Below are 288358 nucleotides of genomic sequence, written 5' to 3'. Positions count from 1 at the left end.
AGGTCACAGACAGCACCTGGTATAGCACAAGGAGACAGCTCCCAGCCTTAAGCCAGGGGATGCTTGAGGGAGAGAGGAACAAGGAAAGGATCATGACGAAGATCCCTCCATCAGCAAACACCAAGGAAGGCAGCCATACACACAGCCCAGAGCAGGCACAGTGGAGCAGTCAGCCTGACTCCCATATGGTGAGCTGGGGCATTAGCTACCATGAATGCAAACAGCCACATGGGGCTGTTTGCGCAGCTGAAATGCAAAGACTGTACCTTGGGGGTTCAACTTCAGGCCATCAGGAGCCACAAGACCAATGCTCTCTGAGAGGGGCACATTGGTTTGACTGCAGTGAGGGACCATTCTCACCGTGACAGCAGGAATGCTGCAGGGGAGGAGGAGAAGCAGGGCAGATGTCAAGGAACAAGCTTTCCCAGAACCAGATAGAGACTGCTCCAACAGCTCCTGCCTGGGAGGGGGATCTGGAACGGGCAAGGATCGGCCACCTAGCCTAGCTCCTTCATGGAGATTTGACCTGTCCCTGGCAGCCTATGCTGGAAGGCTGTGAAATTCAGCCTGCTCTGGCTTCACCTGTCCTCCCATCCTCCTTTCTCTCATTTTCTACAGCTTTGACTCCCTGCTGACTTGTGATTCTCCCACAGAACCCTTCCCCATGGTAATATTTACATGAACCACATGAAAGGTGTCTGCTGGCATCCATTGGCCAACAGAAGACATGGGCACATTCTTGTCCCACTTCCCTTGTTGGTGGAAATGAGAACCAATAACCAGTGTCGTGGTAAAGATTTATTAAGAAATATAAACCGTCATATGGTCCAATCCCCCACCTTCTCCTGCTACTTCTTGGATGAGGGTCCTCCAACGCCCATGTCATGGGCGGGTGGGGATACAAAACAGCCCTGTGGCATGCTGGAGTGTCCGTGCCATCTTTTTTAAAGAAACTTGCAGGTTTACAAACTGGATATTTTAACAGAGTTGCTACAGCTGAAACCAGTGTAAAAAACATTTGTATTCATTGAATGAAGAAAATAATCAGTAAAATGTCACTGATGATAAACAAACTACATGGCTCTTTATTTCAATTAAGTTCTGAGTTAAGAACTCTACTGTGTACTATTTAGAAGAAAAAGAAAGGGAAAGTCTATCATTACAACCCTGATGCCCCTTGTGGGTGATCATGAAAATGTTTGTGACACTGGCCATGGTACAGGGCTTTGGAACCATGACACTGCAGTCACAGACCTGGGGTCAATGTCCAGCTCCTGGAATCACAAACCATTTAAGCTCTCCAAGTCTCAGTTTCCCAACCTGTAAAATAGGGTGATAATGGGTAACCTTGTAATAAAGATCTGGCAAGATTTAAATGAAGCTGATTCATGGTAAGCATTGAAATAATTTAATTTATATTCATGTATTACCATTATTTAATCATCATTATTACTTATTCCACACATCATCAACTAAGGAAACATATGTAGCTGAACTATAGCAACTAGATAATGTCCTCTACCCAACAAACAGTGAAGGAGATGATATCGCCCATGGTGGCCATCCTGTCCCCAAGCTAATCATTTATTTATTTAACTCATGACTGTGAGTTTAATTATGCATGCACTGTTAATGTTAAAGTTAGCTTAAATAAGTGATGAGTACTTCATTCATGTGTTTATTCTTTGGCTCCCCAGGACAATATTTTTTAATGTAGCACAATTCTGTTTTGCACAAAAAAGATACCACTTAACATGGTATTTGGTTGGTAAAATACATTTCAACTAATGCACAATTTATAAATTAATTATTTTCTTTTACTTTCTTTTTTTATTTGTTCTTTCCAGATATACATGACAGAGTGTATTTTGATATATTATACACACATAGAGTAAGTATAACTTGTTCCATTTAGGATCATGTTTTATGGTTGTATATGATATATAATTACATTGGTCATTTATTCATATATAAGGATAACAAAGATATGTCCAACTTATTCTAATGCCTTTTCAATTCCTATTCCCCCTCCCTTCCCCTCATTCCCTTTGTCTAGTCCAGTGAACTTCTAATCTTCCCCTCCTCTGTTGTGAGTTAGTATCCACGTATCAGAGAGAACATTCTGCATTTGGTTTTGGGAGATTGGCTTATTTCTCTTAGCAAGATACTCTCTAGTTCTATCCATTTACTGGCAAATGCCATAATTTTATTCTTTTTTATGGCTGAGTGATATTCCATTGTGTGTATATACCACATTTTCTTCATCCGTTCATCTGTTGCAGGGCACCTAGTGTGATTCCATAGCTTGGATATTGTGAATTGAGCTGCTATAAACATTGAAGTGGCCTTGCCACTGTAGTATGCTGATTTTAAATCCTTTGGGTATAAACAGATGAGTGGGATAACTGGGTCAAATAGTTCTATTCCAAGTTTTCTATAAATTATTTTTTAATAATTAGATATGAATACATTTCTAATAATTACATCTGATTTGATACAATGTATTAAGTACTCAAAAAGAGCAGGAAGCATGTTCTATGCTGGGTAAATACAACAGTAAGATGAAGCAGATACACTGTTGTCACACACTACACAAATTATACATCTGTGTGTGTGCATATGTATATAAATAAAATTTAACTACGTTAATTATACACACATGCATGTGGACACACATGTACATGTAATGTCAACTGTGGTGACTACAAAGGAAAAGTAACTGCTCTGAGATATATTTCAGTGGAAACCTGAAGGACAGGCAGGCTTTAGCCAAGCAAGATCATTCCAGGGACAGGGAGCAGCAATTTGAATGTCCCCAGGTAGAGGAGTGTTTGGTGACTTCAGGAACTCAAAAAGCCCAGGATGGGGGACATTCATGAGAGGCCACCACGGTGGGCAATGACTCTGAGGGAGCCATCAGAGCCTGAGATTGCAGGGACATGAAGACCATATTAAAGATCTTGGACGTTCTTACGAGGGCATATGGACAGATGTTAAGCAGGGGTGTAACATGAGCTGATTTACATTCTAAAAATTCCTCTTGCTACAGGGAAGATAGGTGAAAAGGGGTCATGAGAAGGGACCCAGGAGACCAGAATGGGACAGCATGTGGGCTGGGATGGAAGGACAGTAGAAGAGATGGAGAGAAGGTTTGCGAGGTAGAATCTCAGGACTGGGAGGTGGGTTAGGTGAGGGGATCCAGGGAAGCTGGGGTTTCTGGGTGATGAACGTTCTTTTTACTCAGATGGAGAACACAGGAGGAAGATCATATTAAATGGAGCAAGATGAAGGAAATCAATGGACTTGACTATTTGCACTGGACAGTCCTTTATTCCTGTGTGTTTGAGCCCAGATATTTGCAGACAATGTGTGGGAGAGAAGTTTAGGTTAGGCAAATCTCAGTTTTTGTTTCCTTTTGGTTCTAGAGTCTGTAACTATTGGATGGGTTTTAACCTGGTTATACCAAGAAGACCAAAATGTATTTGGCCATCCCTTGAACAGAGTACCATGTGCCATTTTTATTACCTTTGATTTCAAACTGATTCATATTCACTCCTCTGCATCATCATTCTATCACCTAAAATTTTGAGATTTACAGATTTAAAGTACTATGATAACATTATTAATAATATCTCATTTTGGCACAAAATTCAAAATCATGTTAATTCCCTGAGTTTAAAAAAAAAATTGAGAATTTTTATTTGGACGCTGATAAATCTGTGAATTCTGGAGCATGTTTACATCGCTTTCCCATGGCTATGTCATTTTAGCCAGTAAACAAGTACTCATCATTCTTTTCCAGAATTAGTGATGAACAAGACTATTTTGAATTATGTGTGATAGGCAAACATCTTCGCTTACAATGACACTGCCTTATACAGCATAATGATAGAATTTTAGCTTAAGAATTATCTTACCCAATGTTTTGAACAACCAATAAAAAAAATTAAAAAAAAAAAATTATCTTACCCAGATCACATCAATGTAGCTTTATACAATGTTATGTGCCCAGTAGAATTAGCAAATCATCTCTTCTTCCAAATACTTCACGTATATCCTCAAATGTATTCTTTGAAGAGACTTTTTCTTCTCTTCCCCTTGGCCTTCTGTTTTCCCAAAGTATAGTTTTGAAAGTGGGTTGTTAGCTAGTTTGGTAGATAGTCTTTAAACTGCAGTGGTACGTGAGTAGAACAGGAAATATCAAATCAGAAATTATTCCTTACATTTCTATTCCCCCAAGGAGGAAGAACTGCAAGTTGGAAGAAAGCCTGTCACCATCAAAACACACAGAGAGAAAATAATTTCCCAGTGAGAAGGTAAAATTCTGTGGCTGTCTCTGCCATTTACACTAGGAGTGCACAGTGGGTTCAAAGACCTTTTATTAGCAAGATATAAACCACAATCAGACTATTTGACCCAGATGTGAAAAAAAAATAAGCACACAGACATGAACTTTTTCTTTGGTTCAAATATCCTGTGCAGAAATGAAACAAAATAACAACAAAAAGAAACAATGGATCACATCCTGTCATTGATACCAGAAAGGAAGTCCCCCCGCCCTTCCCTGGCTCAGTGAATTGTGTACAAACAGATCACAGGTCAGGGGACAGTTTCCAGGCCCCTCACTGATAGCACCTATGGTACCAAACCTCCTCTTTGTGCATAACTTCATGGTTCTCATGCCTGTGGAGAGAATTGGGAGGAAGCCAAAATAAAAGATGACATTTAGTGAGGTTGTATTTGTTTTTGCATAAATTGGAATGACATTAGTAGTAATTCAGATAAGTAGAAGAGCCAAGAGAAGCACCCACGTTGCAGTGAGATCTCAGCAGTGTGTAGGTAGGAGAAGGCTCAGGACCCACTCCTAAATTATATCTATCAAATTTCTCATTCTAAAGTGTACTTATTCAATTGACAGATTGATGGGAAATTTTCCTGCTCCAAGTTCCCAGAGGAAATCGAAGGTGAGCGTTGGTTTGGCTACCCATTGCTCTAGTTCTAGCCATGGAAGCTGGAAAACTTAATGATGTTTCTTCAAATTGAAACAAATTAAAAATGGAGAAAGGAAAAGAGGGCAGGGAGATGGATGGACACCTGTCCAGTGAACTGAGACTTGTGTAACACCAATATGGATCTGTGCTTGATGGCTGATTTAAACTGCTGCCAATTAGGAGAGTAGGGAGGAGAAGGCAGACAGGGTATAAGAGTCCACTTAGAACACTTGTTCCTCCTATCTCAGATTTCCCAGATTAGAGAATGCCTCTCTTCCCATCAACCAATAATTTCAAGGGTTTTTACAAACACAGGTGTGAGATCTGGATTTAATAATATCTCATTTAGCAGTATTTGGAAAAACTACACCCTATGAGAGTTTTTCAGATAACTGAACGCAGCACTTTACCATAACATAAAGAAAAAAAGTTACCATTTTTAAATCAAAACCATTTACAATGGATATTCCTATTTTCTATCTTCTTCCTGTAGGTTTTGCCAGTATATTTTTCCAAGTCTGATTTCCAATCTAGAACTCTTCTCTGCACTTGAGATTCTTCATCCAAGTACCCACACAGCAGACCCATTTGAAAGCCTATTGATCATTTCAAAAAAGGCATGTTGAAAAGCCAACTCCTGACCTTCTCTCCTAAAGTCTTCCTCTCAATAAATGAAAACTTTAGCCCTCAGATGATTCATGAGGAGCCCACTGAAGTTACTCCGGTTCTCTCTCCACCTTCATGTCTAGTCCTTCAACAATTCTGCTGGTCCTATTTTCAAAAATATCTCCCTCCCTGGACCTCCACTTCTACCACTTCCACACTGGTGCAAGTGACCATCATCGGTCACCAGAAGTATGGCAATAAATAGACTGCACTAGTCTCTCTGCTGTCACTCTTGCCCCTACTGCCTTTGCTCAACTCAGCTGTACAAGTAACTCCTGTAAATTTAAGGCAGAGTGTAGTTTTCTTCTCTGTTTCAAACCTCTGATAGTTTCCCACTTCACTCAGAGCAAAGTCCTTCCAAAGGCCTAGAGAGCCATTCCCAATATCAAAGTGACCTTGCAACTCTCCTCTGCATTCACTGCCTTCAGCCACACTGGCTTCACTGTTGTTCTATGGACATGTTAGGCTCACTGTTCCCTTTCCACTTGATCTCTCTTCTGTATGAGTTATTTTACCCTGAAATATCTACATGGCTATCCTCCTTGCTGCCTACAGGTCTCAGGAACTTTCCTGATCATCCTACAGCACCTACCTCTCCCAGTCCTATTCTTTCTTTTTATTTACATCTGAAGACCCCTGGTAGATACCTGAAATGGCAGATGGTAGCAAATCCTATTCACCCTTCTCTTTTTTTTTTAATAAAAACATACCTTTGATGAAGTTTAATCTATAAATTAGGTACACTAAGAGATTAACAACAACTTACAATAGAATGGAACTACTATAAAAACATACTAAAATAAAAGTTATGTGAATGTGGTCTTTATCAGATTCAGAACAGTGTATCTGATAACCAGAATGGCTACTAAATGACTAATGGGTGGGTAGCATATACAGTGTGGATACGCTGGATAAGGGGGTAATTTATACCCCTCTAGCAGGTTGGCATGAGGTTTCATCACACTATTCAGGATGACATACAATTTAAAAATATATGAGTTATTTATTCCAGGAAAGATCACCTGAGTCTTGATGTCCAGGGTTTTTATCCACACGTGGAGGCATGGCATGGATCAGTCATGGAGCCCCTACATGGCTACTTTAGTTCTTCAGTTTTTAGCCTCTCTAGAGATCAGACCCATACCATGTTGCCCAAGGGTCTACCATAAATGCCACCATGAAGATATACTCTGTGTGGTGGCTCAAAACCCCAGGAAAACAAAGACACTATTATCAGGCAGGATATTCCAAGGACTTAGAAGTAAATGCCCAAGAGTTTACCAAGTTCTAGGCCTTTTTATGGAATATGCAGGTTCTCAACACCCACTGAGCAGATCTGCTTCCTCAGCTCTTTACTGCACATGTTCTATGAGGTTTTGTCAAATTCATTCTCAGCCTTTATGTAATAGGCAACAACTGGGAAGGAACCAATCCCATGTGGCATAAAAGAAATGAACCCGCTCATTCTGATCAATCCGTAATGAAGTTACTTTCCTTTTTCAACTTAGCAGAAAGCCAGCTAAGATGGTATTTGTTGTGGCAGATTCATTGACAAGAGCCTGGCAAGTTCATTTACAAATCAATTTAACCAACATATCACACTTCACGGTCAAGTGAACAATTAAAATTTTCTGTAGGAAACATGTTGCATCCATTTCTGGGGGATGAAACAAATTTCTTGATTATGTATGATAGAATTTTAATCATGATAATAAGATAGTGTAAAGAATTAAAATATAAGGAATATTTTATCATGCTTCTGGGATGGATTCTTTGTTCTATTTCTGTAATTTCCAAAATAAAAATCCTTAACCTTCTCTTATACATTGGCTGAGTCCAGTGCTAGTAGGAAATGGACTTTAAATTTTCAAAGTACTTATGGCAACAAGATTATTCAAGAATGCTTGTCAAACTCAACTGTAATGTGCCCTCAGATAACTGAGGTTAGTTAGAAAATAAACTAAAATCTTTAATTTTTTATTTGTATAATGTAGATAACATTAATTTGTAGCTTTACAAATGAAGGTGGAGAGACAAATGATATTATTAAAAAAAAATAACCGAAGGAAAAGTTATTTTTCAGCTCCATAAGTATCTATTTTCAGAAGCTACTCTTGAAAATGTATGTGCATGTAGACGGGGAAGCACTTTGTAGGTGGTGTGAATTTCCCAGTAACATTTCTCAACTTTGAAATACACTATGCTGTTTTTTTTTTTTAAGAGCAAAGATTTCAACTCTAAGTTCCCACAACATATTATTTAACCAAATAAAACAAGATGCTTTTGGGGTTTTTTTTTATTTTCAAAGGAAAACAGATTATTAGGAATTTTATCTCCTTTAAAAAATTTTTTTACTAGTTACACATGACAGTACAATGATCTTGACATTTCCTACATTTGAATCAAATGGGGTATAATTTCTCATTTTTTGATTGTACAGGTTGCAGAATCATATTGGTCATACAGTCACCTATATACATACAGCAATCATAATGTCTATTCTATTCTGCTGCCCTTCCTATCTCCCCTTGCCCTCCCCTCCCCTCCCATCACATCTAGTAAATGGACACAATATTTTTATTTCATTTATTTGTTAAATAAAATGAACCCAGTGCCTCTCACATACCAGGCAAGTGCTCTACCACTGAGCCACAACCCCAGCTCCAGAATTTCATCTGTTTTAGAAACATAAACCAGAGAATTTTTAAATCAATCAAACAACAAAGTCAAATAGACTTTTTCCCCCTCTGAGACTCCAACCCAATAAGAAAATTAGAGATAGAATCCAGACAATTTGTAAGTCTGCAGACTCCTTGATTCACCTTCAATACAAGCCTACCTCATTTAATATTTTTGAATGTCAACCAAAATTAAAATTGTATTTTTTCTGGTGCTGTAAGGAGACATTAAAGCACTCCTGCAGATCACAACCCATCACCACAATGTTTTTTGCTTCACTTGAATAATCACAATAATTATAAGCTCAGGTATCTATTTACTGAGGCATTAAATAAGAAGAAGACAAAGTTAAAAAAAAAATACAGTCATAGAATTTCGGAGCCGAAAAGAGTTTAAAGTTAAGTTCATTTTAAGGTGAATACAAGGACCTCACTTTGTAGAAAACGGAGGCCCAGAGAGGTGGAATGCTCAGTGCCTGGGGTTCACTTTCTCATTCACTCCTTCCCTCCCTTTTTCTTGAATATCTGCTCTATACTAGATGCCAAAATAATGGTCATCTAGGAGCTCAGGTCTCCAGGGGCAGAGATGCACAGGAATCTCAGCAGCACCCAGAGGCAGCAGAATCTAGGACCAGAGCTTTGCAGTCTCCAGTGGCCCACACTCGGCTAGGCCAGGCTTTCTCTGTCCTCCCTTGTGACCGGAAACACCTGGAGGGCTTGTTCCAACTGCACATGCCAGGAGGTACCCTTGACCCACTGAATCTGAGAGCATATCAAGGGAGTTGGGCCTCTAAATTTTTCACAGCTGCCCAGATGAATCTAATCACAGGGCCCCCATGGGGCTCCAATCTGCTGACCAGTTTCAGGGTCCTCCCACCTTTCCTTGCCCTCTTTCAATAGCCAGGCTCATGGCCCCGTTGGCTGATCAGACCCACAGCTGACTGCTTCAGTAAGGGCCTACCTCAGCAATTCTCCACCCAGAGAGAACAGCACAATTACTACCTACAAAGCTTTATTAAAGTGAGACGTTTGGGTCTCACCCAGATGGACTATTTCAGAATCTTTCCAACTGAGGGCCAGGGCTGCTTTCTTTGAAATTCCACAGGATTCTGATGGGCAGAGGTGAGGACCACTGCCAACCTGTGTCCTTTCAGAACTCTAGTGACAGGCCCCAGCCTGCATTGGAGCAGAGGAAAGGCTCAGGACTCATGGTGTCACCAGAGATCATAATATGCCCCCTCTCCCACCAAGTGCCTGCTCAACATCTTAGATTCTGATAGAAAACAGGCACATGCCACAGAGGTGTTATAAAATGGACTTCTCTGGGACAATGGGATTGATGGATTTTCCATCAAGATAAAGCAAAACAAAGGAAGTGTTGGGTCCGAACTGTCACGTGGCATTGTGTGCACCTCCACCAATCAGTCACTCCATACTTCTGCCATCCTATAGTCTCACCCAAATGCCTTTCTACTTGTTTACCCATCTCTTCAGTCCTGTTTAGTGAGCATGTCTTCTCTGCTCATGGACTCTGGGGCATCTCGGACAGTAGCTTATTGCATCCTCATGTCCTCAGAGCCTACGTGGTCTCAGGACACACAGATGCTCAGTAAGTGCTGAGCGATTGACATGCTTGTCTCATTCCAGAGCTTTTCCCACCATCCACTTGTGTGCCTACATAGGATGGTGGGCATGGCAATCAGGAGACCGAGAGAGAACAGAGACTTCCCTAAGGGAGAATGTCTGGCACACTGATTTCTGAAGAGCTCAAATTACTGAAGACCAAAGAATGTGAGTGATTATGTGATATCTGGTCATCAGCTCTAACTCTCAACATCAAAGCCAAAGCTCTGGGCTGGGGCTGCAGCTCAGCGGTAGAGTGCTTGCCTGGCATGCACGATGCTCTGGGTTTAGTCCCTAGCAAAAAAAAAAAGAAAAAAAAAAGCTGATGATCTTGCACTGTTCATCATGAATGTTTCTCTCACATATATCAGGCAATAATTTGATAACTGCTTCAATGTGCCTTTTATTTTCTGTCCTGTGCTGAAATAAGGAGTGAGTTTGGAAGTAGTAGGAAATAAGCTCTCTCTTTGCAAATAGACTCCTATGACACTACTAAAAAAAAATCTGCATACCAAGCTTCATGCTAATAGCTTTCCGTTATGCTGGTCTAATGATGCCCAAGCTCTTGCGGATTCATTATGTGCCCACTTTGCATCCCCTTTTTATTACTATGCTTTTTTTAAAAAATTAGTGCTGCTTTGGATTCAATGTATAACTTGGTGGGTAACTTGAAAAGAACACTGTAGGAAGTTCTTTTACACTGTTCTCTGTAAGGTCAAGATTGTTCCTGTTAGTGCATATGACAGCTTTCATATTCCTCTGAATTTTATTTTTCCTTAAACGACATGAAAGACTTTTATTTTGGTGTCCCAAGTTAATAGTAATTTAGAAATCGCATGGATAGTCCTTGGACTTAGTTGCATATTAAATCTATACTAGGGTCTTGTAATGCTCAAGAATATTTTACAGAGTCCTGGAAATAATTCATGGAATGAGAAGGTGGAGAGCCCTGGACACTCACATGGTAGAGATGGCATCATTTAGTATCTTCATATTGGCTCAAACACAGCAGCCTGAATTTCTGCTTTTTTATTTCTAGTTTAGATCATTTCCTGAACCGATGTTGTAATTTTTTTACTATCTGTATGAGGATTTCAATGAATCCATTCAAAGAGGGGACTCTCTAGAATCTATGCATATGACTAAAGTTAGCGCCCGGTCTGCCTGCAGGCCTCACTTGCCTGGTAATCTCAGAAAACTGCTGATACTTGAATGACTGAGCCCAGGGTCCTTCGACCTTTCTTTGTTTTCAATGCTTGCTACCAAAATGTATAGCAGAAGGTGTTCTGGGGCATATGAGATGAACTTTCAAAATGCAATAATTCATGGCCAAAAGAAAAGGGGGTCTTGGAATGTACCCATACAAATAGCAACAGCATTTCCTCCTTTATCTCTTTTCCAGCACAAGCATGACTTCATCGTGAAATCCAGGTGCACGGTCCTGATGTCACTCTGTCTTTGGTTACCACAGAAAGGCAGTCTATCCCCCAAAGCCAGAGAATGGAGTACATTGCTTCTATAAGCCATTTACTAAGTCAATACGCCAAGCAATGACTACATCTTTCTTTCTAATATGCAGCAGTATTATGCATTTAGCAGTATTATTCCTTCAACAGATGTGTCTTTTCATAGTCTTCTTCCCTTCTTAGAAACCTCGAGTTTTTCTTAATTGTGTGCTTATAAGCTGCAAAGGCTTTGAAAGGTATTTCTGAACACACCCTGGCATCGTTCCATGCTGAGAGCTGAGTGACATGAAAACCCCAACATCATCGGGAACGGGAGCAGCGAGCTCCTCACATCAAGCACTCAATTAGCTTGTATTCTTTGAATAAATATGCTGTGCAGCCGATGCAGTCCTCCTCAGTGCTTTGATAGCCGACGCTTTGGAAACACCTGGAAGTTACTCGAATGTGTCTTTATTAGAAGTACAATAGGTAAGCAAGGAGCCCTTCACAGGTGGTCAACAGACTGTACAATGTGACAGCGAAGACACTGAAGGTCATGTCCGATTCCCTCCACATTAATGTTCTGAATAACTAGGCATGTTAACCAGTGTTTTGCTCAGCACTTCCATTTATCAATAATAGGAAGCATTCACAAAGAATCAATATCTGAAGCACAACAGGCAACTACTAAACTCTAATGATTTCCTCAATGCTGAGTGTTAACAAAGGAAAACCTTGCTATTATATTTTTTTGAAAGGCACCAATGGTAGCTGGCAACCAAATTGATACTATTTTTTTTTCTTACTAAAAGTATAATAAGCTCTTGGGTCACCTTCAAAATATGGTCACATTCTTTCCCTGGAGTAGAGTTACCATGGGATCAAGTGACTGAGAAGGCTCAGAGAGGAAATAAAATGACTGCTCAGCAGGAACAGTGTGGCACTGCCATCCTCGCCTGCGTCTCTGCCCATAGCAAGGTCATGGAGATTCAGCGTGAGCCCAAGTGGTTCCACAGCAGCACACACTAACGGGCATGACCTTGGCACATGCCAGAGTCTGTCTGACAGCTGCATGTGCTTCAGCGAGAGCTCAGTAAGTGACCTGTCCAGTTCTGCAGGAGAAGCCTCACCCTCTAATTTCCCACTGAGTCAGGAGGTCAAGTAAGAATTTCACTGATGTTTTTAAATAGTCTTGGCTCCAACCGGCGAACGTGGGTGAGGATTTTGGAGTGTGCCTGTGTGTGCCTGGCAGGGATCTGCAGGTCTCCAGCTGCTGCTGGAGGGGGGAATTTTAGCAGAGACTTCTTTAGCTGCCTGCAAGTGATGTCGGTGAAGTCTCTTTGCAACGGTTCAACAGAGGAGCTCGTGCACAAATGTGCAAATGGAACTATGGTATCTGATGATAACAGCAGGAATTGGCTTCTTTCTTTTATGGATAGGATAATTGACTTTGGGGTCTGTTGGGAAAAAGCACTTGCTCCTATGAATAAGTTATTTGGACCCCCTTTGAACAGCTCTTAGAAAAAGTGAGAAGGCAGCTGAACACTACAATTGCCTAAGCTCAGAACTTGAGAAAGAACTACTCATTATCCCTGCCCTTGGCTATTTTTTCCAAATGGGGCAAGAGGAGGAAGGGGAGGAACTAGGGTTAGTTGGCTGCTGTGAATGAAGGGTTTGACTGATTCATCCCAATGGTGTTCTTTACTTAGTGAGATTTTGGCACTTGGGCTAAGCTGCACCACACAGTGCATCATTGTAGCCTCACCCCGTTGGTCCTCTCTTTAGCAGGGATCAAACTTTGCCACACATGAAAGAAACCCATGTGGACCTGTCTCCTTCACTGACCGCGAGCTCCTTGGGAGAAGGAACAGGACGTTATTCCTCTCGGGTTCCCAGGCCAGGGTCCAGATGGGGGAAAGTGCTGATAAATGTAAGTTTAATTGGATTAAACTAAAAGTATTAAGATGAAGTTATCCAAGTTTTGGCTGCAACCCCAAATCCTAAGTCTTCCTATTTTTTGTTGTTCGGTATATTCTGCAGACTAATGTGGAAAAGAAAAAAAAAAAAAAAAGAACAGAGCAATTGGCTCTTTGGGAGCTGAAGATTCTGTATCTTCTTCAATGCTACCTTTTCATTCTAAATTTTTTAACCCTAAATGAATACTAATGTTTTAGGGGCCTTGGCTGCTGTGCTGGCAGTAAGATCCAATGACTCTGGGTGCAGGAACCCCGCCATTGCTTGCCTGATATCTGCGTTGAACTACTTACTTAAGCTGTGTCCTTTGAAAATAAAAAACAAAGTAAGTTTAATGTTTTTACAGAGACTTTTGTCCAAAAGATCTTTTAAATGTCAATAAACTCATTTTGTAAATGTCCACATGTAAAATCCAAGTAGCAAATATTCTCCTTTTTTGCATTTTAAAAGGGTACTTATTTCCCTGCCTCTTTTGGCCAGTGCCCCCACCTCTATACACACACACACACACACACACACACACACACACACACTAATTAGCTTATCTCTGAGAAGGCAAATCCAGGAAGGGAGAAAAGTGGAATTATAATGGGGTGATTTGATTACGGGCTAGTATCTTTAGCAAAGCCATGCAGAGAGAGGATTGATGGTGGGAAAGGGATGGGAAAGAAGGTTGAAACTACACACTGAAATCAGTTCCGTTTTATTATCTGAAAGTCATCATGCCACCCCTGTTACTCACCTCCAGACACAAACACGAGCAGTTTTAATTACTACCTTTTAGGCATGTTTTAAAGGAAAAATTCCTATGACTGTTTCCCTAGCACTTGAAGGGAAGGCTCTGCCTGTTTTGGTCCTTGACAACGTGGAGCCCAGCTCCCCCTTGCCCTTTGGTCCCAAGTCATGCTCAGAGACTGACATAGAATTTGTCTTGCTTCTTGCCACCTGGTCGCAGGTGGCCAATACAAGGGTAGAAACCATCTGAAACTGAATGATTACCGTTGCTTCATACTGGACACACAGTGCATACTTAGTAAATATTCTGACTTTTGAATTACATCAAATCCCGATCTGTTATTCACTCTACCTAGGGCTGAATCTCATTGCTCCTTAGAAGAACTAGATCAATTGGTTCTCCTTAGTGAAAACCAAAAGCCTGCTTCAATTTTTTGTTTAGAAGGAGATGGACATAACATCCTGGAGGTTACTGTGAACCCCTCCCATGGATGGATGCTCGACGGCAATACAGCAAACAGTAACAAAAGCATTGATAAATACCAACAGTTGGAGAAGGCAGCTTAAACTAGAGGAGTACCCCAGTTGACAGAATCCAGATGAGCTGGCTCCGAGTCTCGCCTTTGGTGCTCAGTCAGCTGTGTTTTTTGTCCTTCAGGTAGCTGAAGAGCATCTCCAGGCCTCCCTCCACCAGCTCCGGCAGGGGCTTGGATAAAGGGTTGTGGGAAATGTGGAGCCCTTTGTCCATGGGATTCCAGGCAATCCTTGCCAACCTGTTCAGCAGGTAGAGCTCCTCCGGGAGGGTCTGGATGTCATTGTTGTTTAGGTTCAGCAGCTCTAGGCTCGCGATTAGGCAAAGTGACCTCGGGAAGGAGTGGATGTTATTGCTCTCGGCAATGAAGATCTGCAGGCTGGCCAGGCACTGGATGCTCTCGGCGATGTTTTCCAAGCGATTTGAGCCCACATGCAAGAAGTCCAGCTCCTTCAGCGAGAACACACAGATGGGGATATGCGCAAAGTAGTTGTTGCTGAGGTTCAGCTTCTTCAATCTGGAGAGGTCGGAGAAGCTGGCGGGAAGCTGGGACAGGCAGTTGTGCGACAAACTCAGCACTTCCAGGCTTCTGCACAGGCTCAGCTCAGCCGGCACCTCGGTCAGGCAGTTCATGTTGACAAACAGGACTTTGAGGCTCTGGAGGAGGCTGATTTCTCTGGGCAGACTCTTCAGGCGATTGCCACACAAATTGAGGACCACGATGTGGGTCAGTTTCCCCACCTCGGGAGGGAGAACCCGGAGCTGGTTATGAGACAGATTGAGTTTCTGGACCTCGGACAAGCCCCACAGAAAATCTGGGATGTCCGTCATCCCTTTGGTGACCAAGCTGAAGCTGACGTGGCGCATACCCCGCTTCAACAGGGACCGCGGGTCCTTTCCCAAGAGTAGGGTATCATCCCATGAAGAAAACCTCTGTCTCCTCCCCAGGAGCATCTTCTTGGGGTCCTTGTCCTTGGGGTTGGCCCTTGACTGCCTGGCCCCCATAGTGTCTTCCGTGCCCCTCTCTCTTCTCTGCCTCCTTCAGGGTTGAGAGTTTGTCCTGCCCCAGTTGCAAAAAGCCAGACTGCTGCAGGCAGGGGCCGTATGGTGACAGCAGACTTGTGACCAGGAGGTCGCAATGTGGAGAGAACTGACAGGAGAGTCCCGGTGAGACTTTGCTTGTGTCCAAGACTGGTTCCTGGATGGCTCCCGGAGAGCTGTGCCTGTCCCCAAGGGTGGGTTTTACACAGTTTCTGTCTGAGCAGGCAGGCTGTAATGATATACTTGTCCCTGAGGCTTCCAAACAGAACTACTCAGTTCCCTCTGAATGCCACAAGGCAGCTGTCACTGTCACTCTGCCTGAGTTTTATTGACCTGGTATGTGCAAACAGGTCACAGGGTGGCTGCATATAACTTTACCCTCTCAGCTTTTCTTGAGTATCACAGTTGAGCAAGGCGAATAACAAGCCCATTTCTAAAAAAGAAGTGAAACTGAAAAAAACAAAGCCACCCATGCCAATAGCAGTCTGCAGGGTTGTGGGAACTCACCCTGGACAACTCAAAAGTGTGACCAAGTTAGGTCTAGTGACACAGCTGAGTGTCCAAAGCTAAAGATCATCAGATGGTGTCATCATCCCCACTGCAAATGCTGAAGAACCGTGTATTTGTGGGAAAGTAACAAAAGCAGCCCAGACACTTGGAACCTCAGGAGCAAGAGGATTTTACACTACAACTTGTCAGAGGTGATTTAATGAGGAGGGTGTAAAGAAGGGTCTAGACCTCCAACTCCTGTTTCAGCCTGGTTCTTCTGTTTCCCAGGGGCCTCTGTGAGTTTTGCAGGATAATTCTAAATGCTTAACGGGCATTTAAAGCCTTAGTAATCATAGGCGCCCATTGTCCCAGAAGGATATGTGAATTCTACCTGGCTACATCTTTCTCTCTCCTAGAAAAAGTTAACTTATACCTCAACTGCGCAGAGTTTATTGTTGGTGTTATGGGCTGGGATACATCACCCCACCGCAAATGTGTCATGTTGAAATCCTAAATCAATGGATGTGTAATTGATGTGATTCTGCAATCTGTATATGGGCTAAAAATGGGAGTTCATAACTCACTTGAAGCAAAGTGTGAAAGATGATATATCAAGAACTATGTAATGTTTTGAACAACCAACAATAAAAAAAAAAAAAAAAGAAATCCTAACTCCCAGTGCCTCAGAATGCGACAGTATTTGGAGGTGGGCATGGAAGACACAAGGTGAAGACCACCATCTGCAAACCAAGGAGAGAGGCCTCTAAAGAAACCAATGCCAGATCTCAGGCTTCTAGTCTTCAGAACTGAGAGAAGTTAATTTTTGTTGTTTGAGTCTGGTGCTTTGTTCTAGCAGCCTTGGCAAATTAACCCAGCCGGGAAGGGGACAGACACTTGTGTAGGTGAAAAAATTCTAAAAATAGGCAGTGATTAAAGAGAGAAGAAAAAGCAAGGTGATGACATGGGTTCTGAGAAAAGGGCCGGTGGTCCATGTCCGGGGCTGATTTGGCCCGGAAGCATGTGGGTTTTGCTGGCAGCTGCACTGGAGAGTAACGCTGCTCTGTGCCCCTGACCTTGAAGAACTCTCTACCAGCCCAGGAGCTCCAGCTGGTCCTTGGCTGGGTGCAGCCCAGGAACCTGTAAGTCCAGCTCCACTGAGGGGGTGTCTCTGGGTAGGAGGAGTGGCAGAGGGTGCACTCTCTCTCTCCACTTGGCATTGAAACATCTGACCCCTTTGGACTGAGTCAGTCCCAGAATTCTTGGATAAATGTGAAAATATCAGAAGTTCCCCCCTGCCAGGGGCATTTAAGTGTTTTAGCTATTAACCAGACCTAAAATAATAATAATAATAATAATAATAATAATAATAATAATAATAATAATGCTAAAATTTGTACCCTAAGTTTTTAGAGCAAAGCACACCTTGTCTACATAAATTTTCTAAGACAATACAGGTCTACTGTTAAAGAAAAAAAGTTTCACTTCCTCTTTCCTTACTGAACGTGAGAAGTTGTACTGGAGTACCTGAAACATGAGGAGTGGCAGGAGCTGAGATGTTCTGAGGAAGAGGCAAAAGCTTTTTTTTTCAATTTTTTTTGTAGTGATTATTTTTCTCTTTTCTTAATACATTTTCCCAGTAAATATTTTTGAGCACTTATTAACAGTCAATAACTATTAAATGTTTACTTTGCGAAAGTAATCATAGAATTGCTTTATTTTCAGGATGGGTATTAAAATTCTCTCTATTTTATAGATGAAAAAACAAAGAGAGAGGTCAAGTTACTTATGCAGAATCAACTCAGTTGTTCAAGGTCAAGTGAAGAGTCAATGACAGAATCAAACCCTGTTAGTCCAAGCTGGGAACCACAAGAAGACTCTTGGCTTACACCTGTAGACTTAAAATAACTGACAAGGGCATAGTTCCTTATTTTCAAGTGCTTTGGGGTAGGGCTACTTCGTGCGTGGAAATTAAAGCATAATTAGTCATTAACCGCACTCACTCTATCACCAACACAACCAAGAAGAGTAAAATTAAGAGTAGTAGATTTTGATTCCTTCCAAAAATATTTCTGGTATTCTGCAGTGTGGTTCTCAAGTATCAAATGGATAAGCTGTGTAAGTAGCTGATTTGGTTTCTTCTAGCTTTTTGAAATGCAAATACTGTCCACTTAGTCAATCATGGTTATGCAGTCAGAACATAACTCACCTAGGGGACGTTCGTTGTTTGGGGCCTCCGTTTCCTCATCTATGAAATGGGACTGTCTGGAACCCCTGAATTGCCTAAAGCTCCTGTCTACTCTGTGAATCTGATTCTCACTATAAACGGGACTTCTGTGGAGAATGAAAGCTCACATTTCATCCTTTTGAGGCAAAAAGTACATAAAATTGGAGACAACTTTCATTTTGGTAACTTTGATGTTGATTTCTGGGGAATAAATAGCAATAAGGAATGGTATATTTTGCTAGCATAAACTCCTCAAAGCTCTCTCAATGGGAGGGACAAGCCTCAAAATAAAGCACCGTTGAACCATTTTCTGAAATTCCAAGGCCTGGTTAGGAATGTGATTGTCTTTAAAACCTAAGGCAGCTATAGAGTAATTGAAACACACTGAGATAGGCCCAATGTGGTGGCTGCATTTTTCCAATTGATTATTATTCCAAAATATAAAAGTTAACATAGATTGTTTCTTTAATGCTAAGTAAAATAAGACTGAAATGATAAATATAAAAGAAGGGCTTACGAAGACATCTGAAGCTACTCCTGAATTCACGATAAGAGAGTGTCTATTAAAAACAATTCTCTCTATTCTCACAATGACTTTTCAGCATGCATCCACACACCTGTTAATTTTAGGAGAAAGAATATGTATGTTCAAGTACTTCATTGAAAGAATCCTTTCACTAACTAGAATTTTTTAATAGAAAAATATATAAAAAGATAGAATCAATCCAGTACATATTTTCATATATAAATTTACATCTTTTTCCTATGCATATCTATCTCAATCTTTTATAATTAAAAAAAATCCATTGTAGCCCAGTGCTATGGTTTGCATATGGTGTGACCACAGGCCTCCATGTGCTGGAAGCTTTGTCCCCAGAGTAGAACTATTGGGAGTTGGTTTGGAATCTTGAGGTGATGGGCCTGGTAGAGGTCAGTTGAGGGTACTTCCCTGGGAAAAGGATTGAAGAAGTTCTCCAAGGGCCTTTGGTAGTTCTGTGGGAGTTGTAATAAAAGCCAAGTCTGCTCCACCCCCCAGCTCCCTTACTTCCTACCTTACCATGTGATTACTTGCTGTTGCATGCTTTCTCTGTTGTCATCCACTATGATGAGATGCATTCAAAAGGTCCCTCATCAGAACTGGGCACCATGCCCTTAAACCTCCAAAAGTGTGAGCTAAATAAACCTCTTTCCATCATTACTCTCCTGTCTCAGGTATTTCCTTATAGCAAGGAAAACCTGACTCATACAACCAGAGCTTATGGCAAAAGCTTCTGAGACTAATGTTTTCTTAAGGAGCACAACCCCAGGTAAGCAACAGAAAGGGGGAGTTTGGAAGTAGGACAAGGAAGGAAAGCAATAAGTAATGCAATCTGAGCTGGTCACATCTCTTTCACCAAGCACAACAACCTGTTGCTAGCTTTTGCCAACATCTACAGAGATGCCATATTAAACCACTGTGACTCAGAACAATCCATGTCTAAGCATCCTAAAAGTCATACAATAATAAACCGCAAAGTATATTATTAAATTTCTCCAACTCATGATTATTAGTGATGGTGGATAGTAGGATCTCAATAAATGATATTTGTTCCAAAAATGGTAATTATCATACACATGGAGTCCCCTACCCATGCCCATATGCATGCCTCTAGAGTTATTTAAGGAACAATCTCTGTGTGTTTGATTTTCTTTTATCCTGATCATGAACTTCACATTTTATTGAAGGTCAATCAAACCTAGAGCTATGATGCTTCCTGCATTTATCTTGCATTCACTTTGTATTTACCGTGTCTTTAGTTAATGTCCACAGTTGTTTGGGATCCTTTCATATGTTTTATCTGATACTCATAAGACTTAGAAGGTTGCTATTATTAACTTCATGTAAATACAAGGAGGCCAGGCTTCCGTGGGGTTAAATGACTCTCCAAGTTACAAAACTAGTTAGTGTCAGTGCAGGGTCAACAATCAGGTCTTCTGATTCTGACTCCTGTTCTCTCTTTACCATGTGAATACCATGTTCTCCTGCAGTTATTATTTTTTTTGTCTTAGTGAAGTGGCCTATTATTATTCTGATTAAAGTAAGCTTCTAGCACATAGCCTATAGGTTAGCAGCACAAGCTCTGGTTGCCTTACAACTTGGGTTTTAATCCTGGATTTGATACTTAAATGCTGTGTGACCTAGGGCAAGCTACTTAGTTCATCTGTGCTCTGATTCTTCAGATATAAAACTGAGATGATAATAGTACCTATGGTATAAGGTAGCTGTGGGAATTGAATGACTCAATACATAGAAAACACATAGAGCAGGGCTCCCTGCACAGCCAGGATACCTGATGAAGCATGAAGAAGATGGTCAATTCCATGGCTGTCCCTGGGCGCTCTGGGCTGAGCACCTTCACTAGCACAGGGCGAGCTTGGTTGTTTTCTTCCCTATGGTCTTTCTCATAACCACCCCACACCCAGCTCTGCCTGGGGTCATGCCTGCTTTTTTTGAGTGTGTGAAATTTTAACGCCAGGTTCTCAGGGAGACCAAATCAAACTGCTATTCACTGGAAAACACGCTCCTCTTGCTCCGTTTATTTAGCTGATCATTCTGCTCACATTACCTGTTGACTCAATTAGATGGCAAACTTCTTGTCTCCTCTCTCCTGAGTCCTGGAACAATTCTGAGGATACAGTAGGTGCTCAATAAATGCTCACTGAAGTCAACATCCATTTGCACCCTGAAGGGAGTTTGTGGTGAGAAAAGAGCGATGCAGAAGGCTCCTGAACACCTGGTGTGCATTGAATTGCTTCTCTGTGACCATGTGTTGATGTTTGCTTAAGAGAGCAGCCTTTTCTGTATCATCTGTGTATGGGGATCACAGAATCCCTGATTTAACCTCCCTTGCCAGGGCTCTGTGAACAAAAGCGTTGTCCGACCAGCTAATCTATTTCATCTTTAAGGAGATGCCTCAGCACCCTGTCAGGGAAGAATGACCCTGCTTCTGATCAGACAGTGCGGCTTGGCCCCGCCATGTCCTCTGTAATTGGGGATAATTATGCTTCCTCTTCCTGCATCTGTTGTGAATATAAAATGGAAGGACTTAAATAAATCCAGTAGCACAGCATCTAATGCACAAGGGCCCCCTACAGCCATTGTGCGTCCCACTGTCATTCATCATGGCCAGAAGGTTCTAGAAATCTGTTCCCTACTGCTGAAAGGCCCTCCAATGCACACTTGTGCCTACAGACTGTTCTTGCAGGCCTTGGCCACGTGCTCACCTGCGTCACAGTCTCATTCGCCTCTTGGTGCACACACACTCTGTGTTCCAGACACTGAGGTGGCAAGTGGCCCCTCTGCTCGCCCCTTGGGGTTTCAGGATACTGCTCCTTTGTTTGTGCTGGTCCCTTATTCCACATGGCTCTCACCTCTTGTGCACCCATAAAAGGCACAGGGTCACCTCCTGAGGGAAGATTTCCAGGCCCAACTGGGTGTCACTCATCCCTCCCAGAGCTTCCTGGACTCACCACCCCATATGGCAACCAACATAAACAGGGCCAATTTTACCACTTGGGCAATGTTTAGCAATGTTTGCAGATAGATTTGGCCATCAATTTTAGGGGACAATTACTGTCATCTGCTGGGCAGAGTCCAGGGCTGCTGCTGACCTCCTACAATGCTCAGGTCAGCCCCCATGACAAAGAACTATCCAGCCCAGATTTCCATAATATAGACATTGAGAAATGCCACCACACTGGAATCTGCAGCTGGTCTCCTCCATTTTGCGCTGTCTTCTGCATCCGACTATAAATGCGTTTTCTCAGGAGGGACCTAAATCTCCTTCATCGTTTTTGGTTCTCCAGAGTATAGGAATTGCCTACCCCAGGATGTCCTCTTGTTTCTGAATCAAGCCCACTGGGATTTGAGAGGTCCCTTCTCTATCCTCCCAGGGAATCCTCCTGACCACAAACATTCATAAAACCTGCTTTGTTTATCAACTTTCCAAGGTCTGTGTGCTCAGAGTGACATCACTGGTACTACGCATTCAGGAAGTATAAAACCTGAACAAGGAAATCCTCTACAAACTTAAGTTAGTGGAATCTTCATTACGCAAACCAACTGATTAACTAACTTTAAATGGCTCTCAAAATATAATTAAAAGGGAATAATTGTAAAGAAGACATGAAGAAGTACTGATTATGCTTTACAATGTTTGCAGCTATATCCCATGTCTTATTAAGTAAACTTACTCTCCACATGCACACATTTTTTATAGTTGTGATCCTCCTCTCTTGTTCTCATCTCCTTGTCAGTCAGACAGGCTCACTGGCCTCTTTCTCCAGCATGCAGGACTGGACCCCCCATCAGAGCTGTGTTCTACTGTCTTGAAGTATCTCCCAGAGAAAGGCTCCTGGGCCCTACCTACTACCCAGCTAAGTTCCTAAGGGAGGGGTTTGCATGGGGTACTGAGAATTGATGGAGTCCCCACCTCCCAGTTCAGAAGCTGGATATAGAAGGATGGTTTTTCCAACTTCCTGTCTGGTTGCCTTATGAGGTCATAAGTCCAACCAAAAAGCCCAGAGCCAATCAAGGTGAGGTGAGAAATTCCTGAATTTGATTGAACAGAAACCAAACATTACTGCAAAATCACCAAATTTATCTACAGTTTTACGGATGCTCTTGTGCATATTTTTAGTTATTGGGCAGCAATGATATTTAAGTTTTGTCATAAGAAAACAAGACACTTATTTTTGCATAGCTCACAGTGACTGAAAATCGTGCATGCTGTATCTAAGAGCCTTTCAAATATCAAAAACAAAACTAATGAAAACATTATGGGGAAAAAAGCAAAACATACTTTTTTGAAAGGAAAAGAAAATCAACTTTTGCCATGAGTTGTGGCTTCATAAAATTTGTATATTTGGATTCAATTTTTCCTGTAGTTCAGTAAATTGAAACATGTCATGATGACTTTGGTGCAGTTCATATCCCTGTAAATATATTTGCCCTTCAAGAAACAAACATGTCCCACAGGAAGAAGTCTAGAAAGGTAACTTCTACCCCAAAAATCTCTTCTATCACTTTGTAAGCATATGAAATACCCAGGCATAGGATTGAATTTTCTTTCAGAGGTATATTAGTTTACTTTACATCACTGTGACAAAATGCCTAGAAAGAAAAAAAAAGAGAAATGAGGTAAAATGTTATCATTTGGAAATTATTATTCAATGGACAATAAAATAAGTTGAAATTATTTCATCAATGAGAAAGCAAATTATATGTATCACACAGTGGGAGATGGGAGCACATAGGAAACTGAAGTTTTCAATTGTATTGGACATACCTAAAAGGAGTTAGCTTTGTGTATTTGAGAAGTGGGATGGAGAATGAGAAAGTGTGGTGGAGGCAGAAGTTGGTGAAAGTAAAACTTTTTCATTTTTGCAAACCTATTGCTCAGTACACGAGTCTCACTCCTATGAAGGCATCTGATATCTTGGGAAAAATCTCAGGAGCACGTGACAACTCTCTCCACGTGGCGTGGAAATTCACTTTCTCTCCATTCTCTCCTTCAATGACGTTTGTCAGTGTTTTTAATTGTTTTCAAAACTCTCTTGAATTTCCAACCACCTCCTTTAGAAAAATAGAAAGAAAAGAGAAAATGCTCAATGAGCCTCAGGGAGGTTTGATTTTGATTCCTCCTTATTTTTATTGCACTTGGTGCATCAAATCTGAGCATGCAAACACTTGGTTTTCCTTTACCTTTCAGGTTTGACCTCAGGAGAGAATTTTAGAGCTGGCAGAACTCTGAGGCCCATGTCACCAGATGTTCCAGCTGTAGTGGAAGGGTCTGGAGAGGCAGAAAATGAAGTGCGTCACTCAAGGTCAAGTGCATCACTCAATTCAAACAGGTGATTAGAGGTGAGGCTGAGTCAAGGACATGGTCTCTGGACACCTCATCTGGTGCATTTTGCGCTTGAGCAGAGTGGATCCTCAAGATCTTATAGCTCCACTTTCCCTGTGGGACTGGGGAGCTTAGAAGACAGTGTGTTGGGGACCAGGAAAAGATGGCGGGGCAGAGCCTGTCACCAAAGCATGATAGAGCTCCCCCCACCCGCCTGGCCGCCCAGACACACCCCATGCACTGGGTACCTCTCCAAGTCAAGATCTTACCTACATTTTGTTTCTTCTGTTCTTATTTTATCATTCTCTTTAAATAACACAGCATTTTTCCTTTAAAATATAAAATTGTTGTTTTTTAAAAAAGGAAAGATAAGAAAACCTAGAGAAAGGATTTGAAAAAGATTCAACAGAGCCCAGAAAAAGAGAAAGACAGGGGTAATGGGCGGGGGAAGGGAAGGAGGGAGGGAAGGAGGAAAGAAAGAAGGGAGGGAGGGAGTCTGTTTCATGTTAACTTCAAAATCTTGGACGTGCCCTGGAAAGAATAATTTTCTTGGTGGTGGACAAGAACTGGGAAGTAGAAAAGTTTACTGGCCACCAGACTCAGGAAGTCTGGGCACTTCAGTGGCAGACCCGGAGTGGGAGGGCTGCCCCTTAGACACATAGACAGGTACATCTGATCCTTACTCACATCCCAGATTCCCACGTGTCCTCACAGGACACAGCATAGAAGCAGATGCCTCTTGCTAGCTGTGGCTCTCAGGCAGTATGCATGTCTCCTTCCTGATTTCCCATCTTCCCTCTGACAATATCTGTCCCCAGAAGAGTTGTCTTGACTTTTAGAGAAAAGGAGACTTGGAAGGGGAGGGTGATGGCTGGTGGCTGGGAGGACTGTCTCACAGGTAAATGGGGCAAGTGTCATAGGAAGAGCATCTTGGAGATCACATTTCTGTTTCCTTTACACCTGATTTTAAAGATCCTGGTTCTTTTGACATGAGTACACATGCATGTTTTCTACCCTCACCTTAGAGAATGATCTCTCTATAAGTTGATTCCTCATTCAGAATGATCACTTCTTTTCAGTCACAAAGGGAGAGAAGCCGAAGTTGGTTTGTTTTGTCAAGGGGCTGGCCTACATTCCTGGAGCCCCATTTCTCCCTTGTGGGTTGAACTGTAAGGGTCAAGTGCCCCTTTAGCATAGCATCTGGCACACAGGACATGCTCAATAAATGATAACTGCTATTATTTTCATTGTCTTATTTCTCCCTTATAAAATTACAGAGGTGACTTATCAACTCTTAGGCCTCTCATTAAATGAAATCAGGGCAGGCATAATGGACCAGGAAGTACAGTAGGAAAATGTGGCCCTGGGCATCAAAGGAATTGAATCTGCTTTGTCTTCTCTTGTTCTCTTTCCAATCAGTGTAGTTTATTATGCTTGACACCCGGTGTTTCCACCTCTCGATGTCTTCTTCGGTCCCACACTATGGGAGCCACTGTGGCATGTGCTAAGGGGGGCACCAGAATGTTGTCAAGCCCTAAAGCAGCAGCAGGAGGAAGGGGGGCTGGGGAGGGGAGGCTGAAGATTGAAGATGCTGTTTGAAATTAGGAGGGTTGAACAGACCTTTTGCAGTATAGTGATTTTTATTAATTAATTGCAAAGCTTAGCATAATCCCAGGCATGACGTTTTGCAAGTTGAATAGAATCAGCAGTTCTACCAACTAGTTAGATTAGCCCCAATGACACAATAAAATCCTTATGTTTACAGAAAGTCTATAGATATTGAACCCTGGGCATTTGTCCAAAGAATAGAATAAATGGTGAAAGTGAATGGAATGCAAATGGTGTTAGGTTTGGGTCTTAAGCGTCCCCCAAAGCCTCATGGTTGAAGGCTTGGTGCCCGACTGATAGTGCTGTTGGGAGGTGGTGGGACCTTTAGTAGGTGGGGTCCAGGGGGAGGAAGTTAGGTCATTGGGGGTGTGCCCTTAAGGTGGTTATTGGCACCCCTGGCCCTCCTACCTCCTTCCTGGCCACCATGAGATGAGCAGTCTCCTCCACCACATGCTCCCCACCATGATGTTCTGCCTCGCCACAGGCTCAAAGTGATGGAATCAACAGATGATTATTTGAAACCAAAAGTCAAAATAAACCTTTCTTCCTTTTGTATTGTTTATCTCAGGTATTGTGTTACAGTGACAGAAAGCTGACTAACACAGATAGAGGAAGAGAGGCAAAGAGAGAGAGAAGGAGAACAAAGAAAAACAGGAGGGAAGATGGGAAAGAGGAAGGGACAGAGAGGAAGAGAGAGAGAGAGAGAGAGAGAGAGAGAGAGAGAGAGAGAGAGAGAGAGAGAGAAGAGGAACATTGAGAAGAGAGGAGAGAAAAGAAAGTAAGTTCACTTAAGGTTTGCGAACTCCCTGAGGGTAAGAGCTCTACAGAACTAGGGAAGGCTGTTGTCACCCAAAGCCATTATAGGAAAGTGCCATCATTCAGAATCAAGTTAACACAGCATCATCTTTTTTTAGAAGACAATTCAAAAAAGATTTTCTTTTCCAGCCACTCAACAAGTCTCCTTTGAAATGGGGTAACCACACTCCAGTCCTTACATAAAGTCCTGCCAAAGTGTTTCACAACTATCTTTTTGGAGCCAAGCAAATTATTTTTAACCAGTAGACACTGAGGACTGTCTGAAGCAGATCATCAAACAGAAGTCTGTGTTCTTCCACTGTTGATTCTAACGTCATAATTCAAAACAATTGAAAGGTCTAAACATCAACAAAGAACACAGGGAGCTTTACAAAAGCCCAGTGTGGTCAGCTGGAATAACTCTCAGGTCCCTGGCTTATTGCCTCTGAGTTTATATATCATTGAATGGAGACCCAGTGCTGTTGAGCAATGCCCCCCAGAGACGCACAGCCAGTGGCAAGGTTGGGGTTGAACTGAACCCCTGCATCTGACTCCTGAGTCAGAAATCCTCCCCTCTACATCATGGTCTTTTCCTGAAAACTCTCCAAAGACCAACTTCCTCAGGACTATTTTGTTTTGGGTAGAACCAAATCTTCAAAACAAAAGAGAAGTGGCTCTAATTGGTTGACTTATGAGCTTTAAAAAATAGATAGAAATCGCCAATGTATCCTCCCTTGTGCTTGAGATCAGCCCAAGAGGAGGGATGGTCGCCGTCTGTCCTGCAAAGACCAGCTGGGAGGGAGGAAAGAGAACTGGAGTGGAACGCTAGGCATCCATGTGGCACCTCTTCACCCCTTTTCTCCACATAGAAATAGAAAAGAAGCCCTGGGGAATGTGTCATCATGACATTGCACCCTGGAGATAGGACTGGCTCTGCCATGGGAGATGTGACTTTGAAGCCACCTCCTTCCATGATTGTCTGAGTAGTTTGCCTCTTGCTCAGACTTTCTGAGTTTCAGGCTCCTCATTATACAATACAGAAACCATGTAAATCAGGAGGTATGAAAATGTTTCAGCAGAATCATAGATGTGGTCACTTATTGTAAATAATAATTCACTCCATGAATTTAAGTTATTATTATTAATAATAATAATAATGTAGTTAAAATAGTGCAGTTTTTAAAAAATTGAACACTCCTCTGACTCTTGCCACTTAGCCAGTTAGCAAAAACCTTGATAGAAATATTCAATGTGACCAAGTCAATACAAAGTAATAGTTAAGAGAGGGAATTTTGACATTTGACAAATCTGAGTTTTAATACTTGTTCTAGCCTGGCTGCCATAGTCCATTGGACAAGTTATGTACTCCTGCGAAGCCTAGTTTCATCGCGTGTGAAATGCAGATGATAAAACCACCCCTCTCTCTGGTTAGTGTGAGGATTGAGTGATCTCATGCATGCACAGCACTTAGTTCAAAGGCTGGCATGTACTTAACTCTGCCTTAAAAATGCTAACTAGTTTTATTAGTAAAAGAAGTTAAGGCTCTTCTTTTCTAAAGAACTAAGAGACGGAATTTAGTCCGGAGGGCTGGAACAAGGGCAGGATGAAATGGCTTTGAAAGAGATGTTTGAAAGCCAAGCAGAGATGGGACTGGAGACACGTAGGTGCCCTGGCCTGGGCTTGCCCTTCCATTTGACAGAGGATGCTGTTCCTGTAGGTGTTGTGAAAGTCAGAACTGGAACACAAACCTCCCTGAATGCAATGCTTCTTCTAGAATCCCTCGCTGAACCTCAACACAGGGAAGGGGTTAGGGGTCCCTATTACAATATAATGGGGGAACTTCGTAAATGCAATTAGGAATATAAATTAGGCTGTATTCATATAATTTAATTGGATATATTCTTTAGCTGGAAGATTTGTTATCGGGTAATTTCAATTTAAGTGGAAAGATATCCTTATTTTCTTAAATTGGTTATTGTTGCAGTATTCTAAGATGAAGCATTTTTCAATGATATACTATAAATGAGCGCAACCCTAAGAGGGTGGGATGGGAATGCAGATGTGAAGCGTATAATCTGAATACTTTGTGCCAGGATATGAAAATAATTTTTGAGAAATGATAACAGATTGGCACCCTGTCATTTTCTGGTGTGCACACTGTGTGTGTGTGTGTTTGTGTGTATGTGTGTGTGTGTGTGAGAGAGAGAGAGAGAGAGAGAGAGGTGTACACGCACAACTTTTACTGCATAGAGAAAAGATGCTGACATTTTGCTGCAGGAGTCTCAGAGCAATGGCAAGGGTGTTGTGTGACCCCTGAAATGAAATCTGACCACCAGAGAGTCACCTGAGCCTTCAGAATAAAGACAGACGTCCTCCCCCAGGCCCTGCACCTGAAGGTCCTTGCACCCTGCCCCCATTTCCTCCAGCTCTCCCAGTGGGCTTGCTCCCTCCAACCCAGCCCCCAGAGGACCTTCCTCTCCACCTTCCCCTCTCTTGGGTGCTTCTCCCTTTAGACATAGATGTGCACATCCAGTTGGGGTTCCCTGGGTTTGGCATCTAGTTAGAGCCCAAACAGCCAAGGAAAGTCTACTTCTTTTAGAAATTACCTGCATAATCCATCTTGCTTGGATGAAAGGTTATAATGCTTCCTACAGTTTACCTGATCACTTTTGGTATTTGTCATTTTAAATAGTCTTCATTGGCTTTTAAAGATCTGTTAAGGGTTTCGGGGGTGAGAAACAGAGGTCAGAAGTTAAAAGCCAGTATTCTGCTCATCCCATCTCATGGTGATCTCTCTTGGTGCTTTAAACTCTGTTGTAAAGTGATGGAAAAATTTATCCCACCAGAATTCCCTTTGGGAAAGTCACTGTATGTGTTTGAAAAAAAAAATATTTGAGGATTATGATTGAAAGGGAGACTCCAGGGAGATAAACAAGTAACAAAAAAATGACTGGTTTTCTAAACTGCTTTCAAAGGAAGTTGGGACCTGTTACTGTAGAATTCGTAGCTTTGATGAGCAATAATGAGAAATTTGGAAGTTCCAATGGGGGGCTGTTCCTGGTATGACACTAAATTTTTTCCCAGAATAGAAGGGAAAGAGTCTCACTCGGTTTTTAAGAAGTCTCAGAATGACAGGGAAAAGCCTGAGAAGCTATCAGCGGAAAGATGAGCAGCAAGCCTCCAGCCAGCTCTGTGACCAAGAAGTGACACCAGTGTCCAGACAGGACTTTCAAGTTGTTTGCTGAGGCACATGTTTTTTACCCCATTCTATGTCTCTGCTACCTGATGTGCATGCTGGTGCATTAGCCTGGAGTCCTCTGAGTTAGCTCAGGGGACAGAGACAGCATGTGAGACAGATGTCTGGGATATGGGGGAGTGTCACCTGGGTTACCCTTGTGCAATGCAGTGTAGGTATTCCGTACGTGTGTGTAGGTATATGTGTGTGTCTGTGCATATGCATGTGTGTATGTATGTGTGCTTGTGTAGGTGTGTAAGTGTGTTCGTGTTTGTGTGTGCACATGGTGGGGAGGCTCCTCTGGCCTCTAACTGGTCATATAAAACTGTATCCACTAAGTCTAAGTCCAGGTCTCGGTCTCGCGAGGGGGACAGATGGGGTCCAGAAACACAAGGAATCAAGGTAAAGCTCTCATTCTTGTCCTGACTACAGCCCAGGTGAGCAGGCAGAGAAGGACCAAGATTTCCTCTTTGCACTTGTGGCTTCTCCCTGACTGCAGACTGGCAAGTAGTCGCCTTTGCTCTTTCCTTACAATGTCCCAGGTTCCCACTCACACAGGTTGCATGATTGGGCATCTGAGCTCACCCCTGCGGACTCCTATTGTCCCTTCTGTTGCCAGGCTGCCATTCAGGGGGAGCTTCTGTTTGATTTAATTGTCAGTTCAAAAAAATAAGCAGAAGTCGAAGACGGAACTCTGATCAGATTTGGAGCCTGCGGAGATTGCCAGGGTCCCAGTGAAAGCTGGTGACACCTTGTAATAAAACATTTATTAGGATTGTGATTTTGCAAATGACAAATCAATTTGGAGCCGTGTTCCTTCGGCTGGATGGAGAAGCACAGCTGGGCTTCCCACCCATCACCGGCTGACATTTCCTTGAACCTCCCAGCTTCAGCCTTTCGATGTGCAGCAAATGTGTGACACAAATGTAGCAGAACCGACTGCTCCTGCAAGGCACAGACCGCCTCTGACAGGACCGGCACGGCAGCCTGTGCGCCCTCCATAAATAAAGCATCAGCAGATTCGGGGAAACAGGAGGCGTAATTGAACTGAGAGGACAAGAGTCAGGTTTTGTAAGATCATCCCAAAGAGGATGCAGCTAATGGCTTTATCATTTCTTCCCAAATTGGGTAGAATGGCAGAGTAGGCAGCCCTAGGAAGCCTGGGGCCATGAGGGAAGACCAGCAGGCACGACTGCCAAGAAGCCCAGGCTTTGTTGGGGAAATTCTTTTTAGAAGGCCTGGGGAGTGGATGGAGAGAGAAACAAAACACACACACAAAAAAAAAAAAAAGAAAGAAAAAGAAAAGAAAAGAAAATGGAGTAGCATTATCTTCTGCTTCACAAAGAAATCCTAATGAAAAGCAGTTTTCCATAAGGCCTTAGACTCCAAGTCCCTGTGGGGAACCATGGCTTATGCAAATGTGAAACACCTGCTGGGTACCCTACCTAGATGCCCTACCCAGAGAAGGGACTCAGTGAAGGTGTGTTGGCCTGATTTTACCTTTAACTTTATTAATTCTGTGTTCCTTCTTTCCTCCAAATCCTTGATTCCAAGTTTTAATATGGCATTGCCTTCACGAAATCCTAACACTTACTTAGAAGTGAACAGGCAAGCAAAAAAGAATCATGAGAATGTAAATCAAAATAGTATAAATTGTAAATTTATGACTTTTGCTTCTAGTCAAGATGGGATGTCTACAAAACAGGACAAAAGACATGCAATAATACTTTCAGTCACTTCTGATTTTGGACAGTGTGGGACAATGACTTCTGAGATACAGGATACAAAAAAGGTGAGCCGTGGTATTGCCCAGCGTGGAAATGAGTGGGACCAGAATTAGCTGGGCAGTCTTCCCGAGTTTAGGGTAGGGTGCAGGGAAGATGGGAAAGACTGAGGCTGGAGTTTGCAGGTTGCTCTGAGAGGGGACAGCTGTATACACAGAGCTCCAGAGAGCTCCAAAGGGGCCTGCAGTCCGCACCAGACACTGTCACACATGCATGTGATGAGGGTACCCAATGGCAGGAAAAACCAGCCCAAAGATTGCTGTAAGCAATCATTTAATCTCATGGGCCCAGCAAAGGTCTGAGAACCAGAGGGGAAAATGTCATAATGCACACTGTACCTAGAAAGGTTTTCTCATGGTACTGCCTCAACAGTGAGAAAACTTCTAAATGAGGTCTCCTTGACCCAGCCAGCAAAGCTTCAAAACAAGCTACACATAGAGCACACAATTGGCAAGTAATTAAATGGCATTTCACACAAAACTCAACACAGAATATCCAGCACCTCATAGCATAATTACTTGTAATAGCCAAAAAGAGGAAACAAGAGAAATGTCCATCCACAGGTAAGTGAAGTGATATGTAAGTTGTAGAATATCCACACAGTGGATTACTACCCAGCAATAAAAAAGAACCAACTATGGGCATGTGCAACAACATGGATACATCTCAAAATAATCATGCTGAGTGAAAGAAGCCAGGTCACAAACAAGCAAAAGCACATACTTCATTATCCAATTTACAAAAAAAAAATATATATTGAATATGCAAATGAATCCTTATTGAAAGAAATCAGATCATTGGTTGCTTGGGGATGCTATTGTCAGGAGGGCCAGGAGGAAACCAAGGCCTTGAGGAAACACTTTGGGAGATTTTGGTTATGTTCATTATATTGATTGTGCTGGTAATTTTATATACACACATATATCAAATCCCATCAAAATATACAGTTTGAACACCCACAGTTTATTGTATGCCAAATAGATCTCAATAATGTTTGTTTGTTTTTTTTTTCTGGTGCCAGGGATTGAACCCAGGGGTGCTCAACCACTGAGCCACATCTGCAGCCCATTTTATTTTGTATTTTGAGACAGAGTCTTTCTAAGTTGCTTAGGGCCTCACTACGTTGCTGAGGCTGGCTTTGAACTTGCGATCCGCCTGCCTCACCCTCCCAAGCTGACACTACATCCAGCCAATAATTTTATAAAGTAAATTTATCTCCTAAACTGTTTACCTGGAAAAAAACAACTTACATCTTTATGATGAAGCCTCTAAGTTTTCAAACACCACTTTCATTTTACTGTGAACTCAGGAGGTTAAAGGGTTCTCATTTTCCTGTCTAGAGAAGGATACCCATTTCAAGAGGTGAGCGAGCTGGTTCAAGGTCACGTGGCCAAGCAATGGCAGAATCAAAGTTTCAGTCCAGGTCTTCTGACCCCGGAGCCATCGCAGCAGCTCTGCTTAGCCACCAGTCTCATGGGGACACAGGAGTTGGCCTGTTGGAGATTCTGTTTTCATCAGCTGGAATCTAACCAATAAATCTCCAAGATCATTGTGCTTTAACGGGCTACTAGATTCGGAATAAAACCAAAGCTACAAGTGACAGTTTGAGGGAACTTTCAAGCACAAAATGCAAAGTACATGGCACAAAGTACATGACCCGGGTGAGTGAGTGGCCAGGCTATTGATCATGCTGGGTAATCACTTAAATCCCCAGAGCAGAAGGCCTGAGAGCCGGGTAATGGGGCTCCTGTAATTCCTGCTAAAAGGGGAGTCCATAAAAAGGGAGTCTTCTCTGTGAACAACGCACTCTCCTTGGAAACTCTCCAAGTCCTGGCCATGATCTTCTTGTTACTAGAGATGTGTTTCTTTCCCTATCTTTGAATTTTTTTCTTATCTGAAATGTGTTTGAAGGCCTGTTAAGGTCTGGATTGCTCCTAAGATGTACAGAGTAAGGTTTGGATTCTCTCTCTCTCTCTCTCTCTCTCTCTCTCTCTCTCTCTCTCTCTCACACACACACACACACACACACACACACACACACAATCACTCTATTTCCTTCTTTGAACCTCACCAGCTAGGTGTCTTAGACAACACTGTCACCCATGCACCAATTTTCACATTATACAGAGGGCATATTATTTGTTGCATGGGGGTTTTTAAATATAGACTCGTATTTGGGCCGGGTATGATGGTGCACACCTGTAATCTCAGTGGCTCAGGAGGCTGAGGCAGGAGGGTCTCTAGTTTAAAACCACCCTCAGCAACTTAGTGAGGCCTTACAAAACTCAGTGAGACCCTGTCTCTAAATAAAATACAAAAACTTTGAGAATATGGTAGAAGATATAAAATTGAAAATTAAAGTAATGATTTTGGCAACAATTTACATACACTTCTTCATTTCTTAGAAAAGCTTAGGTCAGAGGTTGAGGCAGGAGGATTGCAAGTTCAAAGCCAATTTCAGCAACTTGGCGAGGTCCTTTTTACTGTGAGACAGTTTCTTGCTTAGGGCTGAGGATGTGGCTCTGTGGTTAATCTCCCCTGGATTCAATCCTCATACAAAAGATGGAAGAGGAGGAGGAGGAGGAGGAGGAGGAGGAGGAGGAGGAGGAGCTTAGATTGGAAGACCAGTACCAATTTTTTTGTACTGGAGATTAAACTCGGGGGCACTGAACCACAGAGCCACATCCCCAGCCATTTTTTGAATTTCTAAGAAATGAAGTAGTAAGTGTAAATTGTCATCAAAATCATTGCTTTTATTTTCAATTTTCTATCTTTTACTGTTATTCTCAAAAATTTTCGCTTCTTCTATGTATCATCCCTCAAATTCTGCTTGCAATTACGTTTTTCTCCTCTCCAGGCAAACTGGACCACTCACCCATCTCTGTTTGCCCCTCCTGACTTCTGACCTCAGCCCTGCATCACCCAAGTGTTCTCTCTGCCAGGGTTCACCCAGCACTACCAGATCCCACTTCATGCACACCTCCCTCAAGCTCCATTTCAAATCTTCTCTGATGACTTCACAAGCCCTATTTAGTTCTTCCTCTACTTTCTCACGCTATTTGATGGGTGTCTTAGTCAGCTTTACGTTGCTATAACAGAATACATAGACTAGGTAACTTATAAAGAAAAAAAACTTTATTTCTCAGGGTTCTGGAGACTGAGAAGTCCAACCTCAAGCTGCTGGCATCTGGAGACCTTTGGGCTACATTTTCCCATGTGGAATGGGGACATAAGAGAGCCCAGGTAAGAGACTGAAAGCGCAGGAGGGAGCTGCTTGCATCACAAACCCACTCTCGTGATAACTGATCTCTCCAATGATAAAGACAGGTCCATGCCCACAGGCAGGCCTCATGACTGATCAATCACCTCTCATTAGGCCCCGCCTCCTAACGCTGCTGCACTGGGGGTGATGTTGTCAACTCAAGAACTTTGGGGACACCTTCCCACGTAGCAACGTGCAGGATTCTCGCCTGTTGGCTGCCACGTGGTCCTGTTGTCACGTCAAAATATGTCTCCTTCCTTCACTGAGCTCAACTGGTTAGTTCAAATGGTGTCATGGAGAATTACACACATCATTGCATGTGGCAGGACACTCAGGTCAGGGGACAAGCAAGGGTCACATTGAGTTCATAAGTCACAGTGGCCCCTGGGACACTGGACAAGCAGGCAAGTATGGGGTGCTGACGGGATAGCCACCATCAGTGGAGCCAGACAGTAAGCAGTGGCTCGGGGTGGTCCACAGGGCCACCTGGTTGTCCTCTGCTGCCCTCCAGGCTGTGGGTGGATAACTGGTGCAACTCCAAACAGAGAAGGGGTGACTGCAGTTGGGGTCACAGCCCCAGGCAGGCCACCAGGCAAACTGCATGGGTAACTGAGAATGGGAAGCCTGTAGCATAGAGGGGAGGAGTCTGCAATGGCTTGGTTGTGGCTTGACCCCCACGGGTTCATGTGTTGGAAATGTGACCCTTAAATGGTGATGATGGGAGGTGACAGGAAGCTGGAAGGGGCAGGGCCCAGTGGGAAAGTCCTTAGGTCACTGGGAGAGCTGCCTTCAGAAGGACATAAGCAGCTTTCGTGAGACCCCCGAGCTCGCATGAGAGTGAACTGTTACAACAGCAAGCCTGGACCCTGGCTGCTCTCTGGCAATGTGAACTCTCACTGTCTCACATCAGGTCCTCACCAGAAGCAGAACCAACAGGACTGTCCAGCCTTCAAATTTCAGCCTCCAAACCCCTTTGAGCTAAATAAACATTTTCTCTTTATAAAGTTAGCCTGCCTCAGGTATTTCATTATAGTAACAAAAAAAATGGAGTAATACAGAAAAGAACACCAAATGTGGCCTGTTGCAAGCCATCCACAGGTTGTGTGGGGGCCACCACCTATAATAGCCTAGTGAATAGGAACATCTGGGAACCTCCAGTGGACATTTCCTCTGTTTAAGACTGCCCAGGGACATTGTGAATTCCTTTTCTACTCTGCCATGTCCCACACAGCATCTGAGATGGGTGTGACCTGGCCAGGATGCCGATCAACCTGCTGACTGCAAGACATCACGAAGCAAGACTCTGCCCTTGAACCCTTGTCTCTGCCTTTGATTGGACCCACTTAAATAAACCACTGGGCCATCTTCTTTTGTCTAATTCCAGCTCCTGTGTGGACTAAACCTATCAGGGGCTCCGTTGACGAAAACATATTTCTGACTCTTTGTCTTTTGTTTTTCACTAATTATTTAATTTCTCAGATGACTTACACCCTCCTCTGCAGGAAGAAGAACCCCCACAACGGGACGCTGGCCGTCACTCCTTAGCAGCCCTGAGATGAACTGCAGTGCTGCAGCTACCCTTGGCCCATCAGCCGCCCTCTTCATGGTTTTCACTGAGGTGCAGGGGCCACAGGGGGCTGCCTCTGAACCTGTGTGGACAAGTGCCTCTGCGTAACGAGTGGGCCCAGGAGACCGTGGAAGACGGTCCTGGGAGCTGTGATCCTTCAGGGTCTCACAGCTGCCCTCTCAGCTTCACTCCAGTGATCCCTCCAGACCTACTTCCCAAGGACTGGATCTAACCAGTGACCAACCTGGCAAGGGCACTAAGGCAGGCACACCCCTGGGAAGAGGGAGCCACCGCAAATGGGTGGCTCTGGCTTGGGGACGCCTCATGGCCTTCTGGAACTTTCACCAGACCTTCCCCACAGTTTTAACCCAAATCCCTTCCCTCCATCCCTCTGTCCTTCAGGTGGGGTCTGACCCTTGCCATGGTCTGCCAGCTCCCAGCCTCCTCTATCCATCCTCTCCCAGCCTCCTCCATCCATCCTCCCCCAGCCTCCTCCATCCATCCTCCCCCAGCCTCCTCCATCCATCCTCCTCCAGCCTCCTCCATCCATTCTCCCTCAGCCTCCCCCAGCCTCCACTAGCCTCCCCCAGCCTCCTCCATCCAGCCTCCCCCAGCCTCCCCAGCATCCCCCAGCCTCCCCCAGCCTCCTCCCCGTTTCTCTCACAAGTGTTTCCCCTAATACCGCACATGTAATCCCACTTTGGAATATGATTCTGGAGGTTTCAGACAAATAGAAGTCTGTTTACATTTCTGGTGGCATTTTTCTATATTTTCTTCTCCTGTTTTCATCAAATGTATTAGTCTTTCCAGACGACCTTTGGCTTTGCTAAATCTTCTCAGTGATCCATTTGTTTCTGTTTTGTGACTCCTACTCTTTTACTTTTTAGTTCTTTTTGGATCCTCTGGGGGTTTCCTTCTCTGTTCTTTTTCTATCTTCTCGAAATGGATGATGCCTAATTCATTGCATTTTATGCTTCCTTCACAATATATCTGTTTCAGACAATAGATGTCCTTTTAAGTATCACTTCAACTATACATCATGAATATTAATGATTTTTCTCCCTCGTTTAACTCAAATTATTTTCTAATTTTTGTTACAATTTCTTATTTGCCCTGGGTTATTTAAAAACAAAAGGAGATTGTTTTTGGAATTCTTTTATAATTGATTGTTAACATAATTAAATTATATTCATAGAATATGCTTGTCTTGTTTCAGTCCATTGCAAATTTGAGGATTGGCTTTGTGGCCCAGTACATGGTCAGGTTTTGTGAATGTCCTTGCATACTTGAAAATAATTTATTTTACCTTTATTTTATCTTTTACTTGTTGTATTTAGTGCTTTACACACACACACACCTATATGTATATGTATGTGTGTGTGTAAAGCACTAAATCCAACAAGTGTCTATGTGTTGGGAAACTTTGAGCTCCTATAGTTATTTTGAAACATTCAATTGTTGTGGAGTATTGTTGCTCTATTGTTACTCTGTTGGGCTGTTGAACACTAGAGGTAATTCCTCTGGGGTTTTGGTACCTGTTACCTATCCTCACTCCCACCTCCCCTTCCTGGTCTCTGGTGAACACTGTTCTGTTCCCTTATTTAATGAGATCAACTCTTTTAGCTTCCACAAGTGAGAACACAGTGGTGTTTTTCTTTCTGTGCCTGTCTTTCACTTAGCATGACGTCCTCCAGTTCCATCAATGTCACCACAAATAAAGGGATTTCATTCTTTTCTGTAGCTAAAAAAATTATGAATTTAATTAGAATTATAAATGATAAAGATGTATATGTAAAGCAATTGATTCATTGTGTCGTGTTCAGGTCTTCTATCTCATTATCAGGTTTTCTCCTGCTCATCATCTCCTGTGGTAAGATGTAGGCTTGGTTATGTCGACCTATTAAAACATGATTACAGTTGTGTTGTAAAAATTGTAAAAGATGCATAAAAGTTTTCAGTTGTTGGATCTTCCTAGTTAACTGACACTTTCATTAGTTACAAGTCCTTTCCAAGATGGTCCATGTTGTCATCCATAACAGAATTGCCTTCTTTTTAAAGTCAGAATAGGCTTCCATTACATATGCATACCACATTCTTTTGTTCAATCACTTGTTAACCAACACTTACTTAGGTTGATTCCATAACTTGGCCATCGTAAATAACAATAAACATGCATGTGCAAACATCTTACCATAATAATTTCAAATCTTTTGAATAAATACCTAGAAGCAGGACTGCTGGATTATATGATAATTCTATTTTTTTAGTGTTTGAGGAATTTCCAATAAGTCAGGGACAGAAAGAAAAATACTGCATGTTGTCTTGTATGTGGAATCTAAATCAATCAAACTCATAAAAGTGGAGAGCATAATGGGGGACACTGGGCAGGGAGGGATGGGGTTCTGGTCACAGGTCACAGTACCTCAGTTGCACAGGAAGAGTACGTTTGCTGTTGCTGTTTGAGACCTGCTGAACAGCAAGGCAGTAGAGTTAATAATTATGTATTGTACATTTCAAAGTTGCTAAGTAACTTCTGAGTGAGAATCTTCATAATAATAACTGTTTGAGATGATGGGCATATCAATTAGTTTGATTTAATCACTCTATATCACATTTATAAATCATAACATACTTTCTATTTCATAAATATGTGCAATTACAATTTGTTAATTTATAATAAAAATTTTTAAAAATTCAAGGATAAAAGAGAAGCCCCCATCTGTATCATTTTTTTTTTTTAGGCTTTTTGGCCATAAGCCCTCTTCTGCCTATAATTAAGATTTAATCTGGCTAGTATTTTAATGTTTTTTTTCCACATTATTATTTTCCATCTTTCTGTATCCTTCTGTATCCTGTAAGCTCTAGGTGATTGTTAAAAATAAGTAGCTTATAAATGTTGTCTGTTAGTAATTTTTCTCTAAAATTCATTGTTCTTTCATTGGAACGTTTACCTCATTAAAATCAATTACAATCTATGTTTAATTGGATTTGTTTCTACCATCGTGTTTCTTCTTTATTTATTTGTCTATCCTGGAAGTTAAGAATGACATTTCTTTTCTAAAAAATGAACCAGTTGATTCACTTATTGTTTTTTTAAAACGACAACCAACTCTACACAGGCACTGTCATTGATCCTTAGGAAAAGATTGAAAAAGACCCCTGTTCTTGGGAATCTCGTGTGTGTGTGTGTGTGTGTGTGTGTGTATAAGAGAAATAAGAAATAATAGACACTATAAGTATGTAATTAAGCAAATACTAGAAGACAGTAAGTGTCAGGGAAAAGAAAACTGGACCAGATGAATGAGGCTGGGGGTGCAGAATGGAGGGGTTGGGAGGCACCTGCATCTACAAGGGGAGGGTCTCAGAGAAGGTGGATAATGGAAAGCCAATATTGAGGGCTGTGGGGAGTATGGCCCAGCAGATATCAAAAGAAGAGCATTAAGTCCCCTGAAACTTCCAGGGCAATGCTCTGATGCAGCAGGATTACCAAGGTGGCCCTTGGAGAGTATGGGAGATAGAGCCAGAGCAGGGACAGGAGTCGGGAGGCCAGGGCAAGAGATCCGGTAGAGGTTCCTGTCAGGACCATGGTATGTCCACTCTGTGTGAAGCGGGAGGCCACTTTGAAAAGGAAGCTGATATGATCTGACTTCACATTTTAAAACAAAGTGAGATATATATATATATATATATATATATATATATATATATATATATATATATATATAATTCTTTTTTTTAGCTATAGAAAAGAATTAAATCCTGTTATTTGTGGTGACATAGGTGGAATTGGAGGACATCATGCTAAGTGAAATAAGACAGACACAGAAAGACAAACACCACTGTGTTCTCACTTGTGGAAGCTAAAAGAGTTGATCTCATTAAAGAAGGGAACAGAATGATGGTCACCAGAGACCAGATGGTCACCAAACCCCGGAGGAATTAACTCTAGTGATCCTAGTCCAATAGAGTAACAAGACTCCACAACAGTTTACTGTTCCAAAATAACTACAAGAGTCCCAAGTTTCCCAACACACAGTTAAATGTTTAAGGAGATGTAAATATTAGTTATCCTGATTTGATCTTTACACATTATGTACCTGTGTCAAATTATCAGACCATACCCCAGAAATATGTGCACATATTATGGGTCAATTAAAAAGAAAATTGAAAAATATTTTCCAAAAGGATCACCCTGGATGCTTAAGGAAACAAGAGTCTCAGGGCCAATGGAGAAATGGGGAGAGAGTCAGAAGCCAGCGGCAGTAATCCAGGTGAGACGTGATGGAGGCTCAGAGGAGGCGAGAGCAGGGCACAGTGAGAAGTAGTCCAGAAAGGAGCTGTAAATTAGATCTGAAGTGTCCCCCAAAGGCCTGTTTTAAAAAGCGTGTGTCAATAGCCTTTGACACCATTGGGAGTGAGGGGAAACCTTTAGGGAGGGGCCTACTTGAAGGAAGTTAAGTCATTGGGGGTGTGCTCTTGAAGGGGATATTGGGGACATAGAGGTGAGTCGCCCCCATGAGGTGAGGAACTGCCTCCCCCACTCAGCACTGCCATGATGTGCTCTGCTGCCACAGACTCAAAGGCAACAAGCCCAAGAGACCATGGTCTGAGACCTCTGAGGCTGAGCCAAAATAAAACTTCCCTCTTTTTAAGTTGTTTATGACATGTATTTTTGTCACAGTGATGGAAAGCTGACAAACACAAAAGAGTATTAGGATGCTTCCTGATGGATGGAGAAAGGTGTTTGGATTGAGCAACTGGAAGGAAGGAGTCACAATCAGATGAGATGGGAAACCCCACTAGAATGGGGCTAGGTATTGATTTGTTTGTTGGTGCTGGTTTTCTGATGGGAGAGAGCAAATGAGAAACAAAGATAATTGCTTTTTGTTTGTTCAGTTGTTTTATGGTGCTGGGGATTGAACTCAGGGCCTTTCACATGCTAGACAAGTGCTCTACCAGGGAGCCCCTTCCCCTAGCCAAGGACATGGTAATTTCAAATTGCCTAATAGAAATCCAAGAGGAGATGTAAAGTTAGTCATTCAATATATGAAGTTTAGAACAGAGGTCTGAAGTTTGAAATTGTGAAGTCTCTGGCATATCAGTACCATACAGTGGCTACCCCAGAAATTTGAACCTGGATATTTAACTTAACCAAGTGTAAAGCTAACCAACACTTGCTATGGTTTTATGGGTAGTGCGCCCGGTCCATGTGTTAAAGGTTGGTTCCAGGGTGGCACTACCGGGAGGTGGTGAAACTTTTAAGAGGTAGACCTTAAGGTCCTTTGGTCATTGGGAGGGGATTATAGAACTCCCTTCTCCCCTTTTCTTCTGTGTGCCCTGTCTTGTGTGAGTGGTTTTACTCTGCCATCACTCCCTGCATTAGGCTTTGCTAGAAGTTCAAAGCCAGGGGGTCCTCTGATCTTCAACTGGCAACTTCAAAAACAACCATAAGCCAAAATAAACCTTTTCTCTTTACGAGTAAATTATCTCAAGCATTTGGTTTTAGTGATGGGAAACTGTCTAATAAAATATCTTTACAATTTTTCTAAATATACAAAAAAAATCTGGAATGCTATAACTTTGATTATTCTCCTTTTGTAGTGCATTCTCTTCCTCCTTGTTTTTTGTTTAATCCTCCAGGATTTATTGATATGGTTTTGTATAGACAGAACTTGCATGGATTTATCATGCATCAGCATTTATTCTTGCATTTCAGTTTCACATTTGGAGGGGCGGGGGGTCATGTTCCTTTTCATGAAATGCATCCTTCAGAATCTCTTTAAAGTGTGGTGGCAGAAATTGACTTGAAAATGGTTTTTATTTTACATTCATTTCTGGGAGATATTGTTTTGCTAAGAAATACACTTCTAGGTTGACATCTGTTTTCTCTAAGGACTTTGAAAATAAATCCTATTTCTCTGTCCTGGGTCTCCTGATATTGCAGTGAGAAATCAGATCTCCACCTAAATGTCATTCAGTTGTTGTTTGTCTGGGTTTTTCTGACTAGCTTTTGAAAGATTTCTTTGTCTCACTGTGATATAACTAAATGTGGATATTTTTTTTCTTTTAATTGTGCTTAGAAATCGTTAGGTTTAGTTAATCTATAAATTGAAGGCTTTGGGACACAGCTATTGTCTCTTCAAATGTCACCCTTGGTCCCTTGGTGTATTAGACCTTTCCTCTCCAGCCTGTGCCCCTCCTAACCACTGGTCTCAGGTGCTGAACTCTAGATAACTTTTTCACAATTAACTTTTATTTTGCTAATTCTCTCTTCAGTTATGTGTAAACTGCTGCTAAACCTATCAGCTGTTTCAATGTATCAATCATTACACACACCTCCTTTATACATTTTATTTCACTTTAAAACCTGGTGGGCTTTTACTATTTTAAGCCCTATTGTTATTTCTTTAAATTCTATTAAGCATTCTTATTTTATATTCTATATCTGATCATTCCAGTACCTGCTATCTTTGTGGGTCTGATGCTACTGTGTTTGTTGGATTTTATTTTCTCTTCAGTACTGGGAATTGAATCCAGGGGTGTTCTACTACTGAGCTACATCTTCAGACCTTTTCATTTCTTATTTTGAGGGAGGGTCTTGTCAAGTTGCCCAGGCTGACCTTGACTTTACAATCCTCCTGCGTCAGCCTCTCAAGCAGTTGGGATCATAGGGATGTGCCTTTGGACCTGGTCTTTTTGATCATAGCTCCTTGATTCTTGTGTGTTTTGTGACTTTTAACACTGAGTTAATATTTCTTGGAGTTTTATGGGAGGGAATTTGTTGAAGCTTCAAATGAAAAGTCCATGTCTCAGAGATAACTTTGACCTGCTTTCGCCAGTTAGCTCAGGGCATCACCAACTCTGGATGACCATAAATCACACTATGGTTTGAAAAAGTTTGGGGCCCCCAAGTTGGAGTGAACAAATCTGCCTGAGACTACCTGGCAGTGATAAATTTCCCAGGAAGCTTTATTGCCTGCTCTAGTCTAACCATTTAAACCAGGCAATTAGCAATCCACTGGGGAAAGGGATCAGTATCCTGAGTCCACCTTGACACCAAGTGAGTAGCCATTTGAGGTTTCAGCTTAACACTGGGGATGGGGGGGTCTCCTCCTTGAACCAGTCATGAAAACCAAAGACCAAGGCTCAGTTTTGCAAATGCACTCTGCTGAACCTGCTTTCTATTTATTTTCTTTTCCAGGTTCTACTTTCACTTCGTGCTGGTTTACCAACACATTATCTTTTTGTAGCCCAGCGTATTTCATTTATATAAATGGAAGACTTGATCAAAGCATCTAGTACTCAGACTGTTGGAATCTCACATCCTCCACTGCCTTTTCATCTTGATCATAACAATGATCATGTTATGTAATATAGACTCATTTACAGGGATTGCAAAGATGCCACTTTTTTGAAAATCTGCTGCCTCTTCTTGTCCCCATAGTTAAGCTTTTTAAAGCATATGTAGGGAGGAAAGAAAATAACCCAAAATCAAAGAACCTAGGTTATCCACGAAATCCAGAAGGTGAAATGGAAAAAAAAGGAGATAGTTGGGATTCATCCTTGAGTCAGAAATAGGGAGCTTTTCACAGAAAAGCTTCCACAGATTTTTCTGGCCAGGATGAGTATGTTCTAAAAGAATTGGTTAGGATAGATATTCCCAAATAACAACCGCTAGATTCAGGATTCCAAATTTGGATCTCATTTTAAAAATTATACACATTAAGATGTATTTTTTCTTGGATCCATCAGATTCAGTTAATGAAAACTAATTGCTTTGAAATTCATTTTTCTAGGTGTTCACATAAGAAATTCTGTATCTAACTAACTCTGGCTCATTAGATTTGTATTTCTGCTTGCAAATTCAAATCACTTTGAATGATTCACTTTCTGGTTCAAAGCTCAGTCTTTTCTTTGATCTTTTTATTGAGTGCAAAAATAAAGGTGGGTTAATACTAAATGTTAGCCAAGTCTCTGTGGGGTACATTTTTAAATTTTACTTTGGTGGCAGGTCATCTAAGCATCATTCATGTTATGTGAATGCAATTAGATTATGATGAATACCATTAATATATATTCAACTACTATTAGGGTCTGAAGACGTATTTCTTCTCTGTCAAGCCTTTTTCAGAACATTATCAAATCTTTATTGATTTGCCTTTCCTAAGCAATTTGTGACTTCAGATAGTTTTGGGTTTTGGGTAATCTTTCGGTTTGATTTTTATACTTCTGGAATGTTTTTTCTCTTGTCTTATGTTAACTCAGAATTATGCAGAATAATTTCCCAGTTAGATGAGTGAAGCAATTAGAACAGATAAATAAACAGTAAACAGTTCAGAGTGGGAGAAAGTTTTGAAAGAAAGATATGTGTTTCTGTCTTAGCATTTTATCATTTCTCCTAAATGTATCAGTGGCAGTTACTTCATCACATTTATTAATTTCTCATGAAACCAGTCAAAATATTTGGTCTTACCAGTACTATACCAATATCTGGTAGTTTAAAAATGAAATCTTGTGGATATGTTTTCATAAATTAAGTGAATGTACTGAGGTAATTAAACTCACTTTTATCTATGGGTATTTTTAAAAAATTAAGACTAAATGTTATGATATGATAAGATCAGTCACAAAGATATAGTGATGTATTGTTTCAGTTTTTTCTAACTGATAGTTATAATGGTACTTGTAAAATCTGCCATAAGTTGAGGTCCAACAGGGTTCCTCTGTTAGCTAGGATAAGCACCTAGTACCTGTGTTATGCCACCAGGGGGCGATGTTGGTCCTTCATTGCTGGAGAAGCCAGCAATGGCCTCCACCGACTTTATAAAACTGCTTTCTGATTAGGAGTGGCTCATTATCACTTCATGCTTGACACAGCTATGAAAGAACTCTCTAATCACTCTGAGAGGCCGTAAAGAAGCTAGTAAAAAGAAGTTGATAAACTTGATCAGATACCTTGAAAACTTCTGAAGAGCGTTCAGCTGCCTCGAGGCTCATCATCAAATCCTAACAACTACTCTAATACAGAAAGTAGAATTATAAAAATTCCATACGAGACACACATTTCATTAAAGATAAAAGGGAGCGTAGGTTAAGAAGTACATGATGAATGGCCCCCAAACTGCTTATTAAAGAACAAACGACCATGAAAATGTCAATCAACTAGGCCTTTTTATTTTTTTTAAACTTTTTTCCCCCCTTTTTTAATCCAATTCAAAGTACCTGGTTATACCTATCCCTCTTCAGCCTCAGGGTACAAAAAAGTTTGTATTAACACTGAGATATGAAGGTTTGTTAGCTGGGTAAACCCATTGTGGAACTGTACAATCTTGGCTCCATTGGAAGTCTTCCCTCTAGAAGAATCTCTGAGAGTCCAGGCCAACTCTCCAATTTGGGGTAAAGCTTTCTTCTATTATGAAGCTACCTTTTCCTAGGGTCCATGAGCCAGCAGAGTGCAGGGAGAAAACACCCATTGAAGTGCACAGCCTTCCTTCCCAGCATTAGGAAAGGAAGTGATCCCCACGGGGTCCCTCCAGCTCTGGTAAACCTGTCATGGACACTATTTTTGAGGTGTATCCAATCTCAAGGGCCCTGCTGTTTCTTCTGATAGTTCAACTTTTACCAACCTCCTCTCACCTCAGATTGCTTATGGATTGGTTTGGCATTCTGTGCAATTAGTCACATAGTTGGAAGTGGGAGGACCAATATTCTCTCACTCCGTCTCCCCTGAGCTCCTGTGAAACCCAAAATCCCTAACACCCATGAGGGCCAGTAGGGAGGAGGTAGAAGGAGGCTCACATGCCAGAGGACAACCCAAGGAGGACAGTGGCTGCTGTAGGGGAACAATCTGGATTCTAGGCCAAGTCTGCAGAGTAGACTCCCCCAGCTGGGAGAACCGCAGGGTGGGGGGACTGTCACACTTACAACTGTGTCCCTTAAAGAGTGAGGGAGGCTTAGCTAGTGGGAAACAGCATCAGGTCAGCTGAACCCAAAGAGAGGTTCAGCAGCAGCAAATGGCAGCAGAGTGGACAATAACCAGGTGGACAGTCGCCACTGCTGAGACACCATTGTGGGCCCCTAGAGCAATCAGAGACATCCTGGGTGCAGAGCCCAGCTGAGTGATGGCTCCTTGATTCCACTTCCACGAGGGCACAGTAAGCTCCCCTAATCCAGATGCCACCCTGGGGTGAGGAAGGAACTGTGCTGTGGAATGCTGAAGAAGAGAGGGCTGTCCTATAAGGAGCCTGAAAGAGCACTCCTTAGAGGTGTAACTGTCCCTTCCACTGGGGGATGGGAAGCTAGGTTTGCAACCTCCTACACAAGTGGCACAGGGCAGCAATGGAACCCTGGAAGGACATGGAGCTGACCACCATCTACATGTGCAAAAACATCGTGTACACCACGCCCTGGAATGTCACTCCTGGGACATGACGTGATCATCAGTCCCTAAAGATATTTCCCCCGATTGTCCGTTTCATTTCTTTTTTTTCACCTCGATTTCTCTTTTCCTTCTGTATTATCAAACACTGCCCCACCCCTGACGTCACCACCTAAACCACCTGTTGATAAGCAGACAAAGCCTGTGTTTGCTCTTACTTTAAGCGGGAGGAATCAGGGTGGGAGCCAAAGCCAAGATACTTACTGAGATTGTGAAATCTGGATTAAGGTGGATCTTCCAATTGAAAGGGTGTCTGAGAAGACTGAGCAAGGACAATGATGTCATCGTTTAGGATTGCTGCACATAGCAAGGCAGCCCTATCGAAGTAGGGTTATAATCTTGATGTTTTCTATTGAACAACCATTGGGTCTTTCAGGAATATTCTGGGAAGACAAAGTTATAGGTGTTCCTCAGTTTTTGATGGGGTCACATTCTGAAAAACCAATCACAAATTGAAAATATTATTAAGTAAAAAAATACATAACACACCCAACCTGCCACTCATCCTAGCTTAGCCATACAGCGCATCTTGATTGCAGGGCTGACAGGGAGCTGTGGTTACTGCTGCCGCCCAGCATCCAGGGAGGATCAGATCATATATCACTGCCTGGGAAAAGATCAAATGCAAACAAGCCAAACTCAGAAGGCCAAGGGTTGAATGTTTTCTCTCATATGTGGAAGCTAAAGAGGAAAAAGGGAAAGATAGGGGAATGTCGGGGAATTTTAGGATCAGTAGAGTGTGGAAAAGGACCAGAGGGAGGGAGAAAGAAAAGGAGGGAATGATATTGGCCAAAGGATATTGCTATGTTATGTGCATGGACAAATATGTAACAACAAATCCCCTCATTATGTATTACTCTAATGCACTAATTAAAAAAGTATGGGGGCTGGGGTTGCAGCTCAGTGGTAGAGCACTTGCCTAGCATGTGTGAGGCACTGGGTTCGATTCTCAGTCCCATAATTAAATAGATAGATAGACAGCCCTCCCCAGCCCTGCCCTATTTTGTCTAAAATAAAATAAATGTCCATTGACAACTAAAAAAAAGTTTGGAAAAACAAAGATCCAAATTCAAAACTTCAAGCATGTTTCTCTACTAAATGTATATTGATTTTGCACATTCGTATGGTCAAAAAATAAAAAAAAATGTTCTCAGTCAAACCACTGTCATGTGGGGACCACCTATATTTGCAACTTCCGGACAAGATGTCCCTAGAATAGTAAATATATATTGCAGAGACAGTGAGCTACTGAGGGCAAGTTAATGTAGGTAGACAGCAAGCCATGCAGGGTAGACAGTTCCAGTTCCATCTGGTATGAGGAAAGCTCCTGTTCAGACAGACATGAGGCAGTGTTGCCAATTGGTTAGAAGCCTACACACTGCAGCCCGCCTGACCACACCAGGGTTCTGTCACTTACCACGTGTAGGGCCTAGAGCTTGTCACCTATTCTCAATTTCTGAAAGATAGCAAGTTCTGTCTATTCCTTTTATCGGAATCTATTCTCAGGCCTCATAGAACATCAACATTTGTGGAGAAATCAGATATGCACTTCAATGACCATCACAGAAAGTCAAACAGAAGCCAGGGCGGGCAGCCAGGTGTGATGCTTACCTGGTTTCTCAAAGAAGCTATACAAAGAGACAGGCCATCAGCAGAGCTTCAGAGATATACTGAGAGTGGCAGCTGGGGCAGGGCTGGGGAGGGCTGTCTTGCCTTCTGGGTGATTCTTTGATAACTACCTTGCCTTTGCTTGCTTCCTCCAAGGCCCACTACTTGGGACCTCTGTCTGAGCCTCAGTGGACACAGATTTCCAGCCCTTGGCTCCTTCCCAAATGTGGTCACCATAATAAAAGAGAAAGCTCACAGATGGGGAACTGAGACCCGTGCTTATCTCCTGGCAGGTCTGGTCATCACAGCTGACCACCCTGTGACCCTGAGAAAACAAATCACTGGGTCCTCTAGCCTCCCAGCACTCACCTGTGAGATCCGCTCTGTCTTCATATGTACTGTATAGGGTTGTCATGGACGTCAGGAGAAAAAGCCTATACTCAGTTTTGAATACTTCACTGATTAAGGCATCTCAAGGGGCTTCCTCTTCCATTTTTCCCCAGTGATCCTCTTATATCCTCTCTTTCCCATCTCCATTGGCCTGTGCCTCTGGTTACCCCTGCTGTGTATCCTTGGTGTCAGGACAAAACCCCTACTACAGGCTATCTGGGTCTAGGTTCAGAGGCTATACCAGGTTGACCATCACGTATTAGAAAAACACTTCGCAGCCTTGGGAAGAACTTGGTTTTTAAGGTAGAGTTCAAGGTCAACCTTGGCTCAATGCTGGGTCATCTGTTTCCACATCATAAAAGGGAGTGATTGCCTACTATGTGGACATGAATATGCGCCTTCATACCGGTAAACACAAGTAAATGAACAAATGCTTTACTCACCTCTCAGGGTCTACTGGGACAAATGGGAACTTCCCTGTTGGTGACTTGGGGATCTATTTGACCCAGTGGGCCAGGTAGTCTGTATTCAAATCCTGGCTCCACCATCCAGGGTGGGAACTCTAAGGTAAGGGAATAAAGTGCTCCACTTCCTACAAGATCTACAAATTTTACCAAGAAACTCCACAATCAAAATAGATGATATTTTAATGCAGTGTTTTAGAAAAATCACATCAGTGAACTATAGCTCACACACTGGCTGTATGTTTTGCAAATAATTTGTTTTTTTTCAAGAGCTGAGAGTAGGGCCAGTGGAGTGAGGCAAGGTTGTACAGACGACAGGTCAAATCCTGTCTTTATATAAAATGATAGCGTTTTATTCTTTATGAATTTGGGGGTTGATTTAGACTTTTCAAAATATCATTTTTCTTAGCTGGGCACAATGGCACACCCCCGTAATCCAGCAACTCAGGAGGCTGAGGCAGGAGAATCACAAGATGAGCCCAGCCTCAGCAACTTAGTGAAGCCCTGAATAACTTAGAAAGACCCTGTCTCAAAATAAAAAAAAAAATAAAAAGGGATGGGGATGTGGCTCAGTGATTAAGTGCCCCTGGATTCAATCCCTGGTACCAAGCTGCAAAACAATTATCTTTCAGTGACTAGGTGTTTGGCCTTTCCCTTACATTTGCACCCGGCCCTGCTACCACTTACTTGATTGTGTGAACTTTGCTAAGTTACTCTGGGTCTGAGCTTCATCATGCATGAAATGCGGATGACAATAATAGAACCGCTCTTGCTGGGCTTTTGCAAAGATCAAATAAGCTGATGAATGTAAAGTATTTGTGTCAGTGACTACATGCACATTTTTTATTTCACCATCTAAGCAAACTGCAGATTCTGCTGCCATGGAAGGAAGGAAAATCAAATCTCCTAGAGAAGAAGTATGTTTCTGAGGCAGTTTCCAGACTCTTCTAAAGGTGAACTAGGAGTGGCATGTTAAGAAAGAATTGCTTGAAACTAAGAGAAGCTCTGTTAAGTCAGTGTTTTTAGCTTAACAAGCACGATGAAAAGGCAGGGTTCAGAAGCTCTTTGTTTTTGCTGTGAAAGTCCCTCCCTCGACTGGCTGTCCCTCTTTGAACCATGAAGGCAGTACCACTGAGCACTGTTATGGTCAGAAGAAGGAGCCATGACTTCCAGCCAGTCGAAGGGATAGTGATCGAAGTGACCGTGGGAGAGGTGGTATTTGCCCTTGTAGAGAGGGAGGGGACTCTCAGGACAGAGATAAGTGTGAGCTAATGATCAGACACAGGGGCAAGGAACCTGTCCAGAAAGTGGCCAGCCAGACTGGGCCTAAGTGGGCAGGGACAGGGAGAGGAGGCTGAAGGTGTCCCAGAAGGCAGGTGGAAGGGCGGGAGCATGGTTTTATAGCTGTTTAAGGATGTTCAATTAAGCTATCGAAGGTAAGAAAAACAAACAAGTGGAAACCTTCTAGAGTTTACTGGCTTCACTCAGTTTTAACTGAGTTAAAGAAATCACATACTTTAGTGTGCATGTACAAAAATATCTAACAACAAATCCCACTATCATGTATAATTATAACGCACCAATAAAAAAATATGGACGTCAAAGAAAAAAAATCACCAATATCTGAGGTCACTTAGCTAAGCAATATATTAGACTCCCACGAGCCCCGCTATGAACAACACTGCTAACAAGTGGGTCATAGTGCTCACGGTTGCCAAAGTTCTTTTTCAGAAACTTGAAGGCCACTTTTGTTTTGCTCAAGCCAATTGAAGTCGGTGACTTCAGCTGAATCATTTGTCCTTAAAGAAGTGACCAGAGGACCAAAAACTCCACCCTCAGATCATGCTAAGGCCGCCATTTTCTGAGCACACCTCTATGGAGACCCATGGAGTTTGATTACTCGTGTACGGACCACCAATAACTTCTCTTTTCCTCACCTTCAATTACCTTTCCCCACGTCTTAGACCAATCTCCTTCTTTATCCTGTGAATATCCTAAAATAGTCCTAAACCCCATCATTGGGGAGGCAAATGTTAGGTTTACTTTCTCCTCTCCCTGGTTGGTTGTCTCATGAATAAACTCTTTTGTAAAAACCCATTGTGTGAGTGACTGGCATACTGTGTGGTGGTCCACACAGGCCTGGGGCAGTAATAAAACTGAATATAGAAGCAGGTGACTTAGGAGCATCAGGTGCAGCTACAGTGGAGCCTATGTACATCATTAAGCCCATTATGAGGGAGATGGAGGGAGGAAGGAATAGAGGGTTCTCAAATTCAGGAGGCACATATATTTGGGAGTCACTCAGGCTCCCAAAGCTGAAATTGGCATCTACTGGGGACACCCCTTCTGCCCAAGGATTAGCCAGGCCCTTGGTAGAGAAAGTGCATGCTGTCTTCCACAACTACACCAACACCAAGAAAGGCTGATGGGGAGGGAGAGCCAGGGGAAGGAGTAGAATTCAAGAGTGGGCCACCCACCCCAGTGGCTCCTTATTCTCAACTCAGATTCTTTCACCTCGTTTTTGGCTGTGGGGTGGATCCTAGAGGGCAGCTCTAGTTACCTTTAGCACATCTGTAGGCTTGAAAGTAGGCCTATTGTCTTAAGAGAGAAGTTCTGAACCCTCTCCCCAGGTGAGCACAGCTACCAGCAAGGGACTCTGCACAGCTTGGAGTAAAGCACTTGGTGGCAAGCTTTCTGGTAGCAGTTAGTGACTCTAGTCACTTGAGTTCCCCTGCTTGGGCGGTCTTCATCCCTACAAGGAGGTTGCTATGAGATCATCTAAAATATGTGTGAAGGTTAAATGAGTTAATACATATGGAGTGCTTGGAATTATACCTGTCCCACCTGGGTACTGAATAAGCACTTCAAAATGTCACCCATCATGACGTGACACAGGAAGAAGTCCTGACTTATTCAGTAGGAAAGACATCTAAAAGGAAGCAAACAAAAGATTCTTCATTTTCTCTTTTAGGGATGGTCAGGAGGCAAAGGGAATGATCATGCTCCACCCACCAGCCACCTTGGGCCCCTAAGGAACTGTTCCAGAAAAGCATACCCAAGAAAGCATTAGCAGTAGCAACTTCCTGATTGATGTGACTGTACTGGCTACTGCAGACAAGAATCCAGGGCAGTGAGGCCCAGGAGGCCCAGTGTGGGGGTGTTGAATGGCCTGCATGGGCCTGGTGGCACCGCAAGGCGACGCCACACACGCACACACAAGGGTCTGGAGGAAAAGGTACCTGAGAGCCTTGCAGATAGAAAGAGGCTCAGGCCATGGTGAGTGGGGTGTAGGTTGGTTGAAGAGTCCAGGAGACCCCCAGCCCCATTCCCAGCTTGACAAACCTCAGATGGCCTCTGGGCATGCAATCCCAGCAACCAGGAGATTCACCTTAGGGACAACACACCTGAGAGAAGCACCCACCAAAAACCAGCCTGAGATGGGGCTCCCCACCAACACCTCAGCACTACATCTCCTGAACCCAGGTCAGCTCAACTTGCCTCAGCCAAGCCCCACAAAAGCCCACGGCCACCAAATCTCAAGAAAGTTCTGAAAAGGGCAAGTTAAATAGAAGGATAGGAGATTCTTGAGCCACTGCAGTTAAATTATCTTAATTTTGCCAATTTGATAAAACTAGATGAGCATGTGAAGGTATTGCTGGGATCCCCCTGAGACCTAATAAGAAACCCACGTAAGTGAGGAACCTGAAGATTCATTAGTTTCCAGGTAAATCCTCCTTCCACTGAAAGGGACTAAAATCTAAAAGGAGCCTGGGGAAGTGATGCGTTTTTCTCCCAACTGCATCTCCGCTCAATTCTATTTATTAAACCCAAGATGTGGTCTCTGTTTGGAGGAAAGATTAACTACTGTCTTTGAGAGATAAAGTAGATAGTAAAAAGCCCTAGATTAGTGAATTAGAGCTTGCTTATAAAAACCTCATCATCAAAAAATTAGATTTGAGGCAGATTAAAAAAGTACAATTTATCCTCACACATTTCCCTGGAAATGATGTGTGCAGAATGTGAACATTAATCTCCAAGACCCAGGACTTTAAATTCTGAACCTAGCTGTTGCCTATTTTCTTAGGCACCCTGACCTTTCATAATCAAGCAGTTTATTCCTATACGGCTTTTTTTTTTTTTATGATGTAGTTTCGTAATTTTTTTATATATTTTTTTATTTTAAGTACTCTGGTGTGGCAGAGAATATCTCACAACGGTTTCGGAGCACAACCTTTGGCAAAATAAAGTCACTGCAGGTTAATTAAGAAATTTAGAAAATTCTTTTTCAGGCAACTCTGTGCCCTGAGAGGAAAGGTTATAATTAAGATAGATTCAGTGTCATTAGGATCATTTAAAATGCCAACTCTTCAAAAAATGGAGATAATAAAGTCAGCAGGGAAAAAAAAAACAAAACGTGCTGTTTAACGGGTTTGGATGAACTGACCTTGTTAGGGAAAAGGAACTTTCTTTTCCTCCTATAGCCATGACTGCACAGTCCCCTGTCCATTCCCAAGGCCCCAAAGATGCCCCTGAGCTTTCCCTGTGACTTCCAAGGTTGACAACAGTCTCATTTTCAGACCTAGAAAGCCCAGACCCCAATAACTCAAAATGAAAAGCTCTCGGTTTGTTGAAAGCTTCCAGAGAGGTACCAGGTCAGCTGTGTGTGTGTCCCTGTGGAACCCACAAGCCTCCCCTGGGTTTGGTGGCACACCAGGACTGTGTCCAGCCTCTCTAGGGCAGGGCCAGGGTGGGGGCGGCGTGTGCAGGGGGGCTTCCTGCACAGAGTTGAGGCATCTGGTGTTGATGTCCCTCGCTATGTGGCAGGGGTCCCATGGTGGTGGTCTTGTGCGTTCCCCAGGGACACACACAGCTGACCTGGTACCTCCCTGGAGGGAACAAGGCCCCTGGGTGACTTCTTACTACTCTCCTCAGGTCCTGCTCTCACAGAGCCCTTTTCTGATGATCCCTTTTACTCTGGAAAGTGACCTCCTTATGCAAATGTGTCTGAAGTGGGTCCCCTCTCTGCAGCTGGGACAGCTCCCAACTGTCTCTTGCTTTCAAACTTTTCCAGAACCAAGCACACTTGGTCTGCAGGGGGGCCCTCTGTCTAGGGGCACACCTGTGGCTCCCCAGGAAGCCCTTCATCTTGCTTTGTTCTCTCCTGGTGGCTTGGTGGCTCAGGGCCTGGTGACTTCTCCTTCCCAGTAAACATCCCAGCTGCAGAACCTGCCCTTTGGCCATGGAAGTGGGGACTGTGGTCATTGTTTTTTTTTTTTTTTGACCAACCACTGTTTTCAAAGAATCCTCTTTTTTTTCCCCCACAAATTTCCTCCTATCATTCTCATCTCTTTTAGACTGCAAGTGGATAAGAAGTGGATGAAGAGTGAGTATTCCAAAACCAGGACTGAACCACCCCTGAGCAAGTTCTGCCCAGAGGGCCTAACAACACATCTTGAGTATGGGGGCTATGAGTATGGGGGGGCCTCACTTGAAAGTCCCAAACAACAGAGGAAGACTAGTATTCATGAAATTCATGCTTTATTACTATCTGTGGGGAAATTCTTTGCAGTGCAAAGTCGCAGTAGGCAATTCCTTTTTATTCTGAAATCACTGATTAGAGCAAATACAGGGAAGTAAAATTATCATGACTTTTAATTATCACTACTGTATATTGGGCCCTTTATGTGAGAAAGATACCTGCTCTTCATTGACATCTTATCTTCTGTGGAAGTTCAAATTTCTCAATCCAGAGTAAGAGACATTATTTTTCTAGAGAGGAGAGAGACTCCAAAACACCGTGTGACTTGACCAAGTCTACCCAGCTCTTAAGTGGTAGGGTTGGGGTTACAGTTCAGAGCTGTTAGGTCCCAAATCTTATTCAGTCATATACTCTCTGACATAATTAATCATTATAAAAATATCATTTATCAAAGAGCTTGAGACTGCTTTTCCCTCTATTGCCTAATTTTTCTAGGTCCCTGTGTATCTTTTTTTCTGCTGCTGTAACAAACTACTTCGGGCAGGGCTCTTTATAAAGGAAAAAGTGGTTTATTTAGCTCATAGTTTTGTAGGTTGAAAGCCCAATCCTCATTTTCTCAGCCTTTAGTGAGGGCTTCCTAGGCTGGGTCACAATATGCTAGAGCAACAGAAAAGGAAATGACCACATGCAGAAAGGCCAAGTGCACAGGGTGTTATCAGTGTACAGGATATGGTCTCTTGAGAACGCACTCACTCAGAGAGACCAGCATTCATCCCGTCTAAGAGCGATGTTCCCCAATAACCTAACAACCTCCTACCTCCTAAAGTTTCCACCACCTCTCAACGTCAACACACTGGGGACACAAATGTCCAGCACTTGAACCTTCAGGGATACACTCAAACCATATCCAAACCATAGCATCATGAAATAACTGAATCAATCAACTTGATACAGAAGTTAACAATGCTCTGGGGAGGCCCCTTCCAGCTTCCCGTGGCTGCTGCCGTCTGGGGCTTTCCTTGGCTGGAAACTGCGTCACTCCAAATCTCTGCCTCTGTCATCATTTGCCCTCCTCCCCTTGTTGGTCTCTGAGCCTGTCTTTTCTCCTCTTAGAGGGTCACCAGCCATTGGATTAGAGGCCCATCTATTCCTCTCTGACCTCTTCTTACCTTAAGGAGTGACATCTGCAATGATCCTATTTCCAAATAAGGTTGCAATCTGAGGCACTGGGGTTAGGACTTCCATATCTTTTGGGGAAGGGCATACCCTAACAGACCTAGAAAGCATATGCCACTCCTCATAACTTAGTGTTCCAACTCTGAGTACCAGGGGACCAGTCAGGACCCTCACAGCCAGTACTCAGCTTCCTGTTCTCATCTCACAGTCAACCTACAAGCTTTCCACTCAAGCTTAGAGCACTTTTTTGGAGTCTGGAGCACAGCATGGTCCTCATGGGCTTTGCTTTCTCTTCCCCATGCCTCCCCAGTCCCTCCACCGAGCAAACGCTGCCTATTTCAAGTTCAGTGTCACTTCCCCAGCTGGGTTCCTTGTACCCTGAGGGATGATTACCCCTCACCCAGCCCCCGTGGCATTGTCTTTAGGGCCTCCCTCCTGGTTCAGTGTGCAGGGCTATAAACTAGATGTGATCCACTTTTTTTTTTTCAATCGTCAATGGACCTTTATTTTCTTTATTGATCTGTGGTGCTGAGAATCGAACCCAGTGCCTCACACATAATGGGCAAGCACTCTGCCACTGAGCCACAACCCCAGCCCTTGTGACCCACTTTTACCTCTGACAATCTCCTTCTTTAGGTTCTGGGATCCTTGAGGGATGGGGTGTCGGGATGAGGGGCAGTGTTCCCAGCCAGCTCTCCTGTTGGATCCCTAGTCTAGTTGAAGCCAAGGCTGCATTTGTCCACACAATGCTTATCCAAAAGTGGGCAGGTATTACTCCCACTTGAGATTCGAGGGACACATCCCTTCCCACGAAGGAGAGGGTGGGAGCATAGGCCAGGTGTTAGCAGGGAGGGTCTGGCTGGCAAAACTCAGGTGCAGGACCTCCAAATACCTACGTAGGTCAAGGGCTTCAGCTTTTAGATAGCAATAGGGTTGTGTGGAAAAGGAAGGAGAAGAAAATACCAGGTAGCTCTTTTGGGTCCTACTCTCTGGTAGCATCTTTAGGAGGACCCAAGGTCAGGGTTCTGTTTTTGTAATTGAGCATCTTCTAAATTGTCACATTTCATACAGATGATGTTAACTGAGACTTTTTTTTTTGGGGGGGGAGTTCTTTCTTTCTTTCTTTGTGAGTGATAGTCATACTATTTCCAAAGACAGACGAAATGTTAGAATCACTCTCTGATTCCATACAGAGGTTCATACTTGCCACACTCAAATGCACAGCCACCTTCCAAAACCGGCTCTGAGCGGTCTTCTGCCGCTGTGAAGATCATCAGCACCATCTAGTGGCGCTCAGAGCAAAGTGTCATGGTCCGAAATACCAAAAAACGGACTACATTAGTATGTGTTGTACATAACTTATTACAGATTAGAATAAAACTTTAATGAGAAAATACGTTATGCGGTTCTATAATCCTTTCATTTAAAACTGCTTAAAGGGGACAAAGGGAGTATACAAAGGGCTTTCACCCTAGCAATGCTTCGTCATTCAGCAAATACCACTGAGTGACACAAGGCACCAGTTGTAGGACACAGTGTGCCCAGCAAGGCACAGCCCTGTCTTTCATGGGGACGTTGTAGGGGAGTTCATAAGAATTTGTACACACTTCATGCTTTAGGGAATCTGCTTCCCACAATATGTTTTTTGAGAAATTATGGAGAGAGAGGGCTGGGTTGTGGCTCAGTGGTAGAGTGCTTGCTGAGCAGGTGTGAGTCCCTGGGTTTGATTCTCAGCACCACAAATAAACAAATGAATAAAATAAAGATTCATCAACAACTTTTAAAAAATTTAAAAAAAAAGGAAATTATAAGGAGAGACCCTTGAGTTTATACATTGTCTACTTCAAAGTATATGTTGGTGTTTTTGTTTTGAGACAATAGTATTATCTCACCAATCCAATGACAGGCTTATTTTTGGTCCTTCCACTTCTTGTTAACTGGAGGTGCTCCCCTGGACTGTCCTCAGTCCTTGTCACCATGAATTTAATTGCTGCATATGTAGACAAGTTTTGCACCTATATCTGCTCCCCTGATTGCTGACCTTCCAAATGCCTATCTGTCATCTCTACTTAGATGACCTGCAGGCACCGGAAACTCAACATGTCCCAAACTGAACTCAGTATCATTCCCTCAAATCGGTTCCCCTTATTTTCTCTTCCTTGGCTAATGGAGCACCACCCTCCAGGCCTCCCTAGCCAGAAGTCCTGGTGTCATTTATCTTTGACTTGTTTCTCTCTTGCATCCACACCTGCTCCATCCCCGGCATAAGGGTATGGCCATGGAGAGCTCACGAGCTTACACAGGTAATTCAGGATTCAGCCAGGGTATTTTCTGAAAATAAACAAAAAAAAAAAAAAAGAAAAGCTATTTCAAAATGGACATTAAAAGCATTTATAAGATTTCCAAGCCAAGGTCATCTTAACTTCAGCAATTATTATCTTTAGTACTCACAAATATCTAATTATATTGAAATTGAGGGTTAGTTCTTCTTAGCATTTTCTTTAGAAGAATGCCTAAGTATGCAGGATCATGATGATCTGCTAGGAACTGTAGACAATCACAAATTAAATGAATGAGAATGGCTGCCAAATTTCAAAAATAAAACAGAAAGATAGGCTTTGTAAGATTTTTTTTTTTTTTTTTTGGTACTGGGGATTGAACCAGGGGTGCTTCACTCCTGAGCCACATTCTTAGTTCTTTTTATTTTTCATTTTGAGACAGGATCTTGCTAAGTTACCTAGTGCCTAGCTACATTACTGAGGCTGGCTTTGAACTTGTGATCCTCCTTCCTTGGCCTCCTGAACAGCTAGGATTACTGGCATGCACCACTTTTCTAAGATTTTACAGCAGAAAAATATACTTAATGTGGGAGACCACATAGATAAAAAGAGAGGTTGACGCTAGATTGTCGAATTCAATAGATTGGCAGATCCTGTGCAGGACTCTGGGTTGATAAGGATTCTGAGGCTCACCTCTGAGCTCAGTGAGTTGTGTTGTCATTTTGGGATTGGGAGGCATAAGGAGTACATGTCCAGAGATCAGCTGAAGCCAACTCACACTGGAATTTTGTACGCCAATTGTTAAACAGTCATTATTCAAAATTAATTTATATAAATGTATAATAAATTATATTAAAAATAAATATAATAAGTACTTAAATTTCATAACATTCTAATTATTTTTCTGTATCATAATATTATCTCTGTGCTTGGAGTTATTTATGTCCACAGCACCTATGTGGAGGAATGTATTACTGCACATTGCTTCCTGATTCTGCCTTTAGTGAGATCACACTGGTATCTTAAAATCAGCCACAGTGGGCATATTTCCACCACGACTATTTGCGAATGCTACAAATCAGGGCTTTCCCCTTAGAAAGCCAGTTGAACATTTACCAGCACACCACTGCCTGGGTCATATGTACATCATCCTTATGCAAAGAAATAATTTCCAAAAGAAAGAGGCAGACATAATGAAATAAGAGCTAACACATAGTGTGATTTATGTGCTAGGTACTGTTCTAATGGTTCTTTAACTACTATTTCAATGTATTGGTTTATTTAATTCAGTCGAATACTTCAACTCTGAGCTAAGTACTGTTATTGTTCCTGTTTTATAGATGAAGAAACTAAGGCACAAGCATGTTAAGAAACTTGATTAAAAGTGGGTTGGATGATTACATAAAAATACACAATTTCTCCCTCCCAGGAGCTTATTATTCTATGCTGCAGTCTGGCTGGGCACAAAATCACGAGCCACTCAAGCAGGAACAAAGTTTATTTTTTGAAACTGCCGCCAATGTCCGGTACCGCCCGGGAAGATTTTTCCACCCACGCGGCCTCCTCCCGGACCCGCAGAGAGAGCTCCTCCCCCGGAACTCCCTCCTACTGTACTTCCCCAACCAATGGGAACTCTCCAGGAGTCCTGTAGCCGGCCTAGGTGAACAGCAGGAGTCCAATATCCATATGAATGCAAATCTTAACATAATCATATCATCTCAATGGCTAGCTGGCGTCACCTTTCGACCAAAAATGCCATGCATCATATACTTGGCTCTTAGCATCTCCCCCCTTCTGTTTAAGTAACAAGCAATCTGGCTAGGGACCTTGCCTGTTAGGTTTGTCCAATTCAACATATGGTTCTTACCCGTCATCGGAAAACTGACTTTTAGGCGTCAGCCTCCTGTCTTAGGTTGATACCACTGCAATTGGATCATACCCGTCACTGACTACCGGTCCAGCATATAGCCATACTTGTGGATAGGCCTATGTACCAGTGTGGGGGGGTGAGGTTCTTTGCCTCACCTCTGTTGGCCCCCAAATTTGGCCTTGGTGCCGGTGGGGGGGTGAGGTTCTTTACCTCACCTCTGTTGGCCCCCAAAATTAGACCATCACTAGTAGAAGGGAGGAGGATACAGAAATGTCATGACACCAAGTCAATTAACGGCTCCTAGGAAAAATTGCATCACTAGTGACACATCAGCAAAGATACGCTAGCACTACCATAATTCGCTGCATCAACAAATAGATCACAAAGCATACAAGTGATACATAGTCCAGGCAAGTTCTGTAGGCAGTTCAAAGCGGAGGAATCTATCAATATGTCCATATCCTCCCAAAATAAAGCATACAAGTGATACATAGTCCAGGCAAGTTTTGTAAGCAGTTCAAAGCAGAGGAATCTATCAATATGTCCATATCCTTCCAAAATAAATCGACTCATTGATTGAGCATTACTTGTTGAGTTATAAATCATTGATGTATCAGTTTACATGGTTTGTTGTGATAACTCTCGAAGAAGTTGTAGTCTGGTTTTATCTTTGTCTTCACCGGCACTGGGATGAAAATAGGAATTTTGACAATGATGCTAAAAAAAAAATATGTAACATTTCAACAGGTACTAAGAAAACAATATTTAGAACAATTTACATTATCCTGAACAGAATTATTAAATATAATGAAAAGGAAAGGTGAAAGTAAACAAACAGATCTGTTAACCTTCTATTTGTTCATATATTAAAACAATCCTCAACAGCTGTTTACCCAAATTAAATTAAACTATTAAAATCACGTGAATAATAAAAAAAAAAATTGGGGATCCATGTGCATGAGCGCTCCTCATATGATATATATGGACATACGCACATACAGACATACAACACAAAACAGAAGTGTGCACACGTAACATAACACATAAGACAATAGTAAAGGCCTTGTAGCTTTTCCTAGGTGAAATCTCCATTGCAATGTTCAAAAACTCCACAGTCAAAAAATAAAACTGATCAGAAAAAACATTAACCTAGGTCTGTATGAGCTCAAAAATAAAATAGAACTTTATGATGTGGGAAAAAGCAATAATAAAATAGATATTGAAAAAAGCATCCTGGTTAATCACTGTCGCAGATGTAAGAATAGCCAAGCTGGAGATCTGGATATCAGCTGTTATGGATTTGAGTCGAATCATCTTCCTTTTGGTCTGTAGAAATTGTTTTAGTTAGTCTCTCTGGAATCCAAATCGGCTGCTGTTCTTCCTGTGGAAAAATACAAACAGAGCCCCGACTCCAGACTATCACTGGGTCAGGACCTTTCCATTGTCCTGTTAGAATATCTTTCCAAAGTACCTTAGGCTTATGTACATTTTTTGGATACAAATGTCTTTCCGCAGCACTAAGCCCTGATGAATCCAAATTTTAAAAGTTTAGAGTAAAAAGGGTTATTTTAAGTTTATCTTTGGGGGATATATACCCCTTTCCAATTCCCTCCTTTTGTTTTAATAAGTACATTTTAATAGTTTGATGAGCTCTTTCAACTATGCCTTGTCCTTGTGGATTGCATGGAATTCCTGTTATGTGAGTAATGCCAAATGATGAGCAAAATTGTTTAAAAGAGGTGGACACATAACCAGGACCATTATCGGTTTTTAACTGTTTTGGAACGCCCACAGTGGCAAAATTTTGTAAGCAATGAGCTATAACATCTTTAGTTTTTTCTCCGGCATGAAGGGAGCCCATCAGAAATCCGGAAGAAGTATCAACTGTAACATGTAAATATTTTAATTTTCCAAATTCTGGCAAGTGTGTGACGTCCATCTGCCAAATATGGTTAGGTATCAGTCCTCTAGGATTGACTCCAAGATTAACTTGTGGTAAAAAGGTCACACAATTTTGACATTGTTTTATTATATGTCGGGCTTGTTCTTTAGTTATTTTAAAACGCTTCTGTAAAGTATTAGCATTGACATGGAACCTTTTATGAAAATTTATAGCTTCTTCTATTGTGGAGAAAATATGTATGTCATGTGTAGATTTATCTGCTAACTCATTGCCCAAACTAAGGGCTCCAGGCAATCCTGTATGTGCCCTGATATGTCCTATAAAGAATGGATCTTTTCTGTCCCAGATTAGACTTTGTATAGTGGAAAACAAAGAGAAAACAGTAGAAGAAGGGGAAATCCTACCAGCATCTTCAAGGGATACTATAGCATTAACTACATACTGACTATCAGAAAATAAATTAAATACAGAATCTTTAAACATCATAAAAGCTTGTAATACTGCATTAAGCTCTACCTTTTGAGCTGATTGTTTGGGTACTAAAAATGTAGAAGTTTGATCAGGGGTAACTACTGCTGCTGTACCATTATTTGACCCATCAGTGAATATATTTGGAGCATTCATGATAGGGGTTTTTTTTGTCATCTTTGGAAAAACTACAGGATGTTTAGACCAAAAAGACAACAAAGGATTAGACGGTAAGTGATTATCAAATGAAACATTAGATTTACACATGATTATTGCCCAAGTATTTAACTCATTAGCTAACTCATCAATTTGATCTATAGTATATGGAGTAATAATTTTATTGGGAGAAATCCCAAACACTCCCTTGGCTGCTTTTATTCCTTTGAGTATTAATTGTCCTACAGCCTCAGGATACCTAGTAAGAATAGTGTTAGGAGAATAAGATAAATGTATCCACAATAATGGACCTTCTTGCCAGAATACTCCTGTAGGAATATTTTTTGTTGGCAGTACAATAAATAATAAAGGCAAACTTATATCAATTCTATCCAAATGCATATTTTCCATATATGTTTCAATGATTTTTAATGCCTTTCTTGCTTCAGGCGTCAACATGCGGGGTGAATTTGGATCTGATGGACCTTTTAGAATATCAAATAAAGGTCCCAACTCTCCTGTTGGTATGCCTAGATAAGGCCTTATCCAATTTATGTCTCCCAATAACTTTTGAAAGTCGTTAAGTGATTTGAGTTGATCTACTCGTATTTGAATTTTGGGTGGACGGACCATGGTTGAGGATAATAAAACCCCTAAATAATTAATTGGAAGATTTAATTGTACTTTATCTATTGCTATCTCTAGATTATAATTTTTTAATAAATTTGTAAGTGTGGCATAACATTCTAGCAATGTGTTTTTATCTTTATGTGCCAATAACACATCATCCATATAGTGAAATATTTGTAGTTCAGGATTTTGATTTCTAAGTGGCTGGATTGCTTTGTTAACATAAATTTGACACATAGTTGGACTATTAGCCATCCCTTGAGGGAGTACTTTCCATTCATATCTCTGATCAGGACCTTCATGATTTAGTGCAGGGATAGTAAATGCAAAATGTGGACTATCCTCGGGATGAATTGGAATTGAAAAAAAACAATCTTTAATATCTATAGCTAAAACATACCAGGTTTTTGGTAAAGCAGACAATTGGGGAATCCCTGATTGAGCAGGTCCCATAATAACCATCTCATTATTAATGGCTCTTAAATCTTGCAATAATCTCCATTTACCAGATTTCTTTTTAATGACAAAAATGGGAGTATTATGGGGAGATACGGAAGGTTGTATATGTCCCTCCGCTAATTGTTGTTTGACCAGGTCATGGGCTATTTGTATCTTTTCTTTAGTCAGGGGCCACTGAGGAACCCACACTGGTCTTTCTGATTTCCAAGTAATTTTGATTGTCTCAGTGGCCCTTTCTGAAAACCCAATCCATGTCTATTTGTTTCTTGATCTATTTGAATTGGTGCTGTCATACCTTGTTCTTGTTCTCTTAATCTTTCTTCTTTCCTAAAGCCTTGTCTAGCCCTAGTAGTGGGCGCATTAGGATTGATGTTATTTGTTAATGTCAAACCTAATTGATCTAGGGCATCTCATCCCCATAAATTTATAGGAAGATGATCCAATACATAGGGCTGTATAGTTCCTTCACATCCTTCAGGATCCTTCCAATCTAATACCATTGCACTTCTATGGGGATTAGTTGCCACTCCTAGGCCTCGAAGCGTTTGAGTGGCTTGTTGTAATGGCCAGTGTTTCGGCCATTCTTGACGAGATATGATGCTAAGGTCTGCACCTGTATCAAGTAGCCCATTAAAGTCATGTCCTTGAATATTTAGTTTTAGCATTGGGCGAGAATCTAGATTTAAAGACAGCATAGCCCAATCTACACCTGTGGAGCCTAATCCCCTGGAACCTCTTTCTACAGTACGACTGGAAAATTTATCATGTAGGCTGAGTATTATTAATAACTGTGCTATTCTATCTCCTGGTGAAATTACTGATATACCTCTTGGAGAATTAGCTATAATTTTTATTTCACCTTCATAATCGGGATCAATTACCCCAGGACTTATCATAAGTCCTTTTAGTGTTGAAGAACTGCGTCCCAATAATAAGCCTACTGTTCCTTGGGGAAGAGGTCCTTTTACTCCTGTGGGAATGATTTGAACTCCCATCTCTGGAATTAGTACTGCTCTGGCAGAGGCGCAGATGTCCAACCCTGCACTCCCTCTAGTTTGTCTGATGAGGGATTTAATGGATAATGCGTCCTGGGCACTACCTTGATGGTGTTGCTGGGTTCCTCCACTGCCCCGTATATTTGTGGTTTTGGGCCCCGGAGCATTGGGCCCTCCAGTCCGTTTTTTGGCAATGGAGCCTGATGTCTTTCTCCACAATATCGTGGGTAAACACTTGGTCCTTGTCTGTTTTTTGATAACGGAATACCCTCTATGGTGGTTTGAGAATGGCATTCATTAGCCCAATGTTTCCCTCTACGGCATCGTGGGCAAATACCCGGTATTCTATTCCTTTGATACCTAGCCTTGTTAAACCCTCCTCCTATGGGGCAACTCCTTTTAAAATGTCCTGTTTGATCACAATTATAGCATGTTTTTGGCCTGGCATCTAAAGCCTCTTGTACTGCTGCTAAGACTTGCCCTTGTTCATTAATGTCTCTACATAATTTAATATATGTGTTTAAATCTTCATGTTTCCATGGTCTGATGACCTCTCTGCAGCAACGATTTGCTTGGTCATAAGCCAGTTGTTTTATAAATGGCATTGCCTGTTCTGTATCTCCAAATACTCTAGATGCTGTCTGAATAAGCCTATCTACAAATTCAGCGTAAGGTTCATTAGCTCCTTGTATTACCTTAGATAATTGTCCTTGTAAATCTCCATGCCCCTGTAAAGTTTTCCATGCCTTAATTGCATCTACAGCAATTTGTGCATATACGCCAGGATCATATTCAATTTGTTGCCGTTGACCCTCATAAGGTCCTTTTCCTAATAACATCTCTAGATTTCTTTGAGGGTAACCGGCTGCTGCATTTCGCCTAGCTGTCTCCATGCAAAATTCCTCATTGGCAACCTTCCATAACAAATATTGTCCTCCATTTAGCACAGATCGACACATGTTAGCCCAATCTGCTGGCATCATGTCTAAGTTGGTAATGGATTCGACCATGCTCACAATGAAGGGTGCTTGCGGCCAGTAGGTTGTTACAGCTTCCTTTAATTGCTTCACTGTTTTGAAATCTAAAGCACGGTGAATTCGTTGCCCTCCTGCCTGCTCAAGTACAGGGCATGCTAATCTTTGGGGTCCTGCCTCAGGATTCCGTCCATCAACTACGGGATTTGAGGGCCGCTCAGCGGTAGATGGAGCTGTTGGTTGAATTACGCCCTCTGGTGATAGAACGGGGTTAGTAGCAGCCTCCTGTTGTAATTCCCCGCCTGATGGTTGTTTTTCCTCTAAGCTTTCTTTCTTCAAATCTTCCTCTGTCTGACTAGCTTGAGAGACCTTCTCTTTCGCTTGACCTAACATGTTTTCTACCATAGTCTGGACCTCTAACAATTTACTTAACAGTCTTTCGGTTTGTTTTTTACTAGTTTCTAATCTACTATAAAGGTAACGCAACCCAATAAGATAGCATAAAACAAAACCGAAACAGAATGAAACAAAAACCGAACAAAGAATAGTTGTATCAATTTTCTCTTTCTCAGGGCCGAACAACTTCAAACCTGGAGCCAACCATTTTTCCCAGTTTGCCTGAGAAAATTCTAGGGATAGGCAGCTTGAAACAAAAACAAGATAAATCAAAAGGAGAACACATTGTTTTTTGAAATGGTCACCCATTTTGTTGCCTTCCCTCAGGGGCGAGCAATTTTACTCACCTCCAAGCTTCAGGCGTTCCCCGTGCGGGCTGCCAGTTGCCGCAGTCTGGCTGGGCACAAAATCACGAGCCACTCAAGCAGGAACAAAGTTTATTTTTTGAAACTGCCGCCAATGTCCGGTACCGCCCGGGAAGATTTTTCCACCCACGCGGCCTCCTCCCGGACCGCAGAGAGAGCTCCTCCCCCGGAACTCCCTCCTACTGTACTTCCCCAACCAATGGGAACTCTCCAGGAGTCCTGTAGCCGGCCTAGGTGAACAGCAGGAGTCCAATATCCATATGAATGCAAATCTTAACATAATCATATCATCTCAATGGCTAGCTGGCGTCACCTTTCTACCAAAAATGCCATGCATCATATACTTGGCTCTTAGCAGTTCTAGAGCCAAGTGTGACATGCAAAGATCAGCAAACCAGGTACAAGTGCAGTAATGGCAGGGTGTGGAAGATTCCATGAGAACAGGACTATGCCTTGCATAGATCTGAGATGATGGCGACTGTCACTTTGTTGAGATGTGGAGGATGCATATAAGCTTGAGTCTCCAGCTTATCCAATCCTGGGTATGTGTTGCTGACACGTTTACTTCAGGCCATGTGAGGGGGTGTGTTTTTTAGGATGGCTTGTTATGTTGCAGTGACAAATGATCCCCAGGTCTCAATGGGCTCACACAACAAGGTTGGCTTTTATTCCTAGTGCACATTAATACAGGTCAACTGTAGTTCCTGCTGTCTCTTGGGGTCCTCAATGACAAATACACACATATCACTGCAGCAGTAATAAGAGAGTGACTCACACATAAATTTTTAAAACTTCCACCCAACAGTGACACAGATAACTTCTGCCATGTTTCGTTGGCCAAGACAACCATGTGCCCACATCTAACATCAAAAGAGGTGAGGTAGTAGGATCCTACTGTAGTCCTTCAAGAAGGAGAAATGCAATATTTGTGAACTGTCCTTAATCACTGACATGGGGTTGGAGACTGAGAGTCTGTTTCCTGAAGATGGGGGATATGGGACTGGTGCCTGACTCCATCCTGGAACATAAGCAACCATGGCAACAGGGTGGAGGGGGTTGTAGTGAGGGCCAGTGATCTCACATGGCAGAAAAAGGAGCAAGGATGTTGAGCATGGAGGTAGTAATAACTAGACTTTCCTAGCTCTCAGGTGCCCTTAGATGCTCTCAGTACTCCAAATACATCAAATCATCTGACCCTCAAACCTATGGCCCTAAGAAGTGAAGACCTATAGGCTCTTCAGAAGAACCCCACTTGGATGACTTCTAGTATCTAACTTGTCTCTTCTTTCCCCTCTAACACCTTACTACATCCTGAACTCACAAGAAAAATGGACAGACTGAGAAACCTCGTTCTTTTGCTACAAAGCAAAGAGATATCTCTTCCTCCAATTTTCATTTATAGTATTTCTCCTCCTCCTCCTCCTCCTCCTCCTCCTCCTCCTCCTCCTCCTCCTCCTCTTTATAGTATTGCTTCTTGAGAGTGAAGTTGACCAGCACACTGTCTCTGGGACAAACATATGCATCCTTGGATTTGCACCATAGCTTAAGAGCCACAGGGAAAAAGAAAATGTGGACTGTATCTATCATTGGGGTTCCAACATAAATAAATTTGTTTGTGGTTGATTTTGGAGGCCTTTAACAGAAGCCAAATTGTGGAAGGATGGTGGGGTCCCAAGAGAGAACTCACAGGGAATGAGCAGAATGAACGATAAAGAGGAGAGTTATTTTTTATTTCATTTTATTTATTTAATTCTTACATACATGACAATAGTGGAATGCCTTACATTCATAATTATCCATTCACAGCAAAAAAAAAAAAAGAGGAGAGTTATTGAAGGTCTGCTATAACTTAGATCTCAAATGTCCCCAAAGGCCTGTGTTTTAAAGACGTAGTCCCCAGAGTGGTGCTATTGGGAGATGGTGAAATCTCTAAGAGGTGGGGCCCAGGTGAAGGTCTTCAGGTCACTGTGGTGTGCCCTCCAAGGGGATTATAGGATCCTGGTCATTTATTCTCTTTCACTTCCCAGCCCTGAAGGAATCTGCTTTTCTCTGACACATGCTCTTACTAGGATGTGCTTCCCCTCCACAGAGGCCTAAAAGCAAGAGGGCCAACTGATCATGGTCTGGAACATCCAAACCTGTGAGCCAAAATAAACACTTTCTCTCGATAAGTTGATTATCTCAGGTATAATGGAAAAATGACCAGCACAGGGTCCTGGCCCCAAGAACCCAAGCCACTCTGTGGGTATGTGTCTACCCTGCTGAATAGGGTTTTTGTGAGGAAACAGAAAAGGAAAACTCGGAGGAAACAGTGAGTTTCAGAGGTTCATAGAACGTCCTTAGCATGGCTTCTCAGAAGTGATGAGGGCTACAGCATCATCATTGTCATAAAGACTGATCCTTGGAGCTTTGCACAGCCCTAGATGCTTCCGGCAGGCTTTCCCATGTGCACATCAAATAGGAATCACTATTTATTCATTTTATGGATGAAGACCCTAAGGCATGGAAAGAGTAAATGCCTGGCAAAGGTCACATAACCGAACAGTGGAAGAGGGATGAGGTCTGGGTGTGAGCTAAAGACTAAATTGGCTTAGGCAGAGAGCTTTGTTGAAGGAAAGAAATAGAATCATATTTAGGACTTCAGATAAGCAAAGATTTCCTAAATTCCGGGACCCTCAAACATTACCCATACAATTGATTTGTACCTTTTGCATATATAATCTAAGGACTCATACTCCGAAGAAATAAAGAACTTCCATCTATGGATAAGTAAAAGACCAAATAAAGGAGGATATTAAAAACTCAATGCATGAGTGAATAGATGCCAACTGTGACCATTCACCAGGAAATAAAATTAAAATCGCAAGATGATATTTTGATAGACCCTCAAGAAAGGCTAAAGTTAAAATATCTTAGAGTACCAAAAGTTAGTGAAGGTGTAGAGCAGCCAGAACTCCCCTCCATCACAGGTATAGTACAGGCTGGGAAACCCTTTGACAGTGGATCCTCCAGTTAAGTACCACATCTACTATGCCTATGGCCACAAATATATATATATATATATATATATATATTTCTTATATATGTGTATATATATGACCTATCATATATAGTAGTTCTATTCATACTAGCCCTAAGCTAGAAACGACCAAATACGTTCATCAACAAGAGGGTGGATAAATGAATTACGCATATTCTGTGGAAAACCACCCAGCAATAAAAAAGACTGAACTACTTACACACTCACACTCAACATGAGTGAGAGAAACCAGAAACCAAAGAGCACTTAACATAGGGTGTTATTTACATACATTTAAGATGAACCAACAGTGATGGATGTCAGAATAGTTATCACATTTGTTGAGGGAGGTCTTGTCTGGGAAAGGGTCCTGAGGTTTGTGATATTGATAATGCCTATTTCAATCCAGCCAGGGATACATGGGTATATGAGTGTGTAAGAATGCATGAAACTCTATAATTAACAACAGACACTAGTATGGCAATATGTAAATCAGTGGATGTGTAACCGATGTGATTCTGCAATCTGTATACGGGGTAAAAATGGGAGTTCATAACCCACTTGAATCAAAGTGTGAAATATGATGTCAAGAACTATGTAATGTTTTGAACAACCAACAATTAAAAAAAATAAATAAATCACAATTTTAAAAAAACTAACACCTTTTACTTGTTGTAGTGCTTTATGCTTCAATTAAAAAATATGTGTATGCTTAACAAAGATGGCAGCTACCCTCCACACACACCCTCCTTATCCCCCCAAAACACGCAGCCTCTCCTCATGTTTACATAGGGCAGTTTCACCCCTCTTCAAAGAACAGTATCTTCCATGTTACATAAACAATTTCAAGAAGAGAAAAGGACAGCCTCCAGGTATGGACTGATAGCCCAATAAAAGAAAATTAAGACCCATCTCATATTAAGAGCAAAAGGAGCCAAATAGAATATTATGGAAAATAATTCAGAATGCCATGGCCAATTAGAGGTTATGCTATCAATGCAAAAGTCATTGTTTATTAGGAAAAAAACATTAATACAATTCACTATTTAATATATAAAATGAGGAAAAGCATATATTTCTCCAGATTAGTGATTCCCACAAATGCAAAACACATATAATTTAAATTCCTAGTAGCCACATTTTTAAAAGGCAAAAGAAACAGATAAAAATGTTAATTATATGTTTTATTGAACTAATGTATTTTTAAAATATTATTATTTTATTATGTAACCAATATAAAAATTATTAATGAGACAGTGAACAACTTTATAATAAGTTTCTGGCACACATTATACTGTATGGCATATCTCAATTCAAACACAAAATTTAAAACGTTTAATCTCTGTTTAGATTTCATGAGATTTAAAATTGAAAAAGTGGATTTATATATCTAAGTTCCAAACATACTTTAGTTTTCCAATAACTGAATTATCAGTTTTTAAGTTTATTTTAATAAAAACAATAAAAAAATTCAGTTCCCCAAATCACATTGCCACATTGTAAGTGGTTGCTAGCTAGCCACACAAGCTAGTGGTTACTTTTTTGGACAGCACAGTTCTAGCTGAGAAGCAGGATTTAGATAAATGCATTATACATCTTTGATTTAAAAATATACCACTGAGGCCAGGTGTGGTGGCACACGCCTATAATCCCAGCAGCTCGGGAGGCTGCAACAGGAGGATCAAGAGTTCAATGCCAGCCTCAGCAATGGTGAGGGGCTAAGCAATTCAGTGAAACCCTGTCTCTAAATAAAATACAAAATAGGGATGGGGATGTGGCTCAATGGTCAAGTTCCCCTGAGTTCAATTCCCAGTACCAAAAAAATAAATAAATAAATCTACCACTGAGAGCAGTTCTTTGAACAGGCAACCTATGTTAAGTGAGGGAAACCTAGTCACTGAATACTGCTTGTTTCCTTCTGAATTTTTCATTAAATTCATTGTACCAACTGAAAATAAAATTAATTAATCACTTTTAAATTCTTTTCATACAAAATTCTAAAACAATCTAAAAATTCCTGAATTTGAGAGTCTTGCTCAAGGATAAAGACATTTTCATTTTTCACAATTATTTAAGTTGATACCATCATTTTTAAAATTTAAGGATTTTTAAATTGAGCTGCAAAAAAATCTAAATTTACTTCTGTAGGTTATTAAAGTTGACTGTCAAATCAATTTTGTTTGAACTCTTTTTATAAATGAACCTCACTTGCCATTTTGAGTATAAACCATACAAAGAACTACCTTTCTTAAAGTTATTAAAAGGAAATAGCTTTATATTAAATTCAGACCACATGTCAATTTTCAGCTTAAAGAGTCTTAGTTTCTGTTTTAGTAGATACAGAAAGAATCACATCACTCTTTAATCCTTTCTCCAACCAACTTTTCCTGCCAACAAATGTTCCTATGAGAGGGGCATTGTTCCAAGTGCCACAACCCAGTTTTAATTTCCTGTCTTAATTTTACAGAAAAGTGCTCTTTGAGAATGTATGTATTTTGGCAAAATTTGAAAAGGTAAAGCAAAAATAAAATTTAATATTGACTGGGTAAGACCTAACCTCCATTATTTTATATCTTTACTTGAAGGAGTTTGGGGGTGGGTTGCAGGAATTTCTACTGCTATGATCTGGATCTGGAATATTCCTGTGTGTTAAAGGCTTAGTCTCCAGTCTGTCATGCCACAGGGAGGGGTGGAACTTCAAGAGTGGGGCCCAGTGGGTTTTAGGTCATTGGGGGCATGACCTTGAGGGAGATTGTGGGACTCTAGTCTTTTTTTTTTTTTGGCTTATTTATTTATTTCTATGTGGTGCTGAGGATCGAACCCAGTGCCTCACACATGCTAGGCAAGCGCTCTACCGCTGAGCCACAACCCCAGCCCGGGGACTTTAGTGTCTGCCTCTTCTGATCATTTGTTCCCCAGCTGCCATCAGGTAACCAGTCTTGCCCCGCCATGGACTCCTCATTGTGATGTGCTGCTTTGCCACAGGACAAGAAGAAATGAGGCCAACTGGGCCATGGACTGAAACTTCCCAAACTATGAACCATTTTACCTTTGTAAGTTGATTGTCTCAGGTATTTGTTAACAGTACTGGAAAACTGACCTATAATAAATTAAGTTCAACTCTACGTAAAGTAAATTTACTTGTAATGGAATGAAAATGACCATGAAGTTTCTCTTTGAAGTGACAGAAATGTTCTAACATGAGATTATGGTGATGGTTGCATCACTACTAATTTTACTTAAAATCATTGAATTGTACACTTACAATAAATTGTACACTTACACTTACAATAAATACATTTAATGCGTGTGAATTATAACCCAATGAACCTATTGAACAAATAAATTCATTCCATATATAAATTCATGTAGCTATAGCTATAGATGCCAGTTGTAGCTATAACCATAGTCAAACAGACACAGATACAGATATAAATATCATAGCACAGAGATAATAACAAAAATAAACATTTCATCATACATATATATAGTATATATTAGATATATATACATATATATATTTATAAATACTTATATGTATATATATTATATATAGTATTCTATATTATATATATGCTGTAATTTAGTATATATGTACATATATATAAGTACCTAATATATACTATATATATGTACATATATGTATGTATGTATATATATGTGTACATATATATAGTATATATTAGGTACTTATCTACATTACATGTAATGATAATATAGGCACTATTGGTCCTATTTTATAAATAAGAAAACTGCAGTTTGGCAAGTTGGAGCAGATAGTACATGGCAGGGCTAAGTTCTGAGCTTAAGTAATCCAAGACCTATACTTCCCTGGGTCCACTTTACTGCCTCTATTATGAAAGTACCTCGAATAATCCAGCTGGCAAGTCAGAGAACCCGTTTCCTAATGTACTATCCTACCATGAAATTACAGCTGATACCTGAAAGAAGGAGAAAGAAGGAGAAAGAAGGAGAACATACTCAGCGATCAGTGCCTTGGTATGGGCCAGCAGCCTCGCAGCCACTTCAGAAGAGGTCCTGAGCCGTGAGGGTGCCAGCTCTCCCACCTCCATGCTCAGCTTGCCCACTTGCTCCCTCCATTGCCTGCATCTCTTCCTGGTCTGGATCTTTGTCTTGCTCATGTGTCCCGTTGCACATGTCCTTTGTAAACCAAGCTTTCAGATGACGCTCTCCACCCACCATTGTTTCCCTATAGTCACTTACCCCAGAGTTTAGGCAAGGTCAGAACGCGACCAGAGCTACTTCTCCAGAAGAGTCACCCTTCCCAAGAGTCGAGGTAGTAAGCATGAGTGATGATTGATTTTTAAATGATGAAAAGGACTTGGAGGAAGCAGTGTGAAGGAGAGAGCTGCAGGATTTTCCAGAATGTGGTCCCCACAGTCAGCAGCACCATGAAGCCCTGCTTGAGTCTCCCTTACCCCACAGGCCCCTCCTGAAGATAGACTCAAGCCAAGCCCATGGCTGTAGTCCTGGTAAAGCCTGTCTTCTTATCTTAAAGGAGCCTTGGTTTTCTAGGGCTTTTATCAAAAGATAAGGCAAGCCACCCTCTGTGAAGTTTTAAGGAATCGCCATTGCTAATGCTGATTGCTTCGGGCCAGGCAGACTGCCTCTCCCAGCCTCTTCCTTTAGCTAGATCTCAGAGGAGGATGCCTATGACTGAGGACTTTCCTCTTCTCTTTTTCTCCAGAAAAAGAGAACTAAGCTGTCTCTACCATGATACTGCCAAAAGACAGAGTGAACTTCCTGGGTCTGGGCCCAGAACTGGCTCTGTCCAGCCAACTAAGGATCCCCAGGGTACATTCCATTGCCCCCTTGAATGAGACAGCTCTTAAGGCCCTTCAGGATTCCAGCTCCTCCCACTCACCTCTCCTTGTCCTGCCTGGTGTCTTTGACTTGCTGCCTTACAAGGTGCCAATTTAGTATACAGATGAGCTAATTTAATTAGATCCTAGGAAGTGATGGAGATGGAGTCCTTGATTGGCTTCTTTTCTGGAACAAGATTAAATACCCCCCACACCAGGAAAGAACAGCAGTTAAAGCAGGGTGACATATTGTTTACACCTTAACCATCAGTTTTTCTTTCTTTCTTTTTTTTCTCACCTAACACAAAAAGAGGACTTAGATTAAAGGACACTCTTGGATATTAATAAATAAAATTGCTTACATTTCCCAAGTACCTTTATACTTCATTTCAGATCACCAAATAACCAGGCCAGTATTTCATGTGACACCCTCTAACTCTCTAGCCAAGTCTCTTGACATTTTGGAGGTGTAAACAGTGTATTCATCCCTGTATTGATTCTTCTGCTGGACACACAAACACTGAAAAGTTAGTAATACCTACCTCAACTTTCTACCTGTCAGTCCTGAAAATCATAAAACCTATGCTCTAGGTCTGGGGCTGGGGCTCAGCAGTAGAGCACTTGCCTGGCACGTGTGAAGTACTGGGTTCGATTCTCAGCACCACATATAAATAAGTAAAGGTCCATCAACAACTAATAAAATATTAAAAAAACTATGCTCCACTGGATTACTCAGATTGCATTCTAAGATGGTATAGGGCAAAAAGTAGCAAACAATACTTAAATATTTAAATTAATCTATCATTACTATCTGTGGGGTAGACTATTCTCCATTACTCCTGAACTCCATTTCCTGCCCTCCCCTTCCTGATTCATACCCCAGGAGGTTGATCCTTGGGAATGTATCCCCTTAGCTCCCTGTCCTCTAATGGATTCCATTCCCAGAGGTATCAGCAAGAGACTGAAGGGTGAAAAGAGAAAGGAGTCAGGAGACTTCTTCCTGGCTCCCTCCCCATTTTAACTGGAAGAAAAGGCATTTTAAAATTTGATAGTATGCACAACTTCCATACAGTTTCTCCACCTTCACCTGTAAGGAGAATCTCCAACACCTTTCCCTCGTCTTCCAACCTGCGCCATTTTGCTTGGACCCCTCTCTCCCTGCCAAGACTCTCCCCTCCTGTCTCTCAACTCTTCTGTCCAATCCTAGGTATCTCAAAACATTGCCTTCCCAGGCTTCTGACTAGGGGAAGATTTAAATTGTGCATCATTACTTTAACGAGTGTTCTCATAAGCAGGGAGATTGAGTTATCTTTGTTGCAATCCTCATCCATTGGGATGACCTCAGGGAGAACTCATCACAGTCAAAGGGCTCATAGGGTATTTTACAAAACAACAGGGACATGAATCTCAGATCTCCATCTTAGTAATATAGAGAAGTAGCTAAAGCTTTGAAGTTAAGGTTTTCTTTGATTTTGAGTCACATCACACAGTTGAGAAAATGTACTCTCTCTTTATATGGAAGGAATCAATGGAACATTGTTGTTTTCATATGGTCAGAGCAGAGTTCCCAGATTCGTGATTCCTATTTCTCTTTCTGATATAAAAATAAAAGCATTAACATCTCTTATATAATAAACCCTGGCACATTGGTAAATAATGACTATTTTGATAGAAAAATAGGTAAAGAAGTAATTCAAAGAAGAAATACATGTGGGAAATAATTTTATTTAACATCTTTCAACATTATGTAATCGAAATGTAAATATATAACTATGGTACTTTTAATATTAGGTTGACCAAGACTAAAAAGATATAATATTCAGTGCTGATGAGATGGATGAGAAAGTGAATGTTCTCTTGTACAGTTGATGGTGCACTTTCTCTTTTGCTTTTCTCCATCAGCCTCCCAGGCCGTTATGTTCAATGAAAAACTCCACAAACCACAAGGGTGGCCTTATTTCTTAGCCATGCAAGTCATCTTGGCCTGCCTCATGGTGAAGACCAGCTGGACTCAGCAAGGTCCTCCTGTTACTCTGGACTTAGTTGATACATTTTGAATATGGATCTAGCTCTCCTAGTAGCTTCTCTCTACCTGCAAGGACAAGGATATTGGCACACCATTGAGGGCATGCTTTGGTAAATCACTTAAACAGCTGGTAATTTGTCTCCTTCATTCCTTCCAACAAACTCTTCCAAGACACAGTGGTTTCAAATGACCTGTTCGGGGACATCCTTATTGAAAAGCAACTGAGTTTTTGAATGGAGTTTGACCAACTGCACAATAAATCTCCTTAATTTGCTTTCCTTCCTTTATGTATATTTTATCTCTTTCTTGCTCCTCTGAGAGAGGACTCCCACCACTAATGGAGTATTCGCATCCAAGACTTGCTCAGATTTAGTTTTCCTAGAAAACTAGAAAGATGGTAAAGTAGTATAACTTTTTCCATGTGTATGCTGGGATCAAACCTAGGGCCTCATACATGCTAAGCATGTACTCTTCCACTGAGCGACATCTTCATCCCCTCGTGTAATTACTGTAGGGGACAGTTTGCCAATATACATCATGCTGTAAAAAAAATGTATATACTTTTTATTGAGGCAAAATATACATACTTTAATGCAAATTTTAAATAACTAACATTTAAAATTAATAATAAGTTTACATTCATCTTATGTAAACATAAGATTTAACATTTGATTTTAAGTGTGCAGTTCAGTGTCATTACATATATTCTCATAGCTTCATGACCATCACCCTTTTCTTTATTCTTTCTTCCATTTATTTATTCATAGTGGAGATTAAACCAGGGGTGCTTTGCCACTGACATACATCACCAGTCCTTCTTTTAAATTTTGAGGCAAGTTCTAGCCAAGCTCCTGAGGATCTCCATAAGTTGCTGGCCTTAAACTTACAATACTCCTGTCTCAGCCTCCTGAGTTGCTGGGATTACAGGTGTGCACCTCCACACCCAGGTACCATCACCAATTTCCATGTCTAGAGATTTCATCATTTCAAACTGAAACTCTGTACCCATTAAACAGTAATTCCAAGTTCCTCCCTCTACCCAATTCCTGGTAGAATTATTCTATTTTCTATGAATTTAACTACTCTAGGTACCTTATATGAGTGGAATCATACAATATTTTTCCTTATGTGCCTTCAAAGTTCAGTTGGCATATTATCTTCAGAGTTTACCCATGTTATCACATGTATCAGAATTTCCTTCCTACTTAAGGATGAATAGTGTTCCATTGTATGCATATATCACAATTTACTTATTTATATTCATCCATTAGTGGACATTAGAGTTGTTTCCATCTTTGACGATTTTGAATAGTGCTACTATGAATGTTGAAGTTAAAATATCTGCTTTTGTCTCTTCTTTCAAATCTTTGGGATTTATATCTTGAATTGGAATTGCTAGATCATTTATAATTCTGCATTTAATTTTTTGAGTAACTGCCACTCCACAGTGATTGTATCATAAAAAATGTATGTACTTTCAACACAAGAATCTCACTTCTAGAAAGTTATTCTAAGGAAATAAAAAACAGAGCTGCAGTGCCTCTGCTAGTTAACATTTTAATATTCAATCTTCAATGACATTTGCACTTCTCTATTGATATATATGTAGATATATACATACACATAACATGCATTATATATGTTTGTATATATACATCCAGAAATCTCAATACATTTTAAACAAAAGTTCTACAGGAAAAGCCTTGGATGACATTCCAAGTGTAATTGATCTCAAAGTAGAAAAGAGTAAAATAGTGATTGCTAGAGGCTAGGAACAGAAGGAGGATGAAGAATAAAGGGAGATTACATCCAAGGTACTGAAGTACAGATAGGAGAAATAAATTCTCGTCTTCTTCAGCAAGTAGAGTGACTGCTGTTCACAATGACTTGTTATACTTTCTATGAAGTACTAGAAGAAAGTAATACAAAGTTTCCAAACATAAAGACACAAGGAGATGGAAATGCTAATGACTCTAATTTGATCAGTACTCATTAGATACATGTGTTGAAATACCAAATGTACCCCACAAAGATGTATAATATGCTAATTTAAAACAAAATGTAATCCTCTAGAACCCTCACTCTTGTGTGTGGACACAGAATATGAGGAGGTATCATTCCTGTGATTGCATTATTCCTGTGTTACATGACCAAAGAAAGATTGTCTGAGTGGGTCTAATTTAATCACATGAACCTTTTTAAACATAGGAAGGTTTCTCAGGCTAGTTGCAGAAGGGGGAGTCAGAGGAGTTGAAGTATGGGAAGGGTGTATTGCTACTCTCTTGGTCTTCTTGGAGAAGGACCAGAGAGTGGCTTCCAAGGGCTGAGAGTGACTCTTAGTCAACAGCCAGAGTAGAAATGTGGGCCTCTAAATACAATTAATCAACAAATATATGAAAAAAATGTTCAATATATCTAGCAACTAAAGAAATGCAAATCAAAACTACACTGAGATTTTATCTCACTCAAGTGAGAATGGAAATTGTCAAGAATACAAGTAACAATAAATATTCATGAAGATGGAGGGGAAAAGGAACACTCATACATTGCTGGTGGTACTGCAAATTGGTGCAACCACTCTGGAAAGCAATATGGAGATTCCTCAGAAAAGTTGGAATGGGACCATCATTTCATCCAGTTATCCCACTGCTCAGTTCATACCTACAGGACTTAAAATGAGCACACTACAGTGATGCAGCCACATCAAGGTTTACAGCAGCTCAATTCACAATAGTTAAACTATGGAACCAACTTAGGTGCCCTTCAACAGATGAATGGATAAAAAATATGGTATTTATACACAATGGAATATTATTCAACCTTAAAGAAGAATGAAATTATGACATTTCCAGGTAAATGGATGGAGCTGGAGAATATCATGTGAAGCCAAATAAGCCAATCCCAAAGAAATAAAGACCAAATGTTTTCTCTGATAAGTGGACGCTAATTCACAATAAGGAGTGGGGCTAGAGAAGAACAGAGTTACTTTTGATCAGACAGAGGGAAGTGAATGGAAAGAAGGAGGCATTGATTGGGGTAGGAATGATAGCAAAATGAATTGGACATTATTTCCCTATGTGCATATATGAATACACAACTGGTGTACCATCATGTACAACCAGAAGAATTCCACTTATGTATGCTGTGTCAAATGCATTCTACTGTCATGTATACCTAATTAGAACAAATAAAAACAAATATCTTTCTTTTTTAAAAAAAAGAACGAACTCACTGGGGGCCTCTGTTCTACAGCCATGTACAACTGAATCCTGTCCATGAGCTGAATGAGTCTGAAAGCTGCTCCTCCACCTTCCAAGCCTATTTCCAGATAAGGGCCCAGCCTGGCTGACACCCCAATGTGAGACCCTAAGTAGAGAATCCCAGTGAACTGATCCAGACTTCAGACCCCCAGAACTATGAGTTAATAAATGAATATTGGTTTTTGCTTCTAGACGTGGGATTATTTGTGACACAGCAATGCAATGTGAGAGCAATTGACTTTACCATCTAAAGGACACAAACTGCTGGGATTCCATGGAGCTTCACTTTTCTCATTTGTAAAAGAGAGATACTAAGGGTTTGTGGTGTGTCTTAAATGAGATAAGAAATGTGAAAAAAAAAAACTGTGCAGATGACAGTGGTAAAGAAAACTGTGAAGTATCCCTGTGGGCATTACTGAGCATGCACTTGAACTGCATCCAACTGGCCTGATATCACCTTTTTTTCCAAAGAAGAATGGGCAAGGTGGGAGGTTGTAGTTGAGGTGGGCACAAAAGGAGGACATTGACCAGGTCAGAGTCTTTGTAATTCATAGCCAAGACCACATAGGCAAGACCAACTCTCTCATGTTGGTCCTTCTTTCCTGTTTACAAAGGTAAACAGTTCCCCTAAGTTTTTAAGAATGTAATTCACATATAAGGATTACAGCATCTTTGGGATGTATGCTATTCCCAAAATATGTAGTCTTTCCCCCCCACAAAAAAAAGTGTAGTTGGGGAATGTCCTGCCCCTTGCATTTCAAGGATCTGTGTTGGAAATGATCTTTCACGACCACACTTGGTTCTCTTGTCAAAATACCCACTTTCTTGTACCCCCATCTAAGCCTTCCTGGATTTCACAGCTAGGTTCATAATTCCTCCTTGTCCTCAGGTATTGGGAAATAATTCCATTTAACTCATGACCCTGGTGATTTTTCTGTTGTCAGTTTCCACAGTATCTAAAGCCCATCCGTGGACATGTTTCAACCAGTTACCCCCAGAACGGGAGAAGCAGCCCCACTGCGAGGACTGGAATCTTGGGGCAGGCAGAGGCCAACTCTCGTGGTTTCTTCAAGCAGATTTCTTTTCCAAAGAAGGATCAAAATTTTCTGAAAATGAATAATGCTGTTGTCCATAACCTCATTTGGAAAACAATAGGATGACTGTGATGACTTTTGAGATGCAATTTTTTTTTATGCTTACTTCCAAAAAGTGAAGGATCTCTCAAGGATTTTTCCATTAATTGAAACAAAAATAGCTGGTAGCAGCCGAAGGAAACACACCTGAGCCTGACTATACGTATATATTTACATAACTACATATCAATCTATATCTGCCTTTATAGATGTTTTATTTGATGATTATACCAAAGTTTGAAGTGAAAATGTTAACTTTTTTACTAAATTTATTACTTGGGAAGGTTATATGATTTTGTTTCATTTCATTCCTTTCATTTAGTTTAAATATGCACATCTTGAAATAGGATGTCCCAGATATTATGGTAAGGGACATATTAGGTGTCAACTTGATGTAGGACAGATGAGGCTGGACCCCCGAGGAATTTTCAGGAAGCAAGGGTTTTTTTGTTTTCTTTTGTTTTGGCGAGGGTGGGAGGTACTGGGGATTGAACTCAGGGGCACTCAGCCACTAAGCCACATCCTCAGTCCTATTTTGTATTTTAGAGAGAGGGTCTCACTGAGTTGCTTAGCGCCTCACTTTTGCTGAGGCTGTCTTTGAACTCATGATCCTCTTGCCTCAGCCTCCTGAGCCACTGGGATTACAGGCCTGTATCACAGCACCCAGCAGGAAGCAGGTTTATTTTAGCTGTAAGGGTCTGGAGAGCTAATGCCTAAAAAAAAAATCTCTGGACCCCAAGGCTGGAGCTTCTTTGAACTCTATACCCAGTGGGAGGGGGTTTACATATTAGTAGGGGTTTGCACAGAAGTATCTTTTGTTCCACATTTTTAGACTAGACAGAGGTTTTCACAAGTTTTTCCTTTACCTCAGAAACAGAAATAATGATCTTTGTACAGCATCAAACTTGCTGCCAAGAAAGAGACACATCCTTATGGGAAACAGGAGGCTTCACACCACACTGAGCTCGCTGCAGAAATCTTTGCTGATATCTTGTTGGAAAATTGGGAAATCCTGATGATAGGAATGATTACGTGGAGGGTTTTTGCAGAAACTTATTATGATTCTTTGTTGAGGGTGGGTCCTACAAAGTCATTTAACACCACCTAATACCTTGATCCCTGCAGATGTTCCTGAAGATTCACCTGGGTTCGTTCAATTATTTATTAACCACCTTCTTTATTTTTCATCTTTTATGAAATTTTTCTTATTATTCCTTTAGTGTATTTCTTAGTTTGTAACCTTGTTTTTTCCTATACAAATGCCTTAACGGGAGGGGCCATGTAATATCTTGCATCTCATCACAATGTCCCACTCATAAAGTTTAAAAAATTTTTTTTAAATCTTTATTTGTTCTTTTTAATTATACATGATAGTAGAGTGTATTTTGAGATATTATACACACATGGAGTATAACTTACCATTCTTGTCATTGTGCATGATGTGGAGTTTCATTGGTCATGTATTCATATATGAACACAGGAAAGTTATATCTGATTTATTCTACTGTCTTTCCTACTCCCATCTCCCCTTTCCTTCCTTCCTTTTTGTCTAATTCAATGAATTTCTACTCGTCCTCCCCCACTATTGTGTGTTAGCATCCACATATCAGAGAGAACATTCGGCCTTTGGTTCTTTGGGACTGGCTTATTTCACTTAGCATGATAATCTCCAGTTCCATCCATTTACGGGCAAATGCCATAATTTCATTCTTCTGTAAGGCTGAGTAATATTCCATTGCATATATATATATATATATATATATATATATATATATACATCACATTTTCTTTATCCATTCATATGTTGGTTCCATAGCTTGGCTATTGTGAATTGAGCTGCTGTAAACAATTATGAGGCTGAGTCACTGTAGTATGCTGAATTTAAGTCCTTTGGCTATATACCAAAGGAGTGGGATAACTGGGTCAAATGGTGATTCCATTCCAGGTTTTCTGAGGAATCTCCATACTGCTTTCCAGAGTGGCTGCACCAATTTGCAGTCCCACCAGCAACGTTTGAATGTACCTTTTTTACCCATATCCTAACATTTATCGTTACTCATATTCTTGATAATTGCCAATTGACTGGAGTGAGGTGAAATCTCAGTGTAATTCTAATTTGCATATCTGTAATTGTTAGAGATGTTGAACATTTTTTCATATATTTGTTGGCCAATTGTATTTCTTCTGGGAAGTACCTCTTTTGTTCCTCTCATAATTTTTTTTAATCCAACTCAAAAAATAAAAAATAAAAATGAACAAACAAAGCAGAACTAAACACTGGCCTAAATCTGGTGATAGGCATATTAGGAAGAATGTGTCAGTGAGCATAGTTGTGATCGCAAACAACAGAAAGTCCAACTAAAACTTGTTTGGTTTTTTAAAATATATCTTATGTAACATAAAGTCTGGAAGTATTTGGCCCCAGGATGGTTCTCTCAGTATCAAGGACACAGAGTCTTGGCTGTTTGTATCTTCATCCTCAGGGTGTCAGCTACTATCCTGTGATCACAGGATAGTTCCACAGCTCTAGACATCACATTCTCACACAATATCTAAAAGCTGTAATAGAGAGCACCTCTTTTTTCGTTGCCATTTTTTTTATGACTAAGGAAATTGAAATCAGGAACTCTTATCAATGGGAATAAATTAGCCCTAGACTAAAGTTTCCTCTGGAACTGCCATTAAAAAATTTAAAAGCAAATTTTGTTAGGGTCACACTGATCCTAAGTAACCTAACTACATGCCAAAACACTGGTTGAAGAAATACCACAAAACTTAACCACAAGAGAAAATAAAATGTACAATAAGTCCATAAAAAAACTACCATACCAAAGAAAAAGGGAAATATGAACTATTTCCAAAGGAAAATCTGTCAATAAAGAAAGATCCAGAAAGGACAAATCAGCAAGAATACAGGGAAAGTCTTCATGCTCAAAGAAGTAGAGTTGGGACATGAATGCAATGAAAAGAGAAATGGAGACATCAAAAGACCCCAGTGGAGGGGCTGGCGTTGTGGCTCAGCAGTAAAACGCTCGCCTAGCACATGTGAGGCCCTGGGTTCAATCCTCAGCACCACATAAAAATAAATAAAGAAAGATATTGTGTCCAACCAAAAAAATAAATATTAAAAAAAGACCCCAGTGGAATCTCTAGATATGAAAAAATACATTCTGTGAAATAAAGAATACACTGAGTAGGATTACCAACAGTAGAAAGTACAGAAGAAAAACTCAGTGAACTTATGGACAAAGCAAGAGAAACTACCCAAAAGTAAGGGAGAGAGAAAAAAGTCATGAACAGAACATCAGTGACCTATCAGACAACATCAAGCTGTTGCAACATCAGGTAGTTTGAGACCTAGAAGAGAATAAACATGGGGAATATAAAAATATTTGAATAAACAATGGCCTCAATTTTCCCAATTTGATGAAAATTATACACAAACAAATCTAAGAATCTTAACCCCAAACAGAATAAATATGTAAAAAGGAAAGAGATCAAGCTGCATCATAATTAAATTGCTGAAGCCAGCAATAAAGACTAAATGGTAAGAGCTAGTGGAAAGTAAAATATATTACATACAGAGGAACAAAGATAAAAATTATAGCAGACTCCTCATCTGAAATCATTCACACAAGAAGGCTAGAGCAATGTTCTTCAAGTACTGAAATAAAACAGCTGTCCACCTACAATTCTAAACCCAAAGAAATTCCTTCAACAGTGAAAATGAAAAAAAAAAAAAAATCTCCAGCCAGACAACACCAGAAAGTTCATCACCAGCAGATCTGTAATTCAAGACAGGTTTTTAAAAAATTCTGTAAGCAAAAGATAAATGAAACAAGATGGAAATCTAGAAGTACACAATAGAAAATAAAATATCAGATATAACCAATTTGCAAATGAAATTAAAGATTTAAAATTAATTTAAAAGGTATGGGTCTATTTAAAGAAAAAATAATAACTATGCACTTGAGGCATATAATATCTAGAGAAATAAAATGTGGAACAACAATAGCACAAAACATTGAAGTTCTATATTGTAAAACATAGAGCAACAACTTAAAAGCAAAAACAAACAAGTAAAAGAGAAGTAATACCAATAAACTGACATTAGAGATAAAATGGAATGATAAAAAAATTGAATCCAAGAGATGTCAGAAAAAGGAGAGAAACAAAGGACAGATTGGGCAAGTAGAAAACAAAGAGGAAGGTGGTAGATTTAAACCATGTGTATTGATAATTACGCTATTTGTAAATTATATAAAAGCTCCAATTAAAGTGAGAAGTTGGCAGATTGAATAATAAAGTTAGAACCAACTGCACACTGTCAATATGAAACATTTTAAATATGCAGATATAGCCAGATTAAAAGGATAGAATGAGCTATAGCATGCAAACTTGAATCAAATGGAAAGCAGTAGTATTTATATTAATATTAGACAATGTTGATTTCAGAGAAAGAAATTTGGGGGGGCGGGTAAAGTGGGACATTTCATAATAAAACAATCAGTTCATTAAGAGGACATACAACCATATATGCCCATACTCCTAGTAACAGAGTTTCAACATACATTAAGGAAAAACTAATCAAACTGAAAGGAAAAAAATGGCAAATTTGTTTGGTATTTCAACATTCCCTTTTCAATAATTAATTCAACAAATTGGTAGGGAGTCAAGATGAGAAGGCATGACCAATACCATCAATCAGTCTAACCTAAGTGACAATTATTAAATACTCTGCCCGGTATCAGAATATACATTCCCTTTAGGAGCACACATAACATTCACCCAGACCACATTCTGTCTAAGAATTCTCAGTAACTTTAAAGGAATTGAAGTCAATGGGGTACTGTGGCACAGGTCTGTAATCCCAGCAATTTGGGAGGCTGAGACAGGAGGATCGCTTGTACAAGGCCAGCCTCAGCAACCTACAGAGACCCTGTCTCAAAATAAAAATTAAAAATGGCTGGGGATGTAGCTCAGTGGTAGAGCCTCCCTGGCTAGTTTCAATCCCCAGTACTGAAAAAAAATAAATTTAATTGATTTACTTAAATAAAATAATTTAAGTCATACAAAATATGTTCTCCGAAGAGAATTGAATTAAACCAGAAATCAACAGCAGAAATCTATCTAGAAAAGACCTACCTATTTGAAAATTAAACAGTGTACTTTGAAATAGCTCAAGGACAAAGAAGCAAAATCAAAACACAGTGAAATATGTAGGGTGCATCTAAATTAGTTCTTAGAAATTTATAGCTAAAAGCTATGTTAGAAAAGAACATTCTTCAATTAATAACTTAACTCTCCACCTAAGTAAACTAGAAAAAGAAGAGCAAATGAAACCAAGGTAAGCACAGTGTGAAAATAATAAAAAGCAGAAATCAGAAGAAAAAAAAATAGTGAAACAATCAATGAAACCCAAAGCTGGATCTTTGTGAAAATATCAGTGACTTGAAAAAACACTGAGTAAACGGATCAGGATGAAAGTGAAAGAATATAAATTCTTCATGTCAGGAACCAGAGAGTCTGCAACATTAGAAGGAAAATGAGAGAACTAATGTGAATAATGTCATGACAAAAATTCACAATTTAAATGAATAAGTTTATTAAAAGGCATAAACTACTCGTGAAAAAACAGGTAACTTCAATCCCTCTATTAATAATGAAATTTAAAGTTTAAAACCTTCTCACAAAATCATCAAATGACATCACTGGTGAATGATATCAAATATATAAATGAAAAATAATACCATCTTTTTTATACAAAATCTTCCAGATAATAGAAGAAACGATTCATTTTATGACACCACAGCCATAAAAAAAAAACCCATATTACAATAAAAGAATGCTACCAACTGAATTCCTTTTAAAAATAGATACAAATTTCCTTAACAAAGATGTTAGCAAATTTAATTCAGGAATACACAAAACATATAATACATTACAACTAATTAGAATTTCTCCAAGGAATACAAGGTCAGTTTAATTCATTTGGAAGACTTAAAAAATATAATCCATGTGATTACCTGCATAGATAACAGCAAAAACACAGTCATCCCTCTGTATCTGGAGGGGACTGGTTGTCTCATGGATACCAAAATCCACACATGCTCAAATGCCTATATAAAACCCCGTGGTTTTTGAATATAACCTACACATATCACCATGTATACTTGAAATACAATATAAGTGCTATCTAAATAGTTGTTATTATTGCACTGTTTAGGGACTAATGATAAGAAAAAAATGTTTGCACATGTTTAGGATAGACATAGACATAAATTTTTTTCTGAATATTATTGGTCCTTGGATGATTGAATCCATGGATGCACTGTTAGAGAAGGCCAACTATATGTGAGAATAATTGACATTAGGGACATAAAGCAAGGGTGTAGATTCCAAAGAGTGTGGGGGAGGAGCTGATTATATATAACCAACAGGATAGGGCTAGGGTTGTGTCTCAGGGGTTGAGCACTTGCCTAGCATGTGTGAGGCCCTGGGTTCGATCCTCAGCACCACACAAAAATAAATAAAATAAAGGTATTGCATCCAACTACAACTAAAAAAATAAATATTAAAATAAACACAAGAGCAGCTCTATTTGTGTACAATGACTCAAAGAGCATTCTGCTGTCATGTATAACTGACTAGAACAAATAAATAAATTAATTTTTTTAAAAAACTTTTTTTTTAGTACTGGGGATTGAACCCAGGAGCACTTAAACACTGAGCCGCATCCCCAGCCCTTTGTTATATTTTAGGTAGAGACAGAGTCTTGCTAAGTGGTTTAGGGCCTTGCTAAATTGCTGAGGCTGGCTTTGAACTCGGGATCCTCCTGCCTCAGTCTCCAGAGTTGCTGGGATTACAGGCATGTGCCACCGAGCCCAGAGGATTTCCTCATATATATGTAAGATATAACACAATAATGCTGATTAGAAAATAAGAGTTGTGTCAGGAGTCTGTATTTAAGCCAATCCCAGACCAACAAGATGGAATTACCTTGCCCAACTTTGATTTATCCAGAATCACTTCCTGGGGTGGAAAGAGCCCCACCTCCCTCAAGCCCAAACCTGGTTAAACCTGTATTAAATGGGGGGAGGGGGGTTGTTAGCAGGAAGGACTGTGGGGTTACAACCAGTAGTGTCATCTTCCCCCTGTCATCCACATGCAGGCTTCAGAAAACACAAATGTCCTTATTAAGATTAATCATATAGAATCATCCTATAATTAAAATCCAGGGTTTTATGAATAATAATTACCCATGGAACTAATCTTGAGAACCAAAAGTGTACGGAATATTAATGAAAAAGGGCTCTTCAATAGAAAGTCACATATCAAGCAAATTCTCCTGCATAGCGAGTGCCAACCCAGGGAAGAGTAGATTAAGTTGTGACACTGTGACCAGCACATGTGGTGCATGACCTTCTCTAAACTTCCCTTTCCCTCCCCGCCATATGGATTATTTTATTTTCAATCCTTGGCTTGCCCTTCTGGCTTTGAAGGGAGGACGTTTTGGGCCTAATTCTCAGAGAGGAAAGACATATGCTGCTTTGCTCTTGAGATGTTTATTTTTCCCCCGTTCCATATGTTTTGCTTCCTTCTCTAATGTCAGTACTGAAATTGAAGAAGTCTGTCTTACACCAGTGGTTCTCATTAAAATGGGACTAGGTCGCTCCCTACTTCTATCTAGACTTCTGGACTATCGGTTTTTACAGTCCAGTTACAGAGCTACGCATAACTTCTCTTCTGCTACTCATGATGCATCGTGGGCAGTTGTCAAGGAATTCAGGCGTAAGTGAGCTGAGCTCTGGAATAGCCTCACTTGAAATATCCACCATTTAAGAAAGATCATTTAATAGAACAATAATCAGTGCATTCGCCAAGATTCTTTAGACCCTAAAAACCCCTGGAATGTAGATAATCAAAAAACAAACAACCGTGGCCTCATTATCTCAATCTCTTTCTTTCATAAAAGCCCTCCCCGAGTTAATAAATATGTGAAGCTTTGCCCTAGACTCGAAAGAAGGGTGAATATGAGTCTGATTGAATAATTCTGGCTCTTGGAAACTTGTAACTACAAATATTGTCCATTATGTTGATAATTCACAGATAATAAATTTATTCTTGAATTGATTCACACTGTTTGTCTCTTCAGATTCATGCTGTCTTTTATTTGGAAATGAAAAGTATGTAGCCCTTAGCACTTTTCATTTTAGCTGTAGTTGTTAGGCAACATAAAAGCTAAACCTACCACAAAATTCTAATATTGAGTGTAGCTTACATAACCTGTTAACAGCTAGAATATTTGCTTTTCAATGTGGCCTCCATCTGAGCCCCTAGCAAATCCCCAGAGACAACATGACTCTAGTCACTTCTTTCTTAAGGCCTTTCTTGCCCCTTGAGAAGTTCTCATTCCTCAACTTGAGTTGGTAACACTTTGTCTCAGGACAGGCTTGGAGAATACCTGGAGCAGAAGGAAAAGTACCACCCCATCCTAACAGAGACTTGAATTTCCTAGGTTGGGGGCCTCAGGGACCCCCCAAACTGTTCTCATAATCAGCTTCCCTATTTGCAGCTATATGTAGCTATTCGGTGCTCAGTATGTTTTGGAGAGCCATCCTGATTGGGCTTTGGATCTTAGCATGCTCGACCTTGCCCATTCCTGTTCTCTCCTGCTCTTCCTTTCTCCCTCTACATCTCAGCTGGGATCCTTAGACCTCAGTTCTTCTTCTGATGTCTCCCAACCATATCCTAGCACAGTCCACAAGAATTTTCCCATGGTCCTTTCCAGAGCCATTTCCTCAACATTTCTGGTCCTCTGTGTGCAGGCATGGGCTAGCATTTTACTCTTATGCTCCTTTAGTGTTAGGTATGACCAATACAAATGGAAACTTTAGGGGCCAGTATGTGACTGACTTTTTCCCCTGCCTCAGTTACTATGAAAGCATATGTTTAAAGAGTGGCCCCCAAGAGCTGGGATCCCCAAGTGGCAATGGTGAGCAAAGCCCACTGTTTACCTAAAATGATTCAGAAAGATATCTTAGTTGTTTTAAGCCTCTGAGTTTTGAGAGTTGTTTTCTTCTGCAATATAACCTAGCGTATCTGAATGTGTACCCTCTCCTGGGTTTGTCTTTCATTCTTCTGTTTCACAATGTTGTATAATCTTTTTTTAAAAAGATATTTTTATTAGTTGTTGATGGATCTTTGTGTGTGTTTTTGTTGTTGTTATTTATTTATATGCAGTGCTGAGGATCAAACCCAGTGCCTCACACATGTTAGGCAAGTGCTCTACACTGAGCCACAACCCAGCCTTTATATAATCTTTTCCACATTCTTTATTTCACTAGGTCCTTCGAGACTTGGTTTATATTCTTTTTGACCTTGTATATTATGATTCATCATTATTTTTATAGACTTTAATCAGGCTTATGACCTTTGGCACCTCAGACTTGCAGTTGCTGCCCTCTTTGCTTTTAGAATTTTTTTCTTTGTGTTAATGAAATCACAAAATAGCACCATCAGGCCAAATTCCAAATTACACACCCCTCTACCTGTTTTTACCTTGATTAATCTACTTAAGGATTTCATGCCTGTTTCCTTGTTGACAAATAATGCTAATAGGCATACTTATTTCATTGGGTTTCTGTGGGGACTCAAGGAGATAATGCACAAAAGCCCCCAAGGCAGGGTCTGGCATATTGCAGGTGTGTGGTAGCTGCTGGCTCTAACAATGATCATCATTATTATGTACTGTCAGCAACTGCTTCCTATCATACTCAATGTATACACTCTCCATTCTTAATATTTTGGATATTTTGTCCTAATTCTAGTGTTCGAATTTCTTCTCAGTCTCAAAGCTCCCCATCTCAGGTATTCAGATTGAATACAACAGAAAATGGAGTTAGACACTGATACAGTCTTGAGCTGTGCAATCTAGGGCAAGATAGTTAACCTCTCCAATCCTCTAAAATGGGAATAATGTTTACTTTGCACATGAGGATGAAGCAGCCTGCATAGTTAACACTCAGTAAAACCTCCTTTGCTCATTTTCTCTGTAACTTTCGGGTGCCCTCACCATGACCCTTCTTTCCTCCTCTGTCCTTTCTCCTTCCTTTCTCCTTCTTTGAATTTCCTCGGCCAGCTTTCATCTTTCATGGCTCAGTGCTGAACGCTCTGCTTGTCTCCTTTTCACTGCAGTTCCTCTAGGTCTCACTTGGTGAGCAGCAGCTTCGTGATCCTGCAGGAAGAGGGAACTTTCCAGCTCTGGCCTCAATCACCATCTGCCTTGAATTTCCAGCTGTTGTTCTTACAGCGCCATTGGGCTCTGGTAACATCTAAACCACAACAATCAAGCTGTGCTTATTATTTCCTCTCCCATTGGCTTACCTTCCTATCTAGCTTTTAAAATTTTTTTTTTATTCTTAGGAAGAAAATTTTAAATCTCCAATTTCCTCTCTCATCTGTGTTCGATTAGTGACTATGGTGCAGTGCATTTCATCTTTTCAAATCTCCTTATTCTCCCTTTTCCATTCCTGACCCTGCTGATCACTCAAGTCATTCTCCTCCAGATCCATATTTTGGTGACAATCACCCACTTTCCGTTTCGCTTGATTGCACTCTGGTTACTGTTAACAGATTTTTTTTAAATTATCTTGTTTTTCTGCTTAAAATTTCATAATAATTCCATATTGCCTCTGCTGCAAACTCAAATTCCTCATGCTGGGTTCTTCCTACATGATGGTGGTACCATTGTAGTATCTGAGTCTCTTTCCCATCTCTCATTCAGGAGGGTCTTTCTTCAGTACAATATATCTATAAACAGATCCTGAGGCAAAGATTCAATTACTGATGCCTAACATGAGGATTGCAAATCTAAGGCAAAAAGTAAGAAGAAAATGAGGAATGAAGGAAGGAGAGAGAGGAGGCCACCGAGATGTCCTGGTACTGCCTACTGCCTAATGATGAGTACTGAAGAAACCCCAGGGACCTAGCAGACATGTTCTCACGCTGTACTTCCCAGGCAGGCTGCCAGGAGAAACCAGGTTTTGCAGTACTGCCTGGTAGGAACAAACAGGAGGACTGATTTCTAAGTCTAGATCCCATGTCTTCTTCTTTCTCAAAAGTCCAAGTTCATCCCACAGGAAGTAAACTGTCCCCTGCTTCTGGGTTTTATCATCTTCCCTCTTCAGTTGCTATTTGGGGTGGCCAATCTCTTGATGTGCATGAAGCCCAGAAGTGTAGGGAGAGGGAGACTCCGCAGCTGTCAGGAAGAGGCCTCATGGATGCTAGTTGGCCCAGCCCCGTCAGATTTGTGCTTCAAATGACCCCATTCAAACACTTCCAATATTATCTCTATTTCCGTGCTTTAGCCATTCCCCACAACCTTTGGCATTTCGTTCTGTGTACAGTTATTCTTTGGTATCCACAGGGAATTGGTTCCAGGACCCCCATCGCACCAGTGGATTCCAAACTCTAAGATGCTGAAGCTCCCATATAAAATGGCATAGTATTTGCATAAATACACACACCCTCCTGGATACCTTCAGTCATCTCTCAATTACAATATCTAATGCAATATAAATGTCATATGCTGTTAACGTACTGTGTTTAGAGAATTATGACAAGAAAAAAAATGTGCAGGTGCATCATTGGCGAACAACAGAACACACAGCAATAACAATGTGACATTTTCCATTTGTGGTTTTTTGGATCTGCTGATCTGAGACTCACAAATAGAGCCAACTGCATACTTCTCCAGTGATGTTAAGAGTTTCACTTCTTCATAAAGAGCTTCCTGACCACCTATAGAAGACATTTGCTCTTTTGGTTTTGTCCAGCATCGCCTCCGTCCCCCTATTAGTGTTCTACTTTCTCTTCGGAGAGAAACGTATCCTGTAAAACTTTGATTCCCTCTTTCTTACTCCTAGTTCCTCCTATGAATAAGAAAGGGTGGATGCTTTTCCTACACCCCACCCCATTCAGCTCACAATAGAAGCTCAGCTAATCTGTTACTAGTTCTCCAAGCTTTGAATCTTGAGCAAGTGAAACAAAGATGCAAGGAACATTTGAAGGTCAGGCAGCTCCCAGTGCTGTTTGTTTGAGCCCGTTCTGTTTCAGGTGGGTGACCTTGGCCATGGCTTCTGTTGCCTAGCGTCTGTGACTACTGTTTCCTGTGTGTTTTCCAAGCCCTGTCCTCCAGGTGCCTGGGGACTTGATGAAACTTATTCTCGATGCCCCACTAATATCTTTCCAAATGACTTGCGTTGTTTAAAGCGGAGTTATCTTTGGTCGCTTGTAACCTTGTAGTTTACATTATTTTCTACAGCTTGGGATTTTTATAGCACCTGGAGATAGTTTTCGTAACACATTTAGCATAGCCCAGAGCACAGCTACACTGAAACATTATTACCATATTCAATAAATATTTGTCAAAGTTTCAGACACTGTGGTGTTAAGACAATAAAAGAAGGAGCATGAATTCCTCGCTTAATGGGAAAAGATGTTAATAAATTCAACAGGATAATCACAAAGGAGAGTGCATTACAAAGTAGGCTGATGGCACAAAGGAAGGAGAGGTCCAGAGTCCTGGAACTCAATCACCTAGGAGAGAAGATGTCTGATATAGGTCTTGAAAGGATGACCTGTAATTCAAAGGTGTCTTTGAGGGGTAGACCTCATAGACAGAGGAAAATGCAGTTGAACTATGAAAGGATGGGCTTGCTCAGTGGGAAAGGGACTGGTTTGAAACAGGTAGCATGATTGCCAGGCCCACATAATAACTGCGGGCGGGAGGTGAAAGTGAGATGAATCAGCATGGCTCTCCAGTCATATGCAGCCACCACAATGTGGTCCTGGAACAGGTGAGATTAGAGATTTAAGAAGGAAAAGTACAACAATTGATGTCAAGTGCTATTTTAAGGTTCAATACATAGTAGTGATCCCAGGCATGATGGCCCACGGCTGTATTCCAGTGACTCTAGAGACTGACACAGGAAGATCACAAGTTTGAGGCCAGTCTTAACAACTTAGCAAGACCCTTAATAATCCTGTCTCAAAAGGAAAAAAAAAAAAAAAAATATATATATATATATATAATGAAATACATATATATTTATATCAAATAAAATACAAAACAACAACAAAAATAAACTATAGTAGGGAGACAGAGATCCCTGTGAAAAACAGATCCCCTTAGGACTAAGGAATAAATGCCTCTCAGGAGAAATAAGGCAGCCAAACTAGCTCTTGGTTTTATGGGGTTAAGATCTATACCAAAAATTAGGAGTTAAAAAGTGAACCAGTGTTCAAGCTATGAAAATAAGATAACACGCCAGGAGACGGGAGACTCAGAGCTTAGCTTGGCTTCTGAGATTACTGGTCAGCAGGAATGCCAAGAAGCTAGAGCCAAACAAAGCAAAATAACCAAGACAAGGCCATGAAGACAGGACAATAGTCTGCCCCATCCAAGAAATATCAGAGACCCACCCAGATGATAAGAAGCAAATTCCAGGTGGTGAGGAGCAAAGGCATGGATAGACAGTCACTGAAGTAACCCACAGTTGCCTTTACCTTATCAGCACAGTGAAATACACAGCCCTTGGTGGGGACTTAAGATGGTAATGAGCCACCGGACACAGGATATAGCATGATGGAGAAAACCTCACCCACAACTAAAATCCCCTCCACAGGCGATGACATCAAGAGAGTACATCCCTGCCTACCCTGGAGATACCATAGAAGCTGTATAGCTTTTTCCCTGATTTGAGCCAGCCTGACCCTCCCAATCAGTGCTGTTTCCCTTATGACTTGAACAGAAGCCACTAAAGAAACCTTGACCGTATATGTATTTGCACTCCCTTGGTGCAGTTTCATTTCTAATGCAACTGGCTGAGAAGTTCCCATCTCCTGAATCAGTAACAGTAACTATTTTACTGTCAGTGGAGATAGTAGCTACTCCTTCCAGAAAGAGATATTGTTACTCAAATTGTACAGAAGGGGAAAACTGAGGCTCAGAGAAGGCAACTGACTTCTCAAAGTCAAACAGCTAAAAAAATTTTAGAGGCACAATTTTATCCAGTCTTCTGACCTTCCCCATGTTGTTTCTCAAGACTCAATGCTTTTTGTATACTGTAAATCATCTTGAGAAAAGAATGCATCTTTCAGAAAACAACTCTTATTTCTTAGTAAAGTCTTCAGCATTTGAATATTCTTCTTTGCCACTAGAATAATGACAGCTTTATAAGTCTTTTGACTTTAAATTGGCTTTAAAAATAGGTTTTTACTTGTTGATAGACCTTTATTTTATTTATTTATATGCGATGCTGAGAATAGAACTCAGTGCCTCACACAGGCCAGGCAAATGTGCTACTGCTGAGCCCCAGCCCCTTAAGTTGTTGGGTTTTTTTAATATTTATTTTTTAGTTTTAGGTGGACACAATATCTTTATTTTATATGTATGTGATGCTGAGGATCAAACACAGTGCCTCATGCATGCTAGGCGAGCACTCTACCACTGAGCCACAAACCCAGCCCTTTAAAATGGTTTTTTGATGCATGATCTGGAGCAAATATGGAGAAAAGGAGCTCTCAGGGGACTGAAAGTGTAGAAAGTTCTAAAATATCTGCTCCACAGAAATAAATGAAGAATTTAGTAAAAAGTAGAAGGAAGCTTTCTACAAGAACAGCAAGCAGCATGATGGATTGTAAGCCCCCAAATCACAGCAAATAAATATGACTCAATAACAATCAATGATGAGTATCTTCATTAATGTATACTGTGGATAATTGGTGTCCAGCTATAAATTGCCTATATGCTGTTAGGATCACAAGCTTTAATTTCCCAGTCTAACTTTCCTGTTGAAGGGTTTTATTGTTCCAGATACCCAGCAGGCAAGGATGTCCTGCAGAGTCTAGGGGACAAATGCTGTTTACATGTCCCTATGAACAGCTGTCTTCTAGCCCCCTCCAATTTGGCTTCCTCTTCCTCTATAAAAGAAAAACACACTCCCCAAGTTCCCTGATGACCAATTCCCTGCCCCAGAGTGTTTTTGTTTTGTTTTGTCTTTTTAGTTTTTGATATAGCTGGTTGCTACTTGATTGAAATGTCTGTCTACTACTTAGCTTTCGGGAAGATATTCTTTCCCTGCTCCCCTCTCTCTCTTCTGGCTATCCTGGTTTCTTCAGAGAAATAAGGAGATGGCATCTGTCTCTTAGCACATATTCAACTGTCTTTGAGAATCATGTGCTGCCAAATCTGCCTACCTGTGTTAGAGTCCTGCATTAGTCTCACAGCAGCTGTACAGCTGTGTCTCCTATAGTGAAGATAAGGACATAAAAGAAGAAACTCATCATTGCATGCTTACTTGATGCCAACCATGGTGCTAAGAATTTCACGTTTATCACATCATTCACTTTTTAACTTTTTGATGTAGGTTTTTATTCATATCCCCATGTTATAGATGAGGAAACTGAAATATAAAAAACTTTAAGTAATTTTCCAAAGATCAGACAGTCGAGGAAATGCAGGAGTTGGTATTTATCACAGGCAGTGTGATTCCTTTTTTTTTTTTAACCATGCTTTTCCTTAAATGAATTATATTGTATTTTTGACATTATGCTATGAAAATTCAGATATGTAAATGTAAAATATGCTAAACCCTTTGAGAAACAATTAAGGGTTCTGGGGCTATGGCTCAGTGGTGGAGTGCTTGCCTAGCATGTGTGAGGCACTGGGTTCGATTCTCAGCACTAAATATAAATAAATGAATAAAATAAAGATCCATCAATATCTAAAAAAATATTAAAAAGTGCTTATATTTTTAAAAAATAAATAATTAAGGATCAGATTGTCGATCATTCTCGTGACGGTTCATGAAGGTAAGTATATTAATATAAAAAATGCATTAGGAACCAATTTCAAGTGAGACAAACCAACTCAAAATAGTTAAAGAAAGAAGAAAGTTTAATAACAGGTAAATATAAAAAAAAAGTATTGAAATACCAAGATGGTGCTAAAGTTCAGTATAACCCCTTCCTCAAGTACAGGAAGGATAATGACCATAATTGGCCAGTCACAGAGGGCAGGGGCCTGACTACATGGGAGAAGGTGGGGTAGGTCATATTGTGCAAATTAGGTGTTATTCTGGTAGTCACAGAACAGTGGAAATTGCCATAAAATATGTGTGAGTGTGGTTTCACTACCCCATAGTTGACCTATATAATGGAGGAAGTGAGATATTCCTTCAGGAAAAATTTTCTGAAAATCTTGTCAAAGGCAAAGATGTAAGACTAGTGAGATACATCCTCCTTAAGTAAGGCAGATACAGATCAGGCCAGGAAACTGACATTTATTCACGTGGTCTGTCCTCTTACAAATAAATAGTAACAATGGGATTCTGAAGAGTAAAAATTGCCCTGGACATCGAAGCAGAAATAAGACAGGACATGTGGGGCAAAGAAAAAAATCTTGAACACCCAGCTAAAGAGAACTCTTGTGAGAAATACTGAAATGAGGCCATGATGTGTAAATCAAATGAATTCAAAGTGAAGAAATTTAGAGTAAATCAGAAAGAATGCTCAGGCTTGGGATACATTCAGAGTGAAATTTAGCTTTGAGAAGGTATTTTCTTTTGAAATTGAATCTCGTGGGTAGCTACTTCACTGTTTAATTTTAATTTTAAAGTAGATGATCTGCTAGAAAGCTGTGATGATTAATTTTTGTTAACTGCACAGACAGCCTGGTTATTCAGATTGTAGGATACTGTAGAGTAAGGCTAGGTGAACTTTATAAAGAACTAAGATACAGTGGCTGATATTTGATAATATCATACTTGACATTTCAGCTACAACGCAGTCCAGGGGGCAAGGTGGCTCTTTTTCACAAAGTTACTCTCCTTCAATCTTGTTGCTTTAAAATCTTCCAGGACTGTCCCTGCTGGGGGCAGTGGGTGGGGAGTTGGTGGGGGGGATGCAGTGGGGGCTAAAAGCTGTATGACATAATCACTTCTGAGGTTAGGTCAGTGGGAGACAGAGCTGGTGTTTAGGTTAAGCAGGACATCTTCAGCTTAGTTGAGCTGAATTTCTACTTTCTTAGGAAATTTAAACTTTCTTATTAGACTTTCACCTTGAATTGGCCACCCCACTGCCATGGTGTTCTAAGTAGTTTTGATATTTTCCAAGCTTGCTAAAGAATGGGAACATTTGTACTGGAAGGTTTTATAAGGTATAAAGAATTGTGACATTCTTACTGCTCCATTTTATCCAAGTTTACTAATTATATTGGCTTCTGAAATTCCTTTAATATGTATATGAGAGTGCATGCACAATTACTTCAGTGCAGAGATATTTTTAATTCATTTCAATATCTACATGCTTAATATTTTATACTTATTAAATACTTGATTTACCTAATGACTTATTTTATAATTGAATATACAGTACGTTAATATTTTAGTAATAAGAATGTCTGCATTTTAGCAGGACTTGGTGGTACACATCTGTAATCCCAGGTACCAGGGAGGCTGCAGCAGGAGGATGGGAAGTTCAAGGGCAGACTGGGCAATTTAGAGAGACCTGGTCTTAAAATAGAAATATAAAGGGCTGAGGATGTATAGCTCAGTTGTAGAGTACCTCTGGGTTCAATCCCTACTACCACAAAAAAAGCAAAGGATGTCTGCTTTTCTGATCTATATTGCATCCTTTTAAAGGGTCAAATTCTATCATTTGGTTCTGTACTCCCACGATGTTAAAGCAATAATCAAGTATTATAATTGCATTTTACTCATTAAGTGTTTAAGGGTGTGTGCTTAGAAAAACTGAGATTGGTAAGAAACTTCTTATCTTGCATGCTTCCGGTGTGAAAATGCGAGATCTGCAAAAGCGTTATGAATAGTTTAGGTAGGAAAATATCAAAAGAAACTTAAAATCCATAAAGGCGAGAAGGAGATGTAGTTTAGAGAGACAGAAGAAGCTTTCTCTAGCAGTAAGGATAACTAATAATAATAAAACCCGAGAGACCTTTTCTTGCCATCCCTAGGCAAAATGGGAAACAAGTTACAACTCATTTTCATAAAAAAAAAAAAAAAAAAAAAAAAAAAAAAAAAAAAACCCGCCTCAACATCCTCTGCCCAAAGCGGAGCGGGCTGTGGTCAGGTGAGCCCTGGTCACGACCCAGGGAGCAGACGCCCCACAAGGTTTAGGCAACTCTGCGTCTCCTGGCCCCAGGTTCCACCAGAACTACAGTCACCCGGGGCGGCAGGGTCAACAGGGCAAATACCTTTTGGGAATCCACCCGCCCCGGTCAAGCTCAGCACAGTTTCTCTTCTTCTCAGCCCACTTTCTCCGCCCACCCTCAAGTGAGATCCCCCGCAGCTGCAGCAGGTCAGCCCTGCCGCTCCGGGTTGGGGATAGCAGTGCCCCTTCCCAGCCCAAAGCACGAGCGCCTCCGGGCGGCTGCGGGTCCCCGCGGACTCAGCAGGGAGCCCTCCCGGGGGGAGGGGTCTCGGGCGGTGGAGCTGTGGGACGGCCGGTGGGGAGGGGCCGGGCACCGCAGAGGTATACGCGGGTGAGTGGCCAGCGTGAGGGAGGCGACTTCCTGGAGGGAGAAGCGACCAGCAGTCCTGCACCGTGCGGATCGGGCCAAACTAGGCCGAGCTTTCTTCCGGGAGCGCACGGAGCTGCGGCGGAGAGATGCGAGGCGGCTGCGCGCGAGTCGCGCTCCTGGCCTCGCTGCTTTGGGTCGCAGTGCAGTGCCAGCAGAGAGGTGAGTCCCGCTCCCTGGGCTCCCATTCCTAGCGGGCGGGGACAAAGCCCGTTGCTTTGAGGCTGCCAGAGTCGGTGCGCTCTTCCCTGTTCACTTCGGACTCGGGGCATCGGACACGTGGGTCTCTCGTGTGATCTCTGCTTGGGGTCTCTAGCAGGGCGGAAAAGAGCTGGTGCCGCCACCCTTGGCGGACGTTGGTAGTTTTTTTGAGCCTTTGGCTTTTAACTTTTTTCTATAACCACCTTATGAGGTTCTCTTTGCAGCCCATAGAGGTAATGAATGGAGAGGCAGTGTGACCCAGAAAGAAAGACCTTTATTGGAAACAAGTCGGCATGTTGAAAGATGGTTGTCTGTCTCTTTCAAAGACCATCTCCGTCTTTGCCTTAAGGAAGAGTATTTTATGTGATTTTTTTTTTCAAGTGAAGGTATGTTTCTCCCAGACCGGTGAACGTCTGGATTGCCCAAGGTTGAGAAAAGTGAAGGTGCACATCTTATCCCCCTCACATGGGTCAGAGTTGCAGTCCAGCCGACCTAAACAAGACATAAGTGATCAAAGTTTCTGTGTTGATTAGAGTGACTTGTGAATGGCTTTTGTTGTGATCAGCGTTTCTGTCAAGCACCCTTTCAGGTGTGACCTTCTGCAGTACCTTGGGACTAGGAAGTGTTTGGAATGGAGGGTTTCGCGTAGTTCTAGCTAACGTTGGTGTACAGTTAATGTATAAGAGAGGCTAGGCAGTAGCAAAGAGTAACTGAGACTTGGGTTTCAAGATTGGCAAGGAGAGATTCTGTGCGCTTTTACAGGGAGTCACCTCCTCCCTGGCTTTTGGAGGACCTACTGGTCCTAGAGCGTGGTGAAGCCAGCAGTGTTGGGGGGTGGCGAGAGTGTGGCTCCCGGGAGCGCGAGGAGGCGGGTGGATTTGGCCGGGCTGCTGACCTGGCTGGATGTGGGGCTGCTGCTGACCTGGCTGCTGGTAGGGCGCGGGGAATGAATGGGAAAGGAATTCTGAGTCGCCCTCATTGTTCTGTGGGAAAGTCCGATCATCGCGACCGGGAAAGAGCGGGTTTCTCTGGCCCCTCACCAGCTGTCCTGGACAGCGAGGGTCCGCAAATGGCATCCAGGGCACAGACGTGCCTTCCAAAACCGTGCTCTTTGTGCTGCCCCAGTAGTGACCAAACTAGCACACCCCCAACACTTTTTAAACCGTGGGCACTCGGGAATGAGGGAACCCGCACTTTGCAAGCTCTCCGTCTGCACGGGGACAGCATTGCAAGGTTTGAGAAGAGCATTTTCAGTTTCGACCCAGGCAAAGAGAGAAAGGGAGAGAGAGAGAGAGACCCTCTTCCCTTTTCTGCAGACGACCCTAATCTCCGCGCCACACACAGAGTTAAATCTTCCCAGTTCCTTCTTCGCTAGGCGGCCACAAATACTTGTTGAAAACATCTTAAAAGTATGCAACACATGACAACGGTCTAGTCTCACAAGTACAAATCTCATTTTAAGAAAAATAGAGTTCAAAAGTAGTAGGCGGAATTCGAAATACCCTCATGGGAAAAACGTGTGTTTGGCCATTGTGCTTAGCTGTGAACTATGCAGAAACGAGACCATCCCATTCATTCAAGCATTCATGATGAAAGCACTGGACCGAGCTGGAGAACGCTGCTTTGAATAGCTCCGCGTCTGCTTAGCGCAGAGCTGGGGCTGGGAGAGGGGGAATTTACATAGTTATCAGAGAAAGAAAGGAGCCAGCCTTTCCGGGGGGAGAGAAGCCTTTGACTCTGAGAGCCCTACTCTGGTCTGTGAGGTTGCTGAAAGTGAACAAGTCCGGGTTTCCCACAGGGTGGAGAAAGAGCAGCTTTGCCTCAGTTTATTGTTTCAAGAAATTGAAAGTCTTAAGTCCGAGGAGATGTTCTGAATGTTTTCCGTTCCCCTGCGGGCTGCACATTTGGCTTGGGCAGTTGTGAATGGTGTTTGGAGAAAGTAGAGCCACACGGGGCTTTCCTGCTTTGAGAGACTGCGGAAAACCACCCAGGGCAGGAGCCTTTGAATCTTTCATGTAGTATTCCATATTTGCCAGTCCACACCCGATCAGCCACCACTGTTCCTAATGAGCATCCTTAAAGGAGTTTCCATTTTTTACGAAAAAAAAAAAAATTGGGGGTCCCTGGTATTATATGGCATGCATGATTAGCAATGTGGCATACTGCAGTCAGTAAAATAATCCTGACCTGCAAATCATGCACTGAGTTAGCTGTATGGTCACGCTATAATGTATATAGCTAGCTAGGGTCTGGCTATGTTGCCCAGGCTGACCCCAGACTCCTGGGCTCAAGCAAATGAGGCCCTGCTTCATTTTGAGGAGTAGCAGAAATTAGGGATGGGCTGTGCACCTAGCATGGTGCTCATAGTTTTGAAACTGATCATTATCTAATAAATTCAGATTATTAGAAATTCTGTCATTTTCTCACCCTCACTGGGTTACTTTACAACTTACTGTGTATCTGTTAATGTGTTAAGTTCATAACTGACAATTACATAGAATTGCAGACTCTTCACAGATTGATTCACCATCAATTCTTGGTTTCAAACCATCCTTTGATTTTTTTCTAAATAAAAAATAGACAATTCCAAGTATAGAAAAATACCTATGAGAAGGAAAATATAATTCTCATAAATGGCATGGTATTCAAATTTAGCATGTAGGTGCTTGACAGTAAGTTGTATGTGCCAGAACAGATTTCAAAGGTGTCTTTTTTTCTTTTCTGTAACTGTGTTCTCCAAGTAAGGATCAATTAAAATGTTGATAAGATGATTAAATGAAATAATTCAAGAAAAAAATTTTAGAATAGTGCGTCTTACAGGGTTAACCTTCAATAAACATTATCTATAAGCATCATTATTACTATTTTACAAAGAACTCTGTGGGTTGGCCTTTGCCAAACAATATTCTATGGGATGCATAATCATTTAGGGATTTGGAATCAAATAGTTGTGGGCAAAACACCCAGACCTGTCACTTTGACTAGCTGTGACAATGGATAAGTTTTTGGACCTCTGTCTTTTATCTCTTCTCCCACTTCAGCTCTTCTCCTGCTTCAGCATCACCATTATTGTGAATTTTCTAGAAAGACCCTCTTGATAACCATTCCTGACCTTATTTAAAATTCTTCCCATTTCATTATCAAATGACTTGGTATTCCCCAGTATAACTTACCTCACTTCCTTTGTGTAACAAGCATGATATGTCCTTTACATGTCACATCCTCTTTCCTGGGCTCTCCATATGGGTTTAGACTCTGCCTCAGAGCCCTCACTTTATAAGATGCACACATAAAATGACAGTGTCATGCTTGGGGGTAAACCAAAGTGGCTGGGACCCTATATGGTGTGCTGTCCTAGAACTGAGAGTCTTTATCTTGGGCACACTTAGATCTGTTCCTGGTTAACCAGTACTCACAGGCACACAGTCTGTGAAGTGCTGATCAGTCTCTTGTTTGGTTTCTAAAACCCTGGAAAACCTTCTGGTCTGGTCCTCTAGATGCTGGAGAATGGTTTAGGTCCCCTCCCTGGACTCCCAGTGCTCCTTGTGCATATGGTATTGTTGTGCTTATCATGGTGTCAAGAATTGGCTCTCTTGTCTATCTCAGCCCCTGACTAGGGATTCTCAAAGGGCAGGGATGGTTTTACTTATATCTGCACATCCTTTGTTTTGCAGTGCTTCTGGCCACTTATCACCGTTGATTTATTTTAACATATTTATAAATGCACATAACATACTTTTCTTTAGTACTACCTGCTTACCTCCCCTACTCCCTCCCCCTGGTCCCCTTCTACTTTTGATCTTCCTTGTCTTTATTAATTTTTTAATTTATGCATTATACTTATATGTAAGGGTGGAATGCATTGTGATATATTCATACATGCACATAGCATAATTTGGTCACCTTTATTCCCCAGTCTTGAGCCAGAGCTTTTAGTTTCTTGGGTATCCTTCCATAAATGTTACTTCATGGAACTTTTAAAAGCAAGCTGGTTATGAAAATCACTTCTTCCTTAATAAGTGTAGGAGAGGTATCAGCTGTTTCCTGACAAAACATGGGTACAAGGAGGCATGGAACAGTACCTCTCTCTTCCCTGCCTCCTCTCCATACCAATTTTCTCTATGGACCTCATGCAGGTAAATGTATATAATTGTAACAACTTTCCACCTTCCACCTTCTTCTTTCTAAGTAGATCTTGCCCAGAAATGAGTTATCAGAGCAGTTTCCTAGATCTTTCAGATTTAAAAACTAGATCACTGATTGACTTTGTGACATTACATTACTTTTAAAAGTATTATTCACCATGATGTTAATAAGCTATTTTTGAGCCTAGAAAGAACATTTACTATATATTTTAGGAGATTTTTGACATGGAGAAATCACATTTGAGAATAATTCTTGGAAGCTGAAGCATATTAATGAGTTTGCCATAAGTATGACTTATTATTGAAACATTGTGTTTCAATAATACAGATGCTGAAAAACTTAATTTTTAAGAATTCCCTGTGTATAAAGTTAAGCCTGTACCTTAAATACAAACATTGATGAAGGTAACTAGAGAGCACTCTGGAACTTTGGCCATTGCTGAAGTTTACAGTCACATTCCTCAGAAATGTTTGGATGAACAAGATAAACTATAATCTCCTAAGAAAGATGAATGTGATTTGTTTATATGATTGCAAAAAAAATCTTTTTCTTGTTTATTTCTAAAATACTAATAGACATCCACAGACAATTGAACAAGTCGACGCATTGCAAAATTAATGAGAAGGGGGAGAAAACCTTCATAGAAGCAATTTAGTGAAGGTCATGAACTTTGGTTCTGTTGGAACATGTCTGTCAGGGAGCTATTTCAGCCTCAAACCCCACGTGCTAGCTGGGTTCATTGCATGTCCTTTATACTGAGCATGATAATCAGTGCCCAGGGTAAGCATTTAATAATAAATAGCATAGAATATTTCCACTTATGTCTTTGTTTTCTCAAGAGACTGGGTCAGGAGAGCCTTCTTTGGGTTAACTTGTTCCCAGTCTTGCTGGGGAGAGAAGGCAAACAATGGAGGCTGTGTAGAGCTTGGTGGATAGCATTCTTGTCTAGGTAAGCATTTATCTCAAAGTGTGAACTCAGAAATGGTGGTGGAGAAATACCACTGTGACGTCATGAGCATGATTTAAATGTGTGTGTGTGTGCACATTTTTAAAAGAATCAGCTATTTGAAGTTTTAATCTCTTCATTCCAGAAGGTATCTTTGAAGTCCTATCTGTTGACCCAGCAGGCGGTGTGACTTAAATTCTTGTGCCAGACCAACTTCCTACATGGCTTGTGGGAATGTAAAGGGTAGATGGGTATTTATGGAAAGTGCCAGTTTTCTCATTGCGGAAAGTATTTCCTGCATTTTGTTCCTTTGCTCCTTAATTCCTTGAGAATATCAGGAAATTCTCTGTAAGAGTGACGTTAAAGAAGATGCTTAAATTTAGTGGATTATTTTTAGTTACATTTACAAGCCAGCACCACAATGCTGATTGTTATACAGCACACACTGAAATCTCTTCTAGCCTTTTGATAAGGACAGAACTTTACTCATAAAAAGTGGTTCCCTTGTTATCTCAGGCCCAGGACAAGGAATTCTTTCCTCCTCAGGGTGGCTCTCCTTCCTGATTTCTATCCATTCATGACGTTTTGTTTTCCATTTTTAGTTACATTGGCTTCATCCTTTTGGATCTCTTATCCAGCTTGTCTCTGTGAGTTTTTATTTCTTTTTAAAAATTTCCCAAGTCTTTGGCTTTTGTTTCTGTTTTAGCTTTTGTTTCTGTTCCTACTGCAAACGGCTACCAGCTGTCTAAATTAGGACAACCAGCCAGTGACTCTTAACAGGTCCTGGTGCTAGATAGTGGCCTTTTATTTATTCTAGTCCCTCACTGCAATTAGACCAATACTGCTAACATACCACATTTCATCAGGTGCCCCTCTGCCTCATGGGGTTCAGCTCCTCCCATTTTCTACATGATCCTCCATGAGCACTCTATTCAGTCTCAGCTACTGGCCTTTCTCCACATCTTTCTCTGTCTTGAGACTTCTGCTTCATTGCAGAGATCGCCTTCTTGTCTAACTGTACAGGGTTTATTAACTTGCAGCTCTGTGGTTTTGTGGCATGACTCCCTTGCCTAAAAATTAAGCTGACCACTCATGCATAGCCCAAGTCCTGCCCAAGGACAGCCTTGTTCAAGATGGCCTGTGTCAACTCTGTCATTCTGAATTTGTGTTGTATTTTGCGATAAGTTGGGGTTCCCACTCAGTCATAGTAGCCCTCCAATCCTCTTTTGGATGGCTTTCACAGAATGCCATCAGTTAGGGTGAGAAAGAAGGGACATTTCTCCTTCAAAGGTCAAAACCACAGCTTCCAGTATTTTTTTTAATGCACAGATAACTCAAAGGCATGGGGTCCTAGTACTGGGACCAGAGTCACTGGTGGTGAGAACGCCCACTCTTGCATATGGCGGAGATAAAGAACTAGATGATCAGAGTATGCTTTCATGAATTATCTGGTTTATTAAACGTTCCTCTGATTCATAGTGCTTACAAAGGGGGAGAATAGTAAGACCAAACCTCACAGGGAACACATTCCATAGATAAGGTGCCTCAGCCACATGAGGAGTGAGTTCCAAAGTCGCTAAATTCCAGTTGCTCCATTAGGAAAAAAGTAGCAGGCCTCTGGGGGAAGTCAAGTCTAGTTGAAGTTTGAGGTGGACCTCGTGTGAGGGTTGTTGGGAGAAGCTGGCTTCTGAGACACTATGAAGGACTTGGATGCCAGAGGGAGGTAACACTGGTGCTCCATGGTGAGGGGGACAGAGCCTGCCCTGTTGCAGCCTGAGCTCTCAGAGTGTTGTGTTTGAAGTCCTGTAGATGAGGCCAGTAACTCACATAAAGGGGACCAATAAAGTCCATTCCCAAGGGAAGGAAGCTCACTTGAAGTTCTCACACATGGGGTCTTATAAGATGTCCATTCTTAAACAAAATAGAAAGGAAAAACAACAACACACATACACAAGCTCCAAAATAAAACCCCAAAACATAGCAAACTATATGTTTGTAATTGCTTAAATCTCCAGAGGTAGCAGGCCCATAAAACCTGTACCAACTTGCTGGATTGCAACCCAGTCCTGCACCCTGGCCCTTCTCTCAGGGTCCTTTATCCTCCTCTATTTCCCATAACCTGAGGAGATTGCAGTTTTGTTGGTCAGAGTAGGATTCAGAATTTATATTTCAAAAAAAAACTATTCCCTTTCGGTGTACAAGACATTGAGACCTTTCCAATTGGTCTTCAAGCTGATCCTATTGGTTTAATTATTTGTTTCCAGAGCTATCTTAGCCACCTGGCTGACTTTCCATCCTGGTTGCTATATCCTGGGGGGTGGGGTTGAGGCTATCATGCTTTCCCCATTCCTCAAAATGCTTGGTTTAGGAACTGGAGATATAGCTCAGTTGGTAGAGTTCCTGCCTCACATGTACAAGGCCCTGGGTTCAATCCCCAGCACCATGAAAAAAAAAAATTCTTGTTTTACACTTTCAGCTCTTTTAGTCTGATCTCTAACTCTAGAATTTCTTAGTTTTGCATAATATTTCCTCAACTCTTTACAGTTCAAACCCTGGCATCATGGCAAACTTCTGTTCATTCTAGAAGTCTGGAGTGGGGAGAATTGGCGATGTTCATGCACACGTGACATGCCTTTGGAAGAAAAGCAGCCACTTTTCTTTATGGGAGGGGGCATTTTTTGTTGTTTATTTGTTTTTTTTAATACAGGGTCTTGCTGTATTGCCCAGGCTAGTCTTAAATTCCTGGGGTGAAGCCATCATCCTACCTCAGCACCCCAATGACTGTGAGTACAGTTGTGCTCCCCCATCTGGGAATGAGCATTTTACGAAGTTAAGACTTACTTGGGGAAAAAAATAATATATTCTTGTGGGATTGCTATCATTTCTATTCAGTTCTAATTCTTCTCCTGTGTCTGTCATTCATTTATTCACTTGGGTATCCCAGCACCCAGCACATGCTGGGACTTGCCTAATGCCCTGTCCCCTCCAGTTGTGTTTGGGGTGGAACCTCCAGAGCCCAGTTCTCAGGTGTCTTTGCTATGAATCCAGAAACACAAAGCTCTTTCTTGACCTTCTTGATGAATTTGTTTTGAAGTCCAAGTAAATAAAAAGTGTATACATCAAAAGGAATTTTCTTCATAAGAAATCATGCTCAAAGAAGGAACTGAGAGATTCAAGTCCCAGTGGTAGAAGTTAACATCTACGTTTTACTTACTTATATTCGTGTTTTGGTTTCACAGAGAAATGAATAGGTCGAGTCATGGGGCTCATTGAGAGTCAGAGAGGTGCTCAGCACTACAGAGGTTGTCACATTGAACTTACAGGATCAACTTCTACACCAGACACCACTGTTGGTTGATGGCTATGACCCTTGACCCTTAGCTCTTCTTTTCTTTGGAGACCTCAGAGCTCACCTGCTTGTCTGGCTCCTTGTGCACCAGGAGAGCACATTCAGTGACACAAAAGTTTCCTCTGTGGGCTGGCCCATAATAAAGTCAATGTCCATGGATTATAATTTATTTGGCCTACAGTGGGGCCCAGCATTTAAAAGATGCTCCCCAGGTGATTTCACTGTGCAGCCAGGGTTAAGAACCACCCGGTGAATTTGCTGTGTTGGTGAATGAAGCCACACTGCAATTCATGACAAGGAACAAGCAGGCAGGCCTGAGGTGGCCCTTCGCTTGTCCTTGGGGTGCCTTTTCACATAACAGATAAAGAATCCTCAGACCCTGGCCCACTTGCCTAGCCCACATCATGTCTGCTTCATGCTCTTTCCTCTGCTCCATGAAGTGGGGATACTAACACACACCTCAGGGATAGGTGCCATCGCTGCACTTAGAACCCAGGTCAGAGAAATCACTCAGAAAGTCAGTGCCTTGTTCTTATCTCCATAGCTGCTAGTGCAGTGTTTTTCATTTGGCAAGTGATCAGTTGATGCTTAATTGTGCTTGTGTTTGAATGAGCACAGTCGCAAACTTGGTCACTTGCCAAGGGCCTTCTTTCTTTAAAAATCCTCCTGCTGGGCATGGTGGCACACTTCTGTAATCCCAGCCACTTGGGAGGCTCAGGCAGGAGGATTGCAAGTTCAAGTCTAGTTTAGGCAATTTAGGGAGACCCTGACTCAAAATAAAAACTAAAAAAGGTCTGAGGATGTAGCTCAGTGGAAGAGTGCCACTAGGTTCAATTCCCAGTAAAACTTCCCCACCCGCAAACCCTCTTCCTGATCAAATATGACCCTGAGAGTCTGGGTATGTTGCTAGATTAGGTAGTTTACTGAAGTGTTCATAAATACCTTCCACATTCAGTCATCATTCTGTGCCCTGTCAACTCTTTTCCTGATGCATTTAAGTGAACTACAAAAGCCAATGGAGACTTTTCTCTGGTTTTACCAGAGACACTCCTTCTCTTCTGAACCAGCTTGCTAATTAGTATTCATTTGCATCATCTCAAGTCCTTCACAGCAAGGTCTAGTGGTCTGTTCACCTAGTGCTCCTGGCCTTCTTGGGTCTTGCTTTCAGGCACTTGTTTTTCTGGTCTCCTTCCGAAATTTTATTAATCTTTCCTTTCTAGCTTCACTCAACAAAATAAGAGCCATTCTTTGCCCATCCCTGATGCACTGTGCTAGTGTGTGCTTACCTGCACACACCACCTATACTGACCTTGAAGCCCAGCTCTCCACCTGGCTTCCCTGCTGGAGATGCTTGGTGAGGTGTTGCACTGACCAACCCAGCCAGACTCTGGAGCTGGACTCCTCTGCTGAGGTAAGGTGGGTTCTTCTGGAAGGGCCCACCCAGCTGCAAATGCAAACGGTTTACCAAGACCCCAGGACACTGATGGCATGTGAAGTTCCCCATGAGTAAGTGGACTGTGAAATTGGTCTTGTCATCTATCCCTGCTCGTGGGTTCTCACTCTTTACCGAGCAGGGCTTACAGGGACCTCTAATCTGCCCTGTTCAGACCTCCCATAGCCTCTTCTCCCATACTTTGGGCATTCAGTAATGGCTGTGATTCCCACAACTGTGAGCCCTGAACACTGTTCTTACACTTTAAAAGCTCTTTTTATTTCACCCATGGTACTTTGATTTATTCCAGCCCACTCCACATTCCTCTTGCTGCTTCCCTAGCAATTTGTCTGTACATCTGACCAGCAGGTTATATTTTATAACTGTTTGTTAACTTGCTTGTCCTTGAGAGTAGAGATGTTTTGGCTATGTTTCTAATACAGAATGAAGTGCCCAGCATTCAGTGCCAATTCTGTAAAGGTTTGTTGCAGGAATGAATGTTGCAATACCGATAAGCAACAGGGGCTAGTGAGGAGGGAGTCCAGTGGGCATTTAACTTTAGATACCCAGAAATCTGGGCATTGGATTAGGGAAGTCACTGAGGAAGCAGAGGAATAATCTCCTGGGAAGGGGCTGGGGCCAGCTCAGGAAGACTGTGAGACTTCCATGGGGCACCCAGACAGAATCTGGAGACAGAGAACAAGGAAGAATCCAGGTAACCCGACCAGGGCAGAGAGCGGGTATGTGTTTTGGAGACCAAGGCCTTCACTCACATTCCAAATCAGAACATGCCATCAGAGGCTCCCTAGCAGCAGAAATATGTTCTGAAGTTGTCTGTTCTCGTGGGTGGGGTCCATATGTGAACAGGAAAGAACCCTAAAATCTGATAACAAGGACAGCCTTGATGACGTAAACAGATCATTAATCTGGGTCTCCCCTCTACCACCACCTACCAATTCAATACAAAGAAAAAAAGTGAATTTATTTTTTTCTTGTAATTGAATTAATATTTATGGATGTTGAGTGTTTCATTTATCCTTCAAACTCTGATTCTATTCAACAAAACTTATTTCTAGACTTGGAGCCAGTTCATTAACTCATATAGTCCATAATGTGTCTTGAGTTTCTAGCATGTGCCACATACTGGTGACTAGTGGCCTGTACACCCCCAATACTTGCTGTTAAACAAGCATGAGAAATGCCTAGGAATCTACCACATCAGTTCAGATTTGGGAGGGACTTCTGTTTCTGGATGTCTTGAATCCCAATGTAAGTGTGCTTACCTGCTGAGAATAGTATCATTGTCTACAGAAGACAACTCTTTTTTCCCTCATGTCATTTTGTTTTAATGGGTCCCCTAATTCTTTTACAGATTTTTGGTTCAGTTGTGTCCATTAAAAAGTACACGGTATAAAAACTCATAACTTAGAAATGCCTCTGCCCCCCCACCCCCAAACAACAACAACAACAAAAACAGCATTCTCCTTACCTGCTGAAGGTGTTAGGTATCATCATTATTATCATTAGCCAGCCTTTTCCTATGGATGTTAACCTTCAATGGCCAGTTGAGCCAAATGATTCTGAGATGGTTCTTTCACCTCTGATTCATGCTGGGATGGCAGATTAGCCTTCATTCATGTTCATTCAGCCTTCTGAGCTTTGGGGGAAGACCCAAAGACCTTGCCTGCTCCAGCAGCTTTGTCTCTGCTTTGATGACATCCACAGCATATTGTCTGATATCACCAATAGCAAACATGGAGGTCGAGAGGTGCTCACAGCACACTTGGGCTCTTTAGGAACCATGTCATTATAGCAGCATCACCAGACTGCAAGTATTGGGACCATTTCCAATTTCTCTAGAGAATAGTGATCAGTCCACAACTATGGAATGCTTCATGAGTTTGTGTGCCACTCCTGTGCAAAGTCTGCACATGTTTTCCCTAATAGAAAGAGGGAGCCCAGAGAAAGAGAATTAAACACTCCATTTCTACTGCATAGAGTCTCCTTTTAGTTTAAAGAATGTGTCATCAGGGTACTTTGTCATGTGTAACTTCAGACTTGAATTCGTTGACCAGCTTGCTGGCATTTGCTGAATTGTCATATTTTCACATAAAATAGAGACGTTTTCAGGGAACTCTACCTGCCTGGCTTTAAAGGATTTTGTTTAAGTGGGAGAACAGCTGTTCTCCTCCAGGCATTCTGACCTAAGACATCCTCCTCTTCACAGGAACAGAACAAAGGCATACAGAATTTATGTTCCAAATGGATTTGTGTTTGATACACATCACTTATGAATGAATGAAAGGCTGGCCTATTCTCTTTAGAAATATGAGCATAATATCTCCTGTGTCTTTTCTGGGTTCTAACTTTGTTGCTCTAGTTTTAATTATTATAACTGACTGCATTAAAATGGGCCTTATTTTGTATGGTCAAACTTTCCCTGAAAATTTGTGCATCAGATGGTTTTTGTAAATAAGATCATTTCAAATTCAATGTTAAAATAATATTTGAAGAAAACAGCTAGGAAAGAAAATAAACAACACTTTGATTACTGTTGTTGACTAACGTAGACCAGATTAATTATGCTATACAAAATGTTTAGAATTTGGAGGTACATTAAGATTGGCTACTCCCCTACAGTCTGACCACTAATGATCATGAAAGTGTTGCTTGGATTAAACATGGAATTACTTGGTACACATTATTAACATACTTCTATTAGTGGACAGGTCTAAAATAAGTCATAGGCTATATCCTTTAAATTTGATTTTTGAAATTGGTAGTATACATCATTCAACTTTGTTTGCTTTTCTAAATTATTTTGATTATTCTAGCAGTTTCCACTAGTAGCAGCCTGCCAATTTCTATAAAAACACTAGCTGGGATTTTTGTAGCTCCTGGATATAGATCCATTTGTAGAGAATTGCTAACAATACTGTCTTCCTAGCTATGCATAAGAAATATCTCTTCATTCATTTCGATCTTCTTTAATTTCTCTCAAACATTCTTGTAGGTTTGGTCTTGAATTTCTTTTGTTTAACCATTTTCTTAAATATTTTGTTCTTTTTTGGAAACAAAACAGGATGAATGGAGATCTGATCTAACCCAACTTGTGTGGCTGTCATGTTTCCAGGACCGTGTTGTTACACATTTGGCTGGTCCAGCCGTATGTCACTTGCCCCTGCTATGATCAAAACTTCAGGCTAGCTTAGCCGTGAGCTTTTCTTTTTCATGTTCTGCCTAGTTTATGACTTTTGCTGACAGCATCATTGGGCACATGCTTTTCCCGTCTGCTCCAAATCAAACCAGTGATCTTCAGCAGTGAAGCTGCTGTCTTTCATAGCCATCCCTGGCCTGGTAATTTACTAGCCCCAGATGGAAGGCCCCAGCTGGAAGGCCCTTCTCACCCACTCGTCTTCCCTGAAATTCTAGAAGCCTTTCATGAACAGAAGATTCCCAATTTAATATTTGTTTTCATTTGTCAGAGTTCTGAAATGGTTGTATTTTGAAAAATGTATCCATTTGGGAAGGGAGAATTTGTTAACCCCTTTACTCTACAGTAGACAGAGGTCCCTCTGAAATATTTAGTTGATAGAGCTACTCTGACTATCATGGATTTCTCCAGTTAGAAACCATTTTTTATATTCATCCTGCCATTAACAATCCACCAATTTGATAAATGATCCATTGCTGATATTTTTCATGCTAATTAGCAAAGTTTACGTGATGGTGGAGATAGATAACAGGTGGCTTTGGAATATGGCAAGTATTCTCAAGTGGAATATCAGCTGATTTTTATGTGCATTTAGTGCTAGCAGTAGCTTAACCTAAGTCTGTTTGTCTCACACACACACACGATCACAGGCTTTCTACTGATGTATCTTGAAGTTAATTTCATAGATGGCACCAGTTACCATTTATGCTCAACTGGATTTTCCTCTTGAATCAAATCTCAGTCTATGTCCTCAGTTTGAATCATGGTCAGCACAGTCGAACTCAGTGGAAATTTTGGTCCCTGAGAGAAAATGGATACCAACTCCAAAGAAGTGCTGTATTGGCAGCTTGGGACCATAGCAGAAGCTTAAAGGAAGGGCTGACATTCTCCAGTAAACAGATCACCTTTCAGGGCTACACCCTGGGGGTCTAGAGGAACTGCCTTGGGAGGTCCAGGTGCTCATCAGGAGAGGGTAGAGCACAGGGAGAAGAAGTTTGAAAAGCACACTTTAGAACCCAAAGCCAGGAATACCCCATTCTCTACGTGTACCACAGGGAGGATTGTGGTCAAGACAATTCATTTGGTTTTTACTGGTTTGTGTTAAAAGGAAACACATTAAAAAGATGTATATAGGTGATTTATGAAAGTAGTCTATTAATGGGGTCCAGCTTGAATTTTCATTCCTTTATTACTAAGTTAAATACTTCATTTAGTAAAGAAAGTATTTTAGTGTATTGGTCTTGAATTGAGAGTTTTTCCGGTATTATAATAAAAATATACTATAGAGAAGTACTTAGAAAATCAAAGGAAAATAATTTTAATATCTGATTTCAACAAGGGCCAGAGAGGGAGAGAGGGAGAAAGGTGGGGAGTGGGGATGGTAAGAACGAGAGCTCATGCCCCAGGAACATTGTTCTGACCTTCAACTTCCAGGCTTCTCTGGAGCCCACCCCATGTGACTGGCCCTGGCTTTGCCCCCATTAGAGGTGCTCTTGAAAACACTTACTGCTTCTGTCACCCAGACCTGCACCCTCTCCTGGAAACTCAAAACTCAAGGCCCTCAGGAAACAGCTTACTGGTTTTTACAATTTCTTCAAAAAAACTGGCCAGAGATTTCGACAGCAGTTAGAGTGAATTTATAGATGAGTGTGAAAATTACTAACAATATTGTCCATCTCTGAATAAGAAATGTCTTTTCTTTCAGATCTTTAATTTCAGAGAATTTTTGTCCTATTTAACATGTTGGTGCTGAATTTATTTCATTGCATTTTTTTTTTTTTACATATTTTATTCTTTAGGATTAAAAGGCCTGGGAGATCCATGAATCCTGGTGTGAGCTCTGGCTTGGTGGGGATGAGGCCTGGACCATGCCGGTTTCCTTAGTAGATTTGCCTGGTTGATGCTCAGGGGACCTTGTTCATAGGAGCCCTTGAAGTTTTTCCCTCTAAACAGTATGCCAGAAGCCTTGCTTTTCACAGAAGTACCCTGTCCCTCTAAAAATAGTTACCAAAAGTCTCCCAGACTTGAATGCAGAATGGGGAATCTGCAGTTATGGTTAATTAGCGACAGAAAACTTTTGGAGAAGATGTGGCCACACTTGGCTGAACTCAGAGTGTTGAGCTGGAAACAAACCCAGGAAATCATAAACTGTCTTCAACTCAAAGTATCATCCCTTGGTGAGCATCCCAGTCCCAGCCCAGACTGACTGCAACAGAATCTGCATTTCTCCAAGACCCGCTAGTGGTCTGTGAATATGAAAGTTTGAGAAGCCTGCTTGAATTCTCAGTTCTCTCTGCCGTGGGCATGGTTCACTCATTGTTTTCATATCCGTGGATGCCAAGGGTCATCTTCCTTTGTCTTTAATATGGTTATTATCACTTCAACCCTAGATCATTTTAACATTTTCATAACACTGTCTTCATTTTGTGAACAAAAATTCCTCCTTATTTGGCTTCTTTTCAAGACCCCAGTGGATGGCTGAAACCTCAGATAGTACCAAGCCCTATACAGACTATGTTTTTTCCTGTACATACATACCTATAATAAGTTTAATTTATAAATTAGGCATGGTTAGAGATTAAAAACAATAATTAGTAACAATTATAACAAAAACTGTAACTCGAGATTTTGTCACACAATTTAAAATGACACACAATTTAAAACTTAAGAATTTTTTACTTCTGGAATTTTCCCTTTAATGTTTTTGAACCATGGTTGGCCACAGTTAACTGAAATCATGGAGAGTAAAGCCTCAGATAAGGGAGTGAGTACTATATACCCATCACAAGGAACCGTGACATCTTTTGCTACAGCTATGCCGTAGCTATGCTGTGCTTACAGGTGGGTTTGGGGAGAAAAGTAGAAGGTGCTGCATTTGTCCCTTTAAAACTTAATCTGGGTTTGTTTTGGCCACTATTACAGTTTCACTAATTCTATGACCCCCCTGTATTCACTTCTCATACATCTGATGAATCATTTCCTGCAAGACTTAAGATAGCAGCAGAAATGGACAAGTTGCTGTGATATGGGAGAAAAAAAAATAGGAATCAGGAGTATAACATGTGACATACATATGTAGCATGATATATGTAATGTGTAGAATGGAGTCAGGTATATGACATGTGATGTACATATGTAGTATGATACATGTAGTGTGTGGAACGGGCATCAAAAGAAATAGAATTTAAGAAAGAGAGAAAGGTCATTTTGGGCAAGAGCTGCTGTAGGTCAAGCAAACTAAAAATGAACTGCTTGTTGGCTTTAGTAATTGATCATGATTTTAAAAAGGGGATTTTTGTTTATTAAGAAGAGGGGAATCCCAACTGGAATTGAATGAAGAGAGAATGTGAGGCAAAGAATTAGGGATGGTGTATACAAATCTTATATATATTCCCGATCTGCTAACAGCTTGATGGAGAAGAGAGAACTATGCTTCTATTAAACGTACATGTCTATATAAAGAGGAGGCTAAATCTTAGGCAGGAAAATGGCTCTAGACTAGAACAAAGAAAGCACACTATTACCAATCCCGGTGAGAATGACAGCAAGTCATTTATTTCTGTGTACCTTTGATTGGAACGTTTACTCTGGTTATTAAATGAGTTTAATAAGGTGAATATATTTAATAGGTGCACAGAGTGAAAGATATCCCCACAGATTTCTTTGTTTGTAAGGTGTCTCTCTAAGATAGATGCTGGAATAAAAGTAGCTCTGATCTGGTGGGTCCAGCCTCCTCGGGGTGATCTTAGAGGTACATCTAGAAGTGGGGATGTGTTTGGCATCTTGAAGGGCAAAGGATTTTTTCAGATGTGCTGGTCTATGGACATTTATAGGACAATTCCCTATTGGAGTTATCACTAGGCAGGTGCATCATTACATAATTTAAGTGGCAAAATAAAAACGGAGGCCCTTGTTTAAATTCTTAAAAGTTTCAAGACTATTTCAGCAGAGCTGTACACAAAGGGAAAATGCCCAGAATCTCTTGGCAAGCAGGCTTCAGCATTTGCCTGGGATAAGGAAACATGGATGATAACTTACTTACTTACTTACTTTATTTATTTATTTTTGAGACAGATTCTTGCTAAATTACCTAGGGCCTCAATAAGTTGCTGAGGCTGCCTTTGAACTTGAGACAGGAGAATTCCTGCTTCAGCTTCCAAACTTGCTGGATTATAGCCATGCACCACCACACCTGGTGGCTGCTAACATTTTAAAGCATAAAACATGCAAAATCTAGACAGCAGAGTGTGGAAGAAAGGGGAAGGAATAATTAGGACCTTGGAAGGTTTGTAGAAAAGTTCATGGTTTTTAAAAGTGTTTGAGCTAGTCATTAAATGTTGAATTAATTGATGTTTTTATTATGTTGCAAACGTAATAGATGACATAAGCAATTTATAATACAACCACATTTTAATCCAAGAGAGTTGGTCAATATTCATCTCAAAGACTGCATTTGCTTTTGACCTTCACTTAAGCCAAGTTCATTCTTGAAAGGATTCCTTTGGGCCAGTGAACTCTCCAGAACCATCAGAAGGATGTGGAGTTTTAGAGTTAGGTATATGCAGAAGTGCTTTGTGTGTTGCTTCTGTGCAAAGATGATTTTGATCAGGTAATATGTTAAAATTGTTGTTCTTGACAACAAAAGAGAAAACTACTCCATCAAGAATGGATTATAGGTGTTTTTTTTTTCTCTGCAAGTGAACATCTAGCCAAATCCAAACCCACAATGTCATTGAATATAAGCATTGAAGAAACCATCGCCCGATGAGCAGGCAGGTACTGTTTTTCTGCAGATTGTATTTGTGCCTAACTTTGTTCATGCCACTTGTTTATCTCACAAAATAAACTCCTGTCTTCTTCAAGGACAGGAGCACATTGCTTGAGCACATTGCTGTGGAAATAGGACTCTAGCAAACTCTTGCTAAGGCCTTTTGATCACTGCCCCCTCTTGTATAGGAGATTAAACTTCTCCTCATCCTTGCAGGTGAGAAAATGAAACAAAGCAACAATAACAACAAAAACCCAACTCTGTTAAAGGCCAGACTCCCCTGGAGTTTGGATCTGATTTTTCCCTCATTGTGTGTTTGGGAGGACCTCTCTCCCTTTTCCCTCTTTACCTTACTTCCTTTCTTTAGTATCTTCTTTCTCCTTCCCACCTGTTTTTTGTATTACCCTGCTGAGGGCCTGGGAAGCTCCAGGCTACCTCAAAGCTTTTCTTTCACTAAGGGCCATCAATGATTAAATTGGTTTAGTCCAAAAACCAAGTGTTTGCTTTTGGAGGAGGAGGGGGAGAAATGGACATTTCCTCCCTGGTGCTTCTGTCTCAGGCTGAAAGGGCTCCACACCTCGAGGTGACTCAGGCCACCTTCACTTAAAAACACACAAACCAACCAGCCATCCCCAAGTGTTAGATGCTTCTTTGAGTAATTTAATAACGAATTGGTAATTGTTGGATGATCCTCCTTGGAAACAAAAGCCCTGTTTTCTGTTAAGCAAGCAAGACTTTTATGTATTTCACCTTAACTTGGATGTTTTAGGATTTAGATGTTTTATAATGCTGACTTTTGATATGCAAAACAAGTTCATTTGATAGTAACTAAAATAATTTTTAATGTTTAACAAATGCAATCACATACCACTTAATGACACTTAATGACGGATAGGCTTTAGAGGTATGTCAGTAGGTCGTGGTGTGACATCATAGAGTCCTAGATGGTGCAGGCTAGTCACTCCATGTGGCCTCTGGACACCATCAAGAGATGTGGTGAACACCAGGGGTGTGAAGTCTGAGGCTGGTATAACACAGCACTGTTTTACAGTAAGTTGTGGGTTTTTTTTTTTAATATATAGTAGTACATTCTAAAACGATGATTCAGAGTGTAGTATAATGGCTATAAACCAGTAACACAGTCATTGTGATTGTCAAATATCATTTACTGCATGTAACTGTGTGTGTGTATGTTCCAGGCTGGCAGGGCAATAGGTTTGTGTACACTGTGTCAACTCTGACATTTGAGTAACATCTTGCAGTGTGATGCCAGCATGACTTCAGGGTCACTAAGCAGTAAGTAACAGCTCTGTTAAAGTCCTATGGGACCACTGTAGTAGATTTGGTCCAATGTTGACCCAAGCATCATCATGCAGCACAACTGTAACTTGAAAGGGAATCTCTTTTAAGTGGTGGTTTGACAGCAGGTTTGGTCCCAGGTTTTTCATGGGAAAGATGAACTTATGGGAGAAGACACTGTGATTTGTTGATCAATCAGTAGAGATAAGCCTCTCTAAAATGTGTGGTATCAAGAATGCCCCTAGTTGGGGATGGGGGTTTGATTTTTTTTATGTTATCATGGCAAAACAATTAGTTTACGATTCATTCTTGGCCAAATTGGCCAAATTCATTCTTGTCACTTTGATGCTAAAAGCAGTCAAGAAAAATTTTATTTGGGTAGTTGTATATTTATTTATTAAAATTTAAGTCTGCTTTATCATTGTGTCTGACCACATATAGGAGAGATAGTATAATGTGTGCACTAAAACTCAGTCTAGTTTTAGTATGCCTATAAAAAATTAAAGAATAATGTTACTTATGTTATTTAATACTTAATGGTACCTTAGAGTCAGTCAGTTAAAAAAAAAAAAAACAAAAGGAAAAAAGAGGAGTAAACCAGGGAGATACACCAGGTAACACTGACTGGTGCTCTCTCTCTCACACAGTGTAGTAAAATGAATTGGAGTTTTATTCAGACAGTAAATTTGTCAGAGACTGTCATCAACTCTTAGTTTTATTCTGTTGTGTTCATTTTATGTGGCATAATACATTTTTACATAAAATTTTGTCAAGCTTGCTTTACTAGTTTGAATTTGATACTGTAACTTACACCCGTTTTTGGAACATACACTTTATTTTTAAACATGCCTACTTCATTAGATGCCTATATGTCTGTATTGCTTTGTCCAGGTGGTGGAGTTTGAGTTAAGATGAATTTTGCCACAGCTTATAAGTAGCCTCCTGAACATGCTGGTGATGCAGGGGTATGAAAAATATTATCAAACCTTCCTCCATCTCTCCTCCTTACTCTTTTTTCCTATATGCCCATAGTCTTTAGCATTCAGAGAGAATGTGCCCCTCATAATAAAAAAATGCTGGAACATTGAATACAAGAAATCAAATAATAGCTTACGTTTTTCAAGGATGATTTTATTATCCCAAGGGAAGGATTAAAAATCTTATAAACATTTTAATTGGTCTTCTCAGAATATCTCTTCTCCTGGGCCTATAAGTCCTATATGCACCGAGGACCTAGGTCAGGCACTCAAAAGGAATTTCCTTTCTGTGGTTTGGATCTTGAATATCTCCAAAGGTCCACGTGTTGAAGGCTTGGTCTTTAGCCCATGGCACTATTTGGGTGTGGGGAAGCCTTTAGGAGGTGTAGCCTAATGGGAGGAAGTTAGGTCACTGGGGGTGTGCCCTTGGAGGAGATATTGGGATCCCAGCTCTTTCCTCTCTTTGCTGCCTGAATGCCATGAGGTGAACAGCTTTGTTCCAGTAGCACACTTGGCCATTATGTTCTGCCTTTCCACAGGACCAAAGCAATGAAAACAAGTAACCATGAATGAAACACCTAAAATCATGAGCCATAATAAGCCTGTCCTCCTTTTTTATTGATAATCTCAGGTATTTTGTTAACTGATAGAAAGTTGAGCACACAGAGACTGACATCAACTCTTAGCTTGGCCCGAGTACCCAGTTGCCCTCCCCAAGCCCCCTGCCACACATTCACAATTTACCCAGAGCAACAAACAGGTCATGGGCGCCTCCGGGTTGTCTCTGTCCAGGGAGGCATAGATTGCTAGAACTTAGGAGTGAAGGGTGGGGGTGTGATTCAAACAGAGTCACCTCCATTCACCTCCTTGACTTCTTCCTCTGCCATTAAGTCCTTGTTCACCACTCTTCAGCAGAAGCACCTTCCCTACCAGGCTTTTTGATGTTTTTACTGCCCAGGGAATCCTTTAACAAAGCTTGTGCACCTGTTCTCAGCATCTTCTGAGAAGCTTTTATTATCTCATTTTCCAAACACTGACTTGTAAGAGAGAGGTGGAGGAGAGGGAGAGAGGGGAGAGGGAGACGGGGTGGGGGGGGAGAGAAAGAGAGAGAGAGGCAAATTTACTTGATAGTCTATCAAAGTAAAATTATAGAATCACAGTATCTTAGAAAAAAGGACTCACAGAGATACTCATGTAGTAGTTGAGGAAATAGAGGCCCTGAGAGGTGGAGTTGGTGGAGGTCAGATTTTGGCACTGGGTTCTATACACTAGTTTTCCATCTCTGGGGATGTTCCTTCCTCCATCTATTTATTCTTTCATTCAGCCATTACTGGGCATTCACATCAGCCATATGTGGTCCTGGGGCAAGTAAGACAGGGTTCCTGTCCCAGAGGAATTCACAAATAATAGAAAAAAAAAATTGTTGCTTTTGAGGATAGTGAGTGCCATGGTTTGGATGTGGTTAGTCCCCTAAAGGTTCCACCACCCTGGAAGCTTGGTTCCCAGGGTGGTGGTGTTTGAGATGATGGAACCTTTATGACATTGGACTTAGTGGGAGGTGATCAGATTATTGGGGTTCTGCCCTCCAAAGCGATTAATGTAGTTCTAGAGGGATCCTCAATTATTTCTGTAAGAACAAATTATAATAAAATAACAAGTCTGACTTCTGAATCTCTCTGGGTACCTGTCTTACCATATGATTTTCCTCTCCCACATGCTCCTACCATAATGCGATCTGGGATGTGGTATATACAGAAGGCTCTCATCAGAGCCTGGTAGAGGCCAGCACCATGCCCTTGAACCTCCTGAACTGTGAACTAAATAAACCCTTTTTCTTTGGAAAATATACCTGGCCTTGGGTATTTTATTATAGGAAGAGAAAACAGACTAACCTAGAGAGTGAAAGGGGAGCCTGGTTAGTAGATAAACAATCTCTGTATAAAGGGTAAGTGTAGCAGTCGGGCAAGCCGACCAAAGGTAGGGTAAAAGAAGATATTTACATTAGCCTGGGGTTCAGAAAAGATTTGGGCCTAGCTGGAAAAATGAGTAGTGAAAGGATATACATATGAAAGGTGTGAAGGGAAGGAAATTGTAATTGATCTGTAAACCAATGAGAGGAGCCACTAAAGGAATCCTAGACCTGCCTTGTTTGGGAGCATGATCTTATAGTTCAGCCTGGATCAGGCTTGACTGGGTTTTTTGCCCTAGAATTTTTCTACTAATTTATTTGCAATATCGTTGCATTTTAAATATTATACTTTGACAGCTGGGAATACAGTCCAGTGACAGAGTACCTGTGTACTATGTGTGAGGCCCTGAATTTGATCACTAGCACTGCAAAAAAATAAAATAAAATACACACACACACACACACACATAAATCTGTGAGTAGATATCTCTGTTTCCCTCACAAATTCTTACTTTTCCTGATTTCTCCATGGATTGAATTAATAGCTTGGATGATTTTACAAAATAAAAACTCCTGACACTAGAGGTCCCTTCAGTTATAATATTCATAATACATTATTTCATTCTGGGAAAAAATGATCTGAAAATATTGAGCCAGATCGTTTAGGTCAGAATTGCACATCATTTTCTTTGCTGATTATCATATTGATTTGAGTATAGGTTAGGTAAATATAGCATTTTATGGAACTCAAGGACTTTTTTTTTTCAAAAATGGGGAAAAATAAAACCCTTGCACTTTTCTTATTCACAAGTGAATTAAGGCTCTAAACCTTTGGCTCGGAATTATTGGGAAAATATTGATGAAGAGATTGTTGTAGTGTGAGACTTTGACCTAATCAACATTTTAGATATTTTATTTTCAAAATGGGAAAATATCTGTGCTGGACAAAAACCCAGAAACTTCTAGAAGTGAATTCTCAAACTATGTAGACATGTCTTCTTTCTTTACAAAGAAAAGATTATGTTCTGTTGTGATCCTGTAGTGGCATTGTTCACCTGCTTGGTGGAAAGTTTTCCCTTAATGTTAATAGGGAACTTTCCAGTAGATGAACATGGCCCTGTGTACTCAGGTCATAAAGAAAGGGGACTGAACACAAAAGCAACTGGTGAATGAGAAGGAATTTATTTCATGCTCAGTGGAGTTTGGTGTAATAAAGTCTTTCGCTGCTGGTTAAATCCATGACTGGAGGAAAGATTCTGTCCTGTGACTTGGAGGTAAAGGTACCAATGAGTATTGCAGCAGCATTAACTCTAGTAACAGTGTCTCTCCACAAAGAACGTATAATTTAAATTATTAAATGGGAGACCAAGTACTGGGAGAAACAGTGTCAGATGTGTGCCAAGCTCCAGCCCTCCTGCCTTTGATAATTCTTTGGTGTATCTAAAACCAAACTCTTTTTCTTTGTAGGGTCATGACCCTAATGCCCTGCCTCACTCCAGGATTTCCTCTCCTTCCTCCTGCTTGATGCCCCTGGAGTAACCTTCTATTGAAATTTTTTAGTTTTCTTTGAAATGATTCAGCAGCCTGAGGGACTTTTCAAAAAAATTATTTTGACAACATGCTTTTTCCAGTACCTATTTCCCACTTTCTTTCTTCTTCCAGCAGATGTTGGTCACATGCCGTAGCATGGAAATAATAATTACTCTGTGAAGTGAGAATAATATAAAATAAGAATAAGGCAGGATTTTTAGTGCCTTTTTTTCCCCCAATTACAAGCTTCTTTGAGAAGGAAAATTTACTTTTAGGGAAAGACAACCTACACATTTTAATGAAATTGACCAATGAATAACTTAAAAGTTTTTTTTTTTTTTTTCACAACCATGCTAACAAAGCAATTTGTCTTTTCATTGAAAGTATGTGTAGAAGACAGTAAGGTAAGGAAAAATGGGAAGTTCTGTTTTTCTTTTTCCTTGTGGTACTGGGGATTGGATTCACGTCCTTAGCATGTTATAGGCAAGTGCTCTGCCACTGAACTATACCTCCAGCCTACATTGGGAAATCTTAAAAACCCTCTCAGAACAAAGAACTACCTGATGCTGGTGACCACTAGTGATGTTACTCACCAAAACAATGCTCAATGTATGTACATGAGATGTGAGCTACTTGTCCAGGTATAATCCTCCTGCCCTAGACTCCTGAGTTGCTGGGATTACAAGCATGCACCACCCTCAACTCTAATAAGTGCTTTTTAATAGGTACACAGTAGGTTTTAATGTAGCAGCTCTTACAAAAATAACCATTTTTGTTTTGCAGTTTAAGTGATTAAAATATTTATATTAGAAAATGTCATCGAGCACATTAGGTACTACCTGCAAAATAAAAATTTAAAAAAAATGCACCTTTTCTATATAACTAAAATTACACTGTGATATTTCAAATGTCATGGGAAAATAAACATCAGAAATAGTATTAACTATATGTCCTTTATAAAGAAAAGATTGTGTTCTGTGCTCTTTGAAGGTCAAGTACCTTAGAGGAACCTCACCAAGCTAAGACCCTCCTGTGCTCTGTTTGCAGTGCCCATTCATGTGGAATGCCTCCTCCACATCACGTGCCATTTGGCCGCAGTTTCTCCATCTTTCCAGAATTTTCACTGCTATTATCCTCTTTTAACAAGATAAAGTTAAATCTCTAAAGAATCTACTTTTTTTCACAATCATGTTTTCTGAATAGTTTGGACCTGGTACTGATCCCAGCTGCTCAAAGATAAAAATCAGTTGAGACAAAGGGACTCTATAGAGGCAAGGATTCATTATGAGTTGAAGAAATATCTGAAAATTGGATCTTTGTGTTCTAAAGTTTTGTTCACCAAAGAAAACAGGCAATAAGGAAAGTGAAGAAAGAGAGAAAAAAAATCCAACACAATTACAGGAAAACCTGTGAGTCCTACCAGAGGATTGCAACTGGAACAAAGTGAATAGATGCCCTTCTTCTCAGGGCGAGGTCTGTAGATTTCACTGGTCAGCATGTACATTTGAAACTTGTCTTGAAACCTATTTCCTCAACATTTTTTATTATGGAAATTTTCTATCAGAAAACTAGCAAGTTCCAGGTGTAGTAGTGCAAGCCTGTTATATCAGTGACTTGGGAGGATGAGGCAGGAGGATTCCAAGTTCAAGGCCAGCCTCAACAACTTAGGGAGACGCTGTCTCAGAATTAAAAAAAAAAATAAAAAGAGGACTGGGGATGTATGTCAATGGTTAAGTGCCTTTGGGGTTCAATTCCCAGTAAACCCCCCCATAAAAAAAGAATAGAAAACAGTATGTAGTGAAAGTTTATTCTCCCACAGAGATTCAACCATTAACATTTCACTCTATTTTCTTTATCAACAGTCTGTCCACACATCAGTCTGTCTGTCTGTCTATCCATCAATCCAGCCTATTTTTTGATGCATTTCAAAATGACTTGAAGGTATTAAGGACACTTCATGCTTAAACATTTCAGCATTACCTCAATATTTGTTTATGATTATTTTATTATTTGAGGTAAAAGTTGCATATAGTAACATACTCAAATCTACCCAAACCTTAAGTGTACTCATTCTATGATTTTTTTTTCACAACTGCATATGCAAGGGAAACCCAGACTTTCATCAAGATACATTCTACTTCAGAAAAGTTCCCTTGTGTCCCTTCATGGTCAGTCTCCACCCAGGTAGCCAGCATTCTTGTTCTGAATTTTTCTAATACATGAGTTTTGCTTGTCCTAGCATTTCACATCAGGGAAACCAGACCGTGTATCCTGCTTTTGTGGAAGGCTGCCTTCATCTCGTGCTTGGTTTTGCCATCTCTTTTTGATTGACCTATGAAGTGGGTTGGGAGGCTAAGCTGATTTGGTGAATCTTTGACTTTCAGGTTTGTTCCCTGCCATTCTTAATCTGGCCAGCCATGCTGACATCAGTGCCAACGCCACCTGTGGAGAGAAGGGGCCCGAGATGTTTTGCAAACTCGTGGAGCACGTGCCCGGCCGCCCTGTACGCAATGCCCAGTGCCGGGTCTGTGACAGCACCAGCTCGAACCCCAAAGGCAAGTGCAGTTCCTATGCATTTTATTTTATTATTTAATTTAACATAATGTTTGGTGCTGGTGTGGGGCCCAGGGCCTTCCTACACTCTCCCTCCAAGCTGCACCTCATTCCCACCCGTGGGATAGTTCAACCTGGTCCTGATCCCAGTGGCTGAAAGATAAATATCAACTGAGACAAAGGGATTCTGCAGAGGCGAAGATGAACCGTGAGTTGAACAGATCTTGAAAAATGGATCTTTGTGTTTTAAAGTTGTTGTTTTTTTTTTTTCCTAAAGTGATAACTGAAGACTTCTCTCAGGAAGCCATGCTCTTCATTTTCATTGAGGGTTTAAAAGCTCTATAATTTTTAGAAATTCAGGAGCTGAGCGGAATGCCTGTTTTTATTTTCTCTTAACAGAACGCCACCCAATATCACATGCGATAGATGGCACCAACAACTGGTGGCAAAGTCCCAGCATTCAAAATGGGAGAGAGTATCACTGGGTCACAATCACTCTGGACCTAAGACAGGTAGGTCTGGCCAGACTCTTTGGGGAATGTCTGGCTTGTTTTCTAACACATTCTGATCTCACTGTTTTCCACCAGGTGAAGTCAAATGATGTACAGGAGCAGACCCTGGCACCATTTCTTGTCACACTTATCCTTCTCAGGTGTCTCTGAGGAGATGAGTGACATTGCCTACAGGTGATTGATGTTCTTTGTAGCTGTGTGGCAAGGAATCCTCATCATTCAGGACAGAATGCCAGGCAGTGGGCTGGATGTCCCAGGGAGAGTCACAGACACCTGGGGCAAGAAGGACAAATGCACAGAATCCTTAACTTTCAACTTTCTGTCTTGTAGTTATCATTATACAAATGTATTGTATAAGGATTGCTTAAAGCTGGGCATAGTTGAACCTCTTGACCATATCTCACCTCTGCTAGATGCTGTCTGTCCCAGGCTATGTGTAAGCTGGGCTGCTCGGTACTAAGGTGAGCAAAGTCTTCAGCATGAGAGGGAAAGGCCAGATAGATTAGCTCTGTCACATCTTCTCCTACCTGGCTTCAAGGCCAAGATGAGAATTCAGGGTAATATGATATTGGTTGCCCCAGTATTTCTGGAAATGGGAAAGACTCCATGAAGAAGAGAGGGGGAGGTATGTTGGAGCTATTGTTACAATTTCTGATTTGAGTTCTCTGGAAAAGCCATTGCATGACATTCACGTGTATTTCCATCCAAATTCTCTTGTGTCATAGATTTTTGTGTGAAATATTTACAGCAGTTGAAAGAAGCAAGTTGTTGAGGTGTTCACTGCAGGATTGGAATTTGTAAATTTAGTGACAATTAGGATTTTTTGAAAAAGTGATAGTTTAAAAATTTTTTTAAATATGCTGGATTTTAAGTAGAAGGCAATATTGTATAACTTTACATAGCAGGAGCTTTTGATCTCTAAGAATTATAGTGGATGCGTTTGCAAAATGTGACATTTGTGAGACTTTTTCCAAGTTGTTTTCATAATTTTGTGGAATTAATGCTTTCTATAGCTTTTGGCTGTTACAACTTAAATTAATATGATGTCTTTTAATATTTTTGAATTCCCCCAAATAAAAACAGAAAGAGCCCCTTTTGTTGGCCTGAAACTCAGTGCTAAGAATGGTTCTGTGGTCATTTTTTGGTTTTCCCATCACATTTCTGATTTATTTTCCTTTTTCTAAAGGAAAAAGTACAACCATGTTGATTATTAAGAAAGCAGTATTCTATGAGTGCTATCATTTGGATAAGCGTCCTGCAAAGGCCCTTGTGTTCAAAGCTTGGTGCCATGTGGCACTTTTGGAAAGCGGTGGAAACTTTATTAGGTATAGCCTAGTGGAAGGAAATTAGGTCACTGGGGACATGCCTTAAAGGGAATGTGGGGCTCCTGGGCCCCTTCTTCCTTTTCTTTTTGTTTTCATCTGTCAGGAGGTGAGCAGCTTCCTCTCTCATGTTCTTTTTGCATAATATTCTGCCTTGTCATAAGCCCAAAAGCAATGACACAGATCAACTATGGACTGAAACCTCTGCCTTTCTTCCTTATAACTTGATTATCTCAGGTATTTTGTCACCATCACAGAATGCTGACTAATACCATAAGGTGAGCCAAACTAAGAACTGGATATTTTGCCAATAGACTTCAAACTCTTTTTGAACTGTCCTCTATCTTGACATTGATTATGCTTGACTTCATCCTGAAGGGAACCCTTTTGTTTGGGATTGGCCGGAGCTAATGTGAGGAATTCCAAAAAGGAGTATCAGTTTTAGATCCTTAAGACATATTTAAAAAACAAGCATGGATGTGTAGTTACAGATCTCTTTAGGTAATTTCTAGTGTTTTGGAGTGAGCTTCTTTCTAAAAGAAGATAATTAAAACAATACTCAGAAATTCCTCTATCTTTTACAAGCACAAAAATTCTGCAGTGCTTTCAGTTTAAAAAGGTATATTGTGTATATGTGTACATATATACATATGCACTAATTAAAATAACAATAATAGAAGGTAGAACAGTAGAGTAGAGCAAGTAGATGGGAGAGGACAGGGAGGGTAAGGGAAGGTGCTGGGGAATGAGATTGAGCAAATTATGTTATATGCATGTATGATATGGCATAACAAACCCCCTATTATGTATAATCATAATGCATCAATTTAAAAAGTACACTACACTTATATCTGGGCAAACGTTTCTGAAGTTTATTGTTTAGGTTTATTTTTTTATTATAAGCATTTTAAAATGTATATATTACAGTGAACACACATATCTCCATCCTTGAGATTTTTAAGCATTGTGGCACATTTGCTTCAAGGGGACTGCAATCATCATCGCATTTCACCAACGAATGTTTCCATTTATATATTTAAAAAATAAAGATATTTGTTCTGGATAGACATCATACCATTAGCCTGCTTAACAAAAGTAGCAATAGTTTTCTAGTAACTGTTTTGTCACCCAGTTTTCTCATTTTTTTTACCAGTGTCTTCTATGTATATATTTTTTTCCTTTCAAACTAGGATTCAATAAGGACCACCAAGCATTGCATTTGATTGCTGTGATCCCTGGCTCTTCTGATCTGAGTTGTCCTCTGCTTTTTTATTTAATGGTATTAAATTTTTTAGTAGACCAGGTCATTCATCTTGAATGTCCCACATTCTACACTGGCTGCAATGTTTCATCGTGGTTCTGAAATGTTCCTTTATCCCCTCTATTTCCTGTCAAATGAACTCAGCTCTAGATACTTAATTAAATTCCATTAGACAAGAACATGTCAGGGAAGAGCCTGGCTGCTTCACCTCACAGGCAGCCCTGAGCTAGTTGTCCCTCCAATAGTGATTCCTGGAGCGTTAGCTCCCTCCTCCTCCCACATCTCCTCCAAGCTTCTCTGGTCTTGCTGATGCTCAAATTTAGGGCTTAGCTACACCTTCCTCTTACTCTTTTCTTTTGCCAGAATCTGCATGTTTCCCTTTCTGCCCAGCCATCAGCCACTGCTGGTTAATTCCTAGATCATGTACTCCCTGAGGTCAACTCTCCTCTCCTTATTTTCCCTCTGGTGTTTTTTTGAGGGATGTCTGGCTCATTCTTGCACACCAGCCATTGACGTGGCTCAGGCACGGTGTGAATACTCACATCAATGTTATTTTTTACTTCGTCTCTTTTTTTGTTTCCAGCTTGATTAAAAGATGATAGTGAACTAACAAGCCTTTTGACTGTTTTAGTCCTATAGAAATGTAACACCTAAAGTGCAGATTTCTAAAGTAGAGTTACAGATAGATCTTAATATTATCAGGAGCAGTGAAGCTTAACATTATAAATATGTTCATGTAACTCAATAAATATATCAGCTCCTGAGGTTTTATGACAATTGATTTCTGTCTGTGTTGGCAAATGCTGAAGACATTGATCTCATTCTTGATTCTTTAGTTGATGACAGCTGTTGACATCACAACGTTTTTAGCCTCTATGTATAATGCTTTACCTGGAAGATAAATTAAAGATAAAAAGTACAGCTATCAGAAAGTCCATAGATGTTGTACAGTTTGCAGTAAGGTTAACTACAGTGTTCATTTTGATCACATATTACAAGAGAAGTAATTACATTTATTTTTTTACTTCTTATAAATGATGCCCAGTATCCTTTTTTTAATTGATTCATATTTTAGAAGCTCCTCTTAGATGTTTAGTAAGATCTTACTTTAAAAATTCATGGGAATGGAATGTGTGTGGTATTTTTGTTTTAAGAAAAATAAAGCTGAGTGAACTTTAACAAATGTCAAAGTGACATTTATGTGGTGGTCTGCATTAATACAATGCTGTTCACTGTCGAGTGATTTAGAATTTCATCCAGCAACCCCCAAATGAGCCAGTGATCACTTTTGATGAATTAAAATTGAAAAAATATAATTTGGGGGGAGGATGCACACAGTCTGTGGATCTTGAATTTTATGACTGTCAAAATTCTTTTAGGCCCCTCTAGTTATATTATGATATAATATTATGTTAGTGCTTCTTAGCAGAACAGAAGCATTTCCAGTTTGAGAAATGATAATATTAAAAGTTAATAGAGGGGTTGTGGCCGGGGTTATGGCTCAGTGGTAAAGCACTTGCCTAGCATGTGTGAGGCCCTATGTTCGATTCTCAGCACCACATATAAATAAATGAATAAAAGAAAAGTCCATCAATGTCTAAAAAAAAGTTTTTTAAAAAAATTAATACACTGGCTGGGTGCAGTGACACACACCTATAATCCCAGTAGGGAGCTGAGGCAGGAGAATCTCAAGTTCAAAGCCAGCCTCAGCAAAATCAAGGTTAAACAACTCAGTGAGACCCTATCTTTAAATAGAGCTGAGGATGTGGCTCAGTGGTTGAGTTGCCCCTGAGTTCTATCCCTAGTACCCCATTCCCCCCAAAAGTTAATACACTGGGCAGATGAAAAGAAGTTCAACATCATTAATCATGAGGGAAATGACAATCAAAACTACTAGATGGTGGGCTGGGGATGTGGCTCAAGCAGTAACGCGCTCGCCTGGCATGTGGATCCTCAGCCCCACATAAAAATAAAATAAAAGATGTTGTGTCCACAAAAAACTAAAAAATAAATATTAAAAAAATTCTCTCTCTCTCTCTCTCTCTCTCTTTAAAAAAAAAAAAACTACAAGATGGGCTGGGGATGTGGCTCAAGCGGTAGCACACTCGCCTGGCATTCGCGGGGCCCTGGGTTTGATCCTCAGCACCACATAAAAAAGTAAAATAAAGATGTTGTGTCCACCTAAAACTAAAAACTAAAATATTAAAAAATTCTCTCTCTCTCTAAAAAAAAAAAAAACATAAGATGCCACTTCACACTGATGAGGATAGCTATTATAAAAGAAATAGGAAATTATGTGTCAGCTAGGATGTGGAGAAATTGAACCGCCTCTTCATTGCTGGTGGGAGAGCAAATGGTACAGCCACTGTGGAAAACAGTGTGTTGGTTCCTTAACAATGAATCACAGCATTGTAATATGACCTAGAAGTTCAAGTATATACCCAAAAGGACCAAAAATAAGGACTCAAATACTCATACTTAACTTTCAATAGCAAAAAGGTAGAAACAACCCAAATGTCCATCAAACAGATGAATGGATATGCTAAATGTGATACACACACATACATATATGTATGTATACATATATGCATATATGTATATACACACAAAATTTATGTGTGTATAGAGAGTATTTTTCAACCTTAAAAAGGAATGAAATTTCTGACACTACAGCATGAATGTATCTTCAAAATGTTATGCTAAGTGAAATAAGCCAGACACAAAAGAAGAAATACTACGTTTCCCCTTATATGAAGTACCTAGAGTAGTCCAATTCAGAAAGACAAAAAGTGGCATGGTGGTTCTCCAGGGCCTGGGAGACAGGAGGGTGTGTGTGTGAATGTTTAATGAGTGCAGGATTTCAAGCTGGGATAATGCAAAGTTTTAGAGGTACATGGTGGTGATGGTTGTGAATTTACTTAATATCACTGAACTGTGCACTTTAAAATGTCCAAAATGGTCATTTTTATGTTGTGTACACTTTTCCACATTTAAAAAACATAATTCACCATATCTTGTGATCCAATCAGGAAAACAGAGACTATACCAGGCATGTAAAGGGATTTATTTAGTATGGGGAATTGGTAATACAGTACTGGAAAACTGGGGGAAAAAAGGGATCAGAAAGGTAGCTCTGGGAGAGTAATGGCTGAGGAGGCAGGAGTGTGGGGCTAATAGCACCTTTGGACTTGGAGGAGTGTTCACTGTTTCTGTGGGGCATGGCGAGGTTCCTGTGGAAGCACCAGAAAGCAGGAGACTGGAGTCAACTGGCCCTTCCAGGCCAAGGATGATGTCTTGAATGAGACTGGCAGGAATAGCAAGTCAGCAGGGGCAGTCCCACCTCCTTCTTCAGAATCCCAATCTCTCTCCTCCAGACTCTCAGCCTCCTTCCTCCTTCTTTCTGGTACCTCCACTGGGGAGCAGTGGTTTTCAGAGTTCCAGGAAGCAGAATCCAGAAAGGTAGGCTGGATGTGACTTAGCAACTGGCACAAACACTCTCTTTGCAGGAGGTGGTGTCAAGGCAATGACATAAACACTGAGTGGCAGCCTTTGACATCCTGGGACATTAGTTTGTTATTTATGGTAGTCAGCCAGATTCTGAATATGCTCATGTGTCTTTTAGATTAATTTTGGAATGGAAATGCAAATTTTAGAATTCTCCTGGAAAAATCATGGACTGCCTTCTAATTCATCCGCAGATTAGGTGTCCTTGGATGTCAGCTGAGAGACTGCCTTAGGGCAGAACCTTGGTACTGTGAATCTAAGGACAGTGGTAGAGGAAATGGAGAAGAATTTTTTAATGGGTGGATGTGTTTACTATTAATTTTTGGTTGTGAGGTATGGTAGAGATGCATAGAGAATGGTAACGATATACATTAGTGCAACTTGCAAAGTAGAATGTAATAGCATTAAGAATGATATATAGCACCTGACAAAATTCCTCACACTCAATAAACCTGTGTTTTCTTTCCCTCAGTCCTCTTTCTAACTCACAAATTACTTTGGATTCCCAAAGAACTTCAGATATCACCAGGGGGAATGCTAAACAAGACCTTAATATAATCTAATTAGAGATAGTTAATAGTATTAACTAAGAAGTACAATTGTGGGGGGAGCTGGGGTTGTGTCTCAGTGGTAGAGCACTTGCCTAGCATGTGGGAGGCCCTGGGTTCAATCCTCAGCACCACATATAAATAAATAAAATAAAGGTACTGTGTCCAACTACAGCTAAAAAAAAGGAATATAAAAAAGAAGTACCATTGTATAGATTTTTTAGAAAATTAATTCATAAGTCAATGATTATTTTTCTGATTTGGAAAATAATATGGGGTCATCGTAGAATAATCAGAAGGTAGAGATGGGTGGAAAGAGACAGAAAAATTTACAGTTCCTTCATTATGAAATATTATTCCACTAATAATATTTTGTTGTATCTGCTTTCAGTCTTTTGCATGTGATTCCATGCATTTTATAATGATGCACGTATTACAAATTTACTGAGCCAGACCCTATGCTACTGTACACTTGATCTGGATTGTCATTAAATCCTCATAATCGCCTTACAAGCCCCCCATTATTATCCCCTTTGACAGACAATGAAACGAGGGCTTAGATAGTTTAAGTAACTTGTTCAAGGATAGGACTCCTGACATTCCAAGAACCTGGGCTCTGCCTCTTTGGACCACATCATTTCTCCAGCTGAGATTAGATGATATATGCATTGTGTTCTGATGGTTTATTTAACATTTTAGCACACACATTTCCCAATAAAACTACAACCCATTAATAATTTTTAAAGCTGCATTTGTCTTTTATATGGTTTACCCATCATTTGCACAATAATTCCTAGACCTGGTGCTTTGGTTATTTTTTAGTTATGGATAGTAACTTGAGTTTTTAGTTAAAGAAAAGAAAGTCAACTTCATCTGTATGCCAATGAAGTAATGCAGTGAATAGAAATCATTTTTGTGGTTCATATTACAAATTTATGGTTAGCTTTATTTTGAGTATATCTTTAAGAAGGAATGTTGATTGCCTTGGATACATGTAAGAATGTATAGGTGCAGGTTACAGACTATTTGGCATTTTCTTCCTCCTCCGTGTTATTTCATCTGCTCTCCCTACAATCCTGGAATGCAGTTGTTCTCTTCTTTCTAAGAAGGGAAAGGGCAACACAGAGCCAGTGGATCTCTGGCTTGCCCTAGGTCATGCAGTTCATCTGCTAAAGCTTGGATTGCAAACCAGAATTTCTAGTTCTCTGAGCACTATGCATCACTGTTTCACCTCCTGTATCCCTGGATTCTAATCCTCGTTTTCCTTCTCTTTATGATTTTAGGGGGACACTCTTACACTTTCCTCTTGATTTGGAGAATATTCAGATGCTAGCACCCTCCATCCCCACCCAGTTCCTTTGCCTGCATTGCAACTCGAAGGAACCTCTCCCTGAGAATCAGCAGAATATTAGCTCTTCCTTCATGTACTTTTGCAGTGGCTGGTAGTGCTGCTACCTAACATGTGCTTTTTGGCCAGAAATCAGGAAAATGAATCAAGGGTTTACATTTTCCTTTAAACAATTTTTAAACTTGGGCAAAAAAAAATCACTAGGAGGGTCCAATTTGTGAGTAAAAATCCTTGAAGAGATAAAATCTGTTTCATAAAAGAGAATGTGTTTCCTTGGCTTTGACAATAAAGCTGCCTTTTAGAGCAGGACCTTGTTTTCTGTGTAGGTTTAATTAGGAAGTAGCACTTTGTTGTGGGAAAATAGTCACAGAAAGGCCTTTGTTGTATGCAAACCTTTAGACAAGAGCCGCTTATGTGCTGGGTTTTATAAAACATCATTAAACTGAGTGTCTGTTGTGTTTCCCCCACCCCCCTCCAAATTCTGAAAAATTGACCAAAACTAGGTGAGGTTGGTGACTGTATTCAAATATAAAGCATTTGCTAAGCACATTGACAAGGTCCATAAGAAAGGAGGCAGAGTTGCACATTCCATCTTTAAAAGTTTTTAGGACAAAATCGCATATAGATTGGTACCCCTTATTACAAATGAGTCTTGACTTCATTAAAAGAGGTTTAGCAGAGACCCTTCCCGGAAACTCACTGATAGAAATCACTGGTACTGTGTACTTAACTTACATTGATTCAAAACCATTCTATTTCCATTTTCTATTGCTTCATGCTGGTCTCAACCAACTTTTAAATATTTAAGTTTTTCTGGAATTTTTCAGTGAATAGATCCAAAGAAATCTCAAGTTCTTCATTATGATTTGGAAATAAGCCACACTACATTCCTGCCCTTCAGACATTTGTGTGTGTGTGTGTGTGTTTTGTCATGTTCTCTGTGAAACTTTTATTTTCAGATTTATGTCTCCTGTTTTAACATTTTTACACTTCATTTAATCTTTTCACACATAGCTTGTCTTCTGGTTATTGATTGCTGTGTAAGATGACACTGGAAAACTTTGTGGCTTAAAACAGAAACATTTATTTTGTACCTTTCTTGATTTGAGGGGGGTCAAGATTTCAGAAAAGGCTTTGCTGAATGTGTCTAAGGCTGGAGACCCTGGGGGAGGAGGAAGAGCAGTTGGGGGAGAGGCCCTTGGGCAGCTGGGGCAGACCCTGGGGCAGGTAGAGACAGGCTGGAAGTCTGTCTCTGTGTGGCCTCAGGGCCTCTCTGTGGTCTCTCCATGTGGGCTGGTGTGTCCCATCTCAAAGCATGGCTGCCTCCAATAGGTTGCTCACTGTGGGTTCAGAGTTCTGGTGCAGCTATTCCAGAGAAAGAGGCAGAAATTACATTCCCTCATAGACCTGGCCTCCAAGTCACACAACACCAACTTCCCCGTGCCATATAGACCACTGTCACTAAGGTGGGCAGATATTCAAGTGTGGGAAATGTGGACCAACCCCACCCGTCAGTGGGAGGAGAAGGGAAGAATTTGAGACCTGTTTGGACTATGAGTGCCTCACGCTTAGAAGGCATTCCTCTAGGAGGTCCAGGCTTTGCAGCCTGACAGATCTTTTCTTCCAGGGTCCCACAGGCTCATACTTAGAAGAAGTGGAGAGCTGTATCATTCAAACAGGGACACCAGTACTGCACTTTAAACTTCTAGAGGTTAACAGCAGATGAGCTGAGTAGGTGAAAATAATCAACATCAGGCTTCAGAAATTATATGCGGTTTCATTTTTTTGACAAAATTTAGTTTTTAACTTTCTCAACAAGCGTGGTGGTTTGCAAAATCGTTCAGGATAACCATCTTGCCATTGGATAGAACTCACCAGGCCTTCCCTCATTTCCTTATTTGGTTTTGAGTGGCAGAAGATTGGCCTGTCTCAGTGTCTCCTATTCCAGCTCATAACTGGGAAGGATTTGGGGGAATGAGCAAGGACAGTTTTGCAGGATTCTGTCAGAATACGCTTTTCACATCCTGAACTGTTTTGGCATCAAAATAAAGCTTCTTGTATATTTATGGGAAGAAAGGGAAGTCCGTTCTGAAATCATTATTTCTTCCTGTTGTATTGAGGCTTCAAAAAAAAAAAAAAAGGAGATTGAGTTTTAATTTGTGAAGAAAAAATACCTGTTTGAGACATACAGTGCAGTTTGGAAACCATTCTAGCTTTTTAAAAAAATCTTTTTATATTTAGACTTAGCTTCTACTTAGGCTATAACATTTCCATCTCTGAAAAGAAAGCTGTGACAAATTAAAACAGACAGAGTGGTTTAGGAGTACCTCAGCTAAACACCACAAAATATCTCATGAGTTTTTATTGTCTTCAATGGACCTTTTCTCTCCTTTATTCTAATATTAAAAAACATGATAATAGCAGAAAAATTGTAAAATATAGAAAAGTTTAAGAAAAAAATTTTCTTTAAAAATGTCACCTGTGACTCAAAGAACCGGAAATTAGCTTTTGCTCCAGTCTATCCTATCTCTGAGTCCTGCATATATTTAATAAGTCATGGAATCTCTGGTTTTGGGTGCCCAGGATTTATTCGTGAATGTGACAGTGACTCTATCCACACAAAGCCCTTATCACAGAGAAGGTAAGTTCTTTAACTATGTTAACCAGCATAGTGGTGTTGCCTCCATGGTTGGCTTATGGCACAGCTGGGTCCTCAAGGGGCTTCTGGTCTACTAGGGGAAACAGGCAATCAAGAGATGGCTTCTGCTCTGTGGTACAAGATGTGCAGGGGCTGAGGATGTGTGGAGAACACACAGGAAGAACAGCTGAGAGGTTCAAGGAAGCCATCCAAAGAACGACCTGCTGAAGGAAGGGAGAAGGATGTGGCAGGAGGCCAGAGCTTGGGAAAGACCTTCAGAAAGGAAAGCCTAGCTGTGTGCAGAGCTGAAACCATGCACTCAGCCCAAAAGTCTTTCCTTTTTTCTGTTTATTGGGATATACAGTCATTCCTTGATATCCACGGGACACTGATCCCAGGACACACCCCCCACACACACACACACACTGAAACGCACATTGCAATCGGGATAGAGATACAAAAGTCCACGGATGCCCAAGTCCCTTATATAATATATCATTATATGATGTAGTATTTGCATATAAACCACACATCCTCCCACACACTTTCAAGCATCTCTAGTTGACTTCGATACCTAATAGAATGTAATTGCCACATAAATAATTGTTGTTCTGTATTGTTAAGGGAATAATGGCAAGAAAAATCTATTCGTGTTCAGTGCAGATGCAACCATTGTGGGACTAATTACATGGTACATGAGCAAGATGCAAAGTGAACTGTATCAAAAACCAGTGCTGGTGAGCAACTGAGGATCTGAGATGGAGGGGAGAAGGACGTGCCTGCCTATCACTGATATGGTTTCAGCAGAGTGCTAGGCTCCAATGTGAGGGCCAACTATGATTTGCAGACAGTGAGAGGTACATAGCTTGAGTGTATATTTGCATGAATTTTGACAAATCCAAAGACAAGTGTAAGCTATTTCCTTATCAAGCCATAGAACATTTCTATCAACCGTCCATCAGTATACCCCTATACCTTTCCCCCTGAATCCCCTACTGATGCCTTTTCTGATTTCTAGCCAGAGGAAACATTGATTTTTTTCACTTTGAATGTTTTGTTTTATATATATATATATATATATATATATATATATATATATATATATATGACAAAACTTATTCAAAGTTTAAAACTTTGAATAACATCGATGTTCATAGCAGCACAATTCACAATAGCAAGACTGTGGAACCAACCTAGATGCCCTTCAATAGACGAATGGATAAAAAAAATGTGGCATTTATACACAATGGAGTATTACTCTGCATTAAAAAATGACAAAATCGTAGAATGCAGGGAAATGGATGGCATTAGAGCAGATTATGCTAAGTGAAGCTAGCCAATCCCTAAAAAACAAATGCCAAATGTCTTTGATATAAGGAGAGTAACTAAGAACAGAGTAGGGACGAAGAGCATGAGAAGAAGATTAACATTAAACAGGGATGAGAGGTGGGAGGGAAAGGGAGAGAGAAGGGAAATTGCATGGAAATGGAAGGAGACCCTCAGGGTTATACAAAATTACATACAAGAGGAAGTGAGGGGAAAGGGAAAAATAATACAAGGGGGAGAAATGAATGACAGTAGAGGGGGTAGAGAGACAAGAGGGGAGGGGAGGGGAGGGGAGGGGAAGGGGGATAGTAGAGGATAGGAAAGGCAGCAGAATACAACAGACACTAGTATGGCAACATGTAAATCAATGGATGTGTAACTGATATGATTCTGCAATCTGTATACGGGGTAAAAATGGGAGTTCATAACCCACTTGAATCAAAGTGTGAAATATCAAGAACTATGTAATGTTTTGAACAACCAACAATAAAAAATTTAAAAAAAACTTTGAATAAGCTAAAGAACTTACCTTCTCTGTGATATATATATATATATATATATATATATATATATATATATATATATATATATGTGTGTGTGTTTTGTTCATCCTAGAAATGTAATCATATCCTGCACCATGTTTTTGTGTCTGGCTTCCATCTCTGAACCTTAGGTCCATGAGATTCAATGTGCTGTTGTCCATGTTCCTTTTATTTGTGAATAGTATTTTATTTCATGAATATGCTGAAATTTGTTAATCTATTCTCTTGTTGGGTTGTTTCCAGCTTTTGTCAATTGTGAAAAAGCTACTGTGAACGGTTTTATGAAAAACTTTTTCTGAGTGTATGTTTTTGTTACTCCAAGAGTGGAATTTGCCAGAGGATAAGGCATTAACAAACCAGAGTCCAGAAAGTGCTTTCAGGCAGAAAGCAGGGCAGCCCTGTGTCTTCTCCCAGGAATTTCTGTGCTTTGATGCCCCCATCCAGTATTTTAAAACCATTCTTTGCACATTTTGTCTATTTTCTAGTTGTCTGTAGGAGGACAAGGAAGTACTGGTTTCTTCTTCGAGGCCAGCAGCTAAATTCCTGTAATAATTTTAATGGCCACATAATAATCTCATTATCTGGTTACACAATAATTCATTTAACCTGGTCCCATTATTGGACATTAAAAATCCTGTTTCCAGGTTTTGGCCACTGTAAATCATGCCGCAACAAATACTTAAATATTTTTGTGGGTGTGTTCCTGATTTTTTTTATAGATTCTAAGAAATTGAATTACTGAGTAAAGAAAAAATCTTAGACCCTTTTCAAGCACAATCTTTATTGCCTTGTTTTTGTTAAAAAAATATTGTTTAATTTATATGCTCATTAGCAGTGACTAAAACCATGTCTCATAGTTCCTTGACAGAAATGGAGATTAGAATTTTCTTCCTTTTCTTTTTTTCTGTTTTCTGCTAATTGAACAGCAGATAATTAATTAAGAATGAGCTTTTACATTTTGTCACTATACTGGACATACATTTTGGAACACTGGGCTGAATTTAGATGCTTTAACAGTGTTTGGTCTTATTTTCACATGGATAGCATATCATGATTGATATTTCTATTGAGGCAATCAGATTGCTTTGTAATATGGTGGTGACATTTTTAGTTATTTATTATCAGTGCCAGAGGCCAGGTAGAATTTAAGTCACATTCTAACAAAAGAGAAAAAAAATGAATTAACTACCAAGTGTCATAATTTTTGAGAAGCACTAGTTACCAGAAAAATAACTATAGAACTTGGGGAAAGTGAATAAAAATCTGATACCTTCTCATCTGCATTTGGTAAAGTTCTTTCCTGTTTGTTATTTCATATCATACTTACAACATGAAAAATATATCCATGTTATTCATTGTGAATAATACAGTGGGATGAAAAAAATCCTCTGGATCTATCATTTTAAATCTGAATTGTGGAAAACATTAAATTTAGTTTTATAATTCCTTAGATTATAAGAAATTTTAAAATGTATTAAGAAATTAGAAATTGATTAATCAATCATCTATCATTACTTTTCAGTATGTGGGTGGAGAGAGCAAGAGTGACTGTTGAAGTCTAACTCTACAAGTATTAGTGTTGATGAGATGATGATAAAGTACAAACTCGTTAGTGACTGTGACAGCTGCCTGATTATGCCAATGCATATATTCAGACCTGAGGTCCCTTTGAAATTCATACACAGATACAGGTTATGTGCCACATGATGAGGTTTTAGACAGGGGCAGGTGGCTTATATGATGATAGTTATAATGGAACTGAAAATTCCTATTGCCCAGTATTTTTACTGTACTTTTTTCTATGCTTAGATATGTTTAAACACACAAATACTTACTGTCATGTTACAGTTGCCTACAGTGCTCCCCATGTGGCCTCAGTACACTAACATGGCGTGCAGGTTTGTGGCCTAGGAGTAGTAGCTATGCCATATGGCTTAGCTATATAGCAGCCTATACCACCTTGGTGTGCAAGTACACTCTGATGTTCACACGGTGACAAGAAAGCCTAATGGCACTTCTCAGAATGTGTTCCCCAAATTAAATGACGCTTGACTGTAGAAAACACTGCCTCACTCTGGCCTGCCCTTTATCCTCGATAAGGTATGGAGATGAAGCCTGGGAAAGCTGTGAGATCAAATTAAAACCTGCAAATAATTAGATGGGGGGGGGGCACAGCTGTACAAACCAAGAGATCCTGAGAAATTGAGTGAAGACTTAAAGCCACTTCTTAGCTTTCTGAGCCAACTGGGGTGGCTACGCCTTCTTATAAGTTGATAATTACTACATATATGGGTAACATTTTTGTTTTTTAAAAAAGTATCAATAGACTTTGGATGTTCAAGAAGTTTTAGGCTAATAGAAAAAAATGAATGGAAAGTAAAGAGAATTCCCATATAGCCACTCTGTAATAGATTTGGGGTCAGGTTTGGGCTATTGTTAATCATCCTTTTAAAAATAATTCATAAAATAACTGATTTAGTGCATTTAATTATTTCTAAGGCTGTTTTCCCCATAGTGTTTAGTGATGATCATGAGACTATATAGTTAGAAAATTAATTTAAAAATTAAGTTTAAAACACAAAATATGAAATTTTGTTTTCCCTGCTATTTATCTAGTGACATGAAATCAGGGGACATTTACCTTTTAGTGGGCCTCTTGAGATGGCTAACATTTGGGATCATTTACTACTTTATACTACACTTACATTAGGGTTACCCTGCCCAGCATGTTGGTCAGGTAATTGCACCAAGCAGGAGAGCACTCTCTCAGGAGGATAGATCTCCAGTCAGGTCATCTCCAGACTCTCTGTAAAAGTGGCTTTGGGCTTTGATTTTGTATTTTGTGAGGCATCCTCATTCTTTGCTTGAGCTTCTTAAGAACATGAAAGAAATAGGATCATGAGAAAGATAAGATGTTTGCATCAGGGCATGTGAGTTTCTTCATAGTTGACTCCTATCTGGAAATACCACATTCCTGCCCATTTTCCATGTAGATATCGCCACAGAAGGTTGAATCTTCATTCCATTTTCTCTCCTTATTTTTACTTTTTTTTCCTGGTTCTTGTAAAATATGCACAATGCAAAATTTACCATTTAACCATCCTACATGTATATTATAGAGTTCAGAGGCATTAAGAACATTCACTTTGTTGGACAACTACCCCACCATCCATCCCCAGAACTTCATTGTGCAAAAGTGAAATTCTGTCCCATTAAACACTAGCTCCACATTCTTCTCTCACCCCAATTCCTGGTAAACTGTATTCTACTTTCCATCTATGAATTTGACTACTCTGGGTAGCATACATGAGGGAAATGATATTTGTCCTTTTGTTTCAAGTTTATTCATGTTTTAGTATGCATCAAATTTTATTCTTCTTTAAGGTGAATAATGAAAATTGTATGTTATATCCCAAATTTTGCTTAGCCTTTCATCTTTTGACAGATGTTTGCCTTGTTTTCACCTTTTGGCTATTGTAAAAAATGCTGCTATACACATTTATGTGTAAACAACTGAGTTCCTGCTTTCACGTTTTTGGGATGTATACCTAGAAGTACAGTTGCTGGATCACATTCTTTATTTAATTTTTTTGAGTACCACCAAGCTGTTTTCCATACTAGTGGCACCATTTTACGTTCCTACCACATCTTTTTTAATAATCAAAAGCCTTTCTACATGTTATGTATCCTACATATTTGGATTTTTAAAATAAGCTTTAAAAGTGACGATTTATTAGTTCAATACATGGAAAATGATAGATGCTCAATGAAGTTAGATGTTTAAAAGAAAAAGGGAAATCTTCAAATAGGATGTAGACCAAGGACCTACATCCAGAGTGAAACTTTAGGTGCACACACAAAATGATACTTTCTAACCTTTCTAGTATAAAAACTAAATGCTTCAGTTAGTGAGCAAAGGAAAGAGAGTGTATCATTATTGTTTCTGGGAGTTGTAAATGTATAACTAAATAGGTTAATGTATAATGGAATTAGTTCAGTACAGATTTTCCCAGCTTTTCTAGACAGTCTCTGCAGTTGGGTTTGTGAAGCTTAATCATTAAGGCCCTTGTACTTTCTTTGGCTGTGATGATGGTGTTTCTAATGATGAAGGATGAGAAAGGATGTAAAGCTATAAGCTCTTCATTGTTGCTACACCTACTGTGGCAAAAAGGAGTCGATGGGCAAACTAGGAGACGGAGTAAAAATAACTTGAGTTTGCTACCAGAAATTCTCTGGGTCTGAGAATAGAAGAGGAAAGTGTGGGAAAGTGAGTGGGGGTACACCCCCTCCAGCTTCCTCATAATGAACAGAGGGATCTGGACTGAGCTGAAAAGCCCTGTTTAGCCTCTTCATATGTTCTTCCTCACTCACAGTCTGACCTTGTAGAAGACTCTTTGAGACCTACTTGCTGTTATCTCTTACTCTGGTCTTTTGGTCTTTATAAAGTCAACACCACCATCTCTCATGATTTCCGAGTACTGACATCCAACTCCATGATCTTTCATCCCTCATGACCCTGTCACTCCATGGTTTAAGGTCTTCAGTGGTATAAGAGTATTACCATGAGGGACAAAGACCTCTGGGATGCCTACCCTGCCTGTCCAGTCTCCCTCTGGCTCTCCTTACTCATGCCAACAAGGCCACTTGTAGTCTCTCTCCATCCATGCTCGGGCTCTCAGGGTATCCTTCCTGTCCCTCTGTCCATTGCTTCCATTACCTAGACATCTCCCTAGTCTTCCCCTAAATTTACAGAAGCTTTTGGAGAAAGCTTCACTGACTAGCCCACCTTCTCCAGACCCAACTGGCCTCCACCACACCCAACCCCTGACTTTCTCCCTGGTGAATTAGGCAACCTCTATCTTTCCCATTAAGGTATCCAGGCCACAAAGACCCCAGACTAAGCCTCCAAATCATGCTGTATTCGTAGCATCTGCCATAGTCCCTGTTACAAAACACGTGTTCAATTAATATCTATGGGATAAGGCTTGAATTAAAAATTGTTACTGGTATCCCTTGTTCCTGGTCTGTGATAGTTTAGATCTTAAATGTCCCTGGAAGTCCCATGTGTTAAGGGCTTGGTCCTAGCCCATGGTGCTATTGGGAGGTGGAGCCTATTGGGAAAAAGTTAGGTCATTGGGAATGTGCCCTGGAAAGGGTTAATTGGGACCCTGGCCCAATTTCTGGCCACCATGAGGTGAGAAGGCCTTCCCCAACACGTGTCTCCACCATGATGTGCTGAGCTCAAGTGATGGTGCCAAGTGACGATGGACTGAAATCTCCAAAAGTATGAGCTGAAATAAACCTTTCCTCTTTTTAAGGTGATCATCTCAGGTATTTGTTACAATAATGGAAAACTGACTCACACGGTCTCCTGTGTCCAAGGGGGCTGCTTCTGTGCCCAGTCTTCCTTCATACCTCCTCAGGGAGGAACAGCCATTTTCCTAGCTAAGGAATTACTGACTCTCCTGCCCTAGGCTTGTGTGTGCTGTCATTTGACTGGGCAGGCTGTTCCCAGAGTACACAGGTCAGCTGACCCACAGAGCAAAGCTGCCAAGGCAGATGCACATGTGTCCTTTCAACCTATGAGGCAGGAGGAGGTGTGTCACAGACCTCCACAGCACCCAGCTAGGCCACAACCTCCAGTTTTTCTGGAATATTACTGACTTCTTTTTTGCCAGTCTCCATGACAGATTTTAGAGCCTACTGCCACAGTCAGGAGGGACGGAAAGAGAAACTATTTATTTGCCACATCCCTCCTAAGATGAACAAGTGAGGAGCTTTCTTTTGGAGAAAACCCTTGTGTAATTTCAAAGGCTAAGATGTTCCTAGGTGAAAGCTAGACAGGTCTGGGCAAGGTCAGAGTTAGGGGTTGGGAAAGAGGAACAATGAAAAATTGTTAGGGGACATTCCCTGTTCTCAGTTTGCTATAATTCGGATCACAGATGTCTCCCAGTGTCCTGTGTGTTAAACACTTGGTCTGAGAATGGCCTGTCACTGTATTTCACAAGTAGGTTCATCTCATTCCAAGGGGAGCTGGATTGTCACATGGAGTTTACAAGGAATGGAGGAAAAATGTAGATCCCCACAAAGGACATTTGGTGACATGCCTGGTTGGGTTTCTGAGGTTATTCCAACCAATTTCCCACAAATTAGGAAAATCATTCCTGAATATTTGGTGAAATTAGGCAATATAATGGAGAAATACATTGGGACTGGAAGTGGAGACTGACCTCTTTTCAGTTTTGACTTCTTAGGTAAAGTGGTTCCAACTTTACTTTTGAAATAACACTAATAGTCACTCTCAAATGGAAAGAGTAGCACTTGGACCAGGGACAGCTTCCCAGTGGACTCTTTTTGAAATAGTCTTTCCAGTTGATGGAAAACAGAATTACTTCTGACAGATGTTTTAAAAATTCCTTTCCCATCTCCAGATTGCTGATTACAGGCTACTGTTTACTTGTTAAATGGACTGCTACTTCTGTGCCTTCTTGTCGGTAATCATCTTTAGCTTTTCCTCAGCGTCTGCTTAAGTATTTCATCATGGATCAAAAGTGAGTGTTCCTTGATGTTCTGAGACATGCATCTTAGGAATTTTAAGGAAAGAAACCTGCTTGATCTGAACTGATCAACACTGGCATCCAGTCCCTCCTCCTCCCAGTAGAAAGATAAAGCAAAAATAAAGAAGTGGGTGCACTGGGGGTAGGGGAGAAGTTACAGGTCTTTCATACGCTTATTTTTCATGTCTAATGTCAGCACCAAATTCACAGAAAGACAAATCTCTACTTATTCTTTCTTTCTTTCTTTCTTTCTTTCTTTCTTTCTTTTACTTTAGTTGTATATACTGGCCTTGACCCATTATGTTCCATAGTTCATAGTTCTATATATCTAGGTCATCTATAATATTGCTCAGTTCTTTAATAGGTGTTCTAGATACAGAATAGTGAGACCTCCTGGGTTAAACGAGGGAAAACAGTAAAACACACAACCAAAATACAATAGAAAATACATTTTCAGGTAATAGCTCCTAAAAGATCTAAAATGTATATTGCACACATTCTTCCTCAGCAGACATCTAAGCTGTCCACGTTACTTGTCCTTCATAGATTTTGCTGCTTCTTCACTCAGTCATGAATGGACCAGGTGCTTTCGTGATGGATATGCTGTAAGACTGAAAGTGATTCACATCAGCATTAGGAATGAGCCTTCTCTGAAATAATTGCTTCTTTATTCTCCAGCAATAAAGAGTAATTCAAGCAGTCATTTTAAATTTCATTCTCTAATAATTTTATAAGCAAGAAAGCTAATAAAACACAAATTCCCTTTATTTTTAGGGTTGTCAAGCAATATTATTTATCAAATACACTTAACTATTAACCTAAATCTCTTTCACCTGTGAGAAGTTCATTTCCTTTCACCTAAGAGAGAAAACACTCCCTCATTCCCTGTTTGGTTACAGCCATGGGGACAGTTAAGTTTTTTTTTTTTTATGGGCAATTTACAGAAGGGATTCACGTATGGTCTCGGGCCCCAAAGATTTCCTGAGACCACAGTTGTGCAGAACACAACTGTCCTTTCTGTGGAGAGGAGAGACTTCTCACTGCACATGGGAAATGGGCCTCTGACCTTGGAAGGTTAGGCTCTCTGTGATTTTTAGACTTGTGGGCCTGAGATGGATTTACTATATTTAAGTTAAGATTGAGGTCCACATGGACATTCCTGTGTGGATTCCTCTGTAGACAGTGGTGTTTGATGTGTGCCTACTTTATTTATGTGACAATGTTTATGTGCATTCCAGTGATCATTAACGAAGGCCACTGGACGGAGAACTGGGATGAAAGTGGATTTAAGAAGGGCTGTATCAGCTGTAGGTTTGGCAAGACTGGGATGAGTCTGAGTCCAGTGAAAACCCCTGTGTCAACAGTTTGTGTTCAGCCAACCTTATATTGGGAGAAAAGGCAGTTTAGTCAACCATGCCAGAAAGGGACAACAGAGATATAGTGGATTTTATTTGAACAAAATTTAAAATTCTCTATACACAGAATCCCTTGCTTTTTTCTACCTTAGCTATAAGACCTGTTTATCAACACCGGATTCTTAAATTAGGGCTTATCTTAGGCAACTCAAACCACCATAACAAATATCACAGACTATGTGCCTTCAGCAAGCGAAATTTATTTCTCACAGATTTAGAGCCTGAAAATCGGAGATCCAGGTGTTGGTGGGTTTGGTTTTCTCTGAGCCCTTTCTTGTTGGCTTGTAGGTGCCCATCTTTTCCCTGTCTCTTCACATGATCTTCCCTCTGTGTGTGTCTGTGTCCAAATCGCTTTTTTATAAGGACACAGTCATTTTAGATCAGCCTCATTTTACTTAAGTCACCCCTTTCAAGGCCCTGTCTCCAAATACAGTCACATTCTGAGGTACTAGAGGGTGGGACTTACCCTATAGAATTTGGGAGGGGGCATAATCAGCCCATAACAGGGTTTAAGTGAAGACAATTTGTATTTATACCCTTCATAATATCCTTTTCCTCTGTTCGACTTAGAGCTCAGGGTCTGATTTTCATTTGTCTCCTGGTCTGCCCTTTGGGGACAACCTTGATGACTATTGAGAGATTGTGAGAATAATGACTGACTTCTAATAAAAGTCTTCCTGGAAGATGTGTCCTGAAGTTTCTTCTCTATAGCTTCTCTTCCGTTTGGCCCCAATTTTTTATGCATGGCTGAATTGTCAGTACAAAAGCTGACAAGGGTTTGGTAAGCTACCAGAACATGGTGTTAAAATAAATGCTGCTGCTGGAAGTAAGAGTTTGGGGAAATGGGGTTGGTTCTCATCAGTTGCCTCAGCCCAGGATTCCTTCCTCCCTTACCCTGGCAATCTCTGGAGGTCATGTTGCGCAGTGGTTATGAGGGCACACCCTTTGTTATACAGGTTTTACTTGTGACATCCCAGGAAGATGACTTCATCTTTCTGTGCCTCAGTTTCCTCATTTGTAAAGTACAGGAAATAATAGTATTTACTTCATGAGAAGAAGGCAGTTCCAAGGAGTCACAGAGTCAGTCATTCTCAAAAAGCATTTATCACTGGCCACAGTAAGTGCTCTGTAATTTGATTAGAGTAATAAATTAATGTTCATGTTCATTGCTCATATTATTATTAATGGTATTTATTAACACCAATGAAGATTATCATTAATCAATATGTCATTATAAATATTTACTCATTTTTGTTTCTTGCATATTCTCCATTCCCTCCCCACACTGATCCTTAGCTCCCATGACAGAAACTCCAGAATTTAATGGAACATGTGCCCTTGTGTCTCTTTAGAACCTGGTTTCCCAGTGAGTGTGAAAGTCTTTGTTGTTGTTACTGTTGTTGTCACAAAAAGAAAGTGCAGGGCGAGGTCAGAGGTGGAGAGCTTGTACTCTGGCAGGCCTTATGCATGGTGGCCGAGGACTGAGGGGGGAGAACTCCTGGTTTCCTATTAGGACCTGTACCTCACTAACTTGTTCTTTGACTTTTCTTTACATGAGTTTCCATATATGTAAAAACACTAGCAGTGTCATTTGGGGTTAAATGAAATAATATGAGTAAGCTCTTACATACATGTGGTAAGAAGTCTGTTAGTCCTTTGCATTTTCAGAGATGAAACTGGAAAACAGAAGGTAAATACATCCCATTTCCATTATCTTTGTAAATGATGTCTGTAAACAGTTTCTCTCCAGTTGCTCCAGGCCTCCATTGTGTAAGTCCTAATTTCACACGTGCACAGTGGAATGTGATAATGGTCCATGTGCTCATAAAGTTTTACTTTTTTTTTTTTTTTGCTACCCAGGATTGAACCCAGGGTCCCTAAATCACTGAGCCACATCCTCAGCCCTTTTTATTTTGAGACAGTCTCCCTAAGTTCCTTAGGGTCTTCCTAAGTTGCTGAGGCTGACCTCGAACTTGTCATCCTCCTGCCTCAGCGTCCGGAGCTACTGGCATTACAGGGATAGAGCTCTGCTTTTATGCTGAAAATATTTGCAAAGCACTAGGACAGTGACAAGTACAGAGGAGGGTGTTCTGCCCTGTCCTCATTTATCAAAACCCTGAGGACATGGTTTTGCTTCTAATGTGCTTTAGAAACAGTGGTTGCTTTCTATAGCAAGACAACGAACGTGGAGAGCCCAGATATCAGGCACCTCATATCACCCACGTACCAAACTCGGCCAGGGAACGTTTCTTGTGAGTGAACAGAGTTATTAGAACAAGATAGGGTTGTCCTTGCCTGTGGATTCCCTAGAATTAGTAGGTGAATATAAAATTATTTGGTTTGTGATGGGTTAGGTTTAAAGAGCTCTTGTGTTCCTGGAATTGATGAGGAGAGGCTAAAAAAACAAAACCCCCAAATCCCAGAGACAATAAGACTCAGAGTAAGTGAACAACTTACTTGTGTGTGTGTGTGTATGTGTGTTATGCATAACACACATATACACACACACACACAAACATACATGCTCAGATGTACACACAAATGTATGTGCACACACAAACATATGCACAAACAAAAACATACATATACACAAGCATATACATATGCACATATATAAATTAATATTGTCATACAAACATATATATACAAACTTGCATGTTTATGTACACTTTTACATGCATGTATTATGTATACAGTTGGTCTTTACTGTCCATGGGGAGTGGTTCCAGGACAACTTGAGAATACCAGAATCCATAACCCTCAAGTCCCCCATATAAAATGGCACTGTCTTTGCATGAACCTATGCATGCCCTCTCATATATTTTAAATCGTCTCTAGATTACTTACAACACTTAACACCATGGAAATGCTAGTAAACACTTGTTATAATGTATCATTTAATAGGGAACCTGTTCAGTTCGGATGCAGTTTTTGAAATATACTTTCAAGCTGTGGTTGTCTGAACTCAGACACACATCTCACAATACAGAGAGATGACTGTATATTTAAAAAACAGAAAATAGTGGACTTTTTTTTTAAATTGCACATAGCTATCTGAGTTAGAGGGAATCTGGACTAAATAGCAGCTCACATGGAAAGGGACTGTCCTTTTTGTTGAGTTAACAATCCAAATTTGCTCCCAAAGACTGAAGGACTGAAATGAGGGACATGGTGTTTTCACTCTTTCTTCCCAATTTAGAAGCATTTGGAATTTTGTGCTGAGTTCCTGGAAACCGTGTTTTAAAATAAGCTTGTGTCCAGAACATCATGAGAAGGTGATGGTACCTTGATAAATAATGAATGTTTTTAAGAAACCAGAATGTTGAAGCAAAAAATGAAAAGACTTCTTTTCTGAGTTCTGGAGAGATATATGATAGTTATGTTCAAATGTTTGAACGACAGTTACATCAATGTGGAATCCTACATCTTTTCTTTCTCTCCAGTACATAGAAATTTATGGCAGACCTTGAATAAGTGTAAAAAGAAAGAACCTGCAATGTAGACTTGTCATAAAACAAAAGTGCTGTCTTAGGAACCAATGAATTTTCTGTCTCTGGAAGTGCTCCCAGGAGGGCTGGGTTGTTGGAGAGATGATTCCTTCCTGGTGCAGGATTTGGGGCTAGTTATACACAAAGTTCCTTTCCAAATCCAAGGTTTGTCTGGCCAGTTTCCTCATTCTGTTAATAGTCAGCTGTATCCTCTTTTGCTTTGCTTCCTCCTTATTTTGAATTCTATTATTATTATTATTTTTTAAGAATGCTATTTCAAGCTCGGCACAGTGGCACATGCCTGTAATCCCAGCAGCTCGGGAGGCTGAGGCAGGAGGATCATGAGTTGAAAGCCAGCCTCAGCAACAGTGGGTGCTAAGCAAGCTAGTGAAACCCTGTCTCTTAATAAAATACAAACAGGGCTGGGGATGTGGCTCAGTGGTCGAGTGCCCTGAGTTTAACCCCTGGCACCCCACCCCCTCAAATGCTATTTCATTATCTGAATGCACTATATTTTGTGCATCTATTTACCTTGCAAGGCCTTCATGGTTGCTTCCAAATTTTGCCAGTTATGAATAAAGCAATTGTAAACATCTGTGTGCAAGTTCTATGAGTCTTCAGTTCATTGGAGTAAATGTCAAGAAGCATGGTTATTGGATGAATTGGTGTTTAGTTTTATAAGAAACTGTCAAACTGTCCTCAAAAGGCTGCACCTTTTTTTGCATTCCTACCAGCAGTGAATGAGAGTTCTTGTTGTTCCACGTCCTCACCAGCATTGGGTGTTGTCAGTATTTTGGATTTTAGCCGATTTAGTAGACATGTAGTGGGCTAACTGTTTTTTTGTCCTATTCAGATCTATTGTCTCCAAGTCACCTAATCACTGTGAGAAATACATTTAACATTACGATTAATGAAATATAATACTACTATTACTAGCCAGAATCCAGGTAAAAGACTTGGGAAACAATAGAATAAGTACTTACGTTAATGCTAATACTGCTAATAATAAAAGTGCAAATTTATTTGTGAGTGCTTTTTGAGTTTATTATGAAAATAAATGCCAGGACATAAGACATATTTCTGATTAATGTGTATGAGCAGTTATACACAAATGTGTTACTGGCATGTGGCAGGGGTCCCCAGGAGGTGCCCAGTCCTGACCAAGACTGAGGAGGTTGGTAAACAAAGCAAAGGTAAACAGAGCACTCTTGGAGAAAACAGAGTGGGCGGGGCTCTGAAGTAGCTCCAGGCCCTATCTACACAGTGGAGCATACTTTATTGAGCTGTGCTAGTTCTTCCCAGGGTGTATTTGGGGTTGATTGACACCTTGATTGACAGCTGAACCTGCCATAATTTCTTTTCTACTGTGCATGCAAAAGGCTCCCTCCCTAATGCACAGAGGGGGAGCAAACTGCAATCCTAATGATATGTTAACTAACAGCTAGTTAACTTTAGGTCCCTCCCTCAAGCTATTGTTGATGCCCAAGATCAAGATCTGGGACTTTCCCTTCAAGGTCCTGAACTCTGTGGTGGTGTAGCTTCCTTCCTTTAACCACAAGATGGCCCAGCTTCCCCTCACCACAGGGCCTTCAGGCAGAGTGTTAGGTGGTTGGTAACCTCTCTCTCACTTTTCTATCCTTTCCCCATGCCCTGTCTCCTACCTAACAAAAGCATAGAGAGACATTGGCAATCATCATATAATAGTTTTCTCAAGAACTACTTTGCTTTTTGAGCAATGACTGCTGCTTCTTCTTTTTTAATTTTAAAAAAATTTTACATATTTAATGGGCATAATTTAATGATTTCATATACCTGTGCCTTGTGAAATAATAACCATAATCAAGACAAGGAATATAACCATCTCTTCAGATAAGAGCTATCTACCCTGTTAGTACACAATATTGTTCCCTATAGACACATTGTACATGAGACCCCCAGAACTTACTCATCTTGCATAACTGAAACGTGCTCCTGGACACACGTTCCCTCATTCTCCCCTCCTCCAGCCCCTGGCAATCACACTTTTGTGAATGGACTATCTTGGATTCCACATGTAATCGCACTCATGCAGTGTTTCTCTGCCTCTGACACACTGATTCTGGGTTGAGATTTTCCAATGTCTTTGTTTCAGGTTTTTCAAGTTGCCTATGTCATCATTAAAGCCGCCAATGCCCCCAGACCTGGAAACTGGATTTTGGAGCGCTCTCTGGATGGCACCACATTCAGCCCCTGGCAGTATTACGCAGTCAGTGACACAGAGTGTTTGACACGCTACAACATAACTCCAAGACGGGGGCCGCCCACTTACAGAGCCGACGACGAAGTGATCTGCACCTCCTATTATTCTAGACTGATACCACTGGATCATGGAGAGGTACCGTGCCCACGGTGGTGACAGCTTTTCCTCCTCAGAGACCCCTGCCTCAAATGTTGAGATAGCCCTTGTAGGAGCAGATATCGAACACACAAAATCGATTGCTCTCAATACAAAGACCTTCACTACAGCTACCTACTTCTATTTAAAGTAGCCCTGAATGCTGCCTAGTATGATTAACTTCACTGCAGATTAATTTTACCCCATTGATTTCTTCCCTTCATGGAGGTCCTGCATTTTTTACTCTGTTGTAATGGAATAAGTCCATCAGTTCCTCCTTCAGAGCATCTTTCCATAACACCAGGATGAGAACGTTTGTTGAAATATTAAAACGACAGCCAAAATGCTTCTAAAAGATGTAGTTCCCAATTTTCTCTGTGTAGCTCTGTTTGGAGGGATTTGAGGACTGGGAGATGCCCATAAAATGTCACAGCTCCATGCTCAGCACACCCAGGTGGCACACACTTCATTAAAGTCAGAGTGTAATGAAAGCAGCACATTCTTCAGTAGCACCTGACTTGATGAGATAAAACTACAAAAACCTCTCTGAAGTGCTCTTCACAGCAGGGACTCTGTAGAAAGCCCATTGTTTCAAGAGCAGAGATTAATTAAGAGAGCAGGTTATGATTATGGCTTTTGGCACCCTTTTCTTGCTCTCCCCAGCCTCTTCATGGATTTTAGAATTTGTTTCTGAGAAGCCATAGCTTAATAATAGATGTTTAAAATATCCTTACCACGCAGGAGAGGTGCCCAGTTAAAGATCCCCAGCAACCTCAGACACTGGAATGGATAACTCTCGTAAATTGAAGATGTGATGTGGATCGCAGTGATTCACAAGTAGTTAACACACGTTAAATTTTGACAAGTATTTGATTGTTTGGGTTTGATTTTGTATCTTGCTAAAGATTATATCCTGAAATTAAGCCATTAGGGGTATATTTTTGCCATGCTTAAAAATGACATTTGTGGGCTGGGGATGTGGCTCAAGCGATAACGTGCTCACCTGTCATGCTCGGGGCGCTGGGTTCGATCCTTAGCACCACATAAAAATAAAATAAAGATGTTGTGTCCACCAAAAACTGAAAAATAAATATTAAAAAATTCTCTCTCTCTCACCCTCCCTCCTCTCTCTCTCTCTTTAACAAAAATGACATTTATTTTTCTTCTTCATGTTTTAGATTCATACATCACTCATCAATGGCAGACCAAGTGCTGATGATCCTTCCCCCAGGTTGTTGGAATTTACCTCTGCGCGATATATCCGCCTTCGATTACAGCGCATCAGGACACTCAATGCAGATCTCATGACCCTTAGCCACCGAGAACCCAAAGACCTTGACCCTATTGTTACAAGACGAGTGAGTATATGTGCCCCACCACCACCATTGTTATAAGTTTGTTTGGTTTCAGGGAGATTCTCTTTTCTTGTTTTCAATTTGGTTGTTCTCCCAGGTTGGCTCTCTTTCTTCCCAGGTGTTATATCCTTATTTTATCAAATATCATTGTATATCCTTTAATACAAATGCTGCCTTTACATGGTAGCTCTGATATTGTGTCCTACCCTCTCACCCCCCAAAAAAGCCTGCAAAGATTTTCACTGAAATTCTATTGATTCTTTTTTTTTAAAAGGCATTTATTCAATTGACTCTTTAAAAAATAACTTTATTTTATTTATTTATTTTTATGTGGTGCTAAGGAAGATCGAACCCAGTGTCTTACACATGCTAGGCAAGCGCCGTACCCCTGAGCCTCAATCCTAGCCCCCATTGATTCTTAACGTCAATTTAAGATGAATTTTGGAAGACCTCTTAACAATATTGAATCATCCAGTTCGTGAACATCCTGTGCCTTCTCACTTATCTAGATCTTCTTTAATTTCTCTTGGAAATATCTTATGGTTTATTGGTAAAGCTCTTGTTCAATAATGCAAGAAAAATAAATCAAAGGCATACAGAGAGCACAGTAAGAGTAAAGCTCCACTTATAGATGACATGATTATATGCATAGAAAATGTGAAACAACTAGTAAATGTAAGTGAATTTAACACTGTTACAATATTCAAAATAAAAAATGTGGAATATATACTCAATGGAATATTACTCAGCTTTAAAAAAAGAGTAAAATTATGGCATTTGCCAGTAAGTGGATGGAGTTGGAAAATATCATGCTAAGCGAATTAAGCCAATCCCACAAAACCAAAGACCAAATGTTTTCTCTAATATGTGGACACTAATTCACAATAAGGGTGGGGTGAGGGGGTACTATGGAAGAATAGCATTACCTTAGATTAGGTAGAGGGATGTGATGGGAGGGAAGGAGAGGAGTGTGGGGAGAGGAAAGATAGTAGAATGAAACAGACATTATTACTGTTATATATATATATATAACTGCATGACCAATATGATTCTGCAACATGTACACTTAGAGAAATGAGAAATTATATCCCATCTATGTATGATATATCAAAGTGCTTAAATGTAGTCTACTGTCATGTATAACTAATTAAAACAAATAAAAAAATTTAAAAAATGAATCACATTTATATATACAGTAATGAATAATGGAAAATGAAATCCCAAAAGATATCTATTAACATATACAAATCTACAAAGTGGTGAGAACTAATCTTAAGAGAAAAACACTATTTTGTTAATGAGGCTATTTACATCTACTGATTTTTGTGTATTAAACTAACTGCATTTGGAGGATAAATCTTCTTTGCTGGTGATGTATTATCTTTTTTATGTAGTACTAAATTCAATTGCCCAGTATTTTTTAGGTGTTTTGGCAGATGGGGTTTGAAGATGATCTCTTTGGTTTAAGATGCAGCCAAGCTGGAAAATTCTTTTAGACTCTTAGATTTAGTAGATGAGTTGATTTGAGCATTATTGATTTTAATTGAGCACCAACATTCATTGTGCATGAAATATAATTTGAAATGGACATATAGTTTTAGATTACTGATAACACAATACCTGAGAGATTTGTGGAGTGCCAGTGTTTTCTTTTCAATGAAATAAAAAGGTTTTAATTTCTGTATGTAACATTTCTTTTTTTTAGTATTACTATTCAATAAAGGACATTTCTGTTGGAGGGATGTGCATTTGCTCCGGCCATGCTAGCAGTTGCCCATGGGATGAAACTACAAAGGTAAGTTCTAGTATTTGATGATTTACTGCAACTTCAGCGTAGAAGTTGTAACTGTAATATTTTCAGTATTCTTTTGCATTCAAGGCAAATGTTGAAAGGTATAAACTCATGTAGCAAAAGAGTAAAAATATTTTCATAAAATTTTACTGTTTTAATTTTTAATGTTTTTATTGGTGTATTATATTTATATATAATAGTGAGGTCCTTTTGACATAATCATGCATGCATGGAATATAATTTGCTCCATTTCCAGACCCAGTAGTTCTTCTTTCCCTCCCCTCCTCCCTAACCTTGCTCCCCTTCCTCTGCGGTATGGATTTTCTACTTACTTACTGTTTTTATCACAAATAAAAAATATAATGTCATACCTCAAGGCTCTAGAGAAAGAAGAACAAACCAATCCCAAATCACTAGAAGACAGAAAATAATTAAGATCAGAGATGAATTTAATGAAATTAAAAATTTTAAAAAATAATAATAAAAAGGATCAATGCAACATGCATTGACTTTGTGAAAAGATAAACAAGATTGATAAATATTTAGTCAAACTAACAGAAAGCTAGAGGAAAACCCAAACCAACAAAATTAGAGATGAAAGGGAAATATCACCACAAGGACTTCTGCAATCCAGAGGATCATTAGTAACTATTTTGAAAATTTATTCTACAATAACCTGGAAAATATAGAAGACATTGACAGATTTCTGCATGTATATGATCTGCCCAAATTGAACCATGAGTATAAACAGATCAATATCAAGCAATGAGATTGAGGCAGCAATTAAAAGCCTTTCAACAAAGGAAAGCCCAGAACCAGATGGATTCTCAGTTGAGTTTTACCAGACCTTTACAGAAGAACTAACACAAGTTATTCTCATTTATTTCATGAAATAGAAAGGAGGGAACACTCCCAGATACTTTCTATACAGCCAGTATAACCCTGATATCAAAACCAGATAAAGATGCATTATGGTTTAATTTTTTTAAACAATTTCATCATTTTGCTTTATTTGGAGGATATATTTCTAATTAAGTCCTTCTTGTGGTTTTCTGCATGTGTGGTAAGGTATACATGACGTAAAATTTACTACAGTAAGGTGAACAAGTCAAAGTATTCTGAATTTTGAAACTCTTCTCTCTAGGAGAGAATTGAGCAAAAACATGTGCAGTTATAATTTATGCTGAACATTTTAAAAAATATTGCCTTCTCATTTTCTCCATTTACATGTTTGTGGTACTGAATCAGAGTAGAATAAAGTTTGTTTTAGCACAGTATTAAGTGAATTCAAAGCACTTACACAAATTACTTTTTATTTTCCTTATCTTTTCCCTGTAATTTTGTACCTCTGGAATAGGATTATTCTTTTGTTGCTATTGTTGTTTGTTTTTGTCTTTTGGGTTTTGTTGTTGTTGACGTTTGTTTTTGCAGTGCTAGAGGTTGAATGCAGGGCCTCCCACATGCTAGACAAGCACTCTACCACTGAGCCACACCCTCATTCCAGATTGTATTATTTTGATGCTAAAAAAAATCTGTAAATGAATGTCAGAAGATTATTAATGAGAAGTCTTCTAATAATTAAGACAATTATTATTAAAAACTTCCAAATCCTTAAAAGTCAATGCATCTTTGAAAAACAAAACATTTTTGTTAGCTATCCCATCTTTGAGAGTTACTTTTATCTTCCTCACTTCTCTTTGCAACCAGACTATCTGTATATATCCTTTTAGAAAAGTTACCTCCCAGTTTATTTGATATGGGTGAATGTCCTTCCATTGTGACATCTTTCCACTTATTTATGGTAGGTTCTCTCCTTAAATACAATTAAGAAAAATACATAGGTAAAGTTTTCTGATCCAGTTTCGCATCCCTTTTTGTGTAGAAACTACAGTGTCTGTGTGAACATAATACTTGTGGAGAGAGCTGTAACATGTGCTGTCCTGGGTACCACCAGCAGCCCTGGAGGCCTGGGACCATATCCTCTGGTAACACATGTGAACGTAAGTATGCTATTTGAAGAATGTGGTTCTTCTCTTATTATAACTACACTTTTGTCATCTTAACTTTTGCAATGAGTAGGTAACTTGTTTTCACAGAAAGTCAAATAGTGCCCAAAGTTCTAGATTATCTTTAAAAAGTTTAAACTATTAAGAGCTAAATGTATCTTTATGGATTTGCTATTTTCTCAAAGGTCCCCTTCCCCTACATCCATTTATTCTTTATTATCTTGGATTTAACTTTTAAATAAACAATACATTCACAGGATTTCAACATCTAATAATATAAAGAAGTTTGGGGTAAAAGCTTTCCTTTTACTTCATTTCCATCCTTCCCACTTTTTATTATTTCCCATTATGTTCTTATTAAAATTTTTGTGCAAATAAGCATGCATTAGCACAGTGCTACTCCCAACATATGTTCTTACACAGAAGAAGACATACTATTCATACCATTGCTTATTTGTTGTTGTTTGTTTGTTTGTGGACCTCCAGATTAAACCCAGGGCCTTGCACATGCTAAGCAAGTACTCTGCCACTGAGCTGCCCATTACTTCTTAATATTTAACAATGTATCTTTAAATTCTCTCCATGTTAGCAATTTAATGCTGCTTTGAAAAAAAAAAAGTGGCACAGAATTCCATTATATGGGTATAATAATTAATTTATTTAAATGGGTATGTATCAATGGGTGTTTCAGTTGTCTCTAGTCTGTTGTTAACACAAACAATTATGCAGTGATTGTACCCATACATTTTATTCACATGTGTACAAAGATTCTGCAAAGTATCATCCCAGAAGATTGATTGCTGTGTCAAATGGGCACTCGCTTTTATTATCTTGATAGCTCTTCCTAGTTATCATACATAATATTGCCTATATCTTATTAAAATTGCTTATTCTAGAATTTTAATTGCACTGATAGTCATATAAACTTACTTAGAGAAATAAGGGCCTGCTTTCTATAAGACATCCTGTGTATTAAATATTTTTTAACACACTTATGTTAAAATATTTTCTAGAATGTAATTGTCACAATAAAGCCAAAGACTGTTACTATGATGAAAGTGTTGCCAATCAGAAGAGAAGCTTGAATACGGCTGGGCAGTTCAGAGGAGGTGGGGTTTGCATTAATTGCCTGCAGAACACCATGGGAATCAATTGTGAAACCTGCGAGGATGGATATTATAGACCACATAAAGTAAGTACATGTCTCTCCCATGGCTGAGCATCATTGCCTTCCCAAAGTAGAAAAAAGAGACTTCACAAAGTTGCAACCTATATAATGGAGACAATTCTCAACCTCTATGTTGGAGACTCCTTTTCCTTTTGTAATGCTTGATTTATATTGTCATGCTAATAATGTTCTTCTGATTTCTATTTTCTACTCTGCCCTGTTTACTAGATAAGTAGGATGTTATTTAACTTGAGGTCAGGGGCCTATTATCTTTGTGATCTTGGGTTATCTAACTGGGAATATGGAGATTCTACCACTAACCAGAGGCTGAATCTTGCTTAAAGGGTGTAGTCAGTCCTCAGTTGACTTGATACACAGTTGTGACAGTGTCCCTGGGGTATTCTCCCTTCCTCCTTCTCCCTGTGCCCCCTTATAACAGTATTATCTTGGCATTGATAATATTTGTTTATATGATTGCTAATATTGCTATCATTTCCAGTAAAATAATCCAGGACAACTTCTGCCTTTCAGGTTTCTCCTTATGAGGATGAACCTTGCCATCCCTGTGCCTGTGACCCTGTGGGGTCCCTCAGTGCCATCTGTGTTAAGGATGATCTCCATTCTGACTTAAATAAGGGTAAATGCTTGATTCATTTTTGTGCTTACAATTGCTTTTTTTTTTTTTTTTTGGTGGAAGATTGTACCTGTTAGAACCATTAGCACTGTGTTGGATGGTAGGATTCTTTATTAATTCTTTGGTTCACTAAATATTTATAAAGCACCTACTATGTGTCAGGGAGTTTTCTAGATCTTTCTGATATATATTTGAATAGATGGCCAAGGTCCCTCCTCAAAGGAAACACTAAACAAGTACATGGATAATATAATGCTAGGGAGAGTGCCGAGGACATAAAGCCAAACTGAGAATCATAATTGGTTGGAGAACGGGTGTGGAGGTGACACTGTTGGGGTGATGAAATGACATTTGAGCAGATAATTGAGCATTTGATGAAAAAATAAGTAAGGCTCAGTTAAAGCCATCTATTGAACACAGTAAATAGCAGTTGCTCTATTTAGCTCCTAGAAATGCTCAGAGGACTTTTGCATACATCATCTCACCAAGCAAGTAAATTCTCCAGTTAACTTTGTAAATGTCAGTGTTCTTTCCCTTTCAAATTTTGGTTAAGTGCACTTGCAAATATCAGAGTCTCCTGAATAGGTTGCATCTGTTTGAAGACTTCTGTGACCCCATCAAATTCTCGGCCACTGGCAGTAAAAACAGCTATTGACCAGCAGGCATGGAGGTGCAGCTGTGGGGCCTAGCAGGAGTGTGCAGGGTAAATTGTGTGACTGACTGATTCTTACACCCTGATGAAAGGGTGATGATAGTGGCCCTGCGGGTGGGGTATATTTGCTTATTCTGGAATTTCATGTAAATGGAACACAATATGTGGGGTTTTTGTGTGACGAGCTTCTTTCACATAATATATTTTCAAGGGTTATCTGTGTTGTAACATACATCAATATTTCATTCCTTTTTATTGCTGAATAATATTTCATAGGATGAATATATCACATTATATCCACTTATCAACTGATAAATATTTGAGTTATTCCTACTTTTGGCTATTATGAATAATGCTATGATGAACATTCATGTACAAGGTTTTGGGGAGAATGTTTGAGTGTTTACTTAGGAGTGGAATGGCCATATCATATGGTCACTCTGTGTATAACATTTTGAAGAAGTATTAAACTGTGTTTCAAAGTTGTTGTACTATTTTACATTGACTCCAGTCTCTGTGAGTTTTCCCTCTGTTTTCTTTATTTAAAACAGGAGTTGGCAAACTATGGCCCAAGGTCTAAATCTGCACACTGCCTGTTTTTAAGAATAAGCTTTATTGGAATAGAATGGCAGCCATTGGCTTATACATTGTCTGTGACTGTGGTCCAGCAGTAGTGGCTGAGTTGAGCAGTTCTACAGATTCCGTGGCCAGAAAGCCTAAAATGTACATTCTCTGGCCCTTTACAGAAAATGTTTGCCAACCCTAGCTTTAAACTTCTTTTATTTCCGTGTGTTGCTTTCTCCCCAGGGAAGTGGCCAGGTCAGTGTCCGTGTAAGGAAGGTTATGCAGGAGAAAAATGTGATCGCTGCCAGTTTGGCTACAAGGGTTACCCGAACTGTGTCCCCTGTGACTGCAATCTAGCTGGCAGTGTGAATGACGATCCGTGCACAGACCCGTGTCTTTGTAAGGTAAGCAAGGAGGTCAAAGTGGCCCTGGGTTTCTTCTCTGGAAAAGGAGCATCTTCTACTGGCTCACAGTTCTCAGACAAAGCAGTTCAATTTAAGCAGAAACTCTCATCCCTGCCCAGAAGCATGATATGTCACAGCAAGTTGGTTCTGTTGTGTCCTCGGACTTAGATGAATACTTGGATTCCATTTTTTTATTTTTCTGGGCAATGGCCATGTATTCCAGAGGCATTTCTGTAACTTTCTAGGTGAAACCCAACACTGAATATCATTTATTGGGCCTTGACTGAATTCTTCCTGGACATTCTTTTCTAGCTTTGTATTTGAGGGAGAATCAGGTAAGCACTAAATTCCCACAAACTCTAATGAAATGCAGGTTTTTAATCTTGGATTTTTCTTTAAAAAAAAAAAAAGAACTGTATAATCATAACAAATACATTCATATGGTACCCATGAGGAGTTTTATTTGACCATACGATATTAATAGCAATTTCCCTGGAATTCTAAGGATTTCCTGTTGTACCTTTTGTGTTTATTCTCATGAAAGCACAGTCTCAGGCATATGTTATGTATGACCAAAAATAATCTCGAGTATTTATATGTAGTACAAACAATTAGACAACCCTCCTCAGATTTTAAAATGTTCATACAAGCAGCAAAATTGGAAGAAGTAAAATAAATGAATTCATTTACATATATGACTAACCTTACATATTTACATATAACCCCAGCCTTGTTCTTGGCTATGAAATTAAATAATAATTAATTCCCACTATTTTTTTTTGAAATAACGACTTCATGAGACTTTTTAAAAAAAAAAATATTTATTTACCTGCTTCTGTGGGCTACCAACCCTCCCTCCTTGTTAATATCCTATCGATGTCATTTTCTTCTGTCTGGATTCATTGGCTTCATCTGGAAATTTTTTATTGTAACCTGCAGGAAAATGTCGAGGGGAAAAATTGTGACCGCTGCAAACCAGGCTTCTATAACTTGAAGGAAAGAAACCCCCAGGGCTGCTCTGAGTGCTTCTGCTTTGGTGTCTCCGATGTCTGCGACAGCCTTTCTTGGCCCATTGGTCAGGTGGGAGGCCTTGGGTATAAGCTGGATTTAATCAGTGGGTGGTCATGTGAGCTCTCTACCACTTTGTCAGCAAGCTATGGGCTGATTTTTCCTGAAATACCACTCTCGTACGTTTGGAACAACACCATTAAGGGTCAAAAGGCAGTCGATTCCTGAAAGGGTCCCTAAATTTCCTGTGTTTATTTCCACACACATTTCCCTATCAACATAAGATATGTATTATAGAATACACTCTGTTTCCATTTCTTCCATAGGGAATACGTTAAGTGGGGAGGTCAGATCTCACTCCATGTTTTAGTCAGCTTTTTCACGGCTGTGATTAAAAGATCTGACCAGAAAATCATAGAGGAGGAAAAGATTATTTGAGGGCTCTTGGTTTCAGAGGTCTTAGCTCATAGAAGACCAGCTCCATTCCTTGGGGCTTGAGGTGAGGCAGAACACCATGGCAGAAGAGTGTGGCAGAGGGAAGCAGCTCATTTGGTGATCAGGAAGCAGAGAGACAGATCTCCACTCCCCAGATACAAATATATTCCCCCAAACCACACCCACAATGCCCCACCTCCTCCAACCACACCTCACCTTCCTCCAGTTACTATTCAGTTAATGCCATTAGGGATTAATTCACTGTTAAGATTAAGGCTGTTGCAACCTAATCATTTCCCCCTCTGAACCCTCTCTGTCTTGCATGTGAGCTTTTGGGAGACACCTCACATCCAAATCGTAACCCACTACCTGCCCCCACTGGCACATTTGGGGTCATGAGAATTTTACAATTTTAGGGGGTGGGAAGCACTCCAGTGGATGGGGTGGGAACAATAGCAGGTGGCCCAGGCTTTATTAGGTGTGTTAGCTTTTTGTTGCTGTAACCAAAACACCTGACAAGAACAACTTAGAGGAAGATGGATTTATTTTGGCTCATGGTTTCAGAGGATACTGCCCATGGTCAGCTGGCTCTAAGGCAGAAACATGGTGGGAAGGCATAGCTGAAGAAGGCTGCTCTGTTCATTGCAATCAGGTAGTAGAGAACGGGTGAAAGGAGCCAGGGATGAGATATAGTCCCCAAGGGTACACCCCCAGTGACCTGCTTCCTCCAGTAATGTCCACCTTCCTACAGTTACCATCCAGTAGTCCATTTAGATTATTGATCTACTAAGTGGATTAATCCACTGATAAGGTTGCAGCCCTTCTGATCAAATCATTGCCTAACAGCCCCACCTCTGAACCTTGCTGCATTAGGAATCATGCTTTCAACACATGAGCCTTTGAGGGGACATTCTAGATCTAAACCATAACTCAAGGACAGGCATTCTGTTTTGAGAAGGGGGAATTCTGGGGGGGATGAGTTTGAGGCAAGTGTCAAATGGTGATTAGGGAGGGAGATGGTGTAATGACGAGAGATTGAAGAGAAGATGCTGGGCATATGGCTTATCAACTCATAACTGTGGCCACCATGCTGGGGGAAAATGACCAACATCTTTATGTAGGTAATAAATTGGGAGTATATAATCTAAAGTATATATATATATATATATATATATATATATATACATACATATTACACACACACACATATGTTTAGCATTTGGGTAAAAAGCAGAGGACAATAAAGAAGGGGGAGTCAGAGTTAGCAAAAGACATTAATCTATGCATTTCCAGATCAAGTAGCCCTTATCTGAAATGTCAGGGAGCAGGATTGTTTTGGAATTTGAATTTCATATTTTTTCAGATTTTGGAATATTTGTACACACATAACAAGATATCTTGCAGATGGGATCCAAGTCTAAACATGGCATTCCTTTATGTTTCATATACACCTTATGCAAATTACCTTCAGGCAATTTTATAACATATTTAGTGCACCTGCAATTTGACTGTGACCCATCGCATGAGATCAGTGGCATCATGTAGTTGTTCATGAAGTTTTGGATTTGGTAGCAGAATTTCAGAGTTCTGGATTAGGGATGCTCAACCTCTATTCTTTATAGTTTTTAAAAAAAAATCTAAAATATATGTTCATGGCCTCTATGGCTTTACTCCTTTACTTATAATTTATCTGGATTAGTGGTGCATTATGACTTGTTCTCAGGTTTTCTTAGTCCTTTGACAAGTGGAAATACCACATGTTCTGTGGTTCATTTGTAGCAATTGTGTTAACTTCATCTCTAGCTAAACTTTCTGGGTTTGTCTCTTCATTGTAAAATATTTATGCTAGATTGCATGAGATCTAAAGTTCATTCTATGTCATATTCCAAAATTCATTTTTCTTTCTTTTTCTTTTCCCCCTAGGTGAATGATATGTCTGGGTGGCTGGTCACTGACTTGGTCAGTCCAAGTAAGATCCATTCTCAGCAAGAGGCGCTGGGTGGGCGCCATCAGATCAGCATCAACAACACCCTGGTCATGCAGAGACTGACTTCTAAGTACTACTGGTCGGCCCCTGAGGCCTACCTTGGAAATAAGGTATGTGTGCTTAGATGAAGATCTCAGAGGCCATTAAGACTTCTTGTTTTCATTGTAAGTAATTTTGTTGGTGAGTTGAACTTTGAAAAGGCATTTCACAGCCTTTAATCTACATTGGATACACAAGATTTTTTGATACTTTTGACTTTTTAGTCACATCATTCCAATAAGAGTGTCTGTTTTTCTTGGTCCAGTCTCTAAGCAGCCTATTTGTGAAGTCTCATCCTCTTATTGATGAAAAATCTTCTACTTTCCACCTCTGGGTCCCCATCACTTGGGCTTTTCGAAATGCTGATCATATTCCTACTTTGTTCAGTGAGCAGTGAACCCAGATTAATGCCCCATGGTTTCCTGGAGGGCCTAGCTTAGTGGAGGGCCTGGTGCATGGGAAACACTCAAGGAAGTTCCCCGCAGTGAGACTTTTGCTCTGCTTCCTCTGTTTAGGTATCAGGACAGGCTGTTGCTCATGTAAAGTTCATAGATAGGAACAGACAGAATACTTTGTTTTAATTTTAAGTAAGGGGTAAAATGATCTACAGTGTTAGAAGTTTGTTTCTAAGATTGAGCCTCCCTTCAATGACATGTTCCCAGTCTCCTCTCCAATTAATCATGCCCTTTCTCTCAAGAGCCTGATTGCTTGGAAAATACATTTGAGGGAGTCTATTTGAGCACCTATTAGTTCCTTGCTCACTTGGGGATTGGGTTCATTTTAGGGTAGTGGTATCCTTTCATCGTAGCGTAATCTCATAGCTTAGGGAGTTTCTAGTTAATTTGATGATTAAATTTTCTAACTTCTTTTAAAGGGGTATTTTTGAAGACGATTATTTTTGCCATCCAATTATAATTGTAGAATATGTCTTCTATTTATAATAGGATCTAATCACCAAAATTCACTGAAATTTTTTCTTTTGAAATCACTTGTCCAATTTTATGATTGCAAAATTGGATTCCGAACATTCTTTTGTTACGACACATCCATCAGGAAGAAAATTCTACATTAAAGGAGATCTGATTAGGAAGAAATACTTGTAGTCTTTCCTTCAAGTAGAAGATCCAACATGTTTTTTGCTGCAGCAGGACAATGAAAAAAAAATTGTTAGGGGTCAAACTTCCTACCCCCTATTTATTTAAGTAAAATAAATGTCTATTATGTGATTAATAAGATTATACAGACCTCTGGGTCTCTCAGTAGTACATTTTTATTTTTGGAATTCAGCAATATCCTCCAGTCTTGGTAATATCAATTAAAATACTCATAGAGTATGTTTCCATTGCCTTTAATGTGAATTTGCTTACATATGGTGGCCACTAGAATGCCTTGTAGCCTAGTTCTTTCCAGATGGATCCTAGCTATCACTTCCTCCTCCTTGGGGCTATGGTTGATTCTCTTTGATGTTCACGCTCATTTGACTATTCCAGCTGACCTCTTTTGGTGGGTTCCTGAAATACACAGTGTCATACGATATTCCAGTGGAGACAGTGGACAGTGACCTCATGTCTTATGCGGATATCATCATCAAGGTGAGACTGTTTTGCTTTGCTTTTGCATACAGCTTGGGAATTAGTGGGGTGATCCTTGGCTGACTGAAAATGGCTAGGCCAGATGTTCCTGCTGGGAGACCGTGGTGGGGTGACTTGCTGCACAATGCCCAGATGTGTGTGATGATCTGACTCGAGGCCCTTTCTGGGGTTCTTTGTATTCCTGTCATCCCCAGGGTGTACCCATCTTTTCATGTTTAAAAAGGAGATGTGCTGGGCCTGATGGCACATGCCTAATACTAGTGACTCGGAAAGTTGAGGCCTGAGATTCCAAGTTTGAGGCCAGCCTTGGCAAATTAGTTAACACTTTGTCTCAAATAAAAGAGTGCCTCTTTGAGGTTCAATCCCTATCCCTGCAACCAACCAATCAATCAATCAAGTAAAGATGAGCATTTGCTCTGACCTTAAAACTAGCCAGCCTTCTAAGGACTTTTTTTTCCCTCCTGCCACTTTGCCTCTTCATAGGAACCTATTAGTCAGTGCCTGGCAATGTGGGGACAGGAGACACACTGCCTGGTCCTCTCTCCTTCTCCCTGTATATCCTCATTCCTCACAAAAAGACCTAGTTTGGCCTTGTCCCCGGGTCGCTGGCATATTTGGGTTCTTGTCTCCAGTGTCCTTTGATCTTGAGTGACCTTTATCTCCATATCCATCCTGAACAATTGGAAACTGGAAGGTAAATTACTGTTGTTTAAGGCAATTTTATGAGAAGTTGGAGGTATATTTACTGTACATACTGTTTTCAACTTCTATTGTTTAAAGATTAGGAGTATCAGATGCAGGCTGCTTTGATGAACACTGTGGGCAGATGCATGACCTTGTTTCTTTTCCAAGATACCAACAAAGCACATGGTCTTTAGGTTTATCATTGGAATCCCTCTGAAAGAAATCCAGTTCCACACTTTTTCTCCAATAATTCTGAACTGAGAGTTACACACACCATCATGTTGTTTGCCACAAGAGCCTAGGCCCAAATGAAAACCGTATTGTTGAGTGCAAAATTTGATTTTATTTCTTGATCCTTAAATTGAATGGCAAATATCTTTCCTTTTCTTTTTTTTAAAATGCTAGGGAAATGGAATCACTTTAAGCACACAGGCTGAGGGCCTGTCACTGCAACCCTATGAAGAGTACTTCAATGTGGTTAGACTTGTGCCTGAGAATTTCCGAGACTTTCATAACAAAAAACAGATCGATCGTGACCAGCTAATGACTGTCCTGGCCAACATGACACATCTCCTGATCAGAGCCAACTACAATTCTGCAAAAATGGCTCTTTACAGGTATATATTAAAATGGGAGGAAAAACTTACAGAAGAGATAGCTCTAGCTTGTCTTTATTTAATACTGTGTATTTCAAACTTAATATAGTTTACATCACTTTTATTAAAAGAACTAGCTAGGGTTAATTATTAATTAAAATATACTTGTAATAATAATATATATTTGTAATAATATATATTATTTATATTATAATAATTAAATTATTTTTATAAATGTAACATTGAAGATGTAAGACTAGTTATTCATGACAAATGTTATCTACTAGGAAACAAACTTGACTTTACATTCAGTAATTTGCAACGTGTTTCCAAAAATTACTAATAGAGTTATCATTGTCCCAGACCTTGTTGCTTCTGGTTCTCTCTCTCCTGATATTAATGATCTTAGTTTTGCAGTTATTTGTGCTAACAGTCATTTTATTACTTTGTGGAAGTCAGTTTCTGGCAATGCCTCGTCAAACATGAGAGTCAATGCTGCAAATGTAAGTGTAGTAGAGATCATTGGAGTATAATCTCTGTGTTCATGATAAGATGGATGAGTAGATGAATTTTTGTCAAGTTCAACATCATTCCTTCCCCACAGTGTTCTATGGGCAATTGCATATCTTTGCAACCGATGTTGGAGACATATCCAGGGAATGATGACAATTCCCAGAGTGTATTATTGGAAGAAGTCTTTAGTTACTTACAAAATCACATGCCCATTCTGTTTGAATTAAATCTTTTAGGGACTCGTCTTCATTAAGGTGTAAGATGTGATTTGCAAGCATGTGAATCCTGTAACGACCTCTGTGTGTTTGTAGGTTGGATTCTGTCTCTCTGGACACAGCAAGCCCTAATGCTATAGACTTGGCAGTAGCCACTGATGTGGAGCACTGTGAATGCCCGCCAGGCTACACAGGGACATCCTGCGAGGTACCGCTCACCTCTCTTCCTGTTTTCTTCTTTTTGTTTTTTTTCTAAGGGGAAAATAGTGCACTGAAGTTAATCTAATGATGGAAGTTTGAATTTTAACTTTGGAAACCCAATGTTTGGTCCAGAGTTGATTGATTATAGGAATGGTGGAAGTCATGTGGTTTAAAGAAATCCATTGCTCTGCTAGGGGTGGGCTCTGGGACTCCTGGAAATGCCTGACTTCATGCAGCTCTCTTGCCTCAGTAGGAAGTTTGTACTACCTATGCCAGATTTTATATTTCTAGGGAGGACTGAACTTGATCATTTGAATATTTATAATCAACTGTGCAAGACCAGGAAGGCTTTAGACAAGGCGGACCCATTTTGAGACTTTTGATGGTCCCTGACTATTTTACTTTGGTGGGCTTCACCTCACATATGAAGTGTGCAGGTTCTATATCTGTGAATTGAATCAATCAGGGATTTCAATATATTCCAAGGAAGAAAATATTTCATCTGTACCAAAGTCTGTACAAATGTTTTTCTTGTCATTATTCCCTAAATAATACAACTATTTATACCATTCACATTGTAAAGGGTATTACAAATAATCTAGAGATTTAAAGTATACAGGATTGGGGTGCAGTGACGCATACCTGTAAGCCCAGCAGCTTGGGAGACTGAGGCAGGAGTATTGCAAGTTCAAGGCCAGCTTTAGCCTTAGCGAAGCCATAAGCAATTAAGTAAAATCCTGTCTCTAAATAATATATATATATATATATACACATGTATATATATATATATGTATATATATATATATATAATTATGGGTTGGGGATGTGGCTCAGTGGTTAAGTGCCCCTGGGTTCAATCCTAGTACCAAAAGAATTTTTAAAAAATAAATATAAATGAGTAAATTATACAAGAGAATATGCGTAGATTGAATGCAAATATTATGCAATTTTATAAAAGGGACTTTAATATGCAAGAATCTTGGCATCTGTGGGGATTTTGGAGCAAATCCTCATGAATACCAAAGATAACTGTATATGAAAATACATTTGTAATCAGAAATAAAAGTATTAAAATTATTTGGATACAAGTATTTATAACAACTCTCTCATACTGAGAACTTCCTGCATACTGGCAGTGTGCTAAGCTCTTTCCATGTGTTATCTATCTGAATCCTGACTGCACCCATGTGTGATAGGGACTTCAGATATTTTCTTTTCCAAACTGAGGCACAGTAACATTCAGTAACTTGACCGTGGCCACACAACTAGGAATGATCATATTTGGATTTGAGCTTCATCTACACTGTTCACCACCACTGTATGATCCTGCTTTCCACATGTTCATGACTGACAATTATGAACAATTGTGCTTGGCTTGATTTATTGGCAATCATATTTACAAAGTGAGAATATTTAATTTATAATTTGTTTCTATTAATCTCTATCAGTCACAAACTTTGTAGTTAATAAAGTTAGCCTAATGTCTCATGATGTAGATATTAAACTAAATAGTCCTATTTTAAATATTTTGCATGGGTTTTTTGTTTGTTTGTTTGTGAAACCAAATTAATGGGGTTTTTTTTTTTAGGTTTGAAGCACGGGTTTTTAAGCCCAGCAATTATTTCCATTCCTAAGCATTGTGTGCATAATGTTTAATGGGTAAATGATCCTAACTAAGGCCACCTGAGTCTATGGGCTGTGAAGTAGGAGAGCAAGGTCAGGCTATGGAGCAGGGAAACCCTGCAAGTAGAAGCCAGACCAGCTGAAGCAGGAGGGGGCAGCAGAGAGAAGCTTAATTTGTATAGTGGTGACTCTGTGTCTGAGAGTAGTTCTAGGAACCCCCCAGATCTCCAAATCTGCAGATGCTCAAGTCCATTCTATAAAATAGTATAGTTTGAAAATAACTTAGGCACACCCCCCTGCATACTTTGTCACCTCTAGATCTCTTATATTACCCAACACAATGTAAATGGTATATAATATAGTTGCTATACTACATTGATTAGGGGTAATGACAAGAAAAAAAAATGTCTGAACACATTCAGTACAGATGCATATCTCCATTCCTTGGTTGGTTAAATTTGTGCATGTGGACCCTAAGGATATGGAGGGCCAACTTACACATTTGCAGGCTTTTTGTTAAGTAGAACTTATTCTTTAACCAAACTGTTACTTGGAAGCTGCTTGGGCTAGGGATATAGCTCAGCTGGCTGGATACAGTGGTGCATGTCTGTAATCTCAGAGGCTCCAGAGGCTGAGGCAGGAGGATCACAAGTTCAAAGCCAGCCTCAGCAAAAGCAAGGCACTAAGGAACTTAATGCCTCTAAATAAAATACAAAATAGGAATGTGGATATGACTCAGTGGTCAAGTGCCCCTAAGTTTAATCTCTGCTACCCAAAAAAAAAAAAAAAAAAGAATCAGGCAGCTGTTGGTAGGGGATAGAATTCTCTACAGCACTGTAAGCTCCCATGCAGACCTCTGTGGCAGTGCCCACCCAATGTCCATCTGCTGATGAGCCCCCTCTCTCTGAGGGGCACACAGTTGAGTGGAGATGTTAGAGGACTTCCTCAATGCCTCGTGTCTTTACAGATTTTTTTTTCTTTTTAGTACCAGTGATTGAACTCAGGGGTACTCAACCAGGTTACTTTTATAATTAAAAAAAAAAAAAACTCCAAGAATTTCTTAACAAAATAAAAACTAGTCCCAACTCTCCTTTCATTCCCCCCACAGGAGGATGCTGACTTCTAAATTAATCATTCCCAAATCTGCCCTCTAAAGGCACTTTGTATCTGCTACAGCCCTTGGCAGTTGGCTGGGGACATGGCCAAGGAAGTGGCCCCACCTGGCTTTGAGTCACTCCACCTGCGCACTGGGCACTATGCAAGTGTCTGTGTCCCATGCTCTGCATCTGTAGAGCCGAGATGCAGTCTCTCAGGGTTGTGATGAGTTAAATGAATTATTGTATGTGGGTGTTCACTGACCCAGGTTGCCTCTCCAGGTTTAGCTCATGTACAGAACACCTGCAATATTTGCTCAATTAAATTGCTGCAGTGTGACCCAGACCTGCCCTTGAACGCATGCATTGTATGATGGTAACCTTGAATGAATTATAATCCTAGGGGGAAAAATAAAGTTGAGAGGAAAACAATCGTCTTAATGGAAATGCTGGCTAGATAGTGCTACATCATTGGTAGTTAAAGAATACTGCAAAGGCCAGGCACAACAGTGCACACCTGTAATCCCAGCAACTCAAGAGGCCTAGGCAGGGAGATTGCAAGTTCAAAGCCAGCTTCAGCAACTTAACGAGGCTCTAAGGAACTCAGCAAGACCCTGGCTCAAATTTTTTTAAAAAAATTAACATTTTTTTAAAAAAATGTACTGCATGCATGCCTGGGATGCCACAAAGTTGTATGTTGAACCATGAAATAACCATTAAGTTTTTGTGAGCATGTTTTCACCTTTCAAATGAAACAAGGAACTGGAGTATAGTGCCTAGTGGCCCAATTTGGTAAGTTTACTGAAAATTCCTGAATTGCACAATTAAAATGGGTAGATTTTTGTGGCATGTCAATGATATCTTAATGTTTTAAAAGTAGAAAAAAAATGTTTCTGTGCACATGGAAAACTGAGCCGCTGATTTTTCAACTATGTGGGAAAGCAGATGATTCCTATAATGTGCAAAGCTGCATTCATGGACACAGGTGCCACCCTTCTTTTGCAGTCCTGCCTCTCTGGCTATTATCGAGTTGATGGAATACTCTTTGGAGGAATCTGTCAGCCCTGTGAATGCCACGGCCACGCGTCAGAATGTGATGTTCATGGAGTTTGCTTTGTGAGTTTATTTCTGAAACCTCCAGGTGTCCCCTCTTACCTGACCCAGAACTTTGTGCTGTGTAAAAGAGATTTCTTCACAAATTGCCTGGATGCCAAAGGAAATTTGCAGATTTAAATTCATGTCTCAAAACATTTCCTACCTTTTTTTAACCTTTAAAAGAAAAAAAGGTTACTTCAGTGGAACAGGTTGAACATCTTTGTTCTGAAAATTTGAGCATTAGGAAATGCTCCAAAATCTGAAACTTTTTGAGCAAGGACATAAAGCCTCAAGTGGGAACTTCCACACCTGACCTTTTTAAGGAATCAGTCAAAATGCAGGCACACTAAAATTATCACATAGCATTACCTTCAGGCTGCGTGTTTTAAGATGTATATGAAACTTGAATTAATTTCCTGTTTGGATTTGGATCCCATCCTCAAGACACCACATTGTATATATGCAAATATTCCAAAATTCAAACCACTTTTGGTCCCAAGGAATACTTCACCTGCATTGAAAAAGGAATATGAAATATCTTTCCTTTTTTAGTATTAGAACAATGAAAAGTCATTGCTTAGTAAAATTATAAAGCAATATAAAATTGTCCACTGTTTAAATACAAAGGATTCATATTTCAAACAGAAGTGCTAGTATTTTTAACATTACGTTACATAGTATACTACAAGAGGAGTAATAAAACTTCTAATAATCACACTCATTTGAACAATATATAATGCTTTACGATTACTTTGAATAAACTCTTCAAACAAGTATCTCTTTCATAAGCACTATGAGTTGAAACAGGGCTTACCAAATATGTAGTTAATCTTGAGAATGAACTTTTAGGGCAGATACAGGGTGAGACTTGCTTCTTAGCTTTAGTGAGGAATTCTTTTAGTCCCTTCTGCCTTGAAGCCAGGCCACCCTCTGGGTTCTAATGGACTCACTCCTCAGAGATGGAGTGATTGTGCTTGCCAGTAGACTCTGCCCTATTCACGAGACAGGAAACTCACGCTCTTTCAGGAAGAGATTGATTGAGTCCCAGCGCTAGGGAAAATTAATTACCAGAGCCCTAGAGAAGAGCTGAAGCCCTGGTGCCCCGGATTGCTTATTCTCTCTCGAGACTCATTTTTCTGTCTTCTGTAAGGAAAGTCCCCATTTTGCTCTGTGTTCTTTTATCCACATGGAATAAGGCGTCTGTAGGAATTACTTGAAGTGTGGCTTGCAGGCAGACTCCGTCCCTCTAGGATGGGTTCCTCAGGTGCACCAATTCCAGCAACTTGGGGATGTTTGTGTTTTTTGCTTCTCTATCTCTGCCTTTGGGTTTGCAAGGCCAGCTTCTCAAGCCTCCCACCAGTCATGGAGGTACAGATAGTCACTTTAGGTACAGCTAGTCTGAAAGTATATCATTCTCATGCTTCTGTAAATGTTTCTAGAACTACATGCTAAATATATTAAATATGTACTAAATATACTCACTTTAAGTGAACAGTATATATATTAAGTATGTTTAATAGTAACTACCCTTCAAGTTCTTCTTATGATAAACATAATGATGATTTTTAGAGTTTTAAGCATTTTGGAGGGAACAGTTTTAGATTTAGAGGAGAGCTGCAGGCATAAAACGGAGAATTCCCGGATGTCCTTTACCCAACATCCCCAGTGCTAACATCTCACATAACCAGAGTAGTTATCAAAACTGAGACCTTCACATGGGCACCATATGATCAGCTAAACCACATACTGCCTTCCTACTTCACCAGTGTTCCCAGCCCTCTCCTTTTCCTTTCTAGGAACAAACCTAGGACCCCACATGGCACTCTGTGTCCTTGTCTCCTTAGCCTCCTCTGTCTGGGCAGCTCCTCAGTCTTGTCTTTGTGACTCTGGTAACTTGAAGTGTGGTGGAGTGGGGTGGACATTCTGTGGAATGGCCTCAGCTAGGGCTTGCCTCTTGCTCTGCATTTTGGTCAGCTCTTTTTGTTGCTGTGACCGAAAGACAAGAACGAGTACAGGAAGAAATGTTTATGTGGTGGCTCATGGTTTCAGAGGTCTCTGTCCATAGATAATCGGCTCCATTTGCTCTGGGCAAGAGGTGAGGCAGAACATCAAGGCAGAAGAGTATGGAGGAGGAAGGCAGCTCAGTAGACGGAACAGACAAAATATAAGCAACTTCAAGGGCAAGCCCCCAGCAACCTACCTCCTGGAACCACACCCAACCTGCCTACAGTTACCACCCAGTTAATCCCTATCAGGGAATTAGTGCACTGATCAGGTTAAAGTTTTCATAACCCAGTCACTTCACCTCTAAACTTTCTTTATTTTTGCACACATTGGCTTTGTGGGAACACCTCATATCTAATCTATAACACTTTGCTATGACTGGGTTGAGGTTTTACAATTTTGACAGAGGACATGGAGGTGAGGTACCATGTCAGCCACGGGTACAGGGGCCTTCTTCTTGGGGCTGTTAGCTGTGTCCCCTCAGATAAAATGATGTCTGCCAGGCTTTTCCACTCTTCAGTGGTAACTGAAAATTTACCACTTTTCCTTTTTAAACAGTTAAATTTGATTTAATTTTTTTTGAGGAGGGGGAGTGGTGAAATAAGAAAAAAATAGGTGGGAAATTAAGAATTTATTGATTTAATCTGATTTTGCTTTTTTTTTTTCCTATTCTGTTTTGAAAAGAACTACTTTCCTCAAAGAGAAGGAAAGCTCAATCTGGACCTTTGATTAGGAGAGTTACAAGCATAAAACATCCAACAGAGATATTAGAAATGAACATAAGCAAGCATTTTTAAAGGATTGCATTTATTTTTCATAATACCTTTAGCTTGACCAATGGCCATTTAGCAAAGCCCATTGCATTTTGAATGATTTTTTTTTAATGATTGAAACTGAGGTCACGTGGGGGATGAGAAGAATAAATGGGTCTGTGATGTTTCAACATGGGGCAGAGCTTGTTAAAATGTAGGATCTCGTACCCTGCCCCCCACCTCTGAGCTCCTGAATCAGAGTCTACAGGTAACTCATGTGACTTGTTGTTCACATTTGAGTTTAGAAGCTCTGCTCTGGGATAATCCTAAATAAAACAGGGATAAAATGATTTGATACCTAGCATTTTTAATACCAGTTTCAATTTGATATCTGGACATGCTTTTATACTCTCAAGGATTATATAAATATATGTACTTTATTTAAATTGCTGGATGGAAAATGACCAAAGTACCTAAAAATGAGGAGCCATCAAGAAAAGAGGTGTGCAAATGGGGGTCCTGGAGCCAAGTGCAGGCAGGCTGAGGAGAAGTGACTGAGCGAGCAGTAGCAGCTGTCAGTACAGAATGGGGACCCGGGGAGACCAAGTCAAGGAAGAGGAACCTGGGTAAACATGTGCAGAGGAGGGCTGTGTCATCCCTGTGAGCTGTGTGACTGCCTGGCCCATCTCTTTTCTCTTGTCCTGTACACCTCCTGTCCCCAAGTGGAACATTCCACACCATGAAACAAACTTTCATGCTCAAAGTTATTAAAAAGATTTTATAAACTTACCTCTAAGCTATGTGTATATGAAACAAATCCATTTTGTGTTTGGACTTGGATCCATCTCAGAGATACCTCACTATGCTTATGCAAATGCATTATGTTTATGCAGACCCCAAATCCGAAAAAATAAAAAATCCAAAACACTCTGGTCACAAGTATTTTTGGATAAGGAGTAACCCAACCTTTTATCATCTTTCCGCAGCCTGTGGAACTGTTTTTATCATTTTTCTAATCAGGTGTGCTTGCTGACAAAAATCTCTTTTGTTTGTTTGGAAAAGGCTTTTAAACATCTTTCAATTTTGAAATTTGTTTTTGCAGATTTGTCTTTGGGTGTTCTGAAGTTGTTCTGTTGGCTTTGGCCTGTCTTGTCTCAAATGAGAAGTTGCTGTTCATTCCTTTGTATGTCAGGCAGTGTGTTGTTCTGTCTTTGCTTTTCCCCTGCCTACCTTTAAGATTTTCTCTTCTTCCCTGGTTTTGAACCATTGGACTGTGTGCCTTGATGAGGTTTCTAACCCTTTTTCTTCTTGCAGGTTGTTGAGCTTCTAGAATTTGTGGGTTTGTATTATCAGATTTTAAAAAAAGAGACTAAATATCTTTTCTGCTCCCTCTGTCCTGCCCTCCCACTGATGATCCCATTGCCCATGATGCTGCTCCATGATGACTGAGGCTGGGTCCTTTCAGGTTATTTCCCACGGAGGGTTGGAGTTTCTATTGCTGTCTTCAGATGACTGGTTCTTTTCCTGTGCATTGTCTAATCATTCAATCTTTCATTTAGGTTATGGTCTTTTCTCAGTTTGGAAAGTTCTGTTGGCTCCTATTTCCTGTCTTGCCTTTCTTTCTTCCTGTGTTTGTTTCCCTTTAAATCTTTGAAAATGTTTATAACTTTAAAATTGTTTACCATAATATTATTATATATTTATGGCATACTGTATGCTAATTTGATACATTTTTATGTACTGGGAACCTTTGGACTCCTCAAGTTATTTTGAAATATATCATAGACTACAAGTATGCTACTGTGCTATAAAACACCAAAAATAATTCCTCTGGCCTAATTCCATTACCTAACCACTTTCTATCTTTCCTCCTCTTCCTGGCCTCTCATGACCACTCTTGTACTCTTTTATGAGATCAACATTTTTAGCATCCACACATGAGTGAGATTGTGTCTTATTTGTCTTTTTGTTCATGGCTTATTAAAATCAACACAGTGTCCTCAAGTTAGCTCTTGAAATGCCTGTAGATTCCCTCAACTTTGCAATTTCTGGGTATATTTCTAATGACTCATTTTTGTCCTGATTATGGATTAGTGCTTCTAGTATATTTTAGCTCAAAGATTTTGTCAAAAATCTTATATTTGGAAATAACCTTAAATTTACCCCCAAAGTTGTAAGAATAAGAATAGTACTTGGAATACCTACCGTTTACTCAAATTCCTCTATTACTAATATGTCCCTTATTTGTTTAATAAATCTATTTATCCATCTATCTAGTTGTGATTATTTTTTTCTAAACGTCTTGGGAGAAAGTTTCCTGTGGCCATTTATCTCTAAGTATTTCAGTGTACATGTCCTGAGAATAAGAATATTCTCTTATATGATCATGTTACATTTATCAATGTAAGTAAATTGAGCACTGATGACTCTCCTTTTTCTAATCTGCCATTCATTTTTCGTTTCTGCCCATGGACCCAATACTTCCCTGGACAGCAGAATTTTCCCCTCCCATTCTGAGCTCCTGAATCAGCCTCCATCTGGGGCTGTATATTGCATTTTATTGCCATATTTCTTTAGGATCCTTTAATCTGGAATATTCCCACAGCTTTTACTTGTCTTTATGACACTCGCACTATGAAGAATACAATCCACAATTTGAAAAACAGAACATCCTTCATTTTGGGTTCTTTTGTTCTTTTCTCATGACTAGAGTTAGATATTTCAGTCCAGAATGCTTGTCTACTGTGGTGTCTTTCTCAGAACAACCTGTGGGGAAGCTCACCGTGTCTGTCTTCCCCTCACGGGTGGTACTAATTCTACTATTCTTTCCTTTTGCAATTAGTAAGCTGTCTGAGGGAGTCACTTTTCCATATTTTTATTGATGCATTATATTTGTACTTAATGGTGGGATTTGTTGTTACGTATTCAGATATGTGCACAATATAACAGTTTAATTTGGTCGATATTGTTGCCCAGTATTTCCCCTTTCCCTTCCCTCCTCCCTCCTCCTGGTGCCTTTTCTCAACTCTTCGGATTTCTCTTCAGTTTTCATGAGATCCCCCACCCCTTTCTTTCCCTTTTCCCTCTCTAGCTTCCATGTATGGGAGAAAACATACAACCCTTGCTTTCTGACTTGGGCTTTATTTCGCTTAACATAATGCTCTTAAGTTCTATCCATTTTCCTGCAAATGATATAATTTAATTTTTCTTTGTGACTGAATAAAAATCCATTACATATATATATATATATATATACACTACATATATATGTATGTATATATGTATATATATATATAGACATGCATACACCACACACATACACCACATTTTCTTTATTCATTCATCAGTTGACAGATACCTAGGCTAGTTCTGTAGTTCAGCTCTTGTGAATTGTGCTGCTATAAACATGGGTATGCATGTATCACTGCAGCACACTGACTTTAATTCTTTAGGATAAATACCCAGGAGGGGTACAGCTAGTCATATGGTGATTTCATTCCTAGTCTTTTGAGGAATGAAGGGCATGCAAAACTACTGTTCCTCATCAGAATTCCCCCTTATATTTAGTAGTCCAGTGATCCATCCTTGCCTAACCGGTACTTATACAATAATATATGCACAAGGATGACCCTTAAATTAAGCTCCTCTGCCATCCTGCTCAGGGGCATGCAGCAGCCTGTTGCTAACAAGAACCTCCCCTGTCTGCATGTGGTCACTCATTCATCTGCTTGTCATCTTTCTGGACTCATGGATTCTAAACATGCCCAGATGTGGCCAGTGGGTATCCAGTCTTTTTTTTTAATTGCATGATGCATGTTGTTTAATGAATATTGGTATGTTGCTGAGTTTCTGGATTTTTTTGCTTTCTTTTTAAGAATGTGGGAGTTTGTTTTGACCAGCAGTGAAATGATAGCAGGTCACCTTGGAGGCTTCAAGGTTTGTTCTAAGCTTTTTTTATGGAGGATTTTGATAGCTTTTTCTCTGCGGCAGGTTTCTTTTAGGCTCTCCAATGGTCTGGGTATTTCACAGGGTCTCCCCTCACTGACCGGTCAGAATTCTGATGTCCCTCAGTTCTGTGTTCTGAATTTTTTCCTCTTACAGCTCCTCTGTGTTGCTTTGGCTAATTGAGGTTCCATTCTACATAAAAACTCTTAGTATTCAACATTATTTAAAGGGGTCTGGTGTGCAGATTTCCAGGTGTGGGATTTGTTGTTACATATTCAGATATGTGCACAATATAACCATTTAATTTGGTCAATGTTGTTTTCCTCTGTTTTTTTTCCCTGCAAAACCCTAGTATTCTTCCCCAAATCCCACCTGGGCCAGCCCCTCCAAACCAAGACCTCCACCCCACCCCCCCTCCACTCAGCAAGATTTCCCGACTCTGCCTGGGCTCCCTCTGCCTAACAAGTGTCTCCAGGTCTCGGGAGTCCCCTGGTTTGCCTCCTTCCCCAGGCATCATGGACCTGTGCTTGCTGTTGGAGTGCCAGAAACCAGTTGTTCCATATATTTTGATCCACTTTCTAGGTGTTTCCCTCAGGTAGAGGAGTTTGGTACCAGTTACTCTGATACGGTCAAGGGGAAGTTCTTACTTAGGTCCCTCATTCATAGAAGTGACATTTTAAAAAATTAATCAATTAAAAAACAGGGAACCCTTCCTCCTGGAACTTGTTTTACATTTTGTCTTTTGTTGTTCACTTGGACTTCAGGCCATTTGTAGATAAATCTGAAAATCCTCCTAGGAAACCGGGGCCGATTCCCCTTTTCACATGTGTGTCCTAGGCATGTGCCCACAACACCACTGGGGACCACTGTGAGCAGTGCCTGCCTGGCTTCTACGGGGTGCCTTCCCATGGGACTTCTGGGGACTGCCAGCCCTGTGCCTGCCCTCTCTCCACAGCCTCCAACAAGTAAGTTTCATTCACCCACTAGCGGGTCCTGCCCGGCATGACCACTAAGATGTGTTCTAATGTCTTCAGAGCAAGACTGTGTGTAATTTGTGTGGATCTTGCTTAGCAGTAATTGATTCAGACTAGAGAGGGAGGGATGAATTATCTTCTTCAAAGAAAGTTTGACTTATTGAGTTACACCAGGAAAGGTGTATGATAGCAAGGACCTATGCATACTTTTTTTGTTCTTGGTCTTATATTGGTCATTATTTTTCTTACAAATATACATCTTGTGCCGACCCTAGGCTAGTAGGTAAGAGGGGATTCTGAGATGATTCAAATATAGTCCCTAGGTTTTTTTATATAATGATCAAAATTTGAAAATATGAGGCTGAGGGTCTGAATAAATGAATAAATGAATGAATCAGTTCAACAAACATTTATTAAGCTCCTGCTGTGTACTGGGTGTCACAGTAGATGCTCTAAATAGCAAACCATTCATCCATAGCTCCTGGTCCCAGGGAGTCAAGAGTGGTCAGTACTGTAGTAGTGGCCTGTCTACAAGACTGGGGGTGAGAGGGTAGAGGGAAAGCAGTGCTGAGCCTTTCTGGGCAGGTGCAGGGATGACTGAGGAGTGCTGCTCTCAGACCTGATGAAGGAGAAATTCAACAGGCAACACAGAAGAACATTCTAGGCAGGAGGACTCAAGTGTGCCAAGGCGTGGCAGGGTGAACATGAACATGTGCATCCTGTTTGAGTAATTGCAAATGAGCCTTGAACAGAAAGCAGAGGGGGAGGTTAAGTAGACATATTCGGCATGGAGTTGTATGTCCTGCTGGGACATGCATGTCCTTCGGGCCTGTGGTTTGAAATCTTCTTTCTCTCTCACTTGTTTACTCATTAGTACTCTTCCTCCATCCACTCCTAATCCCACAGGGATTTTTTTTTAACTCCAGTGTATAAAAAGATATTGTATTAGACTGTTTTCTATTGATATGATAAAGTACATGAAGCTGGGTAACTTATAAAGAAAAGAGGTTTATTTATCTTACTGGTCTGGAGATTCAAGGGCCTAACACTGGCTCCAGGTAAGCACTTGACAGCATCACAGTTGTAGGAATGTATGTGACAGGGAGAGACCACATGGTGAGATAGTATGTCAGAGAGAGAGAGACAGAGAGAGAGAGAGAGAGAGAGAGAGAGAGAGAGAGAAGGGAGGAGTGTGAGTCAGGTGTCAGACTCCTTTCTCTCAAGAAAATAACTCAGGTCCCAGGAGAACTGCCTTAATCTCTTCCAAGGGTTGTTTCCTGATTACCTAACCAACTCCCACTATGTCCCACCTCTTCAAGGCCATCCTGGGGATCAAGCTTTCAAAACATGAAACTTTGGGACACACTTAAACCATACCTAAACATCAGGGGTCTCTCATAAAGAAGTGGTGGGCCACTGTAAACTGTCCCCACAAAGGCCTCCCCTAGACTCAGGAATAGGCTTTGAAGGGATCTCAGCAGTGGTGGTCCTGGTGGAGACAGAGGACCCTCCTGCAATGCTGTGTTTGATGGACCATCTCCTGGCCTTGTGTTGGGCTGGGCTCTGCAGAGGCAGAAGGTCCACAGCCAGGGAACCCTTAGAGAGAGGGGAACCCCATGTACCAGGCAAATCTGAGCGGGCTTCCTGGAGGAAGCAGTGGCTGTGTTGGGAGATGGGGAGAAGAAAGTGCATTGCAGGCTGAAGGACAGAGGAGCAGGGAACAGCAAGTGTCCTTTCCCCAGAACATGGGACGAGGACAGAGGAGGCCCACAGGGTGGGCTGGGTGGCAGAGGCCCTGAGTTCTAGGTTGAGGACTGAGAACATGTTGAAAGTTTGTAAGGACATAAGTAGTGAAAAATCAGTATTATAAATATTTGGTAACTGGCAACATCTACTGGAAAATTGCATTCATTTCTAACATTTTAACAGTTTCAGTCCCACCTGCCATCTCGAAGGAGACGAAGTCATCTGTGACCAGTGTGCTCCGGGTTACTCAGGAGCTTGGTGTGAGAGGTACTCTGTGTCCAGCACTAACATTATTTTCTAAATTCAATGTAAATTTTATGTGCTTATTTTGAACTTTTATTTTTTAAATTTTAATCGACACACAATAACTCTCCATATTTATTTTGTGTGTATAATGTGTTAAAGATCAGATTGTTTTTAAATATGTAGTTAGGTGTGGTTTTGGAGTTTTCATGTATAATAATTATTTCATAGAATCGTAGAGAAAACCCGGTGTATCTGTTAAGAATATGAATGTTGAGACTTGCTGGGAGTTTTTAGAGGACAGTGTTCCACCTCCTGGAGTTCATCTGAGTTCAGACCAAGAACAATAAGAAACAGCGAGGAGCCAGGACTTACAGTCCCCATATTTGAATATCCAGATAATAGTAAAGACATTAGGTGGTTCTATTTAATAGTTGGTCTTCTGAGTCCTGAATGCCAGTGTTTTTTCCCATGGGTAAGTCTGAGTGCCCAACTCTGGCTCAGACCATCCAGAGCTGAGTGACATCCCCATTGGCCCTGGTGGGTTGGAGTTGGCCCTGGAGATGGTGCACGCCCACTGGATTTATGCCCCATTTTGGATGTGCTCCTGTTCATCACCATGGGTGAAGACAATATGTAACTTTCTGAATGTGGAGTCACATTCTTTCCACAGTAAATCTCAGGGAAAAGAGCCAGTCTGACTTATTAGCTATTCAGGAAGTCTCTGAAGAGTGGGGTGGCGTCTTGAGTAATTGCATTTATTTGATCCTGTTTTTCATCTTGGATACAGATGCGCCGATGGTTACTATGGAAACCCAACAGTACCCGGGGAATCCTGTGTACTGTGTGACTGCAATGGTAATGTCAACCCCTCTGAGCCTGGCCACTGTGACTCTGTCACTGGGGAATGCCTGAAGTGTGTGGGAAACACCGACGGCCCTCACTGCGAAAGGTGTGCAGATGGGTTCTATGGGGATGCTGTGACTGCCAAAAATTGCCAAGGTGAGTGCATGGGCTATGAGTTCAGGGTCATTATTTATCACCTATGAATCCCCATCCATCTACATACATGTGTCAGAAAGGGATCGGTCCATGAGGTGACCTTATCTTGAATGGTGCATATTTTCATGCTGGGTCTCTGGTTGAACAACGATAGACTGGCAACCGATTTCTTCCCTCTCTTCTCTCCATTGGCTTGATTAGTTGCTGTCCATGAAGGTCAGTGTCCTGGAAAGCTTGCACCCTTCCATTCAAGGAGAAGGGATTGCTTTCCAAAGTGCAGCTCTGTTTGCAGTAATTGAAAGGAAAGAAGGGTGATGTCCAAAGCAATCATGGATGTGGAGGACCATGGGGCTGCATGAAGCAGGTGGAATTTCAAGACACAGAGTGAGGCTCTTAAGCCTGAAATTGCTAACACATGATGTTGGCACAGCTTGGTGGTCTGTAAATAAACTACCTGACCCTCAGATTGCTTTGCTGAATTCTGCTTGGAGCCTTGAAGTTGTGAATCTTGTTGAACCTCACACTGAAGGTTGATTTTCATTTACCTGAGTCGACCTAGCTCTAGCACCAATTAAGCCCTTGGAAGTTTTTTCCTCCCCTTTGGCACAGTCTTTAAGGAGTGAATGAATACAAATGGCAGTTATTAATTTTGATAATTTCATGTAAATCCTTGTCTTGCTCTGATATTGCAATATGGAGACACAAGAGGGTGCTAGTGATACAGAAAAAAATATTTCACAGGCATCCATTAAAAGATGGAAAATGTTTCACAGCCCTGGGCCCATCCCACTTCAACAGTGTGGCCACTTTAATTGGAATTATAGGGAGAGAGACTTCAATGGGTCACATTCTGCAGAAAGATCCAGTGAGATGAGGATTGAAATTTGCTCGCTGAAGTTAGCACCTGGGACATCTCTAGAGAGTTTAGGAAGCAGAGCTTTAGCAGACTAGGGGCCAGGAGGACACAAAGCAAGAGTTTGGATGGACAGATGTGCTAAGGGGAAGGAAAGACAATAGGGATGCTGGGAGATGTCCCCTCAGGTGAGAGGTAAGAGGCAAGGTGTGTGTGCACACGTGTCTTGTATTTGGTGGGAGACAGATGAATGTGTGCTGAGAAGTTAGTGGAATATTCAGGGACACAGCAGAAGGTCCCTGAAGGGAAGCAGTGAGTGGGGTCCCAGCATTTTGCTGGGCTCCTACAGAAGCTGCAATATTAGCCCACTTACACCAGGGAAAATGGAGGGCCAGAGAGAGGCACCTCTGCGTGAGCAAGGCACTGGTCTTCACTTATGGAGGCCGATTCCAGTGCCTTTCTCTGACCATCCCCAAGTTCCAGTGCCTCCCCCCTGCTGCTGCACGCTGCCTCACACTGTGCCTGGGCTTTCAGTTACCCGTCAAGTTTTCCTTGACTTTTCCTACGTTGTGACACAGGTTGATTGTCCCTTATCTGAGATGCATGCCCAGATTTGTTCAGATTATGATTTTTTATTCGGATTTCAGAATATGCATACACATAACAACAATGTCCTGGGGAGGGGACCCAAGTTTAAACATGAAATTCATTTACTTTTCATATGCACCTTACGTGCCCAGGCTGAAGGCAATTTTGTGCACCACTTTTAGTGTGCCTGTCTTTTGACAGTGACTTAGTATATGAGGTCAGATGTGGAATTTTCCACTTGTGGCATCATGCTGTTGCTCAAAAATGTTTGGATTTTGGAGCATTTCAGATTTTCAGATTAGGGATGTTCGACCTATGTCATATGGACAGATGTAGATTTTCAGAGCCAAACATTCATAAACAGTGCCTTGAATATTTTTGTCAGGGAACTTATTAAATACTATGAAAATTAAATAGTATGAAATATATATTACTGCTTGCCTTATAAATATAAATTAAACATTTTTGGACCTGTTAAATACCATCACTTTGAATAGCTGAGGGAATTCATAACTCTAAATGTTAATGCTGTAACCAGATAGAACTGAAATTCTATCATGAAACTACAAATGACTCAAGATTTTATAACAGAGAATGCTTCATTAAATTATGAAACATATTAATATATATGCTATTTAGATTGCTTTAACTGAGCTTTAAAATATTACATATATGTATGATTGCAATGAGGGTAGATGGCTAAATTGATTGATGTCTCTATTGCATGTTTTAATAAAAATTTGCTGACATATATTATCACCTTGTTCAAAAATTACATGGCAAACTCATGAGATCATTCAAAGTAGTTTGCTAATTATTATCTGAATAGCTTCAGTATTATTATCTGTTATTACTGAATGGCTTGAATATTCTTTTCTGATAGTTCTTTCCACTAAAACTGTTTTGGTTTACTCTACAAAAAAAATGCTAAAATTTTATTAATCACAGAATAATACTTATAATATACATATGTCTTGTCATGCATACATTATATATGTTCATTTGTTTAGCTTCACGATTGGGTACATTGAGTGTTTAACATTTTTTCCTTTGGACATTGAAGGAGCTGACTATAACTATAACCAGAAATGACCATTAATATGTCGTGTGTGTGTATGTGTTAGCCTGTGATTGCCATGAGAAAGGTTCCCTTTCCGATGTGTGCCATCTTGAGACTGGACTCTGTGACTGCAAACCCCACGTGATCGGACAGCAGTGTGACCACTGCCTGGTAAGATGTTAATGCTCAGTGCATGCAATTCAAGTATTGGTCAGTGATATGTAATTGACACCTTGACCTGGGTTCAAAGGAAAATTGAATTCATGGTAGTTGGAAAAGAGCTCAAGCCCTAGGCATGGCTGGCCCGTGCTGCACCTCACTATCTAGAGGGCACGTACCCACTGTGCAGAGGAGTGGAATCAAGTCATGAATACTTCATGATCCTATGGAGCAGCCTGTGTGTGATTTGGAAAACCTTCTAGCGTGTATATTGGCTTACTAAACCATGTGTTGGCTTGTGTGATTCTTCCCCTTTTGTGACGTAGCCAGGCTATTATGGGCTGGACACAGGACTTGGCTGCTTACCCTGTAACTGCAGCACGGCAGGCTCCGTGTCAGACGAATGCACAGAGGGAGGACAGTGTTACTGCATTCCAGGCGTGACTGGGAAAAGGTGCGACAGGTGTTCACATGGCTTCTATGCCTACCAGGATGGTGGCTGCACACGTAAGTTCTTGAGTTTCTTGTTTGAGACTTTACAGTGACTCCTTGGCACCTTCCTTTACTTTGGACTAATTTTTGTGGCATTTCTTTATTTTTTCTCTTTTTTACACATACAGGTTTTCATGCTTCTTTTTTTCTGTTTCTGATCTCTCTCTAGAAATAAGCTTAAAGTTCGGTTTGGAGCAACTAAGAACAGAGCAGGGAGGAAGAGCATAAGGAAAAGATTAACATTAAACAGAGACGAGTGGTGGGAGGGAAAGGGAGAGAGAAGGGAAATTGTATGGAAATGGAAGGAGACCCTCAATGTTACACAAAATTACATATAAGAGGTTGTGAGGGGAAAGGGGGAGGGAACAAGGGAGAGAATTGAACAACAACAGATGAGGTAGAGAGGGAAGATGGGAGGGGAGGGGAGGGGGGATAGTAAGGGATAGGAAAGGTAGCAGAATACAACAGTCACTAATATGCCATTATGTAAAAATGTGAATGTGTAGCCGATGTGATTCTGCAATTTGTATTTGGGGTAAAAATGGGAGTTCATAACCCACTTGAATCAAATGTATGAAAGAAGATATGTCATGAGCTTTGTAATGTTTTGAACAACCAATAATAAAAAAAAAAAGTTCGGTTTGGGCTCTGCTGCCTACTAATTGTGTGAGCTTGGATGAATTATTTAATTTCCCTTAGCCTTAGTTTCCTCATCTGTAAACTGGAGAGGCTAATTGTCATCTAAACCAAATCGTTTTTATAATAATTGTGTACGAAGTCCTTGACATGGAATTTGGCACATAATAAATGTTCAATTACATTAGGTCTATTTGTTCTTCTACCCACTGAGGTCTTTTTCAGTCTTTTCTCCATTTTTCCTACTCTGCCCCCCTGACCTTTCATCCAGAAGCATCTCCTGACTTAGAGGAACCTGCATGAGACATGGAGAGGTCTCTGAAATCTTGAGGTCTTTTAGAAACTAGAAGAATTATTCAGATTATTAATAAAAGGGACATAACTTGTAAAATCAACTCCCACCCCTTTAATTCCATCGATCATCCAGACCCATGATGATGTTTGTCTTTATTTCAGCCTGTGACTGTGCTCACACTCAGAATAATTGTGACCCTGAATCTGGAAAGTGCATCTGCCCTCCTCATACTTGGGGTCTGGAATGTGAAAAATGCGAGGAAGGGTACTGGGGTTTGGACCCGGAGCATGGGTGCCAGGTGGGTGCAGACATATTTGCATTTTCTTACCTGAGAGTCCCTAGGCTATGGCAAGTTTTGTTCCATCTCTTTTATTTATTTGGTTGATATAATAACTCAGTGCAGCTGTGCTCATGTTGTCCCAGCTACTTGAGAGGCTGAGACGGGAAGATCTCTTGAGTTCAGGAGTTCAAGACCAGTCTGGGTAACATAATGAAACCTGTCTTAAATAAATAAGAAAGATTTAGCACAGATTATTGGAATAAACCTGGAGAACGCAACACTCTTCAAATCCCTTATGTGGAGTTTTCTGCAAGAGCCCAATTGTAAAATTGATGGCTAGAAAAAAATCCCCAAATGTTTTTAGTGCCCTTTAAATATATTCTTCATGTACACAATTTTCCAAGAGAAAGTCATAAATCAGTTTATTAGGGGATTATGTCCAATCTTTGAGGGCTCTAGTTTTCCATGAGTAACTTCCCTTGGTTATATTTGGAGATAATTTGGTTTTGACAGTGGGAAAATATCTTGACCTCTAAAATAACTTCGCTAGATTGTTTGGAACCTATCGGATTTAATTTTAGTTCAGTTTTGGCCTAGTGTGCAAGTGTCATTAAGATGCACAAAGGAATCCAGGCACGGTGGCACATGCCTGTAATCCCAGCTACTCCGGAGGCTGAGGCAGGAGGATCGCAAGTTCAAAGCCTCAGCAATTCATCCAGGCCCTACTTAACTTTTAGCAAGACCCTGTCTCAAAAAAAAGCACAAATAATCCTACAATACAGTCCCTTTTGCCTTTTAGCAGATGGCAAAGTGGCTCCTTAGAGCACTAGTGAGAGAGATCAATTCATTTATATAATTTTTATACATTAGATATTTTTTTAAAAATCCAAATATGTGTATTGAATAGCATATGTGTATCTTATGTATTTTTTAAATGTATATTTTATAACATAAAATCTGCCTCTTTAGTTAATTTTAGTCTCTCTCTCTCTCTCTCTCTCTCTCTCTCAGGCCTGCAATTGCAGTCATGAGGGGTCAGCCAATCCCCAGTGTGACGTGCTTTCTGGTCACTGCCAATGCAAGAAGGAATTTGGTGGGCAGAGCTGCGATCAGTGTTCCTTGGGTTACAGAGACTTTCCTGACTGTGTTCCCTGTGACTGCGACCTGAGGGGGACACTGGTGGACACCTGTGACCTGGAACGGGGTCTCTGTAGCTGTGCAGAGGAAACCGGCACCTGCTCTTGCAAGGTATTTGCCATCCACCCTCCACTTCCTTCCTCCCCCCTTGTCAGTATGACTCTTGGGTTTTAGACTGTATGAGTTAGCAGCTAGATTTTGAACACTTCCTCTAATGGTTTTACTGTCTTTCTATATCTGAGTTTTAAGTCTACATATATTTTTCTAAAATGATGGAAATTTCTCAAAATAGAACTTCTGCCATTTATTACAAGCATCAAGTGATGGGACCACTTTGAAAAACAATTAGTTTCCTCACACATGTTCCAGTGGGCTGAGTGGCCAGTCTATCTTGAATATACAGGCAAAATAGCTAACAGGTTTTGAGAAGATTTGTGATACTATGATATGATATGATATGATACTATGATATGATATGATATGATACTGTGAAGTAGTATTCATACTCTTGTGTGTGCTGGTCAGACTAAAGGAAATTTATGTGTGTTGTAAGGTCTTAAGACTTCAATGCCATTTTTGATCTTGTGTGTGTCCCTTGGTTTTCCCAAAGTGCTTTGTTACTAGGAAGCCATTGTCACCTTCTCCGGTCCTTATACAAGGAGGTGAAATGAAAGAGGGTCAAGGATCAACTCCCACACAGAGATGTGGGAGTTGGGCAAGGGTCCAGGAGACACTCAAAACTTACTGTCATAAGTTTTGCCCTTATGACATCAGAATTCTGGGATGCTAATTCTGAATATGACAAAGGGGAATGTCATATACCACATCGTGGGAATCAGGGGAGCATCAGTATTTGCCTTGCCACATCTTAAGATAAGTGTTCTCATTATAGATGATCAGAACAGCAGGGTGTGCCTTAGCAATCACCTAGTCAGGCTCCTAGAATCACCTGGGGTCTCAGGGTGGGTTCTAAAGCATCCCAGGAGATGCTCATCAGAGACTCTATGTTCTCAAATTCTTCCAAGATAATTCTGAACATCAGCTGTGTTTGGGAATCACTGAGTCTTTGTGAGAATTGGGCCTACAGAGGTCAATTAAGTACCTCGCCTGAGAAAGCAGCAAGTTCAGTGATGCTTGTGGATCTAAGATTATTTTTGTATTTTATTTGTGTGTGCAGAAATCATATTTCCTCTTTTCAGACATTAATAAGTCCACTGTCTGTTCCCTTTAGGAAAATGTGTTTGGCCTCCAATGCAGCAAGTGTCAAATTGGCACCTTTGCCCTGCGTGCAGACAACCCTCTGGGATGCAGCCCCTGCTTCTGCTTTGGGCTGTCGCACCTCTGCTCGGAGTTGGAGGGATACGTGAGGACCCGAGTAAGTCACACAGAGAGATGTGAGAGTTGGGCAGGGGTCAAGGAGACACTCAAAACTTACTGTCGTTAAGTTTTGCCCTTATGACATCAGAATTCTGGGGTGCTAATTGGGTTAGTATAGGAGTCAGAGCTCCCCTTCTGCTGTCCAGGGAAACAGATGGAGCTTTCAGAGTTGCACCTTAGCTGATGTCAGACTCCATGTGGAGAGAAGATAGTAATCCCAACAGTCTCCTTCGTGTGATTGAACATTGCCGAGGGTAGCAATAGCTTGACCCCCATATACAGTAACTTAAAGCCCTTGCAGTTTCATTTTTAATCCAGATGTTTTGTTTAAAGGAAAAGCCCGCACTGTTCCTGTTTTAATCGTGAAGCTGTTCTGTTGGAGAGGCAGTGGTGGAATCTGACAAATCACACCTGAGCACTTGATTCACCATCTGAAGTACGTTTTCTTCTTTCCATGACTAGGTGACGCTGGACTCCAAACAGCCTCTTCTGCGTGTGGTTTCTCAGAGCAACCTGAAGGGCACCAGTGAGGGGGTGTACTACCAGGCCCCCGACATCTTGCTGGATGCCACCACTGTCCGTCAGCATGTCCACGGGGAGCCATTTTACTGGCGGCTACCAGAACAGTTCCAGGGAGACCAGGTAAGGCACCCACCCAACCTAGAATTGGTGCCCCTCTCCCTGAGGTGGGGGTTATGGATACAATTCAAAATCACATTCGGCATTTGTTTTTTGGGGGATTGGCTAACTTCACTTAGCATTATCTTCTCCAACGCCATCCATTTGCCTGCAAATGCCATGATTTTATTCTCTTTTTATTTCTGAGTAATATTCTATTGTGTAGAATGTTTTCTCTGATATAAGGAGGCTGATTCATAGTGGGTAGGGAGGGGGAGCATGGGAGGAATAGATGAACTCCAGATAGGGCAGAGGGGTGGAAGGGAAAAGGAGGGGACAGGGGTTAGCAGGGATGGTGGAATGTGATGGACATCATCATCCAAAGTACGTGTACGAAGACACGAGTTGGTGTCAACATACTTTATATACAACCAGAGATATGAAAAATTGTGCTGTATATGTGTAATAAGAACTGTAATGCATTCCACTGTCATTTATTTAAAAGGAAAAAAAAGGATTCAGAATCACAGTAGTCTGCACAGGTCTGTCATTAAAAGATGGGATTACTGGGCTGGAACTGTGGCTCAGTGGTAGAGCACTTGCCTAGCACATGTAAGGCATTGGGTTTGATTCTCAGCACTGCATATAAATAAATAAAATAAAGGTCCATCAACAACTAAAAAAGTATTAAAAAATAAAAGTGTGATTATTAAATCCCTTTTTCTAAGAGGAGATAAGAGGTGTTAATCATTTGCAAAAGTCCCCACAAATAGGGACTTTTCAAGTCTATTAATGTTTAAATCATTTTATTTTACTGTTTCCTTAAGCAATCCTTCAACAGACATATATTGTATTTACAAATATCAGCTCAATACCAGTCTGGGTACCTTTCATGCTCCAAGAAGCCCTTCTTGAGACATCATCACTCATTTTGGGGGGAAAATCCATATAAAATAGTTATGAAAGACATTGTTTGCATTTTTTTTTGCTTATCTAAACATTACAGTCTATGTGTGAATTCATCCTGACCTTTAATATTTGCAAATATATATTCACTGCTTCTGTAGAGATCATTTTTAATCCAAGGGAGCTTGAAAATAATTAGAATTGTTATTGCACTGATTTATTTTGGAGCCCACTTTGTTGGAATCATCAAGTAGAACTAAACAATCTATAATTGAGTAGAATTAGAATTAAGCAAATTCCAGACAAGACATTTCATATGTGAAATATATTTTTAAGATGCAAGATTTCTTTCATATGGTGGCAGATTTACAACAAAATGTTTTAAACCAAGGCTGCATCAGAAAGATAAACAATAATTTGTTATTCAATAGCTCCTGGCGTATGGTGGCAAACTAAAGTACACCATGGCCTTCTATTCCTCTGATGGCATCGGCACCTCCAATTATGAGCCTCAAATTCTCATCAAAGGAGGTCGAACCAGAAAGCAAGTCATTTACATGGATGCACCAGCACCAGAGAATGGCGTGAGACAGGACCAGGAAGTGGAAATGAAAGAGGTGACTATGATCTTTTAATATATGTTCCTTCAAGGTGTGATCTTTGCTATCTGTGTAATGAAAATTTGAAGTTACTAACAAGAAAATGAGAAATAAGACCTTGGTATTAAACTTCCCATGGGTTTAGCCAGACTTCTAAAACCTATTCCAATATCATACCCTCAGGAAAGATGCAGTAGTCTTTGTTTGTCCCACATTTTCCTTTACCCATGGTTAACTGAGCTATAGAAATACTAGGTGGAAAATTCCAGGAATAAACAGTTCATAAGTATAAATTGTACAGTTTTAGGGGTAGCATGACATAATCTCACACCATCCTGGTCTCTCCTGCCCAGGATGTGACTTATCCTATAGGCCAATGTGTCCACACTGTGTATGCTACCTGCCCATTAGTCACTTAGAAACCACCTAGGTTGTCAGACCAACTGTCACAGTATCACTGATTGAGTTCAGTTGACTCTTATTGTACTTAATAACAACCCCCATGCACAAAAGTAGTGATTCTGGCAATTTTATTACAATATATTGTTATAACTGTATTATTTTATTATTGTTGATGTCAATCTCTGTGCATAATTTATAAATTGAACATTGTCCTAGGTATGTGTGTACAGGAAAAAACATAGTATGTATGGGATTCAGTACTACATGAGGTATCCGATATTCACTGGGTGATTCTTGCAACAAGCCCCTAGGGATAAAGGGGTATTTACTGTATTTCTATTAATTTAGTGAGAATTGCACCTTAAATCCTTTATCTTGGTGCACTGACTTCAATCTGCATAGTCATGATGGTACAGAAATCTTTGGACTTTACTAGAATTCAGGTAGTGTCTCTTTATTCCTCCAGCACATGTTTATTGAACTTTCACCGTGTGCCCAGCACTATCTTTGGTGATGTCTGTCTATTGAAAATACTGCCACTACGCCTGCCCTGGTGGAGGTTACAGATCTTTGTCAATTAAACTTAATGACATGCCCAGAACAGAGCTCATTTATAAAGAAATTTATCATCAAATTTATATTTTCTCTATAAGGTCATTTGCCTGTGAGAATTTATACTCTTAATTTAATTGAATCTGTTCTTGTCCGCAGAACTTTTGGAAATATTTTAACTCTGTTTCTGAAAAACCAGTCACACATTCGGATTTTATGTCCATTCTTAGCAATATTGAGTATATCCTCATCAAGGCATCATATGGTCAAGGACTACAGCAAAGCAGGTACACAGAAGCTTCTAGAACTTCAAATGTTTTTTGATTTGATGTTGAACTGAAAGCATTGGACTCACCGTACTACATATATTATTAATATATGTATCTCTGTTCCTTATTCAAACTTTGCTAAATATTGATATCCTTATGGAATAGGATGTGTGAATTACAAATTATCTACTGGCCATGGTGTGTATATATAAAATATAAGTGGTGGAATCTTAGATGAAGATGAAATGAAAAAAAAAAAGTACTATTTTTTGCAGTACCCATTTCTTCTGACAATGTATAAAGAATATCGTCACCTACTCATTTGATATGTTAGCCTGTAAGAAACCCATTAAGTCTTGCCAAACCAGTACTTAAGTTGTCTTTCAAGTACACTTTCTGTAACATTATATTCAAGTTCTACAATGTTGGATGAGGGTCTTTGCTGTGTAAGGAAACTGCTGTTGCACTTTACGGCATTTTATTTATAATCATGAGAAGGAACTACTTCAAACTGGGAGGAAATCCTTGGTTTAATATATATGCAAATGTTAAGTCACATTCAGTGCTTCTAGAAAGTTTTTCAAGTGTTAACATCTCCTCTCTCTCTCTCTCCTTCACACCGGTTGCACAGAATCTCAAACATTTCAATGGAGGTTGGCACAAAGGCTACAGTGCTGCACCCTGAGGGAGAGGTGGCTTCCCTGTTAGAGAATTGTCTCTGTCCCCCGGGCACCGCTGGATTCTCATGTCAGGTAGGGAGACCGATTGAAATCTGTTCCCTGGTTTTGAATTGAATTGTGCTTGTTTACAGCAACTGAAAATGTGAAAAAGAAACTCATGTATATTCATGATGATCATTTTTTTCTTGAATTAAAATTTTTTTCTAAATTTTGTTCCAACCTATATTACATCAGATTTACCATCTTAACCATTCTTAAGTATAGACAGAGATCAGTAGTGTTAAGTACATGCACAGTAGTCCATGTACAGTAGTGTTAAGTACATTGGTTTAACCAATGTCCAGAACACTTTTCATATTGCACATCTGGAACCCTGCACCCATTCAACAACCGCCCATCCCCCTCTCCCCACCTCTACGGCCACCATTCTACTTTCGGTCTCCATGAACTTGAGCACTATAGGTTCCCCATATAAGTGGAATTGCACAGTGTTTAAATTTTTATGGCTGGCTCATTTTACTTGCAGAATGTCCTCCAGGTTCATCCATACTCTAGCCTGTGTCAGAATTTCTTTCCTTTTTAAGGCTGAATGCTACTCCACTGTATGACTATACTTATTTTATCTACTAAGTCTTCTATGGGCATTTGGGTTTTTCCCTTCTTTTGGCTATTATAAATACTGCTGTGAAAATACTGCTGTGAAAAGGGGCGTACAGATATCTCTTTAAGTTCCTGCATTCAGTTCTTTTGCATACATACCCAGAAGTGGAATGGCCAGATCATATGGGATTTCAGTTTTGAAGGAACCTCCATACCGTTTTGTACAGCAGCTGAACCATGTTACATTCCCTCCAGTGAAGCACAAGGGTTGCAATTTCTTCACATCCTCACCAACACTTGTTCTTTTCTGTTATTTTAATAGGAGGCACCCTAATGGGTGTGAGATGGTATCTCGTGGTTTTGATTTGCATTTCCCTCATGGCAGGGATGTTAAATGTTTTATGTGCTTGTGGGCCACTTGTATGTCTTCACTGGAGAAATTTGTTTAAGTCCTTTGCCCAATTTTTAATCAGATTGTTTTTTCTTCCCCCTGTCCTTTTGTATTCCTTCAGGACTGTGCCCCTGGGTACTACAGAGGGAAGCTTCCAGAAGGCAGTGGCAGGGGACCCCGCCCTCTGCTTGCTCCTTGTGTGCCCTGCAACTGCAATAACCACAGTGAGACTTGTGACCCCGAAACTGGGAAGTGCCTGGTATGCTTGTTTTGTGGGTGTTTGCCTAAAGTTTAGAACTAGCACAGGCACTGGAGTTTAAATTCCTGCTCTGTAGTCATACCAGTTCCTTGGTTCAGTGAGAGGTTAAATTTACCTAAACACAACATGTATTTCCTTCAGAAAGGCTTAACTTGGTGATCTGACAGTGCCAGTAGAAATTCTTTTATAAATCTTTCTCCCTCAATGAATTTGTTCGTGGGCATCAGTTGGGAGTTAGTTAAATGTGTCAGGCTTTGGGTTTTTTTTTTTTTTTTTTTTTTTTTTGTGTGTGTGTGTGTGTGTTGCTAAGGATTGAACCCAGGGCTTTGTGCATGCAAGGCAAGCACTCTACCAAATGTGTCAGTTTTTACATGCAGTTCTAGTAACCATCGTCAAAGTGGATGAGAACTTTATGTCATAGATTTTAAAATAAGTTAGCGCCTGCATTGAAAGTGTTTCTCTGGGTAAAGTAACGCCCTCTGCTTGCATCTTTAAAAAATGCACATTCTATTGGGGGATGTCTTAGTACACTTTTGCTTCTTGGTCACCTTCCCCTAGACCAAGATTGATCTTGGAGACATGAAGAGAACTCTGACCATTGCAAATGACAAAGTGATCCACACACAAGTTTTGTGGCCCTGAGGGCAAATTTTCTGTCTGATTTTGCATAGGCCAACCAGGACTTGCTGATAACATAAAATAATCTGGTATTTGTTCCCTACTCCTGAAATCTCATCTTTCACAGTAATTCCTATGGGAAACATCAGTGACTTGTATGAACTGTGCTAAAACTGACTTTCCCTGGTTAGAATATCCTTAAATAAAAGAAGTGAGCTGCCCACCAAGAAAGACCCACCCAAAACCCTAGAGATCTGGGGTATGGCCTGACCACAAGAAGACATAAGGAACCAAACAGGAATTAGAGCTGTGCATCCCTCCTAGCCTTCAGCCACACTAGCCTGTCTTCCTCCTCTGATCAGAAGTGTCTTTTGTATGTAGAATTTAAAGGAGGTTTCCAGGGGCTAGGGATGTGGCTCAAGCGGTAGCGCGCTCGCCTAGCATGCATGCGGCCCGAGTTCCATCCTCAGCACCACATATAAACAAAGATGTTGTGTCCACTGAAAACTAAAAAATAAATATTAAAAAAATCTCTCTCTCTCTCTCTCTCTCTCTCTCTCTCTCTCTCTCTCTTTAAAAAAATAAATAAATAAAGGAGGTTTCCAAGGCTGAGGAGGCAGCTCAGTGCTAGAGCTCTTGCTTAGCATGCATGAGGCCCTGGGTTTAACCCCAGTACTGCAAGCAAGCAAATAAGTGAATAAAGGCAATTTCCACTGGCCAAAGAAGTTCTGCATGGTTTTCCTCAATGAAAAAGACACCTGTTAGCCTTTGCTGACTCCATTATATAAGAAAGGATAAAAGAATTATTTCCATTACACAAGGATTTAATGAAGATGCAGATAACTCCAACACTGTTAAAAATTTTTGTTCGCTCTAATCAGCTCATGCTCTCGGGCAAAAGCAAAAACCTAATAGAGAAAATGGAAAGATCTCATTTAAGGATTTACAGAGAATTGATTTCAGACAAATAGAGTGAGATGTAATTAGCTGGGAAGTTTCCTTGGCCAATTATGAGGAGAGAGGTCACATACAGAAAAAAGTTGATCAGTTCTTTGATGCTTTATCTTTCCGTGATACAGCTAACAAGATTAGGTATTCCTAGGACACTCAATTATTACTTTGCTGCTGCTAGCCCAAGTCTACCAGAACACAGTTATACGATCACCTGCTGATCTGCTGATTTGTAAAATAGAAATAAATAACGCAGCCACTTTACCCAGTATGAAAAAGATCACCTTAGACCATGGCAAAAATCTCCCTGGGGTAAACAGTGGCTGATAGCTGTCCAGATCTGTGGTTTCTGCAGAGGCCACCTGCAAATCACAAGACATCTTACTTGGATCTATAAGTTGAATGGTACAGTCCACAACAATGGCTATTCCTACTGTCAGAGAATTGGATGCAGGTTCTAAGTTTAGAATATGAACATACTGTTTGGAGCCATTGAGATAAACCAGTAGTTCTGACTTAATTTTGAAAAGTGGCATTATCTTATCAAAGAACTTGCAAAACGACTTCATCAATCCCTCTCTCATGTGCCAAAGATCGCAAATCTTCAGCCCTCCAGGTTATATCCCCTCTGTTTGTGTACCTGTGGTCATACGGTGTGGCTGTGGGTCCATTCACCATCCTGAGACACGTGTGTCATCATCTTCAATATCGTGCCCAGAGCCTTTCCCCTTTCACCAGGGACCAAGGGAGAGGGTAGCATCCCTTTCTAACTTGAGGAGACATGTCTCCACAGCACAGCCTCTGAGTTTTGCCTGCCTGGTTGTGTTGATGACATACTAAGACTGTATATTCTTCCAACTGATAGAGCTCTGGTTAATTCATTCTTTTTCTTTGAGCTGGGGACCTTTCTTTTCCTCCTTACTCTTTACCTTGTCAGATTTCTTTTGTGGTTTTATGCAGTAATCCACTTCTCTTTAGTACAATCTCCTGAGCACTCGTTCTGAACCATCTGTGTGGTCATCAAGAACTCCACGGATCTGATTTTATCATCCAATATGTAAGATTTTCCCTACTACTTCATGTCAGTAGGCCTTTGGTTATCAAAAAAAAAAGTGGATGATAGAAGTGGGGCCTGGAAAGGGGAGACCAAGGACCAGGAAGATACCTGAGGAGTCCCTCTCCACCATCCACTTTGGGAAGACACATCTAAATCTTTTTACATCACTCAAAAATGGCAGGTGCATCTCTGCATCTCCCACAGCATCTCACATTTCCCACTTCAGTTCTCTTTAATAGATCCTTATTTCTCTCCTGTTCTTTGGGGCGGCTTGTCTTTGATTCTCTAGGGTCTTGAAGATCAGGCAGCCTTTGTTAGGGAAAGTTTTTACGTTGGAGTTGATGTTGACCATGAAAAATCTGAGAAACTACTTCTGCCTTCTCTTCCCACCTAATATTTATTCCATGTCAGCTTTATACTATTTTGGCAAAAGAAGTATTTAGCAATTTACTTTTTAAGGAGAAGGTCGCAAATTTTATTTCTGAAGAGAGATTCCTCTGAGGAGCCAAGAAAAAATTGATTTTCACCAGGTGAAATATTAAGGCTTTAAAATGAAAAATGGCGATTTTTTAAAAAAAGGGCTTTAAAAATAGTTTTGCAAACACTTAAAAATTTTCTTTCTTCATCCTCTCTTGGAATTAGTCCTCCAGTTGGCTCAAGGACTCCCTCTTTTTTATTCTTTCCATCTCACCTGCATCAGTCATGAGACCCTTTCTACAGGAGCTCAATAAACACTGTCAAATTGAGCAAAAGCAGATTCTAAATTGGAATAGAGTAACAAGAATCATTTGCTCTTCTAGCTTAAAAAAACATGCATTTTTTACAAAAAAAAAAAAATAGGACCATAGTCAACTGGTGACACAAAATCTAACTGGAATTTCCTTTCCTTTATAAGAATCTGTTGGTGGTGCTCTGAGACCATAAGTTCTTCTTCAGGGTCTGTTTCCTAAACTGTCTATGTGTTCACTTCTGCTCTTTTAACTCCCTGCCTGCGATCATTGAACCCCAGCTGGTGCTTGCAATCACTTTTATTTTAGGTCACTGTATATTTTAGATCCTCATTTCAAGATTCTGAAAGCTGGCTGCTTTTAGGGGTCCTGTGTCTCTTTTTACTTTGGAAAAAATGTCCTAGTAATTTCTAGGTTTTATTGGATGAATATAGTCTTATGACGAATGAAAGCCACAGAGCTGGAAAAATTTCCAGGATTTAAAACAGAGGAAGAAAAATGCTCTCTCATCCTTAGAAATTCAAGAACCACCACAACCAAAGCCTAACTGATATGAAACAGATAACACTTGGCTGTCCCCTATCAGGATGGTTTTTAACCATCTTCCATTGTTTCATTCTCCTTCTGAAACATGGGACTCCAGAACTGCCATGATAACACCATTGGTGACCACTGTGACGTGTGCGCTCCTGGCTACTATGGAAAGGTGACTGGCTCCGCTGGGGACTGTTCTCCGTGCACCTGTCCTCACCCCTACCCTTCCAGGTGAGCTCTGCTGTGCTTGCGGTACACCTGCTCAGCCACAGTCAGGTTTGCTTCCATTCTTGGCCTCACTTCTCGGTCTCTGAGTGGTCTACAAACATGTCTCCATGTTTGTAGATATCTCCGTGTTTGGAGATAAACATTTTTTTTGAAGTGTTCATTCTCATAAGTATTTGCAGAGAATCTTTTCAAAAGCAAAGCATCTGTGTTGATCTTGGGTGTTAGACTGGAACAACTTGAAGAAAGGACTTTTAAGTTTGGGGATTTTTTTTTTAAAGACTAATTTTGGCCCCCAGCTGTATATCTATTCTGCATCGAGATGAGTTGTTATTAATTTTATGAATAGTGGCCCATTCCAGAAGAATCCAATTCCTATTTAATTTAAGCTTGGAAAAGGATAATTTATATATGCTGGTGCCTGTCAAAGTGCTGAAATATTATCTAGTGATAAAATGGGGACTAGAGTCTGCCTTGTACTCATGATGAATTACTTGACTGCAGAAAAGAACCAGAGATTTGAAGTGGGAATGGGTGTGCCGATGGCTCTTCTTTGTGTTTAAATGAAAATTATAATTCATTAATAATATTTTATTATCACTTATGACTATTTGGCAAGGCATTGAATACAGAAAGATCAAATGCCAGCTTTTGGTATACTAAAATGAAGTTTTCCTTTTAATGTTTGTTTGAATCTTCTTTTATTATCTCCAAGTAATTGATGTTTGCTGTGAGTTCCAATGATGGGTACTACATACACTTCCCTTGTAAGTTACCAAGCATCCTAAAATTTGTTGTTGCTATAACTTGGGGTTTTTTTAATTAAATCTGTACATAAATTTTGGTTCATCAACTCCATTTTTGCAGTCTGTGCTATAGAAATACTTGAATAGATGTAGAAAGATGGTTGTATTTTAGCATTGCTCATGAGAAATTGGGGGCAAACTGAAATACCTACAAGATTGATTATATACACTGTGATATATTCCTAGAGTGGAATATCATACAAACACAGAGAAAAAAATGAAGTTTATTTGTCAGTAAAGAATTGGCACAGTGGGGGATGGGGCTGTAGCTAATTGGTGGGTTTGATTCTCAGCACCACATAAAAATAAATAAATAAAGATGTTGTGTTCATCTACAACGGAGGAGGAGGAGGAGGAGGAGAAGGAGGAGATGGAGGAGATGGAGGAGGAGGAGGAGGAGATGGAGGAGGAGGAGGAGGAGATGGAGGAGGAGGAGGAAGAGGAGGAGAAAAAGAAGAAAAATTGGCACAATGGCTAATGGAAATACGTAATTGACTATTTAGTGTAATGTGATTTGGGAAAAAGAAAATACACAACTATGTGTATATCCATAGCTACATTGGCTCTCTGTACCCATAGAAATATTTGGAAGGATATTTCACCTTTCAGATCAGAGAGGCCTTGGGCTGATCACTCATGCTGGACACTTCATTGTATTAGCCAGCAAGGAACCAAAACTGATTTGAGTGGGTTTGGTTTTGCTTTCTTTCAATAGTTTGCAGGTACCTAGCTTAACCTCTAGAGGTGCCTGGGTAATTTACAATATGGAGGCAGAGAGGTTTACAAAGAAAAAAAAAATGAGCCCAAAGCTGAAGACCCTGAAGGAGATCGGCATCTGAGCAGCTTATGAAACTTGGAGGGGCTCTGTCATTTGGCTTCTACTCATCTACCATCTGCCCTGCTCCCTGCCTGCAGGTCCAGTCATTTTCAAATGCCATCCCATCTAAGGGCTTCTCTTCCCTCTGGCTTCTTCTCTGCCATTCACTGCAGCCAATGAAGTTCTCTTCTGTGTCTGTTCAGCCTTCTTCTCCCTGCTGTCTTTCATGCTTCACAGTCATTTCAACTCTTAATCACTTTATCACATGGTGAGCAGGTAACTCTCATGTAAATCTCAGAACAGGATCCGTTTTTATCTGGGATGCTTTCCCGGGTGACTAATTAGTTATAATTCCTAAGATTGGTCTTCTGCCCAGCCCTCACAGGACTGTCACTGAAAAGGGCTGCTTGAATGTCTTTTGGATGCAAGATCTGAGCACACTTATATTAATTACATTTTTTATTTTTCTTGGTTTTCCCCAACAGAGTTAAGCTCTAAAATGCTTGTCTAATCATCTAATGTGCTCACTTAACTTTTCAAACACTATGACATGTCCCAATAGTCATGAATAAGTTCCTTATGAAAGATTTGAAGCTACATATCTGAAAAATTCAAGGAAAAATAAAAAACAAACCTATTCTCTTCCAGCTTTAGTCCCACTTGTGTCTTGGAAGGTGATGGAGATTTCCGTTGCGATGCCTGTACTCTGGGCTATGAAGGACAATATTGTGAAAGGTATGCCCTTGAATTATCACATGGAGATCACTAGGGACACCTAACATACATATAATGCACTGGACATATTTGCTATCATGATTTGGGAGTCATTCTCAATTTGCAAGTGCGAAATTGATATGAGACCTCATGACTGTTCCAGGTCAGGGTCTCCTGAGATGAATATGTGCTTTGCATTTCATTTGGCACGAATGATTACTGTCCTTGGGCAGGGGCTGCTTTTTGTATTTACTGACGAGTGTTGACTGCACTGTCTGTGCCTGATATCTTCCTTTCTATAGGTGCTCCTCAGGCTACCATGGGGATCCTCAGATACCAGGTGGCAGTTGCCAGAAGTGTGACTGCAGTCCACAGGGGTCTGTTCACAGTGACTGTGACCGCATCTCTGGGCAGTGTACCTGCAGGCCAGGGGCCACAGGGATCCGATGCCAGGAATGCCAACCAAGACATATTCTGGTGGAAAGCAATTGTGTTTGTAGGTATTTCTTGTCTAAATGTTTAAAGCTACATTTTCCTCTCCAATGTTAGCTTTTGTAGGAAAGAAATGGTTATAGTGACCTAGAGTGTCAACAGGAGACTGAAAGTCTCATTTTATTTTATATTCTATATTATTATTTTAATTGAGCATAGATGGCTGTTGCATCTAATGAAGTGAATTTATAAGCCAAGGCAGGAGTTCTAGGATACCATCATTGATACCCAAGGCAGCACAGGAATTTTAGCTCAATAGTTCAGCTGTGTTAATAGTTTGTTCTTGTAGTGGAACCAAGGATCAGTCATCCCAGGACAGGCAACACCACCATGGGGCTGTCATTGGTGTTACCCAAATCTCACTGTAGCATTACCTATTTCCTCCATTGTCCTTCATTTGCATTTGCCAAGGGAGAGTCTGCAAACTCTCTGAGTAAGTCATAGACCAGGCTTTGGAAGGAGTCCTGGGATTGTTGCAGTTGGCCTGAGTTATAGACAAGCAATAGTACTTTAAAGGTTGAGGAAGTATAATGACCATACCAGAAGGCACTCCTGTATTCAGCCGTTCCTTTCAGTGTAACCCCAGAGATGTCCCTTCTCTGATCTGAGTCTCAGTGCAACCATATGAGAACAGGGGATTGGCAATTGTATGGTACTGCCCACCTACCCACAGCAGGAGTGATAATGAGATCAGATGCCATACCTGAGAACTTGGCATGTCCTTTGCTCGTATTGTTGACAAAATGGCTCACACAACCCATGGACACAGGGCAGGCCACTTTGTGTTAACTTTAAACCTCTCTCCCTTTTCCCTTCTCTCCTAGCTTGTGATGATGAGTGTGCAGGTGTGTTGCTGAATGACTTGGATGATGTTAGCAATGCCATTCTTTCTATGAACCTCACTGGCATCTTTCCTGTCCCACATGGAATTTTGTCAAACCTGGAAAATACAACTAAATATCTCCAGGTAGGTACTAAGAATATAGAGACAGACACGTGTCATGGAGAGATAGTCAGTGGGGGTAGTAGGAGTGTTCTGTCTGTCCCCCAGTGTAGGAGCCTCACTTCCATCATCCCCCACTGGGAGCTTTCCAGCATTGCCTTGAAGGTGACCAGTGACAGGGACTCGTCATCTCACACCTGTTTCCTTGGGGATGGCTCTATGGTTTGAGACTTGCTCCTTAGGACCTCTATACAGTCTGCCCCCATGGTCCTTGTTTTGCCCTTTGGAATAAAACGAAAATCCCTTGCTCCTCTTTTGACAGACTTTGGATATTTGAAAACAATCATCCTAACACAAATACAGGAAAGAAATCTGGACAGTATCTTCCTTAAAGTTGGTTTAGGCTGAAGAAGGATGATATTCTATTAAGTATGTCATTCTTAATTGAAGTTCCAAGGCACAAAAATCCTCCCCTAGAAAACTGTTAAAATTTCTGGGGATCAATCACACTTTAATGTTTTGTCAACAAGGTCTAGTTAAAGGATGGGAAGTTAAGAGATTGATTTAGTAAATGACACCCTCCTCTGGCACTTTAAATTTTCATGGGAAGAAAATGTGATTGATACCTTTACATTAGAATTGTGCTTGATACCTATACATTAGAATTTGAGATCTTTACTGTGTGATGCAGTAATAAAAAGGATAGTCATTTCTAAATGACTTTTGTGAAATAAAAGCTTTTCTCAGACTTACTATTTCCTTAGACACGTGTCGGTGTGTTTCTGTACATGTAGGGATGTAGGGGTGGGTCTGTGATCCACTCTCCTCTAATGGTCCTTTCTCTAATGAAAGCAAGGAAAATTTAGGAAACTCAAAGGAATGTTTTAAAATTATTTTCTCTCAAATAGCAAACAATGTCTTGGGAAGATGAGAAATTATCCATCTGAAAAAATCTAAAATAATAAAAAATATTTAAATTTTCTTTCTAACTACCCTATATACAATCAACAAATTCTGTTTTCTGCCAGTGTGGGCCCCAGGGGTATAACTGCACTTTAAATTTATCAAGTGACATGAATACTTGACTTAAATTTTAACTAATTTTGAATTTTTTGTTCCAATTTAAAATACTTGTCCATCCCTTGAAATAACTTTTTATGTTTATGCAAAGTATCCAACAAAGGTTAAGAGTGTGAACTCTTGTTATTTTATATTATTTGCCAGCACAGGGATCTTGGGAAAGTTACTTAACCTCCCTGAAACAGTAATATGTCAGCTTCAAAGGAATGTTTTTAGGTTTAAATAAATTCAAACAAGTAAAGAAATTAGTGTTGGCATAAATTAAGCACTTAATAATTATAAATGATTTTGTTTATGGAATACATTTTTTAACTTGTTGGCAATTGTAGTTGAAATTTATGACTTTTTTTTTTTTTTTTTTGGTGCTCAATCCCTAGCAACACCAAAAAAAAAAAAAATATGACTTTGATACTGAAATAAAGGCAGACTTTTATCTAAGAAACTCAGCAATCTCTGATTCTGCCTAACACACCAGACTGTGAATTTATGTCTATGTGGGAAATACAAAGCAATGGGTGGCAGTATAGAATCATGTAGCTATAATTGAAACTTAAGTGAATGTAGGCTGCTTTATTTTTAAATGACAACTTAAGGAAAGTAGAACTTCTTTCTGTGAACAAAAAAAAAGGGGGGGGATTAATAAGTGATTCTTTGTTAAGAATCAGAACTTTGTACTTTGAAGCATGGTGATGTTTCCTTTGTTCCCAGGAGTCTTTATTAAAAGCAAATGCCCAAAAGAATTGGGCAGGGATTCAACTGGAAGGTGTTGCAGAACAGACGGAGGACCTGCAAAAGCAGGTAGGTTCTTGGCACAAAAACCAGCTCCCCACCCAGCCCTCCTCCCAGCCCTTGTGAGCCATTGCCTTGTGGCTCTCTGGAAGGTTCTGATAAGGTCAGACCAGCCCCCTCTTTCAGGAGCTGCTCCAAGTGCTTTATCATCAGATTTTTTCTAACCCGACAGTTTCTGTGGTTTAGTGGGAAAAGGCTCCTGACTTACTTTTTGTCATCTCTGCAGAGGGAAGAATCAGGTGGTGGCTTTGCTATCTGACTTCCATTGTCTTTTCCAAACTAAGGGGTATGGGTAGGATTAAAAGTATTCTTCAGGTTTCCTCCCTCTAAATTAATTTTATAACTGAGCACATGATGAGTGCAAGGTCCTCCACTGAAGACCAGTAAAGCTTCCTGTGATTTATTGGGTGGAGATGGGACGTAGCATAGACTCCAGTATGTGGTGTCCCCCAACATACAGGCTTCAGGCAGGGGGCAGTTCTGATTTGGGAACTTGAAGTATCATGTCAGCTTGTCTTCTTCTCAGCAGGGAATTATTTATTCTGTTTAGTTCATGCCAGAGAAATGGTTTTTAGGGATCCTTAAAATGAATCTCCTCATGTGTAGATGGCTCAGGAGGCCTATTGTCAAATTTACAATTTGTCACTTGTAAATTTCTCAACATACACACCTAGAAGCCTCTACACTAAACGAAAGTATTAGTTTGTTTTCTGTTGATTTAGAATTCAGGATAATTTGAAAAGAGTTTAAGGGTTTAGTAGGCTTTCAGTACTTCAGCAAACAAACATTTGGTAGAAAGTGATGAGCTGATCTTGATAAATTCTGTCCATTAAAGAAGATTCTCTTTGGTCATGACTAGAAAACACTTTAAAGCCCCGTCTGAGTTATGTTGTATTCTTGGAAATTACAAACAGCCTTTCATTTTACAAATTATGAAATTCTTCATTAAAATAATAGTTAAGGGCGCTAAATCTCAGTCTCTGGGCTAGTAAGTGTTATTATAGTGTTATTATTACCCCAGTGTTATAGATGAGGCTTGGAGATGTGTAGCTCCACCGCCTGGAAGAATTGGGAATAACACCCAGTTTGCCTGACTCCTTGTTCTTAACTCTTAGAGACTCAATTTTCTCAGGTTATACAACTTAGTAAGGTTTGATTTTCTATATAGTCGTTGCTGATATATAGTCGTTTCTGATAGTTGTTGCTGCATAATATTTGGGTCAATGATGGACAGATATGACAGAATTCTCATAAGATTCATAATGGAACTAAAAAATGTCTATTGCTTAAGTCTTACTGTGGCTGTCCAATCATTGTAGCAAATGTGGTGCTGCTGGGTTAAACAACCTACTGTGCAGCCCCCAGTCATTTATAAGTATTGGACTGTGTACAGTGCATAATACTTAACAATGATATAATAAGTAGCTGTGAAACTCTTTCATCAATTGGCAGTAGTATACTTTTTCCTCTTAATACATTGTGTACTTTTATGCCAATAGCCTCATACATTTCATGTTTACTGAGTCTCTTGATAGTGTCATTTTCCTTTGTGCTTGATTTAATCTGGTATAGTTTCTGTCCATCATGACCCTGGCAGCAATAGCTATACAGTGTGTATGCGTAGAGGCTACACCATGTAGGTATGTATAAACACACTATGGCATTGGCACAGTGATGAAATATCTCCTAATGATGTATATCTCAGACAACGTATCCTCATCGTTCAGTGACCTGTGACTGCACTTGCATTCTAAAGTGAACAGACACAGGGAGTATCTGTGGTTTGATAGTTTTGCTGCTTGTAAAAATATACCATCTTTTCTCTCATTGAGTATTAAATTATCACATTAACCACTTAGTTTCCATCAGGCATTAACCTTGATTTACAGATAGTGTATATCTTCACTCTGTTTCCTGGAAAATGGATGGATGGATGGATAGATAGATTGGTAGAGTTTTTTTCTTAAAAGAGACAATAAGTAGGATTTAAGGTCACACTAACCCAGGACCTTATTTTTCTGTCAGCTCACTAGAGTGTTAACAAACAGCCAGCAGGTGAACAGGGAAACTGAGACTATCCTTGACAAAAGTCAAGACCTGGCCACATTCATCAAGAGGCTGCATCAGAGCATCAGAGGTATGATGGGCAGGTCTTGTGTGGGGCTCTGAGCTTATTTGGTGGGAAAAGTCACAGTCACTTTATTAGATGTGTGAGTAGATAGATGCATGTGTCTTGTGCTAAGCTCCTACAGCCATAGGACTGGAATCTTCCATCATTTGAGAATCCTGAATGTCCAGGCCATAGTCTTCCACTGAGAGATTTCTTTTTTAAACAGTGCACGTTTCCTTTTTTATTTTCCATATTATTTTGTGCCTAACACTTGGATCCTAATTCTCAAGCCCCATTATGGTAAAGTTGATATCCATTCTCCCAGAGTGGAAGAAGAAAGAATTTGGAGTTTCAGTTTGCTGCCAAAGTACATCCAGCCTAATAGAGTAATTCACACACTCCACAGTGGGTTCTCCTTGGACTCTTGGTTATTTTCAGTTTTCTGGCTACCAGAAACACATTTTTTGCTTTCATTTTTGAATATAGTATAAGGACTTAAAAAGTACAAAATCCAATGCAAAAAAAAAAAAACTCTATAGAGCAAAAAGTAAGAAAATTATTAGAATAAAAAATGCTTAATAAAAAGAGAAGAATCAAATGTTGGTGGCTTCTGTGCCCATGCCACCTACAAGGAAATGCCAAGGGGAGCAGGATGACTAGTCCCTGCCCTCATGGAGTTTGTGGGTACAGAGGAAAACTGACATGAAATAGAACAGTAATCCCAGCTTCAGGAGTGCTGTGTTAGGGGATGTGCAGAGTATGCTGGGATAGACGGGATGCCATAGCCTGGCCTGAGTGGAGTGGAGGTCCTGCCCAGCCTAGGTGGACAGAAGAGTCCTCACCAAAGAAGATTCTAAGTCCTTCCATTTAGTACTGTCTGCTTTGATGAGACTTATGAAATGATTGATGAATTTTCTCCGTAGAAATCCTTGAAAAGGCAACAACTTTAAATCAGACCTTGGATGAAGATTTCCAGCTACCCGATTCTACTCTTCACAATATCCAACAGAACATTTCATCTTTGCTGGAAATTATACAGAAAAGGAATTTCACACACTTGCACCAAAATGCCACCCTTGAACTCAAGTAAGTTCCTAAATATCATTCTCAACACCACCAAGTAGAGATGGGAAGGTGGACATGGGGAGAGGAGGAAGAATAATTGCAAAAAAAAAAAAAAAAGTGCTCGCTGGGGATGGAATATTGTGGAAGAAGAGAAGACCCCCACCCGCACCATTATTAGGTATATGAGGAGATGGGTACTGACCCCTCCAGAGTAGAGGTTGTAAGCAGTACAGTCATTACAATCTGTCTTTATGCTATGGTGAAGTAGTTCTGGTTTTTTCTATCACTCTTGAATTACATTTTATGTATCAAAAGAGCCTCATGGTACTGTGCTTATTATAGATCACATGCAAGGGTGTCTCTCACAGATGTAGAGTCCATAGGTAAGCAGGCCATAAACACATGGATGTTACTCTGAGAATAACTGAGCTGGGTTCTACAAGCACTCATTGAAAACTACCATGAGAAATGACAGAGATCATGAAGAATTATTGTGCCTGCTCAGGGAGCTCAAAACTTCCTTTTAGGTTCATTTCTTTATATTTTCATTCAGTTATTACTTGATGTATTAACACAAGTTGTCCTTCTGCCAGGCTCTGATGAATGCCTTAAGGATGATATTAAATATGCTTATTCTTTCTAGTTGATGTATTCAAACTATTTATGATTTATTGCTGTTTTGAATCCTCTTATACAAGATTATTATATATTTTCCAATATGTCTGTTTTTAAGTATCAAAGATATATATATTGATATTATTATATATTTTCCAATATGTCTTTTTTAAAATATCAAATATTTATATATTGATAGTATATATAGTTATAATTTTTCCCTATTTCAGCTTTTTTTTCTTGTCAGAGTAGATATTAAGAATTAGAATCATTTAGTCAAAGAATTCACATGTTGAGGATTCCTGATGTGCATTTCCAAATTAGTTTCAGAATTCATGTTTGAAAACAAGACACACATCTTTAGCAACCTGCTAGAGGGTTAGATCTACATCTTTCCTTTGTCATTGACATAATTTTGGCATTATTGTTGCTTTGTTGGTTGAAACATAAAATGGGGGGGGCTTACAGTTGGATGCAGTTTGGAGAGCAGACTAGGAACCTAATTACTATGACATTACTTAGGACTTGGAGGGGTCCCTGAGAGAACCATAAAGTAGATGCCATGGGGGAGATCAGAAGATGGTGGGGTCCCGGGAGATGGGGAAGGAGACACTGAGACCTCCTCTGTGCTGTACAGAGTGTGCTCCTTCTCTCGTTGCATCAGTAGGTAGCCCTCTTGGCCTTTCTAGGCAGAGGAGTCCCTATCTTTTAAGAAGCTTGTTAAGGACGGAGATTTCCAGGCCCTCCCTGGAATCCCCTGGCATCATCGAAGGGGACCATCCCCTCCCATCATCATCCTCACATGGTCAGTTCATCCATGCACTTAGCAGGGGATTGAGTCTCGGGTGGCAGGCATGGTGCCAGGAGTGGGGGACAAAGGACAAAAATGAAGACAGCGTGGAGCTCCTTCTCTAATGAGGAAAACTTCATTTTCTGAAGATGCAGTTGAGAGGAAGGTGAAATGCCGAGTCAGCCCTGCCCTGTTTCCCTAGGTGTCCCCTACCCTCCCTCTCCGGCTAGGCTCCTTTGGACCCCTTTCTCTGTCACTGTAGTTCTTCTGTTTCTTTTTCTCTTTTCTTTTCTCTTCAGTATTGGGGATTGAATAGTGTCTCACCGCACGCTAGACCAGTACTCACCATTGAGCTCTATCCCCAACCCCCCCACCCCCGCTTTTTTAATATTTATTTTTTAGTTGTAGTTGGACACGATACCTTTATTTTATTTACATATTTTTATGTGGTGCTGAGGATCGAACCAAGGGCCTCGCACGTGCTAGGCAAGCGCTCTACCACTGAGCCACAATCCCAAAGCCCTCCCCAACTCTTTTTTAAAATTTTATTTTAAGTCAGGGTCTCACTAAGTTGCTCAGGCTGGCCTCAAACTTGCAATTCTCCTGCCTCAGCCTCCTGAGTAGATGGGATTATGGGCATGTGCCCCTGTGTCTGGCTTCTGTTTGAAATGAAGTTACTACTATTCAGATTGTTGATTTCTCTTTTTAATATATAAGTGAAACTATGACAATGAAACCTTTTTGTGTGTTCTTGCATATTTAAGGCACTGGTTTCCATCTCTAGTACTGCAAAAAAGGAATGGAGGGAGAGGGAGGAAATCTTTTATTTTAAAAAAAATTATATGAGTTCAAAATGGGTTCTCCAGCTTCCACTCCACAATTTTACATGTATCATTCCTATATTTATCTCATTTAAAATTACATGAATTATTTTAAGAGTAATCATTGGCTCTTTAATTATAATTCTTATAAAATTAGTGATATGTTTGCATAGAGCAATCCCATAGGTAAGCAGATTTAGCACACAAACCATTGTTTTTGATGTTTGTGTCAGACCATCAAGCTAATTAGAGTTTCACCAGGACTCACAGAATTCAGCATACAATTGAATTTGTCGCCAAGACTTATTGAGGATTCCCAACTTAAACGGGAAAAAGGATGCAATGGAGTGTGGAGGAATCCATGAAGGCTTCTTTCCAGAAGGGCTCCCTGAGCACACTTTTTCCCTAGCAGTGAAAATGCAGGATGGGTGTGGTGTTTCTGCCCAAGGAAGCCCATTAGAGATGTTGCATCCATGGTTCTTACCAGGACTTATTTTAGTCAGTTTTTTACTGCTATGACTAAAAGTCCTGACAAGAATAATTTTAGAGGGGGAAAAGTTTATCTGGAGTCTCAGTCCATAGACAGCAGACCCCAATCCCCAGGGCTTGAGGTGAGGCAGAACATCATGGAGGAAGGGTATGACAAAGGAAAGCAACTCACATGATGATCTGACAGCAAAGAGAGAGAGACTCGCCAGATACACAATATATATTCCAAAGGCACACTCCCAATGACCCACTTCCTCCAGCCACACCCTACCATCCTGCAGTTACCACTCAGTTAATCCTTTCAGGGGAATAATTCACTGATTAGGTTAAGGCTCTCATAGCCCAATCATTTCACCTCTAACCCTTCTTGCATTGTCTCACACATGAGATTTTGGAGGACACCTCACATCCAAACCATAATAGGACTGGTCATACCTAGCATGTACCAAAACACCAGATTCCAGGAACGAAAGCAGTATCAGCATAAATTACCTCGCTTGCACAGTTGAGCTGGTAAGCCACTGTTACCAATTAAGGACCAGTGGCAATACTTCTAGGATTGCCAGGCCAGTGACTCCAGCCTGTCACATGAACTCATGTCCACACACTGAAGATTATTGTTTGTAGCTCTGTTTCCCAACTATTTTCTACTCCAGTATCCCCAGAGCTATTGAAAGACATATCATTAAAGAAAAGTGTTCTATTGCCAGATACCTTTGGGAGACACGGTGTCTGCTACAGAGAGACAAGTTCTTTACTGCAAGTCTTCTCAAATCTTTTAGTGCATTAACATTTCCAAGGAGGGGCTGGGGAAATGTCATGTGGTTTCTTTCACTATAAGACTTTTCTCATGAAACCTGCTTAATGGTTCATGGGACAGTTGGATTATAAAGAAATAGTCTGGGACACACTGGCTTGCTGTACTAATCCAATGAATTTTACAGTATGAAGAGTGTGGAGTTTTTTGCTGTTCTTCCTGGGTTCAAGTCATTGGAAACTGAATCATTTCACCATGGTCAAGTCATTTCATAGATGGAAGTTGGACCCCTATTTTACATTTTCCTAAAGATACCTTATTTACGGGGCTGGGGATGTGGCTCAAGCGGTAGCGCGCTCGCCTGGTGTGCCTGCGGCCCGGGTTCGATCCTCAGCACCACATACAAACAAAGATGTTGTGTCCGCCAAAAAATAAATAAATTAAAAAAAAAAAAAAAAAAAAAGATACCTTATTTAATAACAAGAGTGATCAATCATGATCAAGTGTTTGATATATTGGAATTGTGCTTTCCATGAACTCTGCTTTAGTTTTGTTGTCTCATTCATAATGCAACATCTTTATTATAATTAAAAATCATAAGTATGTTCAAAGAACTTCTAATGTTATTTCAGTGTCAGAGTTCAAAAATATTTTCTTGTGTATATCCTTGAATAGCATTTTCTCTCATGTCTTAACCCAGTGATCTGATACCTATGAAAGCTCAGGGTAGTTTACAAGGTATTTTCCATGGAATTTTTCAAAGTTCACCTGAAAAATTGAGTTAGAGAAATAATGGGATGTATTTGGCCACTGCAAGGTGCGTAGTATGGAATTTTCATATTCTATGCAGCTGTAAATTCAAAATTGACTTAAATAAGCAAGTGGATAACACATTTATAAGGAAATAGGAAAGATATATTGACTTTCTGAAGGTTGCATTTATTAATGATGCAAAATATCTTTTAAGAAAAGTGACTTGAAGGTTTTTTAAAAGTCTGTTTTTTAACCAACTTCAGAAAATCCTTTGTATCATATAAATAAATTGGTAAATTCATAGTGAACCACTGAATAGCCCTGTTCTTGAAATTTCTTGCCATATTATAATGAAACATCACAGTTCCCATTATTGACACAGAAAGTAGCTCTAATATTCTGAATCTAGTTTCACTAAGATGATTTCTTTTAATTACATGTCTAAAACATGTTGGGAAGTTTATGGAAAATAGTGTGTTAAAAGTAAAGTATAAATCTGTCAGACCAAAAGCTGTCTTAGAAAAACTGTTCTGGGATGGGGATGAATCTCAATTGCAAAACACTTGCCTAGCATGCTCAAGGTCCAAACAATAGAAAAATAAAAAAAGAATAACTTTGATGTATCACTCATGATATCAAGAAGAAACTAGGTGTGAACACGTAAAAATTCTTTCCAGTGCATTCCCGAGCTAAGAGCTTTTTTGTTCATTTACTTACTATGTGAAACATTTAATTCGTCAGGGCTGCTGAAGATTTATTGTCACAAGTTCAGAAGCATTACCAAAAGCCACAGGAAGAATTGGAGGTATTAAAAAAAACAGCCAAAGGCTTCCTTTCAAAGCACCACAGTGAACTGAGGGCAGCAGAGGAGCTCCTGAGAGATGCGGAGACCAAGACCCAGGAGACCAACCGCCTACTGCTCATTGTCAAGGCCAATCTGAGAGAATTCAGAGTGAGTCTCACTAGCCTCACTAGTCTCATTTAGAACTGGTAACCAAATACTTAGAGGTCAACAGTATCATTTTTAGCTGCTAACAAAATGAGCCTCGAGTACTTTCAGTAGGTGGCGTTAGGCACCAAAGCTCAGAAACTGCCTTACTTTTATGAAACAACCTTAAAAGGTGATTTTTGCTGCAGGATAAAAAGCTTCGTGTTCAAGAAGAACCGAATTTGACCTCAAAGCTAATTGCCAAAGGAAGAGGATTAATAGATGCGGCTAGTGCACATGGAGATACTACACAAAATGCTCTAGCAGTAAGTTAAAACTCAACCACAATAAAGCTTTCAAAGAATTCTCATACTACTCATCTCTATGTGTACTCAGACATTGTGAAATAGATGTACATATATTTACAAAACTAATTTCTCCATGTAGCAGTTGGAGCATCACCGGGATGAGCTACTTCTGTGGACTGCCAAACTCAGGCAACATGTAGATGACCTGGTCATGCAGATGTCCAAAAGGAAAGCAATTGATCTCGTCCACAGAGCGGAGGACCATGCCATTGAGCTCCAGAGACTAGCAGGTGTTTTGGACCGGTAAGGTCACACACTTTGGGGAATTTCAGAAGTAGTGGCCCATTGCTTAGAATAAGGACAGCTATTTCAATCGCAGGGGTGAATCACTCTTGTTTCTTTGTGTAAAAATAAGGACTCCTATTTTATTTATGCCATAAGTCAGATTTCCTCTTACGTCTGCTATTGTAGTTTACCACCAGCATGATGGGAAAATGCAAACAGAGCTGGAAATAGAAGTGAAACAAATAGTATACTATAATATCAAGTTACTGAGGTTTTTGCAAGCACCTACTAAGTATTCAGATCTTTGTTAGGATACATGCAGGTTGCATAAAAATATTAATTTCTATACAGATCTTGCCTTTTGGGAACTGACTTGAATGGAAGGTATGCTCACACTGCACCTATAAAAGTGTCAGTGGTCTCTTTTCCAAGGCTTGATAGATCCATTTCCAATTATTTCCTACTGCCTGAAGGGCTGCCATTGTAACACAAAACTTATTTTAACTTAACGTTTCGGGATGTTCATTAAATATGTGCTCATTTAGTTTAAAATGCCATTAAACCAGAAACACAAGTGTCAGCCAATGGTTCCCAAACTCATCTGCACATCAGTCTAACTGGGAACTTCATAAAACATCGAAGCCTTTGTCCCTTGTCTTGCCTCCCACAAGAGTGTCACTTAAGTTCTTTGGGATGTGAACTGATCTTTGTAATTTGTTTTAAAGATGCTTAGTTGATTCTAACATGCAGCAAATGTAGAAGCCAATGTTTTAGGTCTTACAGGTCATTCACACAATCCTGGGTATTAATTGGTACATTTTTTTTTTCTTTAAAATGATAGGTGGGAACCTGTATGTGTTTGTGTGGAAGTGTATTCTATGGAAGGGGAAAAGTAAATATCTCCACATTTAGGAACTGCTACCATGAGAGATTAGCTCACAACAAAAGCAATTAAAAACAATATAAGATAGACTAATGTGTAAATCGTGAGCTCAATGGATGGATAGCAGCTTCAAGCACATGCCATAGGAACCAATCATAGAAAATGGAATTAGATACTGTGCTTCACACTTTTTATCATCTCCCAGAAGTGAAAAAAAAGATATTGTGACTCTTAAGAATCACTAGAACAAAATCTTTATTACTTTATTACTTAGTATAAGAATAGTAGAAGCAATTTTGTATGATACACAGAGTTACATAATGTTATTAGCTTTTATTTATAAGTCACCTGATTTTGCCAATCAAATAGTAACAGAAAATAACTGGTAATGTCTGGCCTGGGACTCGCCCAACTCAATAACCTGAGAAAGAAAATGAAGTGAGTTACTCAGAAAAGATGTACCAGTTGTCAGATTTCATTTTCCAGATAGAGAGAGCTGGATGAAGTTGCGCCATTACCATCTGACAGATTCCTAAGTGATTGGCCCACTTGTTAGAATGGAGTTCAGCTGATTGAAATATTATCTGATCTTCCTGCGACATCTCTATTGAATTCCATCAGCCTGGGGTGTGCCATTTGAGGGAGGAGATTCAGCATCCTTATGTGTGTAGGAAAACTTTTTGACAATTAGCAAGTGCCTTGTAGGAGAGATTATCACCAACACAGACAAGTAGCCGTCCCTCAGCATAAGCAAAGGTTAAACAGCGCTCAGGGAATGTGGAGGGCAGCTGTTTGAAAGTGATGGAATGTTTGTCTAAGGAAACAGCAATAATCTCTTCTTCTGGTTTTAATTAAAGATCAATTCTGAGCGTCACTGTGACAATGAGGATTTGAAGGGGAATCCATGTTTTCCTAAGGAGAAGGGAACTAGGAGGCTTCCAAGAATAATGGGCACTTATAATTTTCCTGTGAATCCACAAATTTGATTTAGTGTATCATAACATCTCTAAATATGCTGATTTGATAGTGGCCTTAAAAATGTCAGACATGTGACCCTCAATGCCACCAGTGCCGCTCACGTCCACTACAACCTTCAGAGCCTGACAGAAGAATCAGAGAAACTGGCCAACGATGCTCACAGGACTGTGAGTGAGACCATCCTGGTAAGAAATGCTCTCAGGCTTCAGGGTATACCTTCCTTTTGGGGGCACTAGGGGAGGTTGTTCTAGAAGGATCTTGAGTAAAGACTTAATGGCTCAAATATATACTCACATTCTTTTCTGGTGGAATCTGGTAATGGCTTCTGTTATCATATGATACACATTTTGATTTAAATTGATTTTTTTTAAGAGACAGGGTCTTGCTATGCCCAGGCTAGTCTCAAAGCCCAGGGCTCAAGTGAATCTCTTGCTTCAGCCTCCCAAATAGCTGGGACTATAGGCATATGCCCCCATGCCCAGCTCATTATAAATTTTTAATAGTCATAAGTACTTCTTTTTGAACACTAGAGACTAGGATTGAAGAAATAAGGAAAATCTCACTATTCCTTATGATTAAAAACAATAATGCCACCTGATATCTATGTGACTCATGTTTCTTGTGGTGAATTTTTTTTTTTTTTTTTTTTTGGTGCTGGGGATTGAACTCAGATGCTTTAATCACAAAGCCACATCCCCAGCTCTTTCCCCCTCCCCCCTTTTTCTTTGTTGAGACAGGATCTCACTAAGTTGCTGAGGCTGGCCTTGAACTTGCAATCCTCCTGCCTTAGCCTCCAAGTTGCTGGGATTATAGAGATATGCCACCAAGCCCAGTGAAAATCTTTTTATAATGGCTGTCCTCCTTTATACATTTAACAATGTATTCCTGTTCTTTCCTCATACTGAATGGTCCCTCCTGTTCCCTGGTTGACATTCTTGTTTGGAAAGGAGGCTCTAACTAGAGGCTGTTCTTACAGGATGGCTTTCTCTGTCCCCAGCAGGATCCCACACTGCCCTGTGGTCACCAGGTTTAAGCTGTTCTGTTTTTCAGTTCTCAGAATCCCTCCTTTCTAATGGGTCAGCAGCTCTGCAGCGCAGTTCCAGGTTTCTAAGCGAAAGCAACAACCTCAACAGGAAGCACCAAGGTCAGTGTATTAATTGGACAAAGCAGAGTGAAGAAGACACATCTCTGAGCGTCTCAAAGAACATTCTGGGTTCTCATTTCCTGGAGTAATGTGAAGCTTCATATTTCTTTGCCACATGAATATTCCAGTTCCCTGTCATCTGGACCTTGTATGATTTTGTATTTTATTCTCGCAGTATCACATATTGGAGTTTGCCTGCTCCACCAGCATACAGCCTTCCTTGCCGACCAAATCCTTCACTTACTGCTTGAGCTTAGAGCCTTCTCTGTTCTTCCTAGAGTTGGTTAAGTTCTCACTGCTTGCAAGCGCTCCTCTATTTGATTCATTATTTCCCAGTTCCTTGGGACTTCTCTTGCCTTTCTGGCAGGGCTAGTATCATGTTACTAGCTTCATGATAGGTTCCCATTAGACAGTCACTGAATTAAATAATAATTGATTTATCAATTTTTTTAAAAAACATGTAATTTAGTTTTTATTAGGAATTACTTCAAGAAGCAACTATTTATCATGTGTAAGAGCTATCCATCCAATAAGCATAACAAAAAATGTCAGCAAGAACCTATTGTGTAAGATAAACTATATAGGCATACATTTTTGATAACATATAATGTGATTTTTAATTTTTTCCTTAAAAATGAAATATTCATTTGAGATAAGCAACAAATTCACTTATTACATCCCAGTTATACACATAAGGACGGATGAAGGAATTACACATTTTTAAAAACAAAGTAGTTGCCCTATTTTTGTTTTTCCCCAAGAATTCCATGATTTTTTTATGTGTTGTTTTTAGAGATGCATGACGATAGAGTGTATTTTGACATAGTATACATACATGGAGTATAATTTCTCATTCTTGCGATTGTACATGACGCGGAGTTTTATTGGTCGTGTATTCATATATGAACATAGGAAAGCTATGTCCGATTCATTCTACTGTTTTTCCTATACCCATCCCTTCTCCTTTACCTTCATTCCCTTTGGTCTAATCCAACAAACTTCTATTCTTCCCTCCCCACTGTTATTGTGTGTTAGCATGATGGTGGCGGAGACTATTATCATGCTAAATGAAATAAGCCAGTCCCAAAAAAACAAAGGCAGAAATGTTCTCTCTGATATGTGGATGCTAACACATATCATGTGATTTTTACCTTAGCATATTCTATTTTTTTTTTCACTTTTTGAAAAGCTTTATTTGTCTTGGCAGTTGGAGCACAAGTAATAAATCCAATTTGAAGTAGCTGTGGTAGATTGCAAACGTGGCCAAAATTTGTTTCTTCCCTTCACAAGGTGTAGTCTATTTCTCTTTTTTTTTATTGTTTTTTAATTTTTTTATTCCTTTTTTTATTATTAGTTGTTCAAAACATTACAAAGCTCTTGACATATCATATTTCATACATTTGATTCAAGCAGATTATGAACTCCCATTTTTACCCCGTATACATATTGCAGATTCACATCGGTTCCACAACCACTTTTTTACATATTGCCATACTAGTGTCTGTTGTATTCTGCTGCCTTTCCTATCCTCTACTATCCCCCCTTCCCTCCCCTCCCCTCTCCTCCCATCTTATCTCTCTACCCCATCTACTGTGATTCATTTCTCTCTCTTGTTTTTTTCCCCTTTCCCCTCACGTCCTATTATATGTAATTTTGTATAACAATGAGGGTCTCCTTCCTTTACCATGCAATTTCCCTTCTCTCTCTCTTTCCCTCCGCCCTCTCGACCCTGTTTAATGGTGATCTTCTTCTCATGCTTTTCCTCCCTATTCTGTTCTTAGTTGCTCTCCTTATATCAAAGAAGACATTTGGCATTTGTTCTTTAGGGATTGGCTAGCTTCACTTAGCATAATCTGCACTAGTGCCATCCATTTCCCTGCAAATTCCATGATTTTGTCATTTTTTAGTGCAGAGTAATATGCCATTGTGTATAAATGCCACATTTTTTTATCCATTCATCTATTGAAGGGCATCTAGGTTGGTTCCACAGTCTAGCTATTGTGAATTGTGCTGCTATGAACATCGATGTAGCAGTATCTCTATAGTACGCTCTTTTAAGGTCTTCAGGGAATAGTCCAAGAAGGGCAATAGCTGGGTCAAATGGTGGTTCCATTCCCAGCTTTCCCAGGAATCTCCATACTGATTTCCAAATTGGCCGCACCAATTTGCAGTCCCACCAGCAATGTACAAGTGTACCCTTTTCCCCACATCCTCGCCAACACTTGTTGTTGTTTGACTTCATAATGGCCGCCAATCTTACTGGAGTGAGATGGTATCTTAGGGTGGTTTTGATTTGCATTTCTCTGACTGCTAGAGATGGTGAGCATTTTTTCATGTACTTGTTGATTGATTGTATGTCCCCCTCTGAGAAGTGTCTGTTCAGGTCCTTGGCCCATTTGTTGATTGGGTTATTTGTTATCTTATTGTTTAATTTTTTGTGTTCTTTGTATACTCTGGATATTAGGGCTCTATCTGAAGTGTGAGGAGTAAAAATTTGTTCCCATGATGTAGGCTCCCTATTTACCTCTCTTATTGTTTCTCTTGCTGAGAAAAAACTTTTTAGTTTAAGTAAGTCCCATTTGTTGATTCTTGTTATTAACTCTTGTGCTATGGGTGTCCTATTAAGGAATTTGGAGCCCTACGCCACAATATGTAGATCGGAGCCAACTTTTTCTTCTATCAGATGCAGAGTCTCTGATTTGATACCAAGCTCCTTGATCCATTTTGAGTTAACTTTTGTGCATGGCGAGAGAAGGGGATTCAGTTTCATTTTGTTGCATATGGATTTCCAGTTTTCCCAGCACCATTTGTTGAAGATGCTATCCTTCCTCCATTGCATGCTTTTAGCCCCTTTATCAAATATAAGATAGTTGTAACTTTGTGGATTAGTCTCTGTGTCCTCTATTCTGTACCATTGGTTCACCCGCCTGTTTTGGTACCAGTACCATGCTGTTTTTGTTACTATTGCTCTGTAGTATAGTTTGAAATCTGGTATCGCTATGCCGCCTGATTGACACTTCCTGCTTAGAGTTGCTTTTGCTATTCTGGGTCTTTTATTTTTCCATATGAATTTCATGATTGCTTTCTCTATTTCTACAAGAAATGCCATTGGGATTTCGATTGGCATTGCATTAAACCTATAGAGAACTTTTGGTAATATCGCCATTTTGATGTTAGTTCTGCCTATCCATGAACAGGGTATATTTTTCCATCTTCTAAGATCTTCTTCTATTTCTCTCTTTAGGGTTCTGTAGTTTTCATTGTATAAATCTTTTCACCTCTTTTGTTGGGTTGGTTCCCAAGTATTTTTTTTTTTTTTTGAGGATATTGTGAATGGGGTGTTTTTCCTCATTTCCGTTTCAGAAGTTTTGTCGCTGATATACAGAAATGCCTTTGATTTATGCGTATTGATTTTATATCCTGCCACTTTGCTGAATTCATTTATTAGTTCTAGTAGTTTCTTTGTAGACCCTTTTGGGTCTTCTAGTTATAGAATCATGACTTCCGCAAATAGTGATATTTTAAGTTCTTCTTTTCCTATTTTTATGCCTTTAATTTCTTTTGTCTGTCTAATTGCTCTGGCCAGTGTTTCGAGAACTATATTACATAGAAGTGGTGATAGAGGGCATCCCTGTCTTGTTCCAGATTTTAGAGGGAATGCCTTCAATTTTTCTCCATTCAGAATGATGCTAGCCTGAGGCTTAGCATAGATAGCTTTTACAATGTTGAGGTAAGCTCCTGTTATCCCTAGTTTTTCTAATGTTTTGAACATAAAGGGATGCTGTACTTTGTTGAATGCTTTTTCTGTGTCTATCAAGATGATCATATGGTTCTTATCTTTAAGTCTATTGATGTGGTGAATAACATTTATTGATTTCCATATATTGAAGCATCCTTGCATCCCAGGGATGAATCCTACTTGATCATGGTGCACAATATTTTTGATGTGTTTTTGTATCCGATTCACCAGAATTTTATTGAGGATTTTTGCATCTAGGTTCATTAGAGATATTGGTCTGTAGTTTTCTTTCTTTGAGGTGTCTTTGTCTGGTTTCGGAATCAGGGTGATGTTGGCCTCATAGAACGAACTTGGAAGAGCTCCCTCTTTTTCTATTTCCTGAAATAACTTGAAAAGTATTGGTATTAATTCTTCTTTAAAGGTTTTGTAAAACTCCGCTGTATACCCATCCGGTCCTGGGCTTTTCTTGGTTGGTAGTCTTTTGATTTCTTCTTCTATTTCATCCATTGATATTGGTCTGTTCAAATTGTGTGTATCCTCCTGACTCAGGCTGGACAAATCATATGACTTAAGAAATTTATCGATGTCTTCACTATCTTCTATTTTATTGGAATATAGGGTTTCAAAATAATTTCTAATTATCTTCTGTATTTCTGTAGCGTCTGTTGTGATATTGCCTTTTTCATCCCGTATGTTAGTAATTTGAGTTCTCTCTCTTCTTCTCTTCGTTAGCATGGCTAAGGGTCTGTTGATCTTATTTATTTTTTTGAAGAACCAACTTTTAGTTTTGTCAATTTTTTCAATAGTTTCTTTTGTTTCAATTCCGTTGATTTCCGCCCTGATTTTAATTATTTCTTGCCTTCTGCTACATTTGCTGTTGTTTTGCTCTTCCTTTTCTAGGGCTTTGAGATGAAGTGTGAGCTCATTTATATGTTGGTTTTTTTCTTTTTTTGAGGAATGACCTCCAGGCGATGAATTTCCCTCTTAAAACTGCTTTCATTGTGTCCCATAGATTCCAATATGGTGTGTCTGTATTTTCTTTTATCTCTAAGAATTTTTTGATTTCCTCCTTTATGTCTTCTGTATCCCATTGATCATTCAGTAACATATTGTTCATTTTCCATGTGATGTAGGATTTTTCCTTCCTTCTTTTATCATTGATTTCCAGTTTCATTCCATTATGATCAGACAAAATGCATGGTATTATCTCCACCCCCTTTATATTTACTGAGGGTTGCCCTATGGCATAATATATGGTCTATTTTTGAGACGAATCCATGTGCTACTGAGAAAAAAGTATATCCACTTGATGATGGTTGATATATTCTATATATGTCAGTTAAGTCTAGGTTATTGATTGTAATATTGAGTTCTATAGTTTCTTTATTCAACTTTTGTTTGGAGGATCTGTCCAATGGTGAGAGAGGTGTGTTGAAGTTACCCATAATTATTGTGTTGTGGTCTATTTGATTCTTGAACTTGAGGAGAGTTTGTTTTATGAACGTCGCAGCACCATTATTTGGTGCATAAATATTGATAATTGTTATGTCTTCTTGGTGAATGGTTCCTTTTAACAGTATATAATGTCCTTCCTTATCCCTTTTGATTAATTTCGTCTTGAAGTCGATTTTATTCGATATGCAGATGGCCACCCCTGCTTGCTTACGAGGACCGTGTGCGTGGTATATTTTTTCCCAACCTTTCACCTTCAGCCTGTGTATATCTTTTCCAATCAGATGTGTCTCCTGGAGGCAGCATATTGTTGGATTTGTTTTTTTAATCCATGTTACCAGCCTATGTCGCTTTATTGGAGAGTTTAAGCCATTAACATTTAGAGTTACTATTGATATATGGTTTGTACTTCCAGCCATGTTTGATTATTTATCTTTTTTTTTTTTAATTTGGTTTGTTTCTCCATGATTAGCTTTCCCCCCGCCCTCTGTCTTTACTAAGGTACTTCCCACTGATGGTTTTGGTTATTGTTTTTCATTTTTTCCTCATGTAGTGTTTTGCTCAAGATGCTTTGCAATGCTGGTTTTCTGGCTGCAAATTCTTTTAACTTTTGTTTATCATGAAATATTTTTATTTCGTTGTTGTACCTGAAGCTTAATTTTGTTGGATACAAAATTCTTGGTTGGCATCCATTGTCTTTCAGTGTTTGAAATACGTTGTTCCAAGATCTTCTCACTTTCAGCGTCTGTGATGAAAAATCCGTTGTTAACCTTATTGGTTTACCCCTGAATGTAATCTGCCTCCTTTCTCTTGTAGCTTTTAATATTTTCTCTTCGTTCTGTATATTGGATATCTTCATAACAATGTGTCTTGGCGTTGGTCTACTGTGATTTTTATGCTCGGTGTCCTGTATGCATCTACAATTTGTATATCCGTTCCCTTTTTTATTTCTGGAAAGTTTTCTATAATTATTTCATTCAGCAGGTTGCTCATTCCCTTGGTTTCAACCTCTATACCTTCCTCTATCCCGATGACACTTAAGTTTGGTTTTTTTATGTTATCCCATATCTCTTGGATGTTTTTCTCGTGATTTTATACCAGCCTTTCTGAGTTGGCTAGACTCTTTTCAAGATGATATATTTTGTTTTGATTATCTGACGTTCTGGCTTCTACTTGCTCCACTCTGTTAGTGATACTCTCATTTGAGTTTTTAATTTGGTTTATAGTTTCCTTCATTTCTAGAATTATTGTTTGATTTTTTAAATAATCTCTATCTCCTGATAAAGATGCTTATTTGCTTCTTTTATCTGTTTATGTAATTCATTTTCAATGTGTTCTTTCATTGTTTGAATTTGCTGTCTCATATCCTCTTTAAGATTCCATTCCATCTGTCTAAGGTATTCCTTGAGTTCTTTATTTGACCATTTTTCTGATGCCTCTAGGTCCTCCTGAATATTTAGGCTGTCCTGCATTGTTTGTACTCCTTTTCTTCCTTGCTTTTTCATGCTGTTCATGTTACTTCTTGTTCTGTTTGACTGCTGAGTTACTATTTACTCCTATAAATTTATTTGATGCTTGGAAGGAAAGGTATTAGAAGGGAAGGGAAGAAGTCACTAAAGAGAATGAGAGTAAGCAGGTAGAATTCAAGGAAAGGGGAATAAGGAAATTGTAAAGAAATTAAAAGACAAAAGAAAAAAAATAGAAAAAAAAGAAAAAAAAATTTAAAAAAATAATTAAAAAAATTTAAAAAAATTTTAAAAAAATGAAAATGAAAAAAAAAAACAAAATAATAAAAAAAATTTAATAAATGCAGTCTTAGAGTTTGATTAACTTCTCTTCCAGTAGGTGGAGCTGTGCCCACCGGGCCAAGCTTCTCCTCTCAATATGCGGGAACCAATCTCTGTGCAGCAGCTCCTCCTCCCAGACTGGGTGGGTCTCCAATCCTGAGTGCCTAGGGCCTTCTCTTGTGTCTAGTCACTTTCCCACTTTTCCTCAAGCCAGGCCCCGCTCATCGGTGACGTTCACCACAATACTGGCTACACGCCAGGTCTGCTGCTCCCGGGAGCCCTATTTTCATGAACGACTGGGCACACTCTCCCTGTTTGCCATTCCCTCAGACCCTAAGTTTGTGGAGCTTGGGCTGAGAACCCTCAGCATATTTTGCTTGCCCTCCGGTAGCCACGCCCCCTGGAGCTGGTGCAAGAGACCTCAGTTGTCAGCACTGGTGGGAGCGGTAGCCGGGGATTCCGCGCCACGGGTCCCGCGCCACTTCTGATTCCCTCAGTCTGACTATCGTGCTCACGGGAGAGCTGGGAGGGGCCCTTAAGGTTTCCCCGCTGTGTGGAGAGGGAGGGCTAGGGGGTTACACACCTGTCGCCACCGGTTTCAATGAAGTTATCTCCTCCACGGCATTCTGGTGACGTCAGTTCTCTGCCATGGTGGTATCCCATGCGAATGGCGACAGTTCGTTCCCTTTGCCGGGTGACCAATGCAACGGGTGGGTCCTGACTGGCTCTTCCAAGCCCCGTCTCAATCCTGTGGCCACTGCCTTTGAAGGCTCGGTTGGTATTAACCTCCGCAGATTCAGAAAGGCCGACCAGTTTTTTCAGCGGGATCGTTTAGTGCTGAGTCACAGCGGTTTGTCTGTGAGACACAGGTGACCAGGAGCTTGAATTCAGCCGATCCGGGCTCGGTGTGTGTTCTGAGAGGCCCAGACTGTTCGCCCCAGATCCATGTCAGCTCAGCATTGCCTAGTGATCCTGAGCAAACAGCATTTAGACGGTTTAAGACTCCTTATGCCCGCACAGCTGAAGAGGTCAGAGACTTGATCTCTCCGCGCCTGCCACCATGTTGGATCTAGCATATTCTAATATATAAAAAAATATCCAGACTTTCTCTGTAGCAGTGGGCCATGCACAAAGCTGATAGCTTTTTCAGATTATTTCCAAGTCTATTACTGGATCCTTCATAGTTTTCTGAACCAAGGGCTTGGTTATGTGAGTTTTTTCTTGTTTCTCTGGTGACTAACACAACTTAGAATTTATGCTGTCATCTCACAGAATAAATAATGCATAATGCTCAGTCACAAACTCCAGCATCCATATTGATGAGCCTTGGTTTCCACTGACACAGGTTAAGCAACTTCACAGCCCATGAAATGTTGAAATTCCTGGCAATTAAAATGTCTTGTTTCGACCGCGTGTTCAAAATCCAGTGTGATTGTGTGTGGTGAACAGAAACATTCAAAGTAAAAGCTTTGATTAAACAGGGATGATGAGACTTGAAGGAAAGAAAGCCTAGCTGTGGGGTCAGGAGGGAACAGAAAGGGGCAGAGGAGTGGTGGGGAAGCCGGTGGGGGAATGTGAAGGAAGTTCCCAGGGAGGAGCCCCAGGGGGATCTGACAACCTAGAGAAAGAAAAGTGGCCAAGATTCAGAAGCAGAAAGGAAATCAGTGGGTGATAGAGACAGTGATGGGAACATTTCTTCACCCTTGAGCTCACCTTGGAGCAAGAAATGAAAGAAAAAATATTGGCGAGAAAGACTTCAGGGAAAGGAGAAAATTGATCAAGCCAGCTAAAAACACACTCTTAATTTCTATAATGTTGGGAAAACATTCAATATTGGGGTGTATTTAGAAACCTATTGATTCTGTAGACGGATTGGAAATGATAAAGCATTGCCTGGGCAGGTTCTTAGAAGGCTGACCTAAAAAGGAAAACACTCTTCCTCTTTTAAATAGGTAATACTTTGAAGCTGAGTAAATTGAGACACAGGGCAAATGGATTTCAAGAGAATGCAGATGAAATTACTAGACAGACCAATGCATCACTCTTGATACTTAGAGCAATTCCTGAAGGTAAGTAGAGAGGAGTTCCTTGTTTCAATTAATATTTTCTTGTAAAAGCATTATACAGAGGCATGAGGAAGTCCTGCCCCAAGTCTGATTAGGAGCCCAAGCTTAAAAATGAGACTGAGATGGATGAAATTTATATTTGCAAATGAATATGATTTGGAACAGAAGATCCACTGTGTTTTTTTTTAAATAACATCAGAACACCTGCACTGAAATACTAGAATTATATTCTTAGAAACTGTATACAAAAAGCTGTAGAGACTATACTACCACATTAATTGCTTACTTTGAAAGTGTGTTTGACACATGCTTAGGTTAAAGAAGGGTCATTACAGGAGATCAATAAGTAAAGAAAATAGAGAACATTTTTCCCTGACATTGAGAGGGGATGCCAGATTCATTACAAATGGGGAGAATTAAAGAATTCTTGCCTGGTAATCTTCCTTCTTGAGGCAATCAACATTCAGAAATAGGTCCATTGATCATGTTAATATTGATGGTTTGGAAATTCAGGACTCATTACAATTTTAAAGAGGATAATTTTTTAAAGTGCTGCAATGTGCTACTTACCATCCCCCCAAACTTCTCTTTTATTCTGCATATGAATTCTTTTTAATTCTCACTAGACATTTCTGCCTCTATAGCTCCTGTATGCTGGTCTTAACTTCTCACCTTGAATCAGTGGAACATTATCTGTTCTGGACATTTGTTTTTCCTTTTCCCTTACATTTTTTTCAAGGATAATAATATATACACTCAACTTTTTCTCTGAAAGTAACTCAAACTTACAGAAATGTTATTAGACCAATCAGTAGAATAGTTATATGCCTTTATCCAGTTTCTTCTAAAATTATTTTACCCCACATTAATTAAACATTTTTAAAATGCATAATAGTGCCTTTTTAAAAATCCTCAGAGATCTTTCTTGAATCTCTGGATCCTGCATTACCTTTAGTGGCCATTTTGTCTCTATTCTGTGGTTATTTCAAGCAGCTAGGTCATGTTGTGCTGTGGGCAGATACCACTTTTTCTAGCCCTGGACCACAGACTTAAGTTCAAGAATTTTCTTATGCAATATGGAAGGATGTGGATGGAGAATATGTTTGATGAAGAGGGGACAAATAGAGAAGTTCTGTCTACTACATAAGAAACTACAATAGGGCCATTCACCATTGCTTTTGTGATCAATTGTGTACTAAAGTCATATTCCAGAGGATTTTTATCCAAATTATTTCATGTGTCCCTACATGGATGCACTAGAGCATATGATAGGGAGTCTTAATATTTGCCACAAAAAACAAGTCGTTTTGTTTTTTTTAACAATCAAGAAAATTACCATAACATGTTTCTGTGTAATAATGGCATTTGTTGTAGTTTTACACTTTTCTCAGTGTGTCTTCAGCTGACTGCATGCTTGAATATTCTTTCATTTTAGGTGTGAGAGTCAAAGGAACCAAAACCAAAGAGCTAGCCATGTCTGCCAACCAGAGTGCATTGAGTACACTGAAGGATGTCGTGGGTCTGAGCCAGAAGCTGTTTAACACCTCAACTGGCCTGTCCGGGATGAACACCACATTGCAAGAGACGAATGAACTTCTGCGAGACTCCACAGTGACCAGTATGCCAGGGGTCTCCCTCTGGTTTTGAAAGTCTGCTGGCTTGATGTATAATGGTTCCCTGTTCACAAGCAGCATTCCTAAAAGAGAAAAATGTGCTACCACCTGGATTAGCATTTGCAGAGAAAGAGAAGGGCCTTGGGGAGTGCATATGGCCAGTGCATTTTTCATATATTTTCCAAATTTCAAGGATGGATTATTAGGATATTCTGTTTTATCCACTGCATGACTAATGAATAATTTATCTTCTTTTCTCCTCCCCAACTCTCTTGCCATCCTTCACCTCCTTGTATTTGTTAGCCCTGTTGGCTGGAAGAAAAGTTAAAGACATGGAAACACAAGCCAACCTTTTATTTGATCGGTTGAAGCCTTTGAAGATGTTACAGGAAAACCTGAGCAGAAATTTATCAGAAATTAGACTGCTGATCAACCAGGCACGGAGACAAGCAGCTTCTGTGAGTAGAGTGGGGCCCTCAGAAATGCCCCACACCCCTGTAGCCCAGGCTCTTGGCAACACTAAATTCCAGAGAATTCCTATGGACTTGGCTCTCAGTCACCCCAGCTTCCCTAGAACTTGCAGACTTGGAACTCAATAATCCCAGCTTCCTCCTAACCTTGTCTTAGTATCTTTAAAGCCAATAAGTATACTTTTTCTTCTGAGTTCTGCTTTGCTTCAGAATGTTCCAAAAGATTGCTAGAAACCTGCATATCTTTATGATTATAGCCTCGCTTCGTAACTATTAAGCTACATGGTGGAGAAGACATTACATCTAAGGTGTTGATATCACTCTCAGTTTCATTGGTTGCATTTGGTGCTGTTGCTTCATTTTGCCAATTTAACTTTAATAACCCAAGTGCTCTTGAGAATGTGCAGTGTGGGCCTCATCCTGCGGGAGTCTTGAGAAAAAAGTTTGTGTACACATAAGTGTTACACAAATTCACATCACTAAAGGCCTCAAATATTGACCCCTGGAGAAGTTCAAAGCTGATAAAATGTTTGATAGCCATTCATGGCACACAGTGCTGGCTGTCCTCTAAAGAGATGTTTCAGGCAAATAATAAGATTTTCGAGAATATGTGCAACGGTGCTCATGGGCCTTTACAGAGGATGAACATGACCTCTGGTCTTCATGTTAATCCTGTTGCAGCTTCCAGACAAGGAGAAGGAGCTCTGGGCTCTGTTTTCTATCCAGAGTCTTCACTGTTGGAAAAGGGACACAGGTTTATATGAGCTCTGGCTTCCACCTGTTCTAGTTACAGTTGCTAAGGGAATATAAGTCCAAGGGATGATTCCAAACACCATGATTAATACAAACTAAGAATCTTTAAGGTTAAGACACACAGGAATAATTGTTAGTTGGAGAAATTGTTAATTGGTAAGTGCATCACTTGCTCCATAAATATTTACTGAGTGAAGAAATATATTTCCCTTCCATTTATTTGACAAATGGTCATCAAATATCCTCTGTGGGTCAATGGGAAGATTCAAGGTCATAAGGTCCTTGTCTTTAAGGACCTTACTGTCTCATTTGAGCAAGACAATTTCGTATATAAAATACCCTGTTAAAAAATCTGGGGTTGTAGCTCAGTGGTAGAGCACTTGCCTAGCATGGGTGAAGCACTGGGTTCAATCCTCAGCACCACCTAAAAAACAAATAAATAAAAAATAAAGGCTAAATTCTTTTTAAAAAATCATTAAACTGGCTTTCCCTGTTTTCCCATGTTTTATTTTGACCAAATAAAATAATTTTCATCACAGTCTGATTCCTCACTTTATGAAACCCAAAGCCTTCTATGTCACCAAGAGAGGAAACTTAAAGTGAAAATTGAAATAATACTTTTGACCTGCTGGAGAGCTGCCACTGGATCACTAAACAATGAGGACCCTTTCCTCTTCCTACTGCAGATTAAAGTCGCTGTGGCTGCTGACAGAGACTGTATCCGGGCATACCAGCCTCAGATTTCTTCTAGTAACTATAACACCTTGACACTGAATGTTAAGACACCTGAACCCGACAACCTGCTTTTCTACCTTGGTAGCAGCACCAGTGTAAGTGAGAGCAACATTGGATATTTGTGAATGTTTGAATTTCCCTAATCAATACTTTTTTGATGGAAAAATAGGATTTTCATGAAAACATTAATTTTCCCACAGGTAACACGCTTTGCTAAAATGGTAGTGTTAGATTAGAAACAGCAGCAGGGTGCAGTGGCATACACCTGTGATCCCATCTACCTGGGAGGCTCAGGCAGGAAGATCACAAGTTCAGGGCCAGCCTGAGCAGCTTAGGGTGGGGGGAGTCTTCTCAAATTTAAAAAAAAAGGGGGAGCGGGGAGTGGAGAGCTGGGAATGTAGCTCAGTGGTAAAGTACCCTGGGTTCAATACCCAGGACCAAGAATAAAATAAAATAAACTACAAAAGTAATTGCCTATGGAAAGGAACTTGATAAAAGACCATAGCCTCTTGGGGCTGAGTATGTAGCTAGTGCAGAGCTGCTTGCCTAACATGTCAAGGCCCTGTTTTCCATCCTCAGCACTGCTAAAATAGATAGCCATTTTGTTTTTATTTTTTAAAGAGTAGAGAAAAAGCTGTAAGAATTCATTCTTTAAAGTGTTCATGTGGTCATGCAAATTATCAGTGTGTAAACTCATCCCCCTTGTGTCCCGCTCCCTAGTCTGATTTCCTTGCAGTGGAGATGCGACGGGGGAAAGTGGCCTTCCTCTGGGATGTGGGCTCTGGGTCCACACGGCTGGAATTTCCAGACTTTCCCATTGACGACAACCAGTGGTACAGCATCCATGCAACCAGGTAGCAGAGAGGGTTCCTCGAAGCATCCCTTATATTTAAACTGTATCTTATAAGTAATCACATGCTTGCAACATCATGTAATGAATAGACTTTGAAACTTCTGGAAAGTCAGATAATCAAAGAACACTTGGCTTAGATTAACTACAGAAAATTTTTTCTTATTACAGATGAAATAAACTTTGTTTCCAAAAGCAACTATTGAAAGAAAAAAAACTTTAGAAGTTTAGAATATTTTTATAACTGATAGAAACTCTAAATCCAAGGCAGCTAACCTAGTAAAACATTTAGTCCTCCCCAGTAGAGAGGAGTAAAATATACCCTGAAAGAAATTCCATGGCTCTGGTGGTGGCATGTGGGTAGAAGAGAACAGAGGATGAAGATGCCATTGGAACTACATTTTTCTAAAATTCAGATGCAGCCAAATTATATTGTTCCATTGTGAGCATGTACAGATATGTAACAGTGAGTCCCATATGGCATCAATAAATTTTTTTTTAGTTCAAACACAAGTAAACTTCTTAATTTTAAAGTCTCCTCCCAGAGTAACTAATTCTGAGCAGCTTTAACTGTATCTTTCTTTCCACTTTTCTGTAAACATTATGTTTATTGTTGATGTTCTGTTGTTGGAATTTTTTTCTTCATTTTTTACAAAAAAAAAATGGTGCCATATTGAAGGGGAGTGAATTGTATGCAAATGTGGTTTAACTCATCTGTAACTGCTTTAAACAGGGAAGCAACACAATGACACAACTCTTTTTTACAAGATTTTGGGGAGTAAACTGCAGGTGGACTGGGCAAGACTGAAAACAGGGAGACTAGCTGCGGGTCTGGAGAGAAGCAGGGGGCTGTGTACGAGAGAGATGTGGATACCTGTGTGATGATAAAAGATTCTGAAAGTCCCTTTTGCAATGTGTGACCCTCAGGTTTGGAAACGTTGGTTCATTGAGTGTAAAGGAAATGAGCTCAACTCAAAAGCCACCAATGAAAACAAGTAAATCCCCTGGAATGGCTAATGTGCTGGATGTAAACAATTCAACACTAATGTTTGTTGGAGGACTTGGGGGACAAATCAAGGTAACATTCTGAAAGTTTGTTTGAACAGGGTGGATTGGCCACTTTCACCTGTGTATAAAAAATACTATGCTTAAATTTTTCAATATATCCCAAGCAGATGAAGATTTTTCTACTTTTTTTGTTTTGCTTTATGACAGCTCAGCTGCAGAGTTGGGCCAGTTTTGTGGGTAAAGGATCATGCTTAATCACTAGTGTAAATGGAGAAGAAACCAAATTTGCTATTTGACCTCTTTTCCGATAATGAAATAAGAAATCCAATGTTCTATATTAATTTCTGTCATCTCTAGTCTAAATCTAGAGGAGACAAATACTAACTGGTGTTTCCTGGGTGAGCCGGTGTTTCTTTGTTTGATTGAATTAGTATCTTCTCACCAAATAGAGTCATATTAGTTGGTCTTAGTGCTCTGCATAGGAGGACAGGTCTCAGCTCCAGATGGTCCCTCACTACCAACCACATTCTTTGGATCTCAGTTTCCTTGCCTTCGATAAAAGGGGCTTTTCTCCAGTAACCCTAATCTACCATGGAGCATGGATTTGGGTTCTTTGTCTCTTGAATTTGAAGAATAAAATCCACACACACACGGATGATAGCAAAATAACAGAAATTATTAGAGTAATAGAAAGCAGAGCTCCCAAAGAGGAGGGGTCCCAAGAGAGGGATACCGAAGAGTGGCTATTGTCTAGAAATTTACTTAGATTTATATGTTTAAGGAAGTCAGCCCTCTGCCCAATCCCGGGTAAGGCATTGAGTGTCCATGAGGTATTTTAGTATAATCAAAATATTGATTATGTATTTCCTTCTTTGGAGAAACATGACCCCAGTCACATAGGTCTTGATTTTAAAATAGCCTTTTTGTATGTTTTTTAGCAAATATCTATGGATGCTATTTTATCTCCTATCCTCCCAGACTTCTCTTTTCCTCCTGACATCACTAGTAATGGGGGTGATCTTTAAGATCCTGTTCAGTTGACATTCACTCTAGAAGGCCACTTCCCAACTGGAGGGAAATCCAGTGATGCCATACGGGCCATTTTTATGAATGCCATTCTCTCAGAATTTGAACTCCAGGGAGAAGCCTCAAATGCTCTATGCCAACTATATGGGGGTTGTGTTTGTTTGCATTAGAAATCTTCTGCAGTGAAGGTGACTCATTTTAAAGGCTGCATGGGAGAAGCCTTCCTGAATGGCAAATCCATTGGCCTCTGGAACTACGTGGAAAGAGAGGGCGAGTGCGATGGCTGCTTCTCAAGGTAATATAATATGTCCCCTCAATTGCACACATTATTACATCTGAGAACTGCTTAAAGAATTTACACATGCATCAAGCATGAATGGAGTTTATGATATGGATCATCTTATTACAAAGGATATGTTGTAGATTATTTGCTCATAGCAGCATGTTATTTTTAAGCACTTAAAAAGAAGTGCTCTTTTTGCTTTTCTTGTCTTATATGTTTAGAACCTAGATCTTAAAATCTAGAAGTTTCAGATATCTTCTCAAACAACTTTCTGTTTCAGAGACACACAGTTAAATCTTGGGTAAATCACTGTCCTTTTTTATTCTAAAAATACCTCCAAGGAAGAGAAAATTTTGTGTGTATGCAGTTGATTTTTATAGATAAGTACATTCCTATTGCTAACCAAGTTCTATAATTCTAGGAATAAAATGCATTTGGAAATGAAGAACAGCTAATATGTTTTTATGTAAGCTGATATAATTGAAGGCATTTAATAACTAAATCTCACCAGTTCAACTCTGCTTCCTCGTAACAAAAATGATTACATTCCCTGAAGTATATAAAACCTGTGTTCTAGTACATTAATAGTCAAGACAATAGATTGCCTTTTGACATTATAGAAATGTATCACATCAAATATCTTCTCTCATGTAATGGCTGCCTCTGTCCAGATAGATATCTGTAATTAACAGTGAGTCATGACAAGATCAGTCAGAAGCAGCTTGAATTTGGGGTTAGGTTTTCATTTTCTCATTGTCATATCTGCTTTCTCACCTGGCTCAGAGCATGGGATTTTGTAATTTAAACCTTTTATGTGCTGCTCCACCCCTCTACCCAGCTTAGCTTGCTTTAAAAATTCTGACCAGGGCCAAGATGTAGCTCAGTGGTAGAACATTTGCCTAGTGTGCACAGGCCCTGGATTCAATTCCTAGCACTAGGGGAAAGTGTGTGTGTGTGTGTGTGTGTGTGTGTATTATACATACACAGAATCTTGGTTACAGCAGCTTTAGGACTTAAAAAGGACATTGGGTTTGGAATCTAAATTTTCACAGGTTACTATCCAGGTCTCCCATCAAATTTCTCTAGGAAACTTTGGGTAATGTTTTCACTTCACTGAGGTTTCCTTTCTTATTCCAGAAAAGAAAAATAATAATCATACTTATCTTACCCACCACCCAGAATACACAACATCGTGTATGTGAAAATATTTTCTGCGTTTGATACCCCTCCCTGATGTTCCTCACTGGTCTGCCTACAGTGGTATATTCCTTTCTAGATAAATGTGTCAGGAGTATTTTCTCAATAGTGAATGTTAGAAGAAATCAAGGCTTTGAAATTGCAAAATATGATTAAAAAAACACTCTAAACTTATAAGGTGGTAATGATGCTCTAGGACTTTAGTGGAATGCACAGGTGTGTCCAGACTCTGGTCCATCACTTTTTTCTTAAGCTCTGTGTCTACCAAGGAAGTTTTCCCAGCAATTTAATAATTCGAATCTGAAAAGCACGGCAACCCTTAGAGTATGTCCCCTCCACTGACCCCACATCATTAACCTCACTGTTAGAGAGTTTTGGCAGAGATGGTATATTTCTAATATTGAACACGTTCCCCTGCGTTAGCTGTTACATGATCCCCTGTTTTCATCAGTTATTTTTAAAGCAGTGACTTAGACTGCAGCATGGAGTAAATTTAATGATGATGCTGGCTCTTCTCTTTTGTTAGGGTGAGGAGGTCAGTTCTCTATGTGGCCTCTGTGTTTTTTCCTGAGACACCTCCTCTCCTACCAGATCCCCTGCTATACACAGCCTTTGAAGGATGAGCTTGCGAGGTCAGGGGATGCTGCTGTCCTTCTGATGTTAATTCAGGGGTTTTTCTGATGCAGGACTGGCCACCCAGCTGAGCTGTAAAGGCCAAGTGGACTCACGGGCTCAATCAACCCTGGATTTAATGACCATGCTTTGTTGGGTACTCACAAACCAGATGGCTGTTCTTGTGCTTTATTGACCAAGGATTCCAAAATATATATTTGTAGATAATACTCGCTTGGTAGGATACTAAGAGGTCTTCCTTTTTTTAAGTAGCATTATAGAATGTGTACTGATCATAAGTGGTTGGGAAACTCTGAGTTAAAAAATCAAACATATTTCTTTGCTATGAGGCTGTCATAGCCGTTAATTATTAAGATGCTAACATGCAGGCCACCCCTGTCCCAGGAAGAGGCCAGAGTTGCAGCATTACCCAAACTTACTTGACCCCCAAGTTCTTTTTAAAATAGTACATCTGGAATTGCTTCTTTGTTCTTCTTTGAATATATTACTATACCTCGTTACATAGTGTTAGCATGTTTATAATTATAAATAGTCTCTTAAATTCTTTTTGTGTGTGTGTGTGTGTGTGTGTGTGGTACTGTGAATTGAACCCAGGGGCCTCACACATGTTGTTCAAGTACTCTACCACTGAGCTAAATCCCAAGCCCCAATTTTAATTTTATTTTATTTTGAGACAAGATCTCACCAAGTTGCCCAGTCTAGCCTCAAACTTGTAATCCTCCTGCCTCAGCCTCCCAAACAGCTCTCTTAAATGCTTAAAGGCTACTACAGAATTAACCACTGGTTCTAACATTTCTCATTGAAGTAAATGTGGATAAACCTTGTATTTAATTAACATGAATAATCTGTGTATTAGTTAAGAGAGGCTATCACAGTAGTATAGTAGCTTGCATGGCTGACTTTGATACAGATCAGTCAGCTCTGTCTTGGGCCTCTGACTGGTTGGGATTTGATCCCCAGTAGTCTGGTTCTAGGGTTTGTGTCTTTAGTCCCATGAAGCTAATTGGCCAAGAAGTAGAGCAATGGAACATGCTTCTAGAAAGCTGCATATTTAAGAACTAAACCATAGTTTCAGGTATAAAAGAAATTGCAAGATGGAAATTTTTAGAAAAATCACGACTGCAGGTAGCAATAAATGTGAAACCTGAGGTCTCATAAAACCTTGAGGTGTTTTGTTTTGCTTTTTCATCGATGGAAACAATTTCACTGGTTATATATACAACCCTGCTTGGAGGTGTGGAGGTGTGGAGGTGAGGTTTGTTGATACACTCTCAACTGGGCAAAGCCCAAAGTCATAACTAAAAACCATCATCATCCAAGTTCCACTCTCAAGACCTATTATATTCCAGAAAAACTATTTTTGATAGAAACATAATTATGATACATCCAAATTAATTACTTTGTAATTGAATAGTGAATCAAATCAGCCTTTTGAGGTATGTTGAGCGGGAGGGTGGGGGTGAGGACAAAACACACTGGTCTTGCTCTGGGCCATATTGTATAAGTCTAGAAATCCACACATCCACCTCAATATGATCCAGGGCTTTAGACTCATCCTGCAGATTTTTGAGGATGTCAGTGATGCTTTGCAAAAATGATCCTTCCAGGACATAGGCACATATTTGTTTTTCATTGCAATCCAGTTTACCTAGTGTTGGTTTTAACCAGCAGAGAGTAATAAAAGCCTATATAAAAACTATTCTGAAAGCACCAGAAGTAAAAAAGGACATTGAAGGAAATTAGGGCAAACAAACAAACTTATATCTTTGATAAGCAGAAATATTTGTAGGATTATCCTCCTGTGAAGAAATTTCTTTTTACTGCGGTGAACTCTGCCTACCTTAACTTTCTTTTCATTATGAAGCACCTGGACATTTGTCTTGCATAAACTCATGGCGAGTATATTTTCAGATGCAGGTTGAGCATCCTTTATTTGAAATGCTTGAGACCAGAAGTGTTCTGGATTTAGAATTTTTTCAGATTTTGGAATATTTGCATATCTATAATGAGACATCATGGGGGTAGGACCCAAGTCTAAACAGGAAATTCATTTATGTTTCATACATACCTTATACACAGCCTAAAGGTCATTTTATACAACATTTTAAATAATTTGAGGGGTGAAACCATTTCATGGTGTGGAATTTTCCATTTGTGGAAGTATGTCGGTACTCAAAAAGTTTCAGATTTTGGAGCATTTTAGATTTCAGATTTTTTTTAGATCACGGAGGCTCTGCCTGTATTGTGGCAGAGCCTCCGCAATTGTATACTTGTTATTAAATAATGGAAATAATAACCCTACCATGATTCTGCAAAAAAAATGATTTGGAGGAAGGAAAACTTAGTAGCTCCAACTGTTTGTGCTCTTTCCCCTCCTGGAAATGGGTAGTATTTCATCTTTTCTCTTTTGCAGCCCCCAGAATGAAGACTCTTCCTTCCATTTTGACGGGAGTGGATACTCTGTTGTAGAGAAGACACTCCGGGCCACTGTGACTCAGATCATCATGCTCTTTAGTACCTTCTCACCTAATGGTCTTCTTCTCTACCTGGCTTCAAATGGCACTGTAAGAGTTTACAGGGCGGCTGGAAATGGTGGTGCATGTCTGTAATCCCAGTGATTTGGGAGGCTGAAGCAAAGGAATCCCAAGTTCAAAGCCAGTCTCAGCAACTTAGTGAGACCCTGTCTTGAAATAAAAATAAATAAATAAAAGAGGCTGGGGAATGTGGATCAGTGGTAAAGTGCCTCCTGGAATAAATCCCCAGTGTACCTTAAAAATAATAATAATAATAATAAAGAGTCTATGGGGCACTGAGCCCTCTTTGTATGTACATTTAGATTGCTGCAAGATTATTTATTTGTTGAAGATTTGCTAAAAAACTGATATAATATATACACATCTATGTCATACAATTTTTCCATTTAATATCATTTATTTATTATATTAATACAAACTCATGGAGAACCTTTGGAAAATGCAGAATAACATGAAGTAGAAACACATTTTCCAGTCGTTGTAGATAGCAATTAAAAGCTAATTCTTAAATTTTAGTTTAAACACTATCTTGCGTTCATTGTGACCACAGTGGCCTTCTTTGAATCCCATCCATAGGACTTCATGTTGTCCTTTGCAATCTCATTGTTAGTCATCTTTGTCTCTCATTCTTCAAGGTTTATTTTTAGAACTGGCCCATTTGTCATTTTAAATGAAAAAGTCACAAAGAATCCAGATCTCTTATTGAATTGTGGATTTTGATAGCAGTGAATAGTGTTCATTAATATTTGGGGAGTGTTCTAGGAAGCCATGATGGACATTTTTTAGTTTTGTAGAGTAGACTTCTAGCTATGGGGAGAGATCCAGTCTTTCTGGTTTGACTTTAGAAGGTGTTCACCACACCTAACTTGAAGGGAAAGGAAGTTTGGGGATAAAGACATGGCTCTCAGGAATTCTGTTCTCTTCCTTACAGAAAGACTTCTTGTCCATCGAGCTGGTCCAGGGTAGAGTTAAAGTTGCAGTTGACCTGGGTTCAGGACCTCTTGTTCTTATGACAGACAGACGGTATAACAATGGAAGCTGGTACAAAATTGCCTTCCAGCGAAACCGGAAGCAAGGTAGGTACATGGATGCGCTCACCTGATACTGGTCACTCACATAAGAATAAACGTCTTTCCAAAGTCAGCAGTCTTTACTCTATGTTAGTTTCCTGGGTATACTTGAGTGATTTTCCTGCCCATCACCTTAACCCCACTGGGGAATGACTACATCCTTGAATGCCACTCTAATTAAAAGCCATTCTTGTCCTTGGAATGCTAAGCAAGAGGAGACTCATATTGTTGAAAGAATAAGTTAATTCAGTTTGTGGTTTCCTTATTTCACATTAAATGCTGGATTGAAATTAAGAATCCAGGCAATTCTATTTTCTTCCACCTATCTACTGCCATCATCTAGAAGTATGTATTCTGGATTTGTTGACCTTCATAAAAAGGATTTTCTCTTGTCATTTAATAGTCAAGAAGCTGGTCAGGTTTGCAGAATTCAAGAATGTCTTTGTAAATCAATTTGTTTAGCGAAGTTTGCATTTTACTTTACTGAAGAAAGCAATTTTTAATTTATCTCTTCCTTTTAATCTCCCTTTAGGACTCCTAGCTGTAATTGATGCATATGACACTAGTGATAAGGAGACCAAGCAAGGGGAAACTCCAGGACCATCTTCTGATCTCAATCGCCTAGAAAAGGACCTGATTTATGTAGGCGGAGTACCTTGGTCAAGAGTTGTAAGGTATGATATTAAACTGCAGAATTTTCGTGTCCCTGATTCCCGACCACATTAGTTTTCCGAGCTGCTATAACAGAGTAACACAAATTATGTGGCTGAAACAGTACACAATTACTCTGTCCCAGTTCTGGAGGGTATAAGTCTGAAATCTAGGTGTGTCCAGGATTGCAAAAGTCATCGGAAGCAGATCTGTTCTATTCTCCTCACTCTGGTAGCTTCCGGCACTCCTTAGCTTATAGATGCCATCTTACCTATGACTTCACATCATCTTCCCTCTGCTGTGTCCTGTGTGTCCAATTGCTCCTTCATAGTGGCACAGTAGTCTTATTGAATCATGACCTACCCTAATGGCCTCATCTTAACTTGGTTACCTCTGCACAGATCCTGCTTCCAAATAAGGTCACATTCACAGATATTGGGGGTTAAGACTGCTGCATCTTTTGGGGGAACACAACTCAACCTATATAACCCATTTTTTTATCTGAAGTACTCTATACCACGTTAGTTGGGAAGTAAAGCAAGCCTTCTGCAAAATATGTAATGATTCTCTACTTATTGCCTTTAGTACATCTAAAAATTGTTAACTGTGCAGTATATGGAGACACTCCACTTTCTGTCACACTCCATACTCCTCTATCGAGTTTTAAAGAGTAGTGTAATCTCTTTAAAGCCAAAAAAAAAATGTTTTTAAATATGAAACCAGCCTAGGGGCCCATGAACAGATGAGTGGATAAAGAAAATGTGGTATATATACACAATGGCGTTTTACTCAGCCATAAAGGATAAAATTGTATCATTTGTGGTAAACGGATAGAACTGGAGAACATATGCTGAGTGAAATAAGCCAAAGCCAGAAAATCAAGGTTCCCAGGTTTTCTTTCATATGTGGAGACTGGGGGCAAGGGAAAGCATTTGAAAAACGAGCAGTTTCATGAGATCAATCAAGTAGAGGAAGGGAGGTAAAAACAGAGGGCACAGGGAAGTACTAGGAAATGAAATCTACCAAATTATGCTATGTCCATGTTCAAATATACCACAGTGAATCTCATATATATACATATATATACAATATACTCATTAAAATAATATAATAATAATAATAACAAAAGAAAAATCAGTAAAGCAGAATAAGCAGATCATGGGGAGGGAGGAAGGGAGGGAAAGAGAGGATATAGGAATTGAGAATGATGAAACTATGTGCATGTAGGAACACAGCATAATGAATACCACTATCATGTATAATTATAATGCACCAATAAAAACAAGTTATTAAAAACAAAACAAAACATGCTTTCCATCAACTTATCTGGAATCTGTCCCCCTTTGTGCGATTATAGTGAAAGATGTATGTGACTGTTGAAAGACCATTAGGAATTTGGATGAACAAAGGAGGGGACATTAGGATCCTTTTCTAACACTGATTTGTGCTTAACTTTGCAACTTGAATGATTTACATAAACTTTTGTGGTTCTTTGTCTTCAGTTTTATAGCTTTGAAATGTATAAATTAAGTTCTAAGTTTTATTCACACTATTAAAAAAAAAAGTCACATGTGAAAGGCCTGCAGTCAAGGCCAGGACTGGGGTCATCAGATGTCCAAACTGGATCCCACAGCCCAGTGGTTCTCTAATCTACCTTCCTAGCCCTATTATGCCTTGTACCCTGTTGTGTTAGTCAGCTTTCCATAGCTGTGACAAAATAACTGAGATAATTGACTTTAAAGGAGGAAAGATTTATTTTGGCTTACAGTTTTAGAGGCTTTAGTCCATGATTGGTTAGGCTATTGCTTTTGGATCTCTGGTGAAGCAAGGCGTCTTAGCAGGAAACACATAGTGGAACAAAGATGCTCACCTCATGGAAGCTGGAAGGCAAAGGAAACAGGAATGGCTGGGGTCCCAATGTCCTCTGCAGGAGCATACCCTTAATCACCTAAGTGCCTTCCATTAGGCCTTACCTCTTAAAAGTTCTGCCACTTCACAGTAGTGCAACAGGCTGGTGACCCTGCCTTCAACTTCCAGCCAGTAGAGGTAATATAAGATTCAAACTGCAGTGCCTATCTTCTAGGTCAAGTTCTTTCACAGAACCCTGACACACAGCAGTATAGCCATTCCAATTATAATGGCTAAGTGGCCCAGATCCATGTCTTCACTTCCTCCTTCCCTATGCAAGAAATCTTTGAAAGTTCCAAGGAGGATATTTTGGAACCACAGTCACGGGGTCTTCAAAATGAATACATCTAAACTTTAGGGAAGTCAGTCCCTTGCCATGCCTCAGCTCCCCATCAAGACAGAGCCAGGACTAGAAGCCCGTCTCCTGATCCGATCCTAGATCTCATTCCCTGCCATTGTGAGACTGGGATCCAGGCGTGGAAGGCATATTTCTATAGCCACAGCTGTGTCATAGTTCATTTGCACTCTGCCTATATGTCACATAGTGTAGACACTGGAGAAAAGGACAGAAGCCCAAATCACAGATGTTCATGGTAGAAAGGACTTGGGATCATCAAGACCAGCTTCTTCATTTACATGGGAAGAAACTGAGACCCACAAGGCTTGAAGTATTCACCCAAATCATGTTATTGCTAAACAATCCACAGCTGGTTGCTCACCATGGAGAAAAACAATGAGGGGAAACATGGAAAGCATGTTACTGCAGACTCTTATGTGATTAGCTAATGCCCAAGAGTACGCTCAGAGATATTCAGGGGTCCTCATATTTTGGAAAGGAGAGCCTGACCCTAACCAGGAGTATGGCAACTTCTGTTATGATACATATGGTTTGACTTGGAGGCTAATTAATAAGGATTTGGATAATCCCCAAACTTTTCCAAATGTAGTTATTTTCTTTGGGACAAAGTTCCTGAATATGAAATAAAGACAGTAGCCAGTGATTTCTCTCACCATCAGATCCTAGGAAGTCACTTTACCTACCCTTGCCCCGGGTTCTACTCTGTGTGGAGACTGGTTTGCCATCTCTGTGCTATAACTTCCTCATGATGGTGCTTGACCTTTCTTAAATAAGTTACTCCATGTATGTAAAATATACCAAAATACACTCAACTGTCATGAATATCTAAAAACAACAAACAAAATTTTTTTTTAAAAAAACCTGCCTGTGTATTAATGAGTATGTTTAAATTGTAATGGCTACAAGGGTTTCCCTTAAAATAGTGAACATATTTCTTTTCGTAGGTAGCCACCATGTAGCCAAACTGACTAAATTCAATCCTTGCTCCAGTCCTTAGGAGGTGTTGGTTCTTATAGGAAGGCCTACACTTCTGCCGTGATGTCTGGAACAGGTTTTCTATGTGCATAGGCCCATTTTCTATTCTGCCTTTCAAAAATGGAATTATAAACCTAACTTCATTGCATTTGTTCTCTTGTCCTTCCCTCTAGGAAAGGTATCACCAGCAAAAGCTATATGGGCTGTATCAGGAACCTGGAAATATCCAGATCAACCTTTGATTTGCTCAGAAATTCCTATGGAGTGAGAAAAGGCTGTAGGTTGGAGGTGGGAAACATTTTCATCCATATTGGAATGCATTTCTATAAATGGTCCTTGGTTTATCAACATGCTGATGTAACGAGATCTCAGCCCATTGGCTGAATAGAAAAGAGATGGGACGGAAGTGGGCAGAACCCTCAGCCTGCACGTGGGAACTTACTGTGTTCTCTCCCCTCTGTGACCAGCCTATCCAGAGTGTTAGCTTCCTGAGAGGCGGCTATGTGGAGTTGCCACCCACGTCTTTGTCACCAGAATCGGAATTGCTGGCCACATTTGCCACCCAGAACAACAGTGGCATCATCCTGGCTGCCCTCGGCAGGGATGCAGAGAAGCAGAATCGACGTCAGGCACATGTGGTGAGTAGCCTCGGTGCTTAGGAAGGACATGACTTCTGGAAACATCTAATAGAAAATTTCTGACTCATAAACATGTATTATAGCTGGATCCCAGTTCTTTACACATATTCACTCTCAATAAGTGAAAGTTACAACCACTGAACATCTCTCTCTTACGAATCGGTGATTTCGTGTATTGCATAATCCATCTTCCATGTCTAGTAACTGAGAAAAAAGGTATTTGCTGCCTATCTCTAATTAAAGCTACTCCAGATGGCACATACCAAGTTTTCTTCCATATGTTGTGGTTGTTACTCTTCATTCTAAGGCTAAAACAGAAAGTACTTACATTCTATTTGGATCAAAATTATCTTTAGGGGACAGAAAGAGGAATGTGGCTTGTGATGAACACAGGGACTAGCAGTGGGAGGGGATGATGGTTTTCCATATTTTTATTCCTTTTCAAGAGCATAGGAGATATTTTACCCTATCTTCTGCTCAAACTTGTGTGGCATCTAATTGGAAGAGACATTAAGAATATTAATATGCCATCTTAATGAATTCGAACCCACACACCTGCTCTACTGTGCAAGGTAGATGCTACTTCCTTCTATTTTACTGAGTAAATTAGTTTAAGTAGCGCACACCTGTAATCCCAGTGGCTCGGGAAGCTGAGGCAGGAAGATCAAGTGTTCTAAGCCAGCCTCAGCAAAAGCAAGGCACTAAGCAACTCAGTGAGACCCTGTCTCTAAATAAAATACAAAATAGGGCTGGGGATGTGGCTTAATGGTCAAGTGCCCCTGGGTTCAATCCCTGGTACAAAAAAAAAAAAAAAGTTTAGAAAGCCTAATTAACCTAACCAAAGCTGTCCAGGACTGGAACACAAGTCTGCAGACCCCAAACATGGTATGAGCCACTGAATGAAGGACTGATGATGACTTGAGATTGGTGTGTGGACTTCACCAATCAATATTTTTTTAATGGAGGTAAAGTTAATATAAGCTAAAACTATTTTCAAGTGAACAAATTCACTACAACTGAGTGCATTCACAGTGTTAGGGAAACCACCTCCTCTGTCTAGTTCCAGATATTTCCATCACCTTTGGTAAGTAAGGAGGTACTTCTCATCTCACCCACCCCAGACAACCACTGGTCTTCTCTCTTTCTCTATGGATGGACTCTACCTGTTCTGGATATTTTATGCAAATCAAATCACACATGATGAGATCTTTTGTGTTTTTACTTAGTGTGTTTTCAAGGTTCCTCCACTCTTGTTTACAGCTAAATAGCATTTCTCTGTGTGTATACCCCACTGTTCATCACTTAGTTCATTGATGAACATTGGGTTATTTCTGCTCTTTGGCTGTTATGAATAATACTACCGTGAACTTATACATATAATTGTTTAAGTTCCTGTTTTCATTTCTTCTAGGTCTATACTCATGAGTGGAATTTCAGGTCATGCAGTAATTCTGTGTTTTACTCTTTGAGGAACTGCCAAACTCTTCTTTTTCTCCACTGATCTTCATAGGGTTACTTGCAATTCAAAGTTTTCTTACATAAAGAAATGGCATCCTGTAGTGCTAGTAAAGTACACTTAAATGCTCACATTCCAGTTCTGCTGATGGCTTCACAAATTGTTACACCTCTTTTCAATGCAGCAAAAGAATTTTAAACATTTTCAAACCCTTCAACTGCTTAATGTCACTTGCAGAAATATTAGAAGGCAAAAAAAAAGATCTTAATTAAATGTTCCCATGTATAATAATAAAAAATTAGCAATGGCTTAAAAGTTTTATTACTAAAAATACAAATCATAATATCTCAACTTGTTTGTACATTATGTAGCAATAAATACTAAGTCTGAGGTTATGTAAAAATAAATCTTTGACATGGTTAGTGATGATAGCATAATGCTGAGTATAAATTATATTAACTAGGATTAGAGAGTAATATAAAAACTTTAAAGTAGTTGTGAAAGATGGTGAGATTCTTGAGAAATTGTTTGTTTGCTATTGCTATTCCTACATTATCTGCGTAAGATGAAAATGTTAATTTTCTAGTAATGCATTTTGTATGGGAATGTATTCTAGTAATGCCTTTTGTTTGCCATCTCCCCAGCCCTTCTTTTCCATCATGCTGGTTGAAGGCCACATTGAAGTACATGTGAGTTCTGGGGATGGAACCAGCTTAAGGAAGGCTCTCTTGCATGCTCCCACTGGCACCTATGGCGACGGACAAGAGCATTCCATCTCCTTGGTTAGGAATCGGAGGTACTGTAGCACGGCAAGGCATTTGCTTCAGGAGGATAAAAGCTATGTTGTTAGGGGACCCTGTGCAGTTCAATCAATGAGATAATTAATATTACATCATTGTTAACAATCATAATTTTTTATCACTTTAGAATAATTCTAGAAACTTGCTTGAATACTTCCTTGGAATCAGTTTCATTTGCTTTTCAGTGAGATACTTGTGGAATATTCATATATGATCAACCTTCACCTTGCCCTTGACTGAGGCCCAATATAAACTTTTACATTGGATTAATTCTGCAGCAGGAAATATAGTATTAGTAGACTGTGTCATTACTATTGAGTAATAGTATTATATCAACATTCCTGGGTAATTCCCGCAGAATGGAAGACCATGGGTTTTAAAAGCACATAAAACATTTTTATCATAGATAGAAAAGTAAAAAAAAAAAAAAAAAAAGTAAGTATTCACTAAAAAGCAATCAAATTCAGTGTTTAATAGCATTTCATTCATTTCTGGAGAATTGTAAGCTTTAATTTTCAAGATTCACCTTTTTTAGCACACAATGTTGTATTACAATTTATTTCGGGGGAAATTTATTATTTGGGAAGAGCTTGCTGGAATTATACATTTAAATGGAGCCAGTTTTTATTAAGTTTGAATCATTTTATTTTCTCCTTTGTTCTTTTAGAATTATCACTGTCCAGTTGGATGAGACCAGTCCTGTAGAATTGAAATTGAGTGCTCTGGCAGAGAGCAAGACAATAAACATATCCAACCTATACATAGGAGGGATTCCTGAGGATGAAGAGATACCGATGCTCAAAATGAGGAAATCATTCCAGGGCTGTATTAAAAACCTGATATTTAACATGGAGTAAGTATAACTGGGCAGTACCTTCTAAAGCAGGTCCCATGTTTGAGCTTAGGACACTTTTCTTTGTTGTATCTGCCCATCCCATGCTGGAAAACTGAGACTCTGAGCTTGAATCTAATTTTGCTCTTTGAGATTGCCTAAAATACTGCAAGTTCTTAATAACAAATGAACCCTGTTGTTCTATCACAAACGTCCTCCTCCAAAATGGATTTTATTGGATTAGAATGATGAACAGATGTGATCATACATAGTTCATTAAAAAGTCATTGAACATTAGCCCCATGATTTTGTCGAGGTTAACATAAGGTTAGCTAAGGTTAACATAAATTTTCACTGTGAATTTGAAAGAACAGAGATTTTGTGATGCAAATTTCTTGTATTGATTGCACTGCTTTGAAGGAGCCTTTTACAACAGAGCTACTATAGCTTCAGATTATTGATGTCTCCCCCTACACAATTTTATGTAATTAAGAACTGGGAGTCTTCATTCCCTATGTGGAGCTTGTGGTGAAGAAAAGAATTAGCATGTGCCCATGAGCTGTTCCTTCTCACTTGCTCTCTGCCTTGGTCTGCTGCTGATTAGAACAGAAACTGAGCACACTGAGCATCAGGAGACAGGACTCTGAGCTGGTTGAACCTCTACCTTGCCTTGTGTGAAAGGACTGGGATCTTTCATAGTCACAATGTTATCCTCCAGAGAGTTAACTCTTAGGAGTCCCTGGAATTGGTAAGAGTAAAACACCACATTGGCTTCTCCCAGTTACAGTCTCAGAGCCTTGGTTCTGTAGTTTTTACAGTTAGAACATTACTCACTCAGTGGCTGCTCATTCATTGACTCATTCATCAGGCATTGCCATGCTCCTGAAAGCCACCAGGTTGTGGACTTGATAGGACAAAAGCATTTCTCTGTGTTTCATGGCCATGTCCTGGAGCAGTTCCAGAAGGATCCAGGCAGACACAGAACACGCTGCTAGAGCTGCAGAGTAAAGGGACACGTGACAAATGTAGCTCATGACCACCTGGCAAGGGAAACATTCAAACGAGGAGTCAGTGTTTAGTGGAGGCCACTGTGCAGCACTGTGGGACCCAGAGACAGAACTTTGTCCTGAGGCATCCCAGCCAAGACTGCAGGAGGAGGTGACTGAATTGAGGGATGCTCAGGAATGAACAGATCTCCAAGGTGGGAATGGGGTAGGGGGTAGATCCTCACTTCAAGCAGAAGAAAGAAACAAGACAATGTATAAGATGGTCCGTGTCAATGACTCATCACTGTGAAGGATGGTCAGTGTGGTTACTCTGTGAGAAATATATTAATGGTTTAATTGCACAGTAATCAATTGACGTGGGTTCCTGTGTTGGTCTGTAGTATCTTAATTTTGACCATTTCTTGTTTATATGTAGACTTTTGGATTTCACCCGTGCAGTTGGCCATGAACAAGCAGACTTGGACACCTGCTTGCTTTCAGAAAGGCCCAAGCTGCCCCTTCATGGAGAGGACAGTGAGCTCCTGCCAGAGCCCTCAACTCTACCACATCCTGTAAGAGTGATTTTTTTTTTTTAATAGTATCAGCCAGGTCCAGTCAGAGAGAGCACATGCCAGGGGAAATAAAGATGGGACTTGGTCATAAAGATGTTGGGAAAGCTGGAACTGGAACCATGAAGCAAGAGGAGCAGGTCCTCCCCAGCCCCCAGGAGCTTGGGACACCTGGTGGGAACTGAGCCTAAGGGAGGGCACCTGAAGATGGTAGGGAGGGGAAAATGCTCCAGCGTCTCCTCTGTCTGCCTTGTAGTCTCCAGGCAGCGCCTCTCAATGGCAGAACATCTGGAAGCCATTTGTCAAAGGAGCCTGGGAAAGTGACTCCCAGGGATCATCCTTCCTGTGATTGGGTTCTCCCCTCGAGGTGATTTTAAAACTTTTTAAAAAAACAGCAGAACAGAGAACAGGTGGAGAAGGGTGCTCTGAGCCAACCTAGAGGTGACACCACCCGTGTTTTTGGCTGCAGGTCAGAAGGCGCAGGCAGCCTGACTGGGCTGACATAGATAGCAAGTTCTTTGGGCAGCATTTCTATAATGACTCGATATCACTTTAGATGTAGTTGGGGAAACAGGAAAATAAGTACTTAATATAAGCCACTGTATACATCATTGTTGCTTAAGAAAAAAAACAGAGACTTGATTCATTGGGGAAAAGCCAGTTGTTGTTCTTTTCACTTTCTCCCTTCCTGATTTCTCTATTTCTTTGGTTGGCAAGATGTACTTTAATAATTTAGAAGATGACCCAGTTATCCAAAATGCAGTACCTTCTAAGCAGGGCACGTTAGAGTTCAGGACAGTATTCTTGGTTATACCTGCCAATCCCAAGATGCAAAACTGACATACTGGGCTTCTCTTGATTTGGGGTTAAGATGAAGCACTGTGAGGCAGCCAGTACCTGTCCAGGCACCCTCCCTGGGCACCCCAATTCTAGGAGTCCTTCTAACCCCACTATTTAAACTCAAGGCCCCGTAAGGCCTATGGGTACTTCCCTCTCCCAGAACTGTGCTGGCCACAGTCACCTTCAGGGTCATCCATAGAGACTAAAGAGGGACAGCAAGGCCTTTGCCCCCTGGGCTTGATGAAGATGATTGGAGGGACTCGAGTGTCACTATAAAGGCCAGTGAACTTGGGTGGATGAAGATGAAAGAGGTTCTAATCACATGCTCAGAGAAAAGGGGCTGTCAAGTGTTATTTCAACTAAAGATTTAAACCTGTGCAGACACGCTGGTGCTTGCTCCTATTTGGGTGCAATATCTTCTCAGAGATTTTTTTTTTCCCTGAAAGAATGCATCTGTGTTAATATCCTAGCAGCTGTGGCTGAGTGTCCTTCTGTGTCTCTTGCAGGAACAGTGTGCAGTGGACATTGCTCCAGGTTACGTGCCTGGTGCTTACCAGTTTGGCCTCTCACAAAGCAGCCACTTGATGTTGCCTTTTAACCAGTCAGCTGTCAGAAGGAGGTAAGTAGTGGGTTTTTTTTGTTTTTGTTTTTGTTTTTTGATACCAGGAATACTGAGCCATATCCCTGCCATTTTTTATATTTTATTTAGAGACAGGGACTCACTGAATTGCTTAGGACCTTGCTAAGTTGTTGAGGCTGGCTTTGAACTCTCAATCCTCCTGCCTCAGCCTCCCAAGCTGCAGGTGTGCACCACTGCACCAGGCTAGGTCTTATTCTAAAGACCCTCTGAGATGTCTCACTGTCAGGTGGATCAGGGAGACGTGGTGACATGTGTCCTTTTGAAGGAGACCTGCCCAGGTATAACCTTCTAGTCCTCTTGCAGTAGCTCCAGCTCCCAGTCTGCCCCAGGTGGAAATTCTGGACTGTCGACCATATCAAACCCCTTATTTTAAAGCACACTGTATTTTTTAAAAACAGATCAAAGATTTTCCTACCTAGCTGTGACAGGTCTTGCTCCTTTTTGTCATTCAGATCTCAACTGAAATGCCATCTTGTCAGAGCTTCCTCCTAACTGCCCAACACAGTCCCCAGTCAGCCTCTCTGTGACCTGGTTAGGACTCTCATACGTTTCTGGCATTAATTTCATGACAGAAGGAGCCTCCCCCTTGTTACTGCTTCCTCCTAGAACAGTTCCTAGCAGACAGGGATCAGTAACTATCAATTAAATGAATGGATGCACAAGTGGATAAAGGAGCAAATGCCTCTCACTCTTGAGATGTTAAGTATGGATGCCAAAACAATGATTGGGTTCTCCCCTCAAGGTGATTTTAAAACTTTTAAGAACAGCCTCTGTCTTTCTGATGCTGAGCTCTCGTTATCCTCCAGGCTCTTGGTTCAGCTAACTATCCGGACATTTGCCTCCAGTGGTCTGATTTACTACATGGCTCATCAGAACCAAGTGGACTATGCCACACTCCAGCTCCACGGGGGCTATCTCCATTTCATGTTTGACCTTGGCAAAGGCCGAACCAAGGTCTCTCACCCCACGCTGCTCAGTGATGGCAAGTGGCACACGGTATGTTCTAGGGAGGCTCATGGCTACCTGTTCTGAGCTTTCTTCCATTGATCTCTGGTGCTCACTCCTTTTCCCTGGAGGAAATGCTGCTATTCTCTAGCTTGCCTTGTGTCTGATATGTCCCCCAGAGAATGGAAGCTCCTTGGAGGTAGGGCTCTTTTTCTGCTTCCTGAAACAGCCCCAGAGCCTTGCTCGGTACCCAACACCTAATGGATGCTCAGCAAGCATCAGCAGGATGGACGGGAGGTACAACAATGTTCTTGACTTCATGAGAAGTAAAGAAAGCCCACCTGTGGGGTAGAGACCAAGCCACCCATCATGGCATTTTATTTCTAATAACCCAGGCTTCTGTAACACTGTCTGATATACAGTCTGCTTCCCATCTTCTGCCAGGTTTAGCCTGTTCTCAACAACAACTGCAAAATCCAAGCCATCCATTAGGGTTTTTTTTTTTCAAGCTATTACAGCTATAAGGAATATATATTTCAAACATGTATCTGTTGAAGGTTTCTCAGATTGCTTAAAAATTATGGATGTTTTCATTCTGCTGTAGGTCAAGACAGAGTACTTTAAAAGAAAAGGCGTCATGACGGTTGATGGCCAAGAATCCCCCATGGTGACCATGGTGGGAGACGGAACCACACTGGACGTGGAGGGGATGCTGTACCTGGGAGGCCTTCCCTCCCAGTACAGGGCCAGGAACATTGGAAATGTAAGCAACATTCTCTGTATGAGGTCCATGTTACCTTTGTTATGGTTTTGTTTATTTTGTAGGACAACATAATTTTGTAGGAGAATGTAATTCTTAACAAGCTCAAGTTTAAATCATCTTTAAATCATCTTGTTTGAACCTGGCACTCACCCGCAAGGTGCAGACCTTTTCAATCACGTTCATAGATCTTGTATTGCAGATTCCTCTTAAGCCCAACCCAGCTTTTCCTCTAGTTAGTTAAGAACATTTCACTTTCCACAGCCACTTAGTCCCAAAATAACTCAGGAAAACCCAGCGAATTTGTATTTGCACGTAGTGTACCCAGCATTCTTGATTTGCACAATATTTCACTAAAATAATAGAAAATGTTTTCACTGCATTATTAGCAAAGATACTCCAATGGCAGCTTTAAGTTAAATGTTCATGTGAAGTATTATGGTAATTAAGTTTTAAAAACCAAAAGACAATATTATAATGGGTTTTATTGAAATGAATTTAAGGAAGTACCAGAACAATTTGTCCTAGCCTTATTATAATCCTTGCTCTCCCATATCCTTTGGTTTAGATCACCCACAGCATTCCTGCCTGCATTGGTGAGGTATCAGTTAACAGCAAACAGCTGGACAAGGACAGCCCAGTGTCTGCCTTTGCAGTAGGCAGGTGCTATACTGTGGCCCAAGAAGGAACTTTCTTTGATGGAAGTGGATATGCAGCTCTTGGTATGTATTATCAACAGTCTCAAAAGAAATCTTAGGGATTGATGTATATTCTAAGATGACAAGGATCCAAGACAGGACCCTGCTGGGCAGGGCCCAGGAAGACCATATTTACTTCAGTGTTCCTGGGTATTTCTGATGTCTCACCTGTTCATGTAAAAGCCTCCTCAGGTCTTGTGTGCTGCAGATGGCCTAACAGGACTGGACTCCTGACAGAGGGCAGACAGCGGGTACTGGCTTCCCCATACTCTCACCAAGTAGCCATAAAGCACATTTACTGTCCCGAGTTAATAAAGGCCTTTGAATTAAAAATCAGCTACATGAAATATCTAGATCCTCAGTGCCCAGGGGTTGTAGCAGGAGTTTGGATAGGGAGGGGGAAGGGAGTATAACTTCACTTAGTGCTTCCTGTCACCTCTGAGGCTCAGGAGCCCCTCCATGATTTCAGCTCACCTGGGACCCTGACTGCCAGGCACTGGTAACAAGATGTGCTCCCATTTTTCCTTCAGCCTCCAGCATGGTGACACTGCCTGTAATTGCTAATATTCCTGGTTTGGTTTCTTATTTTTTTTTTAATCATTCAATTCAATCTGCACTTTTATAAATCCTAGTTTAGAGTCTCATGTACTCAGTCAATGATGATAGACCTGGTACTAAGGATAGAGCCTGGAAATATAATGAAGAAAGGATACAGGACTCAAGCCCCAACAGCATATGGGAAAGACTGCCACAGACAGATGTGTCCATAGGGGACAGTGCCACATGCTCCCATGCGGTGGATGAAGGATTGCCTGCTTGAGCTCTGTTCTGACTTGTCACAGCTGACTGCGAGTCTTCTTTAAAAGCAGTATTTCCTCTTATAGATGAGAAAGCGCAATCCCAAAGGGTTGGGTGAGAGTGACTTGCTGGTGGGGAAGAAGCTGGATAACGAGGAGGAGCTGGAGCCAGATCCTGACCCTAAGTCAGCAGGCCAGATGCACAGCCAGCCCTGTCTGCACCTCTTAGCCTGAGCCAGGCGAGGCCCCACAGAACTCAACCCTGACTCAGTACTGTCCTTGTGTTTTTCAGTCAAAGAAGGCTATAGAGTCCGGTCAGATTTAAACATCACACTCGAGTTTCGTACCTCCTCAGAAAATGGTGTCCTCCTGGGGATCAGCAGTGCCAAAGTGGATGCCATTGGCCTAGAGATTGTCAGTGGCAAGGTAGGTACTTCATATTGATGGGGTCGCCCTGCCTCCCAGGGTCAGAGACAGAGCAGCTGAGAAACAAACAGATCCGAACTTCCCATTACCCACTTCATTAATGAAATTAAGAAAGGCTCCACTAATATTTTTAAAAACAGATAATCCTAAAAAGCTGTTTTAAAATAATTTATTTTATATGTTTGAAATTAAACTATTGTATAACTGCAACTACAACATGAAGAACTTTCTTCCCCCTGAGCTTTACCTGAAGTAAGTGCCAATCTGATGCCCTGACCCTTCTAATAGTTTTTCAATTTTTCACTTAGAAATAATTACAGATTCATATGAAGTTGCAATGAAGTGTACAGGGAGGTCCCTATGCACCCTTCACCCAGGGCCCCCCAGGGTAGCATGGTGCATAACTGTAGGGCCACATTAAAACCAAGACATCAACACCCGTGCAAGCCACAGAGCTTGTGCGGTTATACCAGTTATACAGGTAAACGTGTGTGTGTGTGTGTATGTGGCTTGTGGTTCACACATGAGTCACACAACCATCACCATCACCACAAGCAAGACACTTCATTGTACTGTCACAAGGCTCCCATAGCTACCTCTTCATAGCCACAGCCACTGCCCCACATCCCTGACCCCTGGCAACCACTAACCTGTTGTCTATCTCTGTTATTTTTTAAGTGCTATATAAATGAATTCATGTAGGAATTCATGCATCCCCTTGACCTTGGCTTTCTTAGCCTGATTTCTTCTAGATTGTGTGCATTAACAGTTCATGCATCATAGCAAAGTATCATTCCATCGGTTGGATAGATGTACTGTAATCTGATTTTTTTGATGCTAAAAATATTTTTCCCTAAGTCTTCTGCTCTTGTCTCTCAGCCTCTCATGTTCCCCTCTTGCTGGGAACAAAATGAACTCAACCATTTACAGTACTCTCATCTCTTCTGCCTCTTCTAGAGTTGCTCCCAGTGCTCACTCCCCTTCCTCTCCCCTATGGGCTTTCTGGGCATAGGAAGCTGTGGGGGACCGGGAGCGGGGGTCAGGGGAGCCGGATGGTCCTTCTGTTTTCTGTGACTCTCTCCCTGGCAGTAGTTGAGGTGTAGCTCACACTCCTGGTCTTGAGGTGGCAGCCACTGTGCTCCCTGCACTCAACTAGGGAATGGTTTAGGATCTCAATTTTACCATTGTTCCTGGAGTGCTTGACCAGCGTCCCTGGTGACCAGGCTTCCAATACCTGTTGTCACAGTCACTGATGTCATTTCACATTTAGCCACTTTCCATCTTTCCCCAGGGACATATGAGAACTTGGGAATTTCTGCCAGGCCATACCTAGGCCCCAGGGAACCAGGGATGGTTAGTCTCTCATGTCCTTTCTCTACCTAAATGCATCTGCCACCATTTCTGCTGCACTGTACCCAAATCATATTGTTTTTTTTTTTGTTTGTTTGTTTTTTTAATTTTTTATTGTGGGTTGTTCAAAACATTACAAATTTCTTGACATATCATATTCCACACTTTGATTCTAGTGGGTTATGAACTCCCACCTTCACCCCATACACAGATTGCAGATTCACATCAGTTACACATCCATTGATTTACAAATTGCCATACTAGTGTCTGTTGTGCTCCGCTGCCTTTCCCCTCATCCACCCTCCCCCCTCCCCACCTCTCCCCTCCCCTCCCCTCCTCTCTCTCTACCCCCTCCACTGTATAACCCTGAGGGTCTCCTTCCATTACCGTGCAATTTACCTTCTCTCTCCCTTTCCCTCCCACCTCTCATCCCTGTTAAATGTTAATCTTCTTCTCCTGTTCTTCGTCCCTACTCTGTTCTTAGTTACTTTCCTTATATCAAAGAAGACATTTGGCATTTGTTTTTTAGGGATTGGCTAGCTTCACTTAGCATAATCTGCTCTAATGCCATCCATTTCCCTGTAAATTCTATGATTTTGTCATTTTTTAATGCAGAGTAATACTCCATTGTGTATAAATGCCACATTTTTTTTATCCATTCGTCTATTGAAGGGCATCTAGGTTGGTTCCACAGTCTTGCTATTGTGAACTGTGCTGCTATGAACATCGATGTAGCAGTGTCCCTGTAGCATGCTCTTTTTAGGTCTTTAGGGAATAGACCAAGAAGGGGAATAGCTGGGTCAAATGGTGGCTCCATTCCCAGCTTTCCAAGAAATCTCCATACTGCTTTCCAAATTGGCTGCACCAATCTGCAGTCCCACCAGCAATGTACAAGTGTACCCTTTTCCCCACATCCTCGCCAGCACTTGTTGTTGTTTGACTTCCTAATGGCTGCCAATCTTACTGGAGTGAGATGGTATCTTAGGGTGGTTTTGATTTGCATTTCTCTGACTGCTAGAGATGGTGAGCATTTTTCCATGTACTTGTTGATTGACTGTATGTCCTCCTCTGTGAAGTGTCTGTTCAGGTCCTTGGCCCATTTGTTGATTGGGTTGTTTGTTCTCTTATTGTCTAATTTTTTGAGTTCTTTGTATACTCTGGATATTAGGGCTCTATCTGAAGTGTGAGGAGTAAAGATTTGTTCCCAGGATGTAGGCTCCCTATTTACCTCTCATTGTTTCTTTTGCTGAGAAAAAACTTCTTAGTTTGAGTAAGTCCCATTTGTTGATTCTAGTTATTAACTTTTGTGCTATGGGTGTCCTATTGAGGAATTTGGAGCCCGACCCCACCGACTGTAGATCGTAGCCAACTTTTTCTTCTATCAGACGGCGCGTCTCTGATTTGATATCAAGTTCCTTGATCCATTTTGAATTCACTTTTGTGCATGGCGAGAGAAAGGGATTCAGTTTCATTTTGTTGCATATGGATTTCCAGTTTTCCCAGCACCATTTGTTGAAGATGCTATCCTTCCTCCATTGCATGCTTTTAGCCCCTTTATCAAATATAAGATAGTTGTAGTTTTGTGGATTGGTTTCTGTGTCCTCTATTCTGTACCATTGGTCCACACGCCTGTTTTGGTACCAGTACCATGCTGTTTTTGTTACTATTGCTCTGTAGTATAGTTTGAAGTCTGGTATCGCTATACCGCCTGATTCACACTTCTTGCTTAGCATTGTTTTTGCTATTCTGGGTCTTTTATTTTTCCATATGAATTTCATGATTGCTTTCTCTATTTCTACAAGAAATGCCATTGGGATTTTGATTGGCATTGCATTAAACCTATAGAGAACTTTTGGTAATATCGCCATTTTGATGATGTTAGTTCTGCCTATCCATGAACAGGGTATATTTTTCCATCTTCTAAGATCTTCTTCTATTTCTCTCTTTAGGGTTCTGTAGTTTTCATTGTATAAGTCTTTCACCTCTTTTGTTAGGTTGATTCCCAAGTATTTTATTTTTTTTGAAGATATTTTGAATGGAGTGGTTGTCCTCATTTCCATTTCAGAGGATTTGTCGCTGATATACAGGAATGCCTTTGATTTATGCGTGTTGATTTTAAATCCTGCCACTTTGCTGAATTCATTTATTAGCTCTAATAGTTTCTTTGTAGAGCCTTTTGGGTCTGCTAGATATAGAATCATATCATCTGCAAATAGTGATAATTTAATTTCTTCTTTTCCTATTTTTATGCCTTTAATTTCTTTCGTCTGTCTAATTGCTCTGGCCAGTGTTTCGAGAACTATGTTGAAGAGAAGTGGAGAGAGAGGGCATCCCTGTCTTGTTCCAGATTTTAGAGGGAATGCCTTCAGTTTTTCTCCATTCAGAATAATGCTAGCCTGAGGCTTAGCATAGATTGCTTTTACAATATTGAGGTATGTTCCTGTTATCCCTAGTTTTTCTAGAGTTTTGAACATAAAGGGATGCTGTACTTTGTCAAATGCTTTTTCCGCATCTATCGAGATGATCATATGGTTCTTATTTTTAAGTCTATTGATGTGGTGAATAACATTTATTGATTTCCGTATATTGAACCAGCCTTGCATCCCAGGGATGAATCCTACTTGATCATGGTGTACAATTTTTTTGATATGTTTTTGTATCCGATTCGCCAGAATTTTATTGAGGATTTTTGCATCTAGGTTCATTAGAGATATTGGTCTGTAGTTTTCTTTCTTTGAAGTGTCTTTGTCTGGTTTAGGTATCAGGGTGATGTTGGCCTCATAGAATGAATTTGGAAGTTCTCCCTCCTTTTCTATTTCCTGAAGTAGCTTGAAAAGTATTGGTATTAGTTCTTCTTTAAAGGTTTTGTAAAATTCTGCTGTATACCCATCGGGACCTGGGCTTTTCTTAGTTGGTAGTCTTTTGATGGTTTCTTCTATCTCCTCAATTGATATTGGTCTGTTTAGGTTTTCTATATCCTCCTGACTCAATCTGGGCAGATCATATGACTTAAGAAATTTATCTATGCCTTCACTATCTTCTAATTTATTGGAGTATAAGGATTCAAAATAGTTTTTGATTATCTTCTGTATTTCTGAAGTGTCTGTTGTGATATTGCCTTTTTCATCCCGTATGCTAGTAATTTGAGTTCTCTCTCTTCTTCTCTTCACTAGCATCGCTAAGGATCTGTCGATTTTGTTTATTTTTTCAAAGAACCAACTTTTAGTTTTGTCAATTTTTTCAATTGTTTCTTTTGTTTCGATTTCATTAATTTCAGCTCTGATTTTAATTATTTCTTGCCTTCTACTTCTTTTGCTGTTGTTTTGCTCTTCTTTTTCAAGGATTTTGAGATGAAGTATGAGATCATTTATTTGTTGGTTTTTTCTTTTTTTAAGGAATGAACTCCAAGCAATGAATTTTCCTCTTAGAACTGCTTTCAATGTGTCCCATAGATTCCGATATGTTGTGTCTGTGTTTTCATTTATCTCTAAGAATTTTTTAATTTCCTCCTTGATGTCTTCTATAACCCATTGATCATTCAGTAACCTATTGTTCATTCTCCAATTGATGTATGCTTTTTCCTTCCTTCTTTTATCGTTGATTTTCAGTTTCATTCCATTATGATCAGATAAGATGCATGGTAATATCTCTACTCCTTTATATTGTCTAAGAGTTGCCCTGTGACATAATATATGATCTATTTTTGAGAAGGATCCATGTGCTGCTGAGAAAAAAGTGTAACTGCTTGATGTTGGGTGGTATACTCTATATATGTCAATTAGGTCTAGGTTATTAATAGTGTTATTGAGTTCTATAGTTTCCTTATTCAACTTTTGTTTGGAAGATCTGTCCAGTGGCGAGAGAGGTGTGTTGAAGTCTCCCATGATTATGGTGTGGTGGTCTATTAGACTCTTGAACTTGAGAAGAGTTTGTTTGACGAACATAGCTGCACCATTGTTTGGGGCATAAATATTTATGATTGTTATGTCTTGTTGGTGTATGGTTCCCTTAAGCAGTATGTAGTGTCCCTCTTTATCTCTTTTGATTAACTTTGGCTTGAAATCTATTTTATTTGATATGAGTATGGACACGCCTGCTTGTTTCCGAAGTCCATATGAGTGATATGATTTTTCCCAACCTTTCACCTTCAGCCTATGTATGTCTTTTCCTATCAAATGCGTCTCCTGTAGGCAGCATATTGTTGGGTCTTGTTTTGTGATCCATTCTACTAGCCTGTGTCTCTTAATTGGTGAGTTTAAGCCATTAACATTTAGGGTTATTATTGAGATATGGGTTGTTCTTCCAGCCATATTTGTTTATTTCTGTTACTAAACATTGTTTGTTTTCCTCTTTGATTGTTTCCCCCCCCCTTTACTGTCCTACCTCCCACTGTTGGTTTTCATTGTTATTTTCCATTTCCTCTTCCTGTAATACTTTGGCTAGGATGTTTTGAAGAGATGGTTTTCTAGCTGCGAATTCTTTAAACTTTTGTTTATCGTGGAAGGTTTTAATTTCATTCTCCATCCTGAAGCTTAATTTCGCTGGATACACAATTCTTGGTTGGAACCCATTATCTTTCAGTGTTTGAAATATGTTATTCCAGGATCTTCTAGCTTTCAGAGTCTGTGTTGAAAGATCAGCTGTTATCCTGATTGGCTTGCCCCTAAATGTAATCTGCTTCCTTTCTCTTGTAGCTTTTAAAATTCTCTCCTTATTCTGTATGTTGGGCATCTTCATTATAATGTGTCTAGGTGTGGATCTCTTATGATTTTGCACATTCGGCGTCCTGTAGTCTTCTAGGATTTGGGATTCTGTCTCATTCTTCAAGTCTGGGAAGTTTTCTTGTATTATTTCATTGAATAGACTGCTCATTCCTTTGGTTTGGAGCTCTGTACCTTCCTGTATCCCAATGACTCTTAAGTTTGGTCTCTTAATGTTATCCCATATTTCTTGGATGTTCTGCTCATGGTTTCTTAACAGTCTTGCTGAGCTGTCTATGTTCTTTTCCAGTTGAAATACTTTGTCTTCATTGTCTGATGTTCTATCTTCTAAGTGTTCTACTCTGTTGGTAGTATTCTCCATTGAGTTTTTAAGTTGGTTTATTGCTTCCTGCATTTCTAGGATTTCTGATTGCTTGTTTTTTATAACCTCTATCTCCCTGTATAGCTGATCCTTTGCTTCCTGGATTTGTTTGCGTAATTCGTTGTCGAAGTGATCTTTCATTGTCTGATTTTGCTGTTTAATGTCTTCCTTGATACTCCAGATCATCTGAAGCATGTATATCCTGAATTCTTTATCTGACATTCCATCTGCTGCAGCTGTTACCTCTTCTAAAGTTGCGTTGACCTGCATTGCTTGTGGTCCTTTCTTTCCTTGTCTTTTCATACTGCTTGCGTATCTTTCCTGCAGGTGCGGGCGGCGGCTCTGCTCTCTCCTTATTCCAATTGGGGTGTCGTGGCTACCACGCCGGCAGGTCACTGGGCCTGTTCTGGGAGCTGGTGGCGGCTCTGTTCTGCCCCTACTCCAATTGGGGTGACGTGTCTGTCGTACCAGCAGGCCACTGGGCCTGTCCCGCTGGTCGGTCGCAGATCTGCCCACCTTTCGGGCACGGGTGGAGGCTCTGCTTTGCCCCTACTCCAATTGGGGTGTCGTGACTACCCCGCCTGCAGGATGCTGGGTCTGTTCCTGGCAAGGGAGGCGACTCTGCTCTGTCACTACTCCAATTAGGGTGGTGTTTGTACCCCGCCGGCAGGCTCCTGGGCCTGATCCGCCGGTCTGTTGTAGGTCTGCCTACCTTGAAGGCGCGGGCGGCGGATCTGCCCTGCCCCTCCTACCATGCCTGCGGACCCCTGGGCCTGATCTGCAGGTTGATCACTGGTCTGCTCACCCTGCGGGCACGGGTGGCGGTTCCGCTCCACCCCCACTCCAATTGGGGTCACGTGACCACCACACCGGCAGGGCCTGATCCGGGCGTGGGATAAGGATCTGCTCTGCCCCTACTCGAGTTGGGGTGACGTGTGTACCACACTGGCAGGCCACTGGGCCTGACCCGCCAGGCTGTCACAGGTCTGTTTACCTTGCAAGCGCGAAGGGCGGCTCTGCCCTGCCCCTCCTACCACGCCCATGTACCACTGGGTTGCGGGTCTGCCCACCTTGCGGGTGCGGGTGGCGGCTCCGCTCCGCCCCCTCTCCAATTGGGGTCACGCGGTCACCACGCTGGCGAGCCGCTGGGCCTGCTCCAGGGGCTGGCGGCGGCCCGGCTCCTTCCCTCTGGCTCGAGGACAAATTGAGGAGACTCGGGTGACTGAGCCTCACCCCCCTTACCAGGAGACCAACTGCTTATGTCACCGCTGGTATTGATGAAGATCTCTCCTCCACCGCTTTCTGCTGACATCAGATCTCTGCCATGTTGGTATCCTATGCGAATGGCAGCATTTCGTTCCCCTTGCCAGGCAACCCAAGCAATGGGTGAGTCCTGACCTGCCCTCAGCAGGACCCGGACCGAGACGCAGTTTCCGCGGGCTCCTAGCCCCGGTCCAGGGAAGTTCCGGGAGCCGGAACTCGGCCGCTCCGTGCTCGGTGTAAGCTCCTATAAGTGTAGGCTCCAAGAAGCAGCCCCCGCGGGCTCAGTTCCGGGAGCCGGAATTCGGCCGCTTAGTGCTTGGTGTATGCTCTGATAGTAGCAGGGTCCAAGAAGCAGCCTCCGCGGGCTCCGCAGCCCTGAGCCAGGGCGGTTCCGGGACGGTTCCGGGAGCCGGAACTCGGCCGCTCTGTGCTCGGTGTAAGCTCCTATAAGTGTAAGCTCCAAGAAGCAGTCCCCGCGGGCTCAGTTCCGGGAGCTGGAATTCGGCTTCTTGGTGTTTCGTGTTTGCTCTGATATTAGCAGGGTCCAAGAAGCAGCCTCCGCAGGCTCCGCAGCCCGGAGCCAGGGCGGTTCCGGGACGGTTCCGGGAGCCGGGACTCGGCCGCCCCGCGCTCCGTGTTCACTCTGATAAGATCAGATTTTAAGAAGCCCCCAGGCGCTGAACCCTAGCAATCTGTCTGCAAGCCGCAGGCGAATTGCAGCCTGAAATTACCTGTTCTATGGCTGAATGAGCTGCGGTCAGTCAAAAACAGGTGTGGTGACGTCAGTTTACCAACATGGTGGCTGCTGGCCTCCTCTGTGGTCTGACCGGTGTGGAGAACCGAGATGGACCGCTTCCTTCCCCGTCTCGAACCCAGAATTCAGCCCTGAGTGCGGTGCTTGCGCGTCTGGCAGAAACTGCAGCGCTGTAACCCTGCGTCTCTATCCCAGCGCGCCTTGCAGACTCTAGCCGCGGGGCGATTTGCTGAATAAGCAGTGTTACCCTCCGTGCGACAAACCTCTCGCGTTTGAGTCCCCGTAGCCGATCCTCATGCGATGTAAATCCTTCCTCCAGGTTCCGGCGCACCCCACTATTGCTGGAAATTCCTAACAAGATATCCTTTAGCCGTCCTGACTTGTCATACTCCCACACAGTGAAGCAGCACACGGGGGTAATGCACTCCCCTCGCCGCCATCTTCCCTCCTGTAATTCCCCAAATCATATTGTTGAAGGAGTAATATGCTGGAATTTTCTCCTGTTTTAGTTGCCCCCAGACTTATCTGGCTATTTCTAGTGTTCCCTAACCGACTCTCCACTGGGATTTTGGTCTCTAGTCTATCCTACAGTGGGAGTGGGGATGGCCTGGGAAAGTCCTTTCTAACCCTTGTCTTCATCTCCCCCTGTCCTCTTATTTCGTGTCAAAACAAAACTGCCTCTATATCATTTTTGCTGCCTCTCTATGCTGCAGTTTATTGTGAGGAATAATAATAATAAAGGGTGATACATCGAGACAAGGTGCAGAGGCAGGGAAGGAGGTAGAGTGGGCCTTTCTCCAAGTGGCCACATTTATTTATGCCTATAGGTTACGTTAGGTCATTAGCACCATAACTACATTATTGTCTGGAGTATCAGTGAGATTGCTTATTTTTCAGTTACAGTTTACAGTTACAATATGTAATGTTAGGAGCTTTGTGTAGCTCTCAAGAAAGTTCATTGTCTGAAGTTACTGTTAGGCAGGCAGATCCAGGAGCACCTGAGCTTGGTGAAACATTGTAATTATCAAGCAAGCAAATTCCTTTATTCCCAGGAGTTATGTACCTAAGATCAAGGTCGAAACCCTGGTGAAGAACATTGCTACAGCGGCCAGGCATCCCATGTCTTTTCTATGGAAGTTTCCAGCAGCCAGGAATTCTGTACCTTTGCACAGAAACTTCCTAGCCACCAAACATGCCACAATCACAAAGTTTTTTAGAGACCCCAATCCCAAACAGAGAACCCCTACACTTTATAGCCACCTTTTCCCCTTATCTATACTTTAAAAGAAGTTTAAAAACTTTGTATCTATTTGCACATTTTTATATGGCATCTAAAAACACTTATCAGAAGTGCAATAGGTTCAAAAAATGTACTTTTTTATTGCATTGTATATTTTACTTCTGTCATTGACTTATTGCTTATTGTTCTTTTAAAACTTTTCTTAGTGGTTTCCCAAGGTTTATAAAATACATCTTTAATTTGTCGAGGCCTACCTTGAAGTAATACTGAGTGGCTTCATAGATAGCATAAGAACCTTGCAGCAATATACTTCAAATTCTTTCCTCCTTTCCAAGTCTGCTTGGGCTTCAAAAATTGATTTTCCCATTGTTTTGGAGACTGCAAGTGTGAGACCAAGATGCCAGTAGGATTGATTGCTTCTGAGGTCCTCTCTCCTTAGTTTATAGCTGTCTGTCTTCTCCCTGGGTCTTCTCATGGTCTTACCTCTGTGTGTATCTTCTCAAGGTCTTACCTTAGTGATCTCATTTTAACTTAATCACCCTTTAAAGCCTCCATTTCCAAATATAGTCTCATTTGGAGGGAGACTTTCAGTGTATGAATTTTGGACATCAATCAACCCATAACAACTCCATTGTTTGCAGAGCTGAGATTTACTGTTGTTGGCTTTTCACTGTTATAAAACATCTACCTACAGTTTGTCAGGGGGAGTTAGTAAATGTTCCCACATAGCTGTTATCAACTGACAGCCTCTGTAGGCCTGTTAATTCCTGAAAATGTCCCCTAGTGCCCTGAAAGTGGGGCACTAGTCCCAGGGCACAGTGTGGCTCTAGCTTGTTACCATGGAGGAACAGGACAGTGTATGAGTCCTGTTTTACCCTTTTGGGGAACAGAATAGTGTGTGAGTCCTCAAGGAGGCTATTTTTTTAACACCATTATTTCTCATGGTCAGTCCTCCTTTGAACATACTCCTATGACTTTATCCTCTCCAAGAGCATTTTTGTACAAATGTCCTGTGTTCCTTAAACTTGGAAAATCTCACCACAACGTTGGTTTTCTTCAGCTCTTGTTTCATGTCAACAACGGTGCTGGTAGGATAACAGCCACTTACGAGCCCAGAGCTGCCAAGACACTCTGCGATGGAAGATGGCACATGCTTCAAGCTAACAAAAGCAAACACCGGGTCATTCTGACAGTGGATGGGAATACAGTCAGTGCTGAAAGTCCACACACCCAGTCCACCTCGGCCGACACCAACAATCCCATCTATGTTGGTGGCTATCCTGGTAAGCATGAAAACCTGCTCTACGGAGCCACATGATGGGGCATGGTCACTTGGGGATGTCTTACTTCAGCATGCTATGGAGGAGGTTTTGGTTTGGTGACAAAATCTTCTCCATTTTAGAAAAGCTATTACAAATACTAACCTAAAATATTCTGGACAAATTAAAATTAAAAATTAAGCCAGGCAGGGTGATACATAACTATAATCCCAGTGGCTCAGAAGACTGAGACAGGAGGATCACAAGTTCAAAGCCAGCCTCAGCAACTTAGCAAGGCCCAAAGCCACTTAGAGAGACACTGTCTCAAAATTAAAAAAAAAAAAGGCTAGGAATGTGCCTTAGGGGTTAAGCACCCCTGTATTCAATCCCAGTACCCCCACCCAAACAAAATCTAAACACCAATTAATCATTAAGTAAGCCCTTGAGAACATTGGATCTGGTGTGAAATAAGATGAATGCTTTTACTAAGGTCAGTCACCTTAAATGACTCCCAAAGTTGGGAATCATCTTAGGAGACAAACCTGTGACTCATCCTTTCACATAGATTTTGGATTTAGAAGTATGTATTCCAGATGTTTCAAGAAATTATTACAAATAATGAACATCTGTTGTATGATAAAAGTCACAACTGGGGCTGGTATTCTGGCTCAGTGGTAGATCTCTTTCCTAGCATGTGTGAGGCACTGGGTTTGATTCTCAGCACCACATATAAATAAATGAATAAAATAAAGGCCCATCAACAACTAAAAAAAAATATTTAAAAAATTCACAACTGTGCCTTAAAATTACTACATATTACAAGTTTTCTGTGACTTTTGCTCGTCACTCCAGGCACATGTGGAAAAATATCCTTCTGGTTTTGATGGAGAACACACTTGAAATTATTTTTGTTCCTATCTCATTCCACAAAATTAAACAGGATGTGTCTTTTTGCCTTTCTGTAACAGCTAATGTCAAGCAAAACTGCCTGAGCAGCCGGGCCTCGTTCCGGGGGTGTTTGAGGAAGCTCACCCTGATTAAAGGCCAACAGGTGCAGTCTTATGACCTCAACACAGCTTTCGACCTACAAGGAGTTTTCCCTCATTCCTGTCCAGGGGCTGAGTCCTGAGCTTCTAGCAAAATCCTTAATTGGAATCATTACTAATATTTTGAGGAAAATTATTTTTTCCGAATTCAAATATCTTCTATTCAGATTTCATTTCCAACTCAGGTTAACGATTTCCCCAGAGAAACATGTTTATGTTAAACTAAAACCACATGTACAACAAATGTTTCTATTAAATAGTCTAAAATGTAAGTTGAACTCATTGACTCTTTTTTTTTAACATTATTTGTAATAAAACTTTTTCAACACTGAATATTCTGTTGGTTTTTTTAACAGTATTTTTTAAGTTTTGTGTTTTGGGATTTCAAAAAATAAAATATCACAAGAGACTGTAATAGGGTAGAGCAGAGTGTGGATCTCCTTTTATTTCCTTATGAAAATGTTAAACTCTGAATTCTACAATAGACAAGGAATGTCATTGGACACATTCCAGCAGAGAGTACCAACTGTTTACAACATAGGAAGCCCAGGAAATCACAGAAGTAAGGGAAAGATAACCTCCTTTTGACATAACCTGGTTCTATCAGAACCTGACCTAGCAGCATGTTTTTCAGGACAGGGGAAAAAAATGGTGTAACGCCTTCTTTACTATTAAATTTATTCTCACCCCTTATAATAAATCCCTTGATTGGCTATTTTTTTGAGAATGTGTATAATTTGAAAAAAGGAAATAAGGAGCTGGGCACAGGAACACATGCTTGTAATCCCAGCAGCTCAAGAGGCTGAGACAGGAGGATCGCGAGTTCAAAGCCAGCCTCACTCAGTAAAAACAAGGTGCTAAGCAACTCCACTAAGCAACTCCACCATGTCTCTAAATAAAATACAAAATAGGGCTGGGAATGTGTCCTAGAGGTCAAGTCCTCCTGAGTTCAATCCCTGGTATTCCCCCCCAAAAAAGGAAAATTCAAAAACCACATATGTATGTTCTTTTAATGGACTAAACAGCTGTAAGTTCAAATTCCTGAAGTCTCTTTTGACCTCTCCTGATGTATTTTGGCCTGGCTCTGGGTCATGACTGGGTTAAGATGGCTGCTATCCCAAATGCTTCAGAGAACTGGTTTTATTTTTCAAATGCTTGTTTGATGAGAAGCCCTACTGATTTTTCCTAAATTAAGAGAACAGATTCACATCTGTATGTACAAAATATTTCAGTTTGATAAATAAGGATACTGTGGGATTGGTCCTGTCCCTCTTCTGTGCCTGGTTTATGTTCCTGAACACTTGTGGCTATCTGCATCTCTTGGCAAATGGATTTGAAATTCGTAATTCCTTTCCCAGTTAAATATTAGCCTGAAGATATTTCTTAGAGAAAGCAGCCAACTGAGAAAGTGCCCATTGTTCTGTAGCACCTCGAAGTCTAAGTAACACAGATCCACTGTCTAACGGCAGCTTCCTGGGACAGCTGAGTCAGGAAGGGGACAGGAGCCCTCCCCTCAACAGTGCAACTGCACCAGGGGCTCCTCACTGTGCCATGAGTGGCGTTTCTGCTCACAATTCTGAGGAAACCAGCTCTAGCTCAGTTGAGGGCTCCAACATTCTAGACTGTGGTCCACCATGTTGGATAAGGACCAATCCAGAGACAACCAATCCAGAGTTGCCTTGGACTTCAAGCCCCTGCCCTCCACCCTTCATGAATAGAGCTAAAACAGAGTTTGCACTTCTCATGATTTCAGCTGTTCACAAGCCTTCTCTTAAATGATTCCCTCAAAGGAAAATGTACTTCTCTCCCCTTTGGCCTTTCATGGAGTAAGAGACCTGGGTTTAAATTCTCCCTGTGTCGTAAGCATGTGCTGGCTTCAGGTGGGACACCTGTCCTGACTCTCATGGTGGGTCCACACATGTTTTCTAACCCTTGTCAGTAAGGCTGAATTAAGTCCTCAGAATAGGGGTTCCAGACAAGATACAGAATACCCAATTCGAGTCCAGATAAATAACGAATGTGTTCAGTGTCAAAATACACTAAATATTGCACAGCATCCAGTGTTTGCATGCCAAATCTAAAAACCTCATTTTGCAGGCCCAAAAGGCCTAAGAAGATTATGATACCCCTTCCCTCACTGCTCCAAATAAAAACAAATCCACATCTTAGAGGGCATGCAACAAAACCCATTGAAGATTGCATGATGCTTTTGTGGAAATACCAGATTTTTCCCAAGATGCTTTTCTTAAAAAAAAAATTGTTATATATGACAGCAGAACGCATTACAATTCTTATTACACATGTAGAGCAAATTGTTCATATCTCTGGTTGTACGCAAAGTAGGGTCATACCATTCATGTATTCATGTATGTACTTAGGATAATAATGTCCATTTTATTCACAGTCTTTCCTACCTCCATGTCCCCTCTCTTCCCCTCCATCCCCTTTGAGTTCATTGGAGTTCATCTGATCCTCCCATGTACCCCAACCACATTATGAACCAGCATCCTTAAATCAGCAAAAACATTAGGCGCGCACATACACATACACACACACACACACACACACACACACATTTTGTTTATTCATCTCCTGATGGGAATTGGGTTGCTTACACCTTTTGGCTATTACAAATAATGCTGCTATGAACACTGGTCTACAAACATCTATTCAAAGTCACTGCTCTCAGTTTTCCTGGGTATATACAGAGAATTGCTGGCTCATATGGTAAATCTATTTTTAATCTTTTGAGGAACTACCATACAGTATGTCCAGTTTATTTTTAAGCCTCATTTTTTCTCATATATAAAAAAGATTTTGACATAAATCTCAAAAAGTTTATATTTAAGAAATACTATTATCAAAATTAATTTTTAAAGAAAAATAAAATTCTGAGAATGCTTACATAAGCTAATAACCTTGACCTTAATGGAATTTAAGCCTCAGTCACATGTGCCAGCACAAAAGTTCAATAGCCAAATAGATTTATAGGCAAGCTTTACTAAACATCAGAAATAAGAAAAAATAACCAATTCATTGCATCACCTGGCTTAACCTTTATATAAAACAATTACAGAATAACTTTAATTATGAACTTAGATATAAATATGTTTAATAAAATAATAAATTCAATTCAGTCCTTAGGGGAGAACAATGACTATATCTGCAAACCCATAAATTGATTTTATTCTTGAATGTAGTAATTTTTGGTGTGTTATAGTAAGACATTTGACATGCAATGTAAACTCCTAAATTTTTTGTTTGACTTGTTGTTGTTTTGTTTTAAGAAGCAGGGTCTACCCCATTTGCCCAGTGTGGTCTTGAACTCCCAGGCTCAATTGATCCAGCTTCAGCTTCCTGAGTAGCTGGGATCATGCTTCTTTCTCTCCCCCCTCTGCACATGTGCACAATACCCTGCTGCTGCCTACAGGCACTGTGTTGTACAGTATGTCTCTAGAACTGATTCATCTTTTATAACTGGACTTTATACCTGTTGAACAGCAACTCTCCATTTCTGCCCCCTCCATGGCAACCATCATTCTATTCTCCATTCCCATGAATTTGACTATTTTAGATCTCAAATATTAGGGTAATCATGCAGTATTTGCCCTTTTTTGACTGACTTATATCACTTAGCACAGTATCCTTCAGGTTCGTCTACACTGCCAGATGGCAGGATTTCTTACTTTTCCGAGACAATAATTCATTATCACATTTTCTTTAACTGTTGATGAAACTTTCAGCTTTGTTTCTGTATCTTCACTATTGTGACTAATGCTATAATGAATATGTGAGTGCAGATAGCTCTTCAAAATCCTAATTTCAATTCTTGTGACTATATACTCAGAAGTGGGATTGCTGGATCATATGGTAGTTGCATTTTTAATTTTTTGAGGAAACCCCAAGCTGTTTTCCATAATGGCTATGCTGACCAACCAATCCCACAAATAGTATACAAGGGTTCCAGTTCTCTGGATCCTTGCTGTCACTTATTATTTTTTGTTTTCTTGTTTTTGATGACAGCCATCCTAAGGGTATGAGATGACATCTCACTATAGTTTTGATTTGCATTTCCCTGAGTAGTGATCTTTTCATCTTTGAGCATCTTTTCATACGCTTATTAGCCATTCATATGTATTCTTTTTTATTTCCCATGAGAGTTTTTCTTTTATTTAGAGAATATTTTGACGTAGTATACATTCATAAAATAAGTATAACTTGTTCCAATTATGATCCCATTATTGTGGATGTATACAATATGGAGTTACATTGGTCATGTATTCATATATATGGATAAGAGTGTTATGTCTGATTCATTCTACTGTCTTTCCTATTGCCAACCCCCTCCCTTCCCTTCATACATCTTTGTCTAATCCAGTGACTTTCTAGTCTTCTTCCCCCTTGTTGTGGTTAGCATCCACATATCAGAGAGAACATTCTGACTTTGGTTAGAAAAATCAGTCATGAAATTCATTTGGAAAACTGAGGTCCAGTATAGCCAAAGCAATCCTTAGCAAGAAAAGCCACACAGGAGGCATCACAATACCAGACTTTAAATTATACTACAGAGCTATAGTAACAAAAATGGCACAAAAACAGACATGAAGAACAATGGAACAGAAGAGAAGACACAGAGACAAAGCCACATAGATACAGTTATCTCACACTGGACAAGGGTGCCATAAACATAATTGGAGAAAAGATAGCCTCTTCAATAAATGGTGCTGAGAAAACTGGAAATACATATAAATATGTAGTGGAATAAAATTGAACGTCTATCATAGTTATTCTTTTCAGAAATGTCTATTTGAGTCTTTTGTCCATTTTCTAGCTAAGTTGTTTTTGTTGCTATAGAGTTGTAGGTCTTTCTTACACATTTTGGGTACTAATGATTTATTAGGTGTATGGTCTGTGAATATTTCCTCCAGTTTCACAGTTGCCCTTTGCTTTGCTGTGTGGCATGTGGAAAGTTTTTAACTGACTCTTTCTCCATCTTTCCGGTTTTTCTTCCATTTTCTCTGAAGTCATAACTTGAGTTGATTATTCTCATTTATCCTGCATCATCAGCAGGATGGTAGTGGATCATCAATCTCATACATTTGAAAGTGAAAAGAAAAGAAAGACAGAAAGCCAAATTTTCCTCTTTCTATCAGCTGTAAAGTCCTGAATCAAGTACTTGCATCCAGGAAAAAAACCTTAGAGGGTGCATTACAATTCTTTCATGTGGCAAAGGTATGGAAAACCAAGGATGCTCAAGGGCTTGGAGATGGGGGAAATGGAAGATGTTGGTCAAATGGCACAAAGTTTCAGTTATGCAGGATGAATAAACTCTGGATGTCTAGCATGGTGACTATATTTATAATACTTGATTGTGTGCCTGAAATTTGCTAGGAAGGAACAAAAATATTCTCATCACACACACACACACACACACACACACACACACACAATTAGCTTCTAATTTTGCCTATAATTCACAAATTCCTTGAAACTCATATAAGCATATACAGTCATTCACTTTCTTTATTCAATAAGGCATATGTTACATTGATTAACCTTTTATATATGCTACATTTCATAATAAAGAGGCACAATAAAAATTAAAATATAACATGCAATTTTTTGATCTGGAGATGAGAACTAGATGTATATAAATACATAATTGATTTTCCTACTGCTCTTTCCATAGCATGGCAAGATCACCGTAGAGATAGTTGAGGTCTAAGGTCTAAGATAGACTTTAGAACTACAACTAAAACCAACGTGGTAAGAAATTTGCATTAGGCAGTAATTGCATATGTACATTTTCTAAGCACAGCTAGGTTTGCCTGGAAGTTTTACAAATGGCAGATCAGTGGCTCAGTGGCTGAAATGTATGTGCATCAACATTTTGCCTCTTTTGTGTTCTGAAAATTGTATATTACTTCTTTCATTGTCTAAAGGTCTTTTTTTTTTCAAAGATCAGGGAATTAGTGATGCAGAAATAAGGACATCTCATTAGGTTTTTTATAATGTCAATGCTTATCTAAAACCTGTAACAACCTTTATCTCCAGTAGGAGACACTCTTCCGTGGCTGATTGTCTTGTAAAATTTCATGGGAAGGCCTTCTGTTTTCTCTTCCCCCATAATCAACACTCTTCCCATACTTCTACTGGCTTTTCTCACTTGCTTAGAACCTCAATAATATTCTGCCCTGCATCCAAGAAGGATCCTTCCCACAATTACAAACTTTGTTATTTTCTCAGCCTCGGTATCACTTCTTCCTAAAGGGTTTATAAGCTTCAGCACAGGTAAAGAAGTTAGTCAACAGCCTGAGTAGGAAGCAACAGGTCATTTTCATAGCTGAGATTTCACTGAAAGATCAAGTGAAGATGGACACATCTCCTTAGCACCTTGTGATGATCATATTTTCTCCTTGAAGTTGTAGTATATTGAAGGTGTATTTTAAAACCTTAATGTTTTTGTCAGATTGCACACACACACCCCATTTTATGTTGTTATAATATCAAGATTGGGTAATTTATAAAGGAAAGAAGTTTATGTGGTTTATGTTTCTGAAGGCTGGAAAATCCAAGAACATGGTGTCGGCATCTGCTCAGGTGAAGGCTTCCTAGTGAAAGGGCAAGAGAGTCTGCAGGAGAGAAAGCTGAGGAAGTGAAATTCACTTTACAACAAGTCATTGTTAGGATAAGGTCTGCAGTACTTCAACAATTAACCTAGTTCCTCAAGAAAAATATTCTCTCCCTTAAGGACCTAATCACTTCTTAAAGGCCCCACCTCTTAATACCACCACAATGGCAGTCAAATTCCAGTCTGAGTTTCAGAAGGGACAAACCATATTCAAACTCCAGCATTATAATTTTCAGAACTTCCAAAAAAATCACATAAATTTCAAGTATATGTGGCCCATATCTCTATTTTCTTGTGTAAATCACACTTACAATGTCTTTGATAAATCTTTCTAGATAATTGCATGCTGCGATGATGGCTCTGATTAGGGACCTACTATGGTTCTTAGTAGTTTTTAACTATCGTTAATTCCCCTCTAACATTGGATATGCTCCTCAAAGATTCTTTAATTGTTTCATATCTCCTTGAAGGTCTATATTATGCTGGATATTTCTTTGGCATTCCTCCCAGAGCTAACATAATGAGGACCTAGGGGAGGTTATTAGTAAGTAATTGTTGAGTGAAAGTGTTTATCTTTTTTTTCCCCAAAATACTTCATCATTGTGGTTCTTCCTATAAATTTCAAAAGTTCCTAGGAAACAAAATTCCTCTGAGTCATCCAATAAGCATAAGACAAATGCAGAATAGGCCTCTTTAGAAAAATATTTCCAAAGAAAGTTCTGTAGGCTTAAGAGTTTTCACAAAAATGCAGTAAAAAATTTCAGCTTAATATTTACTCTAAAATGTTAAAATTATCAGGATTTTTTCATAGGGTAGCTGATGTTCCTTTCAGATTCCTTCAGAGCCCAGCAATTGGGCCCATAGCAGCTGTCTGAAGCAAGTGCTTGAATGAGAATATAAGGAAAATCATTTTCTTCTTGAGTAACACGATTTTAAAATAATATTGTTTTTCTCAGAGCATATTTTTGCATAATGATTAATTTAAAACTATTAAGTACAGTGGCCCGCGGAGGGGCAGAGCTGCCAACCACGCCTGCAAGGTAGGCGGGCCTGCAACCCACCGGCAGAACAGGCGCAGCGGCCTGCTGAGAGGCAGAGCCGCCCCCTCCCCCCCCGCGCCTGCAAGGTAGGCAGAACTCTGACCACCGGCAGGACAGGCCCAGAATTCCACAGAGGGGCACAGCTGCCCGACACGCCTGCAAGGTAGGCGGATCTGCGACCACCAACAGAACAGACAAGACCTGCAACCGACAGACAGAACAGGCCCAGCGGCCTGCAGAGGGGCAGTGCCACTGCCCTCGCCTGCAAAGTAGGCAGAACTGCGACCACCGACAAAACAAGCCTAGCGGCCCGCAGAGGGGCAGAGCCGCCGCCCGCGCCTGCAAGGTAGGCGGACCTGCTACCGACCGGCAGAACAGGCCCAGCGGCCTGCCGGCGAGGTAGGCACATTGCCCCAATTGGAGGAGGGGCAGAGCCGCCGCCTGCGCCTGCGAGGGAGACTTTGCAACTATACAAGAGCAATATAAATATATAAGGGGAAAATTCAATAGCACAACAATTTCACCAAGCAGAAAGAAACGTGAACAGTATAAAGAGACAAGGAAAGAAAGGACCACAAGCAATGCAGGTCAACTCAACTTTAGAAGAGGTAATATCTGCAGCAGATGGAATGTCAGATAAACAATTCAGGATTTACATGCTTCAGATGATCTGGAGTCTCAAGGAAGACATCAGACAGCAAAATCAGACAATGAAAGATCACTTCAACGATGAATTACATAAACAAATCCAAGAAGCAAAAGATCAACTATACAGAGAGATAGAGGTTATAAAAAACAAACAAACAGAAATCCTAGAAATGCAGGAAGCAATAAACCAACTTAAAAACTCAATGGAGAATACTACCAGCAGAGTAGAACACTTAGAAGATAGAACATCAGACAATGAAGACAAAGTATTTCAACTGGAAAAGAACATAGACAGCTCAGCAAGACTGTTAAGAAACCATGAGCAGAACATCCAAGAAATATGGGATAACATAAAGAGACCAAACTTAAGAGTCATTGGGATACAGGAAGGAATAGAGGTTCAAACCAAAGGAATGAGCAATATATTCAAAGAAATAATACGAGAAAACTTCCCAGACTTGAAGAATGAGACAGAATCCCAAATCCTACAAGCCTACAGGACGCCGAATGTGCAAAATCATAAGAGATCCACACCTAGACACATTATAATGAAGATGCCCAACATACAGAATAAGGAGAGAATTTTAAAAGCTACAAGAGAAAGGAAGCAGATTACATTTAGGGGTAAGCCAATCAGGATAACAGCTGATCTTTCAACACAGACTCTGAAAGCTAGAAGATCCTGGAATAACATATTTCAAACACTGAAATAAAATGGGTTCCAACCAAGAATTGTGTATCCAGCGAAATTAAGCTTCAGGATGGAAGATGAAATTAAAACCTTCCACGATAAACAAAAGTTAAAAGAATTTGCAGCTAGAAAACCATCTCTTCAAAACATCCTCGGCACAACATTACAGGAAGAGGAAATGGAAAATAACAATGAAAACCAACAGTGGGAGGTAGGACAGTAAAGGGGGGAAAATAATCAAAGAGGAAAACAAACCATGTTTAGTAACATAAATAAACAAATATGGCTGGAAGAACAACCCATATCTCAATAATAACCCTAAATGTTAATGGCTTAAACTCACCAATTAAGGGACACAGGCTAGTAGAATGGATCACAAAACAAGACCCAACAATATGCTGCCTACAGGAGACGCATTTGATAGGAAAAGACATACATAGGCTGAAGGTGAAAGGTTGGGAAAAATCATATCACTCATATGGACTTCGGAAACAAGCAGGAGTGTCCATACTCATATCAAATAAAATAGATTTCAAGCCCAACTTAATCAAAAGGGATAAAGAGGGACACTACATACTGCTCAAGGGAACCATACACCAACAAGACATAACAATCATAAATATATATGCCCCAAACAATGGTGCAGCTATGTTCATCAAACAAACTCTTCTCAAGTTCAAGAGTCTAATAGACCACCATACAATAATCATGGGAGACTTCAACACACCTCTATCACCACTGGACAGATCTTCCAAACAAAAGTTGAATAAGGAAACTATAGAACTCAATAACACAATTAATAACCTAGACTTAATTGACACATATAGAATATACCACTCAACATCAAGCAGTTACACTTTTTTCCCAGCAGCACATGGATCCTTCTCAAAAATGGATCATATATTATGTCACAGGGAAACTCTTAGACAATATAAAGGAATAGAGATAATACCATGCATCTTATCTGATCATAATCGAATGAAACTGAAAATCAACGATAAAAGAAGGAAGGAAAAATCATGCATCACTTGGAGAATGAACAATAGGTTACTGAATGATCAATGGGTTATAGAAGACATCAAGGAGGAAATTAAAAAATTCTTAGAGATAAATGAAAACACAGACACAACATATCGGAATCTATGGGACACATTGACAGCAGTTCTAAGAGGAAAATTCATTGCTTGGAGTTCATTCCTTAAAAAAAGGAAAAACCAACAAATAAATGATCTCATACTTCATCTCAAAATCCTAGAAAAAGAAGAGCAAAACAACAGCAAAAGAAGTAGAAGGCAAGAAATAATTAAAATCAGAGCTGAAATTAATAAAATTGAAACAAAAGAAACACTTGAAAAAATTGACAAAACTAAAAGCTGGTTCTTTGAAAAAATAAATAAAATCGACAGACCCTTAGCCATGCTAACGAAGAGAAGAAGAGAGAGAACTCAAATTACTAGCATACGGGATGAAAAAGGCAATATCACGACAGACACTTCAGAAATACAGAAGATAATTAGAAATTATTTTGAATCCTTATACTCCAATAAATTAGAAGATAGTGAAGGCATCGATAAATTTCTTAAGTCATATGATCTGCCCAGATTGAGTCAGGAGGATATAGACAACCTAAACAGACCAATATCAATTGAGGAAATAGAAGAAACCATCAAAAGACTACCAACTAAGAAAAGCCCAGGACCGGATGGGTATACAGCAGAGTTTTACAAAACCTTTAAAGAGGAACTAATACCAATACTTTTCAAGCTACTTCAGGAAATAGAAAAAGAGGGAGAACTTCCAAATTCATTCTATGAGGCCAACATCACCCTGATTCCTAAACCAGACAAAGACACTTCAAAGAAAGAAAACTACAGACCAATATCTCTAATGAACCTAGATGCAAAAATCCTCAATAAAATTCTGGCGAATCGGATACAAAAACACATCAAAAAAATTGTGCACCATGATCAAGTAGGATTCATCCCTGGGATGCAAGGCTGGTTCAATATACGGAAATCAATAAATGTTATTCACCACATCAATAGACTTAAAAATAAGAACCATATGATCATCTCCATAGATGCAGAAAAAGCATTCGACAAAGTACAGCATCCCTTTATGTTCAAAACTCTAGAAAAACTAGGGATAACAGGAACATACCTCAATATTGTAAAAGCAATCTATGCTAAGCCTCAGGCTAGCATTATTCTGAATGGAGAAAAACTGAAGGCATTCCCTCTAAAATCTGGAACAAGACAGGGATGCCCTCTCTCACCACTTCTGTTCAACATAGTTCTCGAAACACTGGCCAGAGCAATTAGACAGACGAAAGAAATTAAAGGCACAAAAATAGGAAAAGAAGAAGTTAAATTATCACTATTTGCAGGTGACATGATTCTATACCTAGCAGACCCAAAAAGGTCTACAAAGAAACTATTAGAGCTAATAAATGAATTCAGCAAAGTGGAAGGCTATAAAATCAACATGCATAAATCAAAGGCATTCCTGTATATCAGCGACAAATCCTCTGAAATGGAAATGAGGACAACCACTCCATTCACAATATCCTCAAAAAAAATAAAATACTTGGGAATCAACCTAACAAAAGAGGTGAAAGACTTATACAATGAAAACTACAGAACCCTAAAGAGAGAAATAGAAGAAGATCTTAGAAGATGGAAAAATATACCCTGTTCATGGATAGGCAGAACTAACATCATCAAAATGGCGATATTACCAAAAGTTCTCTATAGGTTTAATGCAATCCCAATCAAAATCCCAACGGCATTTCTTGTAGAAATAGAGAAAGCAATCATGAAATTCATATGGAAAAATAAAAGACCCAGAATAGCAAAAACAATGCTAAGCAGGAAGTGTGAATCAGGCGGTATAGCGATACCAGACTTCAAACTATACTACAGAGCAATAGTAACAAAAACAGCATGGTACTGGTACCAAAACAGGCGGGTGGACCAATGGTACAGAATAGAGGACACAGAAACCAATCCACAAAACTACAACTATCTTATATTTGATAAAGGGGCTAAAACCATGCAATGGAGGAAGGATAGCATCTTCAACAAATGGTGCTGGGAAAACTGGAAATCCATATGCAACAAAATGAAACTGAATCCCTTTCTCTCACCATGCACAAAAGTTAATTCAAAATGGATCAAGGAGCTTGATATCAAATCAGAGACACGGCATCTGATAGAAGAAAAAGTTGGCTACGATCTACATACCGTGGGGTCGGGCTCCAAATTCCTCAATAGGACACCCATAGTACAAAAGTTAATAACTAGAATCAACAAATGGGACTTACTCAAACTAAAAAGTTTTTTTCTCAGCAAAAGAAACAATAAGAGAGGTAAATAGGGAGCCTACATCCTAGGAACAAATATTTACTCCTCACACTTCAGATAGAGCCCTAATATCTAGAATATACAAAGAACTCAAAAAATTAAACAATAAGATAACAAATAACCCAATGAACAAATGGGCCAAGGACCTGAACAGACACTTCTCAGAGGGGGACATACAATCAATCAACAAGTACATGAAAAAATGCTCACCATCTCTAGCAGTCAGAGAAATGCAAATTAAAACCACCCTAAGATACCATCTCACTCCAGTAAGATTGGCAGCCATTATGAAGTCAAACAACAACAAGTGCTGGCGAGGATGTGGGGAAAAGGGTACACTTGTACATTGCTGGTGGGACTGCAGATTGGTGCAGCCAATTTGGAAAGCAGTATGGAGATTTCTTGGAAAGCTGGGAATGGAACCACCATTTGACCCAGCTATTCCGCTTCTTGGTCTATTCCCTAAAGACCTAAAAAGAGCATGCTACAGGGACACTGCTACATGGATGTTCATAGCAGCACAATTCACAATAGCTAGACTGTGGAACCAACCTAGATGCCCTTCAATAGACGAATGGATAAAAAAAATGTGGCATTTATACACAATGGAGTATTACTCTGCATTAAAAAATGACAAAATCATAGAATTTGCAGGGAAATGGATGGCATTAGAGCAGATTATGCTAAGTGAAGCTAGCCAATCCCTAAAAAACAAATGCCAAATGTCTTCTTTGATATAAGGAGTGTAACTAAGAACAGAGTAGGGACGAAGAGCATGAGAAGAAGATTAACATTAAACTGGGATGAGAGGTGGGAGGGAAAGGGAGAGAGAAGGGAAATTGCATGGAAATGGAAGGAGACCCTCAGGATTATACAAAATTTCATACAAGAGGAAGTGAGGGGAAAGGGGAAAATAATACAAGGGGGAGAAATGAATGACAGTAGAGGGGGTAGAGAGAGAAGATGGGAGGGGAGGGGAGGGGGGATAGTAGAGGATAGGAAAGGCAGCAGAATACAACAGACACTAGTATGGCAATATGTAAATCAATGGATGTGTAACTGATGTGATTCTGCAATTTGTATACGGGGTAAAAATGGGAGTTCATAACCCACTTGAACCAAAGTGTGAAATATGATATATCAAGAACTATGTAATGTTTTGAACAACCAACAATAAAAAATTAAAAAAAAATAATAAAACTATTAAGTACAAATTCCAGTAAGAATACAGAGAGCTGTGGGCTCAGTTTTCACAGTTCGAAGAATTTCATAAGTACAAAAAAGTAGAGTTTATGCCAGTTTGTTTTAGTCAGAACCATTCTGTGCATCAAGTGTTTCATCTTAATGTGATTGTCTAGTGTGAATAAAAAAAAACAGTAAACATTTTGATAAAAACTAAAAACTGCTGAGTTGTATACCTGATAGGCAGTCAGAAGAGAACAATTAGGGAAAGGACATCAGTAAAGGGAGCAGATAGGAAATAGTAAAGAACAGACACATAAATACAAAGGCTTCATGTGTGACTCCGCCTTTAGGCTGGAAAGGTGAGTAGGATCTTAGAAAGGAAGTTAGTTAATATGATTAATACAGAGTGATTTAAAGGTAATTTTGTACCCTCAAGGACTGTTTAAATTGAACACAGAATTTAAAAAGAAACATAAACCAGAAAGTCAAAGAAAAAGTAGAAAATGATCTGGCAGACTAAACTCATTAAGTCTTGATGGTAAAATGTCCAAACTTGGAAGAAGGCTATGGGAAACTCTTAATCTAGGGGATTAAAAAGTGACCTAAAGAAGGGCTGGGATTGTGGCTCAGAGGTAGAGTGTTTGTTTAGCATGCATGAGGCACTGGGTTTCATCCTTAGCACCACATAAAGTAAAATAAAGACATTGTGTCCACCTATAACTGAATAATTTTTAACAAATATTTTAAGAAAGTGAATTAAGGAAACATTTCTTAGAAGACTAACCTATATGGAAAAACATTTTTTTTCCTCTTATATTTGGTGTTACATTGGAAGTAAGTAAAATTCAGGGGAGCCCCCAAGCTGATAAAATGACCAGGCAAGCAATGGCTTACTGCTAGTTCTTAAAGCAATTCTCAAAGTGAAGGTATGTGTATATGTGCTTGTGTATGTGTACCTAAATTGACATAACCATAGAAGGTGGGATAGAACTTACAGTCTGAAATATAGACTAATTGATTTCTTACTGACACAGAAAACATCAACATTCTTCAGAGACTTACAACAGGACCCACAGTCTACAATATATAACATCTACATTGTCCAGGATGCAAGCAAAATCTCTAAACATACATCCAACCAGGACAAAGTGACCAATTATCAAAGGAGGAAAAAAAATCAACAAATGCCAATCTCTAGAGATAATTATCAAAGACTTTAAAATAGTTTTCTCTCTGCATTATGAGGTTACAAGAAAAATGTTATAAGAAAAAATATTTAAGTGAATGGAGGAATAGAAATCCTCAACAGAGAAATAAAAATGTATAAAGGAAGCAAATGAAAATTGTTGAAATTAAAATACAGTATCTGAAGTGAAAAAAATCACCAGATGGACTCAATATGAGAATGGACAAGAAAAAGAAAAGGATCAATAAACTCGAAGGCAGAACAGTGCAAATTATCCAATCTACAAACAGAGATAAAGGAGAATCACATCCCAACATACCACAGGCTACATGTGACAAATCCACAGCCGACATTATACTGAATGGGGAAAAGCTGAAAGCATTTCCTTTAAGACTTGGAACAAGGTAAGTGTGTACAATAATGGACATAACTTTTATTCAAAATAGTATTGAAAGTTTTAGCCAGAGCAATTAAGCAAGAAAAAGAAACAAAAGGCATACAAATAGGAAGCGATGGAGTCAAATTATTCCTGTTTGCTGATGATATGATTCTATAGGCAGAAAAAAATGAAACTCCACCAAAAGACTTTTAGAACTGGGAAACAAATTTAGTAATGTTGCAGGATACACAAACAACATAAAAATCAGTAGCATTTTTTAAATGGCAATAAAAAGATTTCTAAGAAATCAACAAAGCAATCCTATTCAAAATACCCTAGGAATAAATTTAACCAAGGAAATGAAAGATCTCTCCAATGAAAATGAAAACACTGATGAAGGAAATTGAACACACACACAGACACACAAATGGAAGGCTCTCCCATTTTCATGGATTGGAAGAATTGTTAAAATCTACATACTACCCTAAGTAATTTACAGATTCAATGCAATCCACACCAAAATGCCAAGAAAGTCTTCTACAGAACTAGATTTAAATAATCCTAAAATTCATAGAGCCACAAAGGACACCAAATAGTCCATGTAATCTTGAACAAAAAGAATAAAACTAGAGGCATCAATATTTGATTTCAAGATATACTACAGAGCCACAGTAAACAAAACAACATGATATTGGCATAAAAATGGACAGAGACCAATGGGACAGAATAGAGGTCCTAAAATAAACTTATCATATCCAACTGACTCTCTACAAAGATGCCAAAAACATACAATGCAGAAGGACAGACTCTTTAATAAGTGGTATTGGAATAACTGGATATCCTCCTGTAAAAAATAGAAACTTGACCACTATTTCTCACACTGTACAAAATCAACTCAAAATGGATCAAAGATCTAAATGTAATACCTGAAACCATGAAACTACTAGAAGAAAACATAGGGGAAACACTTTGAGATGTTGGCATTGGCAATGGCTTTTTGGATATGACCCCAAAAGCACAGGAAACAAAAGAGAAAACAGACAAGTGAGATTATTTTTCCTTTCCTTTTCTTTTTTAAAAATGCTTTTATTAGTACAGTATAGTTATACATTATAGTGGGGTTCATTTGGCATAATCATACATGCATAAAATATAATTTGCTTCATTTCAGTCCCCAGGACTTTCTCTTTCCCTCCCCTCCCTCCTCCTCTGTTCCCCTTCCACTACTCTACTGATCTTCCTTCTATTTATTTATTTATTTAAATTGGTGTTTCATTCATATACATAAAGGTGAAATTCACTATGGTATATGCATATATGTATATAGCATTGTTTGGTCAACTTCATTCCACAGTTCCTCCCTTTTCCTGCCCCTACTCCCTTCCCCTCTCATCCTCTTCCTTTACTCCACTGATCTCCCTTCTATTTTCATAGGATACGCTCTCCTTTTTTATTTCCCCCTTATTTTGCTCTAGCTTCTACATATCAGAGAAAAAAATTTACTCCTTAGCTGAGTCTGGCTTATTTCACAAAGCTTGATGTTCTCCAATTTTATCCATTTATCATCAAATGCTATAATTTCATTCTTCCCTGAGTAAAACCTCATTTTAAAAATCCATTAATCTATCTGGTCCCTTGATGGTTTTACTTGGATATTGTCAATTGTGCTGCTAAAAACATTAATGAGCCTATATCACTACATTTTGCTGATTTTATTTCTTTGGATATACACCAAGCCATAGGATGGAGGTTTAATCCAAAGAGATTGTTTTAATCTGCAATCTCTACCAACAATACCTTGTCCCTCACACTGTCACCAACATTTATTACTTCTGTTGTTGAGGACTGGCATTCTAACTGGAGTGAGATGAAATCTCAATATAGTTTTGATTTGCAGCCCCTGATTGCTAGGGATGTCGAATATTTTTTCATGTATTCGTTGGCCATTTGTATTTGTTGTTTTGAGAAATGCTTTATTTTGCCCATTTACTAATTGGGTTATTCGGGGGGTGGTGTTGGTGTTTTGAGTTCTTTATATATTCTGGATAGTAATCTCCTGTAGGAGAAGTAGCTGGCAAAGACATTCTCAGATGCAAATGACTAATGGTCATTTCTCTGTGCCCATCCCATTATTCAAGGAAGTCGGCTACATGCAGCAGCAGAGGGGTAACGAGTCAGAGAGCTATGAGAGAGAGTGACAGCTGCGCTGGGCTCCGCTCTGACCAGGTCGGCGGTCATCAGGAGGCTGCACATTCGGGTCACAAGGTTCAGGAGTCTCCACAGTGAGCACGTGTTGGCGCGCGGCCCTCCGCACCCCCACAGGAATGGCCCTGCACAGGGGCCCGCCTCCACCGCTACTGGGAGTCGGCTTTCCTGGAATCTGGGAGGAATCTTCGGATCTGCTGGTCCTGGTAGGTTAGTAGTTCTCAGCCCTTCTCATCAGTGCAGCTGGGAAAATACGTGCAAGGTTCTTCAGAACCTCACCTCCTCGGCTGACGCGCGGAGGCCAAAACCTGAGGCCGCGTAGGAGGCGTGGCGTTTCTTGCTCCTCCCACTGTTTGCCCAGGCAAGCCGGCAAAAGTTCCGCAGTGAGCAGAACCCTGCTAACAAGTGGAACGTAGTGGCGAGGCGGTCCGAAAACTGTGGGGAGGGGGCCGGGGGCGTGGCCTGCCTGCGGGGAGAATAGTGGTTGGTTGAGTGGGTGGGGCTGACCTGCAGAGGGGTGCGTTTCCTGAAAGACTTTGGCGGGGGCGGAACCTGGGTGTGGGTGTGGCCTAGGGCGAAGTGGGCGGGGTCGACCTGCCCTGAGGAGCGGGGAAAAGTAAACCTGTTGCCCGGGAGCGGGTCGGGGAACCCCAAACGCCCAGGGAGGCGGCCTGGCGGGGGGCGTGGCGGTAGTCGGGAGGGCGGAGTCCACCTGCAGCGGGGAGGCGGGGTCTGGAGCAGGGGGCGGGGCCGGCCTGCGTCTGGGGGGGCGGTTGGTGACCGTTGGTGTGGCGGTTGGGAGGGCGGTCCCGGATTCGGGGGCGGGGTCAGCCTTCTCCAGGCGGCGTACTAAGGTGTAGAAAGAAAACCGCGGTCGCGCCAAGCTAAGATGAGCGACTGCTGAGTCGCGGTCCTTAGCGCGTCAAGAGACAGGCTGGGTCCCTGCGGGGCAGGAGAGGCGGAGAGAGACCCTGGGAACATCCTGGGTGGCCACACGTCGGTGCCCGAGTGAGGGGAGGAGCGGGCGGGCAGGTCTGGGGACCGGAGCTGCAGAGCTTCCGCGCTCTGGCTCCCAGCGGGGAGTCGGGGCGGCCGGCCAACGCGGGGCCAGGGCGGCGCGCGGAGGGCCCACGCGGGTGACATTCTGACTGGACCGGGTCCCGGGACTGCGCGGGAGGAGGTTGTGGGCGGCGGGCGGAAGATTGGTTTCCAGATCTTCTGATGAGCGCGGTGGAGGGCGTTGGGCTGCGCCCTCCCGGGAGACACTCCGGACGTTTATTGTGGAACTGGGGCTGGCGGTGGTCTTCGTTTTGAGGAGGTCAACCACCTTTTTAATTCTTTTGCTTCAGAGTATGGCGGGACTCAGGATGGAAGTCACCAGGACACGGATTTAGATTTGACTGAATGTAAGCATTCAAGCGACGGAGGGTGGTCAACTCCCCTGTTCCCGGGATCAGGCGGCCGCTTGCCAGTGAGGGCTCGGGCTTATCGTGCCAAGAGCAAAGATTTGGAAATATGTCCCTCCCGATTCGCGGCTGGTCATTTAAAGCCTAAATGTCCTCATGTTTAAAATGTTACGAGTATTTTCCCTGCTGCCTCATGAGTTGCAGAGGAGGTCGCATTCGGTAGCAGCACGTGAAAGTACTTTGCACAGTAAGGATAAGAACGGACGATCATTGTTCATTCCCAATGCAGTGCTACTAAGGGGCTTTCCATACGCATTCTCATTTAATCCTCGCATCAATTCTTTGCGGAAGGTATCATTATCATTATTATTAATTAGCCTCACTGTACAATCAAAGAGACAAGGGCTCAGAGAAATCAAGTAATTTCTCCAAGGTCCCACAGTAGAAAGGAACAGAGTCAGAGCTGGAGTTGTGGCTCAGCAGTGGAGCGCTCCCCTAGCATGAGCAAGGAAGGCCCTGGGTTCGATCCTCAGCGCCATATAAAAATAAATAAGTAACATAAAGGTATTTTGTGTCCAACTACAATTAAAAAAATACTTTTTTAAAAAAAGAAAGGAGCAGAATCAAAACTTGAATTTAAGGCAAGCCGATACCGGAGCCTATTTGTTCAATACTGTGCCCAAATATTGAGCCCAGTTGCTTAATACAAGCACCCAAATCCAACTCTTCTTTTGTTGTACTCAGCATATTAAAGATCCAACTTCTAATTTGGACAAGATATTGAATTGTGTTTCTTCTAAGTTCAAGAGTGAGACTATCTACTGATAACAATTCCACTAACAGGCTTTCATTATTACAGCTTGATTTCTCTGAGCCTTTACTTTTTAATCTACAAAAGAATTAACATGTAAATATCCCTTGAAAAAAGAACATGGAAACAAGTTGTGTGAGATGGTGTTAAACAATTTACCTCTCAACTGTGCTGCTCAAAATGTGGTGAATGGTCATTTTTTGGTGTTTTTTTTAAATTTTCTATTCATTGTGGTTAAATATTTTGTAAAAGATTTACTAGAAAAATGAAATGAAAAAAATACAAATCTAGATTTTTATTAAAGACTGCACAATGAAATGACATTTTAATAACTATCATTGGAATAACTGCAACAGAAAAATTAACATCAGTATACATTCACTGAAAGTATGTGTGGTTAATAGAATCCTATGTGGCAGAGTAGATTCTTAATATCCAGGACTTTTTCCATAGTTTCAGTAACGAACTAGCTAAGGAACATTCAACACACCTAGCACCAACTCTCAATCCTGCACTCTAATGGAATGCAAAAGCATAATCAATAGTAAAGAGTTAATAATGACACACCTTTTAATCACTTCAGCAGAATAGAGGCAGTGCCTTCCTTTGTTTCTGTCTTGACAGCCCAGACCCCACCTGCGTGGAGGTAGAATGAAAATCCCAAACTCCCCCTAGGTAGATCAGGCTGCCTGGAGTTAATGTTATTGAACACCCAATGAATAAATCAATAGCAAAGGCACAAAGTGGACATGGAAAATCTATATGTGTGTTACCTCAGTCCATGTTTAGGACTCCAAAGCTTAGATTCAAAGGAGTAAGATTCTCTTTAATTATATAATACCCTGCAAGACAGTGATTAAATCTATGAAGTTTCCAGACACTGAAGTTATCTTTTTCCTAGATCAGAAATTGCATCTCTCTTTTGAATTTTGCAGGATTAATCTCTGACCTACTTTCATCTAATAGCAAACGGGGTTCCCATGGCTTATAGCTATTCACCAGACCCTTGCAAACAAAAATCTATTTGAAAATGAAAATCTATCTTTTTCAAATTTATGCCTTTGCAAATGAAAATCCACTTCTTCGCCTTTTAGCCTTTTGAGTCACATGGTAGCATGACCTCCCTTAAAATTTGCTAACTTAGTGCTGGGGGTATAGCTCAGTAGTAGAGTGTTTGATGCCCAGCACCAGGATAAAAAAAAAAAAAATTAGTAACCTAATGGCAGTTAAATGTCTAATTCATTCAGACCTCCATATCTTTTGTTTCTTTCTTTTTTAAAAAATTTCCAAGTTTATGAATTTTTAAAAATGTACACCAAATGATGAAAAATGATGTATATTGCAATTCCCTTTCTGAAACATTTTTAATTGATAGAACTGGTGTGTGTGTGTGTAAGCCAGTGATATGGTTAAACATCCTACCATGCTCAGAGAATTCTTCACAAGAATCACCTGATCAATTGTGTTGAGAAAACATAATTTAGATGCATAGTTAAGTTCTCTCCTAGGATAAAATTTATGTGCATTTATTTATATAAATTGTGAATCTCTGATAATTTACCCACTGAAATTTGGTTGCTTTATGTTGAAGTATTTACTGAAGTCAATACACACGTTACAGTTTTCCTGTACAAAGTATATTTGTAAACTGTACACTTATAAATTAAAAGATATATATGTTTAAAGAAGGAGATGGAGATTATAATGGTAGTTCTGCAGTTTCCAGAACTTTGTGCTTAAGACTGCTTAGGACAATAAAAACACATTTAAACCAAATAGGCATCTGTATGACTGAAAAGCGGACTGAACAGAGTGTTCATGTGGATTGTGGATTGTGATCTTTTGGTGTACTTATTTTTTAGCTTTCATGCTGATCTCAACTTTGCCTTTGCTTGCATTTTTCATCCTCATAATCCCTCAGGCACAGCAAAACCTTCCCATCAGTTTCTTGTCTACTGAAAGCCTTTCCAAATAATGCCAACTTCTGAGCATCTGCCTCTTTCACAAATTGTATTACTGTATCCATAGACTGATGTGGAGATTCTTGGCAAAACCATATTTTCAGTACACTAAGGTCAGGTTCACTTATTCAACTAGGATTTCCATCTTCTCTTTATGTGGATTTTCCTGACTTCATGAAATGGTCCTTGGAAGACTCAATGACAGTTTTATTCAGAACTGGTTCCACATAGCTAAGTTAGCTGAAAAGAATTCCAATTGGTGGATATAAGAAGAATTTGTGGCTATTTTTCAGGAAAAGCTCAGAGAGTCTGCTGACTTACTAGCTTTTTCAGAAATCTTTTGCCTTTCAGGCATGTCAGATTCTATAAGCCAGGAGTCTGCTTCTGGCATGCATTTCTACTAGGAGATGCTTCAGTGGGAGAGGAACTACAAAAGGTGGAGGATTCTGGGTACATGGCTTTGCACTTTTGTTTTCTGGTATCTGCTTCTGCTGATTGACTTTTCTCAATGTTCTTAAGGAGTTGGACAGAATATTTTCCCCCAGCAAAGGAGGCAGCTACCACGTCTCCTCTATGGAGGAATTCAAGAACACTTCAGCTCAGAGGGCACAATTTTCATGGGGCTTGCAGGGCCTGCCAGAGCACCACAGCCATGGGGTCTGAATAGGCAACTGTTGGACTCTCTTCTGATTCAGGTAAGCACTGGTATCCCCTGGTTGTTTGCAGAGACAGATTACAGATGTGAACTGTAGTTAACTCAGCAATGTTATCCTTCACCAAATGGAAGAGTCTCTGTCCAACAACTTGACACAAATAGAGATGTAGGAGAACACAAAACTCTTTTCTTCTTTCCCTAATTTTGAGCCTCCTCAAGTATAAATAATGATTTTTTTTTTCAGGGAAGCATTTTCTAGAAACTTATCCTTCTTGGGGAGTGAAGTCTGTGAAGTGTTCCAACCTGTTCACCTGCTGTCCTGATGGCATAAGAGCAGTTCTGTACGGGATCTGCCTTGAACACTGCATCCATCACATGGGAAGAAATAGATTGTGGTTTTGCTAGACTTTCTGTAATAGGAATATTATTTCCTGATGGTTGTAAGACATCTGTCCAGGTACATTATCCAACTGGAAAAATATCTCAAGAATCGTACTTGTAGCAATAGTCAAAATCTCCTCCCTAGCCATCAAATGTAATATGAGCTTTATGTCCTCTTGCACTGCCACAGATTGCCAGGCAGATCAGATAAGGATTCTTTCTGTTGCTTCATTTCATTCTCCTTTTAATGACTTAAGGTTGGCTTCTGTGATCCCTTCTTACAGAATGTTGAAGGTACTATTTCAGATCCATTTAGAGATCATAAAAGGAACTTTGGCCAAGATGATACACTCATCTGGAACCCCAAGGGGGCTGAAGTAATGACCTCCTTTTTACACTTCAAATTCCTAACAATTGTGTGTCCAAGGTTCAAGAGATCTACAAGCTTCCTAAAGTCATTTCCATTGTCACTATATCTAGTGCTAACTATATAAGCTGGCATATGTAATCCCAATAATCATAATTCATGTTGAAGTAATATTGTGACAGTAACATGCTTCCTTTCAAACAAACTGTGAGGTCTTTAGTTGGTGAAATTGTGGACTGACCAAATTACCGTGAAGGATCACAGAAAGATCCAGTCTCTCCCAGTAATTGTTCTACTGGAAATTGTTGTTTTGCCCAGAGGATATTCTTCATTGTCATGCTTGACAGTATGGATCTTTTCCCCATGGGCTCCCTTTTTGGTGTTCTTTTCTCATGGGGCTACAATGGGTGGAGGTTATTTCCCCAGAGTCCAGTCAGCATGGGGACACAGGGCACTGCTACTGTATTTTAGAGCCCAAGGGCAGAGCCCAGACCTAAGTTGTATGCTTTATAAAAGCATCCTTATTGGAGCATCATTGACATACAATAAACTGTGCATATTTAAATATACACTTTGATGTGTGTGTTTTTATGCCCTTGCAACCATCACTACATTCATGGTTATGAGCATAATAACCATCACTCCTCAAAGTTTCCTCATGTTGCTTCCAGTCTCTCCCTTCCAAGCTTCAAACACTTAACACATTGGTTCCAAAAGAAAGTCAGTAACCTCCCTTACCATATTAAAAACAAAGTTGGTATAATCTTGACCTCCATACCAAGGATGGAAATTTATAAAACAAGTATAAACCAGCTTTACTTTGGAGTCTAGATGTGAAAATCCTCAATAATATACAGGTTAATTGAATTCAGCAATTAGGCAAAAAAAAAATATGGCCTTGGCCTTGATGGCAACTTATACTCTTCTTTTTATTCTCCAATATGTCACATTTTTCACTGTCTTTGTTTCATTATTCCAGTTTTGTTTTTTTTTTTTTTTTTCAGTTTCCAACTTTGGTTGATACTCTGATTTTATGCTGACATTGTGGGCAGACTATTTTCTCATACATTCCTAGAGGGAAAATTTGTCCTGGATGAAGAAAGGATGCTAGTGGGTGGTGCTCACCCACATTTTAAAATGAAAGGAATGGAACAATGAAAGACATATTATTCAATCATGATTTGTCTAGGCCCTCCCATTTGT

At 40.3% G+C, this 288358-nt stretch overlaps 2 protein-coding genes and 2 long non-coding RNA genes across 4 annotated transcripts; 2 read left to right on the top strand and 2 right to left on the bottom strand.

The window, feature by feature from the left end:
* Window positions 1–783: 783 nt before the first annotated feature.
* Window positions 784–4375, bottom strand: LOC124108893 (uncharacterized). Its single transcript, XR_006856813.1, has 2 exons — window positions 3970–4375; window positions 784–1320 (listed from the first exon to the last, which is right to left on the bottom strand). It is a non-coding gene; the product is annotated as an uncharacterized LOC124108893 (long non-coding RNA).
* Window positions 4376–14203: 9828 nt separating this feature from the next.
* Window positions 14204–15746, bottom strand: Lrrc30 (leucine rich repeat containing 30). The gene has a single exon (XM_046467412.2). It carries the CDS (start codon window positions 15647–15649, stop codon window positions 14747–14749), a length of 903 nt encoding a protein of 300 aa, XP_046323368.1. The 5' UTR covers window positions 15650–15746; the 3' UTR covers window positions 14204–14746.
* Window positions 15747–99404: 83658 nt separating this feature from the next.
* Window positions 99405–264525, top strand: Lama1 (laminin subunit alpha 1). Its single transcript, XM_046467487.2, has 63 exons — window positions 99405–99605; window positions 125599–125769; window positions 126167–126279; window positions 152360–152602; window positions 153781–153960; window positions 155663–155752; window positions 157632–157749; window positions 158769–158947; window positions 159455–159560; window positions 161017–161177; window positions 162117–162257; window positions 164544–164717; window positions 166137–166238; window positions 167328–167539; window positions 168343–168454; window positions 172170–172280; window positions 179798–179925; window positions 181864–181947; window positions 182714–182925; window positions 185491–185597; window positions 185912–186092; window positions 187170–187306; window positions 188300–188536; window positions 189657–189800; window positions 190265–190444; window positions 191758–191943; window positions 193039–193166; window positions 193780–193900; window positions 194941–195078; window positions 199076–199197; window positions 201463–201549; window positions 201831–202024; window positions 202845–202987; window positions 204752–204841; window positions 206858–206969; window positions 207866–208028; window positions 212974–213184; window positions 213370–213486; window positions 213608–213771; window positions 215664–215799; window positions 216665–216758; window positions 225689–225805; window positions 227238–227420; window positions 227719–227873; window positions 229325–229468; window positions 230094–230227; window positions 231151–231301; window positions 232428–232552; window positions 236784–236934; window positions 237836–237980; window positions 238507–238648; window positions 242040–242154; window positions 242334–242504; window positions 244605–244756; window positions 245428–245613; window positions 247015–247150; window positions 248494–248606; window positions 249434–249623; window positions 250177–250335; window positions 250901–251054; window positions 252120–252253; window positions 263003–263225; window positions 264170–264525. Exons 1-63 carry the CDS (start codon window positions 99533–99535, stop codon window positions 264328–264330), a joined length of 9243 nt encoding a protein of 3080 aa, XP_046323443.1. The 5' UTR covers window positions 99405–99532; the 3' UTR covers window positions 264331–264525.
* A 17874-nt stretch (window positions 264526–282399) lies between these two features.
* LOC124108914 (uncharacterized) lies at window positions 282400–287724 on the top strand. The gene is made up of 4 exons (XR_006856823.2): window positions 282400–282582; window positions 282924–282980; window positions 286272–286447; window positions 286652–287724. It is a non-coding gene; the product is annotated as an uncharacterized LOC124108914 (long non-coding RNA).
* Window positions 287725–288358: the final 634 nt, after the last annotated feature.

The sequence above is a fragment of the Marmota monax genome, unplaced genomic scaffold (genome assembly GCF_021218885.2).
Source record: "Marmota monax isolate L192 unplaced genomic scaffold, Marmota_monax_Labrador192_F-V1.1 WCK01_AAM20220418_F8-fsc00103, whole genome shotgun sequence".
NCBI lineage: Eukaryota > Metazoa > Chordata > Mammalia > Rodentia > Sciuridae > Marmota > Marmota monax.
Note: the sequence above shows the minus strand (reverse complement) of the source record. Positions and strands in the feature narration are given on the sequence as shown.

Coding starts and splice junctions, on each gene's coding strand:
- Lrrc30 (XM_046467412.2), bottom strand. CDS start 15,649: ATGGGGGCCAGGCAGTCAAGGGCCAACCCCAAGGACAAGGACCCCAAG.
- Lama1 (XM_046467487.2), top strand. CDS start 99,533: ATGCGAGGCGGCTGCGCGCGAGTCGCGCTCCTGGCCTCGCTGCTTTGG. Junction 193,167..193,779: donor CAAGGACTACAGCAAAGCAG/GTACACAGAAGC, acceptor CCGGTTGCACAG/AATCTCAAACATTTCAATGG. Junction 208,029..212,973: donor AATGCCACCCTTGAACTCAA/GTAAGTTCCTAA, acceptor TTAATTCGTCAG/GGCTGCTGAAGATTTATTGT.